The 288,358-nt window shown below is 40.1% G+C and overlaps 3 protein-coding genes across 6 annotated transcripts; 1 reads left to right on the plus strand and 2 right to left on the minus strand.

The window, feature by feature from the left end:
* Nucleotides 1–10,067: 10,067 nt before the first annotated feature.
* Polk (DNA polymerase kappa) lies at nt 10,068–100,115 on the minus strand. Of its 3 annotated transcripts, none has more exons than XM_045133236.1 (15): nt 99,868–100,115; nt 51,332–51,496; nt 50,443–50,562; nt 39,015–39,167; nt 36,728–36,859; nt 33,097–33,250; nt 28,632–28,871; nt 26,343–26,467; nt 24,655–24,821; nt 22,415–22,447; nt 17,038–17,134; nt 13,806–13,977; nt 10,889–11,773; nt 10,319–10,361; nt 10,068–10,152 (listed from the first exon to the last, which is right to left on the minus strand). In XM_045133236.1, the coding sequence occupies exons 2-15, from the start codon at nt 51,473–51,475 to the stop codon at nt 10,068–10,070; spliced, it is 2,550 nt and encodes an 849-aa protein (XP_044989171.1). In that variant the 5' UTR covers nt 51,476–51,496; nt 99,868–100,115. The 3 variants fall into 3 exon arrangements, with proteins under 3 accessions (XP_044989171.1, XP_044989170.1, XP_044989172.1); XM_045133235.1 differs by having other exon boundaries at nt 51,332–51,499; XM_045133237.1 differs by lacking the exon at nt 10,889–11,773 and having other exon boundaries at nt 51,332–51,499.
* Nucleotides 100,116–100,331: 216 nt separating this feature from the next.
* Nucleotides 100,332–218,417, plus strand: Cert1 (ceramide transporter 1). 2 transcript variants are annotated; one of them, XM_004651531.2, is made up of 18 exons: nt 100,332–100,862; nt 107,592–107,726; nt 146,895–147,011; nt 168,940–169,047; nt 170,166–170,304; nt 178,089–178,172; nt 182,290–182,447; nt 187,515–187,607; nt 188,936–189,022; nt 189,943–190,035; nt 190,516–190,593; nt 201,541–201,636; nt 204,085–204,217; nt 205,747–205,817; nt 209,679–209,807; nt 210,559–210,688; nt 211,659–211,795; nt 215,978–218,417. In XM_004651531.2, the coding sequence occupies exons 1-17, from the start codon at nt 100,767–100,769 to the stop codon at nt 211,784–211,786; spliced, it is 1,875 nt and encodes a 624-aa protein (XP_004651588.1). In that variant the 5' UTR covers nt 100,332–100,766; the 3' UTR covers nt 211,787–211,795; nt 215,978–218,417. The 2 variants fall into 2 exon arrangements, with proteins under 2 accessions (XP_004651588.1, XP_004651589.1); XM_004651532.3 differs by lacking the exon at nt 190,516–190,593 and having other exon boundaries at nt 100,333–100,862.
* Nucleotides 218,418–230,276: 11,859 nt separating this feature from the next.
* Nucleotides 230,277–252,756, minus strand: Hmgcr (3-hydroxy-3-methylglutaryl-CoA reductase). Its single transcript, XM_004651533.2, has 20 exons — nt 252,649–252,756; nt 247,388–247,575; nt 247,059–247,170; nt 246,877–246,964; nt 245,450–245,534; nt 243,747–243,852; nt 241,011–241,117; nt 240,790–240,906; nt 240,085–240,245; nt 239,741–239,988; nt 239,288–239,463; nt 237,412–237,606; nt 236,162–236,320; nt 235,650–235,807; nt 235,035–235,140; nt 234,005–234,175; nt 232,914–233,054; nt 232,661–232,819; nt 232,143–232,297; nt 230,277–232,033 (listed from the first exon to the last, which is right to left on the minus strand). The coding sequence occupies exons 2-20, from the start codon at nt 247,550–247,552 to the stop codon at nt 231,979–231,981; spliced, it is 2,664 nt and encodes an 887-aa protein (XP_004651590.1). The 5' UTR covers nt 247,553–247,575; nt 252,649–252,756; the 3' UTR covers nt 230,277–231,978.
* Between the last annotated feature and the right edge of the window lie 35,602 nt (nt 252,757–288,358).

A 288,358-nucleotide genomic window follows, 5' to 3' on the forward strand; every position in this document is an offset into this window, starting at 1 on the left:
CATTGTGTAAAATTATATGTACCTAAAGTTATATTTACAAATGAAACCCCAAGAATCAGAAGAATACAAACAAAAAAGAGTAACAGTGGAAACAGTGCCCGGATATTACCAGTGGAAAATCACAGCAACTACAGAAAGTTCTGATTGTGTTATTCGAGTAATTGATGGCACACAAATTGCTCTCATTCTAAACCAGGCACTTTACTTCTGTTAAAAGCCTGTTATCAAAGACAAGGAAAAAAAAAATGCATCACTTTACAGTGTACACCCACAGAAATGTAGAGAGGCTAACTCTCCTCCTCTAGCAGGAGACAAAGCCCACGTAGCACATCAAGGATAGCCTTGCTTACACCACATTTCTTTAATTCCCCTCAGAGCTTGGTGAGATGAGAAGCTATGAAGCATAGTACAGATGATGCTTTATTTTTTTTTCAAATGGCAAATTGATTTGCAACCAGAATATTAATCTACGTGGGCTGATACATTTGTGATATCTCCCCGCAAGATCTGGACCGAGTCATTTCTCTGGTCTTACAACTCGTCCCTTTGCTTTCTGGATAAGTCCTGCTGCAGAGCTATGGGTTTTTCAATTTCTCTTTCTAGAAATTTCTTCCCCATCCCCACTTCCAGAGGAGCCTTCTAAAATAGAACAGGAGCACCCTATTCTAAAATATTATAAACTATCCCCCTCCCTCCATGATTCCATATGACGTTCTTTCCTTCTTGCAGTTGTCACTGAAATGATAGTATTTGTGTAGTGTCTATCTGACATAAGCATCACTAGACAGGGGCTTTGTAAGTCTTCCCCTGCTGTGTCTCCAGTATCTACAACAGTACCAGGCTTGAGACCAGTATCTGTCAAATACATATGGGACCTAATTCAGTTAGTGAACAGTAACCTATGCTAGCCCTGAAGAGCAGTTTCTCCCCTGAAGGAAAAAGTTGTAGGAAATGTGTTCCATCATGAAGTAAAGCTTTAAGTCCAAGGCTTGTTTAAGGATTCCTTATCCTTAAAAAAAATACCTTCCTTAGGGCTGGAGGGATGGCTTAGCAGTTAAGGCGTTTCCCTCAAAGCCAAAGGACCCAGATTCGATTCCCCAGGACCCACGTTAGCCAGATGCACAAGGAGGTGCATGCGTCTGGAGTTTTTTTATAATGGCTGGAGGCCCTCGCACACCCATTCTCTCTGTCAAATAAATATTTTTAAAAATATTTATAAAAAATACCTTCCTTGATTTCTCTTTACTTTTCCAACAGATAATATCTGCCTAGATTCCTACTTCAATATTAACCTACTATGGCCCTTCACACATTGAGTGGAAACGATCATTAGGGAGTGACTTCATTCTTTGTGGAGGAACAGGATTCAGAATCACCATGGAAACACATCTCCTGGCATATCTGTTAGGGAATTTTTTTTTTTTTTTAGGGATTTTCTAGACTAGGACCCATCCTAATTGTAGGTACAACCATTCTACCGGCTGGGATCTTAAACTGAATAAAAGAGAGAATGCCAGCTGACCAGCAGCATCCATTGCTCTCCTACTTCCTCCGTGCTAATAATGTGAGGATGGGACACTGGCTTCCTGCTCCTGCCAGGTTGGATCTGTCATCTGAAATGGCAAGCTGAAGTAACCCTTTTCTTTCATAAGCTGCTTCTCGTCAGGTTTTGTCTCAGCAGGAGAAAGTAAATGATACAAAACTGGCATCCAGCCAGCGTAGTTGTGCACGCCTTTCATCCCAGCACTCGGGAGGCAGAGGTAGGAGGATCACAGTGAGTACAAGGCCACCCTGAGACTGCAGAGTGAATTCCAGGTCAACCTGGGCTAGAGTAACACCCCACCTCCAGGGATAAAAAAAAAAAAAACAAAAAACCTGGCACCCAGAGGTGGCACTTTTGCTGTGATAAACCTAACCATATGGTTCTTGGTCTTTTAGAACTGGTTTGTGGGAGGACTGTGGGAGAATTTGGAACTTTGGACTAGAGAAGCCTTACAATGCTTAATGGTTCTGTTTCAGGGGGAATTTGGCTCAGGAGTTTTATGGGCTTTTTCTCTCCATAGAAGCCACCACATGTTAGAATAATCACTAACCTATCCTTTGCTACCACACTCTGGAAAAGAGTCGAGAGCTTTGGGGGAAACATTAATATTAGTGATGTTTTGAAATCACTGCCCAAGATACAGGGAAAGCTGAGAACTCCATTGGAAGAATACAGCTTAGGCAATTAAAGCTTAATAAAGAAACCAAAAGGTTCTACAAGGTTAGACAGAATTCAACACTGTATCTGGGGTTACGACAGGCAGATAAATGTAACATGGAGGTCAGATAAATGGAACATGGCAAATAAAGTAATTTTAAAATGAGGATAGTGCTGGGTGTGGTGGCATACACCTTTAATCCCAGCACTCAGGAGGCAGAGGTAGGAGGATCATTATGAGTTTGAGGCCAGCTGGAGACTATGTAGTGAATTCCAGATCAGCCTGGGCTAGACTGAAACTCAACAAACCAAAAAAAAAAAAAAAAAAAAAAATAAATAAATAAATAAATAAATAAATAAATAAATAAATAAAAGAAGAAGAATGAGGAGGAGGAGGAGGAGGGGGAGGAGGGGAGGGCGAGGGGGAGGAGGAGGAGGAGGAGGAGAAGAAGAAGAAGAAGAGGAAGGAGGAGAAGAAGAAGAAGAAAGATGATGGATTAGCATGGCTTAGCAGTAATGGCATTTGCCTGCAAGCCAAAGGACCCAGGTTCAACTCCCTAGGACCCACCTAAGCCAGATGCACAAGGTGGCACATGTGTCTGAAATTCATTTGCAGGGGCTGGAGGCCCTGATGTGCCCAATTCTCTTTCTATCTGCCTCTTTCTCTCTCTCAAACAAATAAATAAAATTTAAAACATTAAAAAAGAAAAAAATGAGATAGTAAAGTATCCCTCTCATTGCTCTTACCTTTTATGTCCAACTTTCAAACACATATATTCATACCCATTACCTACATTTTCTTAGCACAAAGTTCCTTAAACAAAGAAACATGACTTCTATTACCTTATCAATGTGAAATGCACTCTTTAAAAACAATTTATTTATTTGAGAGAGAGACAGACAGAGAGAAATAGGCAGAGACAGAATGAGTATGAGTGTACCAGGACCTCTTGCCACTGCAAACACACTCCAGACACATGTGCCACTTTGTGCATCTGGCTTTACATGGATACTGGGGAATCGAGTCCAAGCTGTCAGGTTTTGCAAATAAGTGTCCTTAAACCGCTGAGCCATCTTTCCAGCCCAAATGCTCCACTATTTTTGTTGTTGTTTTGTTTTTCGAGGTAGGGTCTCGCTTTAGCCCAGACTGACCTTGAATTCTCTATGTAGTGGCCTTGAACTCACGGCGATCCTCCTACCTCTGCCTCCCAAGTGTTGGGATTAAAGGCGTGCGCCACCATACCTGGCTCTACCAAATGCTCTAACTCTTGAAGGTCACCTATTCAATAGTTTTTGATGTCACAGTTCCATATGAACACACAATCAATGTACTTCTGATGGAGTGATTTGGATTTACAGATACTTCTAAACAATGCTGCTCTTCATTCGATCTCAGAAGATTGAAGTAAGATGCCCAGTTACATATTGCAGGAGTATTTTAAAGAATAATAATCAAGGGAGATCTTTGGCTGTCATTGACGAGTCCACAGCAAAGACTAGGCCTATTTGTATTATTTATATCCGACACTAATAATGACATATTGCAAATGCACAGGCCAACCTCCTTATCCAAGATTCCCTTAACCTTACAAGGAGTTGAAATTTCTCTGAAATTAAAAAAGCAGGGAGCTAGAGAGGTCTCAGTGGTTCAAGGCACTTGCTTGTAAAGTCTAATGGCCTGGGTTCAATTCTTCAGTAACCATATAAGACCAGATGCACAAGATGGCACATGTCTGGAGTTTGTTTGCAGCAGCAGGAGGCCCTGGCATGCCCAGGCTTTCTCTCTCTCCCAATTTCTCTGCCTGTCTCTTTCAAATAAGTAAACAAACAAATAAAATAAAATAAATTAAAAGGAGGCAAAAAATGACACCCCAAGTGACCTATTTTTTATTCTTTATTCTAACACAGCGCTGATAGTTTGGCATTTACTTTGAAAGTGTGCAATAAAGGGTTAATTCAGCATGTTCAGGCTGCTCCATGCCTACGTTTTCCAGTGGCCTCTGCTCAGAAGAGTGGGCCCTTGCCCAGCTCCCAAGAAGTCACCTCTGAGCCTTGGCGTATGCAGTCTGATGAAAATGTTTTAATAAGTTCAAGGCCTTGGGCTACAATGTATTAGTTGGAGACCGTTTTTATTAACAACTGACTTATGTTCAATGCATGATTTTGAAGTGCGAGGGCCTGGACTATTTAGGAGGACTTAAGTCTGAATAGTTAGGTCAGTGGCATAGATGATGTGCAAGCCTGTATCACCGACTTCAAGAGAAAATTCAGGAGGCAAGCTCTCTGGGAGAATGAAGTATACACGCCCATGTCTCTCTCAGGAGACATCTGGAAGCTTGAGCCTGGCTTCTCCTGGACTCGACCTATGTTGCTTCTTTCTTTGATGATCGCCTCCTTCCCCAGTCCCTAGTGCTGGATACTGAAAACCCAGAACCTTATACATGCTAGATAAGCACTCTACTACTGAGCTATACACCCAGACCCCTTTGCTGAGTTTAATTTACATCTTAGAGCTAAGGAGATGGCATAAGTGGTTAAGAGCACTTTTTATGCAAGTCTGATCACAAGTTTTGACTCCTCGGCACCCATGTAAGGCTGGATGCAGTGAGAAATGTGTCTGCAATCCTAACGCACCTATCACGAGAAAACCAAGGCTTGTGGGCCAGCTAGACTGATATTTGTAATGGCAAAACAGACATCCTTTGGTCGTTTGTAAACAAAATATCCCCCAGTGTCTCACATGTTTTTGTTTTCAGTTTTTTTTAAAACATTTTTAATATTATTTTATTATTTATTTGAGAGAGAGAGAATAGGTGCCCAGGGTCTCCAGCCACTGCAAACGAACTCCAAATGCATGTGTCCCCTTGTGCATCTGGCTTACGTGGGTCCTGGAGAATCAAACTGGGATCCTTTGGCTGTGCAGGCAAACACCTTAACTGTTAAGCCATTTCTCCAGCCCTTCTGTTAGTTTTTTTGAAGTAGGGTCTTGCTTTGGCCCAGGCTGACCTAGAATTCACTATGTAGTTGCAGGCTGGCCTCGAACTCATAGCAACCCTCCTACGTCTGCCTACCAATTGCTAGGATTCAAGCCTTATACAACCACAACTGGTGCCTCAAATATTTTTGTTTAAGCCTCCTACTTAGTCCCCAGCTGGTGAAACCTTTAGAAGGTGGAGCCTTGCTGGAGTAGGTGTGTTGCTGCCTAAGGTTGAGTAGTCCATCCCACTGGATGTGGAGAGGTAACTCGTGCTTGTTGCTCTCTCTGCCACAGATGTGCAATGAAGTGAACCAGTTTCCTCCACCATGATGAAGCATTCCCTTGAAACTATAAGCATTAAATAAATCCTTTCCTCCCATAAGCTGCTTCTGGTTGGATGTTTGTTCCTGCAATGAGAAGATGACTGCTATAGATCCTATCTCAAACAAGACAGAAGGACTGACATTATGAGGTTAGCCTCTGACCTCAACACATGCGCCATGGCATGTTCAAACCCATGTATACATACGTGCATGCACACATACACACATACATAATTTATATATTTTCAGTGTTACAGACTGCAATCTTTTTTTAAATTTTTGTTTATTTATTTGAGAGTAACAGCAAGAGAGAGAAAGAGGCAGAGAGAGAGAGAGAGAGAGAGAGAATGAATGGGCGTGCCAGGGCCTTCAGTCACTGCAAACAAATTCCAGATGCATGCGCCCCCTTCTGCATCTGGCTGATGTGGGTCCTGGGGAATTGAGCCTCGAACCGGGGTCCTTAGGCTTCACAGGCAAGCACTTAACCGCTAAGCCAATTCTCCAGCCCCAGACTGCAATCTTGAGCAATACATCTTTTCTGAATTTTATGTCTTTCCAGCAAACAATCATACTTAGAGATCAAATGTAATTTTTCTCTGTGGATTATTAATCATGTAAAGAAAGACTATTTATTGACTAGTCAATACTTTTCATACTGAGTTACTTAAAATGTCCATCTCTGTCAATGCCACTCTGTTAAAATGTTATTAATTGCTACAGCTTTATGGTAAATCTTGGCATCTAATCTTATTGTTGGGTATTTGTTTTATATAATATTTAGAATCTACTTACCAAATTCTAAGAAAACACACGAGGGCTTTTGTTTTAAACTTTATTTACTTAATAGCATCAATCTAAAGGGTCCTTCTCCCTATTCAAGAACAAAGGCACTCTTCTCATTTACTTACAGGAACTGTTTTATCTTCCAATATGTTGTAGTTCTCAAATTCTCGAACAATTTTTCCTCATGAATTATCTCACAGATCGTTCTTGATGAATGAAATTACTTTTATTCTATTTTCTTTCTTGAGGTAGAGTCTCACCATAGCCCAGGCTGATCTGGAATGTACTCTTACCTTAGGCTGGCCACCCATGCCCAGCCTATTTTCTATTAGTTGTCAGTGTTTTAAAAGAATGCTATTTGATTTTGTAGATGAAGCTTTGTTGAACTCTTAAAATGTATATATTTTATTTATTTCCAAGCAGAGAGATAAGAAATGAGAAAGAGAAAGGACACACCAGGGCCTAAGCCACTGCAAAAGAACTCCAGATGTATCTGGTTTTCCATGTTAATGGGTAATTGACCTGGCATCATTAGGCTTTGCAGACAAGTGCCTTATCCACATCTCCCCAGCCCTCTGAAATGTGTATATATATTTTAAAATGTCAGCACATTAGCCAAAAACAAAGCCTTCCTCTTAAAGAAAAAGTAAGATGTAGGCAAATATACCACTTGACCATAAGAAAAATTTCATTTTTGTTTCCAGGTTTTATCTGTTGAATTTACTAAAGGACAAACTGTGTCCATAGTGATGATTCTCAAGGAAAACACTGACATTATTATGACAACAATATCACAAGACTGTTTCATTTTTGTGACCATGGTAGGAATGTAACAATATTTCTTTGTAGTTTATGTTTTGTTTTCAGAGTACTAATATGGTTAAGATTCTTTTCATGTTTCTTGGTCATTTAGGTTTGCTGTCCTCTGAAATACCATTTAGTCATTGCACACATTACTTTTTTTTTTTATTTCCATTTATTTCAGAGAGAGAGAGAGAGAAGCAGATACACAGAGAGGGAAAATGGACACTCCAGGGCCTTCAGCTGCTGCAGACACATGCACCACCTTGTGCATCTGGCTTACATGGGCCCTGGGGAATCAAACCTGGGTCCTTTGGCTTTGCAGGCAAGCACCTTAACTGCTAAGCCATCTCTCTAGCCCTTCTGCACACATTTCTATTAATCATCTTTCTTCCTGGGTCATATGAATTTCCTCAGTATTCCAGATAGTAGTTTTTATACTAGATGTGTGTTGTAATTTGTTCTTCTAGGTGGTTCTTTCTATTTTAACCCTCCAACAAAACTATGGTTCCTTTTGGTTTTTCCACCCTTTCCAAAAATTCTTCAAGTAAAAATTACGACAAAAGGAAGTAGGTTGGGTATATTAGATGAGAGAGAGAGAGAAAGAGTAAAGGGGTGGGGAGAGAATTACAGAGAAACAGGAATGAAAGCTTTAGCAAGGAGAAGATACGGGGGCTTAATGCTGATGGATATGCCCATAAACCTAGCACCAACACCCTGTCTCTAAATAAATAAATGAATAAATGGATAGATAGGACCAGAGAGATAACTCACTGGTCAAAGGCTTGCTTGAGGCTAGGTGTGGCGGTACAAGCCTTTAATCCCCTGCACTCAGGAGGCAGAGGCAGGAGGACTGCTGTGAGTTTGCCGCCAGCCTGGGACTAAGTCAGGAGGGAATTCCATGTCAGTCTGTGCTAGAGTGAAACTCTACCTCAAAAAACAAACAACCCCCCCCCACCAAAAAAAAAAAAAAAGATTATCACAGACCCAAGTTCAATTCCCAAGCACTCAAGTAAAATTGGATGTGAAGTACTGCATATATCTGATCTCAGTGCAGCTCAGGCAATGAAAGCTGGAGCCAGGAGAATCTGGAAGCTTGCCAGCCAGCTGCTACACTGGTACACACACAGTGACAAAATGAGACACTTCCTCAAGAAGAAGAACTCTGAGGTTGGCCTCTGACCCCCACACGTACAATGTGGCATCCACATTCACACAAGATAAATAAAAAATAAATTAAGAAAAGAGAAGAAAGCATTTCTATATGTTAAGAGATTATTAAAATTTTTAAATTTTATTGTAAATAATTATTAAATATTACTATGTGATAGTATTCAATTAAATTGATCATCTAAATAAAAATAATTTAGCATTTAAATGTTGAAAAAAATAAAAACAACCATTAGGCCACACAGAAAACAATTAAATACAGTGATACCTACTTTTTAATACATTAAATCAGTTTCACTGAATTCAATTTAATACGTAATTTACACAAGTACAGCACACAATCAAGAACTAAAATACTACCACTTTGGATTTTCCTTGGGGCACAATATCAGCCATGAGAATGGATACCAAAAGCATCAAGCCTATCTTAAGACCAAGTAGCAATTAAAAATCAAACACCTCTTTGGTCAAAGGCTTTGCAAAATCCTAATGTCCTTATCTCTCTCAGATTGTTTCCTTGTCTATTTGGATAATATACCAAAATATAAAAAGACAAAAATATATGAAAAAATTTCAGTTCCTTTAAGGAAAGCAGCAACAGAAACATCTTCTATCTTTATGTTCCAATTAAATAATTGCTTTTTTGATAAGAATTTATCAGCAGCACAAATGGTTGGAGTAACTACTTAACCCAACTACTGTGCATCCTTCTTCTTCCACAAGTATTGATAAGAACATGACAGCACTGGGCGGGGTGGTGCACACCTTTGATCCCAGCCCTCGGGAGGCAGAGGTAGCAGGACTGCTGTGAGTTCGAGGCCACCCTGAGACGCCATAGTGAATTCCAGGTCAGCCTAGGATACAGAGTGAGACCCTACCTGGGAAAAACAAAATAAAGCAAAACAACAAGATAGATTTAATCCTTGACTTAAAGACAAAATTTAACATCTCCTAAAAATTAGACCCCAATTATGACTATCTGTATTAGACAACCATAATCTTTGACTTAATATTTCTTAAAGTGAACCAAGTGCATCTTCATAAGATAAAGGAATTTCAAATAAGGAAAAACAAACAAACAAACCTATTTTGAACAAAAACCCTCCTAAATCAGATAATAATGAAGTAATAAAACTTATGCCAGCTCTGTTATGGTAGTATTTTTCATAGAATTCATGATATATTTCAATTATGAGTGCTCATAAAGTATCTGAACATACAGGATCAAATGTAGCAGCAGCCCAGTGCCAACCAAGTGGTTAAGCACTGAAAAATTCTTAGCTAAAATTGGTTCATGTGAACCTGTGAGAAGCCTTATAAATGCTTTCATATTCACTATAAAATAATACATCATTTTTAATCACATTTCTTAGTTTTCATTTTAAAATTATGTCCAATATTGATTATGTCCAATATTGAATCAAATGATTTCCAATTGATATGTAATGGAATTAATGAAGTTCTCATGGTTATTAATTAAAGCATAAAATGTTCCAAAAATCTTAGAAAAGAAAATATCATTTGGAAAGAGATTATTGCATTTGTCTTCACAGGAAGAATAAATTCAAAATGAGGAACAATACATTCACTGATTATAAAATAACAAATTTCAGTTAAAAATGATTGATAAAATGGTGGTATACGCCTTTAATCTCAGCACTAGGGAGGCCAAGGTAAGAGGATCACCATGAGTTTGAGGCCAGCCTGAGACTACATAGTGAATTGTAGGTAGCCTGAGTTAGAGCAAGATCCTACCTTGGAAAACCAAAAAAACAAAAAACAAAAAACAAAAAACAAAAAAAAACTTCAAAGTTCATTTAAAAAAGCTATCAAGGGTATGCCTGGGGTTGTTTTGTTTTGTTTTCTTTGATGTCGAGTGTTTTGTCCTTAGTCCTGGCCTGGAATAAAAAAGAACATGCAATTAAAATATAGGAGATTAAAAAATAACTTTGCCAACAATATGCTTTCAAAATGTTACTTGATGAATTATAATAGCAGAATTTAGCATCTTCTAATACTTGATGCAATGGTAGCTGTGTTTATGAAAGCTCTGATTAGTCATACCTTTTTATTCTTGGTTTTGCCTTCTGTGCTGGGCCTGAGTTGCCTTCAGAGCAAAGAAAAGCCAAGAATTCCATGAGAAACAACAGGAAGTAAATGGAAAGCTTTATGAACATTGTAAAATAAAAAACTGACAGATTAAGCTTCCCCAGGACTGTATAGTTCATATTTATCATACTAGAAATTAACTTTGGAGCTCAATTTCTTTGTAATTTATTAGTTTTGCTAGAATTACACAATTTTATTTTGGAATTTACTATATTCAGTCCTACCAAAAGCCAAGTGAACGAGGCTTTCTCAATATGGACATATTTTAATTTGCCAGTGTGCACTGGCTTAAATTCCCCAAGGGAATCTCCTTCAACTTTTAACTTCATGCTCTGCTAAGTCAATCCCAGATTGGTTTTCCCTAAATTCAAAAGCTATGGGTGGTAGAACAACTAACATTTTCCTAAAGGACAATGTACACCAGCCACCCTTTTAATAGTATGTATTGCAGATTTAACAATCTCATTAAGTTTACTAGGAGAAGTTTGTAGAACACCACGCTCCTTTTAATGACTACAAACTCACCAGCACTTCTGGAACTTTCTTTGGGTTGGTTAGCTGGACTGACTTCATCATTTCTCAGTTCCTGGATAATACCTTTATTTAAACACATGTCCACATGCACATTGAACAAGGTCAGATCTGATGTTGTTTGTTCGAGGTTACAAACAGGACACACCAGACCTTGGCCGGTTGTCACTTCAAATGTAGCAGGCTGGAAGAATTCTTGCTGACTTACTAACCCAACACTTTCATTTTCCAATGGAACAGGGCAAGAAGATGTGTTTGGAAGATTAGAATGTTCCTCCTTGCCTAAAGTGTCCACACCCGGGGGTTTCAATGAGCTATCTTCAGTCTCCACCAAATCGACACCATCTACTGAAGTGATTTCTACATCTTTCAGATGGGCGTCATAATCCTGCTTCTCGCCGAGTGACAAGGAACGATGGACATTTTCTTGCTGGTTACCTTCTGAACAAGAGAGCATTTTAGAGCCCTCACTGGTTGATGACGGCCCATCAAGACACTCATCCACATGTCGATGGAAAGCTTCCAGGCTGAGGTCTCCTTGATCCCTACAGCAAACTGGACAAGACTGACAGCTAGGTGGATTTTCACTCATCATCTTCTTCAGAACTTGGAAAGGCTGTGAGGTCTGTAAACTTTGTTTATCCACATTTTCACATTTAGATGCGTATTGATGGCTCCATATCCTTTCTGATCTTTTTTTATCAAAGAAACTCTCCCTGCCAGCCATCTCCGGAGGTTTTACAAAGTGATCGTTGTCAGTTTTGTCAGGGCCAAACCCAGCAGCTGACCAGGCTGGTCTTCCAGCCTGTAAGAAGCCAACGATGCTCCTTTGTTGGTGCTTTTTGTCTTCTTCGTTGGCAAAACCAGATACCCGAACACCTAAAGTAACCACCCACAACTAATCATACCACGTTCAAGAAATGAAACTCACTTCCAATGCATTAAAACATTTTGCATAATATTATTAGGACATACAGACAGAAGGCAGATGCAAGACAAAAAAGTAACAAATACATATTTATATTGCAGTGCTAGGTAGTTGCTCCGTATCTTTATGCACTCTGAGCAGGCACTCTACCACTTAGCTCAAGGCTTTCCCAATGAAATGATGCTTTTTTACAGATGGCATTATGAGTAAGAATGTACTTTCCTTTATAAAACTTGGTATCATTAAATATTAACCAACTATTGGAGTTTGCATGATAGGATTTTCTACTAATGTTTGACATTTCAATGCCATCAAATACAAAGTAATTTAATTTGAGTCATTTATAGATTTAGCTTTTATTTTCTTTTTCTAAAAAAGTATTTAATTTGCAATGAGAGAGAGAGAGAGAATGAGAATGAGAGAGAAAGAATGGGTACATCATGGCCTCTTGCCACTGCAAACTCAATTCAGATGCATATGCCACTTTGTGCATCTGGCTTTTACATGGGTACTGGGGAATTGAACCTGGGCCAAATCTGGGCCACTAACTTTTGCAATAAGTGCCTTTAACCATGGAGCCATTTCCCCAGCCTCCTTCTATTTTTTTCAATAGGCTTTACTGTTATTGAGCAATTTCAGCTTTATACCAAATTGAGCTGAGAATTTCCACATATCCTGTACCCTAATTTGTAAACACCTCTTGTCCTATCAGCATCCTGTACCAGAGTGGTACATGTGTAACAGCTAGTAAACTTATAGTCAACAACGTTATCACTTATAGTGTATCGTTTATATCAGAATTTACTCTTTTTTTTTTAAAGGCAAAGATGGAAGCCTTTATTTGGGAAAAACATGAGCTGCTAGGACTGACTCTCAAGAGCACAGCAGTCAATTCTGGATTACAGAATTTACTCTTGGTGGCGCACACACTGTGTGTTTAGACATGACCATATGTGCACTGAACACGATCCCATTGTCTGGACATGCCAGGGCTTGTCTGTTCACTCAAGCATATCTTGGCTGCTCCAGGTTCTGGCAGTAATGAATAAGCTTCTACAGACATTTGTTTGTTGCCACTTGTAAACTTCACTGAACTGTTATCAGCATGTACTATCTTTAATATATGGAAGTATGGCTAATGATCCACTCTTAGTAGTTAAGTGGATATCTGGAATGCTTATCTGTGCACACACAGTTCATTTTGGAAGCATGGCTTACTAGTTTGTTTTTATGACATATACGGCTAGCCATGTGGTCTCATAAAATTATAATCCTTTATCTGTAATTCTGAAATCCAAAAATTTCTGAAAATCTTATTTGCAGGTGATAAATGCATGAATCAATGTGAGCTCATTTCCAGTCTTCATAGTCTTGATAACTGTATTTTTCTGTTTTGCTACAGCAGTACATTAATGCGTCTCATCATGGGCGCTGCTCTGGATTCACAAGGGAATGTTACAGAATACATGGAATAGGTGCTGAATCTGAAAACTTCTGAATTTTCAAATATACCCAGCCTCTAGGAGTTCAGGAATAATAAGAAAATGAACAGCTTTCATTGGTTCCTACTGGAACTAAAATAATAACCATTGCTTTGTGTCATACTCTAGGAAGTGATATCAGCAACAGCATAGTAAGGACTTCTCAAGGGGCTAGAGAGATTGCTTAGTGGTTAAGGCACTTGCCTGGGAAGCCTAGGGACCAAAGTTCAATTCCCCACTACCCACATAAGCCAGATGCACAAGGTGGCACATGCATCTAGAGTTCATCTGTAGTGGCTGGAAGCCCTGACGTGCCTTCTCTCTCTCCCTCTCTCCCTCTTTCTCTTTCTCTCTCTCAAATAAATAAAATATTTAAAAAAAAAACTTCTCAAGTAATTTTAAGAAATAAAGAGGAAGGGAAAATTGTATCCAAAGTTGAGCGTGTGTGCAGGGGATGAGAGTCAAACACATTTAAGGAAAACCAAGAAAAGAAAAATCCTACCCATAAGCCTTAATCTCAAGGGATGTGGAAAATCAGCATTAATTTCTGTCCTTAGCAACTCCTTGGCAATGGCAAATATCTCTTCCATAGTAGAAACAACAGAAGAAACTGTAGAGGCCCGAGTTTTTACTTCAAAATTCACATTCTTCAGTTTAATGGTAACAGTTCGACCCTATAACATAGAGAACATTATTACATAAGGTTTTGTAGCTTCTTAAAAAAGTCATTTACAGGTTAGAAAAATTTAGAAGACCTTAGGTACACATATGAACATGGAAGTATAATCAATTATTTATAAAACACGGCAATTAAGACTCATAAATAAATCCATAGGTCATCTACAATTTAAATTTTAACCAAAAATTATTATTCCCCTGACCAACCAAGTTTTTAAACATACCTTTATGTGAACGACAAAATTAAATATTCTTTTTTTTTTTTTTTTCCCCAAGGCAGGGCTTCACTCTAGTTCGGGCTGACCTGGAATTCACAGAGATCCTTTTACCTCTGTCCCCCGAGTGCTAGGATTAAAGAAAGGTGTGCGCTACCATACCATTTTTTTTAAACTGAATCTTTCATTAAGGTTAACTCAAATGTCTGCTGTTGTCTGGCTAAATGTATATACTATGCTTATCAAACTGCCCAGTAAGCACTTCTCTTAATGTTCATACCCTTATATTAATGCTACTCTCACTTTTGATAGAGAATCTTCTCTTTTCCGATGGCATTGACCTTGGGATGACTCAGAAGGTATCATAGTGCTTGAAAAAAGTGACAGGAGCGCTCAGCACTGCAATATCTCTATCACACCTTCCAAGGCTCAGGGTCCATTGCGGAAGAGGTGGCGGAAAGAATGTAAGAGCCAAAGGAAGGGTAGGACTCCTTACAATTGCTCCCCTCAGACACAAAATGGCCTGGATATCCATGACCTCACAGTGCCTGACACTACCTACACAAGACCATCATAAGAGAAGGAAAAAATCATGACATTAAAATAAAAAAGAGACTGACTGAGATGGAGAGGGGATATGATGGACAATGGAGTTTCAAAGGGGAAAGTGGGGGGAGGGAGAGGATATTTTTTGTAATCATAGAAGTTGTTAATAAAATTTAATAAAAAATTGAAAAAAAAAAAGGTTAACTCAATATCAAAATAGTCAGGAAAAAAAAAAGAAAAGGTGTTATGAAGAGTCATATAGCCTGACTATCACAGGTCAGATTCTATGCTAAGAAATGTGTTCATGGGACTTCTCATGAGAGTTGGTGTCTTAGGGTGTCAGGAGGGGATGATGATGGACAATAAAGGTGGCTGCACAACAATGCGAATGTGCTTGATCACTGAGCCAAACATTCACAAGAGGACAAAATGGTCACTTGTATTTGTATAGCACTCAATTTCTGTCCTGTTGCACTGGAGAGAAGATCAGTTAACTACGCACAGGAAAAGCCTACTGCACACCAGCAGGCAGTGAAGGTGACACCATCCATTATGTCATATACTGCCTGACATCTGTATGTGGAGTGAGCTACTTCACCTTGCTATAAACATTTCACCTTGGGACAAGGCCAGCTTAGGAGGCATTAGTTAGACCACTGGCAGTCATCCTCAAGCCGGTCAGCCAGGAAAAGGAAGGAAAGACTAAGAAACTGTCACAGACCAGAGAGGACGAGGTAAACCTGACAACTCATCACCATGGAGCTCCTGGGGAGGTCACTGGTAGAAAAACAAGTGAAGCCCAAGTCTGAAGCTAAGTTAACAACAATGTGCTAACGGCACTTACCTATATTTGATAACTGTACTTTGGTAATAATATAGTGTTGGGGGCTCAAGAGATGGCTTAGCAGTTAAAATGTTTGCCTACAAAGCCAAAGGATCCTGGCTTAACTCTCCAGGACCCACATAAGCCAGATACACAAGCGGGCGCATGCATCTGGAGTTCATTTGGAGGCCCTGGTGCACCCATTCTCTCTCTTTCTCTCTCTTAAATAAATAAATAAATAAATAAATAAATAAATAAATAAATAAATAAATAAAATATTTAAAAATATAATATAGTGTTGACCTTAGAGGAGATTGGTCAGGAGGTACAATGGAAAACTCTATGTTCTTTCTGAGACTTTTCTACAAATGTAAAATCATTCTAATATTAAGTTTATTTGGGCTGGAGAGATGGCTTACTGGTTAAGGCCTGCAAAGACTAAGGACCCACGTTCAACTCTCCAGATCCCACATTAGCCAGATGCACAAAGGTGAGGCAAGTGCAAGGTTGCACATGCCTACTGGGTGGCACAAGCACCTGGGGTTTGATTTCAGTGGCTGAGGCCCTGCCATACCAATTCTCTGACTTAAAATTTAAAAATATTAAGTTTATTTAAAATCTTTTATTTACTTATTTATTTTTAAATATTGTATTTATTATTTGAGAGAGAGGAGAGAGAGCGAGGTAGAGAGAGAATGGGTACACCAGGGCTTGCAGCTCTGCAAGTGAACTTCAGATGCATGTGCTACTTTGTACGTCTGACTTAAGTGGGTCCTGGGGAATCGAACCTGAGTCCTTTGGCTTTACAGCAAATGCCTTAACCATTCAGCCATCTCTCCAGCCCTAAAATATCTTTTTAAAAACCTTCTTTCATATTCAAGATGTGAGAGAGAAGAACTATACATAAAATGTTCAAGTACTCCACTTTTTGTAATCATCATTTATTTTGGGATAATGCCAACTCTGCTTTGAGAATGTTGTGAAAATACTAAGTGTGGCCTGTTATGAATGAATGAAGATGATAAAACCAAAAGTTCAAAGCCTTCCAGGATTTTGTTCTCCACATGTTAAGCAACTGTATTCGAGCCCTGAGACAAAATGCCTGCAAGGACAATGGGAAAGGCGTTTATGATGGGAGAACACAGCTCTAGCGAAATTCCTCCCTTTTTACCATTCTCTCTAGTGCTACTGGGTCTCATTTAACACCTGATTCACATGTACCCTGAAGTAGTGGGAAGTTGCCCAACATTATGCCGGGAGTGCTCTAGCTTTACAAACTACTATTTACTAGAATGGCCTCAGGCACAGGTCAGGTATGAAGTAGATTCTGATTGTTGGGGTTAGGAATATTCTGCTCCAACATTTACTTACTTGTACTCAGCTTTAATAAATGTGTAATATTTTGCCTGAAAAGTACTATCCTAATATGAGAAAATTTTACAAACCACAATCTTCACATTAAAACAAAGTACCTTCAGTCCTTCTTTCTGGAGATCCTGAGCCAGTTCACCACAGAGCTCTTGGCACAGGCTGTACTGTTCTTCTGCTTTGCTTATCTCACTGAACGTCCTGGAGAGACAAGGAGGGTTCTGGCGCACCAAGCCAATGACAGCTTGGAATAGCTTAGCAGTGACCTAGTACATTCAAATGCTCTGCGTTATATTTTTTGCACAGCATTTGAAAATAAGACTTTCAGGTAAACTAAGTAAAGTCGTCTATATATTCTACATAAATGAGACGAAGCCATTTTAGATAGGTAAACTGGTCAGTAAAGGAGTAAATATATACTGCCTATACAATATTGTTTAAAAGATGGTCAAAGCCTCCAACAGAAAATGACAATGCCCCCATTAGAGACAGAGAGTGTGTGTGCATTCATTCATCCATCTATACATCCTGGTACTGTAAGAAATTACAGTTGAGGGCTGGAGAGATGGCTTAGCAGTTAAGTGCTTGCCTGTGAAGCCTAAGGAACCTGGTTCGAGGCTCGATTCCCCAGGACCCACATTAGCCAGATGCACAAGGGGGTGCATGCATCTGGAGTTCATTTGCAGTGGCTGGAGGCCCTGGCGCGCCCATTCTCTTTCTCTCTCTCTCTCTCTCTCTCTCTGTTGCTCTCAAATAAATAAATTCTTTTAAAAAAGAAATTACAGTTGAGAATATCATTCCCAATTACTCCAAAAAAATTTGTCAGGATAGAGATATCTTTATGTAGGTTTAGGCAGGATTGTCTAGTAGTCAGTTAGAAATGGAGGCTGATAAGAATAAATGTAGAAAGTTTGAATTATCTTCAAAACAAGTTGGAAGAAACTGAGAGATGACATTAACATACATGAGGAAGATACTACAGAGTCAGCAGAGTGATATTGGGCAATGGCCACCCAGGAGTCCACCTTCTAAATCCATCCCCAGCTACTCAACTCTCCTGGTGGCAACCAATGTTGCCAGCTTCTTATTCATCTGAGTTCCTCCAGAAAAACTCTACACTGCTATGGTTTGGATATTTGTGTTTCCAAGGGTTCATGTGTAGAAATGTAACCCCTACTGTGAGGTCTGAAGAGGTTAGGACATGTTGACTATAGCATTCAGAGTGGAGCCTTTGGGAGGTGATCAGCACTAGATAAGGTCATCAGTGTGCATCCTTTGTGAGTGAACACTGGTACTTATAGATGAGGGGAGATAAGAACACACACACAGTCTCTTTCCCTGTGATGTTCCACACTTCTTTGGGATAGTAAGAAGGCATCAGCAGATGTCGACCCTTCACTCTTGAACCTTCAGGTTAAATGAACCTCTTTTCTTTATAAAGTTATCCAAGTCCCAGTATTTGATCACAATAATTCAAACAGGAATAACACACAGATAAAATTAGACAGGCAGTTACTTTTCTCTCTTTTTTTACATGGTTACTGGGGAATCAAACAGTGGTTGTTAGCCATTGCAGTTAAATACCTTAATTGCTGAGCCATTTCTCTCATTTTTTACATAAGTAGTTCCCTATTATGTGTCTATAAATATATGTATATATATTAATAACAGGATAATATTTTAATTGGAAGACAATGTCATTCAGCCAATTCTCCATTCTGAACTAAACTGATTTTCAATCTTTTGCCAGCACAATATAAGAACACAGTGAATAGCATTTCTTGTCTCCATGTAAAAGTACCATGTGATTTCATCTATGGATGATTTCCTAGAAAAAGAATAAAGGGGAAAGTACTTGTGACACATCATCCCAAGTGTCCTTTCCAGAAGGAAGGTAGAAGATCAGAGTCTCAGAGTCAAAAAATGAGAAGATGCTGGCCCCAAGGGTAAAAACAATCCATTTTGCCCTAGAGCCTCTAGAAAGAGTGCAGCCCCAACAACAACTTAAGTTTCAGGATTTCTATTTTTTTTAAAAAATTATTTATTTATTTATTTGAGAGCGACAGACACAGAGAGAAAGACAGATAGAGGGAGAGAGAGAGAATGGGCACGCCAGGGCTTCCAGCCTCTGCAAACGAACTCCAGACGCGTGCGCCCCCTTGTGCATCTGGCTAACGTGGGACCTGGGGAACCGAGCCTCGAACCGGGGTCCTTAGGCTTCACAGGCAAGCGCTTAACCGCTAAGCCATCTCTCCAGCCCAAGGATTTCTGAACTTCAGAATGGCAAGAGAATTTGTGTTTTAGCCACTACATTTACAGTAGTGGTTGTAACAACAGCAGGAAGCTAACACATACTCTCTAGAGTTCATTCTTCTTAGGCTCCCATTATGTGGCCAACAGACTGTGCTAGACTATCTCTACCCAATCTATTCAACAAATGCTACTATCTCAGAGAACTTTGGATCTGTTTTTCTTTAATTATGAATTTGAGAAGATTTTCTTCTTTTTTATATTTTCATGTATTTTTATATTTAGAAATATTTTTATTGGGTTGGAGAGATGGCTTAATGGTTAAGGTGCTTTTCTGCAAAGCCAAAGGACCCAGATTCAATTCCTCAGGACCCATGTTAGCCAGATGCACAAGAGGGCACATGCGTCTGGAGTTCCTCTGCAGTGGCTGGAGGCCCTGGTGTGCCCATTCTCTCTCTCTCTCTCCTCCCTTCTTTCTCTGTCAGATAAATAAGTAAAAATAGAACATTAAAAATATCTTTATTTATTTAATAGAGAGAGAATGAATATGGGTGCTCCGGGGCCTCTAGCCACTACAAATGAACTCCAGATGTATGTACCACTTTATGATGGCTTTACATGGGTACTAGGGAATTGAACCTAGGCCAGCAGACTTCACAATCAAGTTCCTTTAATTAAACAATCTTGCTAGTACCCTATCTTCATGAATTTTATGAGCCATTTTTATTTCTTTTTCTTTCTTTTTTTCTATCTATCTTTCTTTCTTTTTTGAGGTAGGGCCTCACTCTAGCCTAGGCTGACCTGGAATTCACTCTGTAGTGCTTGAACTTACAGCAACCCTCCTACCTCTGTCTCCCAAGTGCTGGGATTAAAGGTGTGAGCCACCACAGCTGGCCTTATTTCTTTTTCATTAATTACTTAGACCACTGTTCACTGTTCAATTGGTATATTGATGCTTTCTTTTTAAAAAAATTTTTTTTTAAATTTATTTGCAAGGAGACAGAGAGAACAAATGAGAATGGGTACCCAGGGCCTCTAGTCACTATAAACAAACCCCAGATGCATGCGCAAATTTGGTGCTGAGGAATTGAACCTGGGTCGTTAGGCTTTGTAGGCAAGTGCCTTAGCCACTGAGCCATCTCTCCAGCCCCTATATTGATGCTTGCTTATTGTTAGTTCTTCACATATTACAGAAGTTAGCTCTTTATGTTATTGTGAATTGCAACTTTTCTCCCCCCAGTTCCATGTCAAATTTGACATTATAAGGTAAATTTTCAAAAATATTTTTTAATTTATTTCTGAGAGAGAGAGAAAGAGAAAGAGAAAGAATGAGATAAGAATGAGAAGGGATGGGTGTTCCAAGGCCTCTTACCACTGCAAACAAACTCTAGACAAGTGAATTATTTTGTGCATCTGGCTTTACATGGGTACCGGGAAATTGAACCTGGGCCATTAGACTTGGCAAGCAAGTAAATGCTGAACTATCTCTCCAGCCCTGTGACATAATTTTTTAAAAAGCTAAGGACAATTTTTAGGAAAAAAGTGTAGAATATATTCCAGTATATAAATTTATTAAATTGGACAATACTGTCACACTTTAGGCCTCTTTCTTTCTCATTACTTATATGTAAATCAAAGTCTAAGTCAGTAATTGCTCAGTGTCCCCCCCCCCCCCACCCAGGGCTGGGGATCAAACCTGGGGCCTTGCACATGCCAGGCAAGTACTCTACAACTGAGCTATAGTCCAAGACCTAAAATAGCAATTTTTTTTTTCTTTTTTTTTGGTTTTTCGAGGTAGGGTCTCATTCTGGTCCAGGCTGACCTGGAATTATCTATGGAGTCTCAGGGTGGCCTCGAATTCTCAGTGATCCTCCTACCTCTGCCTCCCAAGTGCTGGGATTAAAGACATGCGCCACCACGCCTAGCTTAAAATAGCATTTTTTTTTTTTTCCCCGAGGTAGGGTCTCACTCTGGTCCAGGCCAACCTGGAATTAACTCTGTCATCTCAGGGTGGCCTTGAACTCATGGCGATCCTCCTACCTCTCTGCCTCCCGAGTGCTGGGATTAAAGGCGTGTGCCACCATGCCTGGCTAAAATAGCAATTTTAGTCAAAGCCATTTGATGAGTGTGTTGTCTTGTTGGTCATTCACCTTTCTTCACCACAAGGTATACATGTGAAATATGAACATAATCTGTTATGTCAGTGGTTCGTAAATGACAGAGGAGCTGTGCTGCTTTGACTAATGCTAAGCTCTGTTTCACCAAAAATATTTCACTTAAACCTGAAGACTCTTCACCTGAAATACTTAAGAGAAGTTTGGATTCTAGAGTTTTTGTTTTTTTTTTTAATTTTGGAATATCTCTTAGTACATAATGAACTCTCTTGGGGATGGACCCCAACTCTAACAGCAAATGCTATTATACTGAACATATTAAGAAGCTGGTGGTTCTTTTAAATATTTTTTTTATTATTTAATTTTATTTATTTATTTATTTGAGAGCGACAGACACAGAGAGAAAGACAGATAGAGGAAGAGAGAAAGAATGGGCGCGCCAGGGCTTCCAGCCTCTGCAAACGCACTCCAGACGCGTGCGCCCCCTTGTGCATCTGGCTAACGTGGAACCTGGGGAACCGAGCCTTGAACCGGAGTCCTTAGGTTTCACAGGCAAGCACTTAACCACTAAGCCATCTCTCCAGCCCTGGTGGCTCTTTTAAATGATATTTTTAATGAATATGAGTTGAACTACAATCCATCATAGAAAGTCTAGAGTAGAATTATGTACTTGTGGTGACACGTTGGCATACAGGAAAGTTTGGATTTGAAGCATTTCAGTTTAGAGATGCTTAGCATGTATCTGACGTGTCTGCTTTCAACCAATACTTGAGGAGTTTCAACAATTTCCATAGTCACTTCTTACACTTCCTAAGTAATTGTTCTCGTAAGTAAGATTAGAAATGAAGCTTCAAACCCTAAGATGTTTAGTTGTCACTGGGTAAAAATAAAAACAACACAGAGAAAATAAGTGCAGTCAACTTCTTTCTCACGGGGAGCAGAGCAACCAGATGAGCACTGTTCGGAGGCATTCCTGCAGAAGTGTTAGCTGCTGAGAACTGTCGTTACAATTTGCAAACAGTTTCTCATCTCAGTAATGTTTGACTAAAAATTAATTCAAAATAATAGTTAAGACACATCCAATTATGGGTAGTTAACAATAAATAGCAAACATTACCTTTCCACACTCATACTTTTCCTCTCTCCATCTCTAGAAATGAAAACAAGAAAAGGAAATTGAGTTCCTTTGATCAAGCCAGACTTTAAAACACCAATGACCCTTTAGATATCTCAATTTCAAATTCAAAGATCAGAAGAAACAGCGATGCTTTCTTTCCTTGTGACCTAAAAATAAAACTATTATCAACTGACATAAACGATTAAGATACTAATGACTACACATCATGGATCAAGTGTATATACCTACTGAAGAAAACAATTTGAAAATAGGTATATATTATAATGTCTTCTATTAAAAGTCTAAAAATAAAGACCCGCATTTTTTTTTTCCTTTGGTTTTTCGAGGTAGAGTCTCACTCTGGCCCAGGCTGACCTGGAATTCACTATGAGGTCTCAGGGTGGTCTCAAACTCACGGTGATCCTCCTACCTCTGCCTCCCAAGTGCTGGGACTAAAGGCGTGCGCCACCACGCCTGGCTCACCCACAACTTAAAAAAATATATTTATTTATTTATTTATTTATTTGACAGAGAAAGAGGGAGAGAGAGAGAATGGGCACACCAGGGCCTCTAGCCACTGCAAATGAACTCCAGACACGTGCGCCTCCTTGTACATCTGGCTTACGTGGGTCCTGGGAAGTCGAACCTGGGTCCTTTGGCTTTGCAGGCAAACGCCTTAACCTCTAAGCCATTCCTCCAGCACAAGACTCACAACTTTTATAAAAATCATATTTATACAGTACCACTGTAGCAGTTCACAGGGATAGTTCAGTTTTAAACAATTTAATATTCTATCTCATTTGGGAGCTAGCACACTAACTGCTCTCACTTAGCAGCTCGCTTATAGACTTACCTCATTCCACAAAAGCTCAGTCAGAATGGGGCACACATCAACAAGGCGGCAGCTGGGACTCTATACCAGTTAGTTTGGTTGAATTCTAGCTGCTCTAATAGACACAACTAAAACCAAAGAGTTGAAATACTTTTGTTTTATTCATTTTCCAAAGACTTAATGAGTGCATTATGACTCAAGCACAGCTCTGGAATCTGGGAACACAGTGATGAATAAAATGGCACTTGCCCTTAAGAAAGAAACATATCCTAATGGGGTTAAACAAGGATAGAAACAGACACAAGGCTAGGCATGGAGCTTACTCATCCAGAGTCTGCCTTGCAAGATCAAAGTCCTGGGCTCAACTCCCCAGAACTGGAAAATGTAAGGAGAGGACAGAAGAGGAGGGGAAGGGAAAAGGGGAGGGGAAGAGGGAGAGGAGAGAAGGAAGGAGAAGAGAGGAAAAAGAAGAAAGGAGAGGAAAAGGAAAGGAATGGAACGGAAAGGAAAGAAAAAGAGACAGGCCTGATAGTATAAGCCTATAATTCTAGCTACTAGAGAGGCTGAGACAGGAGGATCATAAGTTCAAGGACAGCCTGGTCAACTTAATAAAACACTATCTCAAAATACAAATAAGGGTCTAGCTAGGCGTGGTGGTACATGCTTTTAATCTCAGTACTTGGGAGGCAGAGATAGAAAGATAGCTATGAGTTCAGAGCCACCCTGAGACTACATAATGAATTCCAGATCAGCCTGGGCTAGAACAAGACTGTACCTTGAAAAGTGTCTGGAGAGATGGGACAGCATTTAAAGGCATTTGCTTGCAAACTCTGAGCCCAGGTTCAATTCCCCAGTACCCACGTAAAGCAGGATGCACCAAGTGGCACACACATCTCATTCTCTCTCTCTCCAACTCAAATAAATAAACATGTTTAAAATAGAAATTCATTAAAATAAAAGTAAACAAAAATAGTAATGGAGTTATAGCTCAGCAGAAGAGTCTTGCCTGGCAAGTATGAGATCCAAGATTCAACCAATTCCAAACACCACACACACACACACACTAGGAGGAGAAGAGGCAATATGCTCAAAGGACAGAACTAGATTCAACCAAAGTAGTGTGTGACAACAGAGGCTAAAGGTGGAATAATAAATAGAATACAGAGAGAAAGGAAGACCAGCTCGTCATATTACGTGACCGATGGATTTCATTTGAAAGCCTTAGCTGCATCTCTACATACCATAGAATATCTACAACATTCTATGCGAATTATATTGTTTATAAGCACCATGGAAGAAAATGAGAGTACTTGGATTAAATAAGAATGCTTTATATTCTGTTGTGCTTACATTTCAAAACCTGATAAAATGAAAAGGCAAAAAGCAGAATAACTGTATGCATAGATACCTTTCCAGGTTTGTTGAGCCCAGACCCAGGGAAATATGAAGGAAGTACTGCCATGACGTTTCAGAGAAAAGAAGAGAAAGTAATGCTCTCTGCTGGTAGAGGTCAGTGCAGGTAACAATTCCAAGAGCCTTTAACATTTTCTCTGTAACTTTTCCTATTCCAGAAACCTAGGAGAACATCAACATTTATAATTAAAGATTTTAAAAATTAAAGTCAGCACGGAGGTTGTGCTGTTCCAGCGTGTGTGGATGTGCTGGGGATTGAACTCAGACCCCTGCACATGTCAGCCGAGCAGTTTACCACTGAGCTATATCCCCAACCCAAGAGCATAACCTTATTAAACTTTTCGGACAATAAAACATATACATGATATGACTATCCACAAATCTTACAAGAACACTGCTTTCATGACTTTTTGGTCACATTTCCTAAACTAGCATTCCATGGAGTTTTCAAAGCATGAAAGAGTTTGGTGATTATATAAACTTTAGGAATAGTAGGGCTAACAAATGAAAGATTTAGATTCTTTAACATACTAATGCACAGAATGGCCCAGCTGATATTTAACCCCAGAAAAAAATTTTATAATGGTATCCTTACTTATGTCACAGAAAGCACATTAGAGACCACCACTGTATAGCTTGCATTCATAATGTATATCTTACATATGTTATCTAGTAATCACTAGACAATGTAAGCTTTGATTGTGTTTTATGTTGTTGATTTTTTTTTTTTTTTTTTTGAGGTAGAGTCTCACTCTAGCCCAGGCTGACCTGGAATTCACTATGTATTCTCTCAGAGTATCCTTGAACTCATGGCAAACCTTCTACCACCCCAGTGCTGGGATTAAAGGTGTGTGCCATCATGCCCAGCTGATAGTCTTTTTTATGAACATTTAAAAATACTTTAAATTCAATCATGTACATTCTGTTGAGTCAAAGAAAGAAAACCCTAGAACATCAGATAGCATATAGCTCAATTACTGCTTTTTTATTATCTGTTTGTTTTGTTTTTTAAAAAGGACGTATTGGGGTTAGGGAGAAAGCTCTATTGGCAGAGTGCTTGCTTAACTTGCAAGAGGTCCTGGGTTCAGGCCTCAGCACCACATAAGTCAAGCAGGGTGGCACATACCTATAATCCCAGCACTCGATCAGCCAGTCCAAGGACATTCTCAGCTATATAGCCAAGTTTGAGGCCATTTTGGGACATAGGAGACCTTGTCTCAAGAAAAAAACAAAACAAAGCAAGGCAGGACATAAAAGCACAAAATAATAATCCCTCGAGGAACAATTTTATCATTTTAAATATTCTGAGTATTTTGGTTCTTTTTTTAATCAAAAACAATTCTAAATCTCTTTGAAGTGTCATATCTGGTAGCAATCGGGACATGAGAACAATGACAGCATTAAGTTGAAAGCACTCTTTTAAGTATTCATTTCTGTCCTTTCTCTTTGCCAGAAATCTACTCCAGTGTTTGCCATTTCTGATTTTTTAAAATAATTTCCTACAAATAAACTTCTTACACATTACTCTTAGGGTTTAACAAAAAGTTTTCTTGAAGTCCACCTTTAACCACAGATTTTGCCTGCTACCTATTCTAAAATTCAGCAAGAAAATGACATCCAGCCTGAACAGTGTCTGTTCAGAATTCAGTGTATACAAGGGATGTGCTTTATGTTCAATCTCACCTTTCTAATAGGTAAGTCCTTGATGAAGTCCATCACGGCTTGTCTGGTTGGGAGAATTTGGTATTGTCCATCCGGTTTATTCTTATCACTGCATACTTTTGCTAACATTGTATTGGGAGCAATGCCTTCAAAGAAGAATATTCTAATGACTCAGAGAGTTGATAAGTGTGCTTTTAGATTACATGACAAGAAAATTAAAGTTAAATGTAAATAATCTAAAATGATACATTAATGCTGCTCTAAAAATAACATTTGAGCCGGGTGTGGTGGCGCATGCCTTTAATCCCAGCACTTGGGAGGTAAGGAGGATCGCCATGAGTTCGAGGCCACCCTGAGACTCCATAGTGAATTCTAGGTCAGCCTGAGCTAGAGTGAGACCCTACCTCGAAAAACCAAAAAAAACCAAAAACATGTGAGCTGAGTGTGGTGTCACATGCCTTTAATCCCAGCACTCCGGAGGCAGAGGTAGGAGGATTACTGTGAGTTTAAGGCCACCCGGAGACTATATAGTGAATTCCAGGTCAGCCTGGACTACAGCGAGACCCTACCTTGAAAATAAAATAAAAATAACATTTGAGGGCCACAGAAATGGCTGGGTTGGAGAGATGACTCAGAGGTTAAAGGCACTTGCTTGCAAAGCTTGATAGCCCAGGTTCAATTCCTCAGTACCCATGTAAAGCCAGATACATAAAGTTGCATATGCATCTGGAGTCCGTCTGTAGTTGCAGGAGGCCCTGGTGTGCCTGGTCTCTCTCTCTCTCTGCTTGCAAATAAATTAATAAATAAAAAATTATTAAACATTTCATTGCCATCTATCTCCTCAGAGTCTGCAATGGTTTAAGAAAAAGGAAATGTGTTCATTGCTACGGCAGGAATGAAAATGAGGAACACTTAATTCTCTATCTTTTAAAATCCAGGAGTTAGGCAAGGCGTGGTGGGATGGGGCCTTTAATCCCAGCACTCAGGAGGCAGAGATAGGAGGACTGCTATGAGTTCAAGGCCACCCTGAGACTACATAGTGAATTCCAGGTCAGTCTGGGCTATAGTGAGACCCTACCTTAAAAAACCAAAAAATAAGAATAAAAATAATAATTAATTGAAAAAAATCCATGAGTAATATCTGAGCTGAGTAATACAGTCAGTAGTTTACTTAGATTTTAGTAGGTATTCAGTGCTGTTTTCTTATGGTATTGATGTTTGCACTCTGAAAAGGTGTTTTGTTTTTTTTTTTTTAAATCCCAAGTGCTGGGATTAAAGGTGTGCAGCACCATGTCCTGCTGAAAAGGTTTTTTTAAAATGTAATATTTCCATAAAAAAGAAAAAAGAAGATAGATATAATACAATTTTAATCTCTTTTGTTACAAAGCAAATCACCCCATATGATATTTTTAATTTCCAGAAGTCTTAATCATTAAGACAATTTTTTTATTACTTTATTTTTGAGAGAGAAAGAGGCAGACAGAATGGGTGTATCAGGGCCTTTCAGCTGCTATGAATGAACCCCAGGTGCATGTGGCCTTTTGTACGCATGTATGACATTACACACTTTTGTCACTGTGCGTCTGGCTACGTGGGACCTGGAGATTCAAACATGCGTTCTCAAGCTTTGCAGGCACCTTAACTGCTAAGCCATCTCTCCAGCCCATTAAGACAATTTTTAATAGGTACATTCAAATGTACTCATTTAATAACTCATTTCAATTTTATAGATACCTTCTTAAAACTTGTTATACATATTTATGTTTTGGTATAGAAAATATTAACCTAATTATAACACATAGGGTAACTCAGGGTCCCCATTATAAATAGCAGTTACTATGCTAAAACCCTGCAATGCCCTTATAGGATACTGACATATTTTTATTTTACCAAATGGCCTTAAATTACTATGATGCTAGTTGGTGAGTTCTTTTTGGGGTGATGGGGTAGAGTGGGGGAGAGCTCTCCTACCTTCATGCATTCTAGGTTCTCTCTTGCAAAGGATCTAGAACAGTACTGAAGCCTTTTAAGGAAAAACAATCAAGTATACTGTGAAAAACGAATTAAAATATATTTTGCACTTGCCAAAAAGAGAGCTATTTGAGATTTATCGTAGTTTTCCCCCTTGCATCTGTAGGATTTTTCTAATTCCAACTTATCTATAGGTTCATTGCTATTCTAAGTTACAGTTGGTAGCCACTGAATCAAAGACCAGACATGCTCTTTATGAGGAGAAACTCCTAGTATTACACTTGAGTTGCCCAGACTGAAAATTACACGCACATGGGCCATTATTATCTTTTAGAGTACCTGCACTGGCCGTCAGTGTTGTTTTCTGTTCAATTCTGAAGCGGATTTCCTTTACCACTTCCTCAGCTGATGTTCCAAAAACAACTGAATTTTGGAGTGCCTGAGGATGGTTTTGCTCTTCAAAATTCTGCTGGGCAGGATTTCCCGAGGGCTGCACATCAGGAGGGCTGTCCTCAAAAAGCAGCGGAGAGAGAGGCTGCTCAGGCTCCCTCAGGGTGTCCCTTTCCTCTTCTGCTAGGTCTACACAGGCAGGAACAGCAAAGCACAGTCACTGTAGGGGATGTATGCACATGGTTTCTTTTCTTTTTGCCCTTCTTCCCTTCCCAATCCCTGGAGTATTTGTTTTTTACTTTTTGCTTTGTTTTGTGTGTGTGACAGGGTCATGCCATCCTCCTTGCCCAGCCTCCCTCATACTGTCTGGGCTGAAAGGGAGGTCAGTGCTCCTCCACAGCATTTCTGAAAACAATGAAAGTTTAGCTTTGTTTCTAAGAACCAAGATCAGAAACACTATCATTTTATATCTTGTAACTACTTCATAAGGAAAACATGCTCAGTTCTCTCTTAACAGAATGTTAACTATTTCCACAGTATACATTTAGAAGGAAATATTCTATATAAAACTCAGTAACTGGCAGGGCGTGGAGGCACACGCCTTTAATCCCAGCACTCGGGAGGCAGAGGTAGGAGGATCTTGAGACTACATAGTGAATTCCAGGTCAGCCTGGGCTACAGTGAGACCCTACCTCAAAAAAATAACAACAACAGAAAAGAAAAAGTAGGGCTGGAGATGGCTTAGTGGTTAAGGAGCTTTCCTACAAAGTTTATGGACTCAGGTTTGATTCCCCAATACCCAGGTAAGCCAGATGCACAAGGTGGCACACGTGTCTGGAGTTCATTTGCAGTGGCTAGAGGCCCTGCTGTGCCCATTTTCTCTATCTGCCTCTTTCTCTCAAATATATATATATATATATATATATATATATATATATATAAATATATATGTGTATATGTGTATATGTGTATATGTATATGTATATATATATTAGGAAGCTTGTCCATACCTATAATTTCAGTGCTTGGGAACTTGGGAGACTGAGACAGGAGGATGACAAGTTGGGTCCAACCTGGAGTACATACTGAGATCTTGTCTCAAACAAAAAAAAAATATTGAAAAAATAAAAATAAACATATCAATTGGTCATTACTTTTTTATTTTTCCAAAATTAGACTGCAAAATATCCTTATATCTAGACTGATACTAAAAGTATTCATGAACAATTTCATTCATGACTATTTTTTGGCTTAAAGTAGGAATAAAAACAGCATAAAATTTATTTATAAAGTTAAAAACAGTTTTCTGCTCCCATTTCATAATCTTATACAAATTTTTTAAAAATTAAGACATGTAAATGTAGAAGCAAACATTAAATTCATTTTTTTTAAGATAAGATATGCATAGTACAGGCTGGCCTGGAACTCACTACACAGTTCAGGCTGGTCGTGAGCTCCTGAACTTCCTGCCTCAGCCTCTCCAGCGTGCTGGGATTACAGAAGTAAGTCACTATACCCAGCTTCAATTTTTTAAAATTAAGTTTCAAGACACAGAGGAAGACACGTTACTTGAAAATGAACTTGGGCTTTTAGAAAACTTCAAAGATACATAAATAGTATGACAAATACTAGATTAGTTTTACATTTTAATTATGTCATAGGAATTAAACTGTAGACCAGTGCTTTCCAAATGTGAATTGTCAGACCACATATGCAGTAAGCCTGTTTCCAAATGTATGCTAACTGTGACTGATGTATTTCAGTTTCCTTTACTTTCCAACTCATTTTAAAATATTTTTGATTAATTTTTATTTATTTATGTGAGAGTGACAGAGAAAGAGAAAGAGGCAGATAGAGAGAGAATGGGCGCGCCAGGGCTTCCAACCACTGCAAAGGAACTCCAGATGCATGCGCCCCCTTGTGCATCTGGCTAACGTGGGTCCTGGGGAATCGAGCCTCGAACCAGAGTCCTTAGCCTTCACAGGCAAGCGCTTAACCACTAAGCCATCTCTCCAGCCCTTTCCAACTCATTTTAAAATTCACAGTAGACTACGAGGGCACAACAGCTGAAAGGAGATCTACCTGGAGTGCTTGCCCCACACGGGTGAACAGAGGTCAAGCCAGGGAAAGCTGTAGGCAACACAGCAGACTAAGCCAGGGACCTGCCACATTCCCAAGTCCCTTTTGCAAAGTTTGCTCTGCTGCGATTTGTACTGGTGCCTTTCACGCCCACCCTTAAGCACATTACGTACCCTGACAGCAGCTCACTACAGGAGAGAGAAAAGGATGCTGTTGCTTGTGACATTATCAGAGCTGCTGCAAATGAAGCAAATACCTTTTTTGAAAAAAAAAATTATTTATTTATATGATAGAGAGAGAGAATGGGTGCACCACCAAACAAAGCCTTTTACTACAAGCTTCTGTACCCAGAGATGATTATTCTTTGTTAACATTTCTATTAAAGAAGAGAAAGAACTGCTCTTTAGGGTGAGTATGATCACAAAGTTGTGATTCCATGTCTGCATTTAACTTGCTCCAAACAATTCAAGTCCCCAACAATGTGGAACTTAGAATGCTATGCCATTGCACATCCACTGTGTCTTAGTACATGTGTGTATGCAGTTTGTGTGTGTGTTTTGGGGAGGTGCACATGTGTATGTGGATGTGGATGTACAGGTGTGCGCATGTGTGTGGAGGCCAGAGGACACCTTGGGTGTCATTCCTAAGGAATGCCATCCTTTTTTTTTTTAGTGCATCTCTAAAAAATTATTGCTCTTTCTTCTTTTTAAAAAATTATTTCTATTTATTTATTAGAGACAAAGAGAGGGTGAGAGAGAGAGAGAGAGAATAGGCATGACAGGGTCTCTAGCCACTGCAAACAAACTCCAGATTCATTTGCCACTATGCGCATCTGGCTTATGTGGGACCTGGAGAATCGAACCTGGGTCCTTAGGCTTCACAGGGTAGTGCCTTAATGGCTAAATCATCTATCCAGCCCTTAATTTTTTTCCCTTCAAGGTAGGGTTTCACTCTAGCCCAGGCTGACCTGAAACTCACTATCCCATCAATCTTTATTTTTAAATTATTTTTTATTTTTATTTATTTATTTGACAGAGAGAAAGAGGGAGAGGGAGGAGAGAGAGAGAGAGAGAGAGAGATTGAGAGAGAATGGGTGCACCAGGGCCTCCAGCCACTGCAAACAAACTCCAGACACATGTGCCCCCTTGTGCATCTTGCTAATGTGGGTCCTGGGGAATAGAGCCTGGGTCCTCTGGCTTTGCAGGCAAACACCTTAATTGCTAAGCAATCCTTCCAGCCCCCCCACTTTTTTTTTTTTTTTGAGACAGCAGGGTCTCTCATTGCCCTGGAGCTTACCAATCAGGCTAGACTGGCTGGCTAACTGTTGCCAGGATCCTCCTGCCTTCCCTCCCCAGCACTGATCTTACAAGCCTGTATCATCACTCCTGGCATCTCTACATGAGTCCTGAGGATCAAACTCAGGTCCTCACACATGTGAGGCAAAAGCCGGTTACTGACTAAGCCATCTCTCTGGCCCCTTACATCACCATTTCTGCTTTAAGGAAAGTTGCAAACAGGTTTTTCCACCCACTGTCTGGCCTCCATGATACAGTCAGTCATACACATGACCTGTAGCTGTGGTTTGCAAGCAAATTCCTTTGGGTCATCTTTCACTCAGGTGAACTTTGCTCAGGGATTTAGGGGAGGCCAGACATTTGAAGCAATCCTACCTTTAGCAAAAGTGGCAAGCAGTATGTGTAATAGCTGTGTTTCCAGCATGGCTTTGGGTAGATAACAAAAGGAATGTGTGAAGAACATATGCATATAGAGTCATGAAGCTTATGTTTCATTGCATATAAAAGAGTCATGGTAAGGCATAAAGTGAAGAAGAGAGGAGCTCATTGATTTTGGCAAGGTGGAAAATATAATTATTGAATTAGAACCAGGACATGAAGAAAAATGCAATCACCCCAAAATTTTACAAGTACTTTAACCACTAAGCAATCTCCCCAGCTCTCACCCAGTGTTTTGATATATTTTGAAGCTATTTTTTTTAATTTAGTTTTTATCATTAACAACAATAAAAGGTCACTTTAAACAGGTAACGACCTCAGCTTCAATGTAATCTGAACAGTTTTATAGTTAGATCTTAAGAAAATAACTGCTTTGACAGGACTTTGTTCAAGAAATCTATAGACTGTTAAAGTCTGGAGATTGAACAATCTTATTTGGTTTAAAATAATACTCTATATACTTTTAAAACAACTATCTGTATTTTAAGTTTCTGGTCTTTCAGTCTTACTAATTTGCATCTGTTCTTACCATTTATGCACGCACTAATGAGTTAACTGGGTTCTGCCAGTTTTGAGTTTGATCATTCTACTAAGTTGCTTACCAATTTCTACAGGGTTTCTGGTCTTGATGAAATACCTTCTTTTGTCCTCAGGCCAATTTTGTCTTTCCTCTAAGTGCTGGGTTATATTCAAGTAGGCTTCATCAAGACTCATGGCCATAAAGTTGGGATCATATTCAGCAAGTATCTCCTTAACCTTCAAGAAAAGCAGAAAAGATTGATGTTTTGCTGCCACAGCACAGCCTCCTGTCGTATATATCTGAGTGCAGTGATGATCCTGCAATCAATAGCTTATGGATTTCAAGAATAAATAATTTACTACCAGTGCACATTTGGCAAAGTCTCTTTTGTATTAAAATAGACCAAGAAGGCAGAAGACCATGAAATAGCTTCATCTAATGCAATCTGTATTTAGCATTCTACCTAGAAATACTATGTGACTCAAATAAATTTCAGATAAATTATCACTTCATAAGAACAGAAAAAAAAAAAAGGTTAAGGGTTAAGGTAGCTAGTTAAAAGAAGAAGTGGGAATAATAGGAATCTTTTCTACCCATCTTTTATGATTTTTGATCATTTTAAAAAGGAATTATCTTATGAAGAGTACTATTATGCTTTAGAAAGTAGTGATATTTCAATTAGTTATGACATGCACATAAATTCCACTCATTATACACAATAATGCTTGCATCCGTACAGGAAGGTAAAACTACTTATAGAATCTAAAAAGGAAAAGAAAAGATAAACACATGTATAGAACAGTTACCTGGTTTCATTCAATGATGATAAAAGGTTAGGAGTTACATGTGATATGAAAGAAATGCACAGAAATTAGTTACATTTGGTACAATCTAGGAGCTATCTTTGTGTAAGACAGTTTTATTACATGAACCTATAAAGTTTTTTTTTTTAACTCTTTGCTTTTTAAAACTTTTATTTATTTGAGACAGAGAGGGAGGAGGAGAGAGAGAGAATGAGAATTGGCACACCAGGGCCACTAGCCACTACAAATGAACTCCAGACACATGCACCACCATCTGCATCTGGCTTATGTGGGACCTGGTTCTTTAGGCTTTGCAGGCATATGCCTTAACTGTAAGCCATCTCTCCAGTCCCTCTGCTTAAATAAAGGGTTTTTTTTTGTTTGTTTGTTTTTGCAAGCAGAAAGAGATATAAAAGAGAGAGAGAATGAGCACACTAGGACCTCCAGCCACTGCAAATGAACTCCAGAAGCATGCGCCACTTTGTGCATCTGGCTTTACATGGGCACTGGGGAATTGAACCCAGGTCATTAGGCTTTGCAAGTAAGTCCTTAACCCCTGAGCCATCTCTCCAGATTGCTTTTAACCATCAAAGTGTGAGTTGCAAATAGAGGGGATGGTTGCTAAAATAACATACATTTGAAAATGCATTTGCTGAATTGTGTTCCACTTCATCTAATATTTAAAAGCTGACTACTGTATCATTTTATAAAATCTTTTGTCATTTTATAAAAGTATTTTAGCTTAACATAACCATCAACAGCTAAGTCAAGAGGAATTTTAGAAAATGGTGACAAAAAACTTGGCATGGTTTTACTGAGAGTGCCTTAAATAGCTTTGTTCTTGTAGAACCCACTTTACTAAGAGACACAAATAGAATTTTTCTAGTGAGAATGAAACTCTGGAAAGTCTGTAGCTGGCAGCCGGCTCAGTCAGGTTCTGAATGAGAAGCACTCCCTGGAGACTATTGAGAGTACTTACTAACTTCCTTTACATGGGAGACTGTGGGAAGGACCAAAATAGACACGTACTGACAAAAATTAAGCATTCAAAGCTCTAAGAACAGCTAAAGTCATCCCAGTATTTTGGACAAAACAAAAGTGAATCTTCCTTAAGCTTACTAACCAAGCCAGAAATATTAATGTGTGTATATAGTTCACTGACATGTGGGAACTCATTTGCTATCTACAAATTAAGTAGCTAGATTTTGTTCAAATCTGAAGTTTTTTTCTAATTTATGTATATTTCCAGGCTATACATATATAATATAGATAAAACCAATTCACTTCTCATTGTCATGCTATCAAAAGTTTTACTAAGCTTAACTAGGATTTAAAATGCTATCTACAAAGTCTTCATGACATTTTTTTTTTTTTTACTTACCAAAACTTAGAGCTATAATTTTCTTTTTTTTTTTTTAATCAGGAAAAGAGTAAAAGTGATCAATAATTAACAAAAGTGAATATTCTTCTCCTACCTACCAATTTTTCAGAAGTAGGCACAAAGCACTTGATTTAATAGGATGTTTTTGAAAGAATAAAAGCATTGTGAGTGTTATTTCTAGGGAAATGAGGTAGAATGCAAATAAAAGTATTGAATTTAAAAATATCTGCATGTCTAAGTGGTAGTAAGTGGCAGGCCATAGCTTTTTAAGTTCTTGAATTCAGACAGTAGTCTCTCTGTTTTTAATCTCCTCCTCTCTTCTCTCTCTCTCTCTCATGTTGATTCTCCTGCCTCTACCTGTGCTGTGATTAGAGGAATACTCTAACACATTTTGTTTAGTCATAGTCTTTAACACACTTCATTTTACTACAGTAGTCGAAGTTATATAAGTGTAGAACGCTCCAAAATTTTAGTTTGAAGAGTTAGGCCCCAGCACTGAATGACAGGTCAGTTGTAAAACAAAATAGAATAATTGACAGTTTTTCACATGAGATAGTTTGAAATGTTAATAAGTAATTTATTTAGTAAACAAGTCATTACAGTTCAGACATCCTTTAAAAGCTATGGACAGATATAGCCCCTTTCCTCTTTGACTGGTAGTCACTTTGACATTAAATGCTTAAGGACTGCCACAGACTATGAAGCAAGCAAAGGAACCTCAAAGTTGTTAATTTTATCATTGCTTAAAGATACAGGTGGCCTTGTACGATGACCCATGCTTATAATCCCAGCACTAAGGAAGCATAAATAAGCAGGAAGACTGCAACAAATTCAAGGTCAACCTGGGTTACACTGTGAGTTCTAGGACAGCCCAGACCATGTAGCAAGACTCTATTTATCTATCATCTATTTACCTATATATCTTGTATATAATACCAGATGATGAAGAAATAGGTCAAGAGATGAAATAATTTGTTTTAGGTTGCATAATTAGCAATGGCAGAGTTGACTTGAAACTCAATTATCTTGGACACAGTTACAAGTAAACTGGGCATTGTGGGACATGTCTATAATGCCAGCACTTGGGGGACAGCACAGGCAGGATTGTGTGGTCAAGGCCAGCCCAGGCTAAACAATGAGACCCTGTCTCAAAACAAAACACAACAAGCAATGAAAACTTTACTTGGAATACATTAAAATTAATGATGAGAACATCCTATAAATTATAAATAGAGGGTAGTTCTAGAAAAATGTATTTTGCACATTAAGAAAAAAATAGGAAAAGATAATTTCATGTTATAATTAAAGCTATGGATAGCTTAGAAGGATGTGTTTTCTAAGCAGATGAAAAATGAAAAGAGCAAAAGAATCAATAAGAATTGGGAAAGAGAATGATGTATTCTGGGTGCTATCAAGGTCTAAATATTCAATATTCAGGACCAAATTCTCATGTTCTAAGGTGTTTGGCATTGACACCAGAGAACCGAAAGCCAGTGAAAGGATGATGCAGGGGTGAGACATCGGCTTACCTCTTTACTCACAGCTCTGTATTTGTCAAAGTTTGGGGGGACTATAATAAGTTGTGGGCAGAGTTTCTTAGCAATAAATCCCGGCATGGCTGCACGAACACCAAACCTCCTTGCGTGGTAATTTGAAGTAGACTGAAAGAAAAGTAACCACATGAGGAAAAATAAACAAACCTAAATGTATATATTGATTAGTGCATTCATAAGAAACCCATTACTGATATGCATTTTCAATTCAAGGGCATTTCTTTTATAAGCCACTGTATTGAACCACATTTTGATCTTATCTTATCATGGCTTTGTGAAAACTATGAACCTGTCTCCCCACTGTCCCTATATTTATAATGTGGCATTAGGTAATAAGTACAAATATGCTAATTAAAAAAACCTGTAAACTGGGTATGGTGGTATATATCTATAGTTCCAGGAGTAAGAAAGCTGAGGCAGGAGGACTGCCAGTTTGAAGTTAAATGTCAGCCTATTCTACATAATCAGATTCTGTGTCCAAAAAAAAAAAAAAAAACCAATTTAAAAACATCATGAAAGAGGAGGCAGAAAGAATGTAAGAGTTGGAGTCTGGGGAAGAGCGCTGTGGGATGGTGTCTTCTGATTATGATGTAGTCATTACACTTGTGATCTCACCACAGCTGTGGTTTCTTGCACAAGACTGAGGCAGTCAACATTCCATCACAGGTGAGGGAGGGGCTCACAAGAACTCACGCTATTGGAGTGAGTGGCTGCTGGAGCAGCGGGGAGACATGTTCTCCAGTGGTGCGGACACTGGTAAGTTACTCATACCACAGTGAATAACCCCTCACCCATACTCAAGCAAGCAACCCTAACTGAACCCTATTGATCACCAAACAAACCAAAAGTCATGAAAGTATGAAGGGGATCAGAGAAGAATAGGTTTAGCAGAGGTGGAAACAGGATAGAAAAAGGTAATGTGGGTGAATATGACCAAAATACATTATATACATGTATGAGTATAATAAATTAAAAACAAGACAAAAATTTAAGTATTTTTTTTATTTCTAGTAACTAAACTTCATTGGCTTTATGGTATTCTACAATATACCAAAGTCTGGATGATATTGGACAATGTATGTGAGAGTAATAGTAAATAATATGAAATCCTTAGTAAGTAATATGAGTGTGGATGATACAAAATGTAATAGTACAAAAGTAATAGTATGGGGAAACTACAAAATGAGTATCTCTCATCTAAATTGCCTGAGACCATAGTATTTTAGCATCATGCTCCAACTAAGTGAGCTAGCCAGCCAGATCAGAGTATTTTAGATTCTGGAATTTTTCAGATTTTTTAAAATATCTGCAAAGATTTTAGTAGCTAAGAATACCTACAGTGGAAATCAAAAATCCAAAAATTTAAAGTAATGAATTTAATATTTCTGGGATTAGGGACAATCAAACCATATTCTACTTTTAGAATATTCCCTATTTTGAATTTTGAAAAATTGTTACCTAGAACAAAAAAATTAAAAGCCTAATATCTGTTCAGTAAATCTTAAGGCTATATTCTCAGCAAAATCAAGTCTCTAAAAAAATGAAGAGCTTAAAGCTTGAAAAGAACTTGTGGTTTTGTTCATGAAAATGTTTGGTTAGGAAATAAAATTGAGAAGTATGAGATGATGCAGTGGATAACATGCTTGCCCTGCAAGCCTGAGAACCTGAGTTTGGATCTCCACAACCCATGTAAGAAGCTGGATGCTGTGATGTGAACTTCTGTACTCCCAGCACACCCACAGTGAGAAGGGAGGCAGACAGGAGGGTTCCCCAGAAGCTCACAGGCTAGCTAACCTAACCAATGCAGTAGTGATGGAGGGACCCTGCCTCAAAGAAGGCCCTCCTCTAATGTCCTCTGACCACAAGTTCACCGTGGCATGCTCATACACATGCACACGTGCACACACACACATACACACGTAAAAGAATCAAAATAAAATAAAACCCTCTGGTTGAGAGTAATCTTTTTTTTTTTAATTCAATTTGACTAGAACACTTATGAGAATTTTAACTTGCAATGGAAAGACACAATACCATTCTGCTATTTTACTGGCTTTGTAACTTTGGTCAAGTTTTTGATTATCTCTCTGAATTTGTTTTCTTCTCTGCTAGTTTGGAAATGAAAATTGATAGCTTTAGGTAGCTGGAGGGTTTCAATAACAAAGCACATATAAGGCATCTAGAAAAATATTCAGCAAATTGGAAAGTCTCTGTAGATGACTGAGTAAGGCTTACTGCTTGTTTTTTGTTTTCATCTACTTACCAACATACTCACTGATCCTACGGCGATGGGCTTATCCTTTAATTGCGGGTTGTCTCTCATTTCTACAGCTGCGTAGAAAGCGTCCATGTCGACATGCACAATGGTATTCTCCAAATTCCGGCTCTGTTCTAACTTCATTGCAAATCTGTCAACCTTAAGTCAAAAAGTTAACATACTTTTAGACAACATAATACCAAATCATTAGTCATAACATTTTTCATTTATAAGGTATTTTCCTGTCTCTGTCTGACAAATCATCCATCTATCCACCCATCTTCCTACTCACCAATGAGTGCATATTTATAGGTATCTATGGGTATATAATTGTGGTGGTTTGAAATGTAATAGTTTGAACGTATGGCCCCATAGACTCAGGCATTTTTTGTCTGTTTGTTTCTTGACGTAGGGTCTTACTCTGGCCCAAGCTAACCAGGAATTCACTATGTAGTCTCAGGGTGGCCTTGAACTCACAGTGATCCTGCTACTTCTTCTCTGCCTTCCAAGTGCTGGGATTAAAGGTGTGTACCACTAGTATGCCCAGCTTTTCTTTTCTTTTTTTTTTTTTATGGAGGTAGGGTCTTGCTCTAACGGAGGCAGACCTGGAATTCACTATGTAGTTTCAGGATGGCCTCAAACTCACAGTGATCCTCCACCTCTTCCTCCCAAGTACTGGGATTAAAGGTGAGTGCCACCACGCCCAGCTCTTAGGTATTTTTTATTAAACTTCCTACTTGAGCCCCTAACAGGCAGATCCTGAGAAGAGGTGTGTCACTGAATGTAGATCTTGGAGTCTACCTCACTAAGTGTGTTGAGAGCAGTTTGAGCTCTGGTGGTCCCTGCTTACTGGTGTTGGTGATACTGGATATTTGGAGATGTCTCCCTGCTTGAAAGGCAGCCAGCTTCTTCCACCATTGATGGCATCCCCTTGTAAGCCTGAAATAAACCCTTTCCTCCCATAAACTGTGTCTGCTTGGAGGTTTGCTGCAGCAATAGGAGCTGACTGCAACAATAACTTATTGTTTTTATAAAAAATATTTTTAGGGCTGGAGAGATGGCTTAGCAATTAAGGCACTTACCTGTAAAGCCAAAGGACCCGGATTTGATTCCCCAGGACCCACGTAAGCCAGATGCACAAGGGGACGCACACATCTGGAGTTCATTTTCAGTAGATGGAGACCATAGAGTTCCATTTTCTCTCTAATATTTTTATTTATTTATATATTTGAGAGAGAAGCACAGAGAGAAGGAATGGGCATGCCAGGGCCTCCAGCTACTATAAATGAACTCCAGATGCATGCACCAGCTTGTGCATCTGGCTGATGTGGACTCTGGGGAATCAAACCTGGGTCCTTTAGCTTTGCAGGCAAGTACCTTAACTGCTAAGCCATCTTTCCAGTCCAAATTATTATTTTTTAATTAATTAATTAATTAATTTGACAGAGAAAGAGGGGGAGAGAGAGACAGAATGGGTGTGCCAGGGCCTCCAGCCACTGCAAACGAACTCCAGATTCATGTGCCCCTTTGTGCATCTGGCTAATGTGGGTTCTGGGGAATTGCACCGAGGTCCTTTGGCTTTGCAGGCAAATGCCTTAACCACTAAGCTATCCCTCAGGCCCCAAATTATTAGTTTTTAAAGGTTAATCATTGCTTTCATTTCACATAGCCTGTTTTAAATTTTCACTTTTTAGTAATTATTTTCTCCACACTCCCAGGAATGTAACAGGAACTTACTAAATGTATAAACTGGGCTGGAGAGATGGCTTAGCGGTTAACCGCTTGCCTGTGACGCCTAAGGACCCCGGTTCGAGGCTCGGTTCCCCAGGTCCCACGTTAGCCAGATGCACAAGGGGGCGCACGCGTCTGGAGTTCGTTTGCAGAGGCTGGAAGCCCTGGCGCGCCCATTCTCTCTCTCTCCCTCTATCTGTCTTTCTCTCTGTGTCTGTCGCTCTCAAATAAATAAATAATAAAAAAAAATAAATGAATAAACTATCCCAACTGCTTGTATCCAATAATTCTACCCTCACAGAAAGTTGAAGACCAGCTTATTATAACCGAAAGTTTTAATTTAGGCAAAATAAACACCTTTTGCTTGGCTCATAATGTGCCAAAATAGCAACAAAAGAAATATGTAATAAAAGATTATATCTCTGGCACATCTCTGGCTGAACAATACTGTATAGCCAAACATATTGAAGCTTAATGTAAATGGTTCTTCTGTAAAACTGCTTTAATAATGCTAATATCTGATATGCTAATTATACAAACACAAACTGAAAACAAGATCTTATTCTTCATAAACTTCAATATATATGCCAATACAACACTGAAGAATTTTAATCTTTAACAAGTTTTTACCTCTTCAGAAAAAAAGAAAATTGAATTACAAAGATAAAAGAGAGAGCTGAAGAGATGGCTTAGCAGTAAAGGTGCTTGCCTGCAAAGCCAAAGGGTCCAGGTTCAATTCCCCAGAACCCAAGTAAGCCAGATGCTCAAGGTGGCCAATGTGTCTGAAGTTCATTTGCAGCAGCTGGAGGCCCCTGTCACACCATTCTCTCTCTCTTGCTCTCAAATAAATAAATAAAAATTAAAACATAAAACAAATTATGAAAAAAAAGGAAATGAAAGAGTGTAAATAAAGTGGTGAGGAAAGGGTTTATGTAGCAGACATAATTATTTGCTTTTTTTTTTGGTGGGCTGCCTCTACTAATGCTGTAAATGTACTTTCCCAGCTTACACTGCATCTGAGGGTGGCTATGTGACAGTTTTGATTTCTGCAATATATGAGGAAATTGCCTAGCCCATCGAGTAAAATCATAAGAAAAGAAAGCCATTAAGTGAGCCTTAGCACACAAGCAGCATAGAACGGGGTATGGCACAAAGCAGCAGGTTCAGTAAATGAACTCTACTGCTAAAAGGATCAGAGGACAGCTACATAACAAAGCTACCAAAACCACGAGAGAAACAGGCCCCAAAACGCGAGGGACGAGATCTCTGAAATGAAACCAACTTCCAACATGCAGAGATTCTTACAGCAAAGTTCTCCAAAGCTGAAAAGCCTCACAGCCTAACCTCCGTGCTGGACCACAACCTGGCTCCCACTCTGCTGAATGAATGGCTTCTTCGAAGCCTTCCTTGGGCTTGTGACAGCAGTTGCTCACGAGCAGTGGGCTGAAACTGCAATTCCTCTTTCAGAAACAGTGCCCTGGATGCTATCTGTCCGCAGCAGACACAGCGAGACTCTCGGCAAAAGGCCTGCTCACTGTGTAGTCTGGAACTCCCTGACTGCGCCTTCTCAGGCCTTTCCCAGCTCTGTTACAAGCTTTCAGAGATCAGCTCCGAGTATCTGTGTGCAACTTAAATGGATCTCTGTCCTTAGTGGGAGAATTTAATGTTCTCTTATTTGTTTTCTTATTCTTATCATGGCCCTTGTATTAGATATTAAATTGTGAGTTCTTTCAAGAGAAAGATCTTATCTGTCTTTAATTTTTTATCCCCAAGAGAGACAAGGAAAAAGGTAAGAGAAATGAAACTGATACCAAAATAGTAAAGTTGGCTTTAAAAAAAGAGAGAGAGAGAGAACAATAGCGGAACAGTTTTGGAGGTTGGCTTCTCTCAGTGAGACAGTGCACTTAATAAAGGGAACTTTTCCATGTGACTCTAATTTATCATCCTGATTTAAAACTGTTTTTGGTAGTACCTTGACTTTGACCTACAGGACAGGACCCTGATAGATGTGCACAAGTCATGGACATTAATAAAAACAAAGGTACTGAAAGAAAATCTATGCTAGTCTAAAAATATGCCTAAAACTTGAATCAAGTAAGAGTATGGGTATGGCATCTAAAATATTTTGGTTTGGAATCATCTGGGAAAGAAAAAGATAATAAATAGAAAGCAAACCAAGTAGGAAACATTCCCCTCAGATTCACTTATTAATGCTACGACGATCTTTTCAACAATCTGTTTTCTTTCTTGTGCTAAATTCGAGCATGCAGTTGCCAAGAGGAAACCTCCTCTCTGCATGACTCACACATTCCACTTTCCTTTACTATCTCTCATTAGTCACCCTTGTCTGAACTCTACGTCTCCCTGGAGCACACCACCACGGCTTTTGGAAGTGGCTTTTACTTAGTCCTCATTCATGTTTTCTTTTCAAACGGTGTCCCTCCCAGGGATTTTCACATTCTGATCTAAGGCTGTAACAGGTACCTTGTTACTTCCGAGAACTGGTATGTCACAGATTAAAAATAAGGGCTTTGGTTTGAGTCCCAGTACATGTCAGTCAGTTACATGACAGTGTCGAAGTTAACCCTTCTCATCATTACGCCTTATCTGTAAAGTGGGACCAAACTAATGGCAAAAGAATGTTGAAGGAATTTAAAGAAATGTGATGCTCTTAGCTAGGAATACAGCAAGGGCTAGTGCCAGAGCCTCTCATGTTAAAGTAGAAATAATATCTGATGGGTGTATACATCATGGAGCATATTAAGCGCTTCCTATATTGACCCATTTACTGGTCAAAATAATTCTGAGATGAGAACCATTACTTTTATAGATGAGGAAACTAAAGCACCACAAGACTAAATAATTTATTCTGAGTCATATGGCTGGTAGATGGCAGAGCTAGACCTAATAAACAGGTTACTCCAAAGCCTGTTTCCTGCCTGTTATCTTATCTCTCCAACAGACTTTTAAAAGTCTTTAACATTGAAATAAGTTCAGATTAACTCTAGTGGATTATTGTTTGTCTACTTAAAAAATCCTTCATATCTATTATACTTAGGAGGATATTTCAGAAATACTACTTTTCATTTTTCTGGATTTAGTATTCTCTTAAAGATAACTGAAGTATTAATCCAAGTTAACAAAGTCAATTGTTAAAATGGTCAAAATATACTGATTTACTGTGTGGATGCCATTTAACATAATATGGATTCACTGTTAAACATCCACTGTGCTGAGGGTCGAACAGGGTGGAGAAAACTCAGAGAAGTTCAGAGTGAACACTGGAAGTTCACGCCTGCAGAAGTTACTTACCTCAGCTTGACTGGCAATAGTTCACACTATCAAATCACACATAATAAAATCTAGCTCTTGGAAAATTTACCATTCTAAAATAGAAACACATTTGCAGTGAAAACATCCCTGTTCTCTTAGACCTTCTTGACTCCTTAGGACTTCCTCAGCCTCCTCCCATTTATCCAGCTTCTTTTAGAGGAAGCTCAACAATCAACATGAAACACATTTCCTGCCACTCCTGTTGCAAAAGATGCCAGAGAGGCTTCTGTGAAATAGTCAACTGAAGCTGGAACAGAATTTGAAGCCCTGCTACACAATGGAAGGCAGTTTCTAACTCCTTCAGTTTACCAGCATATATAAGGATGCCCTTCAGTAGTGTGACCAACAAAAGCTGGTACATTGCAGCACTCACATATACCTTTGTAAACTGGAATTTACCAGAGATGTCCAGAAAGCAAATCACTTAAGGATAAAATCAATTTTAAAATGTTTTTTGGACAGAAAGAAGATTTTTTTTTTAACTTGATTTTTAAAAATTTTCTCAAGCTTCATATCAAAACACATCCCAAAGTTTTGCTCTATAAAAGAGACTGCCAGGAGAGTAAAAAGATAAATCACAGACTTGGAAAAATATGTGCAAAACCAGAACTGATATAGGACTGACATGCAAAATAAATGTGGGGGTTGGGAGACAGCTCAGTGGTTAAAAGCAATTATTTGCAAAGCCTGTTGGCAAATGTAATGCTCTTAGCTAGGGATACAGCAAGGGTTAGCTACTAGTATCTCTCATTTTGAGATAGAAATATAATAGCTGCTGGGCTTAGGGTTCAATACCCCAATACCCATGTAAAGCCAGATGCAAAAAGAAGTGCACATGACCTCACAGTAGCTGACCCGATCTACATAACAGCTCCATGATAGGAGGGGGAAAAAATGATGACATGAAAATATAAGAGAAACTAGTTGGAAATAAGAAGGGATTCAGTGGAGAAGGATTTGGGGAGGGGAAAAATGGTGGCAGGAGGAGATTATGATCATAGAATATTGCCTATATTTATAGAAATTCTCAATAAAAAGTTTAAAAAAGGAGTGTAAGCATATGACATTCATTTACAATGGCAAGTGATCCTGGTGCATCCCCCACACACAAACAAATCAAAATATTAAAAATATATACGAATAACTTTTTTTCAAAAATTTTTTGTTTTTATTTATTTATTTGAGAGCAACAGACAGAGAGAGAAAGAGGCAGATAGAGAGAGAGAGAGAATGGGCGCGCCAGGACCTCCAGCCACTGCCAACGAACTCCAGATGCATGTGGCACCTTGTGCATCTGGCTTAAGTGGGTCCTGGGGAATTGAGCCTTGAACTGGGGTCCTTAGGCTTCACAGGCAAGCACTTAACCACTAAACCGTCTCTCCAGCCCACAAGTAATTTTTAATGCTCAACATCAAACAACCAAACCTGATTAAAAATTGGATACAAGGCCTTAACAGATACCTTACCAAAAAAGATAAACTTATGGCAAATAAAAATAGTAAAAAAACTGGGTGTAGTGGTGCACATCTTTAATCCCAGAACTCTGGAGGCAGAAGTAGGAGAATCACTTTGTGTTCAAGGCCAGCCTGAGCCCTACATAGTGAATCCCAGGTCAGCATGGGCTACAGCAAGACCTTACTTTGAAAAACAAGCCAAAATAATAGTAAAAGATGTTCAACACTCTACGTCACTGAAGAAAGCTAATTAAAACCTAACCCATCCATCCATTAGAGTAGCTCAAATCCAGAAGACTGCTAACTCCCAATGCTTGTAAGAAGGCCTACAGCAGATGCCTCATGCAGTTGGTAGAAATGCAAAATGATACTATACTATGGAGGGCAGTGTGGTGGTATCTTATGAAACCAAGCTTTTATTTTTTTAAAATATTTTATTTTTATTTATCTATTTATTTGACAGAGAAAGTGGGGAGGGAGGGAGAGAGAGAGAATGGGTGCACCAGGGCCTCCAGTCACTGCAAACAAACTCCAGATTGGTGCGCCCCTTGTGCATCTGGCTAACGTGGGTGTTGGGTAATCAAACATGGGTCCTTCAGCTTTGCAGGCAAATGCCTTAACCACTAAGCCAACCCTCTAGCCCTAAGCTTTTATTTTTTTAAACCACATGGCAAATTGCAGTCCTAGGCACTTACTAAAAGGAGGTGAAAATGTATGTCCACATAGAAACTTGAACATGTACTCTTTTTTTTTTATTTACTTGCAAGCAGAGAGAGACAGAGGGAGGGAAGAGTGGGAGGATGAGAATAGGCATGCCAGGGCCTCTAGCTGCTGCAAAGAAATGCCAGATACACGTGTCACTTTGTACATCTGGCTTTATGTGGGTGCTGGGGAATCACACTTGGGTCATGAGGCTTTGCAGGCAATCGCCTTAACCTCTGAGCCACCTCTCCAGCCTGAACATTTGTGTTTTTGACCTACTTATTATTCATAGCAGGTATAGCCATGACGTCCCTTTGTACATGATGAATCAACCGCCGTATATCTAGACAATAGAATACCACTCAGCATGCACACACACATCACTTGCAGACCTATGAAACCATAAGTAGACATGGAGCAATTTTAAAAAATTTTTAAAAATTTAAAAAATTTTAAAAGCATACTGTTAAGTGAACAAAGCCATAGGGCATTCTGGCAAAAGCAGAACTTTGGAGATAGTAAAAAGACCAGTGCTTGTGGGGAGGTTTTTAGAGAGTAAATGATGAAGAAAGGGCACATGAGTAGTCAAGGCAGTGAAATTACTCTGTGTGATACTGAAATGGTAAATACATACCTATAAGATATCTAATGTCAATAATGAATTATTGATTTTGGTGGTAATGATGTACAAAAGTAGGTTCATTAATTGTGATAAATGTACTGCACTTGTGGGATATAATGCTAGGTGGAGGCTAGCCTATGTGGAGGAAGGAGTATAGGGGAAATCTTTATCTTCGGCTCAATTTTGCTGTGAACCTAAAACAACTCTAAAAAATAAAAGTCTTTAAGAAAAATACCACTGGATTTTATTATACAAGCTTAAGAAAACTATTTGGGAAAAACTACAAAATTAAAAGATAATATGTTGAAAAAAAAGATAACAGGTGGGAAGCAAGTTTATAAAAGACAGACAAAAAAAAAATCCTTAATGGAGAAGATTTTATAAAACAAGAGAAATGGTTAATGAACTCCTCTAGAAATGAAGGCAAAAGACATTGCCTTGGACTGCAGTTGAACTTACAAATACATTCTCCCTTCCTTCCTTTTGTAGCACACTTTCATATGGCCAGGAGGCCACCCAGCTGGAGAATATATTTGACACAACTTCTCTTGCAGTTATGTGTGGCCATGCAACTTAAGTTGCTGCTGAAAGAATGTGGGTTTAACTTCTTTTCACTTGTTTAATGGCAAGTTACTTGCTTTAAAAAAAAAAAAAAGATTCTTACTTCCTTATTAGGAGATGCAATATACATTGGAGATAACCTAGTCTCATCAGTCCTGTAATGATAACACCAGAAGATAAGAGTACAACATGACTTCAGAAATTTGTGTCTAAATTACTATGGTAATCAGAACCAGAGAGGCTATGGAATGCTGTCCTCAGAGCATGACAAGCTGTTACCATCTTGAAACCAGAACAGCTATGATTACCAACAAGAAAGCCCCATGGGGTCTGGTCTGTTCATCTTTCCTTCTAGAAGTGGGGGAAGGTCACTTACAGACACTCGCTCCCTCTTGAGCATCCTCCTAGCTGCATATTGCCCCGGGAGCACTTTAAGAATATAAGGGACATGGAAAGTAAACTGAAGAGAGGGGTCCCTCTATGCAGCTTTCTGAGGTCATCACACACACTGGGGTGGAATTTTTTGTAATGGAGCTTTTTAAAAATAGATTTTAGGGCTTTAGGGATGGCTCAACAGTTAAGGCGTTTGCCTGCAAAGCCAAAGGACCCAGGTTCACTTCCCCAGGACCCACATTAGCCAGATGTACAAGGGGGTATATGTATCTGGAGTTCATTTGCAGTGGCTGGAGGCCCTGATGCGCCTATTCTCACTCTCTCTTTCCCTCTTTCTCTGTCAAATAAATAATTTTTAAAAAAAAATACATTTTACTTATTTATTTGAAAGCAGAGAGAGAGAGAGAGAGAAAAAGGATGGATGTGCCATGGCCTCTTACCACTGTAAATGAACTCCAGATGCGTGTACCTGTTTGTGCATGTGGCTTATTTGGGTACTGGGGAACTGAACCAGGGTCCTTAGGCATTGGAAGCAAGTGCCTTAACTGCTTGAGCCATCTGTCCAGCCTATGAAGCAGCTTTTTGGTCACTCCTGCTAGTGTAAATAATCCCTCATCCATGTTCCCCAAAATAAACTCATTTGCAGTTCACCAATGTGAACTTGGATGGAACAGCTTCTTTGGTCTATCACCGTCCCCTGTGTGAGGAGAACTGGCTTTATTTACATCTCACTAGGAAAAGTACATAAACTGGGCGTAATAGTGTACACCTTTAATCCTAGCATTCAGGAGTCAGAGGTAGGTGGATCACTGTGAGTTCTAGGCCAGCCTGAGATTATATAGTGGATTCCAGGTTGGCCTGGGCTAGAGCAAGACCCTACCTTGAAGGAAGGAAAAAAAAAAAAAAAAAGGGAAAAGTAATGTAGTAAGGGATTACTTATGTACTACGACAAGAAAAGTAACTTGTTTTTAGGCAAGCCCAACAGACTGGTCTTTTTTATTGAAAGAGAGAAATGGTATGCCAGGGCAAAAATAAGCTTTAATATTAAAATTATATTTTGGGGTCTCTGATGTCAGAGACTGATATTTTAACAAAAAGAATAAAAGAGGATAACTGGGCATGGTGGCACACACCTTTAATCCCAGCACTTGGGAGGCAGAGGGAGGAGGATCACTGTGAATTTGAGGCCACCCTGAGACTACCTAGTAAATTCCAAGTTAGCCTGGACTAGAGTGATACACTACCTTGAAAAACTAAACTAAAATAAAATAAAATAAAATAGGACATTCTCACAATAAAGAAATGGTAGTGACTCATATGTGAAAAGAGGTTTTGTTTTCCCTCTGCTATAATAAAAACCAAATTAAGGGCTGGAGAGATGGCTTAGCAGTTGCCAAAAGACCCAGGTTCGATTCCCCAGAACCCACATTAGCAAGCTGTATAAAGTGGCACATGCATCTGGAGTTCGTCTGCAGTGGCTGGAGGCCCTGGCACACCTATTCTGTATCTCCCTCTGTCAAATAAATATATAAAAATAAAAAAATATTTTAAAAAAGCAAATTAAAACAACTAGGAGGGCTGGGGAGATGGCTAAGCAGTTGGAGATACTTGTTTGCAAAGTCTGACAGCCTGGGCTTTAATTCCTTAGCACCCACAGAAAAGCTAGATGCAAAGTGGCACACGAGATGCTCATGGGCTGACCAGCTAGTCTGTCATTTTATTCTTTACAATTTAGCAGTTCATTTGCAGCAGCAAGAGACCCTGTCTTATAAAAGGTAGAACAGAGATACCTCAAAGTTGTCCTTCAACCTCCACACGTGTACCATGGCATGCATACACATGGCCATACAACTTAAAAGAATGTAACATTGTACCCTGGAAAAGCCTTGAGTTGTCAATACACTGCATCATGCCTTGCATGTTGGTTCCTGTCAAACTTTTCTACTGCAATAACTTTTGACAGCTAAGGGAACTTTGTGTGACTTATTCCCTTCCAATTTTGGAGAACACAAAAGCTTCTAGGCTTTTAGAAATCTTGCTTTATTTAAAAAATTCATGTACACTTGTCATTTGAACCTGTAGTCTAACTAATTTTACTAAAACATAGTTACTGTCTAATTTAATCAGTTAACATGATCCCCCGGTTTATTTTTCAAAATCAGCCAGTTATCCCTATGGCCTTTCCAGCTACATAGTAAGTATATAACAAAAAAAGAACACAGGTTTCACTTGAATTCCAACGCTGAAAACTCTTGAAGCTGAGCAAATTAAGATTCATTTCTTGAGCCAGGTATGGTAGCTCAGCACTCGGGAGGCAGGGGTAGGAGGGTTGTCATGAGTTCGAGGCCACCCTGAGACTACATAGTGAATTCCAGGTCAGCCTGGGCTAGAGTAAGACCCAACCTCAAACAACAAAAAAGATTCATTTCTTCTGTTTAATGGAAGTGACAATGTCTAGGTATGAAATTTCTATGTGAAGGAGTACAGCAATGTTTAATGGGCACTTGCCTAATGTCTATGCTTTACAATATAATGAACACTTAACGTTTCATCGTGTCTGCAGTTATGACTTGATGAGGATGCACTTCGGCTGTCAATTCCATCCTATCAATTTCCATCCTCAAAACTGAATTCCTACCTGTAATTGTGCTTTCCTTAGCTGCTGGCTGGTGATTTGAGCTTTCTGTTGCATCATGTTTTCAATTCGTTGGTTGACTTGTTTTTCCTTCTTGAGCTCATTTCCATAAAACCTGGAGCCCTATGAGGGGACAGAGCATAAGAAACCGTCACTGCAGTGATGTTTAAATGAATGAATGACCAGAAAACCACTTCGTCTTTATAACTTGGTTTCTGCTAAACATATCAATGGTTAGCTAAATCATGCAATCCTTAGAGAGAGTACTGTGCAGAACTCCTCTGAGCCCAGAGCAATGTGTCCAAGGCACTTTAGGTAGGGTCCATGGAGCATCTGGAAGCTGAGTCAGCACTTCTCTCTTTCATTGTTCTCCTTTCAACATTTAGTATTAGTCATGAAGAGAACGTAGAAGAGACGGTCAGCTTCCTATCATTCCACTTGTAAGCATATGTCCATCAATTTATCAGGTTGATGGGCACTACGTCTACCTTCTGACTACCATGAAAAATGCTGTGATGAGCCAGGCATGGTGGTACATGCCTTTAATCCCAGCACTTGGGAGACAGAGGTAGGAGGATCACCATGAGTTTGAGGCCACCCTAACAATATAGAGTGAATTCCAGGTCAGCCTGGGCTGGGGTGAGACTCTACCTCAAATAACAAAAACAACAATAACAAAATTCTGGTAAAAGGATAGTCAATCAAAACTTAATATTTTAAGCTGCGCCTGGTGGCGCACACCTTTAATCCCAGCACTCAGGAGGCAGAGGTAGGAGGATTGCTGTGACTGTGAGACCCTACCGTGAAAAACCAACCCCCCCCAAAATTTAATATTTTCTTGTAAACAGAAAGCTTAATAGTAACTAAACTATGGCTATTGAAAGAAACATACCTTTGTGGCTTCCATTATAATTTTGTTAATTTTCTCTTTATCCAATCCTTCCATTCCTGCTTTATTATCATTCAGCCCCATTCTCAGTAGAAGATCATCTTTGTAATTGTCTTTGTAATTGTCATTTTCCTTAGTGCTCTCCATGGCATAAACTTCAAGTGATTTCTTCTTTATGGTATGAAAAAATATACAAAATAAATTATACTTTTAGAAGTGCCCATGGAGGTGGAAACTTAAAGTTAAGATAACAGAAAAATCAGCAAAACAACTTTTAAAAATTAGTTAAGCTAGAAGGTACTATACAGATTTCTGGGAGAAAAAAAGTTATCAATAATCTTACTCAGCTACCAATCTGCAATGCATAATGTGTCCACAGGTGCAGTAGAGGCATGATGGTTATAGGGCTAATCAGCTTCCTTCCTTCCCTCCTTCCCTCCTTTCCTTCTTTCCTTTCTTCCTTCCTTCCCTCCCTCCCTTTCTTTCTCTCTTCCTCCCTTCCTTCGTTCCTTCCCTCCCTCCCTCTTTCCCTTTATTTCTCCCTTCCTTCCCTCCTTCCCTTTCTTCCTCCTTTCTTTCCTTCCCTCCCTCCCTTTCTTTCTCTCTTCCGCCCTTCCTTCATTCCTTCCTTCCTTCCCTCCCTTCCTCCTTCCCTTTCTTTCTCCCTTCCTTCCCTCCTTCCCTCCCTCCTGCCCTCCCTCCTTCCCTTTTTTCCTCTTTTCCTTCCTTCCATTTCTTCCTCCTTTTCTTCCTTCTTCCTCCCTTACTTCTTTTCTTCCTTCCTTCCCTCCCTCCACTCATCCCTCCTTTTCTTCCTCCCTTCCTTCTTTCCTTCCTGATGTAGGGTTTCACTCTAGCTCAGGTTGACTTGGAATTCATTATGTAGTCTCAGGCTGGTCTAGAACTCACAGCAATCCTCCTAATCCTACCTCTGCCTCATGAGTGCTAGGATTAAAGGTACGTGCCACCATGCCCAGCTACCAATTACTTTCTCTGAGCCCAGAGCAATGTGTCCGAGGCACTTTAGGTAGGGTCCATGGAGCATGTGGAAGCTAAGTCAGCCAGGTCAGCACTTCTCTCTTTCACTGTTCTCCTGTCAGCACTTAGTATTAGTCATGAAGAGAACACAGAAGAGACAGTCAGTTTCCTATCATTCCACTTGTAAACACAGTGTCTGGACTTCGTTTGCAGTGGCTAGAGGACCTGGCACACCCTTTCTCTCTCTATCCATCTCTTCCTCTCTCTCAAATAAATAAAGAAAATAATTAAAATATTAAAAAATGAAATTAGGAAGGAGACTAGGGAAGAAAAATGAATTCAGTTGGGGGGAACAAAAGAGGAAAATGAGGGGCACATATAGTCAAAATACATTATATACATGCAAAAAAATTACAGTTCAGAATTCGTAGTTCCTGAAAACTTACTACTCAGATACCTGTAATTAATATCCTACGATTACTATCCTCTTGGAGACACACAAGACATTAACATTTTCTGCATGCTTGTACTACCTACTGTGTGTAACATATAAACCCCATAGAGCACTTAAAAATATATACTACTATTCCAAATATAAAAAGATAATAAACCTGAGTCATATAATATGTTTACAAACACAAATTTGCTTTGAAATGGCAGTACATTGTGCTGAAAACCACATGAAATGATAGTACACTGTGTTGAAAACAAGTCTAAGTCCAAAAATCACATTTTATTCCACTACATAGGAAATAATATGAAAGAACATTTTTTCTATTACACATGTTAAGTTAAATTACTACATTACCAACTGTATATAGGGCCATACTCTTAAGGCAGTGGAAAATACAAATCTACTCACTTTCAGGAAAGTATTATTTTGTACATGTTGTATCAATTCTAAAACTAAGAAAAATCCTTCCAAAAGCTGGGCATGTTGGAGAAATCTGAAGCAGGAATACCACTTGAGCCCAGTGATCAATACTAGTCTGTATAATGCCCCCTCCCCCATTTAACAATCCTGCAAAACAAGATTTGTCAGTAAGAAAAAATAAATATAAACAGGATTTCAGCAAAGTTAAGTGAGTTGCCCATCATAACTCTGGAAGAACTGAGATTTGCATCCAATTCTCCTTATCCTAACTCTAATGCAGCTGCCAGTACATCACAGCTGTCTCCAAACTTGGGTTCATTTATGCTATAAATAAACAGCCAAGTGAACAGCAGCCATGGATCTGCAACAAGAACTTAAGTTTCATGAGGTAGGGCCTTTTCTTCTCAATGCTGCTTCCACTCTGGGTACTAGCAAAGAATAAAAATGACTTTGGAAGGAACTTTGAATACTGTGACTGCTCATAGGAGTTCCATTAGGGAAGAGGGCGCTTGACCAGGTGGCCTATGCCTCAGCCTTACCACTTGTGAGGCCGAGGCAGCAGGATCACAAGTTCTAGGCCAGTCTGGACAACAACACAACACCCTGCAGCTGAGGGAGCTGGGGAGATTATTCAGTAAGTAAAGAGCTTGCCAGGCTGGCCAGCTAGTCCAGATACTTGTGAGCTCCAGGTTCAACACGAGACTCTGTCTCAAAAAGTAAGGTGGGGAGCTAGACAGGGCTTAGTGGTTAAGGCGCTTGCCTGTGAAGCCTAAGGACCCATGTTCGGCTCCCCAAATCCCACATAAGCCAGGCGCACAAGGTGACACAAGTGTACAAGGTCGCACATGCGCACAGGGTGGTGCACGCATCTGAAGTTCAACTGCAGTGGCTAGAGGCCCTGGCACGCCAATTCTCTCTTTCTCTCATAACAAATAAAGTAAGGTGGAGAGCCATTGGGGAAGACAGTCAGTGCTGACTTCTGGCCTCCACACGGATAAGAACATATATATGTTCATGTATGCATATCACATACACACACCAAAAAAATGGACATATTTTCAAACTTTGCTATAATAGTAATGAGCACTATAAAATATCTTTGTTCTTGTCTCATTCAATATATCTGATAGTAAGAGGCAGATATCAATTTTTTTAAAGATATCCAGGTGGCTTCAATGTGTATCAAAGTATATGAACAACTGGTGTAGCTGTTATTTCTGAGTGTCCTGTATACTCTGAGCAATACACAGGCTGGTTTTCTGTTAGCAGTGGGACGGTTTCCCTTCAGCTCTCACATTTCGTCTAAAACCATACTATTGCCATATTATGCAGTAATTCAGTTATTTGTCATTTTTCTAGAAAAACAGGCAAATGTAATTTAGTCATAATTTCACCAAACCAACTATACTAAACTATACTATACTTATACAACTATACTAAAAAGTTAGTTAAGAGGCTTAAATGCATTTCTCCATTTAAGCCGCCTTGTTCTTTAAATGATGAAATGTGTGAAAGGAACACTGCAGCTGAATGGCTACAGTTGTTTGTGATTTTACATATTACTATGTTAAATATCTGGCAAGCATTTATACAGATTCTTTTTTTTTTTTTTTTGGTTTTTCAAGGTAAGGTCTCACTCCAGCTCAGGCTGACCTGGAATTCACCATGTAGTCTCAGGGTGGCCTCGAACTCTCAGCAATCCTCCTACTTCTGCCTCCCGAGTGCTGGGATTAAAGGCATGAGCCATCCCGCCCGGCTTGAGAGTTTATACAGATTCTTAATTGAGCCAGAAGAACTGAGCAATCAGAAATACTTTGAGGTAGGTGAAGTTCGTTTTCAGCTACTTGCCTGTCTGTTGACACCAAATTATCATGAAATTTATGTACAGTTTCACTGGAATAGTTTAAGGTTATTTATAGGCTGATGCCGTCCTGGCTTGCAGTGCTAACTAGCTCCAACAACTGACATTTAAATTTACATGTCCAGAACTGGTCTGCTCACCGGCCTCCTCCCCCCCCCAAACCAGCTCCACATACTGCCTTCCTCTGTGCAGCAGAGGGCAACTCTAGTTTCTTCCAGTTGCCCTGGCAAATAACCTTGGAGTCACTCTTGACCCCCTCCTTTTTCATAAACTCATATTTAAACTATCAGGATGTTCTGTAGACTCTTTCAAAACACAGCCTGCACTTGACCACTTCCCACTCTCTTATTATCTGAGGCCTGGATGATTGCAGTTGCTCTCCTGCAATCAGTTCCCAGATGATTCTCACAAGTCACAAGTTAGATCATGACAGTCTTCAGCTAAAAGCTGCACGGTGTCATCACATCTCACTCCAGAATAAAGCTTAAATTCCTTAAAATGGCCAGCGAGGCTCTCATGAAGCTGGACCCCCGCTACCTGTCCACCCTCACTATTTCCCAGCCACAATGGTCTCTTTGCTGTGACTCATTTCTGCCAGGCACAATCTAGCCTTGGGGCCTTAGTGCACTGTCTTCTGTTCTCTAAGGATGTCAGACATCCTCCAAGTTAAATTACAGAGAGAAAGAGAGAGAATGGGCATGCCAGGGCCTCTAGCAACTGTAAATGAACTCCAGATGCATGTGCCACTTTGCATACTTGGCTTTACGTGGATAGTGGGGAAGTGAACCCAGCTCATGATGGCTCTGCAGACAAATACCTTAGAATCAGCTCTTAGTCAATAACTATTGTTATGAAAATTAAGGTAAACCTTCACAACTGTGAAAATTAGTACATTACTGTTCTTTTAAAATAAAAGCCAACGAAAAGGGTAAACATGCCCCCACCCCCCAATCCAAAGCTCACAAGTGTATGGCAAAATTCCTCTGCTTTGAAAGCGGTGAATCCCTAGGGGCAGCTTTTATCACAAGCAGCTGGGACAACTCGAGAGCGAGGGTTAGACTCCCACCTGAGACGGCAGGCGCTCCTAGGGCCAGCTGTACGCAAACAGGTCTCCTGGTCTCAGGGGGAGACAAGAGCATATAGACAAAAGATAAGGAGGTGCTTCTCCATGCTCTGTTCGTAAGCCCTCACCTCAAGACTGAGGCAGGAGTGTCAGAGGGGGCAATCCCGACCTAGTGAACCCCACTGAAGTGCTTCTTTGGAGTCTTGGTGCTATGTAAATAAGTACATCCTCACTCAGAGGCGGAGGGAAGAGCATCTGTGGGGGAAATCTCGACCTAGTGAACCCCGCAGAAAGTGCTCCTTTGGAGTGTCCATGTCCTATAAGCAAACACCTATGCCGAGGGGGGACGAGCTCCCCAACGGGTAACCCTGATAAAGTAAGACCAACTGTTGTGCTGCTTTGGAGTCTCGTGCTCTGTGAATCAGCCAAAGAACTGTGTGAATGCCACAGGTACCCAGCACTGGGATCACAGAAGCGTGCCCCATCTTGTGTACAGCTTTTAAGTGAGCGCTGGATCACTGAATCCAGGTCTGTCGGCTTCACAGGCAAACGCCTTTAACACGTGCACCATTTTCCCAGTCCCTAGAATAAAGCTTTAATCTCTCAAATGTACAAATATTTTACACTTCAAAAAAGAAAAGAATCAAGCCAAGTGTGGTGGTGCACACCTTTAATTCCAGGACTTGGAAGGCAGGGGTATGAGGATCACCGTGGGTTCAAGGCTAGCCCGAGACTACATAGTGAATTCCAGGTCAGCCTGGGCTAGAGTGAAACCTTACCTCAACCCCCCCTGTCCCCCCCAAAATGTTTTCAAAGTAGCCTAGCACAGTGGCACATGCCTTTGTTCAAGCACTCAGGAGGCTGAGGTAGGAGGATAGCTGTGAGTTCAAGGTCAAACTGGGCTACAGAGTGAGTTCCAGATCAACCTGGGCTACAGTGAAAGCCTACCTCAGAAACAAAGTCTTCATGTTAATAGCTCTTACCTGACTAACTTAAAAAGGCCTCTGTTCATGTTCATCTACTGTGAAATATTTAAAACTTTGATGGCTGGGGACATGGTTCAGAGGTTAAAGGTACTTGCTTTCAAAGCTTGCCAGCAAGGGCTTGACTCCCCAGTACCCATGTAAAGCCAGATACACAATGTAGTGCAACTGTCTAGCATTCCTTTGCAATGGCAAGTGGCCATAGTATGCCTGTTTCATTCTCAAGTAAATAATAAAGATAATTTTTTAAAAACTTCAAAAAAATTTTAAGTCACCATCCCAAGACTTTTAACAGACTATTTTCCATGTTTTTAAAAAATTATTTTACATACACATAAATGAAGCCATATGCCCACAAATTTTATGTGACTAAAATGAAGGCTCAGATACAACTTTGAATTTTTAGCTTTAATTTAAAAAAAATCTTTGCAAAATAAGATGAAAAAAAAGGGGGGGTTGACGATGTAGCTCATGAATATAGCACTGTTTAATTAACATGCACAAGGCTAGGATTTGGCCCTAAGCCCTACAAAAAAGGTACACATTCAATACTGTATTAGGCTGCATGGCTTTCTTATATGTACCTGGACAAATAATGCAAATAGTGAAACCTTATACATCTAAAATCAAGCAGATGCATGTAAAAGAAACTCAAGTTTCACCAGAGAAGGAGCCTACTCTTATGAATATTTATGAGTTATTTATTTAGAGATAACTCATGACCCTACTATCCAAGCCTCCAGACTGCTGGGATTACAGCTGTATATTACCACACCCAGCTCACATTGTCTCTGGTTGTCTTTTTATTTTATTTTTTTTATGAGAGAGAGAATTAGCAAGCCAGGGCCCTAGCCACTGAAAACGAACTCCAGACATGGGTGCCACCTTGTGCGCATACACTGGTACATGCATCACCTGTGTGCATGTGTCACCTTGTGCATTTGGCTAATGTGGGTCCTGGGAAGGTGAACCTGGGTCCTTAGACTTTACAGGCAAGCACCTAACTGCTAAGCCATCTCTTTAGCCCTGGGTGTCTTTTTTTTTTTTCTATTTATTTATTTGGTTCTAATAAGGAATGGGACAAACCTAGACCCAGAAAGCCAAATGCCACATGTTCTCTCTCTTATGTGGATCCTAGCTACAATTGTTTAGACTTGTGTGTGCAGCAGAGGCCAGTAAGCTGAAAAAAGGGAGGAGAAGGACTATAAGGGAGGGAGGAAAAGGAAGGACTTTAGGGGGTGGTATTGTATATACGTAAGTAGAAGAACAGTTTACAGGGAGTGGAATGGCCTAAGTTAGGCCAGGGGAAGAGACTAAGAAAAGGGCGGGGGGGTCAATCAAACTTCAAGATATTATGAATAAGACATATGAAAGTCTACTCTTTTGGATAATGGCACATCCAGAAGATATAGATTGCTACTAGAAAATTTTCACTGCCAGGGATGGGATACCTACTAGTGAGTTGTTGGCCAGGGAGGTCCCTGCTACCTCTAAAACATTATAGGCTTTTGCCAAGGCCCTTGGTTTCCGATGAGTAATAATAGATGGTAAGACCCTATTGCTGAAGACTTCACATGTGTGGGCAGCAAGATGACTGAAAAGTCAAGCTGGTGCTGAACTGAAAACCTTCTCCCTGTAGATCAGCCAACTGTAAGCTGGAAAAAGCTGCACTGCATGCAGCCCTATGGGAAACAGAAGTCACTAGTGGTGAAAACAGTGGACACTGGAAGCCTCAAGTTTGGCCCAACAGGCCAAAATGACTGAACAGGTGCAATAGTGGCAGATCTGCTCTGAGGGAAACCAACTGCTCTCTAATAGGACTGGAGGCCTGCTCTAAGGGAGGGAACACATGCCTGGTACTGAAAACCTAATCAAACGACTATGGCAGGGGAGGTCATGTGCCTCAGGGGTATAAAATCTGCTCAGGTCTGGCTAAATGCATATATTCTCACCAAACTGCCATGAAAGCACTACACTTAATGTTCATGTTAACATTCATATATTAATGCTACTCTCCCTTTCGGTTAGAGAAGCTTCTTTTTTCAGAGGGCAGTGACCACTGGGATGACCCAAAAGGCAACATAGGGCTGAGAAGAAGTGATGGAGGAGTGCTCAGCACTGAAACATCTCTATCCCACCCTCCAAGGCTTAGGGTCCATTGCAGAAGAGGTGGCAGAAAGAAGGTAAGAGCCAAAGGAAGGGTAGGACTACCTTACAACGTGCTTCTCCAGACACAAAATGGCCTGGATATCCATGACCTCGCAGTGCCTCGACCATAACAGGAAGAAAAGATGATGACATCAAAACAAAAGAGAGACTAGTGGAGAGAGGGAAGGGATATGAAGGAGAGGATGAAGATGGTGGGGGGAGGGAAAAATCATGGTGTATTGTCTGTAAGTATAGAAGCTGTCAAAAAAAGAGAGAATGGGACAGCAAATGATCAAAATACACTTAACTAGAGATAAAATTTGTTCTTATAGAGCAGTAAGTTAAAACTATAATCTTTTTCTTTCTCTTCTTTCAGGTGGTCTCCTTATGTAGCCCAGGATGTCTTCACACTTGTGATACTCATGCCTGAGTATTGGGATTACAAGCATGCCCCACCAAGCCCAGAAAAACTATTACCTTTAGTAAAGAATAAGAAGTATGCCGAAGCCAGGCGTGTTGGCACGTGACTTTAACCTCAGCACTCAGGAGGCAGAGAGGTAGGAGGATCACTGTGAGTTTGAGGCCACCCGGAGACTCCATAGTAAATTTCAGGTCAGCCTGAGCTAGAGTGAAACCCTACCTCAAAAAAACCAAACAAACAAACACAAAAAAGGAAGTATGCGGAAATACATCATCAATTCAAAGGTAAACTCATGAAGCCCAGCTTATACATCTCTAATTTGCTAATGAGTTGTATCCTTGGTAAAAGTTTTCCAGGCAACTTACATAGCAACGAAAAAATTTAACTGAGAAGTAAAACTCTCCGGACATGTTAAAATTGTGAAAAGAATAAATTTATATCTCAGAAGTGAAAGGTCTTTGGGGATACTAGCTCTAGTGATGTTAACATGAAGGGAGGCTAAGATGTTCTTTGGCTACTAGATCTGCCAACAAAAATATATACACATACAAAAGACCTAAAATATATATCCACATAAAGACCTAAATTATATATCCATATAAAAGACCTACAGAGTGGACTAGCTCATGTAGTTGAGGTATACAGTAAGAGCACAAATCTTAAGGGACTGTTGGTACAGATGTCTTTAGGAGACAAACACTACTCTGCACTACCTTTTTGGGTACTGGATTTAAAAAAAAAATGTTTATTTTTATTTATTTATTTGAGAGTGACCAACAGAGAGAGAAAGAGACAGAGAGAGAGAAAGAATGGGTGCGCCAGGGCCTCCAGCCACTGCAAACGAACTCCAGACACATGCTCCCCTTGTGCATCTGGCTAACGTGGGTCCTGAGAGAATCAAGCCTCGAACCGGGGTCCTTAGGCTTTCACTGGCAAGCGCTTAACCACTAAGCCATCTCTCCAGCCCTCGGTACTGTATTTTTAAAAACAGATTTGTTTGTGGGGGAGGAAGGAAAAGGGGAGGAGAGAGAGAGAGACAGAGATATAGCAGGTGTGCCAGGGCCTTTTGCCAATGTAAACAAACTCCACATCCATGTGCCATTTCGTGCATCTGGCTTTATATATGTACAGAGGAATCAAATCCAGTCTGGCAGGCACTGCAAGCAAGCACCTTTAACCACTGCAATCTTACCAGCCCAGTACTGTATTCTCTGAACTCCATAATCTACACATTTGCTATTTTAATTATGCTATTACAAAATGTGGCAGGATCACAATAGGGTTACACTACTACATATATACACTACGTTCTATGTTACTGAAAGAAAAAGTAGTTACTAAAATCAGAAAGTTATACAAGTTTTTCCTATTTCCCTGTCATGGACAAATGTTCCTTCTCATTACCAACCCTTGCCAGACTGTACTTTCTTCTAAGCCCTAACCTTGATAGTTTTTCTTGATTCAATGCTGTTGGTTCCTAAGTTTTCCCATAGAACTAATAAGTGTGTGGCCAGGTTTCAAACACTGTGGCAACACAACCCCTTTCAAATGAAACCTTAGATAAAGCCTCAAATTTTCCTTTAGATCTTTACTAATGTGTACTTCTATAACTTCATGCACATTCTATCATTAACATAAAAGAATGGATGTACTACAGAAAATGGAAAGCTTAGAGTGACCTTCCACTCCATTCTCCAAATTCCTTAGTTAAAAAACAAACCAATATGGGCTGGGGAGGATGGCTTAGCAGTTAAGGCTTTTGCCTGCAAAGCCACAGGACCCAGGTTTGATTCCCCAGGACTCATGTTAGCCAGATGCACAAGGGGGGGTGCATGTGTCGAGTTCGTCTGCAATGGCTGAAGGCCCTAGAGCGCCCATTCCCTCTCTCTCTCTCTCCCCCTCTTTCTCTGTCAAATAAATCAAATAAAAATAAAATATTTTAAAAATATATGTTAAAATTGTAACAATTCAAACCTTCACTTATAGTTTGCACGAAAAGACTACTTGTTCATATTTATGGATCTAAAAAGGGTTCCTTGGGAAGGTTATGAAAATCATTATTATATTTTCTTCCTAATCATATGTGGTTATAACCCAGAAACAAAAGAAGTATTCAGGGGGCTGGAGAGATAGCTTAGTGGTTAAGGCACTTGCCTGAAAAGCCAAAGGATCCTGGTTCAATTCTCCAGGAACCAAGTAAGCCAGATGCACAAGGGGGCACATGCACCTGGAGTTCGTTTGCAGTGGCTGGAGGCCCTGGCTTGCCCATTCTCTCCATGTCTCCTCTGCCTCTTTCTCTCTTTTAAATAAATAAATAAAATACACTAAAAAAAAAAAAAAACAATTATTCAGAAACACTACTTCAACACTTGCTAAACATAGGGACAAAACAAGCCAGAAATTGTGATCTTGAAATGGTTATGCCAAAATGATTTTAAAACATATAATCATATTTCTCCCAAAAGCTAAACTAAACTAGTACCTTTAAACATAATCTTCTGCTTAAGCAGTTTGGTTTAAAATATTAGCAATCTATAAACTATTACTAACATTGTGTTATAAAAATATTTAAACATGGGCTGGAGAGAAGGCTTAGTGGTTAAGCACTTGCCTGTGAAGCCTAAGGACCCTGGTTCAAGGCTTGATTCCCTAGGACCCAATGTAAGCCAGATGCACGAGGTGGTGCATGCATCTGGAGTTCATTTGCAGTGGCTGGAGGCCCTGACGCACCCATTTGATCTGCCTCTTTCTCTATCTGTCACTCTAAAATAAATAAATAATAATAAACAAAAAATAATTTAAAAAACAAAATTTAAAAATTAAAAAAATATTTAAACAGCTACAGAAGAACATCTGATTAATAATCAACAGCATCTGGAATCTACATTAAATTAGTGAAAATACTGAAGAGATGGTGTCTCTTTCTCCAATTATGCTTTAACTTGGGAGAAGTGAAAGATGATTTTAGTGATATTAAATTTGTTTTGAAGAAAGAGCTAAACATGTAAACTACTTATTTTAAAGTACAGCAGACTTAAAAGTTTAGTTCACACAGGATGTTATAGTTTATATCTTAAATGTTCCCCCACAGGCCTTTATGTCACAGGCTTGATCATCAGCCTGTAGCCTAACTAGGATGTAGTAGAACATTCAGGAGATGGGGCCAAGTAAAGGGAGTCAGGCAATTGGGAATATGATCTTAATGGGGCCATTCAGACCCAGGTCCCTCTCCTTTCTCTTGTCTCCCAAGCAGCTTTGCTCCTCACAAGCTCACTCCCATTGTGTTCTCACCACAAGCCCAAGGCCAACCCATGTGAACATGGACTCAGACCTCTGAAACTGGGCCAAAAGACATCTTCCCTCCTTAAAGGTTGACCATCACAAGTATTTGTCACACTGATGGACAAATGGCTAACATAGAGGCATTATAATATAAAGACAGTATGTTCTTCCAAGCCAGATAGACCAGGGCTTAAATTTAAGCACAAAAATTTATTTAGCTGTGTCTTATTGAGCAATTCTGTGATGTCAAGGTCTATGAATCTTAATATCTTCAATTCTTTTCAAGGTTGCTGAGGTTTAAATATGTAATGTGCAAGGAGCCTAGCACAGGAAAACATCACAATTACAGAATCTCTCTCCGTACTTATTCCTACTTCTCTAAGCTTACCAGACTAACTATAAATAGTAGCATGTAAGTAACTAAAAAAATCACAGGACAGAGGCTGGAGTGATTGTTCAGCAGTTAAGGCATTTGTCTGCAAAGCCTAATGATCCAGGTTCAGTTCCCCAGTACCTACATAAAGCCAGCTGTACAAAGCAGTGCATGTATCTGGAGTTCATTTGCAGTGGCTAGAGACCTTGGTGTGCCCATTCTCTTTCTCCTTTCTCTCTTTCTGCTTGCAAATAAATAAATAAAATATTTTAAAAAGGAATCACAGTGCCGGATGTGGTGGTACACGCCTTTAATCCCAGCACTTGGGAGGCAGAGGTAGGAGGATCACCATGAGTTCAAGGCCACCCTGAGACAACATAGTGAATTCCAGGTCTGCCTAGGCTTAGAGTGAGACCCTAGCTCAAAAAAAAAAAAAAAAAAAAAAGAGGAAAGAAAAGAAAAGAAAAAAAAGGCAAGGGAAAAGAAGCAAAACAATACACATACCACCTAACTATAGGGGAAATAAGGAAAAATGATAGCCACTCATAAAACATTCATTTTTCAGGTTTAAACTAAAGTGTTTCTGCACATAGTATGGAAAGCTATATGTGATTTTTCAATTAGTTATGCTGAACACATTATGAGGATGCATTCATACAGTTAGGCATCACAAGGTCACACTCAACAATATATATCAACATATGATATTAACTTTTAAATCTATGTGTTTGGCTATTATTTTAACACTGTACTATTATATTATTACTCCATTATATTCACTGATTTGAGGTAAACTAATATATCTCAATTTGAATTTTAGGATTACATTGAAGAAAAAAAACCTTCAAAGTAATGAAGAATATTCTCTTCTCTTACTGGTTTTGGCTATGTATTTGTCTTTATTAAAAAGTAAGAGATTAGGGCTGGAGAGCTGGCTTAGTGGTTAAAGTGCATGCCAGCAAAGCCTAAGGGCCCAGGTTCAATTCTTCAGATCCCACGTAAGCCAGATGAACATAGTGGTCCATGCATCTGGGGTTCATTTGCAGTGGCTAGAGGCCCTGGTGTGCCCATTCTCTCTCCCTCTCTCACTAATAAATAAAGAAGAAAGTGCTGGGCATGGTGGTGCACACCTTTAATCCCAGCACTTGAGAGGCAGAAGTAGGAGGATCACCGAGAATTTGAGGTCACCCTGAGAGTACATAGTGAATTCCAGGTCAGCCTGGGCTAGAGTGAGACACTACCTCAAAACAAACAAACAAACAAACAAACAAAAAACAAAGTAAGATCTCACGCATCTGTCTTTAGGTGGGTAATGGAGAATCGGAATTGGGTCGCTGGGCTTTGTAGGCAAGTACCGTAATTGGAATTCACTATGTACTCTCAGGGTGGCCTCAGACTCACAGTGATACTCCTACCTCTGCCTCCTGCATGCTGGGATTAAAGGTGTGTGCCACCATGCCTGGTTTGTTTGTTTGCTTCTCTCTTTCTTTCTCTCTTTCTTTCTCTCTTTCTTTCTCTCTTTCTTTCTCTCTTTCTTTCTCTCTTTCTTTCTCTCTTTCTTTCTTTCTTTCTTTCTTTCTTTCTTTCTTTCTTTCTTTCTTTCTTTCTTTCTTTCTTTCTTTCTTTCTTTTTTCTGTGGCTGGGTCTCACTCGAGACCAGGCTGACCTGGAACTCACTCTATAGCCTAAGCTAGCTTTGAGAACTTACTCTGTAGCCTAGGGTAGACTTGAACTCATAGTGACCTCTTACCTCAGCCTCCTGTGTGCTGAGATTAAAGGCATGCAACACCACCCTACCTGGCTATAACATTATTTTTAAGGGCTGTTATACAATTATATTGTACAGCTAGACTATATTTAACAGCTCTCCAAGGAAGATAGCTGATTCTAATCTCTCTCCACTATAAAGTGTTGGGATTAGCATCTATGCCCATAAATTCTTAGGTACTTGTCTTAATAAGATAAGACGTTTTAAAGTAATACACACACAAAAGCAAAACAGCAGGTTTTGTCTAATAAAACTATCTGGAGGTCTGATGGTGCATGCCTTTAATCCTAGCACTAGGGAGCCTAGGTAGGAAGATTGCCGTGAGTTGGGAGGCCAGCCTAAGACTACATAGTGAATTCCAGGTCAGCCTGGGCTAGAGAGAGACCTTACCTTAAAAAAAAAAAAGCTGGGTGTAGTGGCGCATGCTTTTATCCCAGCATTTGGGAGGCAGAGGTAGGAGGATTGCCATGATTTCAAGGCCACCTTGAGAGTACATAGTGAATTCCAGGTCAGCCTGGACTAGGGTGAAACCTTACCTCGAAAAACAAACTAGAAAAATGTATGAAAGAACTTCGTGAAAAGAAACAAGTCTGAGAAGAAAAGTATAACAACAATAAATTTAAAATAGTTGACCTGAATGAGCTTAAAATTACATTGTAATCTTTTCAACAGCTAGAAAAGAGAAAAACATTTGATTAAGTAACTCTTGGGAAGAGAATGGGCTGCTACTTGGCTTATGGAGTTTCTCATGTTAGGAATTATTGAAAGAAATCAAAAGTAATGGACAATGTCTCAGTGCTGTTCAAAGAAAATGCAGAAACAAAGCCCAAAGGGAATGGTTTATTGTTCATCAATACCAACACTCAAGCTAGACTGACAAACTTGACAGATTTAGCTGGCTCTTCTAATCTACTTTGGTACATCCATCTTTACCTCATGGCTCTGCTTTTCCAGTACTGGGATGAAAAGGGCAAGCTACCATGCTCGTGAGTGCTGGGGTTGGAGCTCAGGACCTCATGCTTAAAAGGGAAGCACTGTACTGACTGCTCTCCAGGTTTTAGAACATTTGCATTTATTTATTTATTTAACAGAGGGAGAGAGAGAAAGAGAGAATGGGTGCACCAGGGCCTCCAGCCACTGCAAACAAACTCCAGACACGTGTGCCCCTTGTGCATCTGGCTAATGTGGGTCCTGGGGAATCAAACCTGGGTCCTTTGGCTTTACAGACAAATGTCTTAACCACTAAGCCATCCCTCCAACCCAGTATTTGCATTTTAATCATAAGTCTGCCTTCACCGGGCCAATCACCAGTCTTCACAATACTTTGTGAGAAATCCAACAAAGACAGGCAGAGGGCATACCAAAGGCCCACACAGTAGAGGGGCAAATGGATCACTGGATAAGGTTTCACATGGTAAAATACTTACTAAAGTGTTGAGGTTGTTTAAAAGAAAGAATTATCTCCTCTCATCTCCTTTTCTGAAAATGACAACTTTCTAAACATTGTTTTTACAAAAGATAAAGTAGCAGCAAGAGCCAATGGTTTCACCTCTTCCCAAGATATAGCAGAATTCTTTGAAGTTGGAAAAAAAAGAAACAAAGAAGATAACATGAACTATTAATGTTTGCTACATTTGATACAAAAATCTAAAAATTATGTATAAATAATAATTTGTATTCACCATTGGCTAAGATGATACTAAGCACTCAAGAACTATTTCTTGTTACTTAATATTACTAATTTAGGTAGATCAATGAAATATCTATCAATAAACAAGAAAATTGAGCCTTTGAAGATATATGTAAGATTGGGGAGATGACTTAGCAGTTAAAGTGCTTGCCTGCAAAGCCTAAGTTCCCATGTTTGACTCTCCAGATCCCAGGTAAGCCAGATGCACAAAGATGAGGCAAGTAAAAGGTCACAAAAATGTCGCACATGTCCACTAGGTGGCACAAGCATCTGGAGTTCGATTTCAGTGGCTGAGGCCCGGGCACACCAATTCTTTCTCTCTCTCTCTCTTGCTCTCCCCCCAAAAATTTAAAAATAAGAAAATGTGGGCTGGAGAGATGGCTTAGCGGTTAAGCGCTTGCCTGTGAAGCCTAAGGACCCCGGTTCGAGGCTCGGTTCCCCAGGTCCCACGTTAGCCAGATGCACAAGGGGGCGCACGCGTCTGGAGTTCGTTTGCAGAGGCTGGAAGCCCTGGCGCGCCAATTCTCTCTTTCCCCCTCTATCTGTCTTTCTCTCTGTGTCTGTCGCTCTCAAATAAATAAATAAATAAATTAAAAAAAAAAAATTAAAAAAAAAAAAAAAAAAAAAAAGAAAATGTATGTAACTCATTTATGATTAGAAGAGGTATCCCAGACAAAATTCAGATGCAGAGTGTCTATAGAACGCTTATTTTTTTCAATGCAGAGGCAGTAACTATTAATAACTTAAAATATTAATAACTACTAAAAACTATTAATAAGTAAGTATTGTTTAAGATGTCAGTTTTGGACTGGATGGATGGCTTAGTGGTTAAGGCATTTGCCTGCAAAGCCAAAGGACCCAGGTTTGATTCCCCAGGACCCACATTAGCCAGGTGCACAAGGGGCACATGAGTCTGGAGTTCATCTGCAGTGGCTGGAGGTCCTGGCATGCCCCCATTCTCTCTCCCTCTTTCTCTATCAAATAAGTTAATAAATAAAAATAAAAAAATATTTTGAAAGATGTCAGTTTTATTTCATCTTCACTCACAAAAGATAATTTCATGAAACCAGAATTGACAGTTTTTATTCTTTCTCAACTTTAAATATTCTACTACCCTGTTTCCCAGCCCCTGTTTGATTCTTTCAGGGTCACGATCAGTGTTCCTTTGTATAATGTGTCATTTCACTTTGATGCTACGATTTTGTTTTTGACCTTGAAACACGTAGCATAGAATGCTTTGCACTTGCTATGCCTCGTGTTCTCTGGGCTTCTTAAGTACATAAATGTTTTCATGAGGTTTTGGCTACTGTTATTTTTTTCTCTCTCTCTTTGTGTGTGTGTGTGTGTGTGTGCGCATGCACGCATGTGTGCATGTACATGTGGTATGTGTCCATGTGTGTGCAGATAGATATATGTGAGCCCCAGTGCAACATGGGGAGGCCAGAGAAGGATGTCTGGTGCCCTCTTCTATCACTTCCCCTTATTTTCTTGAGACAGGGTCTCTCACTGAACTTGGAGCTCACCATTTTTCGGCTGGACTGGCTGACCAGTGAACCCCAAGGACCACCTGTCTGAGATGACTCAGTGCCAGGGTTAAAGGTGTGCTCTGCCATGCATGGCTTTTTACATGGGCATTGGGGTTCAAATTCAGGCCCTCATGTTGCAATCTCTCCAGCCCAAGCCAGTTGTTTTTAGACTTCCTTTTTAGTTTCAGAAGCTTTTACTTCCAAAATTTCCATTTGATGATTTCTGTTTGCTCAGACTTCCTCTCTTTGAAGTAGATGAACATATTTGCTTACTTTATTCAGTATAGTTTTAATAGTTTTTATAAAGTCTGTTGTCAGTTACAACATCTGGATCATCTTGGGATTAACATGTATTGCCTTTTGGTTTGAGAATAAGTCACATTTTTCTGCCTTGTATTTTAGATTGTATCCTAGATATTGAAATGTTATGTTCTGAGTAGGACGGATTCTCCTATATTCTTCTAAAGAGGTATTTTTTTTTAAGTAAATTAAGCACAAACTGAAAACTTATATGTAATGGACACAGACAGAAGGTCAAATATCAGTTCAGACTGCTTTCAGTTTGCCTAGGACATGCAGGGATGGTGCCAGAGTAGGGTGAAGTTTACAAATGGCATTTAGATTTCTTCTCTCTTCTCTTGGTTTGTTCTCTTTCCACTGTCCAGATACCCTTGTTACCCTCACTGACCCCCTGGTTTATCTGGAGAGAAAGAAAGTAGGCTTTTTGTTTTTTTAATTTTATTTATTTATTTATTTGAGAGAGACAGACACAGAGAGAAAGACAGAGGGAGAGAGAGAGAGAGAATGGGCACGCCAGGGCCTCCAGCCTCTGCAAATGAACTCCAGACGCGTGCGCCCCCTTGTGCATCTGGCTAACGTGGGACCTGGGGAACCGAGCCTCGAACCGGGGTCCTTAGGCTTCACAGGCAAGCGCTTAACTGCTAAGCCATCTCTCCAGCCCTGAAACTTGTGATACTCTTGGCTTAGGCTCTTCAAGTGCCTAGAATCCAGGTGTGTGCTACTACGTGTGGCTAGATGGTGGGGTTTCTATTGGAACTTTAACTGAGTCCCATACTGTGCCTATTTTTCAAGCAAAACTGAAAAAAAGGGGGGGGGGGCGGAAGAAATGAGAATCTTAACTTTGAAAGGGACACTTCCTCAAGTTTGAATGGACTACACACTGCCCTTTTTGTTCACATTCCATAGTTCTAAGTAATTGATGTTTACATTTATTTTATTTTATTTTTTGGGTTTTTCGAGGTAGGGTCTCACTCTAGCCCGGGCTTACCTGGAATTCACTATAGAGTCTCAGGGTGGCCTCGAACTCACGGCAATCCTCCTACCTCTGCCTCCCGAGTGGCTTGGATTAAAAGCGTGCACCACCACGCCCAGCTCTGATGTTTACATTTTTATAGCTTATAGTTATGAGTAGGAGCTTACTTCTCCATGCTAGATATAGAAGAGCCTCAAAAATTTAATATGACGGGTTAATACATAATTATTTTTATATTCACAAGGTACTGAAATAACTGTGTTATTCTCCAAAGTACAGCTATTCCACATGTTCAGGTATTTGCTGGCAACACTGACTCTCCTCCAAGATCCAGTCAAAGAGATTCCAGATTATTATAAAGATTCAAAGCTAGATTGGTTTCAGATGGATAATTCAATCCTCACAGATTTAAGGGAGGCTTAAGGGAGGATTAAGTTTGAATCTCTGAACCACGTAGGCTTCAAACAACAATGCTATACCGGGTTTCTGTATTTTCTGCGAGCACTCCCTTACTCCTGTCTTCCTCATCATCCGCTCTTGTTAACTTGGGGTTTTTTTTTGTTTTGTTTTGTTTTGTTTTGCTGAGTCAGCAAGGCATGCTCCACCCCATTCTCATATTGTACGTATTGAAATACTTTTCAAAGAGTCTGCATTAGCACTATTGCACGGCTGTGACCAAAATGCCTGACACAAACAGCTTACGCTCATGGGTTCAGAGGATTCAGGTGATTCGAAAGAACTCCATGGAAGCAGGAGCATGGGGCAGAGGACAATTGCTCAGCACAGCAGACAGAAGGCAGGCTAGTAGGACAAGGAGGCTCCCAAAAACCTAGCCTGAGTGTCCTGTTTTCTTCAATAAGGCCCCATTTCCTGGGATCTCTACATCACAAAATAGGGCCACCAGTTAAGGAACACTCAATGCAAACATGTGCCTGAGGGAGGGGGATATGTCATATTCAAATCATGACACGCTAAGTATGACAAAAAGGCTTGCAAAGGTTAGCCAAGCATGGTGGTGCACGCCTTTAATCCCAGCACTGGGGAGAAAGAAGTAGGAGGATCGCCGTGAGCCGTGAGTTCAAGGCCCCTGAGACTCCATAGTGAATTCCAGGTCAGCCTGAGCTAGAGACCGTACCTCAAAAATCAAACAAACAAAAAAAGGCTCGCAAAGGTTTCAAAAGTTCCTAGACCTTTACTCCACATTACCTAGAAAATCTACTTCCTGAATTATGTACCTGGGTATTTTTTATTTTATTTTTTATCTATTCACAATTTTTATTAACATTTTACATGATTTTAAAAAAATCCCATGGTAATTCCCTCCCCCCCGCCCGCACTTTCCCCTTTGAAATTCCATTCACCATCATATCCCCTCCCCATCTCAATCATTCTACTTACATATATACAATACCAACCTATTAAGTACCCTCCTCCCTTCCTTTCTCTTCCCTTTATATCTCCTTTTTAACTTACTGGCCTCTACTACTAAGTATTTTCCTTCTCATGCGAAAGCCCAATCATCTGTAGCTAGGATCCACATATGAGGAAGAACATGTGGCACTTGGCTTTCTGGGCTTGGGTTACCTCACTTAGTATAATCCTTTCCAGATCCATCCATATTTCTGCAAACTTCATAACTTCATTTTTCTTTACCACTGAGTAGAACTCCATTGTATAAATGTGCCACATCTTCATTATCCACTCATCAGTTGAGGGACATCTAGGCTGTTTCCATTTCCCAGCTATTATAAATTGAGCAGCAGGGCTGGAGAGATGGCTTAGCAGCTAAGCACTTGCCTGTGAAGCCTAAGGACCCCGGTTCGAGGCTCGGTTCCCCAGGTCCCATGTAGCCAGATGCATAGGGGGGTGCACGCATCTGGAGTTCGTTTGCAGTGGCTGGAAGCCCTGGCACGCCCATTCTCTCTCTCTCCCCCTCTATCTGTCTTTCTCTCTGTCTGTCACTCTCAAAATAAATAAAAAATGAACAAAATATTTTAAAAAAAGAATAAATTGAGCAGCAATAAACATGGTTGAGTACGTACTTCTAAGGAAATGAGATGAGTCCTTTGGATATATGCCTAGGAGTGCTATAGCTGGGTCATATGGTAAATCAATCTGTAGCTGCTTCAGGAACCTCCACACTGATATCCACAATGGCTGGACCAGATTGCATTCCCACCAGCAGTGTAGAAGGGTTCCTCTTTTTCCACATCCCCGCCAGCATTTATGATTATTTGTTTTCATGATGGTAGCCAATCTGACAGGAGTGAGATGGAATCTCAATGTAGTTTTAATCTGCATTTCCCTGATGACTAGTGATGTAGAACTTTTTAGATGCTTATATGCCATTCGTATTTCTTCCTTTGAGAATGCTCTATTTAGCTCCATAGCCCATTTTTTGATTGGCTTGTTTGATTCCTTATTATTTAACTTTTTGAGTTCTTTGTATATCCTAGATATTAATCATCTATCAGATATATAGCTGGCGAAGGTTTTTTCCCATTCTGTAGGTTGCCTCTTTGCTTTTTTCACTGTGTCCTTTGCAGTGCAAAATTTTTGTAATTTCATGAGGTCCCAGTGATTAATCTGTGGTTTTATTGCCTGAGCAATTGGGGTTGTATTCAGAAAGTCTTTGCCAAAACCAATATGTTGAAGGGTTTTCCCTACTTTTTCCTCTAGCAGTTTCAGAGTTTCAGGTCTGATGTTAAGGTCTTTAATCCATTTGGACTTAATTCTTGTGCATGGAGAGAAAGAAGAATCTGTTTTCATCCTTCTCCAGCTATATATCCAGTTTTCCCAACACCATTTGCTGAAGAGGCTGTCTTTTCTCCAATGAGTATTTTGGGCATTTTTATTGAATATCAGGTGGCTATAGCTACCTGGACTTCTATTCTGTTCCACTGATCTACATGTCTGTTTTTGTGCCAGTACCACGCTGTTTTTGTTAATATGGCTCTGTAGTATAGGTTAAAATCAGGTGTGGTGATACCACCAGCCTTATTTTTGTTGCTCAGTATTATTTTAGATATTCGAGGATTTTTGTGATTCCAAATGAATTTTTGGATTGTTTTTTCTATTTCCATGAAGAATGCCTTTGGAATTTTAATAGGGATTGCATTAAATGTGTAGATTGCTTTTGGTAAGATTGCCATTTTCACAATATTGATTTTTCCAATCCAGGAACAAGGAATGTTTTTCCACTTTCTAGTGTCTTCTGCAATTTCTTGCTTGAGAGTTTTAAAGTTCTCATTGTAGAGATTCTTTACTTCCTTGGTTAGGTTTATTCCAAAGAACTTTTTTTTTTTTTTTGATGCAATTGTGAATGGGAGTGATTCTCTGATTTTATTCTCTGTGTGTTTGTTGTTAGCATATATGAAGGCAACTGATTTCTGTGTATTTATTTTGTATCCTGCTACATGGCTGTAGGTTTTTTGAGGTAGTCTCACCCTGGTCCAGGCTGACCTGGAATTAACTATGTAGTCTCAGGGTGGCCTCGAACTCACGGTGCTCTTTCCATCTCTGCCTCCTGAGTACTGGGATTAAAGGCGTGCGCCACCATGTCGGGCTACGTACCTGTTTTAATCGTAAGAGATAAAATAGTTTGTGTTCTCATTTTACAAAACAAAAAAAAAAAGGGGGGGCTGGAGAGATGGCTTAGCGGTTAAGTGCTTGCCTGTTAAGCCTAAGGACCCCTGTTCGAGGCTCGGTTCCCCAGGTCCCACGTTAGCCAGATGCACAAGGGGGTGCATGCATCTGGAGTTCGTTTGCAGAGGCTAGAAGCCCTGGCGTGCCCATTCTCTCTCTCTCCCTCTATCTTTCTTTCTGTGTCTGTTGCTCTCAAATAAATAAATAAATAATTAAAAAAAAAAACTCAGCAATGATCTCTAGAGAAAAGTCACAGCCTCCTTTAGGAGAAAGCCTTTGCCTCTATAGCTCATAGCATTTCTTCACTAAAGGCTAAAGTATAGAATTACCAGTTGTGATCCCTTGGACTTTACTTTGGTCATTGAGAATTCTCTAAGACTGTGATTTTGACAATGTGGATCTATTCTGAACTGCTTGCCACAGAGGGATTACACAATAACTTTTTTTTTTTTCTTTTCCTGTTTTTGGTTTTTTCAAGGTATGGTCTTGCTCTAGCCCAGGCTGACCTGGCATTCATTATGTAGTCTTCAAGCTGGCTTTGAACTCATGGCAATCCTCCTACCTCTGCCTTTCGAGTGCTGGGATTAAAGATGTCCGCCACCATGGCCTTTTGTTTTTCCCCATTTTCAAAGAGTTTTTTTGTTAGGAGTCCAGGCTATCCTCAAACTCACAAACCTCTTGTCTCCAGCTTTCCCAATGCTAGGTTTATAAGCATATACCACCACACCTGGCTATAATAACTTTTCCTTTTTGAGAGAGAGAGAGAGACAAAGAGAAAGAGAAAGAAGCAGATAGAGAGAATGGGCATGCTAGGGCCTCCAGCCACTGCAAAAGAACTCCAGGCACATGTGTCATCTTGTGCATCTGGCTTACATGGGTACTCGGGAATTGAAGCTGGATCCTTAGGCTTTGCAGGCAAGTGCCTTTACCACAAGGCATCTCGCCAGCCCTAGAATAACTTTTCTTATGTAGAAACTTGATAAATTCTTTTACTATTTTAAGTATTTCTAACATCACTTATTCAGATGTTCTAATGACTAAATATTTACTATACGGATTATATGTCACATTCATATTGATCAGAAATCACTTAGTAGGCTACTAAGATTATTTTTATGATAAGAAGTTTACTTCACTTGAGTACATCATTACTATTTTGAAGCAAAGAAAAGGAAGTACAGGGCTGGAGGGATGGCTTAGCGGTTAAGGCACTTGTTGGCAAAGCCAAAGGACCCAAGTCAATTCCCCAGGACCCACATATAGCCAGATACACAAGGTGGCACACATATCTGGAGTTTGTTAACAGTGGCTGGAGACCCTGGCACACCCATTCTGTTTCTTTCTGTCTCTGCCTCATTCTCAAATAAACAAATATTTTTAAAAAGAAAATAAAAATAGTTCAGATATGGTGGTGAAATAAAATTAAGAAATGCAGCTTTCAGGATGGAGAGATGGCTTAGTGGTTAAGGCACTTGCCTGTGAAGCCTAAGGACCCAGGGTCAATTCTCCAGGACCCATGTAAGCCAGATGCACATGGTGGCACATGCATCTGGAGTTCATGTGCAATGGCTAGAGGCCCTGGTGGGCCCACTCTCATTCTCTCTCTCCTCTCTGTGTCTCTAATAAATAAATAAATAAAAATTAAATACATTTTAAAAATTAAAAAAAAAGAAATGCAGCTATATTAACCCATAGTATAGCTTCAGGGTCTATAAAGCCCAATAAAATTTTTGAGTTTTTACTTTGACAAGTCTTATTTATAAGGACTAATATTACATCTTTTTAATAATATTTTATTTAATCTTTATTTGAGAGAGAGAGTTACAGAGAGAGAGAGAGAGGGAGGGAGAGAATGGGCATGCCAGGGCCTCCTGCCACTGCAAACAAACTCCAGATGCATGTGCCACCTTGGGCATCTGGCTAACATGAGTCCTAGGGAATCGAACTGAGGTCCTTTGGCTTTGCAGGCAGGTGCCTTAACTGCTAAACCATTTCTCCCTCCCTAATATTGCATCTTATTCTTCTTGAAGTCTTACCAAAAAAAAAAAAAAAAAAAAACAACCAAAAAACTTATTTTTAAAGGTCAGGAGTGGTGGCCCACATTTTAAAAAATATTTATTTATTTATTTATTTATGACCCAATCCCAGCAATCAGGAGGCTGAGATAAAAGGATTTCTTTAATTCTGAGTCAGTCTGGGTAAAGTAAGGCCCTTCCTCAAAAAAAAAAAAAAAAAAAAAAAATCCAAAAACTTACTCTTTTAGGTTGGTATTATAACATTTACTAAAATAATGCTATGGGTTAGTAGAAACAGCAAAGAACCAAAGAATTAAAATTCAAGCTATGTAAAATCCCAAGTAAAACCCAGAAGTGATTCATTCATTACTAACTAAAAGCCCAAGAAAGACAAGACACCCAATATAATAAAGTACTGCAAAACAATTGGCAATTATCAGTTATCAAAACTGTGGATTTTGCATTTTGTATCCTTTTCTCAATCAAGAAAAACATTCTTTTTTGAATGTTATATAACATACATATAAACCAAGATAGAAAAATACATTATAAAAAAGCTATGCTGCATGTAGCCCTATTAGAGAAAGAGGTCATCAGCAGTGAAAACAGAGGACACTGCAAGCCTTAAGTTTGGCCAGGCAGGCTAAATGACCAAACAGGTATAATAGTGACATGTCTGCTATGGGGGAAACCAACCACTCAGTAATTGGACTCTAGACCCACTCCATGGGAGGGAATACATGCCTGATACAGAAAACCTAATCAAAAGTCTATGGTGGGAGAGGTCAAGAGTCCTAGGAGTGTAACATCTGTTTGCAACATGGTCTTGTGTTTTGGAAATGGCCATGGGCAGAGTGAAGCAGGTTTGCTGGATGCCTGCATGGAGACCCTATGAGGCCATGAGGATGAACCCTGGGTTGCAGTGGAGACCCAGTGGAGATGCTAGGACCACAAGATGGCTGCCAGTGATTGCTGCCACCCCTGGATAAAGTTTTCCAGGACTGTGAATAGCCTAGCTGGAGGGTCAGAATTGGAATTCCAGAGACTTGTTGCTGGTTAGAATTATTGGACTTGAAGATTTGTTACTGGCTAGAGTTGTTAGACTTGAAGTTACAGAGATTGATGTTTTCCCTGTTTAAATCTTATGTTGGTTGAATGTTTCTTTGCTATGCCCAATGCCATCTTTTGCATTGTGGATGTTTATTCTATGCCATTATGGGTTTTGGGGGAATGTTTTTTTGGTATTATGGCTCAGTTAAAAGATCTTGGACTATGGGGTTGTGTGAACATCATTGGGATTGATAAAAAGCTATGGGGAGTTTGAAAGTTGGACTAAATGCATTGCATGGTTAATAGTTTATGGAGGCCAGGAATAGGATGTGGTGGTTTGATTCAGGTGTCCCCCATAAACTAAGGTGTTCTGAATGCTAGGTTCCCAGCTGATGAAGATTTGGGAATTAACGCCTCCTGGAAAGAGTGCATTGTTGGGTTTGGGCTTATGGGTGTTATAGCCAGTTTCCCCATGCCCGTGTTTGGCACATTCTCCTGTTGCTATTTTCCACCTAATGTTGGCCAGGGGGTGATGTCCACCCTCTGCTCATGCCATCATTTTCCCGACATGATGGAGTTTCCCCTTGAGCCTATAAGCCAAAATAAACCTTTTTCTCACAAAAAAAGAAAAATACATTATAAACTTGTAACAATGGCTGTAAATACATTATCTTACATGTTTCTCATAGGTAGTAGGCTGGTTATGGTATATATATATAGCATGGAACTATTCAGATAGTAAAGAACAGACAAAAATACGTGTCAGCTCTACAGTAACCTACAAGCGACACTTAAAAATTACATAATACTGTCAGGAAAAGTCTGAAAAACTACATACTTTAATAAGAAAAAAATTCAATAAAGACTGATAATACTGAGAACCAAGGCATTCAGAGATTTCAAAAGTCATGTTTTTCTTTTTCAGTTGATCCAAAATGTTGTCAACTAAGTTTTCAAAAGTTTGTTCAGAGCCAACATTACTCATAAATGTCACACATTTATTGTTTCATATATGTGCTTTCTTCCCCATAAAAGACCTTTGATAAACATCCAAAATGTCCAGGCAGCACAGCTGAGACAAAACTGGATCCAATACTGGTACTGTTTTTACTATCACATCAAGTGTTTTGAGTGACGCAGATATTCAAAATTATTAGAGAAATCAGAAGATAAATGCAGTGAGACAGTAGCATTCTTGCCTGTAATGATGAAATGGGTCACCTTAGTCCCCAAATATGAATCCTCATATGACTCAAAGAGATGTTATTTCCTTAAACTCAAGTAAAACGAGGGAACCCTGCATTTTTAACAACAAAGAGGAAGTTGGCATGCTCATACAGTTAGTCACTCCACAGGAAGGGCTTTATCACAGTGTGCTTTACAAAAGAACTTGGAACATCACATTTGCCCAAAGGCCTATGTAGATATGGAGGAAACAAAAAATAAACTGATGATGCAGACCTGAGAAATTTATTGGATTTATAGTCCTAGCTAGTGTACATAAATATACAAATGAAATATTTGACAACTAGGGAGGAAAGAATATGGTTGTCTTCTTGAACAAGATTACAAAATGTAACCAAAAAATTAAAAAAAGCCGGGCATGGTGGCACACGCCTTTAATCCCAGCACTCAAGAGGCAGAGGGAGGAGGACTGCTGTGAGTTTGAGGCCACCCTGAGACTACAGGGTGAATTCCACATCAGTCTGGGCTAGAGTGAGACCCTACCTTGAAAAAATTTTTTAAAAAATTTAAAAAAAGAAATGTCAAGATAGTTAATGCTGCTTCCTTCTCATAACAGAAGCACCAGATCAAAAAGATAGAAGAAATGATAAGCTAAAAATCTATTAAAAATGCACATAATATATGGAATCTTTATTGATATAATATGGATACTTCCTAGCTAGAGTATTAAAATTGCTTTCAGAGAATATCAGCTATTTCAGGAGTTTCTATGCTTTGATTTTTTTTGGGGGGGGCATTTTTCAAGGTAGTGTCTCACTCTAGCTCAGGCTGACCTGCAATTCACTATGTAGTCTCAGGGTGGCCTTGAGCTCACAGTGATCCTCCTACGTCAGCCTCCTGAGTGCTGGGATTAAAGGCCTGTGCCACCACGCCATGTTCTATGCTTCAATTTTTGTTACAATTTATAGTGACATTGTTTTCACTATCATACTATTGTTACTTCCTAAGATTAACAAAATGGTTTAAAACTAAACAGTAAGGCCGGGAGTGGAGGCAGAGTCAAGAGGATCGCTGTGAGTTCAAGGCCACCCTGAGACTACATAGTGAATTGTAGGTCGACATGAGCTAGAGTGAGACCCTACCTCAAAATAAATAAATAAATAAACAGTAAGGGCTGGGAATATGGCTCAGTCAGTAAGCAGTTGCAACGCCAAGTGTGAAGACCTGAGTTCAGATTTGTAGCACTCACGTGAAGACATGGCAGCCCTTCTGTAATACAAGAACTTGGGCGATGGAGATAGTAGATCTCCGAGGCAAGCTGGCTAGCAAAGTCTGGTTCAAGGAAGATATCTGGCCAACAAGTGCATGAGCATTCATGCACATACATTATCTAGACACAATTGCACACACACACTTATGAACATGAATTCATGCATGCATGTACGCCACACACATCACTTGCAAAGAGAAACATAAACAAAATAATGGCAAATGGCAATGGCTACCTTTCCTGGTATACTTACTATTGCCTAAATCAATATATTGTTACTAAATTAATATAAGACAAAATGACAGTTACAACCGGCTAGTTATGTATGGTCATATACTGACTTGATAGTATACAGCAGGCAAAAATCCCCATAAATAGGCTATAAAATACACTACTGCAGCTTAAAAAGGTGAATAAATTTTAATTAAATTGTTAAAGAACAACTATGCAATATACCTACAATAGTTTGACTTTGACATATTCGGAAATCTTTAAAATTTAATCACTTGAGGGCTGGGTGATAGTTCAGTGGGTAACTTGTTTACTATGAAAATGAGAGCACTTGAGTTGGGAACCCCATTTAAAAGCCAGGTGTGGTAGCAAGCACCTATAATCCCTGAGCTGGAGAAGCAGAGATCGGAGGTTCCTAAGAGTTTGCTAGCTAGTATGTCTAGTGTAATCACTGAGTTCTAGACTTAGGACAAGACCCCGTCCCAAAAAATAAGGTGGGGACATAAGTCAGACACACAAAGTGACTCATGCATCTGCAGTTCATTTGCAGTGGCTAGAGGCCCTGGTGTGCCCATTCTCTTTTTCTCTCTCTCTATATCTCTCTGCATGCAAATAAATAAATTATATATTTAGGGCTGGAGAGATGGCTTAGCGGTTAAGGGCTTGTCTGTGAAGCCTAAGGACCCAGGTTTGAGGCTTGATTCCCCAGGACCCACGTTAGCCAGATGCACTAGGGGCACACGCGTCTGGAGTTTGTTTGCAGTGGCTGGAAGCCCTGGCATGCCCATTTTCTCTCTCTCCCTCCTTCTCTCTGTCTGTCACTCTCAAATAAATAAATAAAAATAATCAAAAACAATTTTAAAAAATATTTTAAAAAATAAATTGGCCAGGCAGGCCAAATGAACCAACAGGTGCAATAGTGGCATGTCTATCATAGTGGAAACCAACTGCCCTCCAATTGGACTGGAGGCCCGCTCCATGCGGGGGGGGGGGGGAACATATCCCTGATACTGAAAACTTAAAACAGGGGTAGTCATGAGCCCTAGGGGTGTAACATCTGGAAAAATGTATATGCTATGCTTATCAAACTGCCCAGTAAGCACTTCTCTTAATATTTATACCCTTATATTAACACTACCCTCACTTTGGGTAGAGAATCTTCTCTTTTCAGATGGCAGTGACCTTGGGATGACTCAAAAGGTATCATAGCACTGGAAAGAAGTGACTGGAGTACTGAGTAACATCTTGATCACACCTTCCAAGGCTCAGGGTCTAATGTGGAAGAGGTGGTAGAAAGAATGTAAGAGCCAAAGGAAGGATAGGACTCCTTACAATGTGCTCCCTGCAAACATAAAATGGCCTGGATATCCATGACCTCATAGTGCCTGACACTACCTACACAAGACCATCGTAAGAGGAGGAAAAGATCATGACATCAAAATAAAAGAGAGACTGACTGAGATGGGGAGGGGATATGATGGAGAATGGAATTTCAAAGGGGAAAGTGGAGGGGGGAGGGAGGGTATTACCATGGGATATTTTTTATAATCATGGAAAATGTTAATAAAAATTGAGAAAAAATAAAAACATAAGGTGGGGAGCAATTGAAGATGCCTGATGTTGTTCTCTGGCTTCTATCTACATGCATGTACATATGTGGTCACACACATACACATACCACATACATATAAATATGCAAAAATTTGAATCTTTTAAATAATTTAGGATAATAGTTTTTTGTCCTTGTCTTCAAACCTAAAATCAATTCTATAGTTAATAAACCATGTATTACAAGCTTCTAAGTTTTCATTAACTATGATCCTGGGCAATTTCCTTCTTTGAATTTCAATTATATGACAGTAAAATATTAGGGGGGAAAAGCCCTTTGGAAAACATGGTATATATCTCATTTCTATAGCACTTTAGTCAGGATCATCACACAGTGAGTTCTAAAAAGTACCTCAAATGGAAATAAACTGCATTTTATGAACTGTATCACTATGGAAACACGTATGTAGTATAAAAAAATTTTTTTTTAGATTACTTGATGCAGGGCAAGATGATCTGAAATTACAGTAAAAATGAAATAAAAGGCTAGGAAGAAACAGGAAGCAAAACATTCTAATAAGTGCTGGAGAGATGGCTTAGCAGTTAAGGCACTTGCCTGTGAAACCTAAGGACCAAGGTTTGATTCTCCAGTATCCACATAAACCAGATGCACAAGGGGGCACATGTGTCTGGAGTTTGTTTGCAGTTGTGGATGCCTAGAACACCCATTCTCTCTATCTGCCCCCCCCCGTCACTTTCTCAGAATGGATAAATAAAATAAAAATAAATAAAAAATAACTATCAAGAAGATACTACCAATACCCCAAAGTATCACAGTGCTTGAATTTTATTGTAACAAGAAAGGATTCAAAGCAAGAATAAAAAGCATGACTTAAAGTAAACAATAAAGGACTGGAGAGGAGAGATGACTTAGTTAAGGCGTTTGCCTGTACAGTGTGAGGACCCATCATCGACTCCCCAGATCCCATGTAAGCCAGACAAACAAAGGTGACAGACACCATGTGCAAGGTTACTTATGCACACAAGGTGGTACATGCATCTGGAATTTGATTGTAGTGGCTAGAGGCCCTGGGATGCCAATTCTCTCTCTCTTTTGCTCTCTCACAAAAAATAAATGAACAATGAAATGAAATGTATATATGCAAAGAGTAAACACTAATAATGTTTTGGGTTTTGTTTTTTGTTTGTTTTCTGCCTGGCTACCTGTGTTACTTGCTGGTGAGTATTTTTTACAGGACTGACTTCACTATTCACTCATGTGCATCTACTCCACTTTGACTATCCTTTATCAGCACAGGAACCAAGTTTTCTCAGCCTTCCAATGTGAACTAAAGACTGCTGGCTCTCCAGGAATCCTCCCAGCCTTCAGTGCCAGATTCAGATTGCTGAGGCATCCACCCATGTGGACTGGGACAGTGCCTCAGTATCAATCCTGTAGACAGCTATTATTGGACGGCTGTAAACTAATCCAATACCCTCGCCCTTTATACCAATTCATTCTCCTGATTCTGTTCCTCTCAAGAACCCTAACACAGATTGTGCTATCAAGAGTGGCTCTAGGGCTGGAGAGATGGCTCAGCAGTTAAATGCTTGCCTGTGAAGCCTAAGGACCCCAGTTCGAGGCTTGATTCCCCAGGACCCATGGTAGCCAGATGCACAAGGGAGCACACGCATCTGGAGTTTGTTTGCAGTGGCTAGAGGCCCTGGTGCGCCCATTCTCTCCCTCTCTCTTTCTCTTTCCCTCTCCCTCTTTCTCTGTCTCTCTCTGCCTCTTTCTGTCTGTCGCTCTCAAATAAATAAATAAAAATAATAAAAAAAATTAAAAAGAGTGATTCTATCCCCAGCACTCAGGAGGCAGAGGTAGGAGGATCACTGTGAGTTAGAGGACACCCTGAAACTACATAGTTAATTCCAGGTCAGCCTGGGCCACAGTAAACCCTACCTCAAAAAAAAAAAAAAAAGAAAAGAAAAGTGGTTCTAGAGAAACAGAATTATAAGGATGGATTTCTCTGATGAGCTTGATGTTATCCAGAGCTGGGCCTCCAACTTTAGTGCTAATAAAGTCTTTTTTGGTAGTAAAGAGAACACTGATAATCCATGATGTGAACTATTTATTTTCTTTATTGTATTGTGTTATATTTCATTTTACTTTTGAACGGTTTTGAAGAACTGCTTGCAGGAGATGTACTTGAGGATCCCAATTCACCTCTTGTGAGGAGCAAGAAATTTAGTGACTGTATAATAAAACTTTTGAATGTTTTTGGAAAAATAAGAAATGTAATGATGCTAACTGGTTGCTCTTAGCATCTCTGGATAAAAGTAACAAGGGAAAAGTAATAAGATCAGAGATGATAATTCCCAGCTCAGGAGACACATAAACAATTTGACAGTTTCCAAGTATGTCCTGGAAGAAAAGGCTTCTCTCCAGCAGCCTTAGGGCTCAAGGTGCAGAAAACCAAACCCAAGGCCTCCTTGTACAGCTGACTAACTTATAATGTACGTTAAAGTCCCAGCCTCACAGGCTATCAGCAGTTGAAGTGAGGGCACTGACTGGAAAAGAGTGGGAGCCTTATTTCAATCAGTGAGTGCCCTCCCATAAAGAGTATAAATGACTGCCTCTGAAGGACATGCCAAACAAGACCATTCTGATGCCCCTCAGTGCTCACCCACCTTTGCCTCTGTACCTAGATCCAGGCCCCTAAAGGTGAGACTGAAAGAATGACCCAGAAGAAGGTGTGATATACCCCAAAAGAGTGCCAGATGTTTTCTAACTTATTCAAGCAGAAGCATGGGGAATATGTGTGGGGATGGATTTAAGGGGATGGGATGATGGAGGAAAGAATACAAAATTAGATCAGGTTGAGTTTATCAGAATGTACCCATGGAGCAGATATACTAGGTTAAATAGTGCAAATTGTACAGGTAGAAAGGCGCCAAGACTTCATTTGATTAGTTGGCTGAAATATGGGTCAAAAGATAGTCTATTGTGAAGGAGCTGGAGCTGCCTGATATCCCGTGGCTTAATGTTGATGAAGGGATTAAAAGGCTCGGGGAAATTGGAATGCTGGTGTGGATTTGGCATGCAGAATCATCTTATCCTCCAAAAGGGGAAGGTCCAGAAGATGTGCCTACTGAAAATATCCATCACCACGTGGTACTTAATGCAACCAACCATTTAGAATTGTAATTTTCCTTAGAAGATAAAAATATGACACTGACATAAGAAAAAGAGTCTAAATCTGAGGGTGAGATAAACAACAATCACAAGGCATGGAAAAAATCATTGCGCGCGTGTGCGCACACACACACACACACACACACACACACACACACACCAGTAAAACAGGACAAGTTGGGGAAGTTCCATAATAGGGTGTAAATTTTATCCTACTCACTTATTACTTCTAACCTCTTCTTTCAGTTTCCCCACACAGCTGTCACAACAGTCCACAGGTAAAGGAAAACAGAGGGGCTAGGGAGGTGGCTCAGCAGATAAAGGTGCTTGCTTGCAAAGCCTGATGGTCTGGGTTTGACTTCCCAGTACCCAGATAGACAAAGTGTTGCATGTGTCTGGAACTCATTTGCAAGGGCATAAGGCCCTGGCATGCTCACTCTCTCTTCTTCTCTTTCTTTTCTTTTTTAAAAATATTTTATTTATTTATTTATTTATTTATTTATTTGAGGGAGAGAAAGGGAGGGAGAGAGAGAATGGGTGCGCCAGGGCCCCCAGCCACTGCAAACGAACTCCAGATGCATGCGCCACCTTGTGCATCTGGCTTACATGGGTCCTGGAGAATTGAACCTGGATCCTTAGGCTTTACAGGCAAGCGCCTTAACTGCTAAGTCATCTCCTTCCCCCTTCTCTTTCTTTTTTAAAAAATATTTTTATTTACATATATTTGCAAGCAGAGAGACAGTAAGAGTGAATAAGCATATGGGCACACTAGGGCCTCTTGTCACTGTAAAAAACTCCAGAAGCATATGCCACTCTGTGTATCGGGCTTTATGGGGGTACTAGTGGATCAAACCTGGGTGTGACGGTTAAGTTTGGTTGTCAAACTCTCTGTTTAGGAATCCACAGACATTCCTCTTGGATGGCTCTCTGAGGTTGCTTCCAGGAAGGATTAATTGAAGAAGGAAGTCCTTCCTCCAGAGTGAGCCCACCCCCACAGCGGGAAGCCCCTAGCTGGGGTGGCTTTATCTCAGGAAGCTCTGGGAGAAAAGAATCCAAGAATCCCTTCCTTCCACCTGGCTTTCTAGGCTGCTGGCTGCCTTCCAGCATGGACTGAAGAGCCACAGCTCTCCAGGAAGCCTTTGGGTCTTCATTGCTGGACTGGGACTGCTGAGGCATCCAGCCACGTAGACTGAGTAGTTACAAGGTTCCTTGACTCTTGGGCCTACAAATTGTTGGATTGTGTTGCAGTCAGGTTCACATTGCTGGCAGAAAACACCCAGCCAAGAGCAGGTTGTGGGAGGAAAGGGTTTAGTGTGGCTTATAGACTCAAGGGGAAGCTCCATGATGGCAGGGCAAAATGATGGCATGAGGCCAGGGGTGGTGGCACACGCCTTTACTCCCAGTACTTGGGAGACAGAGGTAGGAGGATCGCTGTGAGTTCAAGGCCACCCTGAGACTATGTAGTGAATACTGAATTCCAGGTCAGCCTGGGCTAGAGAGAGACCCTACCTTGAAAAACAAACCAAAAAAAGATGGCATGAGCAGAGGGTGGACATCATCTCCTGGCCAACATCAGGTAGGTGGACAACAGGAGACTGTGCCAAACACAGGCAAGAAGAAGCTGGCTTTAACACCCATAAGCCCATCCCAACAATACGGTGCCTCCAGGAGGTTTCAATTCCCAAACTGCCTCCTTTCCTTGAACTCACAATTTTTCCTCTTTTCTAAATACACATGGCAAATGCCATAAGGATTCTTCCCAAGTTTCCCTACATAAGCTCCTAGATTCTACTTTCCATGTGCTTTACTCTAATCTCACTTTAAAAGCCTCAGTTACTCTTAAATCCATATGCTTGTGGCTCTACTCCAGTATTTTCCCCAAAACCTCAACTTCTTTTAAGCTAACTTGACAAACTATGCAGTGTTTCTACACGAGAGCATGTTTCCTAAACCCCACAATTTGTGATTTCTCCCTTATATAAACCCTATAATTTGTGATTTCTCCCTGAATAATAATTCATAATTTATCCTTTTTAAAATTTATTTGAGAGAGAAAAAAAGAGGCAAAGAGAGAGAGAGAGAAGGAGAATGGATATGCCAAGGCCTCCAGCCACTACAAACGAACTCCAGACGCATGTACCACCTAGTGCATCTGGCTTACGTGGATCCTGGGGAATCAAACCTAGGTCCTTTGGCTTTGCAGGAAATGCTTTACCTACTAAGCCATCTCTCTTATCCTTCTTAAGTCTATCAATTTTTTGTTAAAGGTAGGACAGAACCCAAAGCCTGGAGTTCATAAATCTTTGGAGCCCCTTCCTGAACCCCCAAATACTGCAACAAAACCTTTTTCTTCTTTGAGGGAGGGTCTCACTTTAGCCCAGGCTGATGTAGAATTCACTAAGGAGTCTCAGGGTGGCCTCGAACTCACAGCAATCCTCCTACTTCTGCCTCCCCAGTGCTGGGATTAAAGACGTGGGCCACCACGCCTGACTTTAAGCTGTTTCTTGACAGGTATTTGGCTATGGCAATGAATACACTTTGCAAGCAGGGGGACCTGAGTTTGGATTCCCAGAACCCAATCCCTAGAAGCTCACAAGCTAGCCAGCCTGCTGTATCTAATTATGAACAACAGGAGTCTCAAACCAAGGTAGAAAGTGAGGACCCAAACCCAAGGTTGTTCTCTGACTCCACATGGACACATGGCATGCACACATTCATATTCACTCTTAAACACTACCCCTCCCACACACAAAGAGATAAAAATCTTTATCAGCCCTTGAAAGGTCATTCCTAGGTTAGTAAACTTAGGTTGCTTCTATTGTCTGTAAACATACATGTTAAGATAAAAATCGAACTGGAAATCATTAGCTTAGAAGATATGCTTGCCAAATGAGGTAAAATAATCTTTTTTGTGCCAACACAAGTGAGCATACTTAAAAAATATTTTGGGGGCTGGGGAGATGGCTTAGCACTTGAGGCATTTGCCTGTAAAGCCAAAGGATCCTGGTTTGACTTTCCAGGAACCACTTAAGCCAAATGCACAAGGGACCACATGGATGTGGAGTTCATTTGCAGTGGCGGGAGGCCCTGGCGCGCCTTCTCTCTTTCTCTGTCTCTTCTCTCTCTCTCAAATAAATAAATGTATTTAAAAATATTCCGGGACTGGAGAGATGGCTTAGCAGTTAAGCGCTTGCCTGTGAAGCCTAATGACCCCAGTTCGAGGCTGAATTCCCCAGGTCCCACGTTAGCCAGATGCACAAGGGGGCGCATGCATCTGGAGTTTGTTTGCAGTGGCTAGAAGCCCTGGCACACCCACTCTCTCTCTCTCCCTCTATCTGTCTTTCTCTCTGTGTCTGTTGCTCTCAAATAAATAAATAAAAAATGAACAAAAAATATTTAAAAAAAAGAATGGTTGTAGCAATAATCCCACTTATTAAATACACATCCAAAGTCATATGGTTATCAGGGATGAAGCCAGTTAGGATTCAAATCTAAAACTGTTCACTTCCTAAGAACCGAAGGTGAATCACATCTGCAGAAACTTCTATGATTCTTTAATGGGCCTGAGAAGAACACTGGGAGACAGTACTATAACCTATTAATCAAAATACAAGGAAATGCATCAATGGGGCAAGTAGTCCAGGTTAAACTGAGAAAGGCAAGAGAAACTTACAGAGGAAGCTTTTAAAAACTCTTTTAGATTCTGATCTTTATTTAGGGGACATCCTAGACAAGTCCCAGAGAAACTTGTAGTTTACAGCACAATAATTTTAATTCTACTGTATGGTAGAATGAGACCAGGAGATATGAACAACCTTCTCTTTAAAAAAAAACTCGATGTGATCATTTTTAAACTAAGAAGATTTGGGGTCCACGTCATCTCTAAGATGGCCTTGAGAGGGTCAGTACGAAGATTAGGTAACAGGCTTACAGGACTGGCTGATCACTATCGCCGAGTAGCAGGAAAACTCATTTCCACTCATAAAGCACTAGTTTAACAACTGCAGTTTTACGTGTACCTTTCTTATCTAGTTCTATTAGTCTCCCCACTCTATCCCACCCTTTCCCCTCACTTTTACTATCTTCAGATTCCCGCAGCAATCAACCTTGTATGTATATGCTTTCAAAGTTAATTATTTGAAAGATAAAGGATAATATATTCATTAATTATACAATGTAATACTAACTAATACTCTATTAATTAATACTACATAGTTATATACTATAACTAATTAGACTATAAAATTAACATTAATATACTATGTGCTCAGTGCTGTCCTAACGATTAAAAATCATGAAAAAAATGGGTGAAATAAATTAAAATTTCTTGTATCCATGGAACTCAAACTCTAGTGGGAGAAAATAGTATATGCTGTCTAACACATGCATTCAGACTGCTTGGCCACACTACCAGCAAGCAAATACATACATTCAAATGCTTAGTACATAGTAGTATCTGTGTGGTGCTTGGCAATGGGTTGGCAAATTATGTTTTTCCTTAAAACGCCGTCTCCTTACTCTTACACTTAGAGACTATAATGAAAATAATATGAACTAGATACTACTTCTAGTCAGGCTCCCACTATCAACAAATGACACACACACATACAAAAAAAAAATCCTGTAAGCTGATTAGAGCACTGGCTATTTGTTTCTTTTGAAGAATCTGAACTAAGGGATATGGAAAGGGCCCAGAAACTGAGGGGTAGAAAGCAAGGCTAGACAAACATGTAAGTTGAGAATTAAGAGAGAAAGAAAGATAACACTAGAACTCAAGAGGTGAGAGACATGACGAGGCCCCAGAGATGCACAGTAACAAGCCAAGACCTCATGTTAAGTGTCCAATATATGCAAGACCACCTGGATTCTAATCTCTGAAGTCAACACTCTCATATTTATAATACTTTGAATGTGTTTCTGCCTCCTTTGATCAAAAGAGCCTTAACTAGGGCTGGAGGGATGGCTTAATGGTTAAGGCATTTGCCTGCAAAGCCAAACGTGCCAGGTTCAATTCCTCAGGACCCATGTTAGCCAGTTGCGCAAGGAGGAACAGGCATCTGGAGTTCGTCTGCAGTGGTTAGAGGCCCTGGCGGGCCCATTCTCTCTCTCTCTCTCTCTGCCTCTCTCTATATCAAATAAATAAATATAAAATATATTTTTAAAAAAGAGCCTTAACTAGAAAAATAATATAAGTACATAATAATTGTTCAACTACAATCAACTGTTTGACTAACACTCTTGATATGATCACGTGGTTGATTCTGAAGTCATAAATTCCCACCACAACCTCAGTACAATTCAGATGCTGCTCTACCAGATTCCTTGTCATGCAGCAAGGCAGGAAGACTCAGAAATACTACTCGGGAGTAGAATCTTACAATCTTTATTGAGGGCAATTTTGTAATACTGCACCGTGAAATGTAAAGGCAATATATAATACGTGGCAGAGAGCTTCAGATTGCTGGGATGAACCTCCAAACCAAGCAGAGTTTTGGAGGAGGGGATTTATTTGAAGCTTACAGATCCAAGAGAAGTTCTATCATGGCAGAAGAAGCTGGTCTGCTTCAGAAAGCAAGCAAGCACTCTTCAGGAATCCCAGGCAGAACTTAGGCACTTTGTATATCTTTAGACTGGAATTCCAAATCCACCCCCATACCTTAGGGCTGGACCCTAGGATCCACCCAGTGGCACATCCAACAAGGTGACTGCTGATCTAAATGACAAACTTTAATAAACTCCTGTATCTATTGGGGGGTATCCATTCAAACTACCACATGATAAAATTGAGAATTTATCTTAGTAGGCCATTACTGAAATTTTACCCTGAAAAGACTCAGACAAGTACACAAATATAAACTGATGATCCTTATAAAAGCATTTTAAAAATAATTTTATTTATTTATTTAGAGACAGAAATAGAAAGAGAGAGCATACCAGGACCTCTTACCACTCCACACAAACTCCAGATGTATGTGTCATTTTGTGCATCTGACTTTACATGGATATTGGGGAAGTAAATCCAGGCCAGCAGGCTTTGCAAGCAAGAGCCTCTAGCCACTGAGCCATCTCCCAAACCCCTAAAAGCATTTTTATAATAGCAACACATGAAAGTGTTTTTGTCCAATTGAAAGAAGATCCTATGTAATTAAAAACAGTGCCATGGGGAAAAGGGGAAATAGGTTAAATAAAACCAACAATGAGGGCTGGAGGTTAAGGGCTTAGTGGCTAAGGAGCTTGCCTGCAAAGCCAAAAGGATACAGGTTGGATTCCCCAGGACCCACTTAAGACAGATGTACAAGGTGACACTTGTTTGGAGTTCGTTTACATGATGCTGAAGGCCCTGGTGCACCCATTCTCTATCTGCCTCCCCTCTGAATCTCTCTCAAATAAATAAATAAATAAATAATGAAATTTAAAAAAATGCCGGGTGTGGTGGTGCACACCTTTAATACCAGCATTCAAGAGGCAGAGGTAGGAGGATTGTTATGAGTTTGAGGCCACCCTGAGACTACACAGTGAATTCCAGGTCACTGTGGCTAGAGTGAGACCCTACTTTGAAAAACAGAAAACAGCCGGGCGTGGTGGCGCACACCTTTAATCCCACCACTCGGGAGGCAGAGGTAGGAGGACTGCGTGAGTTTGAGGCCACCCTGAGACTCCATAGTGAATTCCAGGTCAGCCTGGGCTAGAGAGAGACCCTACCTCGGAAAAAAAAAAAACAACAAACAACTAGCTGGGTGTGGTGGCACAAGCCTTTAACCCCAGCATTTGGGAGGCACAGGTAGGAGGATCACTGTGAGTTTGGGTTCAAGACCACCCTGAGACTACACAGTGAATTCCAGGTCAGCCTGAGCTAGAGTGCGACCCTACCTTGAAAAACAAAAACAAAACAAAAAACAATGACATGAAGTAGATGTTTACAGTAGACTCTTAAATTTAAAAAATGCATGGGGGGAAGGGGCTGGAGAGATGATTTAGTGGTTAAGGCACTTGCCTCTAAAGCCAAAGGATCTCTGTTCAATTCCTCCGGGACCCACATAAGCCAAATGCATCTGATACCCCCCCAATAGATACAGGAGTTTATTAAAGTCTGTCATTTAGATCAGCAGTCACCTTGTTGGACGTGCCACTGGGTAGATCCTAGGGTCCAGCCCTAATGTATGGGGGTGGATTTGGAATTCCAGTCTAAAGATATACAAAGTGCCTAAGTTCTGCCTGGGATTCCTGAAGAGTGCTTGCTTGCTTTCTGAAGCAGACCAGCTTCTTCTGCCATGATGGAACTTCTCTTGGATCTGTAAGCTTCAAATAAATCCCCTCCTCCAAAACTCTGCTTGGTTTGGAGGTTCATCCCAGCAATCTGAAGCTCTCTGCCACGTATTATATATTGCCTTTACATTTCACGGTGCAGTTTACATTTCAGGTGCATGCATTTGTAGTTCATTTGCATTGGCTGGAAGACCTGGTGTGCCCATTCTTTCTCTCTCTCTCTCTCCCTCTCACTCAGCCTCTTTCCCTCCTTCATATAAATAAATTTTAAAAATTAAAAAAATATGCACGGGGCTTGAGAGGTGGCTCATCAGTTAAAGGCACTTGCTTAGAAAGCCTACTGGCCTGGTTTCAATTCCCTGAGCATACATGTAAAGCTGGGCTATATTCATTTGTAAAGGCAAGAGACCTTGGGGCATCCAGACACATGCATGCACAGACACAAGTAAATAAAAAGGCAGAAGGCACAAAGCTATGTGATATAATATGTACATTTATATAATTCTCAAAAGGACACATTTTGACATATCTAAAATTGGGATACTTCATATAATCCTTTTCAGCTAACATTTATGACATAATATGTATCAGAACATGAAGAATGGGCAACCAGGTATGGTGGCCCACATTTGTAATCTCACCATTTAGGAAGGCTGAAGCAGGAGGATTGCTAAGAGTTCTGGTCTAGCCTGAGGCTGAAGAGTAAACCCTTTCTCAGAAAACAAAAAACAAAACAAAAATAACAAACAAGACCCTAAGTATGAAAAACAGATTTCAGTAGGTTGGAGAAAGAACTGCTGTAGTAATCACTTTTCTCACTTGTGAAGGAGAAAATGAGGAGAGAAACAAGAACATCAACAACCCTAAGTTAACATTAATTTACAAGACTACGAAGAGGTATTAAGAACTCTTTAGTACAAACACATCCATACTTATACCCATCAAGATATTTGGGGGTGTTTCCCATACAATATGACAGACAAAAGGAAATTCAAATGGTCCACAATATCATGGCCTAGACAATTATTACAGTCATCAAAAAAGATCAGACTAGCCAGGTGTGGTGGTGCCCACCTTTAATTCCAGCACTGGGAAGGCAGAGATCAGAGGATCACTGTGAGTTTGAGACCAGCCTGGGACTATAAAGTGAGTTCCAGGTCAACCTGGGCTAGAGTGAAACCCTACCTTGAAAAAAAAGGAAGCAAAATAACAGGTTTTGGAGCTAGAGAGATGGTTCAGTGGTTAAGGCACTTGCCTACAAAGCTTAAAGACCAGGGTTTAATTACCTAATACTCACAAAGAGCCAGATGCAGAAAGTGGCACATGCACCTGGAGTTCGTTTGCAGTGGCTGGAGGCCCTGGCACACACATTGTCTCTTTTTCTGCCTCTTTCTCTCTCTCTCTCAAATAAATAAATAAATAAGTCAGTTTTTAAAAAAGAGCAAACAATATAGCTATAGTATTAACATGTTGCATTCTCTTCAGAGGTTTTTTCAGTGTTTATTTTAAGAAATTATTATTATTACTAATTATAATTTATTTGAGAGACAATGGGTGCATCAGAGCCCCTAGCTACTGCAAACAAACTCCAGACACATGAGCTACCTTGTGCATCTGGCTTACGTTGGTCCTGGGGAATTGAACCTGGGTTCTTAGGCTTCACAGGCAAGCGCCATAACTGCTAAGCCATCTCTGCAGTCCAAGTGTTTGTTTTTGTTTGATTTTTTTTGTGTGTGTGTGGTTTAACAGGCTCTTACTATATAGACCAGCCTAGCCTTTAGTCCACACTCCTGCCTGATACTCTTGAGGAGTGGGATTGTAAGCATGGACCACCATATGGCCTGGCTGTCCTGTCAGACTGCTGCTATTCATATAGATTAATACTTTTATTTCATGGATTAACATCTCTGTTGTAAAGTTTACAAAATTATGTATCTTATAAAGATATCTAATATTTTAGCTGGGTGTGGTAATGCACACCTTTAACCCCGGTACTCGGGAGGCAGAGGTAGGAGGATTGGAGGCCAGCCTAGAGCTACAGAGTGAGTTCCAGGTCAGCCTGGGCTACAGTGAGAATCTACCTTAAAAAAAAAAAAAAAAACCACTATAATTATTAACTAAGTGTGGTTCAATTTGGAAAGGAGACCAATCTTATAATGAACAGCTAGATTGGAAGGTTACTTACAAGGGACTGCTTAACTCAAGGTTAAATGGCATTGCAATGGGAAAGGTTATAGGACTACTGTCCTTATAAGAACAGGAGAGACCAGCTGGGCATGGTGGCGCACACCTTTAACCCCAGCACTTGGGAGGCAGAAGTAGGAAGATCACCATGAGTATGAAGCCACCTGGAGACTAGACAATGAATTCCAGGTCAGCCGAGGCTAGAGTAAGACCCTACCTTGAAAAACCAAGACAAACAAACAAACAAAAAAAAACCAAACCAAACCAAACCAAACAAAAAAAGAACAGGAGAGACCAGAACTCTCCAGTCTGTGGTATTTTTGTCATAGCAGTTTATTCTGGCTAACAGAAGTTTTATATAAAAAATTAGACCATGTTTTCAGTTTCACCTTGGGACACCCTTGCCGGCTATAATGACCCTCAACTCTCTACGTGTTGATCACTGAAACTGTAAACATTTTCATTGTCAACATGTCTGAGGATTTTGACTTCTGGGTCTTGGAGGTGAAAATGAAAGGCACAAGGAGGCTTTGAGACTCTAATTGAATGATGCTCCTGCTAGAGAAAGAGGTAGGTGTGGAGGAAGAATAAAGAGACAGAAATGCCAAAGAACTCCATGGCTAAGTTTCTTCATAAAAAATTCCAGAAACAACAGAAATAAAGAACTCTACGGAACTGACACTGGGCCTGACATTGTGGCACATGCCTTTAGTCCTAGCACTTGGGAGGCAGAGGTGAGAGGATCATTGTGAGTTTAAGGCCAACTTGGAACTAGAGTGAGTTTCAGGTTAGCCTGGGCTAGAGTGAGACACTCCCTTGCAAAACCAAAGAATAATTTAAAAAAAAAAAAACAGTATAGGTATAAAGTGACATGCAAAAAACTTTTTTTAAATGTTAAAATCACTAGATGCATTAAGAGTATAATGGCTAAGATTCCTTCTACTTTTAGAGGTATGCTGAAGCCAAGAAAAGTGGTTTTATGATCTCCGGTTCAAATCTTAACTCGGCCACTTACTAGCCATGTGACATTGGATGGGTTACTGAGCTTTCTTATGCTCCACTTTCATTATCCTTTAAAATGGGAACAAAAATGTTCAACTGATATGACTTCTAAGAAATAAGCAGGTCACATATTTAAAGTATAGGGACAGTGTAAACAATATTATAGAATGGTAATTCCTTCACACCTGAAGTACATTCCCAATTCAAGCAACTGGACCAACTACTCTGAAATTCAGTTGGAAGCAAAGATACGGAAAAAGCATATCAGTGGCTGGGCGTGGTGGCACACACCTTTAATCCCAGCCCTTGGAAGGCAGAGGTAGGAGGATCACTGTAAGTTCGAAGCCAGCCTGAGACATAGTAAATTCCAGGTTAGCCTGGACTCGAGTGAGACCCTACCTCAAAAAACAAACAAACAGCCGCTCTATTCACAATAGCTAGGAAATGGAATCAGCCTAGGTGTTTCTCAACTGATGAGTGGATAATGAAGATGTGGCTCATTTATACAGTGGAGTTCTATTCGGTGGTAAAGAAAAACAAAATTTTCAGGGAAATGGATGCATCTGGAAAGGATTACACTGAGGTAACCCAGGCCGAGAAAGCCTAATGCTGTATGTTCTCTCTCATATGTGTATCCTAGCTACAAAAATTTAGACTTGTATGTGAGCTGGAGTAAAAATTGGTAGCAAAGGCCAGTTAGCTAGACAGGGGCTATAAGGTAGGAAGGAGAGGGGAGGACTTAATGGATTGGTATTGTAAATATGTAAGTAGATGAACAGACTACTGGAGAGTGGAATGGCCTAAGTGAAGTCATGGGAAGAGATTGAGTAAAAGAAGGGTGAGGGTTAAGCAAAATTCAAGATGTTATAAATAAGCCATATGGAAACCTACTTTTTTTAGATAATGGCACACCCAGAAGCCATAGACTATTACTAGAAAAATGTCAGTGCCAAAGATGGGATACCTTCCAGTGAGTTGTTGGCCAGGGAGGTTCCTGATGCCCCCAAAACATTACAGACCATTGCAAAGACTCTTGGTTTCCCACCAGGAATATATGGTAAGACCCTATTGCTGAAGACTCCACATGAGTGGGCTGGAAGATCACTGAGAAATCAAGCTGGAGCTGAGCTGAAAACCTCCTCCCTGTAGACCAGCTGACAGAAAGCTAGAAAAAACTACATTACATGCTACACTATGGGAATGTGGTGGTTTGATTCAGGTGTCCCCCATAAACTTAGGTGTTTTGTATGCTAGGTTCCCAGCTGATGGAGATTTGGGAATTAACACCTCTTGGAGGGAGTGTATTGTTGGGGATGGGCTTATGGGTGTTATAGCCAATTTCCCCTTTCCAGTGTTTAGCACACTCTCCTGTTGCTATGGTCCACCTTACATTGGCCGGGAATGATGTCCACCTCTGCTCATGTCATTTTCCCTGCCATCACAGAGCTTCCTCCTCAAGCCCATAAGCCAAAATAAACCTGTTTTTCCCAAAAGCTGCTCTTGGTTGGGGGATTTCTACCAGCCTTGCGAACCTGACTGCAACAGTAAAGTGGTACCAAGGAGTGGGATTGCTTCTAAACACCTGACTGCATGGCTTTGGCCTTTTGGAGCTGATTTTCAAGAGGAATGTGGAAGGATTTGAAACCTTGGCCTAAGAGATGCCTTGCAGTGCTGTAAGTACAGCTTGATGGACTATTATAGCCAGAGTTGAAAAAGACCTGAATGAAGTAAGAACTATGGACTGTGAGTTTTGGCTTAGGAGGGTGAGGGAAAGAGCTTTGCTTGGACTGGGCTAGAGGCAGTTTATATGAAAAGCTTGTAGTTATGCCCGTGTCCTGAGAAGCTTGCAGTGTTGCTTTGCATAGAAATGAATTGGTGCAAGCAGAGGGATATGGCACAGAAAAAAAAAAAAAAAAAAAGATCTTTGGGCCTAAACTATCCACTGACCTGCAAATTGTTTGAGAGATTACAACCTTTGAGACTGGGCTAGCTGACCTGCACTGGGGCAACAGGAAGAATATAGACTCTTTTGAAGGGGCCTGAGTGTTCAAGGAGTGTCCTGTTCTTCAAAGTCAGCTTTATTCCCTCCTGGATTAACAAATTGGCACCCTACCTGGTATTGTGGAGTATAAGAAATGCAGGAAAGAGAGGGTCATTGAGTTTGCAACAGGGTCTTGTGTTTTGGAAATGGCCATGGATAGCGTGAAGCAGGTTTTGCTGGTTGCCTGCACGGAGACCCCATGGGGCCATGAGTATGAACTGTGGCTTGCAGTGGAGACCCAGTGGAGATGCCAGGACCATGAGATGGCTGCCACAGAGAGCTGCTGGCCCCAGATGAAGCTTTCCAGGACTGTGAGTAGCCTAGTTGGAGGGGTGGAACTGGAAGTCCAGAGACTTGTTGCTGGTTAGAATTATCGAACTGGGAGGTTTCTCACTAACTAGAGTTGTTGGATTTGGAGCTACAGAGTTCGGTATTTACCCTGTATAAATCACGTACTGCTTGAGTATTTCTTTGCTATGTCCAATGCCATCTTTTGCTGTGTAAATGTTTATTCTGTGCCATTGTGGGGATATTTTTTGGTATTATGACTCAGTTAAAAGACCTTGGATTATGGGGATGTTTGAACACTGGAATTGATAAAAACTATGGGGACTTTTACCGTTGGACTGAATGCATTGTATTTTACATCATGTATGGATATCAGTTAATGGAGGCCAGGGGCAGAATGTGGTGGTTTGATTCAGGTGTCCCCCATAAACTTAGGTGTTCTGAATGCTAGGTTCCCAGCTGGTGGAGATTTGGAAATTAATGCCTCCTGGAGGGAGTGTATTGTTGGGGGCGGGCTTATGGGTGTTATAGCCAGTTTCCCCTTGCCAGTGTTTGGCACACTCTCCTGTTCCTGTTGTCCACCTTATGTGGGCCAGGGGGCGATGTCCACCCCCTGCTTATGTCGTCTTTTTCCTGCCATCATGGAGCTTCCCCCTCGAGGCTGTAAGCCAAAATAAACCCCTTTGTCTCACAAGCTACTCTTGGTCAGGTGATTTCTACCAGCAATGCAAATCTGACTACAACAGGAAGAGAGAAGTCATCAGTGGTAAACAGTGGACACTACAAGCCTTTCATTTGGTTAGTCAGGCCAAGTGACTGAATGGGTACAATAGTGGCATGTCTGCATAGGGAAAACCAACTGCTTTTTTTTTTTTAACTTATATTTATTTGTTTTCTAGGGAAGAGCAAGAATGAAAATGGATATGCCAGGGCCTCTAGCCACTGCATACGAACTTCAACTCCATTTACATGAACTACTTTGTGCATCTGGCTTTAAGTGGGTACTGGAGAATCAACCTGGGTCATTAGGCTTTGCAGGCAAGTGCCTTAACTACTGAACCACCTACCCAGCCTGCAAGAACCTTTTTTTAAAAAGGCAATTTCTTATATATTAATACTAAATACAACGAAACGGTTTCCTACTGACACCTTAGTGACCATAGTTATAATTACCTAAAACTAGGACAACATAAAATACAATAGAAAGTTTAACTTAAAAATAAACATAGGGGCTGGGGAGATGGGTCAATGAGTGAAGTGCTTGCCATGCACACTTCAGGACCTTACCTGAATCCCCAGCACCCACAGAAATGCCAGCCACTAGTGTGTGCTTATACCCCCAGCACAGAAGGGGAGATAAAAGCATTCCAGAGGGTTGCTGGCTGGTTTGTGGAGCTGAATCCTAAGCTCAAGGATTCATTGAAACCCTATCTTAAAAAGTAAGGTAGACCTGGTCATGGTTGTGTGTGCCTTTAATCTCAGATCTGGGAAGGCAAAAGTAGGAGGATTGCAGTGTTTGAGGTCAACCTGAGACTATATAGTGAATTCCAGGTCAGCTTGAGCTAGAGTGAGATCATGCCTCAAAAAACAAACAAACAAAAAAAAAAAGTAAGATGGAGAGTGATTGAGGAAGAGATTGAACTTCAGCTTTGGCCTTCCACATGCACATACAGGGGGTAAGTGCACCCACATACATGTATGCATCCACATACATACAGACAAGCATGCACACAGACACACAGAGGTACACACAAAAAATAAATAGGTATCTTGTTTCTGATTCTTAAATTGCATCGTGAGGTTAATTTCTCAGTACTTCACAATCATTCACTTAAGAATGATGATTTTTGAAACCTAGTACTTAAAAAGAATCAGAAACAGGTTAGTCTATACTGGATGATCACAAAGCAAAAGAACTCAACACTATAAAGGCGTACTTTTTGTAATTCAATAATAAGTGGGTTTTTCTTTATATTTTTTTTCCCTCCAAGGTAGTGTCTCACTTTAGCTCAGGCTGACCTGGAATTCACTATGTAGTCTCAGGGTGGCCTCGAACTCACAGCAATCCTCCTACCTCTGCCTTTTTTTTTTTTTTCTTCCTAATGCAAGAGAGCAAGACTGAGAGCCAGAGTGAGAGAGAAATGGTGCACCAGGGTCTCCAGCCACTGTAACTGAACCTCAGAAATGCATACCACCTACTGTGCATGTGCGACCTTTCATCACCTTGCCTCTGCTCATGTGGGACCTGGAGAGTCAAACATTTTGTAAGCAAGCTTTGTAGGCTATGTAGGCAAGCACCTAAACTATCTCTCCAGCCTTTTCTTACTGAGTGACAACCTTGAGATTATGTCTTAACATCTTGACAAAGTATTTTCAATAGCTTCACCTCTTAAATTTTCTTCCTCTGAATGTCTTTCCACTATGTACTGTCATAATTCCATATAAATGTCAATTTATGGGAATGAAAGATAATCACAGGTACTTCTCAGAGACACTTCTTATTCATTTTATTTTGTCCTAAAGATCAAAGTAGACCTCTTCCACTGCTATCAGAGTTACTTCCAGACATTGCCTTTATCCTCAAACTCAAAGATTTTCTCTTACTTTTCCATTCAGGTGGCAAGCAGATATTCTGTCTACAATTTAACAAAGAATTTATTGTTGGCAATTATCAAGATATAAAATCAGATGAAAGAACCAAAGTTATCAGTTCAAGTTCTCATAGAAGTTATCTATAGTGTTTGTAAGAAGACTGATGAAATCTGTTGCTCTCCCCTAATTTCAATCTTAAAACACAACTGGCTACCTATTACCTAATTTCTCATTAATCAACAAAACTTGCATCTTGGTCTTCTTATGCTAGAAAGTTTCTATCCAAGCGTTCCCATCTTTTGGGAAAGGAAGAGATGGCTAACATGGGCTTCACAGAGCGATTATTCACAACTAAGAAAATTCCAGGTTATCGTCAAACACCCTGACTTTAATTTCAAACATCTCTATTTTACTTTCACAATTCTTCTGGTAACATTTATTCTTTGGCAACCTCATGAACGCTCCCCCCAACAAAAAATATTTTTTCTAGAAATCTAACAATGAAAAGTGCTTGCTTGTGAGGAGAGACCACAGGAATTCTTCCTTCAGTGGCGGGAAATTTCAAGTATGAAGTTTTTATAAATCCCGAAGGACTAATTCGTTAGATGTTATGAGGGTTGGGGGGGTGTCCCCCCTCCTCCCGGGCCACAAACTCCCAACCTCTAGAGCCTATGATCGAGGTGGCAAAGCTCCTTTCCATTTCCTGCCCAGGCATGTCACCAGAGATGTTCACATCTCTGTTTTCCGGAAAGCAGCCAGGGAAGACGACCGCCGACGTCCTCTCACCCTGAGAATTCTCTCTCGTCCCGGAGCCCGTAAGTTCCGAAGGCTTCGTCACAAACACGCTAGGCGAGGGGTAAGAAGCCGAGCTGGAGAGACCGGCCACGCAACTGTCAAACGAAGCCAAGAAGGCGTGTGTCACACGGTCCCCCAAGGCGCGCGCGGGGACACACACACACACACACACACACATCCCAGTTAGCCTAGGATCTCGACTACAACTCCCAGAAGGCCGCGCGCCGGGCGGAGCCGCGTCGCTCCCGGCATGCAGCGCGGCGGCTTCTCTCTCCCCGCCCTGTCTTCTTCCCGCCCCTCCTACTTCCCTACCCGTCGTCACCCGGGAGGGCAGGAGGTAGGGTTCCTCGTCAGACGCCCGGAGGGGAGGGGAGGGGGGGCGGGAGGGAGGGAGGACGGGGCGGGGTGTCGGGTGGGGAGAATGGGAGGACGAAGGGGAGCGGAGCGCAGAAGGGGAGGGGACGGTAAATAGTGGGCCAGGCAGGAAGATGGCGGCCGTAGCGGAGCTGTGAGTGGACCGGAGTCCCGTGCTCTCGGGTTTTTCTCTTCCCCGGTCCTGCGCGTTTGCTTCCGTGACCGAGGTCGGCGTTCAAGGGAGGGGGAGCCGAGCTCGGGTTGGCGGCGCCCGGGTCACGGCCGACGGCGGGGAGAGGACAGGCTCGCCTTCGCCGCTCGTCCTGCTTTCCCCGCTCCGCTCGGTGTCAGGCGGCGGCGGCGGCGTCGCGGTGGACGCGCTCGGTGCCTCCTGCCGTTCTGCCCCCGCGCACTACGCACCGGAGCGGGCACTCTTCGCTTTGCCATCCCCTGACCCTTCACCCCAGGGACCGGGCGCCTCCGCCGGCGCAGCTCACGGAGCGGGGGCCGATCTCCTGCTCGGCTCTCGCGCCTCCATGTCGGATAACCAGAGCTGGAACTCGTCGGGCTCCGAGGAGGACCCGGAGACCGAGTCCGGGCCGCCGGTGGAACGCTGCGGGGTCCTCAGCAAGGTGAGTGTGTCCGTCCGCCACCGCCACCAAGCCCCCGCGGGGTCGAGCAAGGACCCCGGTGGTCCACACTCACCTGCCGCCAGGCGAGAGGAGCGGCTCTCTGGGCACTGGGGATGGGGTGGGGCTGGGCGGGAGGCACTGAGCGTCCCTGGGCGGGGGCTGCGGAATGTACCGGGAGGGAAAAGGGGGTGGGCGTGCGGGCACGGATGGTGATGCCCGGGACTGCTTGGGCCAGGATTGGGGACGGGACTGTCCTGCACACCGAAGATCTGGCAAAGCGTGTTAATTTAAGCCAGGATCTAGTTTGGAAGGCAAGGTGTCTGTGGTGTGACTTTGGGACCCGAGGCGCAGCTGTCCCGTGTGTAGGAATCTGGGTTGGGCAGCACTGGTGTTCAAAGTACTGGGTGTGTGTGTGTAAGGGGGGGGATTGTTTCACAGCGTCCTTTCAAACGAGATAAGGGTGCAGTTGACCACCAGAATACGGTTGGGGCTTTCTACTCATGCGGCTGTAATTTTAGGCAAGCCAGCTGACTCGGTTTGGTTCTGAAATGAGAGGTAGTGAGCTATGAGGCGGTAGTGATCTTCGGCTTAGAGAGTGTATGCAGCACTTTCCTACTCTTCCCCCCACCCCTGTTTATTTGGCATGCCATGGGTTTAAAAAGTATAAATAGTAGCTTGGAACCGACCCCAGGGAAAGTGTTATTTTATAATAAGATATTTGTGCAGTCAGGGGTCTAGACACTTCACTTCTAATGTATTTTTAAAATCTTTTCAAAATTTTAGCTGGCTAGACATTTGTAGGAAAGTGTGTGGTTTTTGGTAGTACATGGTTGTGTGTGTGTGTGTGTGTGTGTGTGTGTGTGTGTGTGTGTATGCTATGTGAAGACTCATTTCGCCTTTCTGACTTCCTTGCCCCTTCCTGTTAAACTTTAAGAAATGGCTAGAGCTAGCAATTCACTGGAAGACGGGGAGCTGGAGCTGCTCCCTCAACAAGCTGGTCATAAGATACCAAGTCATGTGCAAATACTGGCGATTAAGAAATCACTCTGCTTTCAGTATTCGTAGTAGAATCATTTGTGAAATTGAGATTAGGTTTTTATAATGTCTTCCAAAGGCTAATGACAAAAGGCCTGGGAAAGGCATGAAAGTATGTCAAATGCAAGGCTCCCAAGTGTTAACTTTTTATTTGCGTAGCAGAAAATTATATTGTGTATTGATAATGTGATCCTTCTTGAAATTTCAGCAGATTGCTTTCCATAAGTGAAGCTCCCCAGTTCTTATTTGTATGTATCTTATTGTTTAGGAAACTATTGAGCACTTTGCAAAATAGGTTTGCAAGAGAGAATAGTTATGAAATGGTTCTTTGCTTCTCAGTAATACTAATATAGTTTCATTACTTTCTCATTTGATAGGAAACTGACTGCTGGGTTAGTATTGTGCTGATCTTAAATGCTTAATAAAACAAGCTATATTTTTGACTTATTATCACCTCTTTGAGGAATGGGGGATTAGAGTGATCTGTGGGAAAGTCACCTGCCCTGGTTATCTAGTGTATACAGAGCACACTGAGGGTCAAAATATGGGAGACAAGCACAGCTACACATACCTGTATTCCCAGCTCCCAGGAGACTGAGGTAGGACTAATTGCAGGATTGCAAGTTCCAGGAGAGCCTCTAACCTGGCTATGTAGTAAGGCCCTGTCTGGATTTTTTTTTTTTTTTTTTTAAGGAAGACTATCTCTTTTATATTTAAACCTGTAGAAATGTAGTAATGGATTATAATTATAAAAGGGATATAATTTCAGTTTTGACTGTTCTGTATATCATCAGGAATAATGTATGCTGTGAAGGAAATTTACATCAATTTAAGAATTTATAGTTTTTTTTAATTTAATTTTAATTTGAGAGAGAGAGAGGGGGGGCGAAGAGAGAGAGAATGGGAAGCCAGGGAATTCAGCTGCTGCAAACGAACTCCAGAAGTATGCACCACCTTGTGCATCTGGCTTATGTGGGTCCTGGGTAATTGAACCTGGGTCCTTTGGCTTTTCAGGCAAGTACCTTATCTGCTAAGCCATCTCTCCAGCTGAAGAATTTATAGTTTTATGTGATGTGTTCTGGAGCTTTTACTTGAGAGAGCATTGTTTTGTTTTGGGTAGTGCTGGGGATCAAACCCATCATCATGCTTGCTAGGCATGTGTTTCACCATGAACTACAGCCGCATCAGGGGCACATCATATTACATATTGAGTATACATACTGACACTGGGAATGATACATGGTTTTAAACATAACGGGTAAAATATTTTGAATTGTTTGTATTTACCTGATAATTTAAACATGAGATAGAACTCCTTTCCTTCTGTTGAGTTATATAGTTAAGTCTCAGTACCAATTTGTTTTATTTCTTCTCTTAGAAAATGGAGTGGATCTGGAAAGAAGGGTTTAGAAATTTATATTAGAAATATGTTAGTCCAAAAGTTTTTCTCTTCTTTAAGAGCATCATTTTTTTTTTACAGAAGTACTTATAAAATCCATTTCTTTTTGTTTTTCATTTATTTATTTATTAGAGACAGAGTGAGAGAGGGAGGGAGAATGGGCACACCAGGGCCTCTAGCCACTGAAAACGAATTCCAGATGCATGTGCATCTGGCTTACGTGGGACCTGGAGAATTGAACTTGGGTGCTTAGACTTCACAGGCATGTACCTTAATTGCTAAGCCATCTCTCCATCCCTAAAATCTATTTATTTATCTTACTTGAGAGCAGAGAGAGAGATTGAGAGCACGAGCAAGCGCGCACATGTATGTGTACTCCAGGGCCTCCTATCACTGCAAATTAACCCCAGATGCGTGTGCCACTTTGTGCATCTGGCTTAACATGAGGACCAAGGAATCAAAATGAAGCTGGCAGGCTTTGCCAGCAAGCACCTTTAACCACTGAGTCATCTCCCCTGCCCATAAACCCCTATTTCTTTTTTTTTTTAATCACTGATTAAGGGAGTAGGTCCCCCAAATAGTAGTTAAACAATAATCCCAGGCCTCTTATTAATGGTTTGTCTTAACGTCCATACAACTGGTAACTGAAAGTCTGCCTTTGAGTCCATCTCATATTTCTCTTTTTCCCACTGAGTGGCCTTAAATTCTCATGGATCCTCTTACCTCTGCCTCCAAAGTGCTAGGATTAAAGGCATGTGCCACCACAACTGGCTAATCTCAGTTTTCTTTCTTTCCGTTTCTTTCTTTTGAGTTACAGTCCTTTTATGTAACCCAGACTGACCTGTGTATCATGATTTGCTTACCTGAGCCACCCAAGTGCTGGGATTACAGCCATAACCCACCACACCTGGCTCTTTGGGTCCATCCCAAATGTTTGTTCATAAAGCCTTTTTTTATGCAGTCATTCAAGATTTTCTTCCCTAGAATCCTATAGTATTTTTGTTTGGAACTTGGTTCAATTTACATATACATATGCACATATATATATATATATGCGCACATATATATATATGCGCATATATATATTCATTCATTCTAATTGTCAAACCATAGGCAACAGGATTCTTTGATTTTCTTGCAAATCTAGCTTGCAACCATTTTGTGTTAAATGGAAATGTGGGAATAGTGTAAGAGCCAAGGAAAGGCAGAAACCTACCTTCTAGGTATAATAATAGCAGATAACGATTACTGAGTCTTGAAGTTTATGTAATTTGTTGGTCCTGTACAAGAAAATAGTACAAATTATAGATGCAATCACTGGGGTTCCTCCTTTCACTTTGGTCAGGTTTTGTTCTAATGAGAGATATTGGTTATGCTTTATTACCTATGCATAACCCTGCCTCAAACTAAGTCAATAATAAATACCAGGCACTGTTCTAATCTATTCTTATGTAATCTTAACTCTAAGAAAGAGAACTGATAAACATCCACATAGAGGGCAACATGGCCACAGTTACTTGCCTGATGAAAGTTAATGACAAACAAGATTAATCCATGAAGGTTCTTAAACACCTGTTAGTGTACTAGAGAAGAGGAAGTTGTCCCTGAAAGTTTCAGATCCGAATTCTAAATAAGATTATATATGACAGGGCAGGAAAGATGGCTTAGCGGTTAAGTACTTGCCTGTGAAGCCTAAGGACCCCGGTTTGAGGCTTGATTACCCAGGACCCACATTAGCCAGACTCACAAGGGGTTGCATGCATCTGGAGTTCATTTGCAATGGCTGGAGGCCCTGGCACGCTCATTCTCTCCCTCTCTCTCTGCCTCTTTCTCTCTCTCTCGCCCTCAAATAAATAAACAAAAAAAATTTTAAAAAAGATTATATGTAACATAAATAAGCAAGTGTACTTAAGTAAGATTATTTAAATTATTTTAAATGGTAGAAAATACTAGGGGTAGGTTTATTAAAGCCTTCCAGGGAATGTAAGAACCTAGATTGAAATAGTTGAAAATTAAGAAGAAAAGAAGCAAATTAAAGGGTTTAATAGGAGATTTGTAAAATTTGGTGATGAGCTGAAAGGAGTGAGCACACAGTCATCAGGTATTGTATGAATATGCTAGGCATTTTCATTGTTTTAGTCAGCCATTTAGAACAACAAGCAAAGAAACAAAAGTTGTCTGCCTAAACTCTCCTGACACAGAGGTAGCAGAGTGGAATTTGTTTAATCCTGTACCTGCTACACTGTTCATATAATACTCTCGTGCTAAGCCAGGTTGAGTCTCCATGACTACAAAAGTAGCAGGGCAACCAAAAAATAGGAACCTAGAGAGGAACTAAACTAAGTAAATAAACTAGGAGAAGAGCCATTCAGTTTTGTTTGTAACTGTCCTGTGTTTCAAGTTGGTGTCTAAGTGGTGGTTAGGTCACAAGTAGTTAGAAATCAGAAGATAGGCATGAGGGATCCCTTAGAAAAGAATGGGTTAAATTGTCAGCTGGGTTTGCTTCCAGAAAGGAGTTACAATAATGGGGCATAGAAGATAAAAAAGCTGAACCAATCTCAAACATGCTGAGTTAGGGAATAGATTTTTTTTTTAAATTCTCAATGGGTAAAAAAGAGCCTGAACAAGTTTTAACAATCCATTTCAAATTATTTATTTTATTATTTATTTATTTTTTGGTTGTTCAGGGTAGGGTCTCACTCTACCACAGGCTGACCTGGAATTCACTATGTAGTTGTAGGCTGGCCTCAAACTCACTGTGATCCTACTACCTCTGCCTCCTGAGTGCTGAGATTAAAGGCATGTGCCAACATGTCCAGCTCGAATTAATTTTTTAACTTGTTTATACTTAACACCCAGAAGCATAAATAAAACATGCCAACTCACATTTTTCCATCAAGCTACATTTCTTTTTCCAGTTTCTTGATTGTGATCTTCATTATGCATCAAGATTTGGTGACACAGAGATCACTTTAAGTGCATTAGTAAAGGCAGATCATCCAATATCTTTTTGAAGCCAACTTTACATTTGTATTATTACTCTTGGATGATAAAAATATAACTTTAGAAATATTAGAAAATGAACTAACCGCTTTTAATATGTAGTCATGAGTTCAATGGGGGAAAACTTAGTTAATGTGGATTTAGTAAAGATTAATGGTCTAGGTTTTTTCTTTGGTATAGTCATGCCCATTGTTCATTTTCATAATAAGAATTACAGCAAACAGGATTTTAGTGGTGACTAGCATTATACTTCTTTAAGCTGAGAAGACTATGCAGTGTTTGGTGTAGGAGAGAAGTTGTGTCATAAAGGTGGGGTTGAAGAGAGGCTAAAAGCATATAAAAAATATGTATGTCTGTTTAGCCGGGCGTGGTAGCACACACCTTTAATCCCAGCACTCAGGTGGCAGAGGTAGGAGGATTGCCATGAGTTCGCGGCCACCCTGAGACTCCATAGTGAATTCCAGGTGAGCTTGGGCTAAAGTGAGACCCTGCCTCGAAAAACCGAAACCCCCCCTCCCAATAAATATGTATGTCTGTGTCTGTCACACCCTCTGACGCTCAGAGACCATTCTTTAGGGAAGATTGAAAGAATGTAAGATCCAAAGGAAGGGGACGACTGCTTACAGTGCTGTCTTCCAGAGACAAAGTGACCATTATATTCCTGATCTCACAGTGGCTGACACTATTACCTATACAAGACATGCTTAGCAATGACATTAAAGTAGAAGAGTGTCTTTTTGGAAAGAAGAAGGGGTCAAGTGGAGGGGGCATTTGGGAGGGGAAAATGAGAGTCATGGATGGGGATCATTGTATATTATCTATGCTTATGGAAGTTTTCAATAAAAAGTTAACAAAAAATAAAAATATGGCCAAGGGACTAAAAATAAAAAAGAATATGTCAGTAGCTGGGCACGGTGGCACACGCCTTTAATCTCAGCACTTGGGAGGCAGAGGTAGGAGGATCGTCATGAGTTCGAGGCCATCCTGAGACAACATAGTGAATTCCAGGTCAGCTTGGGCTAGAGTGAGAACCTACCTCAAAAAAAAAAAGGAGTCAGAATGTTACAAATATTAGAAGAAAATATTACTGTTTATTAGTTAACTATTGAAATATAAAAATTGACAATGCATTATATAACCTACAAAATTTCAACTTTTTACTTTAATATTTTAATCATTTAATGTTTACAATTAAATTAGGTCCTTACACATTTTTGTGTTCAAAATTTTAAAAGCCAATTTCTAAAATACTGACATTTATTTTTCTTGTTTTCCTCTTTGACTACCCACAGTGGACAAATTACATTCATGGATGGCAGGATCGTTGGGTAGTTTTGAAAAATAATACTCTGAGTTACTACAAATCTGAAGATGAGACAGAGTACGGCTGCAGGGGATCCATCTGTCTTAGCAAGGCTGTGATCACTGTAAGTATCTGCTCTCTATTCAGAAAGCATTATTGGGCACCAACCTATCTTAGGTACTTGGTATGCACCTGTGAAAATAAGGTGCTGGGGAGATGGCTCAATGGCTAAAGCACTCACTGCTCAAGCCAGAGCACCCCAGTTCAGTCCTCCGCAGATCCCATGTAAAAAGCTCAAGGCCCTCGCAGGCTGTATGACAGCACAATGACAGGGAGATGGGCAGCAGAGACGGGATGAATTCCAAGAAGCTCCTAGCAAGCAGCAAAGTACGACAGCAGAGTGAGATTGAGAAAGGGGGTGCCGGGAGAAAGAGTGCTTTAAATTAGATGGAAAAGCTAAGAGCAACCCGAAAGTTGTCCCCAGACCTTTGTTATGTGTGCCATGATGTGTGCATGCCCACACTGAAGAGAACACATGCATGAACACACAAGAAAAGACAAAAGCAAAAACCTTCCTTGCCTTTCTGGAACAAGCAATTCATTTCTACTGTATTATTTTAGATTGCTTTGTACTACATACCACTGTTTTTATAGACATGTAAGATTTATTCAATGGACATAGTAAACTAGTTTGAGGACTTTAGAAAAAAAATAGTAGAAGACTTAATTTTTGGTGAGATTGGGACAATTGATAGGTCATTAAAAAGAGAAATCAGTATAAGAAAAATGATGCTATTCCATTTAAAATTTTTTACTTAGATAAATAATTCATTTACTATTTGATGTAGAGCTAATGCCTTTTTGTGGGGTTGAGAAAATTTGTTCTTAACTGCATCCATATTGTATAGTCTGCACCTTTATATCACCTTCATACAATTTAACACCTTTTAAAAGAATCCTTCACTTCGGTTGAGTCATTCATAGTTTACATGGACTCTTTGTAGTAGTTCATAGGGTTAAGTAACATTAACTAATATACATATTGTTAATAATGTTAAAGAAGTTAATATAAGAAAATAATAAACACATTTGGGAACATCTGCCTTTTTGGAGCATGTATATGTGGTGGTCATAGGACAGTCTGAAGTATCATGCTCAAGTATTCTCCCCACCTCTTTTTGAGACAAGGTCTCTCATTGTCCTGGAACTCACCAATTAGGCTAGATTGGCTGGCCAGTAATTCTCAGGGATCCTTCTTTCTCCCCTCTTTCCTCTTCTTCTTTTTTTTTTTAATGTTTCACTTTATTTTTATTTATTTACTTGAGAGAGAAAGAGGCAGAGAGAGAATGGGCGCGCCAGGGCCTCCAGCCACTGCAAATGAACTCCAGATGCATGCACCACCTTGTGCATCTGGCTTACATGGGCCCTGGGGAATCGAACCAAGGTCCTTTGGCTTTGCACACAAATGCCTTAACTGCTAAGCCATCTCTCCAGTCCTTTCTCTCTGTCTTTAGCTCTGTAGTCACAGGTGCATACCACCACGCCCAGCATTTACTTGAATATTGGTATCCTTATGCTTGTAAAGCAAGCAGTTTACTCATTGAACTATATTCCTAGCCCCACAACTCACTTTTTAAGCATGTTACTCATTTATTGCGATCAAAATATAGTATGACCAGAAAAAAGCTTATTAGTTGAAAATGGTCAGCATATCATGAGCACATTTAATCAAAGATTAAAATAAATAGTTAGCTAAGGAAGGGTAGTTAAATGTAGATAGCTAAGAAAGCTTTGTCATTCAAATTTAAAAAGTACTGTGCTAAAATGAAAATAATTTGAGGTTTTAGTAATCCATTGAAAGAAAAGTTAAATTTTGTTATAATTGAATTTGTATTGCTTATAAAAGTAAAAGGTATTCTTGGGATTTCTGCTACTATCTAAATTTGACTTACATATTATTAATGTTATTCATTTAAGGAAAATTTTGCAGCATTTTTTCATCATCTCTCCCACCCCCACCCTCGAGGTATAGGGTCTCACTCTGGCCCAAGCTGACCTGGAATTCACTATGTACTGTCAGGGTGGCCTCAAACTCACAGTGATCCTCCTACCTCTGCCTCCCAAGTGCTGGGATTAAAGGCATGTACCACCATGCCCAGCTTTTTTCATCTTTTTAAGCCTTTTTCTATTTTCGACAATTTTCATATATGTACATTATGTAATTTGATCATTATCCTATCCTGTTACTTTTTGCTGTCCCTCCTCTACCTTCCACTGAATCCTTTTTTTGTAACTATCTCCCCCTTCTACTTTAATATCTCCCCCGCTTCCTATAGTCTGTGATGGAATGTTGATGTGTCCAATATTGTGCAAGTAATGATAGCCACTGTGAGGTGATGAATTCACAGTCACTTCATGTCCATAAGACAGTGTTCCAATGCATTCCTCTCATCCTCTGGCTTTCCATTCCTTCAGTCCCCTTTTCTGCAGTGCTCTCTGAACCTTGGAGGGTGTGATAGACATGTATGATTTAGCACTGAGCACTCAACTGCCAACTTATCCTTAGCATTTAACCAAGTCTTCCCAATAGGTACTGCCATCTGCATAAAGAAGCTTCTCTGACCAAAGGTGAGAACAGCACTAATTTGGGCATAAATATGAATATTTCAAGGACAGTTTAATAGACACACATAACCATTTTGCCAAACAACACTAGTAGCTCCCTCCTCTGCCAGGGCCTGCCTCATCCTCCTATCATAGGTTTTTAACTAGGCTTTTAGTACCAAGCATGAATTTCTTCTCATGTAGTGGGCCTCAGATCCAACCAACTAAAGAGTATTTTATCCATCCATCTTGTTTTCAGTACCTTCTGTGCCTGTTCTTCTGTGTTCAAAGTTTAAAAACAAAATCTTAGTTGAATATTAAGTTAGTAAAATAGAAATTGTTTGGGAATGCTAATAATGAGACTACTGCCACCTTTCCTAAAGAGACATTGACTGGTATGTCCTACATTATGGTGTCTTGAAACTTTTGTTTTAATATTTTATATGTTCTCTCTTGTGGTCATTATTTGTGTAGACAGTATAGTAGATGGAAATGTTCCTTATAATGCTGAAGTGTCTGTCTGTGGTCATTTCTTACTCCCCCTCTTTTGTATGTTATCAGATGTTTGTTAATCATAGTGCTGGATTCTTTGGAAATATGCTGATGGTTGATGTGAAAATGGATAGAATTAAAATTTACCTTTATTACTTCATAAATAACAGTATTTCCAGAGTAGATTTAGATGCAGTTACCTTTTCTTGAGCTACAGACCATACTAATTGTACATAGCTTGAGTGACAGAAAAATAAGTCTTTATTGCATCTACTCAGGGAAAAATGATAATTTGTTATAGATATTTTTGTTATAGCTCTATTAGTATACAGAACTTTGAGTATGGTAGTACATGATCAAATGAATTGGAAGAAAAGTGAAACAATTAGAGTGTTTTGGAAGGAGAGATTTTGGTGCAGCCTAGTGGAAATATTAGCTGTGCTAAGTAACAGTAACAATGGCGAAGGTGAATGAGGCAGCAGAACTTGAGTGCTAGCCTTCAGACACAGTAGATGACAGGAAGAAATACTAGCATTTAACTCAACTTTTAATCTATTTCTTCTTTTTGCTTCCATATTAATATCAATAAAATTAATATTATAGGGCTGGAGAGAAGGCTTAGCGGTTAAGCGCTTGCCTATGAAGCCTAAGGACCCCGGTTCGAGGCTCGGTTCCCCAGGTCCCACATTAGCCAGATGCACAAGGAGGCGCATGCATCTGGAGTTCGTTTGCAGAGGCTGGAAGCCCTGGCGCGCCCATTCTTTCTCTCTTCTTCTATCTGTCTTTCTCTCTGTGTCTGTCGCTCTCAAATAAATAAATAAATAAATAAATTTTTAAAAAAATTAATATTATAAAATATAAGTGAAGACAGTGATTTTTTTCAGGATGTACTTTAGTTAAATATGTACTTCAGGGTTGGGGAAATGACTTAGTGGTTAAGCCACTTGACTGCCAAGCCTAAGTACTTAATGTGCATCTCTCCAGCTTCCATGTAAGCCAGATGCACAGATAGATGTAAGTGCGCAATGTCACACATGTTGCAGTGGCACAAGGTCCTTGCATGCCTATTCTCTCTCTCTCTCTGCCTCTTTCTCTCTCTCTGTCTCAAATACATAAAAATTAAAAATCTAATACTAATTTTGTTTGTTAAGTAGATGTCCTTTGCTATTTTTTTGTCCTTCATGTGGACTATTGCCTATCTTATGGCATCTCTGAAGACAGGTGTTATATGGCAAATCTCTGCATTGAAAGATGTTAACAACTATTGCAGATGTATCAAAAACAGCTGCGTCGACTCATGAGAGAAGTCGTGGGGAGGGTCATCTGACCCACTAGAGATTCAGGTGCCCCCTATGCTGGCTGTATACAGTAGTGCACCAGATCTCTTGATCTCAGTGGAGAGATCGAGTATATAGAGAGTAAAGACCTAGGAACAATGAGCTCCACTGAGGTGGTGTCTCTGGATTCTCCATGCTCTATAAGTAAGCCCTCAACTCGAGGCTGAGGGACGAGCACCCGCAGGGCGAGTTCCGATACAGTGAGCTCTCCATTGAGGCAGTGTGTCTGGAGTCTCCATGTTCTGTAATTAAGCCCTTACCCCAAGACTAAGGAAGGAGCATAAGTGGGGGTAATCTTGATATAGTGAGCCCCACTGAAGTGCTGTTCTGGGGTCCTGATGCTATGTCAGTAAACACTCACCCAAAGGCTGAGCGATTTTTAACGCAGGAAGGTCCATCAAAGTGGCTGCTCTGACAGGGGCCTTACATTCCTCTAAGTAACCAATCTTTATGCTCTGTAAGTGGTCACCCCCTACGCCCCCACAATAAACTCATTGGTACACTGAACTGGTATTGGTGTAATACCAGTACTTTGGTTTGCCATTTTTGCCCTATATGGGGTGAAGACATGTGTTTGCATGTCCCCAGGGGAAAAGTTTCCTGCAACAAAAGCAAATATTAATGTTGTACTTGTTCACATTGTGCCTTCATGAAACTGATACTATTCATACATGAAGAAATCTGAGCTTAATTAAAGAGTTGTGATTTCTTTTTATTTTAAATACTTCTTTTTATTTTTATTTCTCTATTTGAGAGCAACAGATAGAGAAAGAGGCAGAGGAGAGAGAGAATGGGCGCACCAGGGCCTCCAGCCACTGCAAACGAACTCCAGATGTGTGCACCCCCTGTGCATCTGGCTAGCGTGGGTCCTGGGGAGTCGAGCCTTGAACTGGGGTCCTTTGGCTTCACAGGCAAGCGCTTAACCGCTAAGCCATCTCTCCAGCCCATGATTTCTTTTTAATTGACAACTTCCATAATTATAGACAGTAAACTATGGTAATTCCCCCCCTCCTTGCAATTCCACTCTCCATCATATCCCTTCCCTCTCTCAGTCAGTCTCTCTTTTATTTTGATGTCATCCTCTTTTCCTTCTGTTAGGATGATCTTGTGTAGGTAGTGTCAGGCACTGTTAGATTATGGATATCCAAGCCATTTTGTGCTGGAAGAGTGTATTGTAATGAGTCTTACTCTTCCTTTGGCTCTTCTATTCTGCCACCTCTTCCGCAATGGACCCTGAGCCTTGGCAGGTATAATAAAGGTTTCATTGTTGAGCGAGCACTCCTTTGTCACTTCTTCTCACCACTATTGTACCTTTTGAGCCATCCCAAGGTCACTGCCATCTGAAAAGAGAAGCTTCTTTAACCAAAAATGAGAGTACAAATAAATAAATAAAAATAAAATACTTAATAAAAAAAGAGGAAAGGACTGGAGGGATGGCTTAGCAGATTAGGCATTTGCCTGCAAAGCCAAAGGACCCAGGTTCTACTCACCAGGACCCACATAAGCCAGATGCACAAGGGGGCACATGCATCTGGAGTTCTTTTGCAGTGACTGGAGGCCCTGGCGTGCCCATTCTCTCATATTCTCTCTCTCTCCCTCCCCCTTTCTCTATCAAATAAAAATAAAATGTTTTTAAAAAGGGAGAGAAGCATTAATATATGGGCATGAACATTAAGAGAAGTGCTTGCTGGGCAGTTTGGTGAGTATATGGTTTATATTTTTATTGTTGCTATTGGGCATTAAACCCAGGGCCTTATGCATGCTAGACAAGTGCTCTACCACTAGACTATTTCCTCAGCCCTCTTAATATTTTTTAATTTTGAGACAAGGTCTGAGTTGTCCAGGCTGCTTTTAAAATCATTATGTGTACTAGCTAGGCTTTGAACTTGCAATCCTCTTCCCTCAGCATCTGGTGTAGCTGAGATTACAGGCCTGAACCATCAGATCTGAATAAGAGTTGTGATTTTTTTACTGTAGTGGTTTCAAAATATTGTTGGTGGACTTAATATGTGAGTCCACCTTTTGTTCAAGAGTCTAAGTCATTGTTAGCCTAGTCCACCACAACTTAAGTGTTAATAATTAGTCATTATTAGCTTATTAAAGTTATCTTCTTTTAACTAGTGATAATTGGATGAAATAATTTCAAGAAACAAGTATTTCCTAGGAAATTCATCACTTAAGGTGAAAGAATTAGAATGAAAAAGTGAGAAGAAAAATACTACTTTAAAAAAGAGCTATTAGGGCTGGAGAGATGGCTTAGTGGTTAAGCGCTTGCCTGTGAAGCCTAAGGACCCCGGTTCGAGGCTCGGTTCCCCAGGTCCCACGTTAGCCAGATGCACAAGGGGGCGCACTGGTCTGGAGTTTGTTTGCAGAGGCTGGAAGCCCTGGCGCGCCCATTTCTCTCTCTCTCCCTCTACCTGTCTTTCTCTCTGTGTCTGTCACTCTCAGATAAATAAATAAAAAAATGAACAAAAAAAATTAAAAAAAAAAAGAGCTATTAGCCAGGTGTGGTGGCGCACACCTTTAATCCCAGCACTTGGGAGGCAGAGGTAGGAGGATTGCCATGAGTTCCATGGCCACCCTGAGATGACATAGTTAATTCCAGGTCAGCCTGGGCCAGAGTAAGACCCTACCTTGAAAAACCAAAAAAAAGAGCTATCTATGTGCTAATTGTAGAAAGTTGAATTCCTCAAGTATTATTATATTATACTATTATTTCTTTAAACATTTTTTGAGACAAGCCCAACAAGCTGGCCGTTTTTAATGAGAGAGGGAGAGAGAATTGGCATGCCAGGTCCTCCAGCCACTGTTATCAAACTCCAGATGTGTGCACCTCCTTGTGTGCATGTGTGATCTTGCGCACTTGTGTTGCCTTGCACATCTGGCTTATGTCGGACCTGGAGAGTCAAACATGGGTCCTTAGGCTTCATAGGCAAGTGTCTTAACTGCTAAGCCTTCTCTCCAGCCCAAATTTCTCAATTATAGTTTAACAGTTGCTTACTATTGAACTGCTGCTATAAAACTTGCCATATGTTTGTTTTAATCAAAAGCAATGTTTAATCAAAATCAAAAGGCATGGTAGTGCAGGTCCTGCAGAGTAACCAGAGTTCAAGGCCAGCTGGTACTACATCAAGCAGACCACAAAGAAGCAAATGTTCATGGAGTATTTAACTTACTTTTTTTTTTTTTTTCTTTTCCTTTTTAGGCAGGATCTTATTCTAGCCCTGGCTGGCCTCAAACTCAGATGGTCCTTTTACCTCAGCCTCCCAAATGCTGAGATTAAAAGCATGTACCACCATGCCTTGCCAAATTTGTTTATTTAAAATTATTTTAAAATAATAAACATGATGGAAAATATAATTCATATCATTTAAAAGTGACAAATTAAGTGCTTTATTTTTAGTCCTATACTCAAGAAACATTTAAGGTTATTTCTAGTTATCATTCCTGAAAATTTGTATGCCTATCACAAACATTTCTTTGTTTACAGTTTTTACTTTTATTTATATAAATAGTGTCATCCTAAGCATCACTCTTCTCCCTTGTATTTTAATTCCTCTTAGATGTTCACTACCACCTTCTGTTTAAAAGTATGGGTATATGGGTATAGATATCTTATTTGTCCCACCTATTCTTAGACATATAGATTATGTCTAGCTTGTTTTAATACAAATATAGTTAGAATAGACATAAATGTGGTAGTTTGAATGGATGTCCCCCAGTAGATTCAGAAGTTTATTAAAGCTTATAACTTAGAGCTCTGGCCTTGGCTGGAGGTGTCACTATGTGCCAATCCTGGGGTCCAGCCCTAAGGTGTAACTGGGTGTGGGTCTGAACTCCAGCCAAAGGTATGCAGAGTGCTTGAACTCTGCCTGGGGTTTCTGGGGGGTGTTTGCTTCTGGCACTGGTGTTGGCATTTCTTTCTGTTTGGACCTATGAAAGGGGGGCCATTTCGTTGGCCATTATGGTACTTCCCTTGGATCTGTAAGCTTCAGTAAATCCTGTTCCTTCCATAAACTGTGCCTGGTTTGGAAGTTCATCTTAGCAGCCTGACTATGAAACTATGACGTGTACTTTATAAAAAATTGCCAGGTATGGTGACTCATATCTATAATGCCAGCATTCAGGAGGTTGAGGTAGGGGGATGGCTGTGAGTTTCAGGCCAGTCCTGAGTAACAATAAATTGCAAATCAGCTTGAGTTGCAGAGTGTGACTATCTAAAAATATAGGATTTCTAAGTTGAGAGAAAGAGAGAGAGACCCTGTTTCAAGGAAATTTGTGGATGAGTAATAGAGAAGGACACCCAAAGTTTTCCTCTGGCCTCCATACACAAGTGTCCATGCATATGTTACATGTGCATACATCACACAATACATCCCATACCATGCCACACATACTCTACATAGAAAAATTGCAAACAGGTTAAGGCACTTGTCTGCAAAGTCTAAGGATCCAGGTTTGATTCCCCATTACCCACATAAAGCCAGATACACAGATTTGTGCATACATCTGGCGCCCATTCATACTCATATTCTTTCTCATTTTTTAAAAAGCACACAAACCCCCTGCAAAAGAGGGGTGCCTTTTACTTCTTTCAGTAGAGCCTGAGTTTCATCATATTCAGTACTTTTAAGTATTGGTGAAGTTGGGTTGGACAAGTAGTAAAGTATTTCTCACATTGTTAGATTAAAATGGTATTTTACTATCCTAAATTGCATATTTTATTCAGGAGGTTGTTATAGATCATTTGTACTTCTTCAAATTTCTTTAAAAAATATTTCTATTTTATGAGCAGAGAGGGAGAGAGAATGTTTATGTTAGGGCCTCTTGCCACTGCAGACAAACTCTAGACACATGCACTACTTTGAGCATCTGGCTTTATGTGGAAATTGAACCCTGTGTCTACAGGCTTTGCAAGCAAGTGCCTTTAATTGCTGAGCCATCTCCCCAGCCCTTTTTTCCATTTCTTGTTAATTTAGAAAAAAACTTTTATTGTCTTATTGACTTGTAGAAGCTCTTTATACAAGTCAAGTAGAGATTTGTTAAATTTGTTATATTTCCCATATTATCATTTGTCTATTTCTTCTTTGCCTGTTTTATAATCTTTTTAGGCCTTCTAGAAATCCTGACTTTTTACATGCCTTTATTGACTTTTTCCTATACAGCTCCTGTATTTGGTTTTAGTTACACTACGCATTTCTACTCAAAGATTATATCTTTATGTATATTGTTGCCGCAGGTCCGCATTACTGGTAGAAGTCACCCAGCCAAGAGCAGCTTCTGGGGAAAAGAGGTTTATTTTGGCCTACAGGCTCAAGGGGAGCTCTGTGATGCCAGGGGAAAACAATGGCATGAGCAGAGGGTGGCCCACATAAGAGTGGACAAGAGGAACAGTAGAGTGCGCTAAACACTGGCAAGGGGAAACTGGCTATAACACCCGTAAGCCCGCCCCCAACAATATACTTCCGCTGGGAGACATTAATTCCTAAATCTCCATCGGCTGGGAAGCTAGCATAAGAACACCTACGTTTATCAGGGACACCTGAATCAAACCACCACATGTATGTAGCTATATTTTCATGTAGAATCCTATTGAAGTTACTTTACTTTCAGGGAAGGTAGGAGATGTAACTTCCTTTGTCCTCTCCAGTTAACTAACCATGTATTTTAATTAATTTAATTTTAATTAATTCTCACCCCCCCCATTTGAAAATCTGCTTGGAGGGGTGCTGTAAAGACACTGAGCTTCTTCCTTACAGTGAATGCTATGTACATGTGATCTATATAATTTTTTCATTAAAGGAGGAAAACCTTATATATAAAGACAGCAGAGGTATTCTTTTTGTCCCTAAGTTAATGAATATGTATCTGACCAACAATTATTTCCCTAAAATTACTTTCCCAGTAGTCAGGAGCCATCATTGAAAAATTTTAAAAAGATCACTTACAAATTAATTACAGGAGGCAGAAAACCAAGAAGCCATTATCTAGTTGAATCTTATCCAAAAAGACAGTCTCCATAGTGGTAATGATGTAACTGATAGGGGAAAGATTGGGCAGTAATCCTAAATAACCTAAATGCAAATCCAGTTTCATAAAGTTTTGCTGTGAGTCTGTTTTCCTTTTGTCAAAGACTTTAAGTGGCTTCATTTGGCTTTTAAAAAATTAGGAAATTCATCCAGGTCAAGATAAAGCTACTCATAAAAAGAGCAGTTAAGGACTTAAAAAAATTAAACCTCCAAAGACAGAGTGGAAGAGAATACAACAACTGTGGAACCTGAAAACCAAGCAAATGCTAAGTGACTAGTAAATCTAAACTCAGACTCTACTAGCTGAGAACTTGATTTGTATGACAATCACACATTTTAGCAACACTAGATAATTCTTGAAGTTAATAAGCAAGCTAGTTGATTCATCAGTTTGAAAATTAGCCAGATCTCCAGAACCCTTCCACTGCTACCACAACTGGACCATGGGGGGGGGTGACAAAACAATGAGTCTGCACTAAGGAGTAGGGAGTGAATACCAGAAACAGTAGAAACCAAGGAATTGTACTGAATATTTGGGGATCAAGGGAACTGTGTAAACTATCCTGAGACCTTATTCTGCCCCATCCTGTGTCCCTATTTCTCGTTTGTCTCAACACTGTGCCAACAAATTTTTATCCTCAGAGAAGGAGGTTGCTCGGATCTGCTATAAGTTTAACCATCCCAAGAGAAAAGATTCAAACTTTTAAAGTTACAACAGCTTCTCCAACAGAGTGACTCAATTATATCTTATGGCCTCCAGTCATCTTTGTAGATCTCTCCTTCTATCTACAACAACCAGATAGAAGAAGAGCACCAATCATAAAAAGAAAACCTACAATATAAATATAATCAAAAGAATAAATAGAATAATGGAAACATATTCAACAGAATTTTTTAAAATGTCAATATTTTTAAAAGATAAGAATTTTTACAGTCATCAAATAAAATGTACTATATAACGAAAACATGAAGGTTGGGCATAGTGGCGCCTACTTGTAATCCTAGCACTCAGAAGGCTGCAGCTTAAGAGGATCACAAGTTTGTGGCCAGCCTTTGTTACATAGCAAGACCTTGTCACAGTTTCCTCCCCCAAGTAATGGAAAGGGAGATAAAACAGCTTTTGGAAATTATAAATATGCTAATATTAATGAAAGAAAGTCTAAAGGTGGGAAGAGAGAATTATAATCATTTTCCAAAAAAAGTGAGCTAATGATTTTCTTATGTTAAATAGAAAAAAAAAAAATTTAAGGAATGATCTAAGAGTTTTAGTATCTGAACTCTAGGAACTCCAGGAACAGAGAACACAGGATAAAGAATTACCAGTGAAAGGATACTAGGAAAGACATGAGTTTTCACACTGAAAGAGCTAAGAAAGTCACAGCATAATACTTGAAAAAGGACTCACATTAAAGATATATTATGGTAAGTCAGATCATTGGGAAGAACGCTGCTTCTAGAGGGGGAAAAAAACAAACCATAACATAGAATTAAGAATTCAAAATTAAGCCGGCCATGGTGGTGCACGCCTTTAGTCCCAGCACTTGGGAGGCAGAGATAGGAGGATCACCATGAGTTCGAGGCCACCCTGAGACTACATAGTGAATTCCAGGTCAGCCTGGGCTAGAGTGAGACCTTACCTCAAAAAACAAAAACAAAAACAAAAACAAAAAAAAAAAAGAATTCAAAATTATTTGGGGGGGGGGTTGGGGAGATAGTTCAGTTGCTAAGGTGTTTGCCTTGCAAGCATGAGGACTTAACATAACAATGCTGGGTATGGGCGCATACCTGTAATCCTTGCTCTGGGTAGGTGGCAGTAGGTGAGTCCCTGGGACTTGCTGGCAGGCTGGTTTAGCCTAATTGGTGAGCTCCAGGCTAATGAGGGATTCTGTCTGAAAAAGATGTGTGAATGGCATTCCTCTGGCTTCCACATGCATGTATGCACATCTAGACATACACATGTGCCTGCACACATGAGCACTGTGCACATGCCAGAAAAGTAAACAAAATTACTTTGGACTTCTTTTTTTTTTATTTGGACTGTTTACGAACACTAGACACTAAAACACAATGGACCATGCCTTCATTCTTCTGAAAAATAAGTTACAATACTGAACTCTGTATTTAACTGTATTATAGTTACTTTTCTCATCACCATGACAAACTACCTGACAGGATCAACTTAAGGGAGGAGAGGTTTATTTTAGGTTCACCATTTCAGAAGACACCCTCAGTCATGGTGAGGAAGACATGGTGACAGGAGAAACTCCTGTCTGTGGTGGTGGGAGCTTGTGACTGCCACTTCTCATATCTTGGCAGACCAGGAAGCAGTGAATAGGGCCATAAAAAGGGCTGGGTTATAACCCCAAAAGACCTATCCCTAGTGGCCTACATCCACCAGCTAGTCCCCATGTCCCAAAGGTGTAACACTGTGTTATCAGCTAGGCACCAAGAGTGTAGTAAGCACATGAGCATATGGAGGGTGGGCTCTTTTCCTCCCCTCCCCCTCCCCTCCTATATACAGCGGCCACACAGCATAAACTTTCTCATCCCAAGAGGGAAGATCCGGAGGACAGCAAGGAAGACTGGACCAACTGAAACACAGCAAGTTAAACACTAAATCCTACAGTTTGCTGTCTAATATCCAGGGTACAGTGGTGGCAACAGGGTACATGGTTCAGTAAGCTTGGTCAGGCCTGTATGTATGGTCCTACCACGTGTAGCACAGACTTCTCAGTCAGTACCTGCAGCTTTCTTGGTGGACATACCACTTTCTTGGCATCTCCCACATTCTGGAGTTCTTTTTCACCTTGCTTAGTCTTCACTTTCAGTTTAACTCAGAAGCTGCCACACATTGCCTGCCTCCATTGGCTTTCCCCTGAATGTTGGTGCAAGCCTCAGGACTACTTGCATTCTGTATACCTGCAAAACCAGCACCATGATATGGTGGCAAGAGGGGTTTCCATGTGTGGCAACAAGAATTTCATTTGCCATTTCTCATTGCAGGGTAAGAAAGCAGAGAAACATAGTTGAGTACAGCTGGACTGTATTATTATTACTATTATTATTATTATTATTTGATTTTTTTCGAGATAGGGTCTCACTGTAGCTCAGGCTGACCTGGAATTCACTATGGTCTCAGGGTGGCCTTGAACTCTTGGCAATCCTCCCACCTCTGCCTCCCGAGTGCTGGGATTAAAGGTGTGTGCCACCACACCCGGGATTCAAATATTATTTTTGCTTGTGTGTGCGAGTCATGTATGCATGTTTATGTGCCTTGCAGTGCCCCATATACTCGCCCATGGCAGGAGTGGCTTGCCTGTGGTGGCCAGAGTAGAATGTAGGTTGGCCTGCTCCATTACTCTTCTAGCTGGTCTTGTTTTGAGCCAGTGTGTGTTTTTGTCTGTCTGTCGTCTCCCCCCCCCCCCCCCCCGTGTCTCTCTTTTTTAAAAAATATTTTTATTTTTTATTTTTATTTATTAGAGAGAAGGAGAGAGAAAGAGGCAGATACAGAATGGGCACTTAGGGCCTCCAGCCACTGCAAACGAATGTCAGACGCATGCAATCCCTGGTGCATCTGGCTTACATGGGTCCTGGGGAGTTGAACCTGGGTCCTTTAGCTTTGCAAGTAAACGCCTTAGAGGCTAAGCCATCCCTCCAGCCCTGTGGCTGTCTCTTCTTTTGCAGAGCTTGAAGGGGCTCTGTTGATTCTGGGGTCTCTGCTTTCTAGCAGGATTAAGGTTATAGGTACATATGGCCATGTCCAGCTGTTTACATGGGATTTAGAGGTTTGAACTTGGCAGTCTTGGGCTCTCAAGCTGGCCGAGGAAATGCGCTCAACTGCTGAGCCATGTCTCCAGCCCCTGGACTATAACCTTCAAAGACCTATCTGTAGTCACCCACATTTACCAGCCTAATCCACATGTTCTAAAGGGTCTGTAACTTCCCAGATCAAGGCCAGCAACTGAATTCCAACTGTTCAAACACATGAGTGTGTGTGGAACATTCATAACCAAATCATGACACCAGCCAATCAGCTAAGCAATTATAAGGATAGAATAAAAGTACTATTGAATTTTTAAAAATATTTTATTTTATTGTATTTATTTGACAGAGAGAATGGGCATCCCGGGGCTTCCAGCCACTGCAAATGAACTCCAGACACATGTGCTCCCTTATGCATCTGGCTAACATGGGTCCTGGGGAATTGAACTTGGGTCCTTTGGCTTTGCAGGCAAACACCTTAACCACTAAGCCATCCCTCCAGCCCAGTACTTTTGAATTTTTACGTGTGTGTGTGTGTGTGTGTGTGTGTGTGTGTATGCATGCACACATTCCAGAGCCCCTGCCAATGCAAACAAATACCAAGTGCTTGATACACTTTTTGTGCTGGTTTTACGTGTGTGACTGGGGGATTGAACTTGGGCCATCAAGCTTTGCAAGTAAGTGCCTTTAACTTCTGAGCCATCTCCCCAGTCACAAGTGAAAATATTTTGAATATTATCTCAGTGTTTGCTTCTGTAGTTAAAAAAAACGTATTTTTGAAATAAATACATTAAATAACTATTAACATATGAAATTATATTCTTTGAACTTGCTTCAAGCTAATCCATTTGGGAGGCTTTGAGTTAGTGGGCATGTGAATTAAACCGTAACTTTGGTTTAGAAATTGGAGAAGTTGAAGGTGATAATGGAGAAGCTGAAGAGTTAAGAGCTCATTATCCTGTTCATTTGTTCTGTCTGCCTGCCTCCTTCCCTCCTCCCCTCTCTGTTGTTATTTATTTGTGCATGTGTGTGTCTGGATGGTGAGGGCATGCCACTGCAAACACATACCAGACACTTGCTCTGCTTTTTGCATCTGGCTTTACATAGTGCTTGGGACGCAAGCAAGCACATTTTTATTATGTACTTACTTATTTTTGGAGGCAGGGTTTCACTCTAGTCCAGGCTGACCTGGAATTCACTATGTAGTCTCAGGCTGTCCTTGAACTCATGGTGATCCTCTTACCTCTGCCTCCCAAGTACTGGGATTAAAGATGTACACCACCACACCCGGCACAAGCACCTTTTAAAAACCATTATTAAGAACATACTTAATATGGATATATCATGAGTTGGTACCATCTTATCCCTCTTCCCTCTCCCCATTTTGCTGGGGGCACTACTTAGTATGGTTGCTGGTATTCCCCATGGAGTTGTGGTTTATGTATGCATTGTGGGAGCAGCAGTCAGCTATTGGTGGGGGATACCTCTGGGTATGATGTCCCGACCTGTGACTTTTACAATCTTCTGCAAAATTCCCTGACCTGTGATGGGTGGGTTTTTTTTTTGTTGTTGTTTGGTTTTGTTTTTTCGAGGTAGGGTCTCACTGTGGCCCAGGCTGACCTAGAATTCACTATGTAGTCTCAGGATGGACTCGAACTCACGGCGCCCCTCCTACCTCTGCTCCTACGTGCTGGGATTAAAGGTGTGCACCACCATGCCTGGCTTTGTGATGGGTATTTTAAGTCTACTTCAGTGATGACCTCTTAGGAGCCTTTGGATCTCTGCTTTGATATGTATTGAGTATCCTCAGTGTCTTTCTTCTTCACACTGGCACTGATCATCAGGCTCACCATGGAAGCAGCACTCTTGCTCATCTCCCCAATTCAGTATGTGGTTTCACCTGGGCCTTGGCTGAAGTGCAAGGGGTGGTTATTGTCTCCTCAGGTCTCACTACTTTATGAAAAAGAAAAACAGATTCTCCAATGGAGAGCAAAGTTAGCATAGGTTAAATAGGATAAGTGTTATTGATTTAGGAGAATTTGATGCATGTAGACTGTTTTTTAGCCAAAGACTAGTGGGAGCTTGTCACTGGAGAGTATAATCTTTGTCTTTATGGGAGTCTCACATGATTGCTAGTTCCATATAGGGGTCTCTTTCCACTGAGTGGATCTCATAACCAATCAGAAAGCTATTGGCTACCCACCAAGGCTGTGTGCCACCATTGTACTGGTGTGTACATCTTGTTAGGGTGGTTGCTTCTGAGTAGCTTAGACCCCTGGTTACTCACGCCCTTGTTCGCCACTTTCCCCAAGTAGCTCATGTAGCACTTTCCAGCACTAGATGTGTTCATTGTCGGGGGACCAGCTCACTTCCGGATTCCAGTCAGGTCTCTCTGTGTTCTGTGTCAGCAGCACATGGTGTCTTCAGCAGTAGGGTCTTACCTTCTACCTCAAGTGGGTAACCAAGTGCTTTGACAGGAGCCTGTCTTGTTTAGGAACCTCATAGGTTTCTCCGATCAACAACTCAATGTGAATAGCAATTGATTTCTGGCACTGGGAATTAAAGACTAGACCCAAAATTTTTTTGTAAGGTTAGGCTTCATCCTACCCACTCCAGGACCCTTCTTGTCAGGCACTTCCCCCATACTCCTGTTGAAAGTTAAATCTTTTAGTCTATCATTAAGGATGAAGGTTTCTATAGTGCCAATTTATTTTGAGTTTAGTCTTGGGTTTATTTTCTCCAAACCTCCCCTTTCCCTCCTCCCAAGCCCTTCCATCCCTATTTTAGGGGCCTCAAATTACCTATCAGGTATGCTATCAACTCAAGCTGATCTAGGTTAGGAACTGCAGATGAGTGAGAACATGCAGTGGTGATTATCTTTCTGTGAATTTGTGTGTTTGCTGAGTATGAGCAATTCCAAGTAGATTTTGTTTGATAAACTGTGGTGCCCTTGTGTTTGGTGCATATAGATTTATGATTGTTATGTCCTCTTGTTGGAACCTTCCCTTGATGAGTAAGACGTGGCCACCTTTGTCCTTTTTGATTACTTTTGGTTTGAAGTCTATTTTATCAGTTAATATAACACCACTTGTTATTTCCATTTGCTTGGAATATCACTTTCCATTCTTTCACCCTATGGTAGTGTCTGTCTTAGTGATAAAATGGGTTTCTTAAAGACAACAGATCAAAGGGTCTGTATTTCTGATCCACTCTGTTAACATGTCTTTTGGTGGGTGAGCTAAGACCATTAATATTTAAGGTTATAACTGTGAGGTTTGATTTAATTCCTGCCATGTTGGGGTACTTCATGAGGTTTGGTGTTTTCTTGGGCTGTGTACCCTTTTTTTTTTTTTTTTTTAAGAGGTAGGGTCTCTATTACTAGCCCAGGCTGACTTGGAATTCACTATGTAGTCTCAGACTGGCCTCGAACTCATGGCGATCCTACTACCTCTGCCTCTCAAGTGCTGGGATTAAAGGCATGCACCACCACACATGGCACCTGTGTACTTTTTTGAGCTTGCTCTAGTTTTGGTTATTGTGATCATCATGTTGTAGGCTCTTGAGATTAGATATTTGACTCTTCTGTGTGGAGAATTACCTGAAGTATTCTCTGTAGGTTCAGCTTTGTGTATATATATAATCATAGAGCTGGCTTTTATCCTGGAAAATTTTCCTTTCACCATCTACTATGAGGGATGCTTTCTTTAGGTATAGTAGTTTGGGTTGGAAGCCATAGGTTTTAGACTTTGAAGTGCTCCATTTCAGGCCCTTCTGGCTTTCAGGGTTTCCATTGAGAAATATAAGGTAATTCTGATGGAATTGCTTTTGTATGCAATGTGTTGTTTCTCTCGCTGCTTTTAGCACTCTATTTTCATTATTCCGAGTTTTAACGATGATGTGTCTTGGAGAGTTTCTTCTTTGGTCCAGTCTGTTGGTAGTTCTGTTAGCTTCTTATATCTGGATGGGACTCTCTTATGAGGGGTGGGGAGGAAGTGTTCTTTGATAATTTTGTTGAGTAAGTTCTCCATGCCTTTTGTCTGAATTTCATCCTTTTGTGGTATCCCTTAGTTCCCTCATGTTCTATTCACAAGGTTTTAAAAATTTATCAAAGTTTTTGGACTCTTATTTCTTCTGTCTTGTCTTGCCACTCTGAGATTCTGTCCTCCACATTATTAACTTTGTTATTGAAGGTTCCTAGAGAGGTTTTCACTAGTTCAATTTGGTTTGTGTCTTCTGTTGCCTTTTCCCATCCCTTTGTCAAGTTCCAATTTCAGGTCATGTTTTGATTTTCTTAATGCTTCTTGGAATTCATTCTTTTTTTTTTTAATTTTTATTAAAATTTTCCATGATTATAAAATATATCCCATGGTAATTCCCTCCCTCCCCACCCCCACACTTTCCCATTTGAAATTCCATTCTCCATCATATTACCTCCCCATTACAATCATTGTAATTACATATATACAATAATATCAACCTATTAAGTATCCTCCTCCCTTCCTTTCTCTACCCTTTATGTCTCCTTTTTAACTTACTGGCCTCTGCTACTAAGTATTTTCATTCTCACGCAGAAGCCCAGTCATCTGTAGCTAGGATCCACATATGAGAGAGAACATGTGGCGCTTGGCTTTCTGGGCCTGGGTTACCTCACTTAGTATAATACTTTCCAGGTCCATCCATTTTTCTGCAAATTTCATAACTTCATTTTTCTTTACCGCTGAGTAGAACTCCATTGTATAAATGTGCCACATCTTCATTATCCACTCATCAGTTGAGGGACATCTAGGCTGGTTCCATTTCCCAGCTATTATAAATTGAGCAGCAATAAACATGGTTGAGCACGTACTTCTAAGGAAATGAGATGAGTCCTTTGGATATATGCCTAGGAGTGCTATAGCTGGGTCATATGGTAGATCAATCTCTAGCTGTTTTAGGAACCTCCACACTGATTTCCACAATGGCTGGACCAGATTGCATTCCCACCAGCAGTGCAGAAGGGTTCCTTTTTTTCCACATCCCCGCCAACATTTATGATCATTTGTTTTCATGATGGTGGCCAATCTGACAGAAGTGAGATGGAATCTCAATGTAGTTTTAAGGAATTCATTCTTGCATTTACTTATATCTTCATAAAGTTTAACCAGCTGGTTATTGTTATCCTCTATCTTTTGGCTCACCATTAGTTCATTTACTCTTTTTTGAGGTCTCTCTGGTTTTCTTCTATTAGGTTAAGCTTAGTGAAAACAACTTTGTGGATTTCATTCATGCAGTCATTGGTTTTTTGTTGATTTTGCTACCTTTTGTAATTTGCTCACTAGGGTCACATATCTTGTGTTTTCATTTTGAGTTGCTGTTCCTCTTCTATGTTTTCATTTAGAGACTTCCATTATGGGACTAGTCAACCTTGTTGGAGAACTCTGATGTTTTGTGTTGTTTTGTTTTTTTTTTTTCCATTGGGAGTCTACCCATCTCAGTGTGGGAATCTTAAGAAAGAAGCAAGAGTTTTCCCTTGTGAATGTTATATTTGAATGAAATAGGCTTGTGATGGCTTTGTATTTTGGGATGTGCAGGTTATGATGGGTGTAAGCACACTAGTAGCTCTGGGCTGATGCTAAATACCAAAGGTGCTATTAGAGGTCTGGGGTCTCTTTGACCTTGTTTCAGCTTTGTCTTGCTTGTGGCTCCATGGCTGTAGCACTTATCCTTGCTCTCCTTCTGTATCCAGATGGGCAGGTTATGGAGGACTTACTGGTTCCCCCTGGAAAGTGATTGTTTGGTATTCCTGTATTCCCCTTCTTGGGCTGTGATGATGCCTCAAGTAGTTTTTTTGTTGTGGGGCAGGGCATTGGAGAGATGGTGTGGGTCCTTGGGTTCCACAGCCCAGGCTGGATTAGGGAAATGGCTGATATGAAGGAGATGGAGGCCAGGGGCCACACACAGGCACCTAGGCAGCACAGGGTGTGGACCAGAGGCTGTGAACAGGAGGAGCAAGGCAGCCTGCTGGCTAGTCCACCAAGGAGGTGAGGCAGGGAAGGCTGCAGAGGGACACAGTCAGAGGAGCATGCAGGTAGTGTGGCAGGAAACAGGGAAGCACACAGGCCATGTGGAATCTGGCACAGTGGCTGTGGTCAGTTGTTAGGGAGACCTGAGAGGCTAGTGCTCTATTTGAAAGTGTGGGAATCAGCAGATTTTCAGCTGTCCCTTCTGTGCCCACCCAGTGGAGGTCGGCTAAGATCTACTTGACGTAGAGCCCCACACATCTTGCCATCTTGATGAGAAGTCTGCAAGCAAACATCTTTACGTAGTCATCTCCCTAGCACTGTGTTCTTTATATACATTTGAATTTTCCATGAGGAAAAGTAAAAACCTCCACAAACATTTTCTTCAAGAAACTATTAGAAGATGTATCTTGTTAAAACAATGAAATATTGTAAAATGATATGTTAGAGGTAATTTTTCTGAACATATGGTTTCTAGGGAAGTTTCATCAGTATAAGATGTGAACTTGTTAAAAATGCAAATTCTCAAGCCCTGTAGTGTACAAGAAACTCTGGACATGGAGTTCCACATCCTGTCTTCCATCAAGCTGTTTAAGTGATTCTGTTACCTGCTAAAACTTGAAAGTTTCCTCTCTCCCTCCCTTCTTTCTATCCTTTCCTCCCTCTCCTCTCCCCTCCCTCCCTCCCTCTTTATTTTTGGTTATTTGTGGTAAGGTTTCACTCTAGCCCAGGCTAGCCTTGAATTCACTATGTAGTCTCAGGGTGGCCTCAAACTCATAGTGATGCTCCTAGCTTTGTCTCCCAAGTGCTGGGATTAAAAGTGTGCACCACCACACTGGCTCAAGATTTACTTTCTTTTGTTTTTAATCATTAGTTTTATTTTCATTTGTATATTTGAGAAAAAGGGGCAGAGAGAGTAAGAGAATGGGCATGCCAGGGCCTCCAGATGTTGCAAAGGAACTTTAGATGCATGTACCACCTTGTGCATCTGGCTTATATGGGTCCTCTGGAATTGAACCTGGGTCCCTTGGCTTTGCAGGCAAGGGTCTCAACCACTAAACCATCTCTTCATCCCAAGATTTACTTTCTTAAAGAAGGAAAAATAGTTTTGTCCAGATAGAAAGTGAACATGACTCATGGTTTGGAACATCTCGTTTTCTTAATTGCTTACTCTCTGACTTTGATAGCTGCTCTGACATATAGCTAAATCCAGTCTTTATAGAGAAAAGGCTATTAGCTGTGTTATTGGTTCTGGCAGTCTGAATGCACAATGGATCTAAAATGTTAAGTATATTGATTTTTATCAGAAATGGAAAGAGTTATGACAAGGGATGACTATTCCCCTATATCAACTTGCCTGTTTGACTGGCACTTTGACATTGTTGATTCTGCCATTTCAGTTTCCCATTGTCTAAAATGCCTTCTCCCCTTTTCCCAGGTAAAAGCCTGTCTTTCTTCTTCTGTGTAGTCCAAGTAAGCACTTTTAAGTAATCACTGCTCATCTTTTTGGTTTTTTTGTTTATACAAGACTTTTAGAAAATAATAAAACAACTGATTGGGATATGTTTAGCATTGTATTAGGTATTTTATAAATTATTAGCTAAAAGATTAAAATTATTGCCTGTAGGAACAATAAAATGAAGGTGAGAGCAGAGATACTGTTCTTCATTATTAAACTTTAAAGAACCACTTTGTTCCTTAAGTCACAGTGTACATGGGCCTCCAGATAGTTGAAGACTATGGTGGATGCAAATAATGGCTAACAGCTTCCCAAAAGTTATCTCCTGCAAAAGATGGATAATAACTCCCTATCTATATAATTTCTTCTCAAAACCTTCTAATGAACTAGCCATGTAACAAAGTACTTGCCTAGCATGTACAAAGTCCTCGGTCCCGTTTCTAGCACCACAACAAAACAAAATATTAATTGTAGACATACAGTATCAAAACTAAAAAATAATTGCACTTTAAAAAGTAACTAACTCCAATAGGCTTTTCCCCACTGTTATAAGGCCTGGTAATAAGCAAAATTAGACCAAGATGCTTTTAAAACAGAAAGAACAGTAGTGAAGGGAGATTTGGAAGATTTACCATAAAGAGTAAAACCCTCCATTCATAATCTAAATACTAAACAAAGAAAAGTAACCTGGTAGATCAGAGCACAGCTGAAGGAAAGAGATTTCAAAGTATGAGCTCCTTTAAGGAACAGACAACCATTTTAAAAGATTTGTTAAGGGAGTGTAGCAGACAGCTTCAGGTCACTGAGAGGAACTTCCAAACCAGGCAGTTATGGAGGAAGGGATTTATTGAAGGTAGAGGGGAAGTTCCATAGTGGCAGAAGACCAGACACAGAGAGAAAAACCACCTGCTAGAACCCAAAAGCCACACCACACGTACTCCTCAGGAACTCCAGGAGGAACTCAGGCTCTTTGTATATCTTTAGATTAGAATTCAATCTACCACCACACTTTAGGGCTGGATCATAAGATCCATACACTCACCGTTCCAGCCAGGTAGCTAGAAATCGAAGAAGCTTTAATAAAACCCCTTAATCTGTTGGGCATCTGTTCAGACTACCACAGAGAGTAAAAACATGTTTGAGGGTGATCTGCTACCCATTGATTGACAGCAGGGCTAGGGGTTGTCCCCTTCTTCCCTCACTGCTTCATGTATGTCCCTCCCCAAACTGCACACTTAGTGGAGGACCAACTAGTCTTCAGTCAAGAGTATACAGCAATTGCCAGAACCTCCAAACAAGCTCTCAAGGGAGTAATGCAATTTAAAGAGATAAATAAATAGACACCTTCTGAACAGAAAAGGGGGGATGATAAGTCCTTTGGATCCTCTTACACCATTTCTCTCTTCTACCAAAACAAAATTCAACTAACCCCTTAGACTTGCAGAAGGCAAAATTGTGTTATTGATCTAAGAATATTGGGAACCGCTCAAATACCCTCAAAATAAAAGAACCTAGTATATACAGTGAATTTGTTGTCAATCATAAAAGAAGAGTGAAGTTGCGTTTGTAGGAAAATCGATACAACTAGAGAGCGAGCAACTAGTGATTAAATCAGTCTCACATAAACCTGGCATGGTGGCACACCCCTTTAATCCCAGCACTTGGGAGGCAGAGGTAGGAGGATCGCTGTGAGTACGAGGTCACCCTGAGACTACATGGTGCATTCCAAGTCAGCCTGGGCCAGAGTGATAACCTACCTCAAAAAAGGAAAAAAGAAAAAAATCAGTCTTACACAGACAAATACACATTTTCTTTCATATGTGGCTTCTAGCTTTTACATAGTCACATAAAATTCTTTATGTATATATGAAAAGTAGAGGTGAAATGGTCCAGGAGAACTAAAGGACCACATAGGAATGGGGAGGAGTGAGAAAAGGAAGACAGGGATGGAGAGATGCTCATCATACAACATGTAGCTATATGATACGTTTTTAGAAAATGCAATAAATGCCTTTCAAAATGAACTAGTGAAAAATATTGGGGAGGGACAGATCAAATGAGGAAAATTGCAGGCCCACCTCAAACAATCACAAAAGGAGATTCATAATCTATATCCCAAATACAGTCCAGTACACTTACATTGAATGTTTGAGAATTTACTACAAATGTTGGAGGACTGAGAAATAACAAAGAAAATGAAAGTAAGATGAGAATCATAAAGTAATTAGTAGAAATGGAAGACAGATAAAGGAGTAATACTCATATCGTTGGAATTTGAAGAAGAAAAACAATTTAATGATGCATTACTTAAAGTTGTAATCCAGGAAAACTTGAGGAATGCAGAAAGACCTGGATCTATACTTTGAAAATGCTTGCTAAACTTGGGAAAATTAATCCAGTGCCCTTGATTGTCCGCGCCCCCCCCCCCCCGCCCAAACGTCCATGTGTTAAAGGTATGATCTGTGGCATTAGGATGTGGAACCTAGTATAAACAAGTCAGGTCATTAGGGCATGCCCTAGAAAGAGTCCTTGGCCTCTATTCTTTGCTTTCTAGTTGCCATGGAGCAAGAAACTTTGCTCATTGTGCTGCCCGCCATGCCATTCCCTCATGTGGTGACATGCCCCAAAGAAACAAGCCAGCTAAATTGATCTGAAACCATGAGTTGACATTGATTTTCAGTGAGAGAAAATTGATAGACCCAGCATGATAAACTTTGAGACATACACTGGTAAAACTTACATTTCAAAGTTAGACCCTTCAGTCAAATTGAACAAAAGCAAAAGAATTATATTTTTAGTGGAGTTTACAAAACCAACAAAGAAAGCAGCAAGTTGTTTTTGAAAACTCAAAGTCAGCCAGAAGTGGTAGCATACATTTGATGCCAGCTTTCCTGAGGCGAATTTCTGAAAGTTCAACGACATGCTGGGCATATAGAGAGTACTAGGCCAGTGAGGGCTACGTAGTGTAATCCTCTGCATCCTCTCTCACACACAAAAAAACAGCCCCAAATTATCAGCCAACTGTCTCATATCAACTAAGTGGTCATTGATATGTCAAGAGCTTAAAGCAACATTTTCAAAGTAAAATAAATCCAACATTGACCGAAATTCACAACCTATGGGCTGAAGAGAGCCTTAGTGGTTAAGCACTCTTTGGTGAAGCCTGAGGACCCAGGTTTGATTTCCCAGAACCCGTGTAAGCTAGATGCACATGGTGGCCTGTGCATCTAGAATTTGTATGCAGGGGCTAGAGGCCTGGTGTGCCCATTCTCTCTCACTTATTCTCTCTCCAGATCTTCTCTGTGCCTCTGTCTCTCACATAAAAGTAAATATTGTAAAGATTATAACTTATAATATAGAGATTATCAGTCCTATGTGAAATATATTTACTAAGAATTCAATAGTTTTTTTTAATTCATATCTTTTTTTATAACTAAGCTTGAGTTGCAAATTCTGTATAAATCTTTTTGGAGGTGTAGAAATAGGTTAATGGGTTGTTTTGCTATTTGGAAAACTAGTTTAGAAAGAATTAGTTTTAGAAGGTAAGTTAAGATAATTGAAATAAGCTGTGATCAAGTAATTATAACCAAATAAGTCCTGATAAGCCCTCTACCATTCCAGTACCTTTATCATTACAAACATGTCCCAAGCACTCCCCAGTCATATTATTTGGAATGTTGGTTTTACTGGATTGTGATATGAGGAGTCATATTGCACCTTAAGAATCCCAGGGCCTAGGATGCTGCCTCAATAAACATCTGTCAGATAGGTTTATTACTAATAATATCAAATCCTACTATTTCTTTCATGGATTTGATTTTTAGAAATAGCAGGTATTATTTAAAAATTGTTTAGCAAGGTAGTGGATGTTAAATACTTGTTTGGGGCCAAAATATGTTTTAGGTAGAGTATAGCATATTAAAGATGTATATTTATTTATTTTATTTATTTATTTTGAGGTAGGATCTCACTCTAGCCCAGCTGACCTGGAATTCACTATGTAGTCTCAGGGTGGCCTTGAACTCAATGCAATCCTCCTACCTCTGCCTCCTGAGTGCTGGGATTAAAGGTGTGCACCACACCCGGCTTTAAAGATATACATTTATATTAGTTTGTTTTTGCTTTTTTTCTTGTTTCTTGAAGTAGGGTCTCGCTTTATTGTATGTTTATATTCTTGCTAATATTTGAGGCAAAACTAGTACAACTTTTTCATAATAGAAAATGTGCGTTGATGTACTTGTTTTTTTTACATTGAAATCATAAAGGTAAATACCCTTATAAATCACTGCACTTAAAGTCTGCTAATGCATAAACCACAACCCCATAGGGAATATCGCAACCCCACTAAGGAGGGACCCCAATGGAATGGAGGAGGGATGAAGGAAAAGAGGGTACCAACGCATGATGTATCCATACAAAATATGTTGTTAATAATACTATTAATAATGAAAGATTTTTAAAAATTGGATAAAAATCATGAATTTTGCAAAAATGATAGGAGTACAACATCATGTCTGCAATATCTTTATCATGGCAATATTTTTATAGGTACATGTGACTCTTATTAATTAATTTATAGATTTTATCATATGACATATATACTCATCAAAGTCTCACTACTGGCTACCAGATATTAATTTAAACTAATGTATATATTATATTTCAGCAAACACTTTTTTTAATTTAATTTTTATTAACATTTTCCATGATTATAAAAAAAAATATCCCATGGCAATACCCTCCCTCCCCCCACACACTTTCCCCTTTGAAATTCCATTCTCCATCATATTACCTCCCCATCTCAATCATTGTACTTACATAAATACAATACCAACCTATTAAGTACCCTCCTCCTTTCCTTTCTCTTCTCTTTATGTCTCCTTTTTAACTTACTGGCCTCTGCTACTAAGTATGTTCCTTCTCACGCAGAAGCCCAATCATCTATAGCTAGGATCCACATATGAGGGAGAACATGTGGCACTTGGCTTTCTGGGCCAGGGTTACCTCACTTAGTATAATCCTTTCCAGATCCACCCATTTTTCTGCAAATTTCGTAACTTCATTTTTCTTTACTGCTGAGTAGAACTCCATTCTATAAATGTGCCACATCTTCATTATCCACTCATCAGTTGAGGGACATCTAAGCTGGTTCCATTTCCCAGCTATTATAAATTGAGCAGCAATAAACATGGTTGAGCATGTACTTCTAAGGAAATGAGATGAGTCCTTTGGATATATGCCTAGGAGTGCTATAGCTGGGTCATATGGTAGATCAATCTTTAGCTGTTTTAGGAACCTCCACACTGATTTCCACAATGGCTGGACCAGATTGCATTCCCACCAGCAGTGTAGAAGGGTTCCTCTTTTTCCACATCCCCACCAACATTTATGATCATTTGTTTTCATGATGGTGGCCAATCTGACAGGAGTGAGACGGAATCTCAATGTAGTTTTAATCTGCATTTCCCTGATGACTAGTGACGTAGAACATTTTTTTAGAAGCTTATATGCCATTCGTATTTCTTCCTTTGAGAATGCTCTATTTAGCTCCAAAGCCCATTTTTTTTTGATTGGCTTGTTTGATTCCTTATTATTTAACTTTTTGAGTTCTTTGTGTATCTTAGATATTAATCCTCTATCAGATATATAGCTGGCGAAGATTTTTTCCCATTCAGTAGGTTGCATCTTTGCTTTTTTCACTGTGTCCTTTGCAGTGCAAAATTTTTGTAATTTCATGAGGTCCCAGTGATTAATCTGTTGTTTTATTACCTCAGCAGTTGGGGTTGTATTCAGAAAGTCTTTGCCAAGACCAATATGTTGAAGGGTTTCCCCTACTTTTTCCTCTAGCAGTTTCAGAATTTCAGGTCTGATGTTAAGGTCTTTAATCCATTTGGACTTAATTCTTGTGCCTGGCAAGAGAGAAGAATCTATTTTCATCCTTCTCCAGATATATATCCAGTTTTCCCAACACCATTTGCTGAAGAGGAGAGGCTGTCTTTTCTCATTTTTATCAAATATCAGGTGGCTATAGCTTACACCTGGGCTTACATCTGGGTCCTCTGTTCTGTTCCACTGATCTACATGTCTGTTTTTGTGTCAGTACCACACTGTTTTTGTTAACTATGGCTCTGTAGTATAGGTTAAAATCAGGTATGGTGATACCACCAGCCTTATTTTTGTTGCTCAGTATTATTTTAGATCTTCGAGGTTTTTTGTGATTCCAAATGAATTTTTGGATTGTTTTTTCTATTTCCATGAAGAATGCCTTTGGAATTTTTTTTATTAGCATTTTCCGTGATTATAAAAAAAATATCCCATGGAAATCCCCGCCCCCTACTTCCCCCGCCTTTGGAATTTTGATAGGGATTGCATTAAATGTGTAGATTGCTTTTGGTAAGATTGCCATTTTCACAATATTGATTCTTCCAAGCCAGGAACAAGGGATGTTTCTCCACTTTCTAGTGTCTTCTGCAATTTCTCGCTTGAGTGTTTTAAAGTTCTCATTATAGAGATTCTTTACTTCCTTGGTTAGGTTTATTCTAAGGTACTTTATTTTATTTTTTTTTTTTTGATGCAATTGTGAATGGGAGTGATTCTGTGATTCCATCCTCTTTGTGTTTGTGGTTAGCATATATGAATGCTACTGATATTTGTGTACTTATTTTGTATCCTACTACATGGCTGTAGGTGTTTATCAGCTCTAACAGTTTGCTAGTAGAGTCTTTAGGGTCCTTTATGTAATAGAATCATGTCATCTGCAAATAATGATAACTTGATCTCTTCCTTTCCAATTTGTATCCCTTTTATGTGTGTCTCTTGCCTTATTGCTATGGCTAAGACTTCCAAAACTATGTTAAATAAAAGTGGGGATGGTGGGCACCCTTGTCTTGTTCCTGATTTTAGTGGAAAAGCTTCCAGTTTTTCCCCATTTAGTAATATGTTGGCTGTAGGCTTGTCATAAATAGCCTTTATTATATTGAGATATGTTCCTTCTATTCCCAGTCTCTGTAGGACTTTATCATGAAGGGATGTTGGATTTTTGTCAAATGCTTTCTCTGCGTCTAATGAGATGATCATGTGATTTTTGTCCTTCAACCGTTTATATACTGTATTACATTTATAAATTTGCGTATGTTGAACCATCCCTGCCTCTCTGGGATAAAGCCTACTTGGTCAGGGTGAATGATCTTTCTGATATATTCTTGTATTCTGAGCAAACACTTTTTTGATAAGCTTTATATAATTTTTTTTTTTTTTTTTAGTTTTTTGAGGTAGGGTCTCACTGTAGTCCCAGGCTAACCTGGAATTCACTATGGAGTCTCAGGATGTCCTCGAACTCACAGTGATCCTTCTACCTTTACCTCCCAAGTACTGGGATCAAATGCATGCACCACCACACCCAGCTTATAATTTTTTTTTGTCTTGTTTATTTATTTGAGAGTGATAAAGAAACTGACAGAAAGAGAGAGAATGGGCGCATCAGGGCTTCCAGTCCCTGCAAATGAACTCCAGATGCATGCACCACCTTGTGCATCTGGTTTATGTGAGTACTGGGGAATCAAGCCTTGAACCAGGGTCCTTAGGCTTCACAATCAAGTGCTAACCACTATGCTATTTCTTCAGTCCTTTTTTTTTTTTTTTCCATTTTCTTATATATATTGTTTAATACTTTGAAAATGTTGTAAGAAGTAGCCTGAAGATTTCATCATATTTGCACTGGCACATAGGAATTCTTTTTTCTTTTTCTTATTTTTAGTGGATTTTTTTTATGAGACACACAAAGAATTGGCACACCAAGGCCTCTAACCATTGCACTTGAACTTCAGACACGTATACCACCTTGTGTGTCTGGCTTCTATGGGTTCTCAGGGAGTTGAACCTGGATTGTTGGGCTTTGCAGACACCTTAACTGCTAAGCCATCTCTCCAGCCCACGAATTCTTATAAAAGACTAGTTACTTTTTTTAAGCACTAGACTTTGTTTTTATTTGAGCTTTTATTGATATCCTCATGAAATTTAAGATAATGGTATTAGTATCTGAATTTCTAAAATAACATCAGGCCCAGTGAAGAAAAGCATGTGCGATATGATTCTGCTCTGAGCTTTAGACTTTCCTGTGCTGTCAGGTCTCGTGGAGTCTGGCCATTGCCTTTCTCTTCAGCCACATCTTTTCATCAGTCACGCTTCCTGTCATGGTCTCACTTCTTGTCATACTCTACTTCTTTCAAGCATCAAGCTTTGCTCTTTCAATTGGTGCTTTTCTATAATGGTTTTCGTTCTCCTCTTCATTTACTCATTCGGTTCCATTCTGTCTCTATTAACCTAGGTATTATTTTGTTGGAAACCATCCTGGCTTTCCCTGACATGGTTACATCCTGTATTTGTTGTTATATTTTATTGAAATATTTTTATGGATCTTTATGTAGCACATTCTAGTAATTTGAACTATGTATACAATATAAAATAACCAAATCAGAGTAATAAACATTTCCATTCTGTAAGTATTAATATTTTTATGTATTGGGAATTTCATACTCCTCTTTTCTAATTATTTCAATATAATATCATAGATAGTTTGTTACTATACTATGCTACAGGAAAATCAGAACCAATTCCTTGACTCTGTGTGCTCTTTTTTTTTTTTTTCCTGCTTATTTTCCTCCATCCCCCTTCTCCTCCCCTTCCCAATCTCTAGTAAGTACTACCATTTCCTCCTTCTAGGAGATCAATTTTTTGGTTTTCACAGATGTGTGAGAACATGGTTACCTCCCTTTATTACAGGCTTCCTTAACATTGTTTATCTTTCTTACTTGTGGATTGTTACAGTTTGTTTTACATTTATTTCATGTTATTTTTTTAATATAAGATCTGCCAGATTAGGAACCATGCTTGTTCGTCCTCACTGTTGTATCTTTAGTGTCTTGAGTACTTCTTGTTAAGTCATGAGAGTTTACACATATTTATAGTCAGTAGATTGGTTAAATGGATATATAAGAACTTGTTTTTAGTCTATATTTCCATCATATCTCTATTCAAATTAGTCCTACATCAAACATCAACTGTGCCCATGCAGTAACCTCATGTGGGTAATAATTACTGTACTGGATAACCTAGATTTAGATGTTAAAACTTACTGGAAATAAGGGATTAGAGAGTGCCTATATCACTGACCAACTTTTATTTGAGAAAAAAAATTAAAGCAGCCATAACAGTCAGCTCATATTGCTGGGATGATCCTCCAGACCAAACGCAGTTATGGAGAACAGGAATTTATTTGAAGCTTACAGATTCAGGGGAAATTCCATATGGCAGAAGAAACTGGCCTACTCTCACAGATCTAGGCGGAGAGAGAAAAGTAGCCACCACTAAGAGTGAGATCTAAGTTATACGCTTTAGTAAACCCTTGTATCTATTGGTAGATATCCACTCAAACCACCACAGCAGGGTTTTAGTTTTTCATAGATCCTCAGAATTATTATAGAGTCAGGCTACATTCAGTTTGTTAAATACTTCTAATTTGCTTTCCTTGTTTTTCTGAAAGATGTTGTAAAAATTATAAACACACACAAAGAAAACCAAAAGCAAGTTGCTGAGGAATATCTTTTGCTCTTAGAAACTATTAACTTAGAATAAACTTATATAGAAGTCTGCTCCTAGCTTCTGTTCCTTTCATGCTATTGACATTTTCATTAGCTGATTTTGCTATTTTAACATGTTAATTTGTAAGTTGGTCTAAAAAGGCTTCTCTGAGAAAGTATTGTTATATTCTAATGGGATTGTGCTATTATTTTATATGGTACATTAAAATTTTAAGTTAGTATCAATTTTGAGTCGTGACCTTATTTTAGGGATATGAAAAGTAAAGAGAACATTTTTTTAGAATGAATGGATGAAATGAAGGAATTTGATACCTGAGGGAAAGGAGTGAGCATACCATTTTGCCATAGCATGTTATCTCTGCCAGAATGGCAAACATCAAGAACATTGACTACAAATGTTAGCAAACATGCAGGGAAAGAAACCCTCACCCACTTTTTTTTCTTCTGTTTTTTTCATGGAAGGGTCTCACTCTAGTCCCAGCTAACCTGGAACTCACTCTGTAATCTCAGGCTGGCCTTGAACTCAAGGCATTCCTCCTACCTCTGCCTCCCAAGTGCTAGGATGAAACGTGTGTACCACCATGCCCGGCTTTTATCCACTGTTGATAGGAGTGTAAACTAGTGTAGCCATGGAAACAGTATGAAGGAACCTCAAAAAATGAGGAGTAAAATTCCCATGTGCTCCAGCTCTACTACTCCTGGACATACACCCTAAGGATTTCATACTCTACTATAGAAATACTTCCACATCCTGTTTATTACTACTCTATTTACAATAGCTAAGCATTGATATTGGCTTAAATGCCCATCAACAGATGAATGGCCAATGAAAATGTGGTACATTATACAATGGAATTGTATTTAACAGTACAGAAAGTGAAATTAGTAAATTTGCAGGGAAATGGATGGACCTGAAAAGAATCTTTTTATTTGTTACTTTTTAAAATTATTTATTTATTTGAGAGTGACAGAGAAAGAGGCAGAGAGAGAGAGAGAGAGAGAGAGAGAGAGAGAGAGAATTGGCTTCCAGCCACTGCAAACGAACTCCAGATGTGTGTGCCCTCTTGTTGGCTAACATGGGTCCTGGGGAATGGAGCCTCGAGCTGGGGTCCTTAGGCTTCACAGGCAAGCGCTGAACCGCTAAGCCGTCTCTCCAGCCCTGAAAAGAATCTTTTAAGTGAAGTGATCCAAACTCATAAAGATCAAAACCTCATGATCTCCCTGCTAGGTGGGTGCTAGCTTGTCATATCTGTAAGTGCGTATATACTGGGGGACAAATGTGGGTAAAATCTATAAAGGTACAATGGTACATAAAAGTACATGTATAGAGATGACCTGGAAGTGGGATGAGGGAAGGGTGAAAGGACACATGTCACTAGTAAACAGAGGTAGGAGGGTATTGGGGAGAGGCAGGGATTGAGGATGTGAAGGGGACAGAATCAACAAAACCAAATTACATTTGAAAATGCCAGAATGCATAATATCTAAATCTCTACATGACAACTGAACAAAAATAAGTAAATAGAAAAGAAATGAGCCATGCCATTTATGGAATGTTGACCAGGTAAGAAAGAAGTTGTCAAACAAGGTATCTAGGCAAAGACCACTATGGCTGGAATGCTGTAGGCTACAACAGAATAATAGAAAAAGAAGGCAGAGAACTGTTGAGGCTAGATTATATAGAGTTTTGTGGGTCATTAAAAGGAGTTCAACTCTTATGCTCAGTGAGATGGAAGTTATTGAAAGCTTAAGAAGAATGCTGATTTGATCCTTGTAACTGGATAACTGGCTGCTGTGTTTCCCTAAGGAAGAAAATGAGCCGGGCGTGGTGGCGCGCGCCTTTAATCCCAGCACTCGGGAGGCAGAGGTAGGAGGATCACCGTGAGTTCGAGGCCACCCTGAGACTACAGAGTTAATTCCAGGTCAGCCTGGACCAGAGTGAGACCCTACCTCGAAAAAACCAAAAAAAAAAAAAGAAAATGAAATCAGGTAGCCTTAGGAAAGGTATTGCACATGATCTTGATAAAAGATGATGAAAGCCGGGCGTGGTGGCGCATGCCTTTAATCCCAGCCCTCAGGAGGCAGAGGTAGGAGGATCGCTGTGAGTTCGAGGCCACCCTGAGACTCCATAGTGAATTCCAGGTCAGCCTGGACTAGAATGAGACCCTGCCTTGAAAAACCAGAAAAAAAAAAATTGGACTCATCCAGGCATGGTGGTGTACACCTTTAATCCCAGCACTTGGGAGGCAGAAGTAGGAAGATTGCCAAGAGTTCAAGGCCACCCTGAGACTACACAGTGAATTCCAGGTCAGCCTGAGCTAGCGTGAAACCCTACCTTGAAAAACCAAAAAAAAAAAAAAAAAAAAAGAAAAGAAAAGAAAAAAAAGAAATTAAGAAGAAAAATTGGAATCAAGGTCTTGGGGAGAGAGCTACCCCAGTAAAGTGCTTCCTCGCAGGATTGTGAACCAGGTTTCAGTCCATAGTAGCCACATAAACAGAAGTGGTGACACACTCCAAGCACTATAGAGACAGACTGCAGGATCCCTGGGGTTTGCTGGCCACTCGAGCATGAGACACCCTCTGGGACCTTCCCACATCAACAACCTGTGTTGCATTTTGTATATAGTTCTTTTGAACTTCTTTGACACTTGTGCCCTTATTGGTGTTAGCCTGCATAGTAATGGTTTGCATGATATGACCCATTATAGGTAAATTTATTATTATTCCGACTGGACAAATACCTAGACTCAGTTTTCTACCTTTCATGATGCATTACTAAGTACACAGCTTCTACTTGAGTAAGCTTTAGGTTCTACTGTGAAGTATTTTTATTCCTCTTTTTTTTTTTTACCATATTATAACAATAAGTAATTTTAAGCCAGCCCTTTTAAGTTGTCCTTATTTTTTAAGAATTCTTTGCTTTTAAGTTTGAGTAGAATATTTCCTGTTTGTGGTCTATAAAGGCCACACTTATTTCTTCTGCTGTTCCACTATTCCTGTATAATGTCCTATGGGAGAGCATGTAGGCATAAGAATGAGCCATTTAAACTACTGTTATGCTGTCTATCCAAACTCCCATTCCCCCATGTCTCCATCTTCAGCTTTATTTTTAATTCTGGAATATACCATAAGAAAAACTGGCAACAGTGTCCAGCTTGTACCAGGAAGATGGAGGATCTTTGAGGCTGGCCAGCCAGCAGTCTAGCCTAATCGACTAATTCAAGGCTGACAAGAGATCCTGTCTCAAAACACAAAAAGGAAAAGACAAAGAAAAAGAAAAAGAACCTGGGGAGACGGCTCAGCACATAAACGTGTTCCAGTCCCCAGTAAAGCCAGATGTGCAGAGTGGCTCAGCATCTGGCATTCAGTTGCAGCAGCAAGAATCCCCAGTACACCCATACTCACTCTCTTTCTGCCTGATCACAAATAAATAAAAATATTATAAAAATAAAAGATGGATAGCATTTCTGAGGCACAAGACCAGGGTGGTCTTCTGAGTTTTGTACATGTGTGCATACATGTGCACATGTACCTACATACACATACATTAAAAAAGCCTGGAAATTGCTAACGTCTTAAGGGAGAAGGCCTGAATAAATGCCAAATATAAGTTGAACTGCATATTAAAATGATCTGAAAAGGATTTTAAAGCAACTGTTCTTTTCAGTGGGGTTGAAAAAAAAATAATGAAAAACTAGCCAATTTCACCAGATAAGTCAATGGATATTCTTTCCATATGACTTTTTCTCCACTAGAAGATGCCTGTGAAAGCCTTTTGTCATATTATTATAATCTACATTTTGAGCTTTCTGCATAACTCTGCTACAGATAGTTGTATTTTATTGTCCTCCTGAGCAGTCCCTTTGCAGTGCTCCTTCGTTGCACTCCTTTCCTAGATGTTGGTTACTCTTATCCCTCTTGTTTATCAGTTTAGTTCTTCAATTCTGAAAGGTCAATTTAAAATTTTCTTCACAGTTTAGAACTTTAATGATAAATATTACCTAAGTGTAAAACCTTGAAATAAGCCTTTTTTTGTATTACTTTGACTTCCCTGGAATAAGTAATCTTGTTTAAAGACAGTGTACGTACACACACACACACACACATGCTCTTGCCCTTCTGGGAACAAGAAAGGGGAATAGATCTGCACCAAGACCTCACACATGCTAGGATATGCACTCTACCCTTGAGCAACAGTGTAGTCCTCTTTTTCACTTTTTAGTTTGAGAAAAGGTTATACTAAATTAGCAGGCTGTCGTTGAACTCACTGTGCAGTCCAGGAAGGCCTTGAACTGTTGGTGCTCCTGCCTTAGCCTCTGGAGTAGCTGGGATTACAGGCCTGTGCTACCAGGCCTGGAAAGACTTTTCAGTATGCTCCTGCCCCCATCAAAACCCTGCCTCCCTGTGCTGTGAAGGAATATCTGGTTTAATCTATAAGGGGACTGGGTGATACAGCCTGCAGTCTTAACTGCACAAGTAGGTGGCTGGTCAACAATGCAACTGCGCATTTAGTGTTTCGGGGCCCTAGTAGTTAGTGTCTTTTAATGGCTCAGTCCAATCTCTTTTCAGTTCCACCCATGTCTTTGCCTTCAACACTTCCTGACAGCTTTAATTCCTTTGCTTTTCCAGCATTGCATACCACTTGGCTTGATTCTTTTGTCATCTTTTCCCTTGTAGATGTTTAATTTTTTTGTCTTGTCTTATTTTAAAAATATTTATTTATTTGAGGGGTTGCAGGTAGAAAGAGAGAGAGAGAGAATGGCTACACCATCCAGCCATTGCTAACAAACTCCAGACATGTGCCACCTTGTGCAACTGGCTTTACATGGGTACTGGGGAATGGAACCTGGGTCCTTTGGCTTTGCTGGCAGGCGCTTTAACCTCTTAAGTTGTCTCTCCAGCCCTTAAAACATCAATTGAAGTGTTTGCTTTTCCTTCTTTATCTACTGCTTATAGTCTTGTATCACTTAATAGGACACATTCTGAGGCATGTCATTATATGTATGTCATGAGCCTGCTATGTCAGAAACACATGAGCACATTTGCCACAATTTCAGAATTTATTGAATAACAATACATAAGGGGGGAGGGTTTTATTGATAGTGGTTGCCAAACAGCCATGATTTCCTTGATAGGTCAAGGCAAACACAAATTCTTATATGCCAGTCTTAATTACTGATAGTAACTCTCAGATAACTTTTGTCTAGCTATCTATCTGTCTGTCTATCTATGTCTAGCTGTTTAGATTATATAATGGCTACAAAGGGTTAAAAAACATCACGGCAGAGTTCAGGGAGTTTCTATGAGACCTGAGAAGCAGAGGCTAGGATGCAGAAGGAGTCCAAAGAAATATAATAATGAACTCAGGCTGGAGTTTTTCTCTGCTTCTACCACCACCACCACCACCACCACTGTCATAGAGTCAGGCACAGGGCAGAGTTGAGTCTCAGGGTCATGAGCTGCAGGAGCAAGGGACAGGACTATGGGGGCTGTAGAAGTGAAGGACAGGACCTGATCCATACAGACAAATGGGCAAATGGATGGCTGCCAGGTCCACACTGACAAATGAGCAGACAGGCAGAAGGCAATTTGAGTGGGTTGTATTAACAGTAGGGACCAAGGTGAGTTGAAACTCCTGGAATTGTTGGGAGTTCTTTGCCTGCCAAGCTCTTGATACAGACACAGTGGTCAGATTACAGGTCGATGAGATCATTGCAGTGTTAGGTATCTTCCTCTTTCTGGGGTCCAGGTGAGGAACTTGTACCCTTTCTCCAGTCTGGAGTGTCCAATAAATTCTCAAGTCTGGGTTTCCTGATAAGACTTAATACTCCCATATGCTTTTATACTCTGTTTACTTGTATAAATTTTTCTTTGTGCATGCAAGCATACCATGGCACAGAGGTGGAGCTCAGAGGCACCGTTGGGTGTTAATCCTCACATTCTGCCGTGTTTGAGTCAGTGTCTCTTCTTGCTTATCACTGCATTTGCCAGGCTAGCTGGTCCATAAACTTCTGAGGGGGATTCTCCTGTCTCTGCCTCCCATCTTGCCAGGCATTCTGGGACTACAGAAGCTTGTTCTACTGCATCCAGCTTTACTTTGCTTCTGATTGTGGATATTCATGTTGTATGGTAAGTGCTTGATTCACGGTTCCATCTCTCCAGCTCTACTTTAAGAACTTGATACTGTGGCAGCCCCTCTTCCTTTAGCAATGTTAATTACCAGTCTGTACCTCGTGGGTGGTGCCTGATTGCTAGAGGTGGTGTTTGCTTGTTCACCAGGTTATGTTCATCATGCTCAAAATGGCATCAGATGCTGCTTGTAAAGTGGGGTTCCTCAGGACAAAACACAATTGGAAAAACACTTGTTTCCCACAGTATGGAATAACTTAAAGCAGGGCACAGCCCTGATTTCAGCAGTGTGGTCATACACACACACACACACACACACACACACACACACACACACACACACAGCAAGTATAGGCTATCATTAAATGCGCCCCAAATGCAATCAGGAGACCCAGTAAGGTCTTTGGAGATGGGCCAGTAGGCAAAGTGCTTGCTGCTCAAGTTGGAGTATCTAGATACCCTGTAAACACTGGAAGCTGTGGTGAGCTTCTGTGATCCCAACACATTGACACTGCAGGGAAGTGGAAACAGAAGGATTTCCCAGAAGCTTGGAAAGAGGACAGCAAGAAACCCTACCTTCTTGCCTCAAATGAGATAGAAAGGCACAGGATTGCCCCAGAGTTTCCTTTGGCCTCCACACACAAGCAATGACACATGCATTTCTGGTTTCACACTCATGAACTACGCGCACATACACACACACACCCACACACACATACGCACAATGAAATTTAAACAGACTCACTAAACAAAATTTTTAGGGCTGCTACTGCTTTAACATACCAAATTGTTTCAGTGTATTTTATTTCTTTTTTTAGTAAATAAATCCTCTAAAATAGCATTAGGAAGTACAGTACAAGGGAACTGGGTATTGTGGTGCACATCTTTAATCCCAGCACTCAGGAGGCAGAGGTAGGAGGATCACTGAATTTGAGGTCATGATGAGACTACATAGTGAATTCCAGGTCAGCATGGGCTAAAGTGAGATCCTACCTCAAAGAACCAAAAGAAAGAAAGAAAGGAGGAAGGGAAGGGGAATACTGGAGTGGGGAACAGTTCAGTTGGTAAAATACTTACCTTGAAAACATGAGGATTTGAGTTCAATCCCCAGAACTCACAATTTAAAAACCAGGTATGGCAGCATATCCTGCTACTTCCAGCACTGATCAAGCACAGACAGGTGAATCTCTAGGGCTCTCTAGCCAGCCAGTCTAGCCTTATTGATGGACTCCAGGCCAATGAAAGGCCTTGAACTTGTCCTGTGGCCGCCACATGTGTATGCACACGTATGTACATACACACAAACTGTTTATTATGGGAATTTACTCTTGAATGATAAAGATAGTAAATGTCTTCTAAGATTTTTTTCAACCTTTTGAAAAACTGTTATTGGTAACCTCGCTTCTTAAGCCAACTTAAGGTATTTGATGAAAAATACTTGCTCTTTTTGAAATAGTTCATAGTCTGTTTCAACTTATTTGTATGAGTGGTGAATGAAATATGGATTTGGTAACTTGACATGCACTTTGTTGTCTGAAATACCTTCAAAGAGGTATTTTGAGTAAAAGAAAAATTTAAAAGCAGCAATGTTTCCCAGCAGCACAGAATGATATGCTTATGCTTTTGTTGAAGGGTACAGTACTTCTAAGAATATAATTAGCTGGGCATGGTGACTCACGCCTTTAATCTCAGCACTTGGGAAGCAGAGGTAGGTGGATCACTGGGAGTTCAAGGCCACCCTGAGACTGTAGAGTGAAATCCAGGTCAGCCTGGGCTAGAGCGAGATCCTACCTCAAAAAAAAAAAAAAAAAAAAAAAATATATATATATATATATATATATATATTTAGCCTTACTTTTTACTTTTTCTTTTGTTTCCATAGCCTCATGACTTTGATGAATGTCGGTTTGATATCAGTGTAAATGACAGTGTTTGGTACCTTCGTGCCCAGGATCCAGATCATAGACAGCAGTGGATAGATGCCATTGAACAGCACAAGGTAAGATCACTAATATTTACTTGTTCATGGAGGACTAGGTAATAGTCCTGCTTATAGCACCTTTAAAGTAAACTTGACATTTAAATTATGTTATTGAAAAGTGGAACATTATTGGGAGGTAGAGTTTAAAGCAGTGCAATATACATTTTTGTAATAATTTTAACATGAGTTGCATAAGGTATGTTTTTTAGTAACTATTCTTCATTGTCATTGGAAACAAAAGTATACATCATAAAATATACCTTGAATTTTTGTTTTTTTAGGATTTGCTTGTTAATACTTTAAAAAAATTATATTTTAGCTGGGTGTGGTGGTACTTGTTTTTAACCCTAGCACTCAGGAAACAGAGGTAGGAGGATCACCGTGAGTTCAAGGCCAGCCTGAGACTACATAGTGAATTCCGTCCAAGTCAGCCTGGGCTAGAGTGAGACCCTACCTCAAAAACCAAAATTAATTAATTAATTAACTATTAGAGAGATAATAAGAAAATGTATTGGCATACCTGGGCCTCCTGTCACTGCAAATGAACTCTAGATGCATGTACCACTGTGAGTGTCTGGCTTTATGTGAGTGCTGGAGAATCATCCCTGGGCTGTCAGGCTTTTCAAGCAAGCTCCTTTAACTGTTAAGTCATCTGTCCAGCCCAATAAATACTTTTTTTAGTGATTGTGTGTAGCAGGCAGCCTCACATTACTAGGGTGGACCTCTAGGTTAGACACAATTTATGGGAGGAAGAAGGATTTATTTGAAGCTTGCACATCCAGGACAAGTTCCATAATGGCAGAAGAATCTGGCCTGCTTTCACAGACCCAGTCAGACAGGAAAACTGTCACCAAAAAGCAAGCAAGCACACTTTAGGAACTCCAGGCAAAAGTCAAGCACTTTGCATATCTTCATACTTGAATTCCAAATCCACCCCCACACCTTAGGGCTGGACCCTAGAATCCGTCCACAGTGACACCTCCTCCAGCTAGGATGCTGGAGGTCCAAATTACAAACTTTTAATAAACTCCTGAATCAGTTGGGGGACATTTATTCATACCACCACATCATGGTAAAAGAATTTTTGAAATAATACTATATTGTATGACACTGATGTTTAAAAGCATCAGTGTTCATTTTTGTAGTCAACTATAATCATTTGGGCAAATTCTTAGTACAGGTTTTTGAAAAGCACTTCTTTGTAAATATGAACCTGTTTTTGTCAGAGGCATGGTAGCTTTTGCCTTTTATCCTAGCACTTAGGAACCTAGCTTACAGTAAGCATGCAGAAGTGTTTCCAGTATTAGTTTCTAACCTGTAGTCTTTTAGTCTTTTAATTTAATTTCTGACTTTTGCTGTTAAATAGTACATAGGCTAAAGAAACATACTAACAAGTCTGCCTTATTAGCTAGCTCAGTGACAAAACACAGGTAAGTTCTAAAACTACCTCATTCTTATGTGACTTAAAAGGACTTTGTGCTTGTTTACATACTTGTTTATACTTGTCATATGGCTTTCATAGATGTGTAGTTGAAACACCTTTATGGCTATTTTCAATAGCCACAAAACACTTACGCACTACAGCACACACTCACGTACACACACACCCAAAACACAACAGTCTTGTCTATCATGCCAGTAGAACCTTGTTCTCTATATCAGTTAGTTGTTAGCTTTACTTTCTTGACTTATTAATTATGAGATTTCCCCAGCCCTTGAAAATTATAATAATTTTCTTTTTGGTTTAGCTTTAGTACTATGTTGGTTTAAAGCATCATTTTCTGATTTAGTTATCGTGACAGTATCTGTTCAGAAAATGAGAGTATAAACATGAAAAAAATGAAAACCATTTTTCTATTATTTAAAGAGAGATGAGGTAGTGTTTCAGAAAAGCACTGCTTTAGAGCCATGCAACCTGTATTTACAGTAAGCACCCTTTGCTAATTGTGACTTGGGACATTGCAACCAACCTCCTAGTTTATTTCCACAAATGTCAGTTGTTAAATATGTACTTGTAGTTGTACAAATAGTAAATAAAGGTGACATTTGTAAAATTACCAAAGTTAGTAATACAGATAGACAAATAGACAGTAAGATCTCCCAATGGCACAGTTGGAAAAGCAAAAACTGTAGAGTCAGAACTAAATTCAGTAAATTATACCATGTTTTAGGAAGAATAGTTCTGTATTTGGTAAGAGTAGCTAGACTATTTTCATGTATTTGCACAGGGCCAGCCCTTGCACTGATGATTAAATATGCTGTTAAGTAGAACATCCATCCATCCATCTATCTATCTGTATTGCAAACTGGGACAGTAAAATGTTTAGCTACATATTCCCAAACAAACAGCAAACAATATATAGAATAAACATCCTCACAATAACTAATGGGTGATGTGCACACACCAAGTTCGACCAAAGCAAAACAAACTGAAAATTAACAGGGTTGTTCATATACCTTTAGAAACTCCTAATAAACTGCTTCTAATTCCAGACAGTCCCGAGAAGGCATATTCCATTGACTGTTAAAGCAGCTCCTAAATTTGAAATTACTATTATACCACATACTAAAATAACTAGATGAAATGCCTTCTTCGAGCACTTAGCTGGTTTATTTAAAATTTTGTCTTAGAATTCCAGTGATAAACATGTTCCGCTGTCTATATTTTTAGTTTAAAGGATTTTTAAAGGTTTAATCAGTTGATTTAGAATTAGGGTTAAATTTTTTCTAGTTTAAATTTATTTTTTCCAACTTTCCTTGTAGTAGAATTCCTATAAAGGTTCCCATTTTTACTTTCCTTTTTAGTAAAAATGAATGCATAGAGCATCTGTTTCTTTCATATTGTTGATTTCTTTGCATTATTAAGCACTGAGGAGATAGAATGTTTTGATCTTAAACCTGGACTTACGCTAATTTTAAATTCTTGTAAAAAAGATTTTAAAATGCAGGCTTGTATAAACTTATCCTTTATTTCTAAAACAAATAACAGGAGGATTTATTGTTCAAAATTATCATATGTGAAGTATGAGCAACATATTAGTGAATATTTAGGGTGAATTCTAAATGCTTAGGTGAATTCCAAAACAAAGTTATTTTCAATTAATTAACTAACCCAGGAAGGAGAAGTTTTAAATATCACCAGATATAATCAGCAAATTACTCACTTTCTTTCCCTACAGGTGCAGGGAGATAATGAGAGATTTCCTATTATATTCTTCATGTCATTAAGGGATATTGACAATTAAACCTAAACTTAGTAATTTTACTAAGGCAAACATGAATCTTTAAAATTAATACCAAATTATTAAGGTAATGATGACAATAGTAGGATCTACTATTTTCAGAGACAACCAAATGCCAGTTACTGTACTGGTGCTTTATGTGGTTTGTTTTCTCTGCCCCATTTGAAAAGTGAGGGGAATACTGTTTCGTAAAGGAGTGGGCACATCAATTATGTAGTTCAAGGGATTGAAAGTAATGTAAAACAGATTTCTGGGTGGAGGAATTTGAGATATTAAAAGCCCACCTCCATTTTAATCTTCATGTTTGGTATTAGAATGATTACAGAAAACAACAGTAGCCCTGCACTCTACATCTTGCACTGTTAATTTTCCTCCTTGTTATTCATTCCAGAATAACTTGCTCATTATAAGCAAACTTTTGAAGATGATGGTTTGATTTAAATTTCTCAGTATATGAGACATGCATAATTTAGTGTGACATTATGTAGTAACTGCTATGGAAGAATCATTTCAAAATAATTCTTAAAATCAAAAATTCTTCTTCAATTTAATGTATAGAAAAGGACATTGGTGAACTAAACTAGTTATTTTATCTTGAAAGCATTGTGCTGGCTTTATTGTGTGGAGTCCATTATTGTTCTGCACTTCTTATGATACAACACTAAAATTACTATTTTTAAAGATGTTTGTTATATATTTTAAATCTTATCTTTCAGGCGCGAGATAGTGTTCATGAAAATTCTTTGTAAATCGTATATATGCAAAGTTAGGTTGCTGATTCTTTCTCTTGAAATATTTTTATTGGCAACTTTCATAAATATTAATAGTATACCATAATCATTCACCTCCCACCACCGTCATTTATTCATATATATCTATATTTTTTTTCTTATGTATGTTGATATGTGTGTGTGTGTGTGTGTGTGTGTTTTCGAGGTAGGGTTTCTTTTAGCCCAGGCTAACCTGGAATTCACTATGTGGTGTCAGGGTGGCCTTGAACTCAAGCAGTCCTCCTACCTCTGCTTCCCAAATTCTGGGATTAAAAGCATGAGTCACCACACCTGCCTAGGTTGCTGATGTTTTTTGTTTTCATGAGGGCAAAAGAGAGAATTGGTACACCAGGGCCTCCAGCCATTACAGTCGAACTCTAGGCCCATGCACCATCTTGTGCACATGTGTGACCTTGTGCATTTGCATTACCTTGTGCGTATGCCTTATGAGGGATCTGGATGGCCAGGTGTGGAGGTGCACACCTTTAATCCCAACACTCAGGAGATAGAGGCAGGAGGATCACTGTGAGTTCGAGGCCACCCTGAGACTACATAGTGAATTCCAGGTCAGCCTGGGCTAGAGGGAGACCTTATCTTAGAAAGAAAAAAAAAAAAATCTGAACAGTTGAACATGGGTCCTTTAGCTGCACAGGCAAGCACCTTAACTGCTAAGACATCTCTCCAGCCCCTGAATTTTTTTTTTTTTTTTAAATGAGAAAGGGAGAGGGGGAGAGAGACAGAGACAGAAAATTGGTGTGCCAGGGCTTCTAGGCACTGCAATTAACTCCAGATGCATGTGCCACCTTATGTGCATGTATAACCTTGTGCATCTGGCTTATGTGGGTTCTGGGGAATCAAACTTGAGTCCTTAGGCTTCACTGGAAAGCACCTTGACCACTAAACCATCTAGCTCTCCAGCCCTAGGTTGCTGATTTTCAATTGGATTAAATTACCTCTTTTTTTTCCTGGTATTTATCAAAGGGCTTCTGTGAGCTTTTTTTTGCATAATGAATTTATCAAATGTGATAAACTATCTGTTGGTGCTATTTTTTTTTTAATCATAGTATTATCCCTAGAATCTTCTATAATTAAAATTCATGTTCAAAGTGTATACTCTCAAACCTACTGCCCTCTAAAAGATCTAGGAGGAAGGCTTCTCAGCACTAGCAGATTTTAAGAGTCATCTTGAAAATCTCAGTAAATTATCTTTGATGAGTGTGTTAAAACTGACATTTTTTTCTTTCCATAAGGGAGCAACTTTAGCAAATCACAAATTTTTGGTGATCATAGGCACACTGGCTTTCCTCACCTGGTGGAAGTTATCCAAGGTATGAAAGGTTGCAGGAAGGTGCAAACACAATTAGGAAGGCAATAATTTTCACAGAAGTTCATTTTCTCTAGTGGGAATCCATAAAGGTTTTTGTAATTTAACCTTTGAATACATTTGTGTTCATTTATGAAAACCTCTTAATTTATGTGTGAAGCATCATCAAATATCATCAAAAGGGGGCTGAAGAGATGGCTAACCACTGAAGTGTTTGCCTGCAAAGCCAAAAGACCTCAGTTCAATTCTCCAGGACCCATGCAAGCCAGATGTACAAAATGGCATATGTGTCTAAAGTTCGTTTGTAATGGCTGTAGGACCTGGCATACCCCCCCAACCCACCCCCTGTCTGCCTCTTTCCCTCTCTCGCTCACATCAATCAATCAATCAATCAATCAATCTTTAAAAATTTCATCAAAAGAAAGCTTGATGCTTAGCCTAAGGAATTTTACATATTTCTGAGGAAATTATATGGCAACTTTTTTTTTTTTTATGAAGCTGGGTATGAAAAGATTTTTTGCAAAAGATCACATAATAGAGCCCAAATAATGCTACAGACTCACTTTAGAGGTAGTTTAGAAACTGTACTGCCAGGACTCCATGATGCTTTTCATCTAGGATGGGATGAGACTTCTCCATGGTGAGGTTGCCATCCAGGATGGGGTGGACTTTTTGGTGATGCAGCTGTCCTTGAGTCATCTTGCCTGTGCTATGTAAGTGACCCCAGTCAACTCACTGGTTCACAAAGAAGAAAACAGGAAAATGTAGTGCCACAGCTGGTGGTGATATACCTCAGTGATAGAAGCCTTGTCTAGCTTGTGCAAAGTTCTGGTTTCAGTCGCAAGGCCAAAAGGAAGTGCTACGGTTTGTGATGTCTTTTTGGATCAACATTTTGCTGCAGTGTTTCTGATTTTAGGAGCATTTTAAAAAAATCTTCATCTTCCTTTCTGGAGGGTGCTTGTGTGTGTGTAGAATATGCATGTATATGTGCAACAGTATCCCATGTGCTCGTCTGTGGCTGGCCAGCGTGAACTTCTGATGTTGGATGCCATTGCTCTGCACCCATTCATTTTTAAATCCTCATGTTTGCAGAGGAAATGCTCTTAACCATGGAGCCATCTCTCCCATTACCCCCTTTTTAAAAATAGCTTCTTAACGTAAATATGTCCATGGTAGTCCTTCTTTTGCCTCCCAAGTGCTGGCATACGAATATGAGCTCCCAAGCCCAACAAGAGAGGGAAGGAGAAGTAATTTCTGCTTAATACTTTGATTTCCTTTGACTTAACCTTAGAACACTTCATTTTTTATTTAATGAGAGATAGAGACAGAGGCAACAGATAATTTTTGAACTCATAATTTATGTAAATTACATAATTTGATGAGGATATTAAAACTACTTTCCCTTCATCTATTTGTATCAGATAATGATGAAAGAAAATAAAATCTAATTTTACTTCCTTTTTACATTCAGGAGTTTTAAATTTTAAAGGAAAGGCAAGACTAGGAATTGCTAAGGTTGCCAAGGTACTGCCATTTTCTCAGAGCAGTCATAGAACAACCAATACATAGAATCATATACTTTCTTTGGATGTTTTGCTCACTGAGATCAGGAGTTTGGGAAGCTGGGTGTGTTGGCACAGGCCTTTGATCCCAGCACTCAGGAGGCAGATGTAGGAGGATAACCATGAGTTGAAGGCCAGCCCAAGATGACATAATGAATGCTAGATCAGCCTGGGCTAGATCTAGAAACCAAGAAAAAAACAGTTTAGGAGATTAGGAGTTTGCTTGGTTCCTGGTGGCAGGAGTTAATTCCTAATTTGGATGTAGTAATCCATACTAAAAGACTAGTAAATCATTTCTTCTGATTTGAACACTTATAGATTGTTTCAGTATGCCAGAACTTTGGAGTTGATGAAATGAGGAAAATAATAACCTTCCGTAGGGGAGTGTGTGTGTGTGTTCTGAAATGAAACAGTGTGTCAAGTATGGTGTGTTTGAGTTCTGAAATGGAACACTGTGTCAAGTTTTTGTAAAGGAACTTCATTTTTTCTCACTTTTGGTTTCCTGCTATTTGTTTGTTTGTTTGTTTGTTTGTTTGTTTGTTTGTTTGTTTTTCAAGTTAGGGTCTCACTCTGGTCTAAGCTGACCTGGAATTAACTCTGTAGTCTCAGGGTGGTCTCAAACTCATGGCGATCCTGCTACCTCTGCCTCCCGAGTGCTGGGATTAAAGGCGTGCACCACCATGCCCGGCTTTCCTGCTGTTTTTATTATAATCTTTATTGGGAATCTTTATATATGAACATATTACAAATTGGTAGTATTCCCATCCAGTTATCCTCTTTTTTCCCCTCTCCTCCATCTGCATTCCACTGAAGACATTTCTCAATGGGGGTGTCTAATCACTGTGGTTTCTGTAGGGAGGACAATGCCTCATAGTATACCTTTGCACCCTATGTCTCTGACATTCATTCTGTCCCCTGTTCCACAGTGTTCCCTGAGCTTTGAAGGGTATGTTGTATGTCTTTAGTGTTGAGCTCTTAGCTCCCTCTTATTTTCTATCTTAGTGAGTTTTCATTCTCCTCAGTGTTTAGTGCCATCTCCCTGAATGAACTTCTCTGGCTAGCATCATTCATTTTTTTTTTTAAGTTTTTATTTTACTTATTTGAGAGAGGCAGAGAGAGAGAGAGAGAGAGAGGGAGGGAGGGAAGGAGGGAGGGAGGGAGGGAGGGAGGGAGGGAGGGAGGGAGGGAGGGAGGGAGGGAGGGAGGATATGGGTGTGCCAGGGCCTCTAGCCACTGCAGATGAGCTCCAGACACATGTACCACCTTGTGCATATGGCCTACATGGGTACTGGAGAGTCAAACCTGGGTCCTTAGTCTTCACAGGCAAGTGTCTTAACAGCTTAGCCATCTCTCTAGCCCTTAAAAAAAAAAAAAAAAAAACTATTTATTTAGAAGAGAGGGGCAGATACACACAGAGAGAAAGAATGGGTATGTCAGTGTCTCTAGCTACTGCAAATGATCTCCAGACACATGTACCACCTATGCATCTGGCTTACATGGACCCCAGAGAATCGAACGTAGGTCCATTGTTTTGCAGGCAAGCATCTTAACTGCTAAGCCATTCCTTCCGCCATCTCTAGTCCTTTTTTAAAAATTATTTATTCACATCACTCATATTTAATCTACCACTGTCTCTGTAATGTTTCCTGGGCCCTGCAGGTGTGATAGTGAGGACTCCTCCAGAGTCTTTCGCTTGCTATTTATTAAAAGCTGGATTTTCTTGAGCCAACGATGGACATTTAAACTTGGTCTTTTACCTGAATACTTAGTAAAGTAAGTAATTGTAGATAGAAGGAACAAGGATCAGTAATTTTTAGAGTTTTCAGAAAAATTCTGTCTGGGAAAGTTTCTCTTTTGTCCACTTGGGAGAAAAATTGAGTATTTTACATGAAACAGTGAGGAAAGAAGCTCTTAAGTAGCTGATCATATTGACTGTATAGTCCACTCAAAAGACCTAACTTGGGCTGGAGAGATGGCTTAGAAGTTAAGGTGCTTGCCTGTGAAGCTTAAGGACCCATGTTTGACTCTTCAGATCCCACATAAGCCAGATGCACTAAGGTGAGGCAAGTGCAAGGTTGCACATACCCACTAGGTGGCACAAGTGTCTGGAATTTGATTGCAGTGGCTGAGGCCCTGGCAAACCAATTCTGTCTCTCATAAAAAATAAAAACAAAAGACGTAACTTGACAAGATTTTAATATGAAAGTTTAGAAAATTTGGGTAAGTGGGGAAAAGGCCAGGGACTTCAGGATGTAGAGCAGTGGCAGCTTCTACAAGGCCTTGAGTTTAATCACCAGAGCCACAAAGGAAACACACACACACACACACACACACACACACACACACACAACCACAGCTTAATACCAAGTGTTAGTGAAGATGTGGAGCAGCAGGTGATCTCATATGCTGCTGATAGATGACAATTTGTCATATTTGCTGAAGTTGAACATAGATACCTGCTTAGATCAAATCAGTTTTGAAAAATACTAATGTTGCTGTAAAAGACTGATTCATTTTGATTAAGCTCATTAGGTCACAGAGAGTAGAGGCCAACCTGTATTCAATGGCAAATGATAAAGTTGCCCTAAACTAAGAAAGTTATAAACGTGAATTTATGTTTTTAGTGTGCTCTTACTGTTAATAGAACTCAATTACTCTGTAATCCCCTACTCCCAGCCTCAGTTTAGGCAGGTTAATTTCATCCTCTTATTTCCCCTCTCTTTCATAGTTCTTATTTTTTCATAACTTTTGCCCTCCTTTCCTTAGAACTCTATGTTTCTGCTTCCTTGGCTTATCTTGACCCTTTCTCTATCTTTTGGCTTCATTTCACCTTCAAATTTTGCTGTCCTAATCTCTTGACACTTTCTAAAGTAAATAAATTAAAAAAAAAAAGAATAGATAATCTGATTGCCTTTCCATGCCAAGTTAATATAATTGGCCACCCCTGTTCCAGTTCCAATTAATTACATAATTACTTGTGGCTAAAACTAAAAACAGATTAGTTGGTATTTATTATTAGTATGTGGTCCTAAAAGTGTATTTCACAATTTTGTCTTATTTTACTTCATTTGTAAGTTTTTATAATACTTAGCTGTATATCTTCCACTAACAATTTCAGTGGTTTACGGTATTTTCTGTTTATATCTCTTTTTTGTTCTGCTTTGTTTTTTTTAGGTAGGATCTCACTCTAGCCCATGCTGACCTGGAACTCACTGTGTAGTCCCAGGCTGGCCTTGAACTCACAACAGTCATACTCCTACCTCTACCTCCTGGGTGCTGGGATTAAAGGTGTGTGCCACCACACCCAACTTCTCTTTCTTTTCTTAGTATATAATTGGTTTATAAAATGTTTCTTTAGCTAGGAAAGACATAAGGGTGAAAAAAAATCTAGATTTAAATTACTCCATATTGTTACTATGGAAGATATTAAAGAGAGTGAAATTATATGCTGCAAAGGCCATTTTTGCATAGTTGCTTAATACTACTTTTGATTTTTTTGAAAACTGTTTTATTTATTTACTTGAGCGAAAGAGGTTGAGAGAAAATGGGCTCACCAGGGTCTCCAGCCACTGCAAATGAACTCCAAACACACGTGCCGCCTTATGTATTTGGCTCATATGGGTACTGGGGAATCAAACCTGGGGTCTGTAGGTTTCACAGGCAAGTGTGTGCATTAACTGCTAAACCATCTCTCTAGCCCTTGAATTTTTATTTAATCAAGATTTCTTGGTTCCATACTTTCCTAAATATATGTAATAATTTAATCATTATCTTTCTCAGTCTTCTTTTATCTTAATTCTTTGATAAAACAGACATGAGCTGAGAGTTTGGAATTTAAGAACCTTTCTTGAAGCCAGGCATGGTGGTGCACACCTTTAATTCCAGCACTCCCCGAGGCAGAGGTAGGAGGTTCATCATGAGTTCAAGGCCACCCTGAGACTACAGAGTGAATTTCAGGTCAGCCTGAGCTAGAATGAGACCCTGCCTCGGGAAAAAAAAAAAAAAAAAAAAAAACACCTTTCTTGAATCTCCCAAACCCCATTACAAGACCAGTATATGGATTAATTAAGAACATTTTATTGCCACACAGTGGTGGGAGCAGGAGTGAGTACAGAGTACAGAAGTTGGAAAGTTGTCCTCTGCTGCTACTGCTTTTGTCATAGGTAAGGAGTTGGACAGTCATTGTTGCATCCTTCTCTGTACATTGTGACAAGCCCCTCTCCCTCCACCTGAAGTGATTGCCAGGGCTGTTCCTTCTGCTTTCATTTTTCTCAGTTTCACCCCTTTTTGGGGGCCAGCTAAATATATAAGCAAAATTAAAAAGTGACTACATGAACAGGGGAAAATGCTATGAGAAACTTAACTTTACAACCTAGCCTGATCCCCAGCACAGAGACTGCCTGTGTTTTTACAGTGAATAAACCCTGGGGAAGAAGCAGATCTAGTTTCCAGCCACACTATTAGATTCAAATCTCCTCTGTTTGTACCAACAATAAAAATCACACTTCATACAAAGAAACAGGAAAGTATAGCCTTTTAAAAGGAAAAAAATCAACAGAAACTGCTCTTAAAAATGGTTTGTTGGGGCTGGAGAGATGGCTTAGCGGTTAAGTGCTTGCCTGTGAAGCCTAAGGACCCCAGTTTGAGGCTCCATTCCCCAGGACCCATGTTAGCCAGATGCACAAGGGGGCACATTCGTGTGGAGTTCATTTGCAGTGGCCGGAGGCCCTGACTGCCCATTCTCTCTCTCTCTCTCTCTTTTCCCCCCTCTCTCTCTTCCCCCCTCTCTCTCTTCCCTCCTCTCTCTCTCTCTTCCCTCCTCCCCCCCCCTCTCTTCCTCTCTCTCTGCCTGCCTATCACTCTCAAATAAATAAATAAAATTAAACAAAAATGGTTTGTTGTTTAACCTTACTAAAGACATTAAAACAACTGCCATAAGGATGTTTTAAGAACTTAAGGAAGATTTGAAGAAAATAGAAATTTAAGCTTTGCCAAAAAATAAAATAGAATAAAATCAACTGAAAAAAGAAAGACAATAATTCATGAAGCATGGCACCAAAAAATATAAGAATGTATGTAGGATACAAATAGGAAGTGGCTGACGTACTTCCTTATTTATACTTTTCCAGTTAGAAGACAGAGATTGACATTTAAAAGACAGAATGGCGGGGCTAGAGAGATGGCTAAGCAGTTAAGATGCTTGCTTGCAAAGCCAAAGGACCCAGATTCCATTCCCCTAGACTCAAGTAATATAAGCCAGATACACAAGATAGCATATGTGTCTGGAGTTTCTTTGCAGGTGCTAAAGACCCTGACATGTCCATTTTGTCTCCCTGTATCTGCCCCTCCCTCTCTCTCAAATAAATAAAGTTCCTTAAATTTAAAAGGGGGGGGGAGAGTGGCTTAACAGTTAAGGAGCTTGCCTGCAAAGGTGAAGGACCCAGGTTCAATTCCCCAGGACCCACATAAGCCAGATGCACAAGGTGGCACATGCATCTGAAGTTTGTTTGCAGTGGCTGGAGGCCCTGACACACTCACTCTTTCTTTCTCTCCTTCCTTCCCTCCCTCCCTTTCTCGTCCTCTCTCAAATAAATAAAAATAAAGTATTTTTTAAAAACACAAAAGAATTCCTTTAAAAAAAGAAAAGACAGAACAGCAGGTGAGTAAAAGCATAAGATATAACTTCTTCCTATCTACATGACACTCATTTTAGATGATGGGGGAAAACTATACCAGTAGTGATCAAGAGAGGTGGCTGTAATTGTACCACAAAACACACTTTCAGTCAGAACAAGTCACAAGAAATAAGAATATTATATATTAATAAAAGACTTACTACAGCAGGAAGAGATAATGATTATAAATTACATACTTAATTATACACCACCAAAATATATGAACTATGGGGACTGAGGAGGTGGCTCAGTGGGTGGTAAAGTACTTGCCCTGTAAGCATGAGGGCTGAACATCCCCAGTACCCACATAAAAAAGGCAGGTATGACAAAGAGCTCTTGTAATTCCAGCAGAGGGAGGCAGAGATGGGAAGATTCCTAGGGCTTACTGGCTAATTGGCGAGCTTTAGTTTCAGAGAGAAATTCTTTCTCAAAGAATAAATGTGAAGAATGATGGAGGAGAGAGAAAGGGAAAGAAGCTCCGTATGAACAGAAGAGGAAAGTGAGAGAACTCTAAACAGAAGGATAAGGTGGAGGGCAGAGAGAGGAGGGAAAATAAAAATATAAGAAGGGAAAGGGAAAATGTGTCAGGAGAGGGTGACAGAGAGAAATTGGCATGCTCCTTAGGTTAGCAAGAAACTGAAGAGAAAACTTAGAATGTGAGGGACAAGGCTTACATGCCCTTTGAGGGAGGAGATACTACCCTGTGAGGGGAGAGGGGAAAAGTTGAGAATAAGGGGTTCTGAGAGTCTTACAGAAAACTGAACAGTTTACAACACTGTATCTGGCTATCGTTTATTAGACTTGACACCAATATTCAATACAAGGAAAAAATTCAATATAAGGAAATGAAAGGATGTTCTGCATTTAGATACCCTATTTACATAGCAGAAAAGGAAGACTACCCAATAGGAGAAAGTATTTGCAAATCATATATCTGATAAGTAAGTAAAATTCAGAGTATGGCTAGAGAAGATGGTTCAGTGGTTAAGAGCACTCAGTGCTCAAATATGCAGGCCCACAAAGTGTCAAAACCTTTGATTTCCCCCTGGGTCTGTCCATGCATGTCTGTAACCCTAGTCCATGGGGAGCAGAGACCAGAGAGTCACTGGCACTTCCCAGAGCAAAAATGGTAGCTCTGAGCTGAGGGAGAGGTCTCGACTCAAGGAAATACACCATGAACATTTGAGAAGGACACCAAAATTTTCCTGTGGATACACCATACCACACACAGAATTATTTTTAAAATCCAGATTAGGGCTGGAGAGATGGCTTAGTGGTTAAGACACTTGCCTGCTAAGCCTAAGGGCCTTTGATTTCCCAGAACCCACGTAAGCCAGATGCACAAGGTGGCACTTGGAGCTTGTTTGCAGTGTCTGGAGGCCCTGATGTGCCCATTTTCTCTCGCTTGCGTGAGTGTGCTCTCTCTCTCAAATACATAATATATTTTTAAAAATAAATAAATAAAATCCAGATTATACAGAAGTCTTCCAAAACTTAAAAAAAATACTTCAATAAGCAAAGGATTTGAAGAGTTATTTCAAAGAAAAAAATTAAAGCCTGGTAAGCATATGAAAAAATATTCAGCATTACTAGTCACTAGGAAATTGCAAGTCAATACTTCAGTGAGATACCACCTCATACCCATTAGGATGGCTATTTTTTAAGTTAATGTTGGCAAAGATGTAGAGAAACTAGAAACCTTAGTGTACTGTTGGTGGGGATATAAAACAGTTCAGTGTGTAAAAAATAGTTTGGTGATTCCTCAAAAACATTTTTTTAGAAAAGAACAGATTCAACAATTCCATTTCTGGGTATGATCCCAAAAGAATTTAAGGATCTTGGAGATAATGTTTGTATACCAGCATTCATAGCAGTGTTTTTTCATAATTGCTAAAACATGAAAGCAACCCAAGTATATATCAGTTTATGAATAAGCAAAATGTGGTTATATCCAAGCAATGTAATATTCCCCCTTTGAAAGGTACATTCTATAATAGGGTGCAATGTAAATAATGAATGGTGACATTGTGCTAACTGAAATAAGCTAGTTATAAAAAGATAGGTTCTATATGATTTTACTTGTTCGGCTGACAGACAAATTTACAAACAAATTAGAATAATGGTTGTCAGAGACTTAAGAGTAGGAAAAAACGGTAAACTGTTTAATGCATATAGAGTTTTAGGGTTTCAGGATTTTCAGGATATTGGTTATACAACAATATACTTAATAATACTAAACTGTGCAACTGTGGTTACATTGATTCCTTTTTTTTATTCCTATTTCAAAACAGAAAATATCTTCTTAGAGCAAATGTATGTATGCTAGAACAAAAGGCAACATTCTAGTGGTACTGATACATGATATTTTTTATTTCATTTAGTTTATATTGACAGCTTCCATAATTATAGTCAATAAAATCATGATAATTTCCTTCCCTGCTCCACTTTCCCCTTCACGAATCCACTCTCCATCATATTTCCTCCCCCTCTCAATTAGTCTCTTTTTTATTTTGATATCATCCTCTTTTTTTCTCCTGAGGGTCTTGTGTAGTACCAGGTATTGTGAGGTCATTGTTCTTCATGCCATTTTGTGTCTGGAAGATTGCATTGTAAGCAGCCCTACCCTTCCTTTAGCTCTTACATTCTTTCTGCCACCTCTTCCACAATGGACCCAGAGCCTTAGAAGGTGTGATAGAGATGTCTCAGTGCTGAACACTCCTCTGTAATTTCTCAGCACTGTGGTGCCTTTTGAATCATCCCAGAGGTCACAGACATCCAAAAGTGAGAGTAGCACTAATATATGAATGTTAAAAGAAGTGTTTATAGGGCAGTTTGGTGAGCATAACATATGCATTTAGCCAGACACCAGCAGGTGTTACACCCTTAGGGCTCATAACTTCCTCTGTCATAGGTTTTCAGTATCATGATACACAATATTTTAAATAATAGATAGTAAATGAAAATAATTTAGAATTCATGTATCAAGACCTTATAAGCAATATCTTCTTGATTTTAGGAGAAATAGGAAGTAAAACAGAATTTAAAACAAGAAATAAGAGTTTTTGTGTTCTCAAAGATTACTCTGACTGCACTGGGGAGAATTTCAAGAACAAGACCAAAACACTTAGAAACGTGTTGGATCAGTTCAGACTGTTTCCAATCTACTGGCTGAGTGTTGTTTTATTCCTGGGTAGGAATCACGGGTAGACAGAAGTTCTTCAAGTGGTGACCTCTAGCAACTTTTTCTCCCCTCATTGTTTGACAGCAGGAGTAGTGACACTCTCTAAGGTTACCCCTTGCAGGCCTCTGATAATGGCAACAGCCAGTGTTACAGCTGTTTGCTTGGGGTCTGGGACCCTTGACCCTGATACTGAACACTCTGTGATAACCAGAACCTACAACTTCTCCATTTACTTTAAAATAATTTTTAAGTCAGATGTACAGATATTCACAACACAGTTCACTTACTTGACCTTGTAGGATTTTAGAATTTCAGAGAATATTCTGTTTTGATGTTAATATTAATACTCAGTCTTGTATTTTGTGCTCCTGTAAATAAAATGGATGCAGTGGACGTTAGCCAAAAGAGGAGACAAAGAGGGAACTATACCATTAGTAACTTAGGTAATTTTTGATACCTTGAGGATGTTAGTTAATTTCTGCCTCAGTTTCTTTGCTGTTTCTTGCTAGAGCTTACTGGGAAAAAGAGTAAGTTTTTTTATTTACCACAGCAGGTGTTATTTAAAAAATTTTAAATCCAGTCTGCCATATTTATATATTTGTATATGACTTCTTTTAGTATTTACCTGAATTGATGAACATACTATACAAAATAGTAGTGTTTCTATCTTTTTTTTTTTTTCTTTTTTTTACCTAATGACTTTAAGGGAGTTTTCAAAGCAGTTTTTAGGTATTTCTAAAAATTTTGCTAAATTCATAGCTTTGACCCATATGATATATTTCATAATACTTTTAAATATTCTTTAAAAGTCAAAGTACACAGGATAAAGATGCCTGTAAAGGAATTAGTCCAAAGGTTACTGTTGTGGTTTGACCAATAGTAACCTTTGTATCAGCCTCCAAAGTGTACCATTGAAAAGTGCTGATGACTCCCTCTACTGGCCAAAAGATGCTGTTTTGTTTTGGCTTGAATGAAAAGTACTTTGTTTTTTGAGGTAGGATCTCACTCTACCCCAGGCTGACCTGGAATTCACTATGGAGTTTCAGGGTAGTCTCGAACTCACAGTGATTCTCCTACCTCTGCCTCCCGAGTGATGGGATTAAAGGCGTGTGCCACCTCACCTGGCTGAAAAGGATTTTTAATAACAAAGGTAAGGTCTCATTACTGTCATATTTAAAAGTGAACTTTGCTCTATGCATGATGTTTTCAATGTTTATATAAAACATTCAGGAGTACTACTTATAAACACAGCTAACTTGGGAAGGAAAAAGTTTTTATTGCAAACCTTTTTTTTTTTCTTCCCTGAGGTAGAGTCTCACTAGCCAAGGCTGACCTGGAATTCATTATGTAGTCTCAGGGTGGCCTCGAATTCACAGTGATCCTTCTACTCTTGCCTCACAAGTGCTGAGATTAAAGGTTTGCACCACCACACCTGGCTACAAACCAACTTTTAGGAGAGATTTAGAGCAGATATTTTGAAGGGGGTAATATTCCTGTGGTAACTACTTGAATTCTAAATTGATAGTCTTAGTTAGAATGTGATAGTGAAAGAGGATAGGAGAAAGCTTTTTAAAGACAGTTCTAGTTAGAGATTGAGGCTCAGAAAGAACCAACTACATGCCACCTCACCCTGACAAAAGAACAAAACTCAGAACTCTTGATAATAATGGAACTTGTGTCTAACTAAGACTCATCCATAGAACACCCATTGCCCACTTTCTAGCATGCTTTCTAAATAAAATAGTTCAGGTGGCTGGCTCTGAGATCCATCCATGAAATTTACTAGCCAGTCAGGTCTTCCCCTTACATACCTGAAACTGATACTATAAAGGCAGCAGCCTTTCAACCCTTCCCTCTTCTCTTCTGGTGCAACCCCAGATGTGTGTTGGTCTCTCTGACTCTTACCCTGTGCTGCTTAGAAACACTTGAGTCTGGCCTCTACCCCAACTGGGTGGAGGTGGAAAAACATAACATTATTTCTTAGGCTGGCGAGATGGCCTAGCAGTTCTTGCCTGTTTAGCCTAAGGACCCATGTTATACTCTCCAGATCCCACATTATCCAGACGCACAAAGGTGAGGCAAGCACAAGGTTGCACATGCCCAGTAGGTGGTGTAAACATCAGGAGTTTGATTTCAGTGGCTGAGGGCCTGCCATGCCAATTCTCTCTCTGTCCTCTCTATTTCTCTCTTACTGTCTTTAAAATAAAACAGAAAAGAAATGTAGAGATGCTGTAGAATTAGCGTTACTGGCCAGGTGTGGTGGCGCATGCCTTTAATCTCAGTACTTGGAGGCAGAGGTAGGAGGATCAGCAGGGGTTGGGGGTAACATTGTTGTGTAAAGAGTAAAACCTAGAGGCATTTAGGCGTTACACAGTACCTTTACTGTGGAACTTCTAGTGACTCTCATGATTAGATAAGTTTTTTGATGAACTACGATTGCTATAATTGTAATTTCCTTTTGACCTGATTCTTTGATTCTGAAATCTGCATATCTTTATCAGTTTTATTAGTATACCATTTACATTCGTTTTTTTAATTTTAATTTTTAGTAGCATTTTCCAAGATTATAAAAAAATATCCCATGGTAATTCCCTCCCTCCCCCCCACACTTTCCCCTTTGAAATTCCATTCTCCATCATATTACCTCCCCATCACAATCATTGTACTTACATATATACAGTATCAACCTATTAAGTACCCTTCTCCCTTCCTTTCTCGTCCCTTTATGTCTACAGTTTACATTCTTAAATTGTGCCTATTTTAATAACTCGGTTTGAATTTTGACAAATGTAATTGATACCTCTAAATTTTTTGTATGTTTTTGGAGTCAGTACTTTATCACTCCCTGGCATCCTCTTTTGTCATAGATACTGTTGTGTGTGTGTGTGTGTGTGTGTTGGGGGGGGTGGCTGCAAGAGTCTTGGTATGTAATCCAGGCTGGTCACAAATAGGATTCTTCTGCCCCAGCTTCCCTAGTTAGTTAGTACTGGAATCACATGTATGAACCACCACAACCAGTAGTTTTGCTTTGTTTAAATCAGTTTTCCTGAAGTATAATTTACATCTAATCAATTATATATGCATCTCACTGATAGTTTTCCTGCTACCAAAGTACTTACCTTACTTTGTCACTAAGATGCTGCTTTGCTTTAAGATGTTGAGTAGTGTAAGTCTTAAAAAGGAGTTTTTATTCCATCTTTCTCTAATAAATAAATCTTTAAAAAAAGAGAAAGAGAATGGGCACACCAGGGCCTCTAACCACTGCAAACGAACTCTAGATGCATGTGTCACCTTGTGCATCTGTCTTATGTGGAACCTGGAGAATTGAACCTGCGTCCTTAGGCTTCGCAGGCAGGTGCCTTAACTGCTTAGCCATCTCTCCAGCCCCCTATCTAGTTTTCATCTGTGTAATCTGATAGAAAATTCAGGGTTAACTAACTGCAGTACCTTTGATAGGTAGGTGGGCGGGTGGATGGATGGATGCCAGCTGGGCTACATACCATCATGTTCAAGGCCAATTGCAAGACATAGCAAGGCCCTGACTTCAAGAAAAAGGAAGAACAGAAGGAGTTTAATGTCTCGTACTAAAATGATTTGCAGTATAACTTGTTTTGCTCTTTAAAGTATTTTAAAAGAAAGTAAGGCTATTAACTATAAATATCTTTTTTAAACTATCATAGACATGATATTCTATCAAATGATGTGATGCAGATGGCTTGATCCCCCCCCCCCCCAAAAAAAAAAAGCAATTGATTCGCTGTAACTTCAAAAAGTAACTGTTGGGCTGGAGAGATAGCTTAGCATTTAAAGCATTTGCCTGTGAAACCTAGGGACCTAGGTAAGCCAGATGCACAGGTGGCACATGCATTTGAAGTTTGTTTTCAGTGGCTGGAGCCCCTGGCACACTCATTCTCTCCCCCCACCCTCTCAAATAAATAAATAAATTTTTAAGAAAAGAATGCACAGCCATGCTTGGCATTAAAAAAAAAAAAAAAAGATAACTGTAAAAGCTAGGCATGTGGCACATGCTTTTTACCCCAGCACTTGAGAGACAGAAGTAGGAGGATCACTGTGAGTTTGAGGCCAGCCCGAGACTATAGAATAAATTCCAGGTCAGCCTGGATAGAGGGAGACACTACCTTGGGGGGGGGGGTGCTGTAACTGCAGCCTGGTGGTACACACCTTTAATCCCTGCAGTGGGAGGCAGAGGTAAATTCCAGATCAGCCTCAAGAAAGTGAGGTAACCAAGGCCCAGAAAGCCAAGCGCCACATGTTCTCTCTCATATGTGGATCCTAGCTACAGATGATTGGACTTCTGCGTGAGAAGGAAAATACTTGGTAGCAGAGGCCAGTAAGTTAAAAAGACATAAAGTGAAGAGAAAGGAAGGGAGGAGGATACTTAATAGGTTGATATTGTATATATGTAAGTGCAATGATTGTGATGGGGAGGTAATATGATGGAGAATGGAATTTTAAAGGGGAAAGTGTGGGGGTGGGGAGGGAGGGAATTACCATGGGATATTTTTTTATAATCATGGAAAATGTTAATAAAAATTTAAAAATCTAAAAAAAAAAATAATAAACAGTAACTATAGAAAGTAATCAGATCCAAAATCCTTAGTTTTCAGGTGCTTGGAAGTTTTTCAAATATTAAATTTCTTTGCCCATCAAATATTACTAGTTCTCATTGATAGTTCATATTAAGGAGAATAGGATGTAAATTTGATGTTCTGAAAAGTACCAATCATATTAAAATGAAATGAAAGTATTATAGCAATGCTGAGTCTCTGTCTAAACATCCAACAGCCCCACTTATTTTCATGACTTAACAATGCATGATACAAAGAAAAATTCCAGTTTGCCCCAATCATAAGTCAAGTAACAGTTTTAAAATGGAAGGTATTATAATTTTGTGATAAATACTGTAATTATGATTTAATAAGAATGGTTGAAAATAATAAAGACAAAGTGATGGGTGTGACAGGACGAGCCTTACTGGGATAGTATATTTCGCAGTGTTAGAATAAGTGACTCATCTATTAAAAAAAATGGGACTGAAAGTCCATCTTTCTCCCATCTCTCCCTCCCTTCCACCTTATTTGTTTTTAAAATTGTTGTAAAGTACTTTTTTGCTGGTTTCTTTTTTTTTTTTTTCCCCATAGGTAGGGTTTCACTCTGGCTCAGGCTGACCTGGAATTCACTATGTAGTCAGGGTGGCCTCGGACTAGTAGTGATCCTCCTACCTCTGCCTCCCAAGAGCTGAGATTAAAGGTGTGCGCCACCACGTCCGGCTGTTTTTTTTTTTTTTAATTATAGGAAGACATTATGAAATTTACCATTTCAATAATTTTTAGCTCATAGTTCTGTGACATTAAGTACATTAATGATACTTAACTATCCCACTCTATCTCCAAAACTTTTTCATCTCCTTCAATTGAAGCTCTATATCTAGTAACTTCTTCTCTACTTCCTTCCCAACCTCTGTTAACCACTATTCTATTCTCATTCCTTATTGGACAGTTACATAGTTCACCTTTCCTTTTTAAGAGACTTTATTAGATTAAGAGAAGAAAAGTACAGAGAGCTCCTACCATATGGAAGGCAGGAGGGGGTACAGATTACATGTGAGAGCAGAGGTTCTACCCCATCTCAGCCCAGCAGGATTGAAATGAGGTGGACTTACCAGAGCAGGGACCTGGAAGTTCAGGGGAGGTGAACCCCCCCCCATAAAAAGCAAGTTATTATTTTTTTAATCTGTGTGTGTATGGGAATGCACATAGTACAATGTATGTTTGGAGGTCAGAGGACAATATCAGGGTGTCAGTTATCTCCTTTTTGAGGCAGGTTCTGTTGTTTGCTTTACTACTAGATAGGCCAGTCTACTTGGACTGTGAGCTTCTGAATTCTCTTGGCTCTGCCATCCATTGCCATTAATGCATTGGGATTACAGAAGCATGCACCATTTTACATCTGGCTTTAATACTCCATTAGTGTGGTAACTCAGCAGGTAGTGCACATGCAGTAAATTTTTACAGTAAATATCAATTAGGAATTACAAGGTATTGCTTACATCAATAGATTGACTTTCTTATGTGAATCCAAATTGCTAATTATTGTGATGATCTTACTGGGTTTTGTTTTCTCTTAAATATTCTGTAAATTTTTCTCATATAGTTTTTACTTTCATTTTAGACTGAGTCAGGGTATGGATCTGAATCCAGCTTGCGTCGCCATGGCTCGATGGTGTCACTGGTGTCTGGAGCTAGTGGCTATTCTGCTACATCAACCTCTTCATTCAAGGTTTGTAGTTACGAATGCTTTAAATGAGGACAATATCATTTTGTGTATGTGCATGCTTCTGTGAATAAGTGCAGGTTTGCACATGGGGATGTCAAAGGACAACTTTTGGTTCAATCCTCGCTTTTCCACTTCACTTTTAGGCATTGTTTCTCTTGATCTTGCTCTGCTGTAATGTGTTGCACTCACTGTGAGCTTCTGGAAAATTCTATCTTCACCTCTCATCTTGCTGGGATTACAAAAACCTGCCATGGCTTCTGGCTTTTTATGTGGGGTCTGGGAAATTGAACTCAGATATTCCAGCTTGAGCAGCAATCATACACTAAGCCTTTTCCCAGACAGCAATATCATTTCACTTTAGTATTGGATATTGTGAGCACAACTTGGTTGATAGGTTTTTGAAAGAATTTTTCTACAATATAATTTATTTGAAGTTGTTTTAGAATAACTTAATTGGATAAAATATTAACTTATACAAATGTAAAATAACTATATGTCAGATTTTATTGCCTTCCTTCATTAATGAAGAAAGATATAAACTTACAAATTGTTTCAAAAGAGAATCTGAAGAATGCTTAATGAATTTGCCAATACAAAAGTAAACTGTATCCACATGGGCCAATATCTTAGGATGTGGCTCAGCAGTAGCACACTTCCCTAGCAGGCTCAGTTTTGTTTTTGTGTTTTTGCTTTTGTTTTTGCTTTTGAGAAAAGACACCAAATAACTTGAATACAATGAAAGGTAAAAACTTTCATGTGATTAGATATCCTCCCTAGATGTTCCCTAGCTCACACTCACGTTACTTTGAAAGATGCCTGTTAGTGTACTTGGCCATTTCAAAATTTGTCAGTTTCTCTTCACAGTGCTTAATTTCAAAATATTACATGTTATATTAACAAATTATCAAGCATTATTACTTTATTTCCTACAGTTTTATCACTGTCAAGCCATTCAATAAGCTCTTTTCAAGCCATATTTCTAGCAATATTGCATTGTACTTGAGAGTGCTATTTATCCCAGTCCCTTAGTGATAGGTGCTAACCTTAAAAACAATGCAATGCCAGAGAAACGAATAAAATTCAGCTTTGTTTTAGTTATCCCTCCTCTTTTTGCTCTGCAGAAAGGCCACAGTTTACGTGAGAAGTTGGCAGAAATGGAAACGTTTAGAGACATCTTATGTAGACAAGTTGACACTCTCCAGAAGTACTTTGACGCCTGTGCTGATGCTGTCTCCAAGGATGAACTTCAGAGAGATAAAGGTATTTCCACTAGTTCTACTGTGTAATGAATGCAGCTAAAGCCTCTTGATCTTAACAGGTAATGACTTTAAGTAGTAAAGGTGATTATAGTCACTTCCCTCACAAACTACCAGTGGAACAGTTGTAGTAAGTTGTGTAACTTGAGTACTTTAATAACATATTGATTGTTCTCTGATCATCCATACCAGGTGCCATTGAAGACATTTAAATGATACTCTGTTCTGTTTAAATATAGTATCAGACAGCTTGATATTTGTGGATTGTCTCATGTTATTATGTCTCAAAAATTCACTCCTTGATGAGTATATTTATGAAATGCTCCATATTTCATCTATTGACTTGTCTCCCTTTGTTCCTGTCTTTCCCTTTTCTTTCTTTAACTCTTTTTCTCCTTCCTTCCCTTTGCTTTTTTTTCTCATAGAAAAAAAACAAAATTGTGTTACATGTACATTCAAAAATAATTTTAGTGATTGTTTTATTTTGTATTGTATTGTTTTTCAAGATAGGGTCTCACTGTGGCCCAGGCTGACCTGGAATTCACTATGTAGTCTCAGGATGGCCTGGAACTCAAAGTGATCCTCCTACCTCTGCTTCCCAAGTGCTGGGATTAAAGGCATGCACCACCACACGCAGCTTGAGTTTTTATTTGGAAAAAGATATCTTTGATTAACTTTTAATTTGTGACTTGGAATTATTTTTCCTTTGATAGGGATGAGAATGCTATTGATGTCAATCTGTGTTCTTCAGTTATTCTCTTAATTTACTATGAAGGTAAAAATGAAGTATTCTTATCAACTAGTACTAAGTTCATTCCTAGTAAAAAAATGTTTTTCATGGTTTAATTTCTTGTGATCTTTCTAAATGTGTTTAATGTGAGTAAATTTCTTGTATTTTCTGTTTCCTGTTTCTTTTTCCTTCTTTTGGATTTTTTTTATAATTCCTGTTAATATTCTATGTTGACTTCATAACTAGAACTCTTTATTTTAATGACTACTTTAGGGTTTATAGTTACATATTTAACTTGCCATGTTCTACCTTCAAAGTAATGTTATAGCACTTTAGATACGTGTCTGTGTATGTAGGTGTGTGTGTATACATATGCATATATATATATATATATACATATATATGCATACATATACATACATGTATACACACATACATGAAATTACCATTTCTCTCCACTGCTGAAACAAGAGTTTTCTGAATTCTCTAGCTAGTTCCCTATGAATTATGAGGCTTTCTAGTCTGCACTATAAGAACAGGTACTTTTCCTTACTTCCCCACATAAGCTCTAGTAGTTTTAACATTTTCAGAAGGTTTTCCCTAGCATTTGTAGTCTCCTTGTTTGCATATAGTATCAGCCCCTGCTAATATTGAAAGTAACCCTTTTGTTGGACTCCATGGACTCTCTATGTTTAGCCTTCTCTTTAGTTATCTCCTTGTGAAATCTAGTTGCCTTTGGTCTCTGGGCTGAGATACATCTGATTTCAGTATACTGGGTTCCCTGGTTTTATTATCCAGCTTAGAAGCTGCCATACAGAGTGCTGGAGTAGTCATTGACCTCACAGCATTTGTCTCCCAACTCTTAGGAATCACTGTCTTTTGTCCAGTTTTTTTTTTTTTTTTTTTTTTTTTTTTTTTTTTGTCGTTGTTTTTAAAGATTCCTGGGTAAGAGTAAACTTGTTCAGTTTTGCCTTACAGGGAAACAAAAAACTTAATATTCCTCAAAAAAAGTTAATTTTTGCCTAAATTAAGAATTAGGGGACTGCCAGGCACGGTGGTGCACGCCTTTAATCCCAGCACTCAGGAGGCAGAGGTGGGAGGATCACTGTGAGTTCGAGTCTACCCTGAGACTACATAGAGAATTCCAGGTCAGCCTGAGCTAAAGTGAGACCCAACCTCAAAAAAAACAAAAAACTAAAAGAGGGGCCTGGAGAGATGGTTTAAAGGTTCAGATGCTTGGGCTGGAGAGATGGCTTAGCGGTTAAGCGCTTGCCTGTGAAGCCTAAGGACCCCAGTTCGAGGCTCGGTTCCCCAAGTCCCACGTTAGCCAGATGCACAAGGGGGCGCACGTGTCTGGAGTTCGTTTGCAGAGGCTAGAAGCCCTGGCGCGCCCATTCTCTCTCTCTCCCTCTATCTGTCTTTCTCTCTATGTCTGTTGCTCTCAAATAAATAAATAAAAAATGAACAAAAAATATTTAAAAAAAGGTTCAGATGCTTGACTACAAAGCCAAAGGACCCAGGTTCAATTCCCCAGGACCCACATAAGCCAGATGCACAAGGGAGGGGGCCATGCATTTGGAGTTGTTTGCAGTGGCTGAAGGCCCTGGCACACCTATTCTCTCTCTCTCTCTCCTGTCTATTTCTCTCTCTAAACTAAATAAATTATATATATATATACATATACATATGCATATATATATATATACACACACACACACATATGTATAGATTAAATACATATATATAGAGAGATTTTAAAATGTATATATATATATATATATATATATATATATATATAGAGAGAGAGAGAGAGAGAGAGAGAGAGAGAGAGAGAGAGAGGGCTTAGTGGTTAAGGTGCTTGCCTACAAAGCCTAAAGACCCAGGTTCAGTTCCCCAGTACCCATGTAAGCCAGATACACAAAGTGGCACATGTGTCTGCAGTTTGTTAACAGTGGCTAGAGGCCCTAGTATGCCCATTCTCTCTCTCCCTTCCCCCTACTCGCTATGCCTGTCTGTTTCTTTCCTCTCTCGAATAAATAAACAAACAAATAGAATTAAGTAGGCCAAGAATTCTTTATCGTTTAAATAATTAAGTTGTTGACTTCTTACAATGTGAGGGCTTTGATACATGTTTGAATAAATGGCAGTAAAATGTATTATTTTGCTAGAGCTGCCCTAGCTATAGTACCAGAGACTGATAGGCTTGAGTGAAGTTTATGTTCTCATGGTTCTGGTATCAAGGTGTTGGCAATGTTGGTGTCTTCCAAGGATTGTGAGGGAACGATCTGTTCCAGGACTGTATCTGGTATATAGCTGTCTGTCTGCTCCCTTTGCTTTCTCATTATCACTGCACAAATCTGTGCTTTGATGTCCTCCTCTTATGAGAGCACCTGATGATAGATTAGGGCCCACTCTAATGTCCTCATTCTTATTTATTCTTAACATACAGTCACTTTCTGAGGTATTGGAAACTAGAATTTCAATATAGGAATGGCAGTAAGGGGGCAGTTCAGACCATTACAACTAATTCCCATGCTAATGTTAAGAAATGCTAGTGTTTTTAAGAATACATATGAGACAATCAGCCTGATCCCTGCACATCCTAGCTCCCATGCACATTTCAGTAAGGGTTAATTAATAGCCCTTTAGGTACAGGTTATTCTGAGATTACAGACATGCAAGACATTACCTTTCAACTAAGTATATTGTTTGATTTTAAATACAAGAAATACATGTATACCACTTTAAAAGTAGTACTTCTAAATTTGCTGTTCTGTTCATTATTAGTTTAATGACTTGCAGTAGATTACCTAACATTTCTCAACTTAAGTTTCCTCAGTATATGCATATGTTGCAGTCCGGTTCTCATTGCTGGTAGAAATCACCCAACCAAGAGCAGCTTGTGGGAAAAAGAGTTTTATTTTGGATTACAGGCTCTAGGAGAAGCTCCATGATGGCAGGAGGAAACGATAGCATGAGCAGAGGGTGGACATCACTCCCTGGTCAACATAAGGTGGACAATAGCAACAGAGTGTGCCAAACACTGGCATAGGGAAACTGGCTATAACACCCATGAGCCCACCCCCAACAATACATTGCCTCCTAGAGGTGTTAATTCCCAAATCTCCGTCAGCTGGGAACATAGCATTCAGAAGGCCTAAGTTTGTGGGGACACCTCAGTCAAACCACCACAACACATACATGTTAGTAGTGTTTAACATCAAAAACTCAATAAATAGGGCTGGAGAGATGGCTTAGCGGTTAAGTGCTTGCCTGTGAAGCCTAAGGACCCCGGTTCGAGGCTCGGTTCCCCAGGTCCCACGTTAGCCAGATGCACAAGGGGGCGCACGCGTCTGGAGTTCGTTTGCAGAGGCTGGAAGCCCTGGCGCGCCCATTCTCTCTCTCTCCCTCTGTCTTTCTCTCTGTGTCTGTCACTCTCAAATAAATAAATTAATTAATTTAAAAAAATATATTAAAAAAAAACTCAATAAATAATAGTTGCTGTTATGATAGTTAGTTAGTTTGTTCGTTTTTCGAGGTAGGGTCTCACTGTAGCCCAAGCAGACCTGGAATTCACTGTAGTTTCAGGGTGTACTTGAACTCAAAGCACTCCTCCTACCTCGGCCTTCCAAGTGCTGGGATTAAAAGCATGCACTATCACACCAGGCATAGCTGCCATTATTAATAGGGTTGATTGGGATTGTTAGAATAAGCAAAATCCAAAGATGAGATTTAGCATAGTGAATTTGCATGTAGATAAAGAAGGCCATTCTGATTAAGTTGAAGGATTTATACTAGGACGGTGGTTTAAAACTTTTCACATATCTTTAAGAGTTCCTTACCAGTGCTAACGAATGAACAAGATGTAGCTTGTTGGAAAGGAAAGAAAAAGTTACTCTTTCAGCCACAGTAACTTTTATCATTAGTTTTGTGTGTTCTTGGGCTTTTTAAAAGGTTGAAAATCTCTATTTGGTATTGGTAGGCTATTTATTTATTGAGTGGAGTACTAAATCTAAGAACAGTGGGTATCTAATATAAAAATTACTTTTCCCATCAGTAATTTGAAAAGTTGCCATTTAAGCAAGGATCAAACTACAAATTGATAGTTTGTAAAGATTAATCTTTATAAACAATTAATGTAGACTAGAATGGCAAGAGATTTTTTTTTAAAGTTATGTAGTAAACCATTATAGTAATTAATGAAATAAACAATAAATGAACCCTCGGTTTTAGCATGACATATAGAGAGAAATTAATTTAAGGGAATGTCACTGTGATTTTTATTATATGGTATGTACCATGTAGGTGAAGGTCTGTTATATTAGTTATCAGACTTTTATTATAGTAAACTTAACATGTAATTATAAATACTCATTTTTACAGATGAGAGAATTTCACAAGAAGTTAAGTGGCAAAGATTGCATAGCAAGTCTGTTTATAGGGCTACTCTTACATATGTTGAATTTTCATAGTAGATACTTCTTCGGACAAATTCTATGGGAGCTAGGAGCCTGGTGCTAGCATAAGATGTCATAAGAAAATAAGGTGGAGTTATTACCAGTAAAAAATATATATATAAAATTTTAACAACAGATAAATTCCCATGGATGAAAGGACAGGTAGCTACATAGGAAGGCACTTAGAATAACATAGCTGAAAAACAAAACTGAGTTTAAAATAAAATACAGACATGATTAGACAATGGGAGCTGGGGAAGTAGAGGTTTCCCTGGATGCATAAGCAGTGTCAGATATAGCATGGAGATGAATAAGTCAAACAATGGGGGGGGAGGGGTCTGGGGAGATTGCTTAATGGTTAGAGGCTTTTGTGATAGTTTTAATTTGCCCATGTGACCCTCTGTTCCCAGTCTACTTTTGATAGGTGGTAACTTTTTACATATAGGAATAAGGTTTTTATCAGTATGTTCCTATGGCTGGTGGTAAGTGGGAGTGTCCATGCACACCACCAAGATGCAGCCATTCTTCCTCTGTACTTACACTCAAAATGGAGCAAAATGCTGCTTTATGAAATGGAGTTGCACGAAGCAAAGCAGGAGCAGAAAGCCACTGTTTCACACAACTTTAAGCAAGGCACAGCCTGATCACCACGATACCTTGAATCCTAGTTCTACTGAATCAGGGTATTAAGGAGCATGCAAGAAGGAATGGGAGAGTTTAAGAATGTATTTTTTGAAAGTTCCCTGATGAGAATGGGTAAGTTTTCTAGTAGAAATAGAAGGCAGCATTGTCAGTAAGCCTTCCAAAAGCAAAAGGAAAGGCAGTCAAAATGTGGACAACACAGTCCATAGAGGCCATTTTGAATTTTCAAAGAAACATATCCTACAGATTGTGGGAGTATAAAAAAATCAAGAACAAATAAAATGAAATATCTGTTGCTATTAAAAAGATAAGATAGAGGGCTGGAGAGATGGCTTAGTGGTTAAGTGCTCGCCTGTGAAGCCAATGGACTCCGGTTCAAGGCCCAATTCCCCAGGACCCACGTTAGCCATATGCACAAGGGGGCACATGTGTCTGGAGTTCATTTGAAGTGGCTGGAAGCCCTGGCACACCCATTCTCTCTTTCTCCCTCCCTCCCTCCCTCCCTCCCTCTTTCTCTGCCTATCACTCTCAAATAAATAATAAACAAAAAAAATAAAAAAAGATAAGATAGAAATGCATGGTATATAATTAACATTAGTTTTTCATTGATAAGATGCCAAAACACACAGGGAAATATGAACAGCCTCTGGGAAATGAAGTAAGGACCTTAAAACAAAAGACACTTGGGGACTGGGAGAAGACTCAGTGAATAAAATGTTTACCACACAACTTGGGGACCTGAGCGCCAGTGCCCACACATATATAAGAGCAGGAAGCTATAGTGGGCTTCTGTAATCACATTGTGCCCATGGCAAAAAGGGTGTCAGAGACATGAGAAGTTTCCGGAAGCTTGGAGACCCTGTCTCAAAATGAGGTAGAAGGTATACTGACCCTAAAGTCTCCACACAAGCAAAGTGTGGTAGTCATGCAGTCACTGGGTGGGTGGGTGGGTGGATGATTGATTGATTGATAGATAGATAGATAGATAGATAGATAGATAGATAGATAGATAGATTTTTTTTTTTAAGTGAGAAGGTGCTTGAAGGTTATCCTTGTATACTCCTGAATTAGGGATAGTTGAAGTGTGAGTTCTGCAGTAAGAATGACTTTCATCTGAGCATAGATGCAAGGAAAATAAACTTTAATAAGCAGCAGCAGATTCCAATTATTTGCTAACAAATATACTTATCCAAAGCAAACATAAATCAAAATAATTCAGAAATGTTTTTTTTTTTGTATATCATGCCCTTCGTGAAGAGCAGTATTGCCATATTAATGGGTTTTCTAGATTTTATCATATTTGTAAATTATTGTTGAGAATATAAAGATCTATAGAATCTGGTAACATGTTTAGTGTTGGCCCAAAAGTAAGTCTGTGAGAATAATGGCAATGGAAAAATGTCAGTTGGATCTTTTCATTGAGCTGAAGTAAATAACTGATGTTAGTAAACAGCAGCAGGTTAAAATTTGAAGGTGAATAGAAAGATTTTCAAGTGATGAAAAAGCACAAGATACTGCTTGGGCTTTTATTTGTCTGGAATTGTAGAGGCTAAAAGGGGTAGGCACAGATTGACCTTTCTCTGCATATATAGAAGCCATTTAAGAACTCCCTGAGACTAGCTAGGATAGGTTCTGAATGTGAGATGGCTCTTTATAAGTCTGCTATTTCTCTAGGCCTCTTGAAGTGGTCCTAAGCAAGATAGAAAGATACAAGAAAACAAAGGGTAAAATAATTTATAACTCAATAATCATCTTTTACCCAATGACAATGATAGTTTTAACCTAATTTAATTACATCCACAACATTGAGCATTCCTTGATAATGAGTGGCAACATAAGAGTTGAGGAAGAGCTTTTACTCACAGAATCTAGTGTATAAATTCAGATAAACACAGAAATAAGGTAACTCATTTTTCTTGTTTTCTTTCATTCTAATATTTTTAAATGTGTTTTATTTAGTGGTAGAAGATGATGAAGATGACTTTCCTACAACACGTTCTGATGGGGACTTCTTGCACAGTACCAATGGCAATAAAGAAAAGAGTAAGTAATACATTTTCCCATTCAATTGGATGAAAGAAAGCGCATGCGGTTTTATTTTTTACCTCTCAAATTTCATTCGACTGGCCTGTGGCCACTCTTATACTAGTAGTGTGCATTGTATTGCTTACTGCTGGTCTATAGCACAAAACTGTGAAGCATAAATCTTCTTACTTCATTTTTTCAAGACTGGGTGATTCTAGACCTTTGGCATATATATGTAAATTTTAGGAACAGCTTATTAATTTCTTCAAAAAACTTAGAAATTTTTATAAGAATTGCTTTAACTACATACAAGTCTTGGGAATACTATGTCTTAACAATGTTAAGTGTTCTGGTCGAGAGACAGAGGATATTTTTTTGTGTGTGTGTGTGTGTTTAGATTTTCTTTATAGCCTTTCAGTTTCCCCAGAGTTGCACATTAAGCTGCATAGCAGCATTATTCATAATAGCCAAAGATAACTTAAATGTTCATCTACAGATAAATAAATACAATGTAATGTATCTACACAATGGAATATTACTCAGGTATACTAAAGAATAAAGTACTAATCTAAGTTACATAAAATGGATGAACCTTTATTTCAACCACTGAGTGCTAGAACTAATAGGCATGCAGCACTGTACCCAGCACATGGATGAATCTTGAGTGATAAAAGAACTTGGTTACAAAAGGACACTTTATAAAAAATATTTTTATTTTGTTTATTTATAAGAGAGTGAGAGAAAGAAGCAAATAGAAAATGGGCGCACCAGGGTCTCTACCCACTGCAAATGAACTCCACATGCATGTGCCACCTTGGGCATCTGGTTATATGTACTGGGGTTCAAACTCCAGTCCTTAGGCTCTTCAAGCAAGTGCCTTTACCACTGAGCCATCTCTCCAGCCCCAAAAGGCTATTTTTGGCTAAGAAATGATAGTTGAGTGCTCAGCACTAATGAGACATCTCTGTCACACCTTCCAAGGCTCAGGAAACATTGTGGAAGAGGAGGCAGAAAGAATGGAAGGGCCTGAGGATGGAGAGGAGTGCTTTGAAATGCTGTCTTCTAGACACAAATGAATTCCAGGTCAGCCTGGTCTAGAGTGAGACCCTACCTTGAAAAATCAAAAAGAACAAAAAAGGACTAGATGGAAAGAAGGGGTTCAGTGTGATGGGGAGGAGGACAAAAGAAAGTAATGGATGTAATGGGAGGGTATTATGATCAAAATACATGCATGAAAATGGTAAGCAAAACGTTTAATAAAAGGTCACTTTTATGCTTGTTATATGAAATGTCCAACAAAAGAAGCAGATTATAGAGGCAGAAGGTATATTAATAGTTGCTGGGTGCTGAGGGGTTGGGAGGGACAGGGAGTTGTGGAGAAGATTTGATGAAAATGTCCTAAAATTGATTGGGGCAATGATTGTATAGTTCTGAAATATAAAAATAATTGAGGGTGGCTGGATGTGGTGGTGCATGTCTTCCTTTAATTCCAGCCCTTGGGAGGCAGAAGTAGGATCACTGTGAGTACAAGGTCAGCCTGAGACTATGTAGTAAATTCCAGGTCAACCTAGGCTAAAGCAAGAGCCTACCTCGAAACAACCCCCCCCCCAAAAAAAATTAAATGTGTCATATGAGTAAGTTTTATAGTATGAGGATTAGGGCTGGAGAGATGGCATAGCGGTTAAGCACTTGCCTGTGAAGCCTAAGGACCCCGATTCAAAGCTCGATTCCCCAGGACCCATGTTAGTCAGATGCACAAGGGGGGTGCACACGTCTGGAGTTCATTTGCAGTGGCTAGAAGCCCTGGTGTGCCCACTCCCCCCCCTTTCTCTGTCACTCTCAAATAAATAAAAATAAACAAAAAATTTTTTTAAAAATAGTATGAGGATTATATCTCAGTAAATCTGTGTTTTTGAAAAATCTAAGGTAGGGATAAAGCCCAGGGGCAGAACACCTGACTACACAAAGTCCTAGGTGATCTCCTGCATAACCGAAGTAAGTATATACAACTGCATTTTCTAGAATTTATTTGAGTGAGCTGGGCGTGGTGGGACATGCCTTTAATCTCAGCACTGGGAGACCAGAGGTAAGAGGATCTCTATGAATTTGAGGCCACCCTGAGACTACGTAGTGAATTCCAGGTCAGCCTGGAGTAGAGTGAGACACTACCTCAAAACTGCCCCCCCACCAAAAAAAAAAAAGAATTTATTTGAGTAAACTCATTACGTACTCATTTTGCCTGGTTTTAGGAAGTTGAGGTTCATCAGTATTGTTCTATGTATCAGTAGTCGGTTTCTTCTTACTGCTGAGTGATGTTCCATTTTATGGATACACCACAGTTTATCATTTCACATGTTGGTGAACATTTTGTTTACTTATATTTTGTCATCTTACAAATGCAGCTGTTGTGAACATTCATGGTCAAGCCTATGGGCATGCATTTTATTGCTTTGGGGTAAATACCTTGGAGTATAATCTGAGAATCATACGGTTGGTGTATTTTAACTTCTAAAGAAACTGTCAGGCTATGTGGTAGTTTTTCTCACTGCTTTCAAAAATTGGTGTGGTTTTTCAAAATTTCAGACATTTGTAATAAATGTGTAGTGGTGCCTTGTGGTTTTATTTTGCACATCCCTAGTAAATGAAGATAAGTGTCATTTTGAGCCGGGTGTGGTAGCACACACCTTTAATCCCAGCACTCAGGAGGCAGAGGTAGGAGGATTGCAGTGAGTTCAAGGCTACCCCGAGACTTACATAGTGAATTCCAGGTCAGCCTGGGATACAGCAAGACCCTATCTTGAAAAAATAAAAAAATGAAAAATAGATTGAAAAAAGGAAGTGTCATTTTATGTGCTTACTTGCCATCTGTCATCTCTTTTGAAAGTACTTATCCTTAGCCCCATTCCTTTTTTTGCAGTTGCAATGTAGAGCATGAAACCAGAGCCTTGTGCATGTAAAGCCAGTGCTTTACCATGCCTCTACATCCCATTCCCAGCCCTCAGTTTTTAATTGATTGTCTTAATAAAATCTAGATAGAAGTGCAAGATTAACTATATCACCCTTTCTTTCTTCTGAGGCTTATCTCTTCATGTGCTTTAACAGTATCTTCAAGAACAGAAATTTTAAATTTTGATGTAATTGTTTCTTTTTCCTTTTACAGAGCTATACTCTTTTCTTGTTTTTGAGTTAGGGATTTGTTGTATCCCAGGCTTACCTGGAACTCATTCTGTAGCTCCAGGCTGGCCTCAAGCTCATGATGATCCTCCTGCCTCTGCCTCCTGAGTGCTGGAATCAAAGGCATGCTCCACCCCACCCACTTTAGAACTATATTCTTACTGTCATAACTAAGTTTTTTTTTAAGTCAAAAGTGTTATGATTGAATTTATATAGATGCAGTCAAGATGATTACTTATTAGAAACACAATAACATTCTTTTATTTGTATTTCATAGCGACTAATTTTGAGATTTTTTTTAAAATACTTTTCATTCAATTTTGTGGCTAAACATGAATTAAAATTATGAAGGGTAGCCAGGCTTGGTGGTGCACACCTTTAATTCCAACACTTGGGAGGCAGAGATAGTAGGATTGCCATGAGTTCAAGGCCAGCCTGAGACTACATAGTGAATTCCAGGTCATCTTGGGCTAGAGCAAGACTCTACCTCAAAAAAAAAAAAAAAAAAAATGAAAGGTAAAGATAAAAGCTGTTTAATATGCTCATTGCTCCTGGATATAAATTTTTTTTAAATTTCATACCATGTTATTACATTCTATAGCTCATCTTCACATACTTTTTAAAATTCTACATGTTTTAAAATAGAAACTAGTTCTTTCTCTGAGCTTCCAGGTTGCTATTGTTAGAGTATTGCTCCTCCTACTTGTATTTACTGGGTGGAGCATAGCAAGTAGATTTCAGGAAATAGAATATAGAAAAAGGACTTGCAAGTTTGCATGGCACCACAAAGTTCCGCTCACAGAGCATGCATGGTGTGTCTAAATGCCAGGCCATAAGAAGAAAATTGTAGCTCAACAACCTGCTCAGTCAGATTTGCTAGTTATATAAGTATATCCAAATCTTATAATCAAAAGTTATGTGTCTATTTGAAATAATTTTAGTGAATAATTGTCTTTTTCAGTATTTCCACATGTAACACCAAAAGGAATTAATGGCATAGACTTTAAAGGGGAAGCAATAACTTTTAAAGCAACTACTGCTGGAATTCTTGCTACACTTTCTCATTGTATTGAATTAATGGTAAAACGTGAAGACAGCTGGCAAAAGAGACTGGATAAGGTAAGACTGGTTTTTCTTCTTTTCAGAAATAATCATTTAAGTTTCTTATGTCTGCTGAACATTTAAACCAAACTGAGTTCTTAGGGGAAGGCCTGTTGTGTTGATAGAAGTAACAGATGGTTCAGCTTCTCTAACCTTTGGTCTGATTCTTGATTGTGTTTAATATAAAAACTTATAGTATTAGTAATGGTTGGAATAGAAATTATGTACCATTTAGTGTTGTTCACTTTTAGTGTATAAATAAATGTGAAACTGTAGTAAGTTATTTGAGCTAACTTAAACACCCAGCTTAGAAAGTTAAATATTTACTTACTTCATCCACAGCCTTTGTGTTTTCCCTGGTCGTTGTGATATCATAATGTGACATACATTATGCTCTTTGACTATTTGCCTTATAGTCCATGGTCCCACCTTTAATCAATCACCAGCACTGATAATATTATAGTATGACTCACTAGCTTTTTTAAAAAATTGTATTTATTTATTTGAGAGGAGGAGAGAGAGAGAGAATGGGCACACCAGGGCCTCTAGCCACTGCAAACGAGCTCCAAAAGCATGTGTACCTTGTATATATGGCTTATGTGGGTACTAGGGTTTGAACCTGGGTCATTAGGCTTTACAGGCAAGCGCCTTAACTACTAAGCCATCTCTCCAGTCCTGAATCACTAGCTTCTCATGTGAACTGTGGCTCACTGAACTTACTTAGTAGGAAAAGTCTATTTAAAATTCAATTTTAAGCCGGGCATGGTGGCACACTCCTTTAATCCCAGCATTTGGGAGGCAGAGGTAGGAGGATCGCTGTGAGTTCGAGGTCACCCTGAGATTCCATAGTGAATTCCAGGTCAGCCTGGGCTAGAGTGAGACCCTACCTTGAAAAGCCAAAAATAAATACATACATACATACATACATACATACATACATACATAAATAAATTTTGTAGTCCTCTTAAAGGTCTATTGAATGCCACTCTTACTTACCTTTTTCATTATAATTTTACTCTCAAGGTTGAAATAACAGGATCTTAGCTCAAATTTTTTTTTTTTTTTTTTCGAGATAGGGTCTCACTCTAGCCCAGGCTGACCTGGAATTCTCAGGGTGGCCTCGAACTCACAGCAGTCCTCCTACTTCTGCCTCCCAAGTGCTGGCATTAAAGGCATGCACCACCATGCCCGGCCTTAGCTATATTTTTGATGAACCATTAAATGTATGTGTATACATGTGTAACACAGCATGTGTTTGCATCTCTACATACATATATGCATGTAGTATATGCGTTTATTGATAAATAATTCAAAAAAGTTGCTTTTATAAATGTCAATTAGGTAATTCTCAAAATTTGGGAAAAAATTTAATTGTAACAGTATGGTTTTATTGATATTTCATTACAGAGTAGTTGAATGCCTGCTGTAAGCTAGGAATGGAGAAATAGTAATAAATAGGTAATATTCCCTCAAGGAGCTTAAAATCTAAGGAGAACAGTTTAGAAGTAGCTTAGTGTGTCTGTGTGCATCTTAGGCATTAAGCATTTGAAGTGAGACAGTAAAGACTCCAGGGATTTCTGGTGCTTTTTTTCCCCCCTAGAAAACATCTCTAAATGACTTCATTTTTATTTTGTTGTCTTTAAAAAAAAAATTGTCTCTCCTCTTATGGATAACATTTTAAAGGAAACTTGTTCAGGAGGTACAATCTTTCCCTAAGTAATACAGACTCCTCTTCAAAATAAAACTTAAAATTTACTGGCTATATTATGTACATGAATATTAAATATGTAAGTTATTTCATGAGACATCTTAGTTTTTTTATATTCTTCTTTTAAATTTTTATTGGGAATTTTAATATATGAACATACTGCAATTTGGTTGTATCCTATCATGTTACTCTCTTTGTCCCCTCTCCCTTGCCTCATTCTACTAAGGACCTGCCTCTATCAAGGTTGTCCTTCCTCTGCTTTGTGGTCTCATTTATTTTGTGTCTCTTTCATCTTCTGGGTCAAAACGTTGATGGAGTTAGGACAGTACAGGCCTTGTGGAGTTATCAGCAATCACCATGGGGTCATGAATACTCCAGTCAGTTCATGTCAGGAGGATAGTGCCCCAGAGGATGCCCTCCCACCCTATGGCTCTTAACATTCTTTTTGTCCTCTCTTCCACAGTGTTCCCTGAGCTTTGGAGGATGTGATAGAAATTTCCTTTGGTGTGGAGTTTTCAACAGCCTCTTATTTTCAGCTTTGATGAGTCTCAAGTCTCCTCAGTATCTACCACCATCTCCATAGAGATCTGTTCTCTGGCTAGCTGTGAGAGCAGCACTCATATTCAGTCATCCACTTCTTTGCAGTGTTTCCTGGGCTCTGGTGGGGTCATCATGACTCATCCAGTGCCAAGCACTCAGCTTTCTCTTCTTGTCAGTTTGATGAGTTTTGGGCCTCCCTAATATTCACCACTGCTTGTAAAAGGCAGGTTCTCTAACAAAAATTGAGAATAGCATTAATCAAAGGGGATAAACATATATTAGAAGGCTTTTGATAGGTGTAATAACCCAATTTGGCCAGAAAAAAAAATAATGGCAGCTTCCCACTACAGTCTATGACATTTCAAGTAATAGACTTACTCACGGTGATCCTCCTACGTCTGCTGGGATTAAAGCCTTGTGCCACCATGCCTGGCTCAAGTAATAGACTTTTGACTAGGTTCTCAGTATAAGGCATGAATTCCCTCCCACTAAGCAAGTCTCATATCCAGTCAGAGAATGTGTGCCACTCTTACCCATGTGTACACCTTGTTCAAATGATTGATTTTGGAACTTACAGAATCCTCTGCTTGTTCACACTATTGATGACTTTCATCCCCCAGCAACTCCCATAGCAGTTGCCACTCAGTACTATGACAAAAAGATTGCATCCATCGAAGTTTCAGCTTAGATTACTCAGTGCCCTTCAAACATAGCCTGTGGTGTCTTTAGCAATAAGGTCTTCCCATATAGTTCTGGTGGGTAACCAAGTGCTTTGGCAATGACCTGCATTGCTTCTCTGTGTTGGGGGTGTCTCATGGGCCTGCCAGACCAACAGCTCACTACATAGAGGATGACCCAATTCTGGCCCTGGGATTTATCAGCATCAGCCTATGGCTTTAGGGTAAAGCTTTCTCCCATCCCAGTAGGGTACTTCTGCCTGAACTTCGTCTCTTTCTTAAGGAAGTTACATGGTTTGGTTTGGGTTTTTGTTGTTGTTGTTGTTGTTGTTGTTCTGGTTTTCCGAGGTAGGGTCTCACTCAAGCCCAGGCTGACCTGGAATTCACTGTGCTGTCTCAAACTCACAGCGATCCTCCTACCTCTGCTTCCCGAGTGCTGGGATCAAAGGCATGTGCCACCACGCCTGGCAGATGTTAAATGTTTTAATTATCTAATAAAGAAGTAGGCTGTCTTTAGTTTTGTGTGTTTCTTCCTCTCCCCTCTCTCCCTTTCCCTTGCCTTCTACCCCCTGTATTGTGTCCTTCTATTTCCCTGTCTACTATGCCCTGTCGTAATGTCTCCCTGCTTCTTCACTCTCCAGACCTCATTCTAGCTTCCTGACCAGTACTACTTGATGCTTACCACAACTTATAAATCTAAATATTCCAAGTTAGGATCCACAGATGAGAGAGAACACGTGATACATGTTACCTCACTTAGAATAAGTCTTTCCAGATCTATCCATTTTCCCGTGAATTTCATTTTTCCTTACCACTGAAGACCACGGAATAAGACTTCATTGTGTATTTGTGCCATATCTTCATTATTCATTCATGAGTCGATGGGCATCTGGGCTGATTCTATTTCCTAGCTCTTGTGAACAGAGCAGCAGTAAACATAGATGAGCAGGTATCTCTGTAGCAAAGTGTAGAGTCTTTAGGATATGTGCCCAGGAGTAGCACATCTAGGCATATAGTAATCTTATTTTTAGGGGTTTTTTGGGGGGAAGGTTCGAGGTAGGGTCTCACTCTAGCCCAGGCTGACCTGGAATTCACTATGTAGTCTCAGGGTGGCCTCGGACTCATAACAATCCTCCTACCTCTGCTTCCCGAGTGCTGGGATTAAAGGCGTGCACCGCCATGACTGGCTGCATTTGTTGTTTTTTTTTTTTAATTATTTGAGAGCAACAGACACAGAGAGAAAGACAGATAGAGGGAGAGAGAGAGAATGGGCACGCCAGGGCTTCCAGCCTCTGCAAACGAACTCCAGACGCGTGCGCCCCCTTGTACATCTGGCTAACGTGGGACCTGGGGAACTGAGCCTCAAACCGGGGTCCTTAGGCTTCACAGGCAAGCGCTTAACCGCTAAGCCATCTCTCCAGCCCATTTGTTGTTTTTTAATGAAAGCTATTCATCACAAAATGAAATGGAATCTCAAAATAGTGTTCTTTTGTTTTTGTTTGTTTGCTTTGTTTTTTATTTTTTTGAGGTAGAGTTTCACTGTAGTCCAGGCTGACCTGGAATTCACTATGTAGTCTCAGGGTGGCTTCGAACTCATGGTGATTCTCCTACCTCTGCCTCCCAAGTGCTGGGAGTAAAGGCATGCACCACCACTCCTGGCTTCAAAATAGTTTTAATTTGCGTTTCCCCGATTCAGGGGTTTTTAATACATACTAGGCTTCAGTACAATATGAATTGACAAAATGACCCCGTTTTATGGCTGTAAGTTTTGAGTTTGGGTCAGTTTTTATTAAATTTTGATTGTGTATATTTTGTGTATTTTATTACATTTTGATCGTGTATATATTGTAGGATCTATCTATAAAATGAGAGGGATCAAAATCTTTTCAGCTCTAAAATACAGTCTTAACCAACAAAGAGAAAGAAATCTTATAATATCTTTTGAGCATTCTCTGAGTCTACCTATTCATAATTGAATTCGTTTATTCCCAGTATCTAGTACTAGCTGTTTTCTGGAGTAGAATAATACCTGTTTGTTTCAGAAGAGTGGAGTTACTTTTTGGTCAGATTATAAAATTTCACTGAAATTCCCTTGATTTCATGTCTTCATTATAATTAAAATGTCTACTTCAAATCAATCTCTTTCTTTCTCTGTCTCAGGAAATGGAGAAGAGAAGAAGAATAGAAGATGCATATAAGAATGCAGTGTCAGAACTTAAGAAAAAATCCCACTTTGGAGGACCAGATTATGAAGTATGAACTTATTTTTATTTGGTCTTAATAAGTACATAGGTCATTTCTCTATACCTGTTATAGAAGTAATCTTTAAATTATACTTTTGTAACCTTTAAATAGTCTAAATATATAATTTGTTCCTCAGTATTAATTTAATTAAATGTACATAAATGACATGTTTTCTCTAGTTCTGTTGTCTTCCTATCCATACATATATGTGCTAAAATTTAGAGTTTGATGAAGCTCTATCCCTCCTTGAATTCACTGTGTAGCCTAGTCTGACCTTGAATTGTTTTTAAAAAAATTTGAATATTTCGTTTGTTATTTATCAGAGAGAGGCAAGCAGATAGAGAGCATAGGCACACCAGGGCCTTTAGCCACTGCAAACAAACTTCAGGAGCATGCATCACCTTGTACATATAGCTTACATGGGTACTGGAGAATTGAACCTGGGTCCTTAAGCTTCACAGGCAAGCACCTTAACTGCTAAGCCATCTCTGTAGCTCTTGAATTCTTGATCTTCTTGTCTCTGCCTTTTTATTTATTTCTTGTCTCTGCCTTTTAAGCACTAAGATTATAGGTATGAGGCATGCACCACCATGCCCAGAATATCTAGATTTGTAAAATCATGATATAACAGGAGTGTTTATTGTTATTTATTCAATACCTCCTATTTATTTATTTATTTGTTCAATTCCTCCTATTTAAAGTACACCTTTTTCTTCATGAAAAAAATGAGCTGGGCGCAAGGCATGGTGGTACAAAATTAATGAGAATGAATATTCCTAATACAACTTTATGGGAAACAAAATTTCAATTTCAAGTGATTTCTCTATATCATGAAATATTACTGCTTTATTTCTTTTCAGCCTAATTAAGCTGAAATTCTTAGCTCAGAGACCATACAAAAGTAGGAAGCACACTAGATTTGGTCCATCTGCTTAGTTCAGTAGCCCCTTTTATCCCCTGCAAGAGCAAGGGAAAACATTTGCAAGGCTGAAGCAGGAGGATTGCTTCAAGTTTGAGGCAGCATGGCTACATAGTTAGTTCCAGTCTAGCCTGGGCTACAGCATGAGACCCTGTCTCACAAAAACAAAAGGTATGGTAAATGTGAATATTGAGTGAGTTAATTAATTGTAACTCATGATTTTATACAGTATATGTTAGTCACCATTGTGATAATATTACTTAGTATATTAACTGCTTCATAAAGATGTGCTCAATAAATGTACATGGGTAAATTTTCAACTAACCTCATCAGAGGTAACACCAGAGTCATCGATATTTTCTATTTCCTTGAATAAACTGGTTGATGTGTTGTTTTGTTTTCCTGCTTGTTAAACTAGGAAGGCCCAAACAGTCTGATTAATGAAGAAGAGTTCTTTGATGCTGTTGAAGCTGCTCTTGACCGACAAGATAAAATAGAGGAACAGGTATATCTGTTAAAATTCCAAACTGCTCATTTCCTTCTTTTAATTCAGTGTGTGTATGTGTGTGCATGTGTGTGTATGTGTGTGTGTGTGTGTGTGTGTATGTACACACACTCAGAATTCTCAAAAACAGCCACTGAAAAAGTATTCTACAATTGATACAGTAAATCACATATATTTTAAACTGCTTGCAAACACGGGGAAAGATACATGCAATAAATTATTGAAGGAGAAATAAGGTATTAGCAGTGAGTGAAAGCAGCATTGAATAGAAACAACCAAGCTATCTTCTGTGTACTTAGAAGGTGAGTACACACACACACAACACAGCAGTTTCTGCTACATTACTTCCAGTAACTATTTATTGACTTAAAGAAAGAAACTAGGCAATCTAAAAAGTTGGAATGTGGTTAAGTGTCAGGTTAACAAGAGTTAGATAATGAGATGAAAGCAGGACCACCACCATGAAAAAGAAGTAGAGATGCACACAGGATAGGATTTTAGGAACATAAGGAAAGCAAATACTAATGTTGGTTCTAATGACATGTCAACATATGTAGCAGCAGAATGATTGAAATGATCTGGCCAGAGTGTAAGCAAATGAAAATTGGCAGTAGTGCTAAGATGGACTCATGATAATTGATGCTGTGTACCTCGTGGGTGAGAAGATTTAACTATGAGCAATACCAAAGACTGTATTCCTGTTTTAATGTATCTATGGAGTGAGAAGAGACTGAGCTGGTATCTCTGAAGTAAGTGTCAGGATCAGACAAGGCTTGTGTCTTCTGAGCAGTTTTATAATTGAAGTAATTATTGCTAAAGTGTTTACTAATTAAATGTTAATACCAGGTTATAATAGCCATTTGTAAGGTACAAAATACACTTTCACAGCATCACATCTTAACATTGTATGTTTTTCTTAGTCACAGAGTGAAAAAGTCAGGTTACATTGGCCTACATCCTTACCATCTGGAGATGCCTTTTCTTCTGTGGGGACTCACAGGTTTGTACAAAAGGTAAGCTGATATCAGTTTACTGAAAGTACTCATCTTTTCATCATTGTTGATGGGGTTATTTATAGTAGAAATTTTCTCCCCTTGTCATGAATTTAGAGTTTTTGTACCACATGTTGTATTTTATATATATTTTCCAAAACAGTTTAGAAATCTTACTCCCAATTTTTTTTATTTAAGGGAGAAAATGAAGGGAAGAGGGGATGGATAGAGAATGACTAGTTCAAAATAGTTAACCACAGTATATCCAGTTAAATTTCTTTCTTTAAGGTTAATTATTATTTTGGATTTGGAAGTACTTCATTCTTTCTAGAATAGATTGGGAGCATAATGCATAATAGGTGCATGAAGTCAGCACTTGCTGCTGTGCTTGCTTCATATAGTGCTTTGTTTCTCTTTATCTGGTGTTTGGAAGTTGGTACTGAATGCTCTGTTGTGCCTTTGTTCTGATTACTTGGTTTTTTCTTTGTCTGTCTCTGGTAGCCCTATAGTCGCTCTTCCTCCATGTCTTCCATTGATCTAGTCAGTGCCTCTGACGATGTTCACAGATTCAGCTCCCAGGTACTGTATAAATGTATAGAGCGGACTTGAGTCTTTTATGCTTTACTTAAGCCTGCTTGCCAGTTCCTAGAAATCTTCTGGTCAGGCCATATGTTTTGGTTTTGTATTTTAAATAGTAACAAGAATTAAAAAGGCCTTTTTTAATCTACTGAATAGTTTCTCTGTCAGGCTTGCATGTGCCCTTTATTTTGTAGCTTCTGCTGTGAGTAGTTTGGAATTTTGTTCTAAAGGAGAAGTACTCAGGAATAGTTTTAAAATAAAAGTTACCTAGTTTTCATTTATAATGTAATAGCTATTTGTTACTTCATACAGAATTCAACCACATTCACAGACATGGACTATATATCATAAAAGCAGGTTTTAACAATATCACTTTGATCTGATTTTAAATCTTACCTATTTATATTTAGCAAGGAAATAACTTTAAATAATGGTTGTCTCACTACCACTGTCATAGTAAACTCCATTGAGCAAACTATATTTTCTGGATATTTGAAGTTAATATTCCTGTTCTAATGGCAAATTTGTGGAAATTGATTTAAAGTTTATTTAACATCACTAAGACTTTAGTAATTTATGATAGTAAAAGGTGAATGTAGTCTCTCCTCCAAATTACCATTAGAGTTACTTTTTTAAAGTGTCAACTTTAATTATTTTTTTCTCTTTTGTGGTACTAGGGATTGAACCTATGGCCTTATAATGTGCTAAACAAGCACTCTTGTCACTGAATCACATTCCCAGTCCTTTAAAAACAGCCTTTAAATCCTTGTCCTTCAATTTTGTATTTTTATGGTGGTTACATTTTTTTGAACTTTATTATGGTAAGAACCCAGTCTAATTAATCAAAATACACACTTTTAAATCCTGGTAATGGGGCTGGAGAGATGACTTAGTGGTTAAGGTGCTTGCCTGCAAAGCCCCAGAAAACATATTTGAATCTCCAGGTCCCATGTAGCCAGATGCAAAGTGACACAAACATGCAATGTTGCACATGCGTACAAGGGGGTGCACGCATCTGCAGTTATTCACGGCAGCTGAAAAGGCCCAAATGTGTCATTCATATTCTCTCTCTCTCTCTCCCCCTCCCTCCCTCCCTCCCTCTCTCTCTCTCTCCCTCCCTCCCTCCCTCCACCCCCTCCTCCCTCCCTCCCTCTCTCTCTCTCTCTCTCTCTCTCTCTCTCTCTCTCTCTCTCTCTCTCTCTCTCGGAAATAAAATAATTTAAAAAAATTATAAATACTGGTAATGTATCATCTTGGGCAAGTTTTTCTTTCTTTGTTCTTCATTTCCATGACTTAGCTAGAGCCTGGGACGTGATAAATTCCTAGGAAGTGTGGGGTTTTATTGCCATTATAATAGCATAACTTTTTAATTTAATTTTTATTAACATTTTCCATGATTATAAAAAAATATCCCATGGTAATACCCTCCCTCCCCCACACACTTTCCCCTTTGAAATTCCATTCTCCATCATATTACCTCCCAATCTCAATCATTGTACCTACATATATACAATACCAACCTATTAAGTACCCTCCTCCCTCCCTTTCTCTTCCCTTTATATCTCCTTTTTAACTTACTGGCGTCTGCTACTAAGTATTTTCCTTCTCATGCAGAAGCCCAATCATCTGTAGCTAGGATCCACATATGAGGGAGAACATGTGGCACTTGGCTTTCTGGGCCTGGGTTACCTCACTTAGTATAATCCCTTCCAGATCCATCCATTTTTCTGCAAATTTTGTAACTTCATTTTTCTTTACTGCTGAGTAGAACTCCATTGTATAAATGTGCCACATCTTCATTATCCACTCATCTGTTGAGGGACATCTAGGCTGGTTCCATTTCCTAGCTATTATAAATTGAGCAGCAATAAACATGGTTGAACATGTACTTCTAAGGAAATGAGATGAGTCCTTAGGATATATGCCTAGGAGTGATAATAGCATAACTTTTGAGCTAATCAGTTACTACTTTTTTCTTCTTCCAGACTATTCTGATTCATAGTTTATGACATATCTATTATTTTAATACAGAGTTTATATTTATAAAGATGTAGAAATGCATTTTGGTGATTTTTTTTTTTTGCCTTGAATATCTTTGAGAAAAATATTAACAACTCTTTTTTCTTCTTCTTTCTTCTTCCTACCTTTCTTTGAGAGAGAGCAGGTGTGCCAGGGCTTCCAGCTACTATAAATATACTCCAAATGCATGCACCACCTTGTGCACTGGCTTATGTAGGTCTGGGGAATCAAACCTAAGTTCTGTGGCTTTGCAGGCAAACACCTTAACTGTTAAGCCATCCCTCCAGCCCGTATTAACAATTCTTGATTGATCAGAATCTTCCATAGCATGATTTCTTATTCCTCTTTTTTTTCGAGGTCGGGTCTCACTCTGCTCCAGGCTGACCTAGAATTCACTATGTACTCTCAAGGTAGCATCAAACTCTCGGCGATCCTCCTACCATACCTGGCTTTTTGTGTGTGTGTGTGTGTGTGTGTGAACACTGGGTCTCTCTAGACCAGCCTGACTTGCCACTCAGTAGTCCTTTCAGGCAACTCATTCTGTAGCACACTGTCCTCAGACCCACAGCTGTAAGGAGTGTGCCACCACACCTGACTTCCTTCATTTTTGTGTGCCTTTTTATTTTTTTTCCAAAAAATGTTTTCCCAAGATAGAGCTTCACTCTAGGCCAAGATGACCTAGAATTCACTATGTAGTCTCAGGGTGGCCTCAAACTCACAGCAGTCCTCCTACCTCTGCCTCCTACGTGCTGGGATTAAAAGGCCTGTGCCACCACGCCCTACTTTGTCTGCCTTTTAAAGGGTGGTGGATCTATTCACAATTAATAAATGACAAAAGTACATAATACCAGGTGACTTAGTTTTATTCTGCTAAGCCTCATGCTACTTTACTTTAAAATCTTAAAGTCTCAGACTAAAACCCACCAACATTAAACCCATTTTTCCTAGAAATGTTGGAACACATGAGCTATAAATCGAAACAAACAGACTGAGAGCAAAGGATAACTGTAAACTGATAAGGATACCTAAGAATAAGCCCAAACCCTAGCACTAACTGGAGCCCCAGAATAACTAAAAGCCTTTGAGCATGTGTGCGTCCATGTTTTTATAAGACTGTGCCATGTTTTAGCTTTTTTCTTTTTAAGTTTAGAAAGATTTTTATTATAAAGCTTAAAAGAAGAAAAGGTAGAGCTCCTACAAAACAGGAGGAGTCTCAGGCAGGCAGTCCTCCTTAGCTTCTTTGTATAACATTTTACGTAAGGTATGACAATTACTTGAGAGATATTAATCTTGCTGGTAGATATTTTCCTAATGAATGGCCCTGTTTCAATTGTTGATTATATGCCAAAGGAGAAAAAAGATGCAGAAAGTAATGAAGTATTCAAGCATTTCCTGCTCTTGCATTTGTTGTCATCAGCAGACTTGGGCTCAAGCAATTAACTGTCAGACAGTGCACCTCATGTTCACCAGCACCTTTAGAACAAGCAATCCAAATTGGTAAGATTTGATTCTTGGGTCGGACAGGTGGCTTAGTGGTTAAGTGCTTGTCTGTGAAGCCTAAGGACCCCAGTTTGAGGCTTAATTCCCCAGGACCCATGTTAGCCAGTTACCCAAGGGGGCACACGCATCTGGAGTTCATTTGCAGTGGCTGGAGGCCCTGGTGCACCCATTCTCTTTCTATCTGCCTCTTTCTCTCTGTCCGTCACTTTCAAATAAATAAAAATAAACAAAAAGATTGGTTCTTTTTGTTGTTGTTTTTGTTTTGCCAAGGTAGGGTCTCATTATCCCAGGCTAACGTGGATTTCACTGTGTAGTCTCAGGGTGGCCTCATACTCAAAGCGATCCTCCTACCTCTGCCTCCCAAGTGCTAGGATTAAAGGTGTGAGCCACCACGCCCTGCTAGGTTGATTCTCTCAGAGGACATTGCAGTGCGTTATCTCCCATTGTCAAAGAATCTGGCAAATTGATTGATTCTATATAATTATAGTCAAAACATAGCATTGGATCTAAGCTTAGAGCTAATATTAGCTGAAAAACAATGTTATGTGGGAAATTCTTCCAGTCCATTGCTATATGAAATTACATTAGTGGCCAAATAAAATTTGGTACACTTTACACTTCTCATATCCTAAAAAGACTTACATATTAAGCAAAGTAGAAAGTTTTAGGATAATTATTCACATTACAAACATTATGTTACATTGTCTTACACTGAGCAGCTCAATGTAATTCCTTAAAATATTTAATGTAGCCAAATGCTGCATTTTGTAATTAATTCAAAAAGTAAATCAAAGTTTACTGCTTCATAACTTGCCAGGAATGTGTTCAGTAGAAGTACACATGCATAAATCCCACACCACCTAGAAACAAAACAAAATTTGCTGAAATATTATTGAAGCATATTGTCTCAGTCAGATAGTATTTGTTAGTAACGAAGTCTTTTAGAAGTCCAGACTGACATATAGATATCATATCTAGTGTTTTTTTTAAATCATTTGTATTCTCATAGGCAATCCTTCCAAATCTTTAGAATTTCTCTTGGATGTCTAAAGAAGTATGGACTCACGACCATCTTGTTCTTACTGAAATGAAGTTCCTGATTGGATAGGATAATCAAACATCAAGCTAAGAGATGCCCTGAAAATAGCCTCAAGTAAAATGTGTAGCCAGGCACATTCATATGAACATGATTTCACCCCAACACTTGAGGTTACAGCAGAGGAATCCCAAGTTTGTGGACAGTGTTGGGCTACATCGTGAAACCCTAACACTTCACACTCCTACCCCATCAAAAATGTGCAGCTTTTAAGAAATTAGCATCAATACATGAATCCTTCTGATGGACAAATAATCAGGAATGGAATTGCTCCAAGTCTGGAAAGTTGTAATTGTAGAGGACTGTAAGTTGCTAAATGATACTGGTACCATGGACTAGTAAATAAGTTTCAGGTGTTGAGAAACTAAAATGCACTTAGGTTTATAAATATATTTTTTGCAGGTGATACTAATTTACATAAACAGATACATTTTAAGATGTTACCTCAGAAATCAAAAAGGGGAAAAATCCCCTGTTGAAAAAGAAAGGAAACAGATTAATTTATGGCGAGCATTATTGCAACAATGATTGATTCTTTTTTGAGGAATATTTTGTTTTTATTTATTTATTTGAAAGAATGGATGAGCCAGGTCTCCAGCTGCTGCAGATGAACTCCAGGTGCATGTGCCACCCTGTGCATATGGCTTACTTGGGTCCTAGGGAATCAAACTTGGGTCCTTTGGCTTCACAGGCAAGCAAGCAAGCACCTTAGCTACTAAGCCATCTCTCCAGCCCTAGAATGGTTCTTTTTAAAGCTGTTTCTCATTCCATGACAACAGTAATTTTTTAACACGTGGGTGGGTGGGTGGGGGTATGTGTGACATGAGCACACGTAGGTATAAATGCACTTGTCCCATGCACACACATGTGGGTACCAGGGAAGAACATCAGATGTCTGCCCCTCCATCACTTGTCCACGTGTTTTCTTGAGACATTGCTTTTCATTGATTCTAGACCTTGCCAGTTTTTGCAACCCCTAGTGGTTCTCTGCTCTATGCTTCCCACAGGACTGGGAATGCACATATGCATGGCCACACCCTACTGTTTACATGGGTGCTTGGGAATTGAACTCAGGCAGCCTCGGGCCTGTGCTTGTACAGGAAGTGCTTCTACCTGCTGAACCATGTCACACCCCCCCCACCGCCCCGCCTTGTCGGACGGGCTCATATCTTCACCTCCCAAGTACTGGATTGTAGGTATACCAAACTACTGGGTTTTATAACATTATTTTTGTGATTGTTTCACTCCTCCCTTTGTTTACTGTACAAGTAGTACCTCTTAATTTTTAACAGAAATTTAAAAGTAGGTTAAAATCTGGGTGTGGTGGCACATGTCTTTGATCCCAGCACTCGTGGAGCAGAGGTAGGAGGATCACTATGAGTTTGAGGCCAGCCTGGGACTACAGAGCCCCAGGTCAGCCTGGAACTAGAGTGAGGCACTACCTCAAAACAAACATGGGCTTAACAGATGGCTCAGCAGTTAAGGCGTTTTCCTGTAAGATCTAATGACCTGGGTTCAATTCCCCAGTACCCATGTAAAGCCAGATGCATAGTAGTGTATGCATCTGGAGTTTGTTTGCAAGGCCAAAAGCCCTGGTACACCCATTCTCTGTCTCTCTTCTAGTTCTCTCTGCTTGAAATTAAATATATACAAATATTTTTTTTTAATTTTTAAAATTTTTATTAGAATTTTCCCTGATTATAAAAAAAAAATAAAAATAAAAATAAAAAAATCCCATGGTAATTCCCTCCCTCCCTCCCCACCCACAAATATTTTTAAGAAAACAAGCAGGGCTAGAGAGATGGCTCAGCAGTTAAGCCACTTGCCTGCAAAGCCTAATGACCTGGATTCGATTCCCCAGTACCCATATAAAGCCATATGTAAAGTCGTGCATGCATCTAGAGTTCTTGAAAAATGGGGGGGGGGGGGAAACAAACAGAAAAGCATAGAATAAAAGAATTAAGTCCATTATCAATCTTATGTTTTATCATATATGTGTGAATGAAAAGCTAGTTATGGTCATACATGCCTTTGGTCCCAGCTGCTTAAAAGACTGAAACAGAACTAAATATTTAATTTAAAATAATAAGTTGATATCTTGTGTCCATCATATTTATATGAATAAAAAGCTAGGTTTGGGGGCTGGAGAGATGGCTCAGTGGTTAAGGTGTTTGCCTGCACAGCCTAATGACCATTCCCCTGTACTACTCATGTAAAGCCAGGTGTGCAGAGTGGAGCATACATCTGAAGTTTGTTTGCAGCAGCTGGGGGCTCTGGTGTGCCCATTCTCTCTCTCTGTTTCCCTCTGCTTGCAAATTAAATATACACACACACATATGCATACATATATATAAAATCAGCTGAGTTTGATGGTGCATGCCTATGGTTTCAGCTACTTGGAAAATTGAGGTAGAAGAAATACATGAACCCAGGAGTTTGAGACCAACTTAGCAGTACTCTTTTTAAGGGGGTATGACAAAAACTTGGGCTAGGGCTGTAACCATAGTAGCATGTCCTGTGTTCTATCTCCAATAACACAAAACTTGAAAATAAAATCAAGGGCTGGAGAGATGGCTCTGAGGTTAAAGGCATTTGCTTGCAAATCCTGTCAGCCCAGGTTCAACTCTAGCACCCTTGAAAAGCTGAATGTCATGAGTGCCCCCCCAACACACAGAGAAATAAGTAAATTAAATAAATGAGTACACAAACAGGCATGTGTTGATAAATAACACACATCTTAATAACTATCTTTTTTCTGTTAGAGGTAATTCTATAAACATTTTATAAAATTCTATATAATTCTGAAAAATTCTATTAAAATATACTTTGTAGCTTTTTAAACTTCCTTATGTATAGGTTAATTTTCCCAGTGTCAGGCAAATTCAACTTATAGCCCCCTTAAGTAGCATTATATTGAAATTATTATTTGGATATTACATGGGAAGGAGAAAATGATTAGAATTAAGAGAGTTGCCTCCTCTACTCTAAATGTATCTTGTGTCTATTTTTTTTCATAGTTCATTGGTTGGATACTACACATACAGGTTTGATAGACCAGTATTTGTAACACTATTTCCTGGAATATCAAAATTTAAGACTAATAAGATGGTGTGTGTTTGTGTGGGTTCAGTTAGACTAGCTGACCAGGGAGCCCCAGGAATTCTCCTGTCTTTGCACCAGTCTGTGCTAGGGTTACAGGTGTGTGTAGCCATGCCAGCCTTTTACATGGGTGCTGGGGATTGAATTCAGGTCCTCATGCTTGTGAGACAAGCACTTTATTATTCTTCCAGTCCCTGACTTGTGTTTATATTTTGTCATCAAACATAAATGGTCCTGAGTTGCCCTCATCTTTTTGGCATGGGTCCCAAGTCACCCTCATCTCTTTGGCATGTCTACCCAGTAAACTTAGCAGATCATCACATTAGACCTGAAGTATTGGTGGTGGTTGCAGCTGTACAAGTCACTGCCTCTGTAGCAATATTAGCTCTACATTATATTAAAGTCTGTTTGAGTAAGATCTTGTACCACTTGTCTTCTTAACCTACATGTTAACTATAGCAAGGGAGGTAACATAAGAAAGACTCAGTGGAAGCTTTGCAGAGGCTTCCACAGTGATTTGGTAGTGGTTTTCTAGGAGCACAGCACTAGAAGCATCTTGTTTCTTTGTTAGATTTTTCAAGCCCTCTTTTGTCAAAGTAAAACAAGACTTTGAAGCTATTAGTACATAGATGCACATGTTATGGGAATATCATTTTTAAGAAATTTGAAGCAGGTTCTCTAGCCCAGGCTTACTACCTGGAACTCAGTCTGTAGCCTGGGCTAGCTTCAAACTCGTGGTGATCCTCCTACCTCAATCTCACATGCTCAGCTAGTTTTTAAATCTGTTTAGACAGAGTGTTAAACTTTGCTTTCTGTACATGTCCATTGTTAAAATTGTGCTTCCTTCTATCAATTTATACATCTGGTTTTGGCCAGACAAAGTGTTGCAGGCCTTTAATCCCAGCACTCCAGAAACAGGTAGGAGGATCTATGTGAGTTTGAGGCTACCCTGAGACTACATAGTGTATTGCAGGCCAACCTGGGCTAGAGCAAGACCTTACCTTGAAAGAAAACTGGTTTTCTTTGGAACAAAATACAAATCAAAAATAACACATAACCACTTAAGCTATGAGCAGACTGAAAATCTTACAAACGGAATTGTTTTGACACAGTAAAACCCTCTTCATATTTGTCCTTCACTTGTAACCCACATAAAATAGGGTTTAGTTCTGTGGAATAAAAATTTCATAATAATTTCACGTGTGTGTGTGTGTTTTTTTTTTTTTTAGTATATTTTATGTATTTGAGAAAGAGATAGACCGAGAGAGAATGGGCGCACCAGGGCCTCAAGCCCCTGCAAACAAATTCCAGACGCATGCACCACCTTGTGCATCTGGCTTCCGTGGGTCCTGGGGAGTTGAACCTGGGTCCTTTGGTTTTGCAGGCAAGCGCTAAGCCATCTCTCCAGCCCTCAAAAATTATTTTGCAGCCAGACATGGTGGCACAAACCTTTAGTCCCAGCCCTTGGGAGGCAGAGGTAGGAGAATTGCCTTGGGTTCAAGCCCACGCTGAGACTACATAATGAATTCCAGGTCAGGCTGAGCTAGAATGAGACCCTACCTCAAAAAAAACAAAAAATAAAAATTTTTTTGTGAAGCTGAGTGTGGTGGCACACGCCTTTAATCCCAGCACTCAGGAGGCAAAGGTAGGAGGATCACCATGAGTTCAAGGCCACCCTGAGACCACAGCCTGGGCTAGATTGAAACCCTACCTTGAAAAACAAAACAAAACTTTTGTTTTGTGATTTGTTTTTTCCCCTAAATCAGGAGATAATTAAAAGCCCTTCCTCACTTTGAAAAATGTATTTTAAGATCCATATAACATCCCTTAAATATAGGTTATTGCTAAAATTAATAATTTTAAAAGTTTCTGTCTCAAAACTGCCTTTATTTCAAAATGTATAAATTTCTTCTTCAGTATTTTTAGTGAACACAATAGACTTCATCTGAAATAGGTAAACTTAGAAATAAGTTTTTAAATTTGAGTATTAAAAACATTTTCTGGGATAGAAGGATGGCTTAACAGTTAAGGTGCTTGCCTGCAAAGCCAAAGAACCCAGGTTCGATTACCCAGGACTCATGTTAGCCAGATGCTCAAGGTGGTGCATGTGTCTGGAGTTCATTTGCAGTGGCTGGAAGCCCTGGCATACCCATTCTCTTCTTTCTCTGTCAAATATAATAATAAAATATATTTTAAAAAACATTTTCAAGTCTTCTGCTTTCTTTAATGTATTTATTACTAAAATTGTGTTAGCATCATCTTTTATCACTCTCCTTCTGTTTCAAAACATTTCAAACTACCATAAAATTTTACAAGTAAATGTCATTTAGGGTTCTATATGTGTGAAATATATATTCAACTTTCTTTGCTTACCTGTGTTCCAGTAATTTGTGGTAGTTAAATGCTGCATTAAAATTTCAATGAAAGCAGTTTAGTTGAGACTAGGGTAGTAGCTAGGCACAACCTGGTTCAATCCCCAGCAGCAAGAGAGGGAAGTTAGACGTTTTACAATACTGAACTAGAGTGATTGGTTATATATAAATGAATATCATTAGGGCAATTCCTTAAAAGAATTCAGAACATTGAAATCAAATCAAAAGTTTATTTTTAAGTTAGTTTATGTTTAAAGAATGGTTTGCTTTTTTGTGGACCTATAACAAAATTTCTTTTTTCACTATATTTTATTTATTTGAGAGAAAGAGGGAGGTAGAGAGAGAATGAGCACTCCATGGCCTCCAGCCACTGCAAACGAACTCCAGATGTGTGTGCTCTCTTTTGCATCTGGCTTACATGGGTCCTAGAGAGTCGAACCAGGATCCTTTGACTTTGCAGGCAAACGCTTTAACCACTTAGCCATCTCTCCAACCCCATATAACAGACTTTCTATATATCTGAGGTAAGGAACACTGCAGTGGGGATTTGTGTTCTTTTGTGCTTTGTATGCCATGGTTTTCTGCTTCAGGATGACCTCTCTATTTTTAGTCAAGGGTACACAGTAGGCCACTTTTTGTTACTTGAGGTAGAACTCCATCTTCCTGCACTTTCCCTCCTATCCATTAACCTGAATGTCTGGGATATAGACTCAACTGAATTCTTCAACACTGTAAAACTTCCTAACCTTGGCTTTCTATAAGTATCATTTCTGAGCTGAAGAAAATGGGTACCATTCTGTTTTAGAGATTGACATACCTATTAGATGCCGATCGTCATGGCTTTATTTTTTCCTTTTCAAGGTTGAAGAGATGGTGCAGAACCATATGACTTACTCATTGCAGGATGTAGGTGGAGATGCCAACTGGCAACTTGTGGTAGAAGAAGGAGAAATGAAGGTAATTCCCTCTGAAATGATTTGGTTGCTAAGTGGAGTCTATGGATATGAATAACATTAAAACATGTAATCAAAGAAGCACCAAATCCTAAGGAATAAATGTCTTCTTATTTCTGCAGTTTTGTTTTTATTAGTTTCTTTATGAGCATAATACCCTGCTGTGTCTAGAGCATGGAGAAAGTAAAATTGGGGGAGTGACATGTAAAATGTTACAGTCAGCTAGTGGCCCTTTAGTTAGACACTTCCTTTGTCTTGTACTTGAGTATATGGAATGTTGTAGCCAGATGTCACTTTGTTTCTCCCCTCTTTGGGAGACAAATAAAGGAGTGAAGAAAATCCTAGAGGAACAGTTGTATAACTTCCTCCACCCATAAAGAGGAGTAGAGAATAAGCTCTCTTATAGCCATCTAGAGACAGATCATTGGCATTATCAAGTAACCCACCAATGAGAAAGCTTTATTGTCTGTGGCACTTAGACTAGCCACTTCACACACTGTGTCATTTTAGGGAGAGTAAACAGATAAGAAGAAGAAAACCAAGGACCTTGAAGACCACATAAGAATGTAAGACACGAAGTGATCTAAGGCAACACTAGAAAAGTCAAGCTGTTGGATGTCTTTTGGAAGATTAAGAAAAGAGATTAATCTAATATTTATATAAAATTTGATGGAGGAAAATCAAAAAAAGTTTAATTTCCAGTTTGGGTCACTTAGGAAATGGTGGTTATATGGCTTAAATAAATGAGAATGTGGGGGAGAGATTGTGAAAGAGAAGCTGTCAAATACTCAACTGGTTCTTAAGTGTTTCTTCATTTCCTGAAAATACTTATAGACTTCTTTAAAGTAGCAAACTATGTAATTTTGAAATAACTGATTTTACTTAGCCCTTAAGGAACATAGCCTCAGAATATAAAGCAAAATAATTCTGTGCTTATTATCTTTTTGTCATTTTAGTTTTCAGTGTTTAGTTCAAAAATGAGTGCCTGCTGTATTTCTGGCACTGTCTAGATACCAGGAATTCCAGCATTGTACAAAGCTGCCTTAAGTTGACATGCTTGAGACTCTATTCTGATCACACTTACTTGGCCCTGTTTGCAATGTTGGACAGTCTTTGAGAATGTCTGGTTAATAATGCTAATTTAAAATAAATATATTTTTTTCTTGGATCTAAGATAATGGAGAGGGAGAAAACAGGAGATTGCATGTACCTGGAGCAGGAGAGAGAAAAAGAGCAGTTTATTTCATATCATTTAGTCATGTATCACATATACGTCTTACTTAGTTGAAGTTTATCTTGGATTTGTCATTTCAGTATTTTATTTATTTATTTGAGGGGAATATATGGACACACCAGGGCCTCTAGCCACTGCAAACAAACTTCAAACACATGCACCACCTTGTACATCTGGCTTTATATGGATACTGGGGAATTGAACCTGGATCCTTAGGCTTTGCAGTCAAGCACCTTAACTGTGGAGCCATTTCTCCAGACCCTATTTAAAAGATTTTTTTAATTTTTTTATCATTTCATTTATTTATTATATACAGAGGGACAGAGAGAAAGGGAGAGAGAATGGGCATGCCAGGGCCTCTAGCCACTGCAAACATACTCCAGACGCGTGTGCCCCCTTGTGCCTCTGGCTAACATGGGACCTGGAGAATGGAACCTGGGTCCTCATTCTTTGCAGGCAAATACCTTAATCACTAAGCCATCTCTCCAGCCCTAAAATATTTTTTATTTAAAACTGAATTTAATAAAATGAATGAACATCATTGTGGGACAAAGACATAGCCAGCCTTGCTCACATCCTTGACAATTACTCTAACATTCCTTCTTTGGGTTTGCCTACAACATTTTTATGAGTACTTTATTTTTATTGATTCCTCTCCAGACCCCCTCCTCTCCTTTGGTACCATTTACCCCTTAGTAATTACACTCTTTTTTTTTGTCAAATTTAACAATATTTTTGTCTTCTATATTAATTTGAAATTTTTTCAGTTAGCAGTATATATTCTTTTTTCAAAAGTTGTATTATTTGAGAGAGATAAAGAGGCAGATAGAATGATACATAGAGAAAGAATGGGCATGCCAGGGCCTCTAGCCATTGCAAACAAAACACCAGATGTATGTGCCGCCTTGTGCATCTGGCTTATATGAGTACCGGGGAATCAAATCTGGGTCTTTAGGTTTTCCAGGCAAATGCCTTAACTGCTAAACCGTTTCTCCAGCCCAGCAGAATATGTTCTATGAATGGATTTTCTTAATAAAATTTTGAGATAGGGTCTTAATATGTAGCCTAGGCTAGCCTTGAACTTGCAACCCTGCTCAATTTCCCAAGTTCTAGATTAGAGGCATGGATCACGATGCCCACAAATGCAGCCATAAATGAAAGCATGTTTTCAGGTTGTATTCCAAGGGTTTGATTTTTACTTTTCAAATACTTCTTTAGGTATACAGAAGAGAAGTAGAAGAAAATGGGATTGTCCTGGATCCTTTGAAAGCAACCCATGCAGTTAAAGGTGTCACAGGACATGAGGTCTGCAATTACTTCTGGAATGTCGATGTTCGCAATGATTGGGAAAGTAAGCTGTTGTCCTTAATTATAATTATTGTTTTTAATTTAGTCAAATCCATCCTGGTTTTCTGTATCTAATACATAGTTTACAAAGTGAATCTACAAAATACATGGAGAATCATACAGAGGATTAATTATACCTTTTTTTTATTTGGAAGTAGTAGTCCTGGGATCAAATCTAGGGCCTTATACATGCTAGGCGAGTACTCTACTACCGAGCTGCATCCACAGTACCATACCTTAACTCTTTTAAGACAGGAGTCTCACTATGTAGCTCAGGCCTCAGCCTTCCAAGTTTTAGCATTACATGTGTATACCACCACACCTGGCCATCTCTTTTATTTTATTTTATTTATTTTTTATTATTTATTTATTTGAGAGCAACAGACAGAGAGCGAGAATGGGTACACCAGGGTCGTTAGGCTTCATAGGCAAGCGCTTAACTGCTAAGCCATCTCTTCAGTTCCTGTTTTATTTTTTTAAATATGTATTTATTTTAAAGCAACATAGTGGGGGTGAAGGGGAATATCACATGCAGCAGGGCCTTCTACTGCAAACAAACTCTAGACATATGTGCCCCATTGTGCATCTGCCTTTACTTGGTTATTGGGGAATTGAACCTGGGCCATCAGGTTTTGCAAGCAAGCACCTTTAACCACTGAGCAATCTCTCCAGCCCTCTTCCTTTTTTATGTTTTGTGTTTTTGTTTTTGTTTTTCAAGGTAGGGTCTTGCTCTAGCCCAGGCTGACCTGGAATTCACAGTGTAGTCTCAGGATGACCTTGAACTCATGGTGATCCTCCTAACTCTGCCTCCCAAGTTATGAGACTAAAGGCATGTGCCACCATGCCTGGCCCTCTTACTTTTAAATAACACTATTTCACTTGCTTTCATAATGCTTCCTAAGATACTATGTCATTTGCTCCAATATGTACTAACATTGCATGATAGGTATTTTACATACAAATAAAGTAAAAGTCATTTCATAGAGTGACTTGGAAAGGCCACAGGGCAAGTTAGTGGAAAAGCCAGGACTGATACTGAAAATTTCTTATTTATCATCTCCTCTTTCCTAAGCTGTTTTGTTTCTATGGTAAATCCCTAGATGAATCCTGCGTTGTTTAGGTTACAATTCATGTAAGTGTGTTTGTGTTCATAGATTCACATTTCATATTTCTGATTGTCACAAGGTGCTTGGTATTTACAATTTAACACTTTTTTTCATAAATACAATCACCTGTGCCTAAATAGACCCTTTTAACCTCAGTAAATTAGGGGTATGAAGAAGTTGCAGCAAGTGATATGTGCAGTAGAGGTTAGAAATCACTTTCTTGCTATGGAAGGTAGAGCCACAGACCTCAAGCAAATCCATAGCCCTAGTACAAGGAATTAAAATCTTCATGTAGATTTATTCTGAGTATGTTTATTCTGAGTTTCTTTTACCATAAAATTTATGACTTTGAACATAAGTAAGTTGATCACATTTTACAAAATGCAGTGTATCATTTTGGCTACTAATACCATTCTCTTCATTTCAGCTACCATTGAAAACTTTCATGTGGTGGAAACATTAGCTGATAATGCAATCATCATTTATCAAACACACAAGGTAATGATCTCTTCATCTATCTCAAAAGGTGTCAGAAAAATTCAAACTTAGATATATATATTTGCCAAAGTGATTTAAATACCACATAATTTTAATTTAAATACCCCCATAGATCTAAAGACTATTAATAATTCATGACTGCCAAATATTTGAAAAATGTATCAGCTCATTTAGAGCAGATATGTGTGCAGGTAAGAGTCTGAAAAATGCAGTCTAGAAACAGTGGTTCATAAAAGTCTTTGCATATTTTATGAACTTTAAGAAGAACCTTCTGAAATCCATTAAATATTTCTCTAGTGTCCAGTTACTAAATATAAAAATCAATTAGTTTTCTTACAGCAACAGAGGTAAAGGTAAGAGAATACATAGGATTAACCTATGTTGAGATATGTGGACAGCCTGGGAACAAGGAAAATTGAGGGGTTAGTTGTTTATCAGAGCTTGCAGAAACATTATAATTCATGTTGGGTCCCTTTCACATCATTCTTCTCTGCTTTTCAAGATATGTTAAAATGGTTGGCTTATTATTTCTCTTGCTCTGTCCTGCTGTTTCTCTTGTGAAAAAAAATAATATTTTTATATAGAATAATATAAAGATAATTAAAATTAAATACTTTATTTCCCATTTTGGTGGAGGTATTTTTTATCCTTTTAAAACTGTTTTCAGCTGGACATGGGGCACATGCCTTTAATCCCAGCACTTGGGAGGCAGAGGTAGGAGGATAGCTGAGAGTTCGAGGGCACCCTGAGACTACATAATGACTTCCAGGTCAGCCTGAGCTAGAGTGAAACCATACCTCGAAAACCTAAAAAATAAAAATAAACTTGTGTTTAGTTGAATGTGTCAAAATAATCTTCAGAGTTTTGTTGACCCGGTCTTGTTGTGTGAAACATCTGATGCCTACTAATTATAGAGGTACTTCATTTTCTCTGCCAGCTGCTTCAGAAGCTTCAGCATACAGGCATTAGTGTCTAATGTGATACCTAGTTTGGTAAATACTACATAATTACCATATAGCGTAATGAAGAGAAATGATCAGTACTTTAGACTAGAATAATCTTCTTACCAGAAAATAACTGATCCTGGGAAGTAGCAACCTGCTGCAGGCAGTCCACCTGGTAAATTATAGATGGAAAGGAAAGTTGCATAGTTATATTAGAATTAAAAACTAAAATTATTAAAATGGCATATTGTTTAATGTAACAATAACTAAGTTATACTCATTTACCTATTCTTAGAATAAAGACTTGAAATAATTTTTCAAGAAAATTAAATAACACTCTATAATATTCTTTTCTTTAAATTTGGCTTCTTTTACAATGCAGGAATGAAGGCTAGTTGTCTTCTGAAATTTGAGGCATATCATCCCTGTGGTTTTGCACTTAGTGCTTGCTTTTTTGTTGTTGCTTTTATTTATTTATTTTTGTTTTTTTTTGGGGGGGGTGGGTTTTTTTTGGTTTTTTGAGGTAGGGTCTCACTCTAGCCCAGGCTGATCTGGAATTCACTATGTAGTCTCAGGGTAGCCTCGAACTCACAGAGATCCTCCTACGACTGCCTTCCAAGTGCTGGGATTAAAGGCATGCGCCGCCATGCCTGGCCTTTTTTTAATTTTTTTATATCTTTTATATTTATTTATTTGAGAGAGAGAGAGAATGAGAATGGGTGCACCAAGATCTGTAGTCGCTGCAAACAAACTCCAGTTGCATGCACCACCTTGTGCATCTTATGGGGATACTGGAGAATCAAACGTGGGTCCTTAGGCTTCACAGGCAATTGAGGAAGATCTCTCCTGTCCCCCTCTGTCCTCCACATGCACGCACATATGCAAACACAAATACATGCACACCACACATCTATGCATGCACAAAAATAAAAAGGTATTTAAAAATGAACCATTTCACTTTTCCCATGACATGTGTTACATTGGCATTGAGTCGTTGGCCATTCATTGCATTCAGTGATAAGGAAAGTGATGCCAAAAAAACAAAACAAAACATAAAGTTTGATGCAGGTTTGGTGGCACACACCTTTAATCCCAGCACTTGGGAGGCAGAGGTAGGAGGATCTCCGTGAGTTCAAAGCCACCCTGAGACTACATAGTGAATTCTGGGTCAGTCTGGGCTAAAGTGAGACCCTACCTTGAAAAACAAACAAACAAAAAAAGATAAAGTTTGGTTCCATATACCAGATATCCAAAGTAAAAGTAACTTTTACAGTTTGTTTTTTTCTATCATTTAAAGTAGATACTACCAGTTATCAGAGACTTAAAAGCACCATGTCATTTCCATAATATATGGTTTTTCTTTATATGCCTTAAAGTAGGAATGTTTGATCTAAATTACTGGAATTCACTCAAGTATAATATTAAAGATGTAATCTTCTTTCACCTCTAAACTTTTCTCTTTCTCTCTCTTTTTTATTCAATTTTTTTTTATTTTTAAATTTTTATTAGCATTTTCCATGATTATAAAAAAATCCCGTGTTAATTCCGTCCTTCCCCCCCACACTTTCTCCTTTGAAATTCCATTCTCCATCATATTACCTCCCCATAATAGTCATTGTACTTACATATGTACAATATCAACCTATTAAGTATCCTCCTCCCTTCCTTTCTCTTCCCTTTATGTCTCCTTTTTAACTTACTGGCCTCTGCTACTAAGTATTTTCATTCTTACGCATAAGCCCAGTCATCTGTAGCTAGGATCCACATTCTCTTTTTTTTTTTTTCTTTTTTGTTCATTTTTATTTATTTATTTGGGAGTGACAGAGAGAGAAAGAAAGAAAGAGGCAGACAGGGAGAAAGAGAATGGGCACGCCAGGGCCTCCAGCCACTGTAAACGAACCAGAAGGGTGTGCCCCCTTGCGCATCTGGCTAACATTGATCCTGGGGAATCGAGCCTTGAACCCCGGGGTCTTTAGGCTTCATAGGCAAGTGCTTAACTGCTAAGCCATCTCTCCAGCCCTAAACTTTTCATTATAAGAGTTGAATTCTCGAAGCAGAAAATTAACAGGGACAGTGGGAGGTGGGCATGGACCATTGTTGTTTATGGGTGCAGTTTCCTTTTGAGGTGATTATAAATTTCAGAAATAGATGGCTATATAGTACTGTAAATTTAATTAATGCCTCCAAATTACAAACTAAAAATGGTTAAAATGAAAATTTACTAAAATTAAAAAATAAAAGTGGGCTGGAGTGATGGCTTAGCAGCTAAGGCACTTACCTACAGACCCAGGTTTGACTCCCTAGGCCCACGTAAACCAGACACAACATGTTGGCACACACATCTGCAGTTGACTGCAGTGGCTAGAGGCCCAGGCATGCCTTTCCTCCTTCCTTCCCTCCCTCCCTCCCTCCCTCCCTCCCTCCCTCCCTCCCTCCCTCCCTCCTTCTCTTTCTCTCTCTCCCCCCCCCCCCCTGTCTATCATAAAACTAAAATAGAGGCTGGAGAGATGGCTTAGTGGTTAAGGCACTTGTCTGCAGAACCAAAGGTTTGACAACCCAGGACCCATGTAAGCTAGATACAGAAGGGGACATATACAACTGGAGTTCATTTGCCAATGGCTGGAGGCCCTGGTGTACCCATTCTCTCTCTTTCTCTCTCTGTCTACCTGCCTATTTCTGTATATCCCTCTCTCAAATAAAAATAAAAATATTTTTAAAAAGTCAAATAAAATAAGAACATTATTCCTTTGATGGTATTATTCTACAAAACCATTAGTCTATTCATAATTTTTATTAATATTGTGATGTTTCCTATTTAAAATTTGACAAATATTTTGTTAGTTTCTCTTTGACTTCTGTGTGGCATTTGAGTACAAAATAATTCAGATTGTCAAAACATTTTTTAATTCTTCCACAGAGAGTGTGGCCTGCTTCTCAGCGAGATGTATTATATCTTTCCGCTATTCGAAAGATACCAGCCTTGACAGAAAATGACCCTGAAACTTGGATAGTTTGTAATTTTTCTGTGGATCATGACAGTGCTCCTGTAAGTACAATATATGTATGTAATTTTACACTATTGAAATGCATATTTCGGGGCAGAGTTTAAACATAAACTGCCCTCACAGCCACATATAGATGCTTGAAAAATTTTAAATTTTATGTTAGATTGCTTGCTTAGGGCAGCCGATATAATTGTTTGGATGCAACTCTCATGACTACAAGCATCCGAATGGGCTATTTCCTTTTCAGCTGAGTTTTGGCAAGTGGCTGAATAGGTAGTACATGTAAGACCACTTCCCACAGTTAGCTCTTAAGCCATTGTCAACCATTGCAAACGTTCTATGGTTTCTACCTTGATTTAGCTCCATCTACCACTTCAGAGGCAAGAAAATCTGAGCTGGAGAGATGGCTTAGCAGTTAAGGCATTTGCTGGCAAAGACTGCCAAAGGAGCCAGGTGCATAAGGTAGACCATGTACCTGGAGTTCATTTGTGGTGGCTAAAGACCCTGGCACACCTATATTCTCATCCCCCCCCACCCCGCTCTCTCTCTCTCTCTGCCTCTTTCCCCCTTCTCTCAAATAAATTAATTTAGTTAAATATAATTCTTTAAAAAAAGAAATCCTGTTATCAGTTTGGAACAATCATTTGTAATTACAAGATTTATTGAAACTTTTAAAAAAAGAGGCAGGGTTTTGGTTAAACTATTGTACTAGGACAGCAGAGATTACAAAAATATGACTGTGAAAATGGGTGCTTATATATTGTTTGTTTGTTTGTTTGTTTGTTTTGGCAGTTGAACAATCGATGTGTCCGTGCCAAAATAAATATTGCTATGATTTGTCAAACCTTGGTAAGCCCACCTGAGGGAAACCAGGAGATAAGCAGGGACAACATTCTATGCAAGATTACATATGTAGCTAATGGTATGTATGTTTTGTTTGACTTTTGTACTTGATAGTGTGGAAGTGTTTGATCATGACCTACATAATAAATATCCAACTTACACTGGGCGTAGTGGCATACGCCTTCAATCCCAGCACTTGGGAGACAGAGGTAGGAGGATCGCCGAGAGTTCGAGGCCACCCTGAGACTCCATAGTTAATTCCAGGCCAGCCTGAAATAGAGTGAGACCCTATCTTGAAAAACCAAAACTAAATAAATAACTAAATATCCAATTTACTAATCTTTAATTTGGAAAAATATATATTAGATTTGTCTGGAAGATTAGAGAATCCACATGCCTGAATTTCACCCTAGAACTATTCATGAGAATTTCTAACAAGTCTTTCTTATTATCTGACTTAAAGTTTTTAGATCCCTACTCTGTTAGTCCTTATTAGCGGCTAGTGTCCTACTTATTTCATTTTGACACGCTGCTAGTCACCCCTTTCTGTCACCTGCTTTGGTTCTGCACTACACCTGCTTTGCACCTGCAGTAGCCATTTTAGCTTCTCTAATCAGATTTTCAGATTTCAAGGAGTAGCTAGCTACTCAAATGTTTAAAGAAACAGTTGTACCTGAGTAAGTTACTATTTGTGTATAGTAGAAGTTGAACAAATCTACCCAAAATAACCTAAAATGTTACTATTCTAATATTTGTGATTAATTTGGGAAGAATCAAGAATATTTCAGAAAGATAAATGCTTTCTTATTTGTCATCTCATAATGTGCCATCTGATGGGTTGTATTAGGTAATTAGTTGCAATTTATGACATGCTAGCTGTTCCAATGGAAGGAATTCCGAGAAAGCAAAGAAATAAAATTGGTGTTTCATATGACTATAGAGAATCATATGTTAATAAGATTTGTTGCTTCTTTCCCTTACAGTGACCCCTGGAGGATTACTATAGAGAATTATATGTTAATAAGATTAGTTGTTTCTCTCTCATACAGTGAACCCTGGAGGATGGGCACCAGCCTCAGTGTTGAGGGCAGTGGCAAAGCGAGAATACCCTAAATTCCTAAAACGTTTTACTTCTTACGTCCAAGAAAAAACTGCAGGAAAACCAATTTTGTTTTAATATTAAAAGGTACGGATAATAGATTAACTTTCTGCAAGTGTTAAGACTTGTTTAATTCTTGAAAATAGATGCTAAAAATGTTTCATGTTATTCCTAGATAGAGGATTATACCTTCTGTCCTTCCAAACTTGTTTTCCTTTTATTTTTTTTTTACTAATGCTTAAAAATACTTGAATATTACAAACTAGAATTCAAAAATATAAACTCCCAGTATTCTTTTCTTTCTCAGAAACTATTATTTTTGTGTGTGTTTCATGATTTTTATGTGCATATATTAATCTATAAGTACACACTTGCCCCGTACATTGTTGAGTGTGGTGGTGCCTACTTGCAATACTGACACTTGGGAGGCAGAGGTAGGAGTATCAACACAAGGTCAAGGCCAGCCTGTTCTACATAGGAAATTCCAGGCCAGCCAGAGTAAAATAACAATATTTTGTCTCAAAAAAAAAATTAAGGGCTGGAGAGATGGCTTAGCCGTTAAGCGCTTGCCTGTGAAGCCTAAGGACCCCAGTTCGAGGCTCGGTTCCCCAGGTCCCACGTTAGCCAGATGCACAAGGGGGCGCACGCATCTGGAGTTCGTTTGCAGAGGCTGGAAGCCCTGGCGCGCCCATTCTCTCTCTCCCTCTCTCTGCCCTTCTCTCTGTGTCTGTCGCTCTCAAATAAATAAGTAAAAATTAAAAGAAAACTATGGTGAACAGCTATAATCCCAGCTCTTGTAAGATAGAGTTGGGGATCAAGAGTTTAAGACTAGCCTGGTCTACATGCAACTCTGCCCCAGAGCCTAATTAAAGTGTTGGTTCTATATGTACTGTTTTCCAGCTTAACCCCAACTTAACAGTAATGTTCACTGTTTTTCCAATTAATTAATAAAACTGTCTAGGGAATCTTGAATTCTTAAAGCAACAAGTAATACATTGACATGTGTGGTAAGAACAGGCAGCTTCTCTGCTAAATCTTTTTCTCTTCCAGCTTGTGCTTGTGCTTTCCACACCCTACGGTATCGCACTGTGTAGATGAACAGCATTTTCTATTCTGTTCATTTGATAGATACTGAGGTTGTTTCCAGTTTTTACTAGTATAGTTAGTTAAGGCTGTGTATGATCAATTACTAGATGTACTGTAATTACTGCTAGCCCTGCTAAAGTTTCAGGATAGTAGTCCTCCATAAGGGTTGTATTAACATCATCTCACCAGTGTAATAGATTATATTGCATATTTCCACATCCTCATAAATGTATACAATAAAACTCAGATTTTTCTCAAATTGGTAGGCAAAAACCCTCAATCTAGTTTTGTGTTCCTCTTATTTTGAATGAATTTGAGTATATTTTGGTCCGTTAAGTCTGATTTCTAACCCTCTCTCTAGTATATCCCTAATGATTTAAATTTTAGCATGCCCACTCCCCACCCCCCCGAAAAAAAGCTTATGTGGAAAGGTTAAACAGGCTCTACCTGGTCTGTGGACTTGGATGGTTTGTTTGTTTGTTTGTGGCAAGCCTAACAGATGGGCCTTTTATTTTTAATTTTTATTAGCATTTTCCATGATAGATGAGCCTTTTTATGAGAGGGAAAGAGAGAGAATTGGCACGCCAGGGCCTCCAGCCACTGTTATCAAATTCCAGATGTGTGCACCACCTTGTGTGCATGTGGGGCTTTGCACATGTGTCACCTTGTGCAGCAGCTGGCTCACATGAGATCTGAGTAGTCAAACATGGGTCCTTAAGCTTCGCAGGCAAATACCTTAACCACTAAGCCATCTCTCTAGCCCTGATGAGAGTGTTTGAAAACAGCCTGACCTACTGTGCTGTCTCCATACATTGACTGTTTCAGAAAAAATTTTGAATTGTTAAAGCTACATCTAGATGCATTGGTTACAGATTGTGTCTCTATGTCATGTTTATCAATAAAGGAGAAAACAGATGGCTGCAAATTTCTTACCTTATTCAACTAGATATTTCTTGCCTTGGCCTTTAGGTTTCTAAAACATTTGTTTCACCCTGATGAAAACTAAACATCTGCCTTCCCTGTTCTTTACCTTGATCTTACTAAACAGGCCACCTTCACCTGGGTAGTCTTCAGTAGGCAGAAATAAGGCAGAAAATACAACCTTGTATTCAGCAACAGAAATCAGAACACACGTGTTTATGGAACATGCTTTTCTCAACTCTGTTTGAAGAGAATTTATTAAACATTTAGAATAAATGTGCTCAGATATTAACAGCATTTGCCTGTATTTAGCATTTAGCAGTGTTTTATTAATTGAATGTACATGCATGCACATTTTTCTTCTTTGGATATAGAAGGAAGGAGATAAAATACTTCTATAAAAATTAATGTCGGGGGCTGGAGAGATGGCTTAGCGGTTAAGCGCTTGCCTGTGAAGCCTAAGGACCCCGGTTCGAGGCTCGGTTCCGCAGGTCCCACGTTAGCCAGATGCACAAGGGGGCGCACATGTCTGGAGTTTGTTTGCAGAGGCTGGAAGCCCTGGCGCGCCCATTCTCTCTCTCCCTCTATCTGTCTTTCTCTCTGTGTCTGTTGCTCTCAAATAAATAAATTAAAAATTTTTTTTTAAAAATTAATGTCGGGCTAGAGAAATGGCATAGTGGTGAAGGTGCTTGCCAGCAGAACTTAAAGACCCAGGTTCAATTCCCCAGGGCCCACATAAGCTAGATGCACATGGTGGAGCATGTTTCTGGAGTTCATTTGCAGTGGCTGGAGGCCCTTGCATGCCCATTCTCTCTCTACCTACCTACCTATCTCAAATAAAATTCTTTAAAAAAATTTATCACTGAGGAAGGAAGTAGGACTGCTTGCAAATATATGTGTATGTATATTCAGACATGTCACTGAAAAGATTTACTAGCCAGCACTCAGCCCTGGCTCTCTTAGAGTCTAAGTTGAACACCTGGGCATGGTGGCGCACACCTTTAACCCCAGCACTTGGGAGGCAGAGGTAGGAGGATCGCCATTACTTCGAGGCCACCCTGAGACTACATAGTGAATTCCAGGTCAACCTGAGCTAGAGTGAGACCTTACCTCGGAACACCCCACCCCCCGCAAAAAAAAAAAGTCTGACTTGAGCATCTTTCTGTCGGAAAATTAAACTTAAACCTTAATAAATGCTCTGGAACTTATTAACAAGAAGTGACCTTTTTTCCACAATAATTATGAAAGGTATACATTTCAAGTGGACTGTGCATGGAAACCAAGGAAAACAAACATGTAACTTGGTGCTGGAATCATTTTTTCATTATTGTGTGTACCATTTTTAGAAAAGTTATATAAAGTGTTGGTGGTGTTTAAAAATATTTAAAACAGCCGGGCGTGGTGGCGCACGCCTTTAATCCCACTACTCAGGAGGCAGAGGTAGGAGGATCGCCATGCGTTCAAGGCCACTCTGAGACTCCATAGTGAATTCCAGGTCAGTCTGGGCCAGAGTGAGACCCTACCTCGAAAAACCAAAAAAATATATATATATATATTTAAGACAGTCAACTCTTTGGCAAGCATTTTGAGCATATTTATTTCTTAAATAAGGCAGACCCCAAATTTAAAAATTCTTAAAAGAAATAGCTGTGGGGCATGATCTTTATTAAAGGGAAGGAAATGAAAGTTTCATGGGTAAAACTTTAGAATCCTCTGATTGATTTTCTTATTATTTACTTTATGACACATTGTTCTCTTTGATTCTTTTTTTGTTTGTTTTTATTTTTTTTTTTTGAGGTAGGGTCTCACTCTAGCCCAGGCTGACCTGGAATTCACTATGGAGTCTCAGGTGGCCTTGAAATGGCTCCTTGATTCTTGTATGTCTTCTTTTCCTTGCTGAGGGGATAAAATCTTCAAAATATGTAAGATCAATAATGTTTCTTGAAGCCAGGCGTGGTGCCACATACCTTCAATCCCAGCACTCGGAAGCAGAGGTAGGAGCATCAACATGAGTTCCAGGGCACCCAGAAACTACATAGAGAATTCCAGGTCAGCCTGGGCTACAGTGAGACTCTACCTTGAAAAACAAAATGAAACAAACAAAAAAAATTTCTCATGAAGGTTAAAAATACCTTAATGTAAATTTTAATAGATTGTCATGTAGTACATGAATTTGGAGGGTAGGAGAAACAATTCTGGTAGTCCTGCAGCTGTTAGTCATATAATATTTAAGTTGTTGTCTTTTTTTTAATTTTTCCCCAGTGTCTGAAGCAAGGCTGTGTGACATTCCATGTTGGAGGAGAAAAGAGAAAAGACTCGAGTGCTCTTAGCTGGAACGTAGGATCCACAGCCTTGTCCATGGCCCACGACAAAACTGCGCTAGCAAAGCTGAGCATCTAACCCTGGCCTCTCCTGCTAGAGCTCCTCTCTCGGTTTCTAACTATAAATACATGGAAATTACATGTATATGCTTATATTTTTATTTGCTTGCTCCCAGAAGAGAAAAAAACCACTTTGAATCACAGCTAGGAATTGATGCTTTTAATTTGGGGAAACTTTTTCAGAATTTTTAATTTACTATGGTCCAGCCTAAAATCATCAGTTGTATTCAGTTTTGTGCAGGAGAAAAAAGCACAAAGTTGAGTGCACACGGGCTTATGCTTTCTGTGCACCAGACATCTACATGGGTTCTTTGTACAGCTTGTGTTAATTCTGTGTCCAGAATTTTTTGACCTTTTTGCTTTGTATAATCATAGAATTAATTGCTGCTGATTTCTATGACTCACGTTATCGCGTGTCTCTTAATAAGTGAGGGCTGCCGATAACCTGTGATTTTGCCTTTTCTGTAGTCTTCCTCCCATGAAGAACCATGGTTCTGATGGAGAAAGAGTGAAAAGCTTTCTTTTCTTCCCCAGATATCTTTATATTTTTATTGTATTTCTTAGTTGTATACTATGTTTTACAAAATTTTTTTCCCGTTTACTACAAACACAATTTGGTAATTCCTAAATTGGTACTGTTTTGCGTCCAGACAGAACCATCTGTACAACTCTTAGGAGTATAGACTACTTTCTGGTCCACTGGTCAGGATAAAATAAGCTCATATTTTCCTGAAATTTGTAAGATAATATGTGGTATAATTGTTAAAGCAGATAAGACTTTGAATTTGACATTTGATTCAGTATTTCTGATATTCAGTAAAATATGTTTAATTTTTCTAGCATGGGTCAATTTAAGAGGCATACATTGAAAATCTAAGCAATGCTCCCATTTTCATATTAATTAGAAACTTCAGCAGAGCTGTAAAAGATTCCACGTGATTCAAACTGAAATGCTTTCCTTAGTTTCTGTAAGAAATGAACATGTAAAATGTCTTCTTTAGTTGTCCTCGGTTAAAAACTTTGAAGTGTGAGATTCAGGCAAGGAATGGTACTCATTGAAGTTGAAATGACTGCCCACTTCAAAATGTTCATTGTGTTTACACACAGATGTATTTATATAAATCAGAGGCATTTTGTAGATGCTTTGCTGACATGTTCATCTCCTTAGAAAACCCATTTTGTGTATTTATATAAATCAGAGGCATTTTGTAGATGCTTTGCTGACATGTTCATCTCTTTAGAAAACCCATTTTGTAAAGCAGAAAGTCATGTCATGTAAAACATATCTTGTATATATTCCATACATGGAAATGGAGTCTAAATGATAAATGCAAGTTGATAATTTTAATGATGGGATTGGTCAGATCACTTAACATACACAATCCTGGAAGTGAATTACTTGCATCAGATATAGTGATATTTATTATTCTGTACAGAGAGTAAAATACATATAAAACATATAGCTTACATTACATGCACGCAGTTTCATGCTCCATAAAACTTTTCTATTTTTTAATTTACTTTTCTCTAAATGATGTGCATGGAATATGCCTTATTACAGAAAAATACTATTCATAATTTGACTGTGGAAAAGTGCCTATATGGTGGTAATGCTAGAAAGGCAAATAAGACAAATTATCATACCAGTTTACTACATCACCAGTTAATATTTTATAATGTGATGTTTAAAACAGAAAAGTTTATACCTCAAATGTGTATTTTATTTTACAATCAGCTGTGGGGCTGGGTTGGGAGAATGGGAGGGTACGGGAGGGTTGGTTTGTTCACCATAGGCGCTGCTGGGAATCTTCAGAAACAATTCTCTGCCCACTGTAAATGTTCTTCTGTTTGCCATTTCTGGTAACTATCATGTACACACACAAGTAACTCTTTCATAACTAAATTGGGTAGGTGTGTTTTGCAAGGGTATGCAAAGTTTACAAAGCATTATCTAAACCTAACTATTAGTTGCATTTGCACTAAATGTGATTATATACTTTTGCAATTTATTCTGTAAATAAAATGATTACACTAAAATATTTGTATTAAAAAAAGGAATCCAAGACGAGATACATTTTACCTTTTGATAATTGCACTGGTACTTCACTGGAGTCAACCCTGCCAACCATGTGTAGAAGTGAGTTCAAGAATATGGAAAGAATTCACAGAATGTCTGAGTTTGGAGAGATACTAGCCTCTTAGACAACATTCAGGTCCTCAAGAATTATTTTCATTTGGCTAATTTCTTCATACTCACTATTCATGGTGTTTTCTCATCCAGTCTTCCCCCAAGCCAATAAAAGAAAGACATTACCACTCTATTCCACACAATTATTCTTTTGAGTTGTATTAGACCCCTGAAAAATACTGATGTGGAGGGTTTATCCCTGAGTGCCCTGTGAACAGGATGAGAGGACCTGGTGCCCCTCCCTTGGAATTCAGGACTCTGGATTGCAAGGTGGAGAAGGGTCATTGCAGCACTTGATTTGGGATTGCTATAGGGGTAACCAGACAAGAATTGGGTATTTAAAGGATGTGCAGGAAGGAAAGGGAAGGATAGGTTTCCCATTGGTCCAGTTTCATCAACTAATCTGTACACCTACAACAGTGTCCATTGCTGCTGAGAACTTGAGCTGAGTTATACTGGCTGCTTGTGAACTTGTGCTGGTTATCTCAAAGCTTAACAGTTGTTTGTCCAATTAAACACTTCACCAGTATTTAGTCCAGGTTGTACAGATGATGTATTCAGATTATTGTCCTTGTTTATCTACAGACTCAAACATAATCATTTTAAAGTACCTTGGGAGTATGTAGAGTGTAACTATAATAGCTTTATGATTCTAATGATGTTTTTTAAAAAAAAATCAAATTGGATCTTCTATGTTACAATCACAAATTAAAGCCAGTATTTAAAAGTGGAGAAGTATTAAAATATTATGGATAAATGTGTCTGTTTGGTTTGTATTCCTTAAACGTGACCCCAACATACTGTCCTTCTTAGCTCCAATATACTGTCCTAGATATATTTTCAGTAGTTTTAAAGGCTTTCTTGCAAGATTCCAATTCACTGTTCTTCCAACTTTAGGTTCAGACTTCAGTAGAGATTAAGAAATGTTTAGGAGTCTCACCCTAAATTTTTTTAAACCAATATAACAGGATGGGATGTGTCAGGTCCATGAAAGGAATAAAGGTAAATATTCTGTTAGTCTTTTGTCATAATTGTTGTTTGTGCATGTAATGGATTTCTTTTAAATGAATGTATGGATCATACTCAACAAAATTCTTACAAAATTGCTAGAGCAAAGCCATATATACCAGTGAATCACACACATTTATTTAACTTGTATTCAGCTGTGCACACTTAGCCAAAATAATTTCTCATTTATTTAAATCAAATGTTGAGCTTCACTTGCTAAATTAAGACTTTAACTTAGAATAACTGTCAAGTGGGAAGTGGATTTTCAGTGCACTCATTGTGTTTATGTTGACAGGCACTGAGTATACTTCTTTTCTGACTTTTGAAGACATTGAAACAGTATGACTTGTAAACATGTTAACTATCTAATCTGAATGCTGCAGGGAAAAAGTCTAGCTGTTGGGTTGGATTTATTGATATTGAAGTAGTAGTGGTATATGGCTCTTTTACAGTTTTAGCTGTCAAAAACTTTTGTCCTGTCGGCACACGCCTTCAATCCCAGCCCTTGGAAGGCATTGGTTGGAGGATCATATTGAGTTTGAGGCCACCCTGAGACTCCATACCTCAAAAAACTTAAAAAAAAGAAAAAAAGGATCCATTACAACGCTCACTGGCAAAGCCAAAGGGCCCAGTTTCAATTCCCCAGTACTCATAAAGCCAGATGCACAAGGTAGCACATGTGTCTGGAGTTTGTTTGAAGTGGCTGGAGGCCCTGGTGTACCCATTCTCATTCTTGCGCATACGCGCTCTCCCTCTCTCTCCCCCTCTCTCTTCCCCTCACCTCTTTCTCTCTGAAGCAGAACAAGATGAATCCTGCTTTCTCCAAAAAATTGTTTTTGTCTTAGACTTGAATTATGGCCTACAAATAAGTATGTACCTACTAGCAGTTTCAAATTAGGTTGCTTTTAGGTTTTCTAGCATCTTGAGGATTTCATTGCAGCAAGACCCATCATTTGCATGTACTAACCAACATTGTCTATGAACCTTCCACATCTCTACTTACAGAAATACGACTAAGCTTATTGGGTCTTGTGGGATTTGAGTGGATGTCCCCCAGTAGATTCAGGAGTGTAAATAAACATGTAAATGTAATTTAGATCTCCAGCCACCTGGCTGGAGGGAAGGTGTCACTGTGGGCAGATCCTAGGGTTCAGCCCTAAGATGTGAGGGTGGATTTGGAATTCCAGTATAAAGATGTGCAAAGTGCTGGCATGTTACCTCGAGCTCCTGGAGTGTGCTTGCTTGCTCTTGGATCTATGAAAGGGGGACCAACTTCTGCCGTTATGGAACTTCCCCTGCATCTGTAAGCTTTAATAAATTCCCTTCCTCCCATACTGTGCCTGCTCTGGAAATTGATCCCAACAACCTGAAGCTGTCTGCTATAGGCCCCTTGTTTTTTCTTCTCCCATAGAATTCTTAGCAGAGAGGCTGGATGCTAGCTAGGTTCAGCAGCAGTGAGTCTGTGCAGCAGCTAAGTCAAGATTGAGTCAACAACCAAACCATGTCAGCAGCCTGTAATTCTCCAGAGCCCAAGACAGCTACAAGAATGACTCTTTTTTGTATTATTTTGTGTTGGAAATCAAACCTATGGTCTTGCCCAAGCCATATACCCCCCCATCTAATATTTATTGAGCGCCTACTGTATGAAATATTCCAGGATTGAGGATATAGCAGTAATGTCTGACCTTTGTTTTTGTCACAATTTTTTCTGAATGTATCCAAATTATGAAGAAATGGGCTTTGGGCTGGAGAGATGGCTTAGCGATTAAACGCTTGCCTGTGAAGCCTAAGGACCCTGGTTCGAGGCTCAGTTCCCCAGGACCCACGTTAGCCAGATGCACAAGGGGGCGCACGCGTCTGGAGTTCGTTTGCAGAGGTTGGAAGCCCTGGCGCGCCCATTCCTTCTCTCTCCCTCTGTCTTTCTCTCTGTGTCTGTTGCTCTCAAATAAAAATAAAAAATAAATAAATAAAAGAAATGGGCTTTATGAAAAGATACTTGAATAGGTACATTTTAAAAATATTATTTGAAGCGCCGGGCGTGGTGGCACACACCTTTAATCCCAGCACTCGGGAGGCAGAGGTAGGAGGATCACCGTGAGTTCGAGGCCACCCTGAGATGACAGAGTTAATTCCAGGTCAGCCTGGACCAGAGTGAGACCCTACCTCGTAAAAACCAAAAAAAAAAAAAAAAAGAGGAAAGGAGAGAGATGGAGAGAATATGGTTATGCCAGGGCCTCTAGCTACTGCAAACAAACTTCAGATGCATGTGCCACTTTGTGCATCTGTCTTACATGGATTCTGGAGAATTAATCTGAGTTTTTAGGCTTCCCAGACAAGTGCCTTAACAGCCATCTCTCCAGCCCTTGAACAAGTCATTTTAGTGTGTATGATGAGTCTATTGTAATCCTCTATAAAGCAATATAAGGCAACCTCTTACGGTTATATCAAAAGCATTTGGGGAGGGGTTGGAGAGATGGTTTAGTGGTTAAGGTGTTTGACTATACAACCAAAGGACTTAGGTATGATTCCCCACTACCCACATGATGCCAGATGCACAAGTGGAAAACACATCTGGAGTTTTTCTCCTCTTCCTCAAATATTTATAAAGGAAGTTGGGGAAAGAGCAGGGCAATGTATTTATTTATTTGAGGTAGGGTCTCACTCTAGCTCAGGCTGACCTGGAATTCAATATGTAGTCTCCAGGGTGGCCTCGAACTCATGGTGAGCCTCCTACCTCTTGCCTCCCAAATGCTGAGATTAAAGGCGGGCACCACCACACCCAACCAGGGAAATGTATTTTAAAATACTTTAGAAGCAATGCACTCTGCAAATTTAAGTTGTTATATCAACTACAGAAATATGAAAGGTGTTATAGATTAAAAAAAGATGTACAAGGCCCAGGAATAGTGAGAAAGATACAAACGTTTTGGCACTTGAGCAGAACTTGGTCCTTACTTGTCTGGGGTTTAACATATCACGGTATATGTCTGGTAAGGGGTGTGTTCACACCTGAGAACTATCAGTGGGAGCCAGTGCCTAATTGTATTTGGATATGGAATAAATCGTTTAATGTTGGTAAATAATAAAGTCCATGTCCATGTCGTAAGTGGAGTGGGGAAAGAATATGGGTTTTCTAACTTAGTAAGTAGAAATGATGGTGTCTCCAACAGTAGCTACCCACAGGTGTTCCCATGTTTACCAAATGCCAGCTAAATAAGGAAGAGCTCTGGAGAACCAGGTGAGGCTCTCCTGAGTGGTTCTTTGCTTTTACTTTCTTTATCCCCAGTGTCTCCCGCCATTATGAAGTTATCCTGCTACACAGACTGCCTCTTTGCTAAATCTGTGTCACCATGCCTGCATTCACAAAAGTATCTGGGCTCCCCGATTGATGAAGGCATCTTGGACTGGTTTGGCCTTCCTCTGTCTCTCCAGCCTGATATTCCTCCATCCTAAGACAAGTAAGTCATCTCAGCTAGGTGGATTCACTCCCTGAGCTTACCTTCTGAGGAAATGCTCACTCTCTTCCTCTCTGAGAACACTCAGATCGATGCCAGGGTCTCATCTCACCTTAGTTACCTGGTTCCCTCCACTCTTTACTTCTATGGTGTGTGCTTTCCTGGCCAAGCTTGGGTATCCTACTACAATACCATTCATTATTTGAGCTACTCTAGCCACTGTAGTGATAAGCTGGGCTTGAGTTTTTCAGCTCAACTGGTTTGTAAGTCTCACACAACACACAGCCCAGCAATAAACTCCAGAGAGCTGTTTCGACAGTGTGCAATAATGAAGATGGCCAAAAAAGAGCAGAAGGAATTGAAGGAATTTTTCATTTCAGTGAGAAGGGATAGTAAAGCTGTTCAAGAAGGCTAAGCACAAAACAAGGAGGTTCAAAAGTTTTGGGGGACCTAAGCTTTTCTTGATATTTTATTTATTTATTAGGGACAGAGAGAGAACGGGCGTGTCAGGGCCTCCAGCCACTCCAACAAGCTCCAGACACATGTGCTCACTTGTGCATCTGGCTCACGTGGGTTCTGGGGAATCAAACCAGGGTCCTTAGGCTTTGCAGGCAAACGCCTTAACCACTAAATCATTTTCCCATCCTGACCTAAGCTTTTTGAAAGAAGGCAGGGATAGGTAGTGGCAGCTGAGCAAGTTGTCAAAAGGTAGCAAAGGCTGTAGAGCCCAAGGTGGGCACCTGGACTGGCTGCATAAGGTTAAGTACACTTAGCTGTACAACTGCTGAGGAGCCTTACAGCATCTCCATTAAGAAGCCTGTGACAGTGTTTCAAAAGTGCCAGGGTTCTAAGTTAGAATTATACATGAGTTCCACATCACAACTACCAGAGAAACACCTCATGCCCGTTTATTTATTTATCAAGGTAGGTTCTCACTCTAGCCCAGGCTGACCTGGAATTCACTATGTAGCCTTAGGGTGGCCTCAAACAGCGATCCTCTGCCTACTGAGTGCTGGGATGAAAGGCATGTGCCACCATACCTGGCTTCATTTCCATTTTTTGATGCCAGGATGAACATAAATTGTGTGTGTAGTAATTATAGCATTTTATAGGATATATTGAGTTGAATAAGGCCTTAGAAGCCAGCTAATTGAACTGGTTCACAGGAACTGAGAACAAAGGCTAAAGTAAATGGCCCGAGCTCCCACCGCTAGTTAGTAGCTGAATGAGTAGGGAACAGATGCTCCTTTCCCAGCTCCTGTAACACAGCCTTCCTCTTCCTATTGTAAGTGCTGAATTTTCTCTTTGACAAGTGTGTCAGCCACTTAACATTGAGGATCTTTAAATACCAGCTACTTACTCAAGATAATAAGACCTCAAACTAGAAAAAAAAATGTGTAAGATTTACCATTGAAGGGCAGAAAAACGTCTGACTTTTACTTGTACATACGTGTGGTGGTTTGATTCAGGTGTCCTCCATGAACTTAGGTGTTCTGACTGCTAGGTTCCCAGCTGATGGAGATTTGAGAATTAACACCTCCTGTTAATTGTTGGGGGTGGGTTTAGGGGTATTATAGCCAGTTTTCCCTTACTAGTGTTTGCCACACTCTACTCTTGTGTCCACCTGATGTTGGCAAGAGGGTGATGTCCACCCTCTGCTCATGTCGTTTTCCCCTGCCGTCTTGAAGCCTTCCCCTCGAGTCTGTAAGCCAAAATAAGCCTTTTATCCCACAAGCTGCTCTTGGTCAGGTGATTTCTGCCAGCAATGCGAACCTGACTGCAACAGTAAAGCTGGTACTGACAAGTGGTGTCATTTGCTGCTAGACACCCGACGGTGGCTTTGGCCTTTTGGAGCTGATTTTCAAGAGTAATGTGGAAGGATTTGAAACCTTGGCCTAAGAGACACCTTGCAGTGTTGTAAGTACAGCTTGATGGGCTATACTAATCAGAGTTGAAAGACCTGAATGCAGTAAGAACTATGGGCTGTGAGGTTTGGCTTGTAAGGCTGAGAAAGCTTTGCCTGGACTGGGCCAGCAGTTTGTGTGAGGCTTGCTGTTAGGCCTGTGTCCTGAGAAGTTGTGCAGGGTTGTTTTGCAGAGAAATGAACGGGTGTGAGCAGAGGGATATGGCACCAAAAAAAAAAAAAAAAAAACGGAACTCTTTGGGCTGAAACTATGCCCCTTCAGCTGCAATTATATGAGAGATTACAACCATTGAGATTGGGCCAGCTGAGCTGCACTGGGGCAACAGGAAGAATGTAGACTCTTTTGAAGGGGCCTGAGTGTTCATGGAATGCTCTGTTCTTCAAAGTCTGCTTTATTCCCCCCTAGATTAACAAATTGGCACACTACCTGGTATCGTGGAGTATAAGAAATGCAAGAAAGAGAGGGTCATTAAGTTTGTAACAAGGTCTTGTGTTTTGGAAATGGCCATGGGCAGTATGAAGCAGGTTTGCTGGATGCCTGCATGGAGACCCCATGGGGCCATGAGATGGACCATGGTTTGCAGTGGAGACCCAGTGGAGATGTTGGGACCACAAGATGGCTGCTAAGGAGAGCAGCTGGCCCCAGATAAAGTGTTCCAGTACTGTTGAGTAGCCTAGCTGGAGGACGGAATTGGAATACTAGAGAATTGTTGCTGGTTAGAATTATTGGACTTGGACATTTGACACCGACTACAGTTGTTGGACTTCTAGTTATAGAGTTTGATGTGTTTAAATCTTGTATTGTTTGAGTGTTTCTTTGCTATGCCCAATGCCATCTTTTGCAGTGTGAGTGTTTACTCGTGTTGTTATGAGTTTTGTGGGGAAATTTTCGGTGTTGTGGCTCAGTTAAAAGACCTTGGACTATGTGAATGTTTGAACATCATTAGGATTGATAAAAAGTATGGGTACTTTTAAAGTTGGACTGAATGCATTGCATTTTACATCATGGATGTTTATCAGTTTATGGGGGCCAGAGGTGGAATGTGATGGTTTGATTCAGGTGGCCCCCATAAGCTTATGTGTTCTGAATGTTTGGTTCTCAGCTGATGGACATTTAGGAATTAATGCTTCCAGGAGGCAGTGTATTGTTAGGGTCGGGTTTATGGGTGTTATAGCCAGTTTCCCCATGCCAATGTTTGGCACACTCTCCTGTTTCTGTTGTCCACCTGAGGGGGTGATGTCCACCCTCTGCTCATGTTGTAGTTTTCTCTTGCCCTCATGGAACTTCCCCTTAAGTATGTAAGCTAAAATAAACCTTCCCTGCCCCCTCCACAAGCTGCTCTTGGTCAGGTGATTTCTGCCTATACTGTGAACCTGACTGCAACAATATGCATGTGTATGTGGGTATGGACTGGGGCACCTGCATGCATTGGTGCACATGTGGAGATCTTAAATCCTTGTTTGTCCTCTCCTTACACTTTAAGATAGCTTGTTGTTCTGTGTGTACCAGTCTGCTTGGCCCACAAGCTTCTACATTCTCCTGGCTATGTCTCCCACTGCTGCAGGTATGTTAGATTTAGAGACACATGTACCATTTTGTGTCAGTTTTATGTGCATGCTGGGGAGGTCTGAACTTGAACCTGCAGGCTTGCAAGCAAGTGCCTCTCTAACTGCTGAGCCATCTTCTAGGCCCTTGTAATGTTTTCATTTGTATTACTAGGTATTAAACCTACCTTGCCCTTACTAAGCAAGCACTAAGCCCCAAGTTACTTAAGATGTAGATAGAAAATGAGCACACTGGGGCCTCGTCATCGCAAATGAACTCTAGATGCGTGTGCCACCTTGTACATCTGGCTTATGTGGATCCTGGGGAATCAAACATGGGTCCTTTAGCTTTGCATTTAAGTGCCTTAACTGCTAAGCCATCTCTCCAGCCCAATTTGTACAGATTTTTATCATTTCAATTTCTTTTGTTTTTGAGGTAGAATTTCACTGTAGCCCAGGCTGATCTGGAACTCACTATGTAGTCTCTGGGTGGCCTCGAACTCACAGAGATCCTCCTACCTCTGCCTCCCAAGGGCTAGGATTAAAGGCCATCACACCTGGTTCTTTATTTTAATTTTTGTTTGATAATGTATATAACAATTCACCAAGAAACACAAAGTTATTGGAGATATGTGTCCACTTTATTATTATTCAGGGTGTTGAGAATTTGGGATCTACTGTCCTAGGAATGAAGTGTCTTGAGATTAAGGATAAATAGGCTTGTCTGAAGAGCTTTCCATTCACAATGTCCTGAGAAGGCTCAGGTCAGTTTCAAGTTTTGGTTAATTACTGAGGGTTGTATGGTGTTCAGAGCTGTTGAGGGCATAGTAGACCCACTACTTGTTGTGGAATTTATGTGAGCTCTCAGGTTATGCTGAAGACTAAAGAGACTGAAGCTCCATCTGTGGGCCCACAGCCCCGTCTAATGTGAAACAGGAAGAGAGGCTTTGTGGTTATCTCCTGTGTGAGCCACAACCATAGCATTCCTAAGAAGTGAGGTTCTCCAGTCAAGCATCAGGTGCACCTAACAAGTAGTTTGCTGTGTTGTGTCTAAATGCAGACTGAGCCAGAATGGCTACCCCGGGGCCCCCACCCCCATCCACCCAAGGAGCCTTCTTTGCCATTGTGCGAGACACCATCCAGCACAGGCTAGATGGCTTCCACTTGGAATTATTTCCTGATGCTTTCTTGCCAAAAGTTTCCTCAACAAAACCCACAAGGTACCATTGTTTTGTTAGCAGCTAGCCCAAAGCCCTCCCCATTTTAGATTTCTTGATACATGGGTAAAGAGGAGTCTAACCTGGGTCAATTAAGCACCTTGACCACTAAGACCTCTCTCCCACCCAATGTCCCACTCTTAATAGGTCCTGTGTGTGTTTGCCTGTAGGTGCATATGCACACTTTTGTTCTCCACTGTTCTATTTGGGCCTTTAGGGGAGGAAGTAATAAGAGGGGAATAGTGGCTGAATGTCTCTTGAGTAGTTGGTCCACATGCAAAGATGTGGAGAACTTGAATATTGTTTAGGGGTCTGAGGCTGGAGTGGAAGAGTAGGCACCAAACTGAAAGATTTTCTAGATTGTTAGTGGTTACATCACTCTAGCATTAATTCTGATTTTTTTGTGGGGCAGGGGTACACATAGGCCAGACAGCAGTCTTGAATGTCCTTCCTCAGGAATGCTGTTCAGTTTTTTTTTTTTCTTCTTTTTTTGAGATGGTGTCTCATTAGCCAGGAGTTCCCCAAGCAGGCTAGACTGGACTGGCTGGCCAGGGAGCCTCCAGGACCACACACCTATTTGCCTCCCCAGATCTCCAGCTTGGTTAGCTAGTGTACACCACCACACTCAACATCAAACTCAGGTCCTCATGCTTGTAAGACAAGCACTTTACCTGTCTCCCCAACTCCCTTGCCCCAGCTTTCAGGCAATCTCTACTCCAGGCTGACCTTTGTAATCCCAGGCTTGCTTGAACTCACAGCTGTCCTCCTACCTCTGCCTCCCAAGTGTTGGGATCAAGTGTGCACCACCACACCCAGCCCAATTTTTTTTAACAAGTACTTGGTCTCTCCTTCAGTGTTTGCAGACTATTCACTCGTGGCAATACCAGGCATAAAATTCAAGCCTGTTGTGGCTAAAGGTTGTCAGTGCTATCAAACTGCTGGACCTAACCCAGACAAGGGGATCAGAAACCCTGGGGCAGCACAGTCTTCCTGTAGGTCCCCCAGCTGTCTGATGCCCTTTGAGAACAGGAATAGTCTCTTGCATTTTACGTAACACCAGCTGTTAGAACCTACCTCAGAACTGGATGTGAAAGTGCCCAAACCTCCCTCAGTAGCTCTCAAAAATGCTTAGGAAGAGGATGTTGCATGTACACCATAGTGGCAATGAAATCTGTTAGTCTTATAACACATAAGCAAAGTCATATGTCATTTTATCTGAGCTGCCATCATAAAGGTTATTGAGCAAAATTCATTTAAAGTTGTCATTTGAATGTGAAATGTCACCCCCCCCCATAGGCTCATACATTTGAACACATGGTTCCTTGTGGGTGGCACTGCTATAGAAGGCTGTGGAACCTTTAGGAAGTAGAGCCTTGCTAGAGGAAGTGAATCACTGGAAGTAGGCTTCAAAGTTTTATATCCTGGCACCACTTCCCATTCATCTGCTTCTCACCTGTAATGTGATGAGCTGGCTACCCACTGCCGTCACCATGCCTTCCCATTGGAAAAAAAAAAAAAAATCCTTTCCTATCTTCAGTTACTCTACTCAACCAAGAAACTATTTAGTACATTCATTTTCAAACTCTAGCCATGTCTACTATGGGAACATAGCTTGAAGAACTGATGAGTTGCTATTCTGTGTCCTTATTTTACCACACCATTCAATGTGAACTGTTCCTAATGATTTAAATCTATAATCTCTCTTAAAAGAGCAAGAATCTTGTTACTACAATTTGAATTGGTAATGTTCCACAAAGGTCTGTGTTAAAAACTTGGTCCCCAGCCCAAGCAAGGAGTTATTGGAAGGCAGTGAAAACTTCTGAAGGTGGACCTAGTGAGCAGTCCTACCATGACTGGTGGTGTAGAAGTGTGGGACACTAGTCTCTTTCATTCAGTTCCTAGCCATGAAGGGTGTGAGGTACTCACTGTGCTGCCACAGACCCAAAGCAAGGGGATGCACCGGCCACAGACCAAAACCACAGACCTCTTTAACTCAGGCATTGAGATAGCACACTGACTTGCACGCACACCTCACTGCTCATAACCCAAACACAAAAAGGTTTGAAAGTCCTTCTGTCCTATCTCCTCCACTTTAGGAGAGAATGTCCAATAACGGGGTCATTTCAGGAGAGTAATTTAAGCCAAATCTCTAGTATCTGGGTCCAAAATCTTAATGGCTCATGTGAATACCTTTCACTTTAACAGGAAAAGTGGAGTCAATAACTGCCATTAAATGGAAGTCAGTTCTTATAAAGCCACTATCCTCAGCTAATTTCAGATATTTTTGTTTTGAGTTAGGGTCTCGCTATGGTCCAGGCTGATCTTATGTCACTCTGGTCTCAAACTCATGACAGTCCTTCTACCTCTGCCTCCCCGGTGCTGGAGAAAGAGGCAGATAGATAAAGAATGGACATACCAGGGCCTCTAGCCACTGCAAACAAACTCCTGGTGCATCTGGCTTATGTGGGTTCTGGGAAACTGAACCTGGGTAGGCTTCAATTGCCGTAACTGCTAAGCCATCTCTCCAGCCCCATCCTCAGCTAAATTTAAGCTGTACAAATTTTCTCCTGACACAGCTTAACAGGCCCTGGAAAGAACCACCTCATTTTGGCAATTCAATCTTGCTCTAGTTAAGATTACAGATCTGAACCAATTAAGCCCTCTAAGTGTAAGAAAGATCATATTTATAAGAAAGAAAGAAAATAGATCAATGACTGTGTGACCCCCCCCCGCCCCCAAGCAGGAATTACACATTATCATTCTGCCAGGCTTTGCACAAATCTAAGCTTCAGGTTTAGGGTTAATCCTAAAGAAAAAAAGGCTACTGCTTATACTTGTCAGTATTAACTTCCTTTTCATAATTTACTGGAGCTGGAAAAGTACTCTATAACAAAATGTATACAATTTAGTAATTGTACAAAACATTAATTTAGCAAGATGTTTGTTACAGTCACCAGAACAAACAATATACTTTTCAGTGCCACCTCCATGAAAAGCTCAGGTAAATAAAACATTACTGGCTGAAAAGTCACAACAGGAGCAATTTAAACTTTACATTCAACAAAAAGGTCAATCTTCCACAATAATACTGCAGACACAATCTCTTAAGAGGCTCTCCATGCTGCCACGGCATTCTTGGAATGTTTTCCAGAGTCCATCTTCTCTAGGAGAAATCAGCTTTCCAGGACCAACCCTTGAAGCATTAGATGGAATACAAAATAAGGAGCTCTTTTTTATTATACAAAACTTGTACATTTAAAAAAAGTTAAGATTCAACAACTCTGCTGACCCCCTGAGGAAGCTCAAGAGCTTTTATAAGTCCATCAAAGAGTCCTGTGTGAACAATTCAGTCACCAACCTCCTGACCACAGGAACAAGGCACACAGCTCCAGGGCCATTCACGTGGCTCCATCATTAGCTCTGCTAGCTGACTTTACCTTCACTAGGATAGACAAACAAGCCAGCGTTTCCTGGACATTAAAAATTGCCGCCTTCTCTGGCTCAAGCTGGAGTACTTTTATCAGTGTACAAGTTGAATTTTCTTTATTTCTTAAACACTTTCAACAAACTAGTATGAGACGTTTCATTACAACATATACAGATTCCATAGCTGTTTACAAAAACATCAAGACTCTTCGGCTAAATAAGTTAAAATGAAATTGAAGTTGTCTTAGAGAAATGGTAGTTTTCTATCAAAACTGTTACCACACTCTAAGTTCTCTGAGAGGTCACAGACTGGCTTGGACTTGACAGTCACCCTTGTCTAAGTAACATTAAGAGCTCTGGTATCTTTATCAAAAGCATAATCCCACTGTTCAAAACCCAGTACTGAAACATGCTACCCCACAGGACCACTCAGACAAGGAACTAGCTGAGCACACAGCCTACAGAGACACATAAATGCAGTGATTTGTTTTCTTGATCAAGAACTTGTCAGCACTGCTTAGCACATTATTCTGTAGTTTGAGAATAAAAGTAATTCTTCCCTTGAAGCAGGTCCCCCTCCTAAAGAATAATGCTGTTATCCACCCAAATCAAAATTGACCAGCACCAAATGAATTATTAGTTTACAAAAAATAAACTTAGTTCTTATATTGCAAAGTTCTACAATTCAGACTAAATAAATTAAATATAAAATCAGATGTTCTCTCTGCCACAATATAATTTAAAACTATTTTTAACCCATCCAGGGTGAGGGAAGGTTGGTCTCACACTGATCACTGCGAACTTCATCATTTCATCAAACACTTTTGTCCAGCTTGTAGTGACTTTCAGAAATGAGCTGTAGGTTACCATCTGTGGTGCTTTAAAGCATGATATCCATATGAGATCTCTTCAAAGAACACACTAAACTGTTTCCAGATCTGAGAAGTCTATATGGGAAGGACCCCAGTCCTCTAGAAAGAGCCAGAAACCCAGCAGTCACCTCACTGGTCACATCTACTCATCCTCTGCAAGACATTACATTGAGAGCTTTAATTCACAGATTTCATGTTAGTCCTTGAGAATGCAATGCCCCGAGGTTCAGTTCAGAATGTCAGGCTGTCAAGCTGCTTTCTTGGTGCAAGTTCCTTGGAGGTCTTGTAAATTTATCTTTGATCTACATCAGAAAAAGACAAAGTAAGTAATGTATAAAATGTTAGGGATACAGAATTTTAATGAGACCATTTTATCCCTGTTTTTAATGCATATTCTTTTTAAAGTCTTACCTGTTGTGAATCATGTGACTCTGGACAAGATGTCCTGCTGCCAATGCTGCCATCAGTGACAACTCCCCAGCCATTACTGTACCACACACAATTCGGGCAAGCTGTCGGGCATTTTCCCCAGGATTGTCTTTGCATGCTCCTTGAACACCTAGCATCTAAAGCCAGACACACAAAGACTCACTCTTAACTTCATGAGTAGCAAGTATAGAACTTAGCAACCACAAAGAATCAGAATGGATCTAGAACGTTTTGCAAGCACTGAATTCTGACAATGCATGAGATAGCTAATATCCATTCAAAAGTTGACTGGTAGTAGATACTCACTTGTTCTATGTACTCTCCAATTTGTTAAATACATGCCAAATAACCTATACCTATTTGGACACTGGATTCATTGATAAAACAAAACCAGCCAAATCGTGGAGGTGAGTGATAAGCAGTGTTAGGTAGAAACAACTACCCAAGGAGTCTAAATGAGTAGGTTGAGGTCACTTGGCTGTGTGCTTGATGTGCCATACCTGCAGACAGGCTTGCTGAGGTAGAAGGTTGGTCCCACCCCCAACAGTTCCTATTTCTATAGATGGCATGGTGCAGCTGATGTACAAGTCTTCATTAGTGGGACCACTTGTTTCCATTAAAGTAATACAGTTGGAGCTACCCACATTCTGTGCTGCATCCTGCAGGGGGTGGGAGGAGGAAAAAACATAGGGTATAGTTCCTTCACTTAGAACAACAGAGCAGAAGAGAAGTGGAAGCTGGAGAGCTCATCACCTGTCCACACGCAATGTAGATAGCTGTGACAATGTTTGCTGCATGAGCATTGTAACCTCCTATGCTTCCAGCCATGGCAGAGCCCACCAGATTCTTGTTAATGTTTACGTCAACCAGAGCTTCCGTAGTGGTCTTCAATACCTAGAAAACAGTTGTATACATGTACGTCTTCCCCAGAGAATGGGGTTGTAAGACCCTGACATATCCCACTGTATCTCCAAAAAGCAAGTGCAGATGTGTCTGTCCTGTGAACACCGCATCCAGATGGGCAAGGTAAAACAAAACATCTTCATGTTAATGTAAGCATAACCCTGGGCTGGAGAAATGGCTTAACGGTTAAAGCACTTGCCTGCAAAGCCAATGGACTACATTTCAATTCCCCAGGACCCACGTAAGCCAGGAGCACAAGGTGGCCCATGTAATCTGGAGTTCATTTACAACAGCTTGAGGCCCTGGTGTGCCCATTCTCCGACCCTTCTCTACCTCTTCTCTCTCTCAAATAAATTAAAAAATTAAATACTAAAAAAAGGAAAAAGCCGGGTGGGTGACACCCACCTTTAATCCCAGCACTCGGGAGGCAGAGAGGTAGAAGGATTGCCATGAGTTCAAGGCCACCCTCCCTGAGACTACATAGTTAATGCCAGGTCAGCCTGGACTAGAGTGAGACCCTACCTCGAACCCCCCCCCCCAAAAAAAGAAAAAGAAAACATAACCCTATGAATTTAGTTTTATATGTCTTGTCTTCTATTATTATTTATTATTGTATTATTTTTTTGAGACACTATGTAGCCCTAGCTGGACCAGAACTTCTTATGTAGGCTGGCCCCAATCTTGTGGCAATTCCCCTACTTACACGTGTATGTGCCACCAAACCCTGCCTTTTTAGATTGTTTTTATTGATATAGGGTCTCACTCTAGGCTAGGCTGACTTGGAACTTACTCCATAGTCCCAGGCTTGCCTTAAACTCACAGTGAACCTCTTGCCTCCCAAGTGCTGGGATTAAAGGTATGTGCTACCATACCCACTGACTCTTTAATTACAATTAAAGACTACACAATTTTTAAGATAAAATAATTATGTAGTCACTCACCTCTCTAACAACCTTGGCTGGAATGATAGCTTCACAAACAACAGTCTTTCCTCTTCCTTCGATCCAATTGATGGCAGCAGGTTTCTTGTCAGTACAGTAATTACCACTAACTGCTAGAATCTGCATCTCAGGGAAATATTCTTGAAGTTTTGAAAGTGCTTTCTCTGTTCCCTATTAACAACACCACAAGTTAAACTCATGGCATGAAGTATTCATCTTCTAAGTCAGACGGTTTATATCTATTAAATACTTCCAAATACAACTACGTGCCAAAGGACAAGGAAGTAACAGCTTCTATATCATGCTTCTCAGATAGGCACATATGTACCTACCATGCCTCTCAAGTGTGAAAATAAAATTTTTTGTATTAATAAACAGGATGCAAAAAAAGCTAAAATTAAAAATGCTAAAAATATTCAAAAGGAATGTAAGAAATACTCCTAAGTACAGTTAGAATATATACAATACCAAATCTAAACTAAATAAAAACACCACCAATCAACCCCTGCTAGATAAGCTATACCCATGAACCTTTACATTTTAATAAAATTCTGAAATCAATGAACTCCTTATGTAACAAAAGGACATGGTATATCAATAAAAAACAGACTGCCAGGTGCAGGGGTGCACACCTGTAATCCCAATAATCACAAGACCCAGAGAGAGGGATTACAATGCAAGGCTAATCTGAGCAATAGTTCAGCCTGAGGGACATAGCAAGATCCTGTCAAAAACAAAGCAAAATCCAGGTTTGATGGTACATGTCTGTAATTCCAGTCTCAAGAGGCTGAGGCAATACACAGTGAGTGAGTTCCAGGCCAACCTGGACTACAAAGTAAAGCCTTGTCTCAAAAAATTATTTTAATTAATTTAAAAAATCAAACTAAATGAACAAATAGAACACAACCAAACATAAACATCTGCCTCAGCCTGTCTCCTTGCCACTCAATTCCTTCCTTTTCCTGGGACAATCATCTTAAGGTTCTGATCCATCCCTGAGTCCTTCTAGCTACAGTGTACCCATGCACACCTTTGAAATCATGTTCATTCCCATGGCATCCCCTGTCATGGACTGGAACCGGATATAAAGGTTGCGTCCAGCCATAGTTACATGAAGTTTCTGCAGGCGTGCAAATCTGTAAACAAAAGCAAGATAATCTACGTTAGTAAATATTACTTTTCTATAAACACAAGATTAATACTACTTCAAACACTGAAAGGACTATAGACAGAAATTTCCAGTAAGCTTCAAGTTCAAAGAAAAGCATGTTAACCTTGAACTATACAGGAGTTTCCATCTGTAATGATTAAGCTTTTGTGTAAATTTAACTATCTATGTCCGTAGTTCACCCACTAAGTAACAGTCTATCCTGCCTGGAAAGTCTTTCCTTTTCCCAAGGACAGTTCTCCCTCGGGTCAAATAACTGTCTAATCAAATATATTACCGGCTCACATCTTTTTGACTAATTTACTTCTATGGGGTATTCATTTAATCAACATCCACCTCAGACAAGCAGAAATAATAGTCACCCTAAATGAACAGATTCAAAGTATGATTGTTTTGCTGAGGTATCTAAAGCAGGCGATATAAAAACAATCAGGTTTAGCAATCACAGAAATAAAGATAGATGTACCACCCACGCACCTGCTGGTGCTATCAAAGGCCTCCTTTATCATTGCGAACCCTTCCGGTGTTTCCAGCCAGGCTTTCACTTCTGCAGAGTCACAAGCGCGGGGAAGACGCACAACTGGGCCACGAGTCATCCCATCAGCCAGAACTCGGCTACTGGCACCTCCACCAAGCTACACAGAGGAACACAGAAACACATGAATCCTGGAAACACTTTGGCTTATCACAGAAGGTGACCTCACTTATCCCCAAATGTGTTCTTGCTGCCTTGCCAAAGGTACAGTTAAATATTTTAGAGGGAGGGAGAGAATTGGCGCACCAGGACCTCAGCCACTGCAAGACGCCTGCGCCACTTTGTGTGAATGTTTGATCTTGTGCTTGCCTCACCTGTATGTATGTGTCTGGCTTACATGGGATCTGGAGAGTCAAACATGAATCCCAAGGTTTCACAGGCAAGAGCTAACTGCTAAGCTATCTCTCCAGCCCCAAATGTATATTTTAAACCGGGCAAATATATTCCAACTTACACCTATTGCTCTGCAGCCTCTATTAGTGCTGGCCACAAGACAACCTTCTGTGGTTGCCATTGGAACCTGATATTCTTTTCCATCCAAGCACAAAGGTCCTGCCACTCCAACAGGGATGGGCATATATCCAATAACATTCTCACAGCAAGCTCCCATTACCTGAAAAATAAAAGCAAGCCATCAGATGAAAATCTAGATCATAATACACAGCAAGTCATCTCTGCCCTTGCCATTAGTTTCTTTCAACTTATTCCTGAAGTGTATTTTTCAACATTTAAAAAGAAATTATTTTGTGAGTGCATGTGCATGCAGGTATATGTGCATGTGTATGCATATGCACAGAGGTCAGTACAACCTTGGGTGTTGTATTCAGGAATGTTATCCATCTCCTTTGAGATAGACAGGGTCTCTCAACGGTTTAAAGTTCAACATTAGGCTAATCTAGCTGGCCAGAAAGACCTACCAATCATCTTGTATCCACCTCCATACTGCTGAAGATTATAGCCATGCCCTACCACACCCAGCATTTTACATGGATACTGGGGATAGAATTCAGCTCCTCATGCTTATGAGGCAAGCATTTTACCATGTGTGCTATCTCCCCAGTACCTTCAACACCCCCTTGCCCCAGGTAGGCCTCAAACTCAGTAATCCTCCTATCCCAGCCTCCCAAATGTGGGGATTAAAAATGTGTGTACCACCATGCCTGGCCTTCAACATTTTTAATGTACTCTTTTTGTGTTTATGGTTCTTGGTATCAAACTCAGAGCTTTACCAATGCTAGGCAAGCATTCTACTAGCAAGCAACACCCCACCGCAAATTTACTCTTTAAAAATGTTTACAGCTGGAGAGATGTCTTAGCAATTAAGGTACTTGCCAGCAAAGCCAAAGAACCCAGGTTCAACTCCCCAAGACCCACATAAACCAGATGCACAAGGTGGCACATGTGTCTGGAATTTGTTTGCTGAAGGCCCTGATGCACCCACTGTCTGCCTTTCTGCCTTTGTCTCTTTATTCCTTTCAAATAAATACAAATAAAAATAGTTTTAAAATAAAAAATTTAAGTGTTTAAAATCCTAAGATCTATTCTGTAATAACTATAAAGAAAAATATTTTTTACTTTTCTCGCTTACAAAACTAGCTATAGTAAATAAAAAGTTAAATGTTACTTACATTAAAAAAAAAAACTAGTCAAGGGGAGGAAGGCTGAAAGGCTATAAAGCAAGTTTTAATCAATAAAATAACATACCAATGAGTAATTATAATCTCTGTAAGGTAGGTACTGCAAAGAAGAAGGCTCTGGAAGTTTTTTGGAAAGTAACTGCCGGCGAATAGACACACCACGTTCATGTGTTTCCATCAGAGTTTCCAATTTGTAAGCTGGGATATGCTTGGCATTAACCAACTGGATGATCTCTGCATCACTAAGGAACTTTGCACCTTTCTAAAGAAGTGGAGTAGGAAATGGGAGAGAAATCAAAGAAAAAAATGACCAAGACCAGACTCCATTTCTATTCAGAACACTATATTAAAATACTTTATTATACTGTAGAGCTGAATACAATGATCTCTCTGCAAAATAAAACAATTCACTTAACGTGAATAATAGCACATCTCTCTGCATTGTGGCTTTCACATTACAAAGACAGACTTGTATTAATACACAGTAAAAAGAAAGTGACCTCAAAAACACATTAGATCACTGTTACAGTGATAATTCAAACTCTAGAGTATTTTAACTTTTTATTTCCTGCTGCCATGTTTCTTCACCACAGCCATAATGCAAAGTACCTTCTTAATTGTAAGCCAAACTGAACTTTGTTTCTTGTTTACTTGTGTGTATGTATGTGGGTGAATGCATGTCTATGTGCCCTTGTGGCCTTGTGGCACCCCATGTGCTCACCTGCAGTGGCCAGGGTGGAATGTTGGGTGCCCAGTGCTATTGCTTTTCTGCAGTCTCTTACTGATCCTGGAACGTTGCCATGACCCCCTCCTCACCTCTACCCCTAGGGATTCCTGGTTTTCTACTCTCATACAAAACTAGGGTTATACACATGTGTGGACACGCCCAGCTGTTTGCATGGGTTCTGGAGATTATAACACAGGCCCCAAATTTACACAGGAATGCACACCTAGCACTGAGCTATCTCTCCAGCCCTCTTTTCCTTTCTTAAATTGCTTGTTAGGTAACTAATACACTGTGCAGACAGGAGAGTAGAAATTTTCTGAGACAGTAGATAAGTTGCTCTCATGAGGTAGGAAGGAGCACCTACCTGAAATGATGAAAACTATCTTGACTGTGTTAATTATTCACAAGATGTATTCATACAAGCGTTAACTCTGCATTCTTAATACATAAAATTCCATTTGTCAATGACACCTTAATAAAGCAAAAGTGGGGACTACTTCTTATGAAAAATATTTTTTAAAAATTTATTTCAAAAGGCAAATGAAACAGGCATGCATGGAACCCAGTATTTGTGCTAGAGCACGAGTGGGCTAATGTGGGCACGTCGGCAGAACACTGTGAAAGCAGGAGAAAAGCTCCAAAAAGGAAGTTTTAGGGCAGAAGAGACGGCTCAGAAGTTAAAGGTCCTTGCCTACAAAGCCTAATAGCCCAGGGTTCACGTTGCCAGTACCCCTGTAAAGTAGATACAAAGTAGCACGTGTGCTTGGAGTTCACTGGCAGTGGCAGGAGGCCCTAGCACGCCTCACTGACTGTATCTCTCTCAAGTAAATAAAAATATTTCTTAAAAAAAACACCAAGTTTTCTATCTTTGAAGTTCACATCTGCATTAAGCACTTTCTAGGCTCATCTCTATAATAAACTACAAAGAGTTTTGATTCTGAAATTTAAAAAATCTCAGACCCCACTCTTAACTTTACCATTTCCTCAGTTTAATACTCTGGGATACTACTAAAACTTAAGCCCTGGGCTGTTCATCTGACACAGATAGTTTCCCCTGTGTTGCAAGGTTGTGGAGAATAAGTAAGTACACATAATGCATGTGAAACATCTAGAACTTGGCAGAACTCAATGCTAGGTTTTCCTTTAATAACCTCCCCCACCTGCAAAAAAAAAGAAAAAGAAAAATTATACATATGAATTTATGCCCTGTCCTCACCTCAGCATTCCCAAGTATCTGTAGACATTCTTCATTGGGCCGAGGCTCAGTGGGAATGTCAAGTTCAGGCTCCTGTGATTCCAGTACTGATATATTGGGTAACGATGAGCCACCAAGCACAAATGTAGCTCTGTTTGAGGTTTCAGTTTCTGCCACTAATGGTTTTATAACTTCACCTGTTCAAGAGATCAAAAGAAATTTCAAAACACTGAGCCTCACTTTTTTTATTTATTTATTTTGTATTAACAACTTCCATGATTATAAAATATACCCCATGGTAATACCCTCCCCCCACTTACTCCTTTGAAACTCCATTCTCCATCATACCCCCTCCCCATCTCAATCAGTCTCTCTTTTACTTTTGATGTCATGATCTTTTCCTCCTCTTATGATGGTCTTATGCAGTGAACCTCACTTTTAATGAAAGAACTGAAAGTCAAAAGAAGAAAATACCTTTCCGGTCTTGGTTTATCCCTGTCTCATCCTCCATTGATGGGAGTTTCTGGTTACTTCTGACCAGCAAAGGCTCACGTCTACAACAGTTGTCCTGAGCTTTCTTTTGGTTCATCACTGGAGATGTGATAGGGTTTTTTAATGAGAGTGTAGATTCTGTCTCTGCTTGTTCAAAGAAAATGTATTTGACAGCCAGAAGAAGAGCTAAACTCAAGGTAATAACTTGTTCAATATCCATGCTGACCATCCTAAATAAAATAAAACAAATTAGCATGTTATTACTCAGAAATTTAAAGGGCACAGGGTACTGTAATATACAACAGAGTACGTTTCAGTTAACTTACTTCGAGAGATAAAACTGCCAAAGGGAAACACTTGGTTCAATTCTCTTAGACACAGCCTCATCCAGACCCAAAGAAACTGTAGAGTGCTCTGTTGTACTATTTTGAGGAGAAGGATCAGCTATCCAGCGACTATGAGCATGCACAAGAACCAATCCTAAAGACTGTAAGAAAAAATAAAAGTTATATATCCTATGTTTATCAAGAGAACTTGAATTTTTCATCTCTTAACAATTGGACAAGCAGACACTATCTTCCCTGGCTTCACCTTACCATGGAAAGAAGCCCCTAAGCTTGGGAGGTCACTAATAAAAAGTAGTGGTACTATTACTACTGAAACATCTCAACAAGTAGATGGAAAAACTTGAAAAAGATGTATTTAAGGGAGAGAGACTAATAGACTAGACACTTCAACAGGGTATGATGTCATACACCTGCAATCCTAGTACTCAGGAGGCTGAGGCAGGAAGATGACAAGTTCAAAGCCAGCCTGGGCTACACAGTGAGACCCTATCCCAAAAAGCCCAAAATAAGTAAGTCCAAAAGCCTCAAAGAAATGAACAAAAAATTAAGAAAACAGGAAAGATGGTGAAAAATATACCTTAAGTTAAAGAAAAAAAATACATACACACACCTAAGTTGTAAGAAAGGACACTATTAGAACTAAGGATGCCGGGGGTGGGGGGGGTGGGGGGGGGATGTCATTACCATAATCATCTTGACCCTCTGGGTTACAGGATTTGGTTTATTTTCTTCTTCTTCTAAAACTCGGGCAAAATGACTGAGTTGCCAAATCGGACGGCCCTCCCGGCTTTCCCGAGAAAGCTACAAAGGAAGTCAGTATTATGTTAGAAGGTACTAATTTTGTTCAGGTGAACTTATATGAACTATTTCTCTTCTACAAATGCCATCAGTAAAACTGTTCTTACCTCTAATACCAAGGACACACAAGCTGGGAAAAAAGTCATGAACACGAAGTAGTTGGCAAGAACTGACATACAGCCAAAGCAGCACATAATTTCAAGTTGACGCACACCTGGTTCAGAGAAAAATCAAATGCAAAATAAAGTACGTACATTTTTGATATTGCACACACACACATATATATGCATATACATATGTATATGTGTGGGTGTGTGTATACACACATACATACATACACAGGCTCTTGCCATGAGAAGATAAATACATGTCAACATTATACATTATTATGTTTGAGTAGATGGCAAAGAACTTAACTCAAAAGAGATCTAAGGCTAAGAGAATAATAATGAAGCTCTCAGTCCCTCAAGGGCAGAAACCTTGCCTTCTCCCATATCCAGTGTTACAATGCCAGGCAAAGTAGAGTGTCAATGCACATGACCAACAATTCTCTTTCATCAAGAGGTAGCACCTTGTGCTAAAACAAGAATATAGGGATGGCTTAGCAGTTAAGGTATTTGCCTGCAAAGCTTAAAGACCCAGGTATGATTCCCTAGGACCCACAAGCCAGATGTACAAGGTGGTACATGCATCTAGACTTCATTTGCAGTAACTGGAGGCCACAGCACAGCCATTCTCCTCCCTTACTCTCTCTCTCAAATAAATAAAATAAAATAAATGGAAAGCAAGAATGGAGGAGCCTCTGTCCTTCTACTAGACAAACTTGTTATCACAAAAGCAAGTCACCTTTGAACCAAGGACTGTTTTTTATAGGATGTCAGATTAAACATGATACTTTGTAAATAAATGAATAGTTGCACAAAACTGACATATTACTAGTTCACTGAGGTTTCCTGAGTTTTCACTCAATACTCTTTTGTTGTTGTTGTTGTTCCAGGATCTAATACATATTTAGTTGTCACTCTAGGCTGCTCTTGGCTGAAACAGCTTCACAGACTTTTCTTGTTTATGATCTCACTAGTTCTGGTAAGCTATGGGGTAGTGATTTTTTAGGATGCTTCTCAACGAGTTCATCTCATATTTTTCTCATGTCAGCCTATGTGAATCAAGAACGTTTTATGAAAGTAGAACTTATTGCCTGTTATACCACTCTTCATATAAAATAAAATTTTTCCACACCACTAGATTCTATTTTTTTCTTTTTGAGGTAAGGCCTTGCTCTATCCCAAGCTGGCCTGGAATTCACTGTGTAGTCTCAGGCTGGCCTTGAACTCATAGTGATTCTCCTACCTCTGCCTCTCAAGTGTTTGGATTAAAGGCATGTGCCACCATGCCCAGCTAAATTCTAATTTTTTTAAATATTTATTAACTTATTTGAGAAGAGGGAGGGAATTGGCATGCCTGGGCCTCCTGCCACCGCAAACGAACTCCAGACACAGATACCACCATATACATCTGGCTTATGTGGGTTCTGGGGAGTCCAACCTAGGTCCCTAGGCTTTGCAGGGAAGTGCCTAACTGCTAAGCCTATGACTCCAGTCCCCCTAAATTCTAATTTTTTTTTTTTTTTTTGGTTTTTTGAGGTAGGGTCTCACTCTAGCCCAGGCTAACCTGGAATTCACTATGTAGCCTCAGGATGGCCTTGAACTCATAGCCATCCTCCTATCTCTGCCTCCCAAGTGCTGTAATTAAAGGTGTGTGCCACCACACCCAGCTGATATATGGTGACTTTGCTGATTTTATTTAAAATTAATAATACAAAGTAATTTAAGACTGAAAAATAAACATTTCACTATGAAATGTTTCAGGGATCATTTGGTAATATCAAATCAAAAGTAAGAGAATTGCGGAGGCAAGAAAGGACCTTAGATTACCAATACCTTTAGCTAGGGATAGTAATTCCAGTACTCAGAGAAGCAGCAGAGAAGGACCAAGGTGAGCTTAGGTTATATAGCAAGACCAGACCTTGTTGCATTTGTATTCTGTCTCTCAAAAGCAAAAGCAAACAAACAAACAAACAAATGCAGTCTTCATGAGCAAGACCTATTGGAAAACCTCACAACAGCACATGCTCATTTTGGCAAATAATTTTTTAAAATCATAGATAATGGTTTCTTATGTTCAATACTTTGTATTTCACTACCTACTATCTAATCAAGGATGAGGAAACATGTTGAGACCAATGCTGGGATGTACTGCTTACTATCTCACTAAAGCTTCCCAGCCACCTTATGAGTGGATTTAACTCAGGACTGCCCAATATCTGACATAAGCTTGCAGTCTCCAACATGGCACTTAGAACATAAGGAACCAAGTCACTAACTGAGTCTAGGTACCAGCAAAGGCTTCACAACAAGTCTTGGAATACAACTTTGGTTACAAATTGCCAACAAAAAAACAGAACCATAATATTGGAACATAAAAATAGAATATGAATGACAAAAGTGAAAAACACATTCATAACTTGCTACTGCATTTTCATCAGATGCAAGTCAGATAGACCCACATTCATCTTTAAAATTTAAGAGTAACTTAAAAACCAGAATTCAAGAATAAGCAATGCCTCTTTCAAGACCTACTTTTGTTGTCTTTGTTGTTTTCTCAAGGGAGGGTCTCACACTAGTCCAGACTGACCTGGAATTCACTATGTAGTCTCAAGGTGGCCTTGAACTCTCAGTGATCCTCCTACCTCTGTCTCCCAAGTGCTGGGATTAAAGGCGCACAGCACCACACCCAGCTCAAGACCTACTTATTTTAAAATACATTAGAAAATGCTTACAAACCTGACATGGTGCCAACTCCAATTACAAGACATTCAACAAGAGCATCAAGGGTAAACGTGGGACCTAAAATTGCCATTCCACGAGCAATATTTTCCCTTACTTCATCCTAAAATATCAATGAGAATAAAGCACACAATAACTTGAAAATGTTAGAAGGCATCCTAGGTATTACACTGAAATGTAATTTACTATTCAAATACTAAAATATACAAAGTAAAATTAATATGTATTCAAGACAGAAAATGTGGTAGTAATATAGATTAAGGGAAAAAAGGGTGTTGGGGAGATGGCTTAGTGGTCATGGTGGTTGTTTGCAAAGCCAAAGGACTCAGGTTCAATTCCCCAGGATCCATGTAAGCCAGGTGGCACATGTGTCTGAGTTCGTTTGCAGTGGCTGGACACCCTCACACACCCATTCTTTCTCTCTCTCAAATAATAAAAAATTTTTAAGGGACATATATATGGAGTTATCTCAGTGGGTAGAGTGCTTGCCTAGCATACATGGAACCCTAGGTTCAATCTCTAGCACCACATGAACCAAGGATGGTGGTTTGTGGTAGTTTGAATTTTATGTCTCCAATAATCAGGAGTTTACTAAAGCTTGAAACTTGGATTTGCAGCCGCCTGGATCGAGGAGGTGTCACTATGGCAGATCCTGGGGTCCAGACCCTAAGATGTTACTGGAGCAGATCTGAATTCCAGTCTAAGATATACAGAGTACTTGACCTCTGCCTGGGCTTCCCAGAATATGCCTGCTTGTGGTACTAGTGGTGGTTTTTCTGTGTGGACCTGTGAAAGGGGGTCAGCTTCTTCTGCCATTATGGAACTTCCCTTGGATCTGCAAGCCTGAAATAAATGCCATTCCTCCCATAAACTGTGCCTGGTTTTGGACGTCCATCCCAACAGCATGGCAGCATACATAGAAACCTAGGTTTAATCTGTAGCACAACATGAACAGCACATGGTGGCACATGCCTACATTCCCAGCCCTTGGGAGGTGGAGGCAGGAAGATCAGATGTTAAAGGTCATCTGAATTTCATAGAAAGTTGGAGGCCAACATGTGCTAGTGTCTCAAAAATAATAAATTAAAATGGATCCTTTTGCATTTTTGTATTTGGGATCCCATGACAGAAGCTCTTAGTTGCAAATTTCATTTGGTCATGTTTTAGCATTATGAACCCTAATTCAGTTCAAATCATAAACATCAAATGCATAATCAGTGCAGATTTTATAGCTTGGGAGAGGTAGCTCAGTGGTGGGACACTTGCCTAACATGTGCAAGGTCCTGTGTTCAACACCTAGCACCAGAATAAACAAAAGAGGGGGTTATTCTAAAGCAAGAGAGTTAAAGTAACTAATGAACATTAAGATGAAACTTTTGATAGGAAATAAGATGTAAATTCAAGAGGTTTAATAATGAACTTCCACTAGATCCTGTTCGGCCCTAGCAGTTTCAACATACAGTCTTGTTTACCCAAGGCCTGTTCCATAATTTCTGAAAACTCTCATGGACAGTGGGGAAATAGCCATGGATTACACTTGATCTATTAAAAAGGTATACTCCCGGGCACTTACACAAACCAGTCTTAGAAGTACAGGGCAATCCCTGAATTCTGAGCTAGTAAGAAACTTCATTGACCCTTTTTATTAAAGAACAAATATATAACAGCCCATTCCTGTCTTGTTAATTATTAATACTCACCTGTGAATTAGAACTCAGGGCAAACTTTGCTAATGCACTCGCTCTGGAAAGGTCAATCAAAAGTAGGAAAAACGGCAAAGCTTCACTGGAAAAAAATCAAGATGGTAAGGCACATTTAAGAGAGAAAATATGGTTGCATAAAATTATTGTACTGGGCTGGAGAGGTGGCTTAGCGGTTAAGCGCTTGTCTGTGAAGCCTAAGGACCCCGATTCAAGGCTGGATTCACCAGGACCCACGTTAGCCAGATGCACAAGGGGGTGCTCGCATCTGGAGTTCGTTTGCAGTGGCTGGAAGCCCTGGCGCACCCATTTTCTCAGTCTCTCTCTCTCTCTCTCTCTCTCTCTCTTTCTCTTCTTCTCTCTCAAATAAATAAGTAAAACAAATAAGTACATAAGTAAAACAAAAAATTATTTTACAACTGCCTCCCACACTCTTCAATGTAGTACATGTACCTTCCTGTGTTAGTTTTTTGGAATCTTCAAGGTAACAGTTGCTCACAATATTTGCTCCAGGATATGGAGACATATTTCTCCCATGCAGGCCTTGAATTCCTGATCTTTCTGCCTCCATCTCCTAAGTGCTAGAATCACAGGCATGTACTACCATGCTTGGCTTAAGAAAGAAATGTTTTTAAAGGCAAAATGTAAATGTAACTGGGCATGGATAGTGTGCATGGCTTTAACCCCAAAGTTGGGAGGCAGAGGTAGGAGGACTGCTTTGAGTTCGAGGCCATCCTGAGACTACATAGTGAATTCCAGGTCAGCCTGGGCTAAAGTGAGACCCTACCTCGAAAAGAAAAAAAAAAAAAAAAAAACAGGACTAGAGAGATGGCTCAGCGGTTAGAGACACTTGCTCACAAAGCCCAACAACCCGGGTTCAATTACCCACATAAAGCCAGAGGCACAAAATGGAGCATGTGACTAAAGATTCTATGCAATGGCAAGAGACCTAGTACACCTACTCACACACTCACTCTCAGTCTTCCTTTCTCTGTCTCTCAAATGAATAATTAAAAAAAAAAAATTAACCCTGAATTAGCATTGAGAAATGTGTACTATATAAATTGGCAAAAATAGTACTAAAAATTTTACAGATACTCAACACATTATAATAAACTGAGAAAAGCAAATCCAACATTAGCTGAATAATAAACTATAAGATATTTATGCAGGAGATCACTATATATAGCTATCACTAACAATTTAGTTCAACATTAAGGACATAAAAATATACTGAAAATCTACTGATATGCATAAATAAATTATTAAACAGCATCTATAGTATGCCCTCGGAAATTAAATATCATTAAGAATATATACTAAAATATTAATAGCTAAAATTTGCTAATAGTATGGTTAAATGAAAAAATTCTCCATATTTAAAGATATATTCTGAATGAACAAACATTTAGACTTTACACACTTACTTCAAGCCTGTCAATTCTTTATCTAAGAAGTGAATGACAACTGTACTGAACACAAAACTTGAGAAAATCGTGAACAGGCCAGCAATACCTAAAATGACAAAATCAACACTCAATAATCTTCATTCTTTATTATACAAAAATCTGATGGCACAAAAAAGTTAAATATGTAAAAGCATTATTACCCAAAATATATTTTGATCCAAGTTGACGTAAATTCTGGAACTGGAAATAAATATACAGGATCGCTATGCATCGTGTTATTGTTAGAATTATAATGTCACTGCTCAAAACATCCTATTGGGAGAGATGAAAAAGAATTCTAAAAGCTCTGACTTTTAAAATAAACATTCAAAAAAAAGAATTTATACTTCATGTCATTATAGATTTTCACGAAAATATAAATGTAGACATAATACAGATTAAAGATTTTATTTGTTCTCTAAAATACAACATTCTTTAGAAGCCAAAAATATAATTTATTTTAGGTAATTATCAAATTAATTTCACTAACCTCTTCAAATTTTGGACACTCATAATTCCAGCCACAGATCTTGTCGTTACCAGTGAACATGTTCATGGACATCATACAGATGGTCAGTGTCACTGTCCCCACTATGACTTCCCAGGGATGGGAGGCCACAAAGAGGCCATGCATTCGGAAAAGTCTTGACAACATTATAGCGACAGATTCCGTGGCTCCTGGAAGGAACAGCACATAGGAGTACTAAATATGTAGCTGACTTTTATGTTCAGTGTCTGTGTACTACTTCAAGTGCCTAATATTCATATAATTCAGTGTTCCATATAACTCTACAAAATAACTGTTTTAGTAAATTAAAAGGGCTCTTATGTTAACACTTAAATCATTCATTACTCCCTGTAACCAACTCACAAGCAAGAGTTTCTTAAAAACTGAGTTCAAGCATTTAAGATCAAACCCTTGGTATTATATTATTTAAATGCTCTCTTCATCATCCATATTCTAAGGTAATACACCAAAGAATCTACTTGAGGGGCTGGAGAGATAGCTCAGCAGTTAAGGTGCTTGTATGCAAAGCCTAAGGACCCAGATTCAACTCCCCAGGCCCCATATAAGCCAGATGCACACAGTGGCGCATAAGTCTGGAGTTCCTTTGCAGTAGCTAGAGGCCCATTCTCTCTCTCCCTCTCAATAAACACTCCCTCTCTCCCTCTCTCTCTATATATATAATATGAAACAAGGATCCTTGAGTGCCCTAGTATAAATTACAATTACAGGGGTCCTTTACACTCGCTTTATAAAACATACAGCATGTCACTAGCAAAGTGACAGTTAATAAACCTATCTAAGGGGCTGGAGAGATGGCTTAACAGTTAAGGTGCTTGCCTGCAAAGCGTAAGGGCCCAGGTTCAATTCTCCAGATCCCACGTAAGCCAGATACACATGGTGGCGCATGTGTCTGGAGTTCATCTGCAGTGGCTAGAGGCCCTGGCGTGCCCATCCTCTCTCTCAGTCTCTAATAAATAAATAAAAATATAAACCTACCTAAGGATACTGTCACTAGAGAGAAGTCTTTTCTGACAGGTGTTTCTACATGGATATGAAAGGGCAAAAATTTTGTTGTGGTGGCTGCTTTTCTTGCAGAATCATCAATGGGGCTGGAAGACCAATGTGTTAAATACAAAATACCCCTAATGAACACCAGAAAGGCAGCAGAAAAGGATGGTAGACTGAAGTACATATCTATAGCCTCATAAAGACCACAGAGGACTAATGGCATAGCTCAGTGCAAGGGCCAGGGTTGGATCTCTAGCAGCACAACCATCCAAAACTTTTTTTTTTTCTTCCTTTTTCGAGGTAGGGTCTCACTCTGGCTCAGGCTGACCTGGAATTCACCATGGAGTCTCAGGGTGGCCTTGAACTCTCGGTGATCCTCCTACCTCTGCCTCCCGAGTGCTGGGATTAAAGGCGTGCGCCACCACACCCGGCTTCCAAAACTTTTTTTTGTTTTGCTTTGTTTTTGTTTTTTGAGATAGGGTTTCACTCTAGTCCAAGATGACCTGGAATTTACTAAGTAGCCTCAGGCTGGCCTTGAACTCATGAGGATCCTCCTACCTCATTAAAATTAATCACCACGGTAGAACATATTATCCATAAAAAAGAATTAAAATAAGGCTTAAGGAGTTGGAGAGAAGGCTCTGCAGTTAAGGTGTTTGCCTGCAATGCCTAATGACCTGGGTTCAGTTCCCCAATACCCATGTAAAGCCAGACGCACAAAATGATGCATGCATGTAGAGCTCTGTTTGCAGTGGCTAAGACCCTGGCGCACCCCCACACATTCTCTCTCTCTTTCTGCTTGCAACTAAATCCAATTTAAAAAACTAAATAAGTGGGGGTGGGGAGGGAGGGAATTACCATGGGATATATTTTGTAATCATAGAAAATGTTAATAAAAATTTAAAAAAAACTAAATAAGACTTAAAAACTAGGCCTACAACTAACCAAACTGCCACTCCAACAAGAATTCAAATTTTAATTTACTAAGAAAGTAATTTTTCTATTGAAGACAAAAAAAAATAAGGTGAAGTAAAAGCAGTAATCAAGCCGGTGTGGTGGCACAGGCCTTAAAATCCCAGCACTCAGGAGGCAGAGGTAGGAGGATTGCCGTGAGTTCAAAGCCAGCCTAAGACTACATAGTGAATTCCAGGTCAGCCTGGGCTAGAGTGAGACCCTACCTTGAAAAAGAGAAAAAGAAATAAAAACAATCCACCTGAGTTGGAAAAAAAAGAAAAAGAAAGCAGCTTTGAAAACTGGAACCAATTACTGAACATCATCTCTCAGTGCAATACTCCCTTTTCTCTGCTTTCCAGCCATTCTAGAGCACATAGAGACCAGTTTTCAGCCTAAGTCACAACACTTCACTGGATTGACTAGATCATGAAATTAGGCTTATTGATAAGCACACTGTTAATAAAACAGAAACAGATACCAAACAGCTGATGAATAAGACATGTAGTATGGGTGGGAATTTGGTATTTCATGTGTCATGAAATTATACATACATGGGTCTATTCTGGTTTCCACCATAACAAGCATTGCTTACTGTGGGTCACAATTTTTAAACGCTAGCAATCAGTATATAAAGTATGGTGTGCTCCCGCCAGTGTTTATGCTTTTTCACCCTGCATCATGAACTTTATCATTCCCCTTCCCCAACTTCATGTACTCACAACTATTCAACAAGTGAAAACAACAACAAAATACTTTCTATTTAATTACTGGAGTCTTGGATTTAAAATATAAAAACTTTAAACACTTAGTTGTGAACCCCAATGAATTCTCTTAAGACTGGATGTTCACTGGCTTCTATCACATGATTTCTTAAAATTCTAAAAACCTGTCTAAAGGATCAACTGGCAAGGTTCCAGCAAATGAACTGGTTTCAAATATTATTTCCGATTTCCTGTCCCCTCCCTTTCCACACACACAAACCCTGCAATTTATATTCTTCCCTAATGAGGGAATATTCTTCACTGTTAATTCCACTGAATTAAAATCTGAACTGCTATCAGGTAGGAACCTAATTTGGTTACAAATTAATTTAACCCAACCTCCCAATTATACAATAGGCATGTTATGTTTTCTAACAAATAAATTTCCTGGTGGCATTGTTAATTCTCAACATTTAGGAAAAATTAAACATAAATGCTGCAAGCCACTTCTAACACAAAGGACCGCACCTACTTGGAAATACAAACTGAGCAACCTCACAAAGGTGTGTCAAAAGTAGCCATAATTATAAATCACCTCTCCTCATGAACACCCTCCCAATCCTGTGATTATGCAAAGCATTTACAGGCCATAGTATCCGGTCCTCCACCTTCATCAGCAATTGCAAGTGGTCCCAGTAAGGACAGCCTACACAAACTGGAGACACAGCATTTATACAAGGTAGCAATAATAAAATAACTCACTTAAAAGAAAACAAGGGAAATAAGCAAATAGCTTTGCTTATTCAAATTGAAATATACTACACACAGTTCATCTGAAATTTATTGCAATTCTTAAAACTCTAATCCAGTCTTCAACTGAAACCACCTGCCACAACTACAGAAAAGGATGCCTTCGCACTTACTGCGATTCTGTCCTATCCAGCCTATCTGGCACTCTTTCCTGTGTTATACATCCCAGTGTTTGACTACACAGTATCTTACACTGACCTCAAATTAATTAATATGTGCATGTTGTCCCTTGGAAGGTAAGAACCATGTCCTAAGTGAAGTCACTGTAAATCTCAACAGGATCTAGCATTCTGTTCAACTTACTATCCTACAGACCACCACCATCATCTTGCAATGGAAAATAGGAAAGTTCTATACCCAACTCTATTATACATTATCTGCTTGTAAAACATTTTTCTCTTCACTTAGCCTAACAACCTGGGTTCAAATCCCCTAAGTTCTTTGAGTAAGTGGAGCCCTAAGTAGGTTTTTTGTTTTGTTTTTGTTTTTTGGTTTTTCAAGGTAGAGTCTGGCTCTCGCCCAGGCTGACCTGGAATTTACTATATATTCTGAGGGTGGCCTTGAACTAACAGCAATACTCTTCTTAACTTCTGCTTCCAGAGTGTTGGAACTAAAGGCATGTGTCACCACACCAGTTAAAACTGCTATTTTGGGGGGTAAAAAAAAAAAATGGCCCATTTTCAGACATGACAACTTCATTTGGGATTAACAAAGTAGATATAGATCCCACAAAATGGCCACCTGGCCATGGTCTAGAAATTAGGCCGTAAGAGAATAGGGTGTACACATGTTTCATCTTGAAATAGTCATGTCACACAAATTTTCATACTAATCTATGTACTTTTTTATCCTCCAAGTTAATAATTCCTATTTGTGCTTCCTGCCAAAGAAAGTTCTAGTAAGTTACTACAACAAAGCAGACCTGCAAAACCCAGTCTATCTTCAAAGTATACTCCGGGCTTTTGCGATAGATTATGTCTAAATGAGGGGGCTGACAGTGAATGGAAAAAAATATATTTACAAATAAACACACACACACACACACACACAAAATGTTCAAAGCTTTCTGAGACAATTGGTTACATAGTATACGCCAGAAACAAATGTTTCCTATGATTTTTCAGGACCAAGTGCGGTTTTCCTAATTCAAATCTAGTGATTCTTTAACATGTTTGTAAGGCAAGGGGCATCAGTACCAATGAACCTATGTCCCCGAAGAAGACAAGACGGACGTTCACTCCTCGACTTCCTGGACAAGCCCTGCAGTGAGCATCCTCCGGACCCGCTCTCAAGGGAGCAAGCAGGACACAGGCAGGCGAACCCCCCCGCAACCGCCGCTTTGGGGTTCTTTCGCATCACTTTGAAAGAGAGGACCAGACGGCCGGCAGCGCCTGGGCGTGACCCCCCGGACCGCTCGGCGCGCAGCCGCTGCCACGGTCCATCCTCCTCGGCGTTTCAGGAAGCCAGGGGCTTCCGAGGTCCCCCGGGCCCATCACCCGCTGCGCGCCGGCGACGACCACGGCTACGCCCTGCGGCTCCCCCGACCGTGACGGCGCTCCGCGGAGACGCGCCCGCCCCCTACCCTGGAGACGCGGCCGGTTCCCTCCGCTTGCTCACTCGCTCGCTCGGCCCGCTGGGCTTCAAGGACGTCTCCCCGCAATCCCCGTCCGCCACACCTGAAAGCGCCACCGCGGTTCCCGCAGCTACGCCCGCCGCCGCCACTGCTCGGGCCCCGCCCCGCCCCACCGGCCCGGTCACCGTCCGCCTCACCTCCGGATCTTCTTAGAGGCCAACCGAGCCCGGGCGCCGGCGCTGTGCCTGTCGCCAGTCAACGGAGGCGCCGAGCGGAAGGAACTGTGTGCGCTTACGCACGCTCGGGGAGGGGGGACTAACGAGCCTGCCACCAATAAGAAAGGATCGTCCGATCGTCTAGCCAATCAGAGGCAAGATGCTCGGCCTGACGGGCTTACGTCACGAACGGTCGCCTTAACAACCGCCCACAGCTCTTAACCCGGGGCGGAGAACGGGCACCGCACCATCTCTCACCACGGCTGGGCCAACCAATAGCTAGTCGAGTCCCAGCCTCGGCGCCTGCCGATTGGTCCCAGGGCCGTGGGAGACGCAAGCGTGGAAGCCGCCGAGGCGAAGGCGATAGGAGAATGTGACGGTGTGAGACGCCCCGCGGCCCTTGGATCTGACCCGTGGAGGGGGTGCCGGGTTGTCAGGGCGCGTAGAGAAGGTGTGTGGAAGACGCCCTGGAGCGCGGGGAGCGAACATTGTTGGGTTGAGGAAGAGAAGCCCCAGTCAGTCAGTTAGTAGAGGGGGGGTAGGGTGGGAGAAAACGACTACCGATGGCCTTGGTGAAGGAGATGCACCCCAAACCTCCAGCTGCATCCCCTGTCACCGCACGTTACCCATTAGTGTGAATGGCACCAGTGATCTGCGTCTCTCTTCTGCGTGGGGCGCCGGTCGCAACACTATCGATTCTTCCTGAAATGCTCCTTTGGGCCTTCTCTGCTTTTCCACGTGGTTGCAGGCCTGCCTTTATCACTGTCTCAGCTAAAGCAACGCAACACAGCATCTCCTAACTGGTCTTCCCACTCTTGGGCCCTCGCTTGGGCCTTCGAAGGCTTCTGGCACTACTGCTCCAGCAATCTTCCTCTTATGCCATAAGCCTGCCTCCAGGAGTTTCTCCTGTCTGCTGAAGAAGATGACACCGCACTATGGGCCCACCCCACTTTTAGTGTGCATCTCTGTCTCGTTTACTGCTTTCACCCTACATTTCAGCCTAAAATAACTGGTCTGCAGTTGCACGCAATAGCTTTTGATACCCTTGCCTACTATCTCTTCGTTTAATCTGGATATGCCTACCCCATTTTAAATGTTGAAACCCTAATTATACCTCAAGGACGTTCTTATGCCACCTCCTTCCCTTATGCCCTCAAGCATATGTCATCTCTACTTTGAACGCCCATAACATTGCTCCACAATAGTCTATGACTTATTATTTTATGTGGAAACTCCTTAAGGAGACCAACTGTATTTCACTCAATTTTTAAGGCCCTGTATTTGGTAACACAGTACCTAAGAAAATGCTGTGCACTCACTAGTAGTTTTTTTGAGAGACACGAGAGAGAATGGGTGCACCAGGGCCTTTCAGCCCCTGTGAATGGACTCCAGATGTGTACACCCCCTTGTGCACATGTGCGACATTAAACGTTTGCATCACGGTGCTTCTGGCAACGTGGGGCCCGGAGATTCAAACATGCATTCTTAGGCATTGCAAGCAAGTGCCTTAATGGCTAAGCCATCTCTCCAGGACCAGTAGTAGTTTTAATATACTAGTGTCTTAATAGGTTCCCATCATTCTTATAGGGATTCTTTTTCTTTTTACAAAAAGAAAACAGTGGGCTGGAGAGATGGCTTAGCGGTTAAGCGCTCACCTGTGAAGCCTATGGACCCCGGTTCGAGGCTCGGTTCCCCAGGTCCCACGTTAGCCAGATGCACAAGAGGGCACATGCATCTGGAGTTCGTTTGCAGTGGCTGGAAGCCCTGGCGCTCCCATTCTCTCTCTCTCCCTCTATCTGTCTTTCTCTCTGTGTCTGTTGCTCTCAAATAAATAAATAAATAATGAACAAAAAATATTTAAAAGAAAACAGTTTGTCAAGCAACCTGTATGACCTAATCTGATTCTGCTGCACTCCACTGCTCTAGTATAGGACTTGTATTCATATCTCTTTGTCAAATGGTACCTGTCAGAGTGAAGAAAAGTGAACTAGCCAAAGATGGGAATATTCTGTTATGAGCCTCTTAAAAAGAAAAGAGAAAGGAAAGGAAGGGAAAGGAGAGGAGGGGAGGGGAGGGAAGAAAGGGTGTGTAAGCATCAGGGGCCTAGAAGTTGTCCTATTTTAGTGCCCCTAAAATTCTCAAAAGCCAACTATTTCAGAATTTACAGGTTGTAAAAATGCAAAGTCAGGTGTGGTGGTGTGTATGCCTATAATCCTAGCATTAGGAGGCTGGGGAGGAGGATCGTTCGTCAGAGACCAATGAGGCCTATATAGCAAGAATTTATCTCAAAAGACAATTCTTTTTTTTATTTGAAGCAGGGTCTCCTGTAGCCCAGGCTGACCTGAAACTCACACCTCTAGCTGACACTGACCTCAAACCTACAGTCACCCTCCACGTGCATGAGCCACCGTGCCCAGCTCAAATTTTTTTTAATCTAAGCATTTCACATAAGGATTGCAATGCTGTTATAACAAAAAGCAGAACCAAAGTTTGAAAAAGTTCATTCCCAAATTCTACTCACTAGAAAAACCCAACAAGTATGTGAGTACAAAACCAAACAATAAAGGGCTAGGGATACGGCTCAGTGCTGGAATACTTGCCCAGTATGCTGGAGGGCCCGGATTTGATTTCAAAAGACAAAAGAAAAGCAAGCATTAAAATTCTCTCTAGTTTTACATCCTTGAAAACAATTTCATTATTGTTCCCAAAACGTATTTCAAAATAACTGTTGTTTGTATATAACTAAAAATCTGTATTTAATAAGTGGGAATTTTAGGCATAGATAATACTTAAAGATAGGGAATTATAGCCGGACGTGGTGGCACATACCTTTAATCCCAGCACTCAGGAGGCAGAGGTAGGAGGATCTCCGTGAGTTCGAGGCCACCCTGACATTCCATAGTGAATTCCAGGTCAGCCTGGGCTAGAGTGAGACCCTACCTCAAAAAAAAAAAAAAAAAAAAGATAGGGAATTATAACAGCAGAAATAATATTTGTCAATTTTATTTGTTTATTTTTGAGACAGGGTCTTATGTATCCCATGCTAACCTGGAGCTTGCTACGTAGATGACACTGAACTTCTGATCAACTGCTGGGGTTGCTGGACTGTTCCTCCATGCCTGCTTTCTCTCCTCATTCTCTCTTTCTCTTTCACTCATATACATGCATATACAAATTATACAATATATGTAATATTTCTGTGTGAGAGCTACTTTCTAGTAGTATCTTTTGTTGTATATCTTAACACCATTGATGAGCTGTCCTATATGGAAAACATTAGCATAATATGCATTTTACAAATGATTATTGAGGCATAGAAATGGAAATTGTGTTGTGTAACTTCACACAGCAGAAGTAACAGAACTAAAATGTGAACTCTGGAATCTGGCTCCCGAGCAAATGCTCTAAACTGCTGCATGGTCCTTTTTTTGTTACATAATACACTCTACTTTGTATGAGAACACCTTGTATGATTGTTTAAGCTTTTCGTGCTCCATTGCAAAAACCATTTCACAGAATAATGATTTGTGATATTTCTTATCATAGTTCGCAGTTGCTTTCAAATGTGTATATTCTCTCTCACACACACACATACTTTTTCTCTTTCCTGCATAATGCTTTTTGTTTTGTTTTATTTAAAATTTTTTAAGATTTTATTTTTCATTTATTTATTTATTAGAGACAGAGAGAGAGAGAATGGGTGTGCCAGGGCCTCTAACCACTGCAAACGAACTCCACATGCATGTGCCACCATATGCATCTGGCTTGCATGGGACCTGGAGAATTGAACCTGTGTCCTTAAGCTTTGCAGGCAAGCACCTCAACTGCTAAGCCACCTCTCCAGCCCTTACATTTCTTAATAGTTTTTTAAAGGATATTTTGAATGATAATTAGCCACACTAAAGTTTTGGCAGCTATTATGATAAATTATCAATCTTCTAAAGGCTAGGACATAGTTACTAAGGGCTTAGTTTATTCTATGTTGCACAAAAAGTTAGATCATCAAGGCATACAGTTTAAAAAGAAAAATTTCAAGCCAGGAGTGGTGGCATGCCCTTAATCCCAGCACTCGGGAGGCAGAGGTGGGAGGATCATCGTGAGTTCAAGGCCACCCTGAGACTACAGAGTGAATTCCAAGGCAGCCTGAGCTATAGTGAGACCCTACCTCAAAAAATAAAACAAACGAAAAGAAAAGAAAAAAGAAAAATATAGGTCCTGTCCTAAGCTCATGGTAAATGTTCTAAGTTAGGTATGCCTAGGGTCCCATGAGAATCATTTGTTTTAAAAAGGGGAAAAAATGATTTGAAAGATACTTCGTGGTGCACTAAAGGCAAATTTGTGAGCATAAGAATGGAATTACAGGGGCTGGAGAGATGGCTTAGCAGTTAAGCACTTGCCTGTGAAGCCTAAGGACCCCAGTTCAAGGCTTGATTCCCCAGGACCCACGTTAGCCAGATGCACAAGGGGGCACACACATCTGGAGTTTGTTTGCAGTGGCTGGTGGCCCTGGCGCACCCCTTCCCTCTCTCTCTCGGTCTGCCTCTTTCTCTCTGTCTGTCGCTCTCAAGTAAATAAATATAAATAAACAAAAAATATATAAAAAAGAATGGAATTACATAGGAAAGGGAAGTTGAATTGGGCAGAAATTTTAAAGTACAATGGAACAGGGGTGAAGGGATGTAGCTTAATGGTAAAATGCTTGTCTATTACATGCAAGACCTAGACTCCGGTTCCCAGCACCACACACACAATGAAATCCAAGAGATTTCAAAGATAAGAAAGTCACAAGAACCTTAGCAGAAATCTCATGTCCCTACTGGCATTTCACCTGAGAAAAAATGTCTCACCTATTGTTCTTCAGTAGCAAAACTAAACATTCTGCTTCTTAGTTCCTAAAATTTCTCCAACAGAAAACAACAGATGGAGTGTCTCTTAAAATTAGGAGCAGATGTCTATAGGAGAGTGTGCACACAAAGACCTCTGCTGCTGCTTGCTGGAGCCAGAGCCTGATTTCATGACATAACTGTGCTTTTGTTTGTTTTCTTCCTCACAATTCCCCATTCCTCCCTTTGAACTTTTCCCCGGCTTTGTAGAACCAGCTGGAGAACAAATATAAACTGTACAGACCAGGGTTGCACACATGCATGACCACACCAGCCTTTTTGTTTGAGAGGCTCTCATCCTGAAGAGGCAAGCACTCTTAATTGTATGGTCTCACTGTAGCCGAGGCTGACCTTAAATTCACTATGTAGTTTCAGATTGGTCTTGAACTCACAGTGTTCCTCTTACTTCTGTCTCCCAAGTGCTGGGATTAAAGGCATGCGCCACCATGTCCCACTTCCCTTGTTTTTCTTTTTAAGCTATTTATTTTCCCCAAGAAATTGATTCACAATGTACAAATGGCGCATGTATGACTTGGGATGTGTATTTACTGAGTTTGTTTTTAAGACAGAGTCTTGCCCTATAACTCAGAGCTGGTCTCAAACTCAAGATCTTCCTGCTTCAGCCTCCCCAGTGCTGGGACTACAGGCTTTCACCTCTCCAGGAAACAACTCACTTTCTACTATTAACTTTCATTCCTTCTATCCTTGTCTCTCCCTCTAGCTGGTTCAGCCAGGTTCCTAGCTTTGTAAACTCCTGATAAATCAGTTGATTAAAACCAGAAGGAAACAACAAGGATGGTCAGGATGAAGGAAGAGCTTACCCTAAATATATCAGCTGCAAATTGTAGTGAATCTAACTATATGTAAACAGAAAACCCTAAATAAAACTGGCTTAAGCAATTGATTACTTTCTTGAGTAAAGACACCTTGCCGGGCATGGTGGCACACGCGTTTAATCCCAGCACTCAGGAGGCAGAGGTAGGAGGATCACCATGAGTTCAAGGCCACCCTGTGACTACATAGTGAATTCCAGGTTAGCCTGGACTAGTGTGAGACCCTACCTCGAAAAAAAAAAAAAAAAGAAGAAGAAACCTAGAAGAGGGCTGGAGAGATGGCTTAGCGGTTAAGCGCTTGCCTGTGAAGCCTAAGGACCCCGGTTTGAGGCTCGGTTCCCCAGGTCCCACGTTAGCCAGATGCACAAGGGGGCACACTCGTCTGGAGTTCGTTTGCAGAGGCTGGAAAGCCCTGGCGCACCCATTCTCTCTCTCTCCCTCTATCTGTCTTTCTCTCTGTGTCTATCGCTCTCAAATAAATAAATAAAAAATTAAAAAAAAAAAAGAAGGCTGGAGAGATGGTTTAGTGGTTAAGCGCTTGCCTGTGAAGCCTAAGGACCCCGGTTCGATGCTCAATTCCCCAGGACCCACGTTAGCCAGATGCACAAGGGGGCGCACGCGTCTGGAGTTCATTTGCAATGGCTGGAGGCCCTGGTGCGCCCATTCTCTCTTTCTGTCTCTATCTGACTCTTTCTCTCTGTCTGTAGCTCTCAAATAAAAATAAACAAAAAATATATTAAAAAAAAAAACCTAGAAGAGCCCAGTGTGGTGGTGCACACCTTTAATCCCAGGGAGGCAGAGGTCAGAGGATCATCTCTGTGAGTTCAAGGCCACCCTGAGACTACATAGTGAATTCCAGGTCAGCCTGGACTAGAGTGAGACCCTATCTCGAAACACCCCCCACCAAAAAAAAAAGAAAGAAAGAAACCTAGAAGAAATAGTCTGATATTAGGCTGTGCTTTTGTCTCTATGCCTCACCATTCTCCACGTGTGCCTACTATCCTTGTATTCCTAGATAGCAACTGGAGCCTCAGCTTTATGTCTGTATTTCAATTCTTTTGGGGAAAGAGAATAAGCGTTCTTACTAGATGAGTACACTCCCTTCTCATAGTTTACATCTTGAGAGTTAAAACTATAAGACCATACTAAGAAACAAGGGAGCTGGGGATAATGAAGTCTTTATTTTTGGCGAAGATGTTTCCAGATCAAACCAAAGAAAGAGGGCTGGAGAGATGTCTTAGCAGTTAAAACACTTGCCTGCAAAGCCTAAGGACTCATGTTCAACTCTCCAGGTCCCACGTAAGCCAGACAGGGTAAGCACAAAGTTGCACATGTCCACTGAATGGCACAAGCATTTAGAGTTCAATTTCAGTAGCTGAGGCCCTGGTGTGCCAGTTCTCTCTCTCTCTCTCTCTCCCTTTCTGTCTTCCAAAGGGGGTGCTTTCATGACCATTTAATCCAGTCTCCTACCCTATCTCTTAGAAATCCACTACCTCTCAGTGCTGTAGTAAAAGGTTTCAGCACCTGCATATCTGAAGGAGAAGCATTTAGCCAATCTTTATCTCTAGACTTCCCATTCCAAGGCAAAGAAAAAAAATATGGCACAGAGAAGGGAGATGGTGTGGATAAAGTTTAAATGTGTCCTTCAGATATGCAATTTTCACACAACTGGGTCCCTTTTATTTTCTGTTAAAGTTAAAAATTCCTTAATTTATTTCATTCCTGGGATTACCAGTACCACTTGTACCACCACCACAACTTCAAGAAAAGGGAAGTCTCCCATGAGACCTCGAGAACATCTGATCTAACCTACACTGTACTCAGCCGTGCCTGTACTTCTTGAAAACTGGCGGTGACAGGCCTGACCACAAAGAGTGTCCTGTAAAGCTGCAGTAGCTATATTTACAGCAACTCCTCTAATGCATTAGGGAGAACTATCTGAAATAACCTGCAACCTTCCTGAAAACTCCTTGCTCTCTCTTCTGCTAAAAATTACAGCTCTTTCCCACTGACTTTTTTTTTTTTCTTTTTGAGGTAAGCCCAACAAGCTGGGTTAAAAAAAAAAAATGCAAGAAAGTGGGAGAGAGAAAGAGAGAGAGAGGGCCTCCAGCCACTACAATTCGAACTCCAGACACATGTGCCCCCTTGTGCGCATGTGCAACCTTGTGCACTTGCATCCCTTTGTGCATCTGGCTTACATGGGACCTGGAGAGTTGACCATGGGTCTTTAGGCTTCTCAGGCAAACACTTTAACTGCTAAGCCATCTCCCCAGCCCCCTTCCACTGATTTTTATTTTTATTTTATTTATATTTTATTTATTTAATTAATTAATTTATTTGGTTTTTCGAGGTAGGGTCTCACTCTGGCTCAGGCTGACCTGGAATTCACTATGTAGTCTAAGGGTGGCCTTGAACTCATGGTGATCCTCCTACCTCTGCCTCCCGAGTGCTGGGATTAAAGGCGTGCGCCACCACGCCCGGCTCCACTGATTTTTAAAACCACCTGCTACCATAGCCAGCACTCCCACCACCAGATTCATAACCCTGATGGCGACTGCTAACAGAGCTGTTTCCACCAAAACTCAGCCCTCAATTTGATTGTTGTTGTCTACTATAATGTCATTATAAAGTCATTATAGCTGTCACCACCAAAATATCCTCCTTGATTCTAAGTACCAGATCATACTCGTCCTCTACCATATCCACCACCTTGGTTTCCACAGCCTCCTCCACTATTATAAACAGAACCACTATCATCGTTTACACTATCATTTCTCAATCCACTCCCACCTGCTCCACAACTTCCTCTTCTGGCAAAGTTTCCACCACAGCCAAATCACCTCTATCACAACCACCAAAACTTCCTCCATGACCCATAAAGTTGCCACATCCACCTCCAGGACTTTGTGATACAGGAGACTGCATCTCTTGTTTAGAAAGGGCATTTGCACCTTAGGATCCTGCCCACTGATAGTATTGTATTTCAAAAAAAATTTGTATTTATCATTTATTTATTTGAGAGATGGGGGAGAGAGAATGGGCATGCTAAGGCCTTCAAACACTGCAAATGAACTCCAGATGCATGGTCTACCTGGTGCGTATGGTTTACATGGGTCCTAGGGAATTGAACCTGAGTCTTTTGGATTTACAGGCAACGTCCTTAACAGCTAAGCCATCTCTCTAGCCCTAGTGTTGTAGTTTTGAACATTAATATCACCAACTGTACCATTATCATCAAAAGTTGCAAAAGCAAATCCCTTTTTCCACTCTGCCTATCTTCTGTAGCTTCAATGGTTTCAATTTCACCATACTTTTCAAAAATGTCTCTCAAATTCTTCTATATCTTACGTAACAGTATGCACAAAAACTTTCTTCAATATTCAGTGAACATCAGGCTTGGTAGAATCCCTTCTAGAAACAGCTTTCTCTCTCTCTCTGGTTCCACTACCCATCAACCAACCCATCAACCTTATATGACCTAGCATACACTGCTGCAGCCACCTCTTCAACATGAGACTAAATCAGAGAACTAAAGCCCCTGTTTCATTTTATTTGGGAGTCTGTCATTACCACACAACCTGTAAGTATGTCCCGCATTCAAAATGTTCTCTCAAGCAGTCATCTGTGAGCTCATATAAGTACCATGTGCTAACTGACTGTGCCACTGGAGCCCCAGTCCCCTGTGATTTCAAAGGCCAGACTATCAATAAATTGCTTCCTCAACTGCCCTGATGACTTTGGCTCCTCCCTGGGGAAGGTGACAGCCAAAGGCCAGGCTGAGGGGCAGCTGAGTGGAGGTTTTCTGTTTTGAAGCCAGATCTTCCTCTTCCCATGCAAGCTCAAAATAAGGACTGAAATCTTGCAAGAGTGGGTTGTAATCAAGTGAAGCTATCCCATGGGCTTCTCCATGTGGCTGGTTCACTCCTCCCTAAATTGTGATACAGCCCAAGTTGTCCCATACTGGTTGAGAAAGGCCCTCTGGAGCATCATTCCCTGTCTCTGCATGTGCAAGGTCTATGACACTGAGACTTTGGAAAAAGCTGGAAAGCATGGTGGTGAGTACCTGATAGGTCATTCTTTTTATTTTATTTATTTATTTGAGGGGGGGAAGAGGCAAAGAGACACACACAGAGAGAATGGGTACACTGGGGCATCCAGCCACTGCCAATGAGCTCTAGATTCATGTGCCACATATACATCTGGCTTACATGAGTCCTGGGGAATCGAATCTGGGTCTTATGGCTTTGCAGGCAAGTTCCTTAACCACTAAGCCATCTCTCCAGCCCTTGAGAGGGCATTCTTTAGCTTGCCAGGAACTGCCTTCCACACCTGCAGCTGAGGCTGAAGGACACTGTTGTGGCTATAAGAAAGGCATTACGAGTCACTTTTATAGCCTTTCCGTGGCCATTGGACCTCTTAATAACCTGCCCTAAACTGTGGTCAGACAGTTATTATGTGTGAAACTCTGGATTTGATCCTCAGTACTGCCATAAAGTAATTAATTAATGAACAGGCCTGTTCCCTTTGGCTTCATTTCTCACTTGGGTTATCCTTGGCCTCTGCATAAATTTGGTTCCCTGTAACTGGTGGCTCAGGAACGCCCTAGCTTACGCATAGAAGAAATGATTAAATATGTTTGCTAATTCTAAATATAGTGACCCTTTCACTCTTTTTATAAATACCATCTGGCAGAAATGTGTCTAGTCAAGTAAAACCAACAATGTTCTTTCAGTGAGCACTTCAGAGGAAGGACAAGGGAATCAATATACAGGTTACAAGGGAGTTCATGAAGCTTCAACGAACAGATGGAGTGTCTTCAATATCTAGCATCTCATCTTTGTCAGACATACGAAGCATATTATTTGCAGGAATTATGTTCTAAAATAAGTGCAACAAAGAATAAGAACCCAGCAGAATCTCAGGGCATGGTGGCACAGCACTCAGAAGGCAAAGGTAGGAGGATCACCATGAGTTCAAAGCCACTGTGAGACTACATAGTGAATCCCAGGTCAGCCTGGGCTAGAGTGAGACCTTACCTTGAAATAACAAAACAAAACAAAATATAAATAAATAAATAAACTGTGAGGATGGTGTATTATTCAGGATTCTCTAGAGGAACAGAACTGCTAGAATTAATTATACTAAAGAAGGAATTTAATGCTGGGTGTGATGGCACACACCTTTAATCCCAGCACTCAGGAGGCAGAGGTAGGAGGATCGCCTTGAGTTCAAGGCCACCCAGAGACTCCATAGTGAATTCCAAGTCAGCTTGGGCTAGAGTGAGAACCTACCTTGAAAAAATTAAAAAAAAAAAAAAGAAAGGAATTTAAAAGCCGGGCATGGTGGTGCATGCCCTGGGAGGCAGAGGTAGAAGGATCACTGTGAGTTTGAGGCCACCCTGAGACTACATAGTGAATTCCAGGTTAGTCTGAGCTAGAGCGAAACTCTAACTTGAAACTCCCCAACCCCCCCCCCAAAAAAAGGTATTTATTGGATTAGTTTACAGTAGTCCAATAGCAGTTGCAGGCCCAAGAACCAAGGAACCCCGATAGCTGCTCAGTCCACATGGCCAGTCTTAGGGTGGCCTCAAACTCACGGCAATCCTCCTACCTCTGCCTCCCAAGTGCTGGGATTAAAGGCGTGTGCCACCACGCCCAGCTTACAACTTTTTTTTTAAACGTAGTTTTTTCTCTTGACCTATCTGGCTTTTGAATTAAAGTTAGCCTTTCCCCATAGTCAGGTTTATAAAAAGAATATATCCATATTTTATTTAGTCTTTGTTGGATTTCATTCTTTACCTTAACTGCTCTGCTCCCTTTGGAGTCTATTATGTGTTCAGCCGGGTGAATATACAGTTTTATGCTTTACCAAATGGCTCTATCCTGGATTTATATACACAAACCACTGTGCTCTCTGCAGGCAAATATAAGCTCTCTTAGTCACAGTGAATCACTTCCCCTACAGTGAATCACATTCGCATTTTTGTTTGTTTGGTTTCGAAGGGTTCTGTTTTTTGACACTGTTTACAGATTCCGAAGCGTGGACCTTATTTGAAGCCACAGTGCCTCATAAAAAGAATACTGTTCTTAAAAAACACTCTTTGGGTTGTCCAGCCCTGCTCAGTGGTTGTAAAATTTTAAATAAGGCGGACGATTGAGTTAACAAAATGAAGCAGTTCAACTTGTGGAAGTATGTGCAAAATAATTTAAAATAATTACAGGCAGCAGAAAAACTAGTGAAATTTACATGTTAAGTTACTTCTCTATACCAAGACAAGCAGTCTTCATAGAAGAATTGCTTCTGAATTCTTCATTTCAGCTACAAGTTACAAGTTACACAGAACCTCACTCCTCTTTTATTTTTTCACTCTCCCATCATGAAATCTGTAGACAGCAGGCCTTGGCTCGCAGCTCATCAGTGCCAGGAGGACCACCTCTTCCCATTTGTTGCCTTCCTCATAAGGCTCCAATATGGCTTACAAAGCTCTACAGATCCTTCAGCTAAAGTTCCAAAGTAGGAACATGGTGAAGAGGCACTAGTTGTACTATTTTATTTACCAGAAGAAAAAAAAAAACACTTTCTCTAAATTTCTTAGAAAATTTCTGCTTTTGTCTCTTTGGCCAGAATTCTATCATCCCTAGGTGCAAAGTAAGAAATAAAATACTTAAACTTTTTAACCTAAATCAAGGGAAATACCAAGGGAGAGAATGTTGGGAATGGCTACTCATTCAACCAGCCAGGGGAGTCTGCCATATGGAAATACCTCATTTCTGCTTTCTAAATACATTGCCTGGAATGGTACAAGTCTGAAAATCCAAATCTAATGTGAATGAAGAAAAAGATGCATTTTGTACAAACTAAGAAAAAGAGGCATGAAAGGCGGGTGAGAGCCTCCAGCACATAAGTTGAGAGACTTCTGGGAAAGGAGTTAGTCTCCAGAACAACCATGATCTAAGCACTATCAGAGACCAGGTACAGCTCCAACCCACAATATCTAGGGAGTGGCAAGAGGATAGATACTGAATTAGTTACCAGTGGCCAAGATTTAATCCATCGTGCCTAGTTAATGAAAACTCCATTAACCACTAAGTGATGGAGCTTGGAGTGTGTCTGGCATCTGGGGGGTGAACACACTGATGGGCAGGGAGGGTGACATGCCCAGGGGGTGTGGAAGCCCTGTTCCTCTTCCCACTGCCTTGCCTTATTCAGGTGTTCTCCATTTAGCTGTTCCTTCCTCAAATCCTTTATGACAAACCAGCAATGATAAATAAATAAAGTGTTTTCATGAGCATTTTTGAAAAACAGTGTTATGGAACTCCCAAATTTATAGCCAGTCGGTGGGAAGCACCAAGGACAACGCGGGGGCTTGTAACTAGCATTTGAAGTGGGTACTGTCAGTCCAGTGGGACTGAGGTCGTAAGTGGTGACAGCATTGACCTGAATTAGAGGACACCCGACTGGTGTCATAGTTGGTGGAGTGGTGTGGAAAAGACACCACACATATTGGGTCAGGTGAGGAAACGCAGCTCAGAGGTACCAACAGAACAGAATGACGATGGAGGCCTCTCACTATGACGAAGGAGGGCCAGCTTATTCAGCCAGAGAGTAGCAGCCGTGACCCAGAATCATTACTCAATGAGACAGGTAGTGGTGGAAACTAAGACCAACAATGAGAATTAAGAAACAGGGAGATAATACCTCAGGGAGATCAAGGATGGTAGTTATATATTAACAAGTTTAGAAAGGCTTAAGGCATAGAAGGCAAGTTGATGAATATCTCTGAGGTTGATTGTGTCTGGCCTGCTGTGGGCCCGAGGTGTCACAAGCCAGAGAAGTAGACTAGGAGCTGGAACAGGTGAAGCATGTTAGACCCCAGCATGAGTGACATCATATGGGTTGATGTGTGTAATCAAGAGTCCTTCATCAAGGACAGAAGTGGATTCTAGGTCATGGATCTGAAGGCAATCACTTAAAAGCCAATTTGCCAATTGATCAACTTGCTGGTAACTATTCAAACACCTTACACAAGTCTGAAGCAAGTCTGACTTTTAGAGCTTGGGTCTTACAGGTTTTACCATCTAATTTTGCCAAATCTTGATCTACCTCAAGTGAGTTAGTCACTTACTGGACTTCAAGAAACCCCTAATTATAAAATTATTCCCTCACCAATCTGTGCCACTTTATTTAGCTATGGTATTAAAATTAAAAATATTTTTATTGACAATTTTGATACATGTACATAATGCGCTTTAAAAACATTTTATTTTTATTTACTTGAGAGAGAGAGGGAAGGAGATAGGACATGCCAGGACCTGCAGCCACTGCAAACCAGATCCAGATGCATGCACCACCTTGTGCATCTGGCTTACTGGGTACTGGGGAATCAAACCTGGGTCCTTGGGCTTTGCAGGCAAGTGCCTTATCCGCTAAGCCATCTCTCCAACCCATAATGTGCTTAGATCATTTGATCATCTATTGCCTTCTGTTGTCCCTCTTTCCCCATGCCCCCTCCACTGAACTCCTTCTTTCCAATTAGTTCCTCTTCCACTTTGGTATCTTTTTTTTTTTTCCCTCCACCATTCATGGTGGGCTGTTGATGGGCCCAATATTATGCAGGTTTTGTGCAAGTAACGACAGTCACTGAAGTCCCAGAATTCTGAAAAGTTCAGAGCCTTCTGGGAATTACAGTGCTTAGGTGGTGGTTGGGAAGAAAAGTACTGATGCGTTTGGCTCTTTCTCTGGCTCCCTAGGCCACACCTCCACAGATGTTTCCATCTACTTCAGGACAACTTCCTAGTCCTGGAAGAGCTGTGACTGTGGCAGTGAAGCCAGTAAACCGAAGGCAGATTACAGACAGACACTTGTGGGGTGACCCAGTCTGAGCTGTGGAAAAAAAAAAAAAAAAGAGCACGTCTGGCCAGTAGCTCTGATTACTCATCCAGCAGAGGCATTCCAAATGCAGCAAAGACAGGGGGCCAATGTCTATCACCTCCTCCCTGCCAGGTAGCTTTAGCTTTGGGCTAGGGTGTTCGGTACAAGGCTCCCTTCTCTTCATCTTTCTGTAAAGATGGGATGCCTCTTAACAAAGGGTGTCTGACCCTCTGCCATTCTTAGAACAGGATAATGAACTTGAATGTTGGGAGGGTACAGAGCTGTCACCAGTGATGCAAAAACATGCTGTGTGTCATGCATCTTTGTGGGGCAGAAAGACTAGACTCTGAGACATAGAAGTGTGTTGCACCCGCAAATGTTCTGAAAACTATTTGAGAAATGTTGCAGTCAAGTTCGCATTGCTGATAGAAATCACCCAACCAAGAGCAGCTTGTGGGAAGAAAAAGAGGTTTATTTTGGCTTATAGGCTCGAGGAGGAAGCTCCACAATGGCAGGGGAAAATGATGGCATGAGCAGAGAGTGGACATCACCCTCTGGCCAACATAAGGTGGACAGTAGCAACAGGAGAGTGTGCCAAACACTGGCATCGGGAAACTGGCTATGATACCCATAAGCCTGCCCCCAACAATACTCTGCTTCCAGGAGGTCTTAATTTCAAATCCCCATCAGCTGGGAACCTAGCATTCAGAACACCTAAGTTTATGGGGGACACCTGAATCAAACCACCACCGAGAAATATACCGATCTGCTGTTCAGGAGATGAAAGCAGCAAGATGGAGGCGGAGGGTGCGCCCCCACACTAACAGAGAAAACCTCGCTGACAGCTGCGCATGAAAACTTAACTTCAGACCTGCCCATCACGTCCTCTTACCCGCTGTCCTTGCTCTATAAATAGGAAAGAAAGCAAGGAGGAATTAGGCAGGATGCTCTTAGCAGCAGGCCAGATTAGAGACAGAGGTATCTTGTACCTTAAAGGAAGGAAAGACAGAGAGGAGGCTCTGCAATGGCTATGATCTGATGTGAGGGTCAAATCCTGTCGCTACTTCTCGCCATGATTTATCTGAGTTCATGGACAGAAATCCCAACAAAGTCATCTAGTTCTAAGTTGTTTTCTCTCATGTCTTCCTAGCTAGTGGCATTTACACATTTCTTCAAGGAAACTTTTGACCAGATCATGATTCTTTGCTTATAGCTTTCTTCACAGTTAGCCATGGATAAAATCCCAGGCCAGTGTATCCTGGTTGACCTAATTTTATAGCCACCCAATATAAATAATAAAGTAATGTCAAGGTAATAATATATTGCATCTGGGTTATCATAATATCTATTGTAACCAAAGAGTATCTTCAGATTTTACCAAATGTTGTCTGAGGGCAAAATCATCCACAGAACCACAGCTCTAGAAGCTAGACACAGCAGCAAAAAGAAAATAAATAGCATTGCAACAAGATGAACATACAGTATTCAAATAACAGATGACTTTTAAAGGCAAAAAAAAAAAAAAAAATAGGCCATGAGTGCACTGCAGAAGAAAATATAACTCAAGGAAAAAGAGGAACTTTTCCCCAATAATATTTTTTTTTTCAGAATATAAATTCAACAAAATAAGAGTTCAAAAGCAAGGTAATAAAATAACCAGACGAACTGGAAAAAGACATTGTGGTGCTAAGGAAATGAACTGGGCGCCCAAACAACATCACAGTAGAAGTAATAAATCATGTGTCAAGGAACTGACAAGACAGGATTAAATACAGAATTACTGACAAATAAAAAGGCTTATGGTATCATAAATAATGATGAGGAAAAAGACAATTAATGAAGTTTAATGATAGGTTGTAAATGTGCATGACATAAAATGATTATAAACGGGCTGCAGAGATGGCTCAGTGGTTTGGTGTGCTTCCTAGGCAAGCATGAGGGCCTGAAGGACCAGAGACTTCCCCAGTTCAAATCTCCAGATCCCACAGAAAACCAGCGGGGTGTGGCCAGGCCTAGAACCTCAGTCCTGCAGGGGAGCAGAGACCTCAGAATCTTGGGAGCCCCGTAAACTCTAGACTTAGTAAAATGGAGATCCTTGCACAAAACCAAACGTGGTAGAAGTAAAAAGGTGAGTCCTGTTCAAAATAAAACTAAGCAGAGGCGTGATGAAGTGATTCACGCTAAGTTTCTCTCAGGCCTCCGTAGGCAAGTGACTCCTACAGGCAAGCAGATGGGGAGCCCCAAGGGTACACACACATGCATCCACCACACCACACAATATACCATACACACCACACCACACACATAGAAACATGCATACAACACACACATACACCATACATACCACACCACACAACATAATATGCACACCATACCACACATACACACCTACACAAACGTACATACACCACACACACACACCATACACACCACACCACACAATATACCACACACACCACACCACACATACACACCTACACAAACATGCATATACCACACACACACCATACACACCACACCACACATACACACACCAAAAAAAAAAAGATTATATGCCACAAAGTTAGCTTTTATCCTTAAAGCAACTCTTCAAATGGACCAGAGCAAGCGTTCCGAAACATGCTTGTGGGATGTTGGTAAATTATAGCGCCGCATTATGAGCTACATTAGTTACTGTCCTCATTAGTGTGATCAAATACCTGATGACAGGCAACCTAAAGGAAGAAAGGCTGATTCCGGCTCACCGTGTGAGGGGATACAGTCCGTGATGCAGTTGGCCAGATGATATTGCAGTCATAAAGCTGAGTGATGAATACTGTTGCTGAGCAACCTTTCTCCTTTTTATTTCCCAGGACTTCGGCTCACAGCCAGGATGTGCCCTCCCACCTCAGCCACCCGCATCTAGAAGCTCTCCAATATACTCAGAGATTTGCTTCCATGAGGATTCTAAATCCCATCAAGTTGACAATCAAGTTTAATTATCATTATGGGCACATGAAATTATATTATTCCTATATATTTGTATAAGTTTTTACATTCTTTACAACAAAAAGTTAAAAGAATCAAAAGACATATTAGAGAACACAAAATATTAATTATTCTTTGAAAGGGGTAATCCAATGGATAAGGAAAGAAATGAAAGGATTGTAATTAATACACTACCTGGGTCTAGAGATATAGGTGAATGGTTGCAGCATCTGCCTCCCATATGTGAGGCTCTGGGTTGACAAAAAAAAAAAAAAAAAAAAAAGACACTATTTGGTTCATTTGCTAAACTTCTTATATAAAGAAAGAATTCTTGAGGCTGGGTATGGTGGTGCACGCCTTTAATCCCAGCATTTGGGAGGCAGGGGTAGGTGGATCACCATGAGTTCAAGGTCACCCTTAGACTACATAGTGAATTCCAGGTCAGCATGAGCTAGAATAAGACCCTACCTTGTTAAAAAAAAAATAAAAAAAAAAGCAAAGCTGGAGACATGTCTTGGTGGTCAAGGTGCTTGCCTGCAAAGCCTAACAACCCAGGTTTGATTGCCCAGAACCCACATAAGCCAGATGTATATGGTGGCACATACATCTGGAGTTGGTTTGCAGTGGCTGGAGGCCCTGGAGCACTCATTCTCTCTCTCATAAAATAAAATAAAATAAAATAATAAAATAAAACATAAAATAAAATAAAATTTAAAAGACAAAAGCAAAATCCAGTGATCAGAAGAAATGGAAGAATACTCAAACATTTCCTCAAGGAAAATATATGTGACCTAAATCTGCTGACACAGGCAAGTTGTCCGGCCAGCACAAGGGCAAAGCCAGGTTTACCCAAGGCAGAGAATGAATGGGGCACAGCACCTGGGCACTCTTGAAACTGCTACTGCTCTAAAAACCTCAGCGACGCCGGAAATGAGTGCAAGCAGAGGTCTCAAGTACAAAGAAGATGTGGTAAAAAGATTAGGACCTTGACTTCCTTTCTGTGCCCGCGCTCGTGGGAGGAGGCGGGCGCAGCATCGCCGTGCAGAACGACGCGGGAGAGTCTGTGGACCTGCACGTGCATGTAGGTAATTTTTTTTTTTGGGTTTTCGAGGTAAAGTCTCACTCTAGCCCAGGCTGACCTGGAATTCACTATGGAGTCTCAGGGTGGCCTCGAACTCACGGTGATTCTCCTACCTCTGCCTCCCGAGTGCTGGGATTAAAGGCGTGCGCCACCACGCCCGGCAGGACCCAGGTTTGATTCCCTAGGATCCACATACGCCAGACACACAAGGTGGCACATGCATCTGGAGTTCGTTTGCAGCAGCTGAAGGCTCTGTTGTTCCCATTCTCTCTCTCAAATAAATAAATACAACTTTTTTAAAAGAATGCATTTGAGCTGGCTGTGGTGGTGCACGCCTTTAATCCCAGTACTCGGGAGGCAGAGGTAGGAGGATCACCGTGAGTTCGAGGCCACTTTGAGAGTACATAGTGAATTCCAGCTCAGCCTGGGCCAGAGTGAGACCCTACCTTGAAAACCAAAAATTAATAATAAAAATAAAAGAATGAATTTGGATACCGACCTCACATAACACACTATAACTAATCCAAAATGGCCCACAGACTTAAAACTCTTAAAAGCAAATCTAGGAACATGATATTTGTGTCTTTGAATTAGGTAGAGCACAACCGGCCAACCCAGGTCCAACTCCCCAGCGTCCATGTAATCAAACAGGCTATGAATATATTTCAATATAAGTCTACATGTAGATCTACACTTTGATTTTTCTTGGATAGAAAATATCTACTAGGGACTGGAAAGATGGCTTAGCAGTTAAGACACTTGCCTGCAAAGCTAAAGGGACCAGGTTCAATTCCCCAGGACCCATGTAAGCCAGATGCACAAAGTGCATGCAACTGGAGTTTGTTTGCAACAATTGAAGGCTCTGGCATGCCCATTCTCTCTCCCTCTCCCTCTCTCTCTCTTCCTCTCTGTTTTTCAAATAAATAAAAATTTAAAATTGTTTAAAAAAAGAAAACATCAGCTGGGCATGGTGGCTCACGCCTTTAATCCCAGCACTTGGGAGACAGAGGTAGGAGGATCGCCATGAGTTCGAGGCCACCCTGAGACTACATAGTGAATTCCAGGTCAGTCTGGGCTAGAGCGAGACCCTACCTCGAAAAAAAACAAACAAAAAGCATCTCCTAGTAGTAAGATGGTTGAGTCATTTGAAAGACATGCACTTCACTTTTTAATAAATTTGTCAGTTGTTCTTATGACGATAGTCATATTTTAAATTTCCTCCAGCAGTGCTATGAAAATTCCTCACCAGTTAGATATAATAACTTAAAATTTAGCTACTGTAGGGCTGGAGAGATGGCTTAGCAGTTAAGCGCTTGCCTCTGAAGCCTAAGGACCCCAGTTTGAGGCTCGATTCCCCAGGACCCATGTTAGCCAGATGCACAAGGGGCACACGTGTCTGGAGTTCGTTTGCAGTGTCTGGAGGCCCTGGCATGCCCATTCTCCTTCTCTCTCTCTATCTGCCTCTTTCTCTCTCTGTCTGTCACTCTCAAACAAATAAATAAACAAAAATATTATCTACTGTAGTGGGAATACAGTGCCTAATTTACATTCCCCTGATTTTTAATGATACTGAGTATCTTTTCATGTGCTTTCAGGACATTTATGTAATCTCTCTATGAAGTGTCAGTTTGAAATTGTATTTATGTTGGGTTGGTTACTACTGAGTTATAACATTTAAATTATATTCTGCGTGTAAGCACTTTATAAAATATGTGTTCCATATAGTTTCTCCTTGTTTGAAGACTGATCCTCTCCTCCACCTCCTTATCTACTTCTCCTCCTTCCATGTGTATATGTGTAGTGTGCAAGGGAATATGCATGTCCATATGTGTGTGGGCACACATGTGTGTCTGTGTGTGCGTGCACATGTGCGCATGTGCATACAGAGACTGAGTTCAATGTTGGGTGTTTTCCTCAAGCACTCTCCACCTTATATTTTCAGACAGAGTCTCTCACTGGAAAGGTGAGCTCATGGATTCACAAGCTCACCAGCAGGTCCCAGGGGCTCCCTGTCTGTATCTCTCCAGCACTGGGATTATAGGCCTATGCCACCACTCTTGGGCTTTTATGGGGGTGCTGCGATGCAAACCCAAGTCCTCATGCTTGTGTGGCAAGCACTTTACTGATTGAGCCATTATGCCAGCCTCTCCTCTTCCTCTGCCTTCTCCTTTTTCCTTCCCTTCCCTTCCAGACCCATCCCTCCCTTCAACTCTCCTCCCCTCCCCTTCCCTTCTCTTCTTCTCTTGTTACAGACATGTTACATGCCTGGGTTTTTTTTGTTGTTGTGCTTTGTTTTGATTTTGTTCTTGTTGTGTTTTGTTTTGATTTTTTGAGGTAGGGTTTCCACTCTAGCCCAGGCTGACCTGAAATTCACTATGTAGTCTCAGGATGGCCTTGAACTCATGGCAATCCTCCTACCTCTGCCTCCCAAGAGCTGGGATTAAAGGCATGTGCCACCATGCCCGGCTTGGTTTTAATTTTTTTAAATAATATTTTATTTGCAATGAGAGAGAGGGAGAGAGAATGGGCATGCCAGGACCTCTAGCCACTGCAAATGAACTACAGATAATTGTGCTACTTTGTGCATCTGGTACTGGGTAATTGAACCTAGGCTGTCAGACTTTGCAGGCAAGTGCCTTAATAGCTGAGCTATCTCTCCAGCCGAAGGTTTCTTTTCTTTCCTTTCCTTTCCCTTTTCCTTTTCCTTTCCCTTTTCCTTTTCCTTTTCCTTTTCCTTTTCCTTTTCCTTTTCCTTTCCCTTTTCCTTTTCCTTTCCTTTCCTTTCCTTCTTTCTTTTTTTTTTTTTGAGGCAAATCCAACAGACTGGCCTTTTCCCCCCACATGATAGAGTGAGAGCAAGAGAGAGAGAGAGAGAAAGAATTGGTGTACCAGGGTCACCAGCCACTGCAGTTAAACTCCAGATATGTGTGCCACCTTGTGTGCATGAGTGACCTTGCACACTTACATTACTTTGTGCATCTGGCTTACATAGGACTTGGAGAGTTGAACATGGGTCCTTAGGCTTTGTAGGCAAGCACCTTAACTGCTAATCCATCTCTCCAGCCTAGCCCAAGGTTTTTAATTTTGATGAATTTTTTTTTCTTTTTGCTCTTGATTTTTATATATATCTAAGAAACTTTTTGGAGGGGGGGGGTTGAGGTAGGGTTTCACTCTAGCCTTGGCTGGCCTAGAACTCACAGTGATCCTCCCACCTCTGCCTCCTAAGTACTGAATTAAAGGTGTGAGCTGCCATCACGTCTGACTTTTTTTGTTTATTTGTTTGGTTTTTTTGAGGTAGGGTCTTGCTCTAGCCCAGGTCAACCTGGAATTTACTATATAGTCTCAGGTTGGCCTAGAACTCACAGTAATCCTCTTATCTCAGCCTCCCAAATTCTGGGATTAAAGGTGTGTGCTACCATGCCTGGCTATATCTAAGAAACTTTTGTTTGTCTCCACATTGACAAAGATTTTTCCCCTAAAATGTTTCATAGCTTTAGGATTTGTACTTAGGTGAATGATCAACTTTGATCTAATTTGGGTGTGAGGGGTGTAAAATAGGGTCTCACATAGCCCAGGCTGGCATTGAACTTTGCATGTAGCTGAGGGTTACCATGAACTCCTGATCCTTTTGGTCTTCCTTATGAGTAATGGGATCACAGATATTTGTTACCACATCCAGCTTTGATCTAACTTTTTTTTTTCAAGATAGGGTCTCATTCTAGCCCAGACTGACCTGGAATTCACTATGTAGTCTCAGGCTGGCGTCAAACTCACAGTGATCCTCCTACCTCTGCCTCTTGCTAGAATTAAGGACATGTGCCACTCCACCCAGATGATCTCATTTTTGAATGAAGTCGATGCTCATTTTTCCTTGTATAACCTATCGAGTATTGGTGGAAAAAAATCAGATTATTATTGTGTTACCTTTGTCAAAAATGAATTGAGAGCTGGAGAGATGGCTTAGCGGTAAAGCACTAGCCTGTGAAGCCTATGGACCCTGGTTCGAGGTTTGATTCCCCAGGACCCACATTAGCCATATGCACAAGGGGGCACATGCGTCTGGAGTTCGTTTGCAGTGGCTGGAGGCCCAGGTGTGCCCATTCTCTCTCTCTCTCTCTCTCTCTCTCTCTCTCTCTCTCTCTCTATATATATATATATATATATATATATATATATATATATATATACATATCTACCTCTTTCTCTTTGTCTATCACTCTCAAATAAATAAATAAAAATAAACAAAAAATTTTTTAAAAAAGAATTGAAAGCCAGTCGTGGTGGTGCATGCCTTTAATCCCAGCACTCAGGAGGCAGACATAGGAGGATCACTGTCTGTTTGAGATCAGCCTGGAAGTACAGAGTGAGTTTCAGGCCAGCCTGGGCTAGAATAAGACCCTACCTCAAAACAAAAAAACAAAAAACACCCAAATGAATTGAGCCTACATGTGGAAACTTGTTTCCAGACCTATTATGTTACATCAACATCTGTGCCTTTACCAGTGACCTGCTCTCCTGACTACTCTGTGTTGTATAGAAAGGACTAATACCACACAGGCTAAAAACTCCAAATTTGTTTTTTTGCCTGTTGTATGCATGCTTGCGTGAAATTGGATGTGTGTGAATGCACGGATATGTGTGTGCACATATATGAGGAGGCTAGAGGACAGCCATCTTAGGTGTTTTTCCTCAGAAATGCTACCCACCTTTTATTATTATTATCATTAATTTATTTGTATTTTTATTTATTTGAGGCAGGCAGAAAGAGGTGAGAGAGAGAGAGAGAGAGAGAATGGGCACACCAGGGCCTCTAGCCACTGCAAACAGACTCCAGACGCATGCACCCCCTTGTGCATCTGGCTGACGTGGGACCTGGAGAATTGAACTTGGGTCCTTTGGCTTCTCAGACAAGTGCCTTAACCGCTAAGCCATCTCTCCAGCCCAATATTATATTATTTTATTTTATTTTTATTTGAGACAAAGAAGGGGGGGAGAGAGAGAGAAAATGGGTGTGCCAGGTCCTCTAGCCACTGCAAACAAACTCCAGAAGCATGTGCTATCTTGTGCATCTGGCTTACATGGGACCTAGAGAATCAAACCTAGGTTGTTAGTCTTTGCAGGCAAGTACCTTAACAGCTAAGCCATCTTTCCAGCCCCATTATTATTATTTTTGAGAGACTGTCTCTCACTGCATGCACCACCATCCCTGGCATTTTTAAAAAAATTATTTTATTTTTATTTGTTTAATTGAGAGTGACAGACAGAGAAAGAGGGAGAGGGAGAGAGAGAGAGAGAGAGAGACAGAATGGGCACGCCAGGGCCTCCAGCCACTGCAAACGAACTCCAGACACATGTGCCCCCCTGGTGTATCTGGCTAACGTGGGTTCTGGGGAATCGAGCCTCAAACCGGGGTCCTTAGGCTTCACAGGCAAGCGTTTAACCACAAAGCCATCACTCCATCCCATCTGGTGATAGGTGCAGACCATCATGCATGTAAAGCAAGCATTTGGCTGACTGAACTCCCCAGCCCAGCTATTTTTCCTTCTAATTGCTTCATCAATTTAAGTCTTTCTGCATTTACATATACATTTTAGGATCAGCTTTATGAGTTCTAATGTGAAAAGATGATGGAATTATTATTTTTTTTTCGTTTTTTTGAGGTAGGGTCTCGCTCTAGCTCAGCTGACCTGGAGTTCACTATGTAGTCTCAGGGTGGCCTCGAACACTGCGATCCTCCTACCTCTGCCTCCTGAGTGCTGGGATTAAAGGCGTGTGCCACCACACCCAGCAAAAGCTGATGGAATTTTGGTAGGAACTTGTGTTTCATCTACAGAGCACTGTGGAAGGTTTGCTATCTTAGTTTGGATGTGTGAATGTGACACGTGTTTCCACATGTTTGGAAACGTCATGCTTTCAAAACAGCAGTGGTTTGTAGTTCCCAGTGTTGGGGACTTTATGTCTTTTATCAGCTTCATTCTCAAGTTATCTCTTTTCCATGAGATTTGTAAAATGCCGTTATGAAAATACTACAGATGTTTTCAGATCTGTTTTATATTTCTAGACCTTGCTGGATTCATATATTAATTTTAATAATTGTTCATTGAGTTCTTGGAATTAAAAAAACCACCTTATTGCCTCTAAATAGGGACAATTTTACTTCCTTTGTGATCTTATACTATTTTTTTCTTTTTCTTTTTTTATCTTTTTGGTGTTTTGAGGTAGGGTCTCACTCTAGCCTAGGCTGACCTAGAATTCACTATGTAGTCTCAGGGTGGTCTTGAACACATGCTGATTCTCCTACCTCTGCCTTCCAAGTGCTGGGATTAAAGGCATGCACCACATGCCCGGTTTTTTTTTTTTTTTTGCATTTTTTGCAGTGGTTAGTATCTCTAACATATTGAATAAAGGTAATAAAACCAGACATTTTTTGTCTCACTCTATCATCATTAAGTATAACATTAGATTCTTTCTCTCTTCAATAAAATCTCTACACATAGCCCAGGCTAGCCTAAATTTGTTATTTACCCAGGTTTACCTTAATCTTGCAATCCTTTTGCCTAAGGCCCCTGAGTACTCAGGTACAAGTATGGGCTTCCATGCCTGGCAATATGATCTTAGTTGTAAATTTTCCACCAAGTTTCATTACCCATTTAAAGCATTTCCTCTCTATTCCTTGTTTTCTGGAATTATTCTATTTGATTTTGAAAAATTCAAATTCATATACCCTTTTACCCAGACAGTCTACATCTGATAATTTATGCAAAATTTTATACCTGCCAATGACATTGTTTATGTGCAAGGTTAATCATTGAATCATTATTTTGTAATAGCAAATTATTGCAAATATATTCATTGTCACCTCCTTATCAAAAGTGCTATCTGAATGTGACAGGTTGAGAGAAAAAAGGGGGTTTTCTACATATTGAAGAGTATTACCAATCAGGTTAGCATGGTGAATTAGCACCTACATTCTGAATCCACATCACCTGACTTCACCTCCTGGCTTTACCACTTGTATTTCTAAGCCTCACTTTCCTTGTCTATGAAATGAAGATGATAATCATCCCTGTCTATGAACTTGATATTGTGATTTAATAGTTGATATTGTTAACCACTTAGGAACAGTGTCTGACATCAAGGCAGCTAAGCCACTGAGACAGATCTATAGGAAGTATTCTTTGTATTATGGTTACTAATCTGGAATGAACTTCAATGTATGGCGTTAAGTTTAAAAGAATCAATGAGAAAAACTACTAGCAACAACAGGAATTGTTAAGGTAATTGAATACAAAAGGCATTTTGAAAATAGCTTTTCAAAATATAATCTATGTATAATAAAATACGAAGGAAAAGTAATGCTATTCAACCAAAATACCTAAAATATCATAAGTAACTCAAGACAAGCTATATGAAGAAAGTGGCAAACTTCAGAGATACAACATACAAATAAAATCTCCATTACTTTTCATTTTCTTATCTTCTGATTTTCCAAGATAATATGAATAAGACTTCACTCCTCATAAATAAATGACATTGTTATCTGTGGATGAGAAGACAGAAGGGTATAAACATGTTGAAGGCACCACATATTAATATGTAGCTTTAATTCTTAGCAGAAATTGTGTGTTGATATGCTAGATAAAAATAATTGCCACTTTTTTCAAAGCATATATCTATATCTATATCTATATCTATATCTATATATCTATATATCTATATCTATATCTGTATCTCTATCTATATCTACCTACCTAATTTTAGAGAGAGAGAGAGAGTAGAGATAGAGAAGTGCGCACCAGGGCTTCAGCAACTGCAATTGAACTCCAGAGGCTGTGCCGCCTGGTGGGCATGTGTGACCTTGCACTTGCCTCACCTTTGTGGGTCTGGCTTATGTGGGATCTGGAAAGGTAAACATGGGTCCTTAGGCTTCTTGGGCAAGCACCTTAATGGCTAAGCCATCTCTCCAGAGTATATATCTTATCTTGAGTTACTTATGATATTTTAGGTATTTATTTCTCTTGATTCTTTATAAAACATGAAGACTGCTGGCTTTTGATCATCCAATCAGTCAATCCAGTTGTGGTGAGTTTCATCTGTAACATTCCTGAAACTACTTTCACCAAAAATAACCAATGAGCTGACATTTTTTAAGGCCAAAATATAGGGGTGGGGCTGGTGTATAACAAGTTTGAGCACAAAAAGAAGAGCCAGTAACAATCATAAAAATAAAGACAACAACAAGAAGAACAAAAAAGCCTGGGCATGGTGGCACACGCCTTTAATCCCAGCACTCAGGAGGCAGAGGTAGGAGGATCACCATGAGTTCAATGCCACCCTGAGACTCCATAGTGAATTCCATGTCAGCCTGAGCTAGAGTAAAACCCTGCTTCAAAAAAACAAAAACAAACAAACAAACAAAAACCAAAGGCTGTGGCAGCCCTTCATTTTATTTATTTATTTAAATTTTTTTTTTGTTCAGTTTTATTTATTTATTTGAGAGTGACAGACAGAGAGAGAAAGAGGCAGATAGAGACAGAGAGAGAATGGGCATGCCAGGGCCTCCAGCCACTGCAAACGAACTCCAGATGCGTGCGCCCCTTGTGCATCTGGCTAACGTGGGTCCTGGGGAATCGAGCCTCAAACCGGGGTCCTTAGGCTTCACAGGCAAGTGCTTAACTGCTAAGCCATCTCTCCAGCCCTATTTATTTATTTTTAAAGTTTTTATTTTTATTTATTTATTATTAGAGACAAAGGGGGAGGGGTGGTGAGAAGGAGAGAATAGGCATGCCAGGGCCTCCAGCCACTGCAAATGAACTCCACAAGCTCCACACGCATGCACCACCTTGTGCATCTGGCTTATGTGGGACCTGGAGAATTGAACCTGGGTCTTTAAGCTTCACAGGCAAGTGCCTTAATCACTAAGCCATCTCTCCAGCCCCTCCCCCACCCTTCATTTTTAATGTATTGTTTTTATAGAGGAAGGAGCACTTGCCAAAAAAAAAAAAAAAAAACCACAGTGCCCATGCCTGTGTGAGCATTTACCAACATTCATCAAGTTGTATGCTACACATAAATGCGTGTCACCATATTTCAAAGTTACATTGCTTTCAAAATTATTTGGCAAAATTTGGTTTTTAGCCAGATGTTTAGTCTGGAGACAGAACCCATGCTCTAGGCAGGAAGGTGAACCTCATTGGGCTCCATGAATTGAGGAAGGGATTTTAGACTTTGAGGAGGCCAAAGCAGAAAGAATTTGCAGGGAGAGAACCAGAGAGAAGGAAATCCAGAGACACACAGAGAGAGAAAGCCTGGAGATCTGCAGTGAAATCCCCTCATGTGAGATTGAGAGATGATGGGTGCAAATGTATGAGGACACCATCATGAAGGGCAAAATGACATATTGCAGTGTGGTTCACAATAACCAAAGACACTCCTCAGTAGAAGGCTTACCAAAGAGATTTGATACATCTATACATTCAAACAGTGGAATTCTGTACAACCTTAAAACATGAGCAAGTTCTCTATATGATGGTATGATAAAAGCTCCAAGATGTATCCGGAAAAAAAAAAGGCAGAAGCCAGGTGTGGTGGCACATGCCTTTCATCCCAGCACTTGGGAGGCAGAGGTAGGAGGATTGCTATGAGTTCAAGGCCACCCTAAGACTACATAGTGAATTCCAGGTCAGCCTGGGCTAGAGTGAGACTCTACCTTGAAAAACAAACAGACAAATAAATAAATAAATAAATATATTTTTAAAGGCAGACATTTTAACCTAGTGTTCTAAGTTTTCTGTAAACTAGGAAGAAATGTAATCTTTTGTTTTTATTTTTATTTTTTTGAGGTAAGGTCTTGTTCTAGCTCAGGCTGACCTGGAATTCATTATGTAATTTCAGGGTGGCCTTGAACCCACAGCTATCCTCCTTCCTCTGCCTCTCGAGTGCTGGGATTAAAGGCATGCACCACCACGCCTGGCTAATATATATATTATTTTATATGTGTAAAGAAACTTTGGAAAGATACATAAGCCATAAACAGTTATTACTTATATTTGCTGGGAGTTAGGAATTGGGTACACTGGATGGATAGTAGGCAGAAGATAATTCCTCATATACATAGACATACATAGATAACATGAAATTTTTCAGAAATATTTATGTGCATATATAAAATCATACACACATAATCACAGGTATAACCCTCCCTTCACCCCAGTTTTCTTCCCATACCACCACTGTCCCTCCTTCCACCATAAATAAAGTTTTCAGGGCTCTATTTTCTTACCTCTTATACTGCTGTCTGTCCATCACTATCTACTTATCCTTCACAACTTCCCTGATATTGCTCCCTCTTCCCTGCCCCCCCATAAAACCCCACAGACGTTTCTAAGTTCTTTTCCTAATCCACCTCTTGGCATCTTTGTTTCTTTGACTCAATCTTCCTTGTCCATCTCATCGTTGCTCATCACATCCTCCCTCTCCTACTGTGGCCCAGCCCCATGGTTTTCTTTCTTCTCTTGTACTTCAGTGTCCTCAAACATCCTATTGCTTCTCTCTACCTCCTACTGACTCCTTCTTGTCATCTGCTGAAGCGTGACTTACCCTTCAAACATCCATTTAGATGCCATCTGCATGAGAAAGGCTTCTCCACCCTGCACTAGATGAGCTCCCATGGCACTCCAGACTTCCTTTACCATGGCATTTTTCTTACCATTGCTTGTCTTCTTTGCTACAAGGTTCCTTGAGGGCAAGGACCTGTCTGCTTTGCTCATTCATTTTCCACTCCCAGGACTCACTAGTGTCTTCCACAGTGCAAGATCTTAAAAACTACGTGTTGAGGGCTGGAGAGATGGTTTAGTGGTTAAGCGCTTGCCTGTGAAGCCTAAGGACCCCAGTTCAAGGCTTGGTTCCCCAGGTCCCACGTTAGCCAGATGCACAAGGGGGCTCATGCGTCTGGAGTTTGTTTGCAGAGGCTGGAAGCCCTGGCGCGCCCATTCTCTCTCTCTCCCTCTACCTGTCTTTCTCTCTGTGTCTGTCGCTCTCAAATAAATATAAAATAAAATAAAATAAAATAAAATAAAATAAAACTACGTGTTGAATCAATGAAGGAACATAGCATCCTTTACTGCAGGCACCTAGACTATCCCAAAGACTTTGGTGCCAAATACTCAGCATTGCATTAAGGCATATATAGAGACGCAAAAGCAGCCTTAAAGTCTTAAAATATGTTGAACTCTAGCTCAGTGTAAAAAGCACTTGTTGCTCAAGCATGTGTTACCTGAGTTCAGGTCCTCAGAACTCACATTTTAAAAAATTTATATTACCATTATATATATAATTTGTGGTAAGCCCAACAGACTGGCCTTTTTAAAAACAATTTTTTCTGATTTATTTATATTTATTTATTTATTAGAGAGAGAGAATGGGCACACCGGAGCCTCTCTCTGTTCACTACAAACAAACTCCATATGCATTTGCCACCATGTGCTTCTGACTTCCATGGGACCTGGAGAATAGAACCTAGGTCCTTATGCTTCTCAGGCAAGTGTCTTCAGTACTAAGCCATCTCTTCAGCCCTTTTTTTTTTTTTAATGACACAGAGAGAGAGGCAGAGAGAGAGACAGAGAATTGGCCCGCCAGGGCCCCCAGCCACTGCAATCGAACTCCAGATGCATGCGCCCCCTTGTGCACATGTGTAACATTTGCATGCTTGCATCACTGAGTATCTGGCTTACTTGGGACCCAGAGAGTCAAACATGAGTCCTTAGACTTTGCAGACAAAGTACCTTAACTGCTAAGCCATCTCTCTAGCCCTATTTATTTATTTATTTATTTATTTGGTTTTTCAGGGTAGGGTCTCACTCTGGTCCAGGCTGACATGGAATTAACTATGTAGTCTCAGGGTGGCCTCAAACTCATGGTGATCCTCCAACCTCTGCCTCCCGAGTGCTGGGATTAAAGGCAAATTTATGTATTTTTAAGCAGAGAAAGGAACAGAATGAGAGAAGGGTAATGAGCAAGCCATCTTCAAATGAACTCCAGATGCACATGCCAGTTTGTGTATCTGGTTTTGTGTGGGCACTGGGGAATTGAACCCAGGCTGGCAGGCTTTGCATGAGTGTCTTTAACCATTGAACAATCTCCCTAGCGCCAGGACCCATGGTTTTTAAAAAGCCAGATGCGCACCTATGGTGGGAAATGAGGGAGAGGCAGGAGAATTTGCTGGATGCTAGTGGGCCAGCTAGTCTGACCAACACAAGGTTCTCTGCCTCAAACAAGGTGGGAAGTGAAGACTGACTTAGATGTTGTCTTTGATCCCATGCATGTGCCATGGCATGCCCGCATTCACACATGAACATGCTCATACACACACCAAGCAGTCCTAAAACATGTAATCTCACATTTAGGGATTGATATTTGAGAAGAATCACAATGGATTCAAAATTTCACGATATAATTAATAAACATTGTAGAAGATTCTTAGGGGGACAAAAACACCATAGGGAATAGAACATCCCCTGGTATCAGGAGAGAATCAAATGGATTGACATTATTTACTGTTCTTACACAAACCATGTCAAAGTCTGGGCCACATTTCAGATCTATGCTGATGGCTACATAGTAGAATTCACAAATCTCCTGCTGGAGGCCTTAGTTGAAAAGTCATGGACCGTGCTTTCTTTACTGCAAAGCAATTAAAAAGGAATTTGACTCTCTATCTCCTAAATAAAGCACAAAGATTATGCTTGGATGTCACCACGGTCCCACATTTTATGTTCTGAGTGAGCCACATTAGGTCCCACCATTGCTTCTGGTGTGCGTGGTTGTCAGATTAGGCTCACGGAGCTTGGCACTGTTACCACTAGCTTTGGGCTCAAATATTGAGGAAGCACACCTTCAGGAAGAGGGTGAGACCAGTATGAATAATGCCCGGGCCTTACTTGTCACTGCACCTAATAGGACGATGAGCTCCTCCAGCAAGTTTCTGCCATCTGACCCGACCGCTTCTGCCTTATTGCTGTAAGAAGACTGAATATGATTTCGCCCGTGGAAGAGAGGTGTCTTTCCTTTTGTCAGATTATAAAGAAAGTCTCCTAAGGAAAGCACCTAACAAGAAAGAGCAGTAACGAGCCTCGGATACGCAGATTCCGTAATCCTAGTGCAACTTTGAGGATTCTTGCGCCTTGGGAGAAAAAGCCTCCGTGCAATAGTTAATCATGGTTATCCACTCGACTGGTTGGGGAGATGCCTGGAAAGTGAGTAGAGCACGCATGGGGGTGTTTCTAGAGATCACTGGCATGTAGGCTAGTGGACTGAGGGGAAAATTGCACCCTGAGTGTGGGTGGCACCATGTAGCAGGCAGGGTGCCCAGATGGTACAAACAGTGAAAGAAGGAAACCCATCTGCATGCACAGGTGCCATCCTTTCCAAGAGGGTGCCCGAGGAGCCACCTGCTATATGTCATCCCTGGACATCTGACTTTGGTTTCTGCAGCCTTTGAACATGGACTCACATTGGACCCTTCAGGGAAGGTTCAGGTTTTCAACCTTGGGGCTCCGCTGTTTCTCCGTCTTGTTCTGACTGAGGCTGCCAGTTTCTTGGCTCAAACAGCTGCTGGTTCCTCTGGCTCTCCAGCATGCAGATGGCAATTTGGGGACTACCCAGCCTCCAATCATGTAAGCCAATTTAATAAACCCCCTTTTATAATCATATGCATATTTGATTGGTTCTGATCTCTAGGGAACCCCGAGCACTACATTCCATTGGGCTCATTGATTACTAAGCCAGTATATCATATGGCAAGAATACAGCTTTGGAATCCTCCAGACATTTAATATGGCGCCTTTTCTGTAGAAGACACTGCAGAATTCTGTGGGCTATATCCACAAGCAGTAACTTACCTAACTTTCACTTTCACTTTCTCCCTCCCTTTCTCCCCCTTCCCCCCCCCCAGTTGGCACCTTGAGTACCTCTTTATAGTGAGCTCAAGACAAATATTTAGCTACATGGGTACTGTTTAATAGCAATGAAGTCGTAGATTCCTTCTGGCCGGTAGATCAGCTCACAGTGATCTACCAAGACATCAGCCACACGTGGAGGGTTTTTGTTTGTGATCATTAGCATATATTCGTTGTTCAAGATGATACATTTCAGGCTGGAGAAATGGCTTAGCGGTTAAGCGCTTGCCTGTGAAGCCTAAGGACCCCGGTTCGAGGCTCGGTTCCCCAGGTCCCACGTTAGCCAGATGCACAAGGGGGCGCACACGTCTGGAGTTCGTTTGCAGAGGCTGGAAGCCCTGGCGCGCCCATTCTCTCTCTCTCCCTCTATGTCTTTCTCTCTGTGTCTGTCGCTCTCAAATAAATAAATAAAAAAATTTTTTTTAAAAAGATGATACATTTCATGTTTATGCATCATGAATTTTGCTCCTATCTAGCACTTGTCACCTCTTTTGTCCTCTCTTTCCCTTCCCACTGGTTCCTTTCTTCTTCACAAATGACCTCTCTTCTATCTTCATGTCATATAGTTTTGAAAAATCTATGTTATTTTAAAAGCAAATTTCAGAGAGATACAATTGTAGCATGTTCTCACTTCTACATTTAAAAATGGAATCTATCTAATCTATGTATTGAAAAGTGTTAACAAAATTCATCTGTGACTAAATTGTGACTTTCATGTTCTAAATTGTATCTTCTGTTAACAGCCAAATTTTTCAAAACTAAATATTTATTTATTATTTGAGAGAGAGAAAAAGAGGCAGATAGAGAGAGAGAGAGGCATAGAGAGAGAAAATGAATGGGTGTGCCAGGGCCTTCATCCACTGCAAACAAACTCCAGACACTTGCAACACCTTGTGCATCTGGCTTACATGGGTCCTGGGGAATCGTACCTGGGTCTTTTGGCTTTGCAGGCAAGTACCTTAACCACTAAGCAATCTTTCCTGATAGCTTAGTGGTTAAGAGCTTGCCTGTGAAACCTAAGGACCCTGATTCGTGGCTCAAGTCCCCAGGACCCACGCTAGCCAGATGCACAAGGGGGCGCACACATCTGGATTTTGCCTGCAGTGGCTGGAGGCCCTGGTGCACCCATTCTCTCTCTCTCTGTTGCCTCAAATAAATAAATAAATAAATTTTTTAAAAAAGAAATCTCTCCAGCCCACATAACAGCCAAAAATTTTAAAAGATAAAAAATTATTTTATATCTATAATTAGAAAAACAAAATATTTTCAGAAACTTTTCTAGACCATGCAATCGGATGGAAACTCACAATTAGGCTTGAGATTCATGGCTGAGCTGTCTCTATGCTTTGAGGAATACCAGCTACAACTTACAAAGTTGTTAAAGCTAATAGAATAATCCTATCAGAAAGGTTGTTGTTTGCTCTAGGGTTTTCTTTAGACTTGAGTGTTAGCTGCAAGGTGACTTGTGGGACACTAGGTTTTGAAATCCAGGAAAATATTACCATGTCAATATTAAAAAAAATTTTGTTTATTTTTTATTTATTTATTTGAGAGCAACAGACAGAGAGGAGGAAAAGAGAGAGAGAGGGAGAGAATGAGAGAATGGGCGCAGCAGGGCTTCCAGCTATTGCAAATGAACTCCAGATGCGCGCACCCCCTTGTGCATTGGGCTAAAGTTGGTCCTGGGGAATCAAGCCTCGAACTAGGGTCCTTAGGCTTCACAGGCAAGCACTTAACCGCTAAGCCATCTCTCCAGCCCACTATGTCAACATTTAATGAGAGTTTGAACTGGGTGTGGTGGCTCATACCTGTAATCCCAGCACTCAAGAAGTTGATATAGGAAAATTGTCATTTGTTTATTTTTTTATTTAAAATTATTTAAAAGAGAGAGAGAGAATGGGAACACCAGCCACTGCACACTCCAGATGCATGTGCCACCTTATGCATCCTGCTAATATGTGTACTGAGGAATCAAACCTGAGTCCTTAGGCTTCACAGGCAAGAGCCTTAATCACTGAGCCATCTCTCCAGCATTACCATTTGCTCTTTCTTTCTTTTTTTTTTTTGAATATTGATCACTTGTTTATTTGGGCATTCCACCTACATAATACTGTACAGTGATTAAACTTAAAACATTTACAGCAACACAATATTAAAATACACAGGCATATTCAAATTTTGTCATTTCCTTATCAGTGCTCCTGATGAATTTTTTTTTTTTTTTGTATTCTAAGTGAGTTGTATTATCTGCTCACACTCCTTTAATCTAGACAGAAGCTTTCCAGTGTTTTTCTTTTTTTGATATGAACATAATTTTAATTTAATGCTTTTAAAAAGACAGAGTATGGGTGTGCACGTGCGCATGCATGCCACAGCGAGTTTGTGGAGATTAGAGGAAGCCTTGGGCGTGGGTTCTGGCCTCCCACCGTGTTTGCTGCTGTGTGCATCCGGCTAGCCCGTGCGCTTCCAGCGATTCCCCATCTGACTCTCATCTTGCTGTAGCAGCACTGAAGTTTCACTACCCAGCACTGCTCTGGCTTTACACTGGTTCTGGGGATCCAAGCTATGCTCCACATGCTTATGTGGCAAGAGTTCTGCCCATTGAGCAACCTCCCCAGACCAATTTAATGCCTATTTTAAAAAATCATTTATTTATTTATTTGAGGGGGGCTGGAGAGTGAGAATGGGTGCACCAGGACCATCAGCAAATGCACTCCCGACGCACGCGCCCCCTTGTGCATCTGGCTTATGTGGGTACTGGGGAATTGAACTTGGGTCAGCTTTGCAAGCAAGTGTCTTAACCACTAAGCCATCTCTCCAGCTTTAATCCATTTGTTTATTTCTAACAGTTCTATAGGTCACAAGCCTGGATCAGGCTTAGCTGGATTCTGTTCCTGGGGTCTCATAAGACTAAAATTAAAAGCCAGCCATGGTTGGGCACTTATCTATAATGCGGAATCCTCTTCTGAGCTGACTTATGTTAAAAGAATTTAGTCCCAGGCTGGAGAGATGGCTTAGCGGTTGAGCACTTGCCTGTGAAGCCTAAAGACCCTGGCTTGAGGCTCGATTCCCCAGGACCATGTTAGCCAGATGCACAAGGGC

Source organism: Jaculus jaculus, chromosome 14 (assembly GCF_020740685.1).
Source record: "Jaculus jaculus isolate mJacJac1 chromosome 14, mJacJac1.mat.Y.cur, whole genome shotgun sequence".
In the NCBI taxonomy this organism is placed as follows: domain Eukaryota; kingdom Metazoa; phylum Chordata; class Mammalia; order Rodentia; family Dipodidae; genus Jaculus; species Jaculus jaculus.

Excerpts from the sequence above, each read along its gene's own strand:
- Polk (XM_045133236.1), bottom strand. The coding sequence starts at position 51,475 with ATGGAGAGCACTAAGGAAAATGACAATTACAAAGACAATTACAAAGAT. Across the intron at positions 33,251-36,727 it reads ACAGAGCTGTGAGTAAAGAG|GTTAAGGAGATACTTGCTGA; the intron begins GTAAGCCGATGT and ends CTTTTCTTGAAG. Across the intron at positions 13,978-17,037 it reads TCCAGAAAGAAGGACTGAAG|GGTCGAACTGTTACCATTAA; the intron begins GTACTTTGTTTT and ends TCTATGTTATAG.
- Cert1 (XM_004651531.2), top strand. The coding sequence starts at position 100,767 with ATGTCGGATAACCAGAGCTGGAACTCGTCGGGCTCCGAGGAGGACCCG. Across the intron at positions 201,637-204,084 it reads TAGAAGAAGGAGAAATGAAG|GTATACAGAAGAGAAGTAGA; the intron begins GTAATTCCCTCT and ends ATACTTCTTTAG. Across the intron at positions 205,818-209,678 it reads TCATTTATCAAACACACAAG|AGAGTGTGGCCTGCTTCTCA; the intron begins GTAATGATCTCT and ends ATTCTTCCACAG.
- Hmgcr (XM_004651533.2), bottom strand. The coding sequence starts at position 247,552 with ATGTTGTCAAGACTTTTCCGAATGCATGGCCTCTTTGTGGCCTCCCAT. Across the intron at positions 241,118-243,746 it reads TGGAGTTGGCACCATGTCAG|GTGTGCGTCAACTTGAAATT; the intron begins GTTTGTAAGCAT and ends TCTCTGAACCAG. Across the intron at positions 235,141-235,649 it reads GCCTTTGATAGCACCAGCAG|ATTTGCACGCCTGCAGAAAC; the intron begins GTGCGTGGGTGG and ends TTTTGTTTACAG.